This window comes from Cygnus atratus, chromosome 20 (assembly GCF_013377495.2).
Source record: "Cygnus atratus isolate AKBS03 ecotype Queensland, Australia chromosome 20, CAtr_DNAZoo_HiC_assembly, whole genome shotgun sequence".
Classification (NCBI taxonomy): Eukaryota; Metazoa; Chordata; class Aves; order Anseriformes; family Anatidae; genus Cygnus; species Cygnus atratus.
This window is the reverse complement of record NC_066381.1, coordinates 7,250,734-7,533,027: the sequence shown is the minus strand read 5'-3', so window position 1 is coordinate 7,533,027 and position 282,294 is coordinate 7,250,734. Positions and strand designations below refer to the sequence as shown.

Genomic DNA, 282,294 nt, shown 5'->3' with positions numbered 1-282,294 from the left:
ATTTTGTCCAAAACCCAGGAACAGATAAAAGAAAGCAAAAATAATATTCCAGCTATACATGGAAACTCTCAGAGCTCCAATTCCAGATCCAACACATCTTTCTTCCCTTTACACCTCTGGAAAATAGGCTTTGCAGTGTGACTTCAAGATCAGCCCAACTAGGTTAGTTTAGATCAAGGAGAAGATTGAAATCTACAGTTAAGGGCCCCTTAGGGAGATCATCCTGCCAGCAACCTTCTCTTTTATGTAAAGGTAATGTTTTAGTAGACTGTAACAGCATGCTTTTCAACAGCTTCTGACCTTAAAAAGAAAAAAGGGACCAAGATAGTTTAAAAGGAAAAGGATAGAGATGGAGAGAGGGAAGAGCACCGGGCAGGTCTGATGGTCCAGCCAGTAGAGGGCACTGGAATTTAAGAGGAAAAGAGGAAAGTTGTTGCAAATGAACTTCATCACTTCATTTGAAGTGGTAAAACCATCAACTTAAATTGTTATTTGATCCTACATGTCCAGCCCTAAACTGAGGCATAAACAAGATACAGTGAAAAGCATTAAAAAAAAAAAAAAAGAGTAGGTTACTTCAGGATCTCTAACGAGGCACTTTTCAGGGTGTTGCATGCTGTCAGGAAGATTTCATACTTCAATAATTCCTCTTAAACAACGAATTAACCTTTTACATCATTTTCAGTTAACGAAGTGGAGTAATTTGAAGCATCCTATTGAAACGATCACAGCTGTTCCTCACGGGTTAAAAACTTACAGACAACTTTTAAAATTAACACAAAAAAAAATATCGGAGAGAAGTCAACAACGCGTTTTTTTGAAGCGTACCTATCTGCATGTGTGCTCGGCTCTGCGGAACGCTGGCTCTAGTGCAGAAGACACTAAAACTGGCTAAATAAAATGAAACACAAGCAAGGCGGGTAGGAGAATTTTCATCTTGGCGGCCCCTTGTTCGCCAAGGGTAAAAGGCAGAGAGAAATTTCTCACCCCGCTACCAAGCAGATTGAGCACAGCAGAGCTGAGGTTTCTGTGCGACCTGACGTGAGCTCAGTGTGCGTTTTGTGACAGAAAGACCAATTCTGTACCTTCTCCAAGCACTCCTGACAAACGGGTCCTGAAGGAAAACCGCCTCCTTCCACCTGAGGAAGCAAAAGGCGCAGCTGACAGGCGATGCCCGCTCCCCTGAGCTCCCACCTGAGCACCACGGACGATGGAAGCGCTCCGGGATCCCTGCTCAGGGCCCCCCACAGGCCGCCCCCCGGGGCTCCCCCCCCCCCGGGCCCCTCCGGGACCCGCAGCCCCCGGGGGGGGGGCCGGCCCTGCCACCCCCACACGGCGCCGCTGGGGCTCCCCCGGCACCTCGGAGCCTCCCCCCGGGCTCCTCACCCCTTAGGGGGGCCGGAGAGCCCCGGCCCGGCCCCTCACAGCCCCCCCGGTCCCCTCACAGCCCCCCCAGACCCCGCAGCCCCCCCCCCGGCTCCCACCTGCCGCCGGCCCCGCTCCGCTGCCGAGGATGCTCCGGAGCCCTCGCCTCAGCTGCACCGGCCCCAATTGCCGCCAGGGGGCGGCCGCGAGGCACGCTGGGAAACGTAGTCCTTCCCCCTCCCGCTGTCCTTCAGGGAGCCTCACGGAGCATGACGGGAAGTGTAGTTCTCTGTGCCCGCACGGGGCGCGCTGGGATGCGGAGTCGCAGCGCCGCGGAACTACAACTCCCGTCACCCCCTCTGCGTTACGGGAGCGGAGTGGCGGCCGCCTGAGGCGGCTCCGCGGTGATGGCGGCTGCCCCGTCCCCTTCGTCGCCGGGCGGCCCGGAGCCGGAGCCGCCGGCGGTGCGGTACAGCGAGCTGCTGCAGCACCTGGTGGGCGAGCGGCGCCGGCCCCGAACCTGGGACCCCGCCGCCCTGGGAGGCATCCCCAGCCCGGCCAAGAGCGAGGAGCAGAAGATGGTGGAGCGGGCCATGGAGAGCTGCGCCTTCAAGGCGGCGCTGGCCTGCGTGGGGGGTGCGCGGGAGGCTATGAGGGGATGTGGGGGGCCTGTGAGGGGCTGTGAGGGATGGGGGGGATGTGGGGACGGGGGCTGGCATCGGGGAGAGGTGAAGGAGCCGCCAGGGGACGAGCCCCAGGGCACGGGGGGGGGGGTGGGCAGGAGGAGAGGCCGCCGAGCTGTGTCCCCCTGGGTTTTCCTCAGCCCTCAGAGCACCCCCGGCCTGTCACGGGGCCCAGGAAGGGATCTCCGTCCGCTTTCCCTTCTGCACAAGGAAGAGGTGGTCGTGGTGCTACTCTGCACAGCACAGGCCTGCAGCGGGGAAGGTGTCAATGTCAGTGCCCGCAGCATCACGCTACGGGCCCTTCATATCACTCTAACCCAGCAGAGGTTCATTTTATACCTTTCCTCTTCCGCAGGATTTGTTCTTGGAGGAGCGTTTGGTGTCTTCACAGCTGGCATCGACACCAACGTTGGGTTTGATCCCAAGGATCCCTATCGCACGCCAACCGCGAAGGAGGTGCTGAAGGACATGGGGCAGAGAGGCATATCCTATGCGAAGAACTTCGCCATCGTTGGCGCTATGTTCTCCTGCACTGAGTGTGTGGTAGAATCGGTGAGTAAGGACTCCGTAAGCATTATGAAATATTTTTATTATATACTCGATAATCTCCTTTAATGGATTCGGGTAAGTATGCGTATCCCCCTTGTAATGGGGTGAGGGACTAGGCTACTTTATTTTTGCTTCTTAAGTCATTGAAGCTTTTCAGCTTTGAGACCTGCCTTCAGAACTGTAGTTCTCTGATGGAATAAGCAGAACTGCACACAACAGTGAAGTCCTTTCCAGTTCAAGTCCCAACTTTTGGCGAGTATGGGCATTGTTTTTTGAAACCCTAGCTACGAGTAATCTGTTCTTACTTTAAAACATCAAACTGAAAGTTGCAAACTTGCAACGTGGTCATTTGAGCCTGTAAAAATTGCATATGCAGACAGGGATCCTTTGATCAAAGTTCTTAAGCAACAGGCCTATTTCCATCTTGAGCCTACAGGAAGAAATGACCTCGTGCAGCTCAGCGGTAAATCTACCATCCATTTTCTTAAATAGGAAAATGAGCCTGTTAGGAATTTCAGTACTGTCTTTTAATTGAAAGACAATTATTTCTTAAATCACGTAGAAGAAAAGTGTATCTGCTTGCACAATAAAGCAGGACGAACATATCTCTGCACTGGTGAAAAACTGGTGTGCTTTGGCTATGGAAATTGTATATCATTGTCAGCAGGGTGCTGTGGCTCTCCACGTTGCACGGCCAGGCTCAGTGCTGCACTCAGGTGCCTGTAGCACCTTTAAAATCTCTGAGCTGGTGCCAGTGCACAGTGCTGCCTTCTGAGGGCTGTATCGGCTCACCTGAGAGTCTTTGTTGCAGCTCTGCATTGCACCATATGGATTTGTCTTACCTCTCCTGGTGACCTGCACCTTCCCCTCCTCCTGGCCCTGCAAGGCTTATGTTTTAAAGTGCAGAGGGCCATCTACTGAGAACAGAGGGAAAAACATCCTCATCTGAGACAGGGCTGGAAGGTCATTCAATCTGTCTTGGTATTAGTACAGGCACTGAGTTTTTATCTCGTATTTATTTGTTGACTCTGCTTTTTAATTCCTCAGTATCGTGGAAAGTCAGACTGGAAGAACAGCGTTATTAGTGGCTGCATCACAGGAGGAGCGATCGGCTTCAGAGGTTGGTGGTGCCTGCTATGAGCTATTTCTGTGATAAGGCTGTAATTCGGTTAGGTAGCAAGCAGTATTTTTAAGGCAACACACACTACAGATCTCTTTGCATGGGGTTATGGTTATGTCAGCATCAGACTGTACTCCAAACTGACAGAACTGCCATCTCTCTCGCTTTCCTGTCAGCTTGAAAGATATGTGTGGGTAGGAAAGGCTGTTGTACAGGACAGCGAGATTGGAGAAAAATGAACAGAAGTGACTTGAAAGAAAATCAGGAAACGGTGCTTGCTATCCACATGCTTCTGTGGTGTCATCGGGAGGGATCCAAAAATACGTGCAGAACAACTTAGTGAAGTTACAGCTCTTGTGTTAACAGAGCTGTGCTTATATATACTATTTCACTGGCAGGAACTCTGTTAACTTGCACAGCGTGTACAATGCTTCCCTCCTTTCTCCTGTATCAAATCAAACAGGCAATTCTATTTATTGCTCCTGTACAGGAGCAGGAGCACGGGGATTTTAGGCCAGCAGGCACTCGTGGGGACTTTTTGGGGGAAGCCTTGAATGCTAAGAACACCCAAGTAGGAAGAGCTGCGCTGCTTATCAGAAATATCAAACTTCTCTCACCTATCCTTAGGAAAACAAAAGCAAAATAACAAAACCAACAAAAAAGCTAACAGTTCACAGAGCATAAAAGAAGCAAGAGTGTTCTCAAAAGAGCTTCTAATTGAGCCTGTTAAGTTGTGTCTGTCCTGGGCCTAATCCTCTTAGAGCTTTCCAAGTAGCAGCTGCTTTTCCTATCCATCTCTCGTCCAACAGCAAAGCCACCTGCAGTGCTCAGATCAGAGCACACTGAAATCATTAGTGGCCAGTGGTGTTTTCTCTCCTAACCCTTGTAGGGAAACTTAGGACCACAGCACACAGTCACTGTGTCATGCTAGTCCAGATGTGGGATTTTAAGACCAGTGTGTGCCAAGTTCCCCCGTTCCATCACCTCGAGCAGTGTTCCCTGGTAGAGGACCGCCAGGTTCCTGCAGGTGTAAGCTTTCCAAGCACGTACTGCATAGGCTAGTTACTGGGAGGAAAAATTTCTTTCCTATTTTGTCTCATTCTTTCCCATCCTTTTACGTTGCAGCTGGTTTGAAGGCAGGCGTTATCGGCTGTGGAGGATTCGCCGCTTTCTCCGCAGCAATTGATTACTACCTACGGTAACGGTGGGATCCCTTGGGAGCAAGTTTTCCTTGTGTTCCAGTGCTGCTGCTAAGAGTCTGCATCACAGCAGAAGAACCGTCGAGCTTACCTTTCCACTGCTTTGGAGTCCTGATCAGTGCAAGCTGGATGGTGCTGGCTGCTTCTCCTGAATGACTAACAATAATCTGGCGCTGAGCCTTGGCATGCTGCTTCAGGCAGACTTGCAGGAATATGCAAGGATGGAGCCAGGCGCAGTGAGCAGTATCACCAGGACGGATCAGCTGACTGTCAGTTTCCAGGAAACAAGCCTGGACTCTGAGCTTTCTGGATCCTTTGGGTCTGATTTTGATTAAGTCTGTTGCTAGCATCAAAAGAGGCAGGAGGACAATTTCGTAAAGAAATGCAGTGGTTTAGATGACCGTGTATTTGAACGTGCTGCAAGTGTTTAGCAGTTACCAGTTTGCAGCTTGCTGTTCTGTTGGGGAGAGGTAAGATCCTGTGGAGAAATAGTTTGTTCCAGGCTTTTCTTAAAATACCAACTGAAGACAAACCACCATCTGTACAACTTGTCTTATTTCAAGTACAGAATGAGAGCCAGATTTCTTTACCATTTCTTAAAGGGAAAAGCAAAAAGGAATCCTTAGCCTTAGAACCGTGTGGTTACTGGCAGACGAACAAAACAGTTTAAGGGTAAAAAAGAGGTTGTTGCAGATGTATAATTCTCTGTAGCCACTTGGCTAGCCTGATTTAACCTCAGCATGGGAGTACAAATAGTCTTGCTACTGCTTTAACTGCCACAGGCTCACACCATCGGTTCCAGCAGTTTGATGGCTGGACTTCAAAAGCAGAGTTGTGAGTGTGTAACCACCGTTAGACAGCTAACTAGACATTCATTTAGCACACTGTTTCCCCTCATGTTCCTGCACCACCCTCTGAGCACCCCGGTGTTAAACTGGGGGAAAGTGAAACATCACTTCTGCAGAGCATTGGTACTGAAGTCAGGACACCTGCTCACGAACCTGGGGAGCTGCTCCCTTTTGGATTTGCCTTCTTACTAGCTGTCTTGCTTTTCTAGCCACAGGCTGTTCTTGGACCATGGAGGATAACTTTTATACTCAAAATAAAATGTTTAGACTGGGTTTTAACTGTCGTTTGAGCTACTGTGCAAGGGGGAAAAATATATTCATAGTCATAGAATGGTTTGGGTTGGAAGGGACCTTAAAGAGCATAAAATTCAAAGCCCCTGCCCATGGATCATTGACATCTTCTGCTAGACCAGATGCTCAAAGCCCCATCTAGCTTTGCCTTAAACACTTTCCAGGGATGAGGCTAAACACTTCCAGGGACGGGGCATCTGGCACAGCTTCTCTGGGCAGCCTGTTCCAGTGGCCTCACAGCAGTATCTCAAATTCAGCGCAAAAACATCTTCTGGGCGCTTTCTCACCTACTTCCCCTCCTTTGCATTCACGGTTTGGTATCCCAGAACACTGACAGCACTTGCTTACCTGGTGAGAGCAACACCAGCAGGGTAGTTTAGCTGATAAGGTGGTCGGTTTTGGAGATGTTTTGTCTCCCATGACTGCACGGAAAGAAAGCGGGGCGACAGCTCCATGTGATCCATCAGATGAGGTTTCCAGATCGCCTCATCTCCCCTTGCTGTGCCTGTTCAGTGTTCCTCAGGCCAGAAGCTCTGCAAGTCAGCTGAATTTGAAGCTTGAGTAATTCTGGGCTGATTAAAACAAGCTGGCTCCAGACAGTCCAGGTTTTTTTCCTCCAGGAATGTACTGAAATGCAAGGATGTAGCCCAAAACCATAAGATGTCTCTTAAGAGATTGCCTGGCACAACGCCCGTGCTTATACCACTGGCTTGAAACACAAACTAGCAAGATTTCCACGGCTGAAAGAGAAGAAATTGCAAAGCCAAGGTGATCAGTTGGTGCAAACAGCAATACCACAGGGCTCCTTTGTGCAAAACGTTGGGGCTTTGCATTTTTATTAACATTTTTTTTTTTTTTCTTCACATGGTTTACAGCCATTTAAAGTTATTTAATCTACAGAAAATTGAAAAACAGAACACAAACAAAAATATATCCTTAACAACTTCTGAAAGTCAAATATTAATTAACAGTTCTATTCACCCTGTAGCTGCAGAAGTCCACCCCCCGCCTTTCCTTCCTGCAGGAGCAAACAAAAGCCCGTCACGGGGATTTGGCTGCAGCCTGTTGTGCCGGGGCTGCGCGGCGCAGGCCTCCAGCCACCGTCACGCGGGGGGGATTTTGGCTTGTACAGAGTCTCCATCTGGAATGACACTATGGTGGACAGAGACCTTGGACACATGTAACAACTCAGACACACACAGGGATCCCCGTTGTGTGCAGTCAGATCTTAACGCTCGGCCTCCTTACTGGGTCCAGGGCCAAGACAGACGCCTGGTTCTTTTCTGCGCTGCTGTTTCCCTTCTGTTTAGCTGGTAGTTGAGAGGAGCAGGGTCCCCTGGAGTGTGAGCCCTTTAGAGGGGGACTGAAAGGGCTTCCCCTCTGGTTGTTTTTGGCTTTGCTGGTGGGGGGGCTGGCAGGTGCTGCCTTCCCCGAGGATGTGGGCTTAGGACATACCTGGAGCATCGGCCAGGCTTTACCTGGGGACCAGTCTGCTGGCCGGGTGGGTTAAAGGCGACGCCGCCGGCAGCAGGGACACGCTTGGTCACTTCTCATCATCTCCCTTTGGCACAGGAGCGCACAGGGCCAAACGCAATCGAGGAGGGGGCTTTTCCCACGAGAACACAGACTCGGCTCACAGAGCGAAAGGTTTTGTGTCCCAGCAGGTACCAGCAGCTCCCTGTCAGCGTGGGAGGGCAGGGGACGGAGCCAGGCGCTGGGGCAGCCGGGGCACAGCCTCGAGCAACGTGCGGGCACCCTGCCACGGGACATGGCGCGGCCGCCCCCCGGCCGTCAGCCTGGGTCAAGAGCTGGAGCCATTAAACCACTTAGCGAGAGCAACTTCTGCCTCCGGTAGCGAGGGCCAGGCCAAAAACAGAGCCCACCAGGGCTTTCCTCCCCCATCCCTGAGCCAAGGAGGGAAACAAAACCTCCCCGTTCTCGTGCCTGCCAGCAGGAGCGCCGCTGCCCCGGGCAGCTCTGCCCGTGGGCACCGCACGTGGCTGTGCCCAGGAGTCAGCAACTGGGTGGCAGTGCTTGGCTAGAAGGGGCACACGGGGAGCTAAGGCAGGGACACGGATGTACAGACACAGCAGGGCAATACTCCAGTCTCTTGCTTGGCAAGAAACAAGGCCGAGACCCTGTTGGGGAAATGGGAGCTGACCCCCCCAGCCCACGGCTCTGCGGTCAGCCCGCCGTTCCTAGCGCCTCGTCCCAGCCCTGCTCTAGTGGGTTTACCCCATAACACTCTCGGCGATGCCAAACATCCGAGGGAAGCGACCGCCTGCTGCACCCACACAGGCAAAGCGCGGGGTAAGAGCGACCGAGGGAGGGGACTGGCCTGAAAGCGCCCGGCAGCGACGCAGCGAGGAGGCAGCGGGCACCTTGCTCCCGGGCTCTCGCGGGGCAGAGCAGGATCAGGCAGCGAGGCAAAGCAGGGCTGGTCACGGCCATCAGGGAGGGAGGCCCACACGAGCTCCCAGCCTCCCAGCGAGGCTGTTGCCAAGCGTGTAGGCGTGGGGGCAGCGGCCGCGGCACCCGTGGGATGCTGCAGGCTTCGAGCAGGGCGAGGCGAGGGGTGCCGGGTGGGAAGGAGTCCAGGAGAAAACGAGCCGAAGGGGGAAGCCTGTGTCCACAGCCCTTGTCAGTCACTACCTCTTCGGTTGAACAAATATACAGAAAACAATTCTTGAACACGAGAAGGGACATAAGACACGACTACTTACAGAGCGGCACGGCGCCTGGGGCGGGACCGAGCCGTCGGTATGCGATTGTACAGGAGGCTGCAGGCGGCACCGTCCTGGGGCCAGGCCGATCTCCCTGGGGGCCTTGATCCGGTCCATGGCCCCCAGCAGGGAGCTGGAGTGTTTGCAGCTGGTGCCTCCTCCCTGCAGGCTACACGTCCGTGGAGAAATAAAGTGTGTTGCGCTTCAGCTCAGTGAAGGAGATGGGAGGATGCTGCAGGTAGTAGAGGAGGACCTGGACCTGTGGCAGGCAAATTGGGTGTGTTAGGGCCAGACAGGGGGGAGCAGCCAGGTGCCAGCTTGCCCGTGCAGCCACCTCCAGCGAGGAGGGACAAGTCCGCCCGGACAGGCCGGTGAAACCCTCCGGGTGCCGGCATGGGCCGGGTCCCAGCACCACCAGCCTGGCTCTCACCTGGGCCATCACGTCGTGGGACCAGATGTCGGAGGCCAGGGTGAGGTGTCCTTTGCTCTCCCCCTCCGAGGGTCTCAGCAGTGTTTGCCCAAAGACTGTGGCCAGGTTGTGGAGGGACATTTTTGTTTTTGATGGGCTCCTTTTCCGCTTACCCTGGGGGATAAGAGGAAAGCCACGAGCATGAGATCCCAGCGCCTCCACCCAGAGCAGCGCAGCCACCGGGTGCCATGGGAGGGAAAAACCACTGACCTCCCCCTGCCACCCTCCAGCCCTGGCAGGATAGCTCCGGCTGCAGCAGCCCCTTGTGGCCCCGGCAGACCCAGGGGCAGGGCAGGGAGCTCTGCCCCCTTCATGGCCTCTGCAGGAGCCGCCGGGCCTGGCTGGGAGCCCTGGGAGTGATTGTGGCAGCGACCGAGCCCTGGCTTGCTCGAGAGCTGCAGAGCCTCCGCCCTGCCCCAGCCCCTGCAGGGTACGGAGGGCTCTGCACCAGCCCCCTGACCCCATGGGGACCCCAAGCAGCCCCCACCAAGGGAGAAGGGCCACAACATCGCCGGTGTAGCAGGCGGCCGCACTCCCCGGCTAAGCCCCAGCCAGGGGAGCAGATGTGGGAACTGGCTGTGCCCAGTTTCTCAGGGTGGAAATGGATTTTCCCTTCCCCACCCCCGGCAGCAATCACTTTTTTTTTCTGTTTTTTTGCTTGTAGCCAAAGCAGAGAAAAACGCGTCCCACGATGCGAGTAACACAAAGCCGCCAGCCCCGTTCCCCCCCCAACCTCGTGGCACGCTCTGGCTGAGCCCTGCGTGCACCGCACCGCGGTCCTGCCACCAGCCCTGCACCCACTGCGGGTTTTGGAGTCCCTGCGCTGCCCTTCCCCAGGCTCGGCCAGGCTCTCCCAGCTGCAGATGGAGCCAGGAGCAGCTGAAATGGAGCGGGCACAGGAGCTACAGCTGCTGCCATGACGGGGAGCTGCACGGTGCTGCTCTCACTGCAGGAGAAGCTGCACAAGGCGCTGAACGCAGCTTTGGGACATTTCTGCAGAGCCTGAACACCCCCAGGGCTCGGCCGCCTGCCGCAGACAAGTTGCAGGGATCAGAGCAATGTGCTGGGGCACGGGCTGCTCCTGCACAACGGTGGCGGAGGACGCCAGTGCCCTCAGTTTTCCTGCTAAAAAGGGGCACCGCACGGGTCCCAAATTGATTCCCCGCCCCGTGCTGAGGCCAGCTGGTCCCCACAGGGAGCTCATCCAAGCCAGCTGCACACACAGGCTAAGGCAGCCAAGAGTTGCCTCGTGCCAAAGGATGCGTTGCTCCCTGCAGAGCGGAGCTGTGCAAAGGGCCCCGTGCTCTACAGGGTCCCCGCTGCCACCACCACCAGTGACCCCGGGCCTCCAGGGGCTGCTCTCTGTCACAGTACAGCTCCAGGATCCCACAGACCCCCCCGGTGAATGCACCGCAGCCCAGGGACGCGGAGTTGTGCTCACCCCTGGGGCCGGCACCTCCGGAGGGGCCGGGAGAAGGGAAAGGCCACTGCAAGCTGCCCAAATCCCAAATCCTGCCCTGCTCTCCACCAGCACCAGCATCACTGGATAGGGACCAGCCACAGCCATGGGGTGTGAGGGCACCCCCAGCGGCTCCCCCCGTGCTCAAGGCCCACCCCAGGCAAAGCAGCGAGACCAGATTGCCCTGCCCCCCCCCCTGCCCTGCCCTGCCCTGCCCGGCCGTTACCTTTTCAAGTGCTCCAGCAGGAAGAGGAAAGTGATGAGGTTGGGGTTCAGGCAGCGAGCGGAGAAGGTGCATCATGCAGTTCTCCTTGGCAGCAGGATCCGAGAGGGCTGGAGGTGAGGAGAGAAAAGGGGCTCAGGGCAAGGACCAAGCCCTGCCGTGGGAGCGGGGCAGCAAGGAGGAAGGTGCTGGCAGCATGGCCAGACCCCTTACCGGTCCCCGGGCCCTTACCGATGCCCTCCATGAAGGCGGGGTACAGTCTGTCAGTGAGGAGGGGCTCGGGCAGCTCTCGGAAATACAGCTTGAGCGTGCCAGCGATGGCATTGATGTCCATGTCGCTCAGCATCACCAGGATGTCCTTGTTATCTGTCCAGAGAGCAGCCCCGTGTGACACCTCCTGTTCGCAAACACCCCAAACAGCACAGTCCCCAGCCCCATTGCACCACCAAGGGCCCCTCTGGACATGGTAGCCCCAGGAAGGAGATCTGGGGACCCTTGTGAGCATTAATCCAGCTCCTGACCCTCCTGCTGCCATCGGGAGCGGGCAGTTTGGCCATGGCAGTGTTGGGCAGCAGGCCGCGGAACAATTTGCAAATCCATCTGCAACCTTGCCCTGACTCAGCGTCTCCCTGGGAGCCGGCCAGGTGCGGAGGCAGATCAGAGCCATCGGCACACAAACACCACCGAAAATAGGTCAGGGCAAAGCGGGGCTGTGGGGCTCCCTTGCGGGGGCTCAGGGCCGGGGCTGCCCGTGCCCCACGCACGGCAGGGCAGCAATTCCTGCGGCACCAGCTCCGAGCTTTTACCTCCTCGTCCCCAGCCCCTTCAGCACCCACCTGTGCATCTCGCACGTGGCACAGTGCAGTGGGCAGCCCCCGGGCTTGCAGCACCAGGGGGGTGCTCGGTGCCCGCGGAGGGGACAGGCGGCTGTCACTCACTCGCATCAAAGACTGCCTTCAAGGCCTGGATGTCCGTGGCGACGCCGGAGATCCTGTAGATGCCGACCTCCTCAATGCCCCTCTTCTCCACCTCCTCGATGCACTGGCGCACGATGTAAGGCACCTTGGAGCGCTCGCGCCTGGCTCGGAAAGCAGAGGTGTCAGCGGCAATTTTTGGGGCCCCGCCAGCCCCGAGACGGGGCAGGATCCACATGCAGGGTGGGAGGGATGGGGGCAGGTCCCCCGTGTCCCCAAACCCCACGACCCGCAGGGACAGGGAGGGAGCAGCCACCCCCAGCCCCGCACGCACTTGGTGACGACGCTGATTTTGACTCCGAAGACACCGGTCTGCTTTTTGGACGGCGTCCTCTTCAGGCTCATGTCTCTGCTCGTGAACTTCATGGAGAACTCCACCTTGATCTGCGGGGACATCCTGGCTGTCACCTCAGCGTCACACAGAGGTACGGCCCCGCAGCGCACCCGAAGCTCGGGTCTACGGCTTGCCCACCCTGCTGCCACCCGAGGAAGGGGCTTTGGGCCCCGCTTACCCCGTTCATCTCAATCACGTCCATGTGCCAGTTCTTGGTCTGCACGGCCTGCGGGTCCAGCTGCGGGGAGAGACAGCACAGCAGGGTTGGACACCAGTGGGGACAGTCTGGGGTCCCTTGGGTTGGGCGCTGGACCTGGTGGGATCGGTCCCCCGAGCTCCTGGCTGAACACACACCCCAGCAGCAAGAAATTTCCAAGAATCGGGACTATTTCTGGAGGCAGATTGATGGAACAGAACTAGGGCAGTGTTTTCCATGCAGAAAAAAACAACATCTCCCAATAGCCAGGGCTATTTATAACCCCTGGGAATGACAGGCTCTGCTATTTCTGGCTTTCGGGCTAGCAGGGGACTCGGTGATGCTTCCCCAGGGCCACAGCGAGGTTCTGGCGTTCCCAAGGCCCCAACACTCATGGCAGCGAGGTGGCACAGAGCCGTCCCCAGTCCTCAGTGACACAGGACCGGGGCAGAGAGGACAGCAGTGACCCCAGTCCCAAGAGGGGATGGCGGTCGGGGGCCTCAGCCCCAGGGATAGGTCGATGAGGACGCGGCACTGGGACGAGGAAGGCTGGCACCAGCTCACCTTATTGCGGGGCTGCGGGGTCTGCTCCCACCCGAGGGCATGGGGGCTCTGCCACAGCAGCCAGCCCTCGCTCCAGCTGCCTTCTGGGGCTTTTTGGTCCCCAGCTGGTGCCATCGATCCGGCCCCATCGATCTTCGTAATGCACGGGGCAGCGCCTGGCACTAATGTCCCCTCGGGGAAGGGGACGGGATGCGGAGCTGGCGGGGGTCCTGGGGCTGCGAGTGCGCAGATGCCAGGCGAGGCTCGTGCCACGTGCACGGGGTCACTCCTCAAGGACGCGGGGGTTTCCTTTAGCAGCTGCTGGCTTGGGGGATGCTCGGGGTGAGCACAGAGATGTCCAGAGCTGCCGCTCCGGCCATGGAGCTGCCGTTCCCCTGCCCCAGCTTCTGGCCACTCATGAAGCCACCACATATCATGCTGGGGTCCCTCACGTCCCCTCCTGCACACCGAGACCCAAATTGCCCTGGCTCCCAGCACCGCGGCATCGCCTGAGCTCAGCCTCAGGCAGCAGGAAGAGGGGATGTGGAGCTCAGCCAGGGGACGTCTGCTGAGGACAAAACGAGGCCCACGATTGTCCCAAGCACCACCTGGGCTGGCTGAGCCGAGACGGCCGGACCCTGCCCAGCACCCAGCTGCTGTCCCCAGCGCCATTCCCACGAGGCCGGGCAGCTCCTCTGCCCCCCGCTGCCACGTGAGATGCTGCGGTTTCCAGCAATGTCTCCTGATGCCGATCCCCTCCCCGGCGCCCCAGCACGGGAGAGCCCGGGTGAGCGCCGTGACGCCTTCACCCCGCCAGCCCCGCGGCTGCTGGGGACAGAGCAGGGAGGAGGAGGAGGAGGAGGAAGGCTGCAGCTGCCCCAGGCTCCCAAGGGGCCCCATAGCAGGTTTGGACGCAAGGATCACGAGGCTGCAGCTGGACCCTGGCCAACCCCAGCCCTGCCACTGAAGCCCCTTGTGTCCCCCCACCAGCTCCAGTCCCCCCCCTGCAGCACCCACTGCTGGGCACGGGGCGTTGCCACTGCGCACCCACCGCAGCCACAGCCATACCCTGTGCAGCAGCAGTGGGGCTCTGGCCAGGTCCCAAAGGGCTTTCACCCCTTTTCCACACGCAGCCATGTCCCCCTTGTGGCACCGATGCGGAAGCTGCCTTGTCACCGCAGCCCCAGCAGCGAGGAGCAAAGCGTCCAGCCCCAGGCAGCGAAGCCGTTCGTTCCCCAGCCAGGTCGGGAGCCGTGGGCCTCCCCCTCCACGGCGCGAGTTTAATTGGAAACACCACACATCTTCCCCAGCCCCGTCCCATGGGTCCCCCGTCTCCGATGGCCCTGGCAGCGCACATCTGGAAGGGCTTTAGCAGGCTCCGAACAAAGCCCTAATAAAAGCCAGGTTGGCTGCCACGAGCACCGCAAACCTCACCCCGAGCACAGCGCGTTCCCCCAGCCGCCTGCCGCACCGCGGGCCCCCCAACTTCTGTCACTGCCCCCAAATTTGAGCTGGCTCAGCTGGAGTCACCCCAGCTCCCCTGCAGCTGGGGCTGGTCCCCACGGGGCACCGTGCTCTGAGCTGGCCCCGGTGCTCTCCAAGCCCTGCCCGCAGCCCCGGTACAGCCACTGCCACGTCCCCACGGGACACAGCTCCCACGCGTGGGAGGACGGATGGGAGCATCTGCCCACGGCGCCAGAGGCACCTCCTGCCCACATGGCGCTGGCAAACACCCAGGCTCAGCTACTGCCACTGTCACCATCTCCTCCCCCTGCACCACAGGGAGCTGCCACGCTCCAGCATGGCCCAGGGATGGCCCCGAGCCGGTGGGGAGGATGGCATGGCTGGGGAGGATGGCACCCCCAGCTCCGGGACACAGAGACTCACCTTCAGCCTCTTCTCCCACGTTACCTGAAGGTGTTTCCTTGCATGAGGCCCCTTGTCACACAGGGAGAGGCGGCAGTGGGACAGGCAACAAGCAGTCCCGCAGGGCTGTGTGCGTCCCGGGGGCTCTGGTGGCAGAGGAGCCCTCGTGGTGGCCCTGGGGGCCCCAAGCGCCGGGATGCTGCCGGCACATCCCTTCCTCATGCCTCTCACCCATGAGGTCACCCGATGCATCAGCCTGGGTGAAGCCATCCTGAGCAAAGCGGTGACTCAGCCGGCGTGGCTGTCTGCCCCTGTGTCACCCTGGGAGCAGGATCCCAGGGGAGCTGCTACAGTTGGGGTCGCTCCCCACCAGCACGGCCCCCGTGGGCACCCAGCCTGGCCAACAGCAGCAGCCCCAGCAGGCAGGGGATGCTCCGGGTCCCCACGCAGCGACCCCCTGCCCAGGCAGCACACGGTGTCGGGGCCACACTACAGGGACAGAGCAGCACCAGCACCAGCCCAGAGCAAAGCAGAGCCCAAAAAAGCAGCGATTCAGAGCCCCATCCGACAGCGACCCTAAAAGCAGGACGTGCCTGCTGCACGCAGGGACCCAGACGTGGACTTGCTGCAGCCGAGCTCCTGCGCGGGACAGCTCACGGTGACACAGTCCCTGCTCGCCCGTCTGCCCCACGTCCTGGGAAGCAAAAACCTCCTCGGGTTTTGCCCCAGCAACAGCCGCCGGGCAGCTCCCGCCGCAGCCCTGGCGGCCCCTAATCCCCTCTGCGAGAGCGGCGGCTGCACGGAATCGAGGTTAATGCCGCTGCGTCACAGCCAGCCCTGCTGCCACCGAGCCCCCCTCGCTGTTGACAAACTGAACCCGCACGTGTCGGGGCAGCTCCTGCCTTTCATCGCTCCGAGCCAGCACGGGAGGGAAGCCCCCCGGTGCCCCCGAGTCCCCCAGGACAGCCTGCGACGGTGCCGTGTCCTCTGGTCACCCCTTTGAGCACCCCTGCCCCTCATCCTCCCCCCAAAACAGGCAGCACCTACTGCTTGGGGCAGGGGGGGCAGCACCCAAGGGTGCCCTGTCCCCTCCTGCTGCCCCAGCACCCCAGCTGCACTCCGTGCAACACAACCAGCCTGGCACAAAGCAGCTCGGCATCCCCTGGGGAAGAGGGGGAAGAGGAAAACAAGCGCTGAGCAGGCTGCTAAGTATTCATAAAGCTCCCAAAGCACCCAAACGGCACACGCAGAGCCCCCCCCAGCCCTCTCTCCAAAGCAAGGGGGTACCGTGGCACACCCGTACCCGAGCCCCCCCTCCTGAACAAAGCCACCGGGTACGGAGAAGCCAACTGGATGCACCCCACCACCTCCACGTCCCCCCGAGCCCCCCCAGGCACCTTCTGCCTCAGCAGCTTGCTGCGCACCCGGCCCCAGAGGCGGGCGCCCGTGGTGGAGGGCCGCTTGCCCTCGGGCTCCTCCGGGCCAGGCTCCAGGCGCTCGCCCCCAGGACTGGGGCTGCCGTCGGGCTGCACCAGCACGTCCGTCATCATCGCCACCGCTTCGGCTCCCGGGATGCCAGAGGAGAGGCTGGGGGACCCCAGGGTGGCCGGGGGGGGCGGTTGGTTAGCAGAACGCCGGCATCCCCGCTGCTGCTTGGGCACGGAGGTCAGCGGTGGCCGGGGACAGCCCGGCTCGGGCAGCGGGCAGGCGAGCAGGCTGGGCTCATCTTCCAGGGTGTGAGCCAGGCTGGCGAGAGGCAGCTCGGCAGCCCCAAAGCCTCCCTCCCACTGCGAGGAAGTGACTCAAAGCAGCCCCCCCGGCGTCCCCCACGCGTTAACTCCCGCCCTGCCGCCCGCTGCGCCGCTCGGGAGGGCTGCGCAGCCCCGCACACGGGGCCGGGGAGGCACCGCCGGAGCATCCCCATGCCCCCCTCAGCAGCCAGGCTGGGCACAGCAAGGGGCTGGCGCTTTTGGGGTGTCCTGCCACGGTCTGGGGAGCAGGGGCCCCCCTACACCTCACCAGCCTGCCCTGGTCCTCGTCACCTCCACTGGCGGTGGGGTGAGGTGGGGACAGCGTGGGGCAGAGGGAGGTGGGGGTGCCCTGGAGCATCACCACGGCTCCTCCCGACGCACACGGACAGGGCAAGGAGCCAACAGTGGGAATTGCACAGCACCCTGCCTCCGCGGGGCTCAGCACCAGGCAGGATCCATCCCCCAGGCCTGCATAGGGCACCCTGTGGGTCCCTGCAGGTCCAGGACAGCCCCGACACCACAAATCTCCCCCTTTTCGGAGCCTTTGCCAACCCTGTGCAAAGGGGGACTGGCCGGGGAGCGATTCCCTGCGGGGATGGCAGGCACCGTGCCCATGACAACACAGCCTCCGCTTCCACAGCCGCGTCTCCTCCTCCTGCACCAAATCGGGGCTGCACGGCCAGGAGGGGCTGCTCTGCCCTGCCCCATCACCCCTGGCTCCGAGACCCCCTCCCCATACAACCGCTGCCCGTCCCCTTGCCCACCCCAGGGCACCAGGGCCAGATGCAGGCTCTCCACTCTGCAGCAGGGCACGAGCACTCGCAGGCTGCCCTGCACAACCCCTGCCATCACCCACAGCTGCTGGCAGCCCCCGGGACAAGGACGGGCTCGGAGCTGGGCTTCCCACCCACAAAGCCACCAGGACATGGCAGGGCCCCATAGCAAGGGGCTCCCTCCGCCAGCCACGGGGATGGGGTACGAGACGGGGGTCTGATGCTCAGCACGACGCAAGACACCTCGGGGCCTGCTGCCAGGATGCCCGGCCTGCCAGGTTGGAGCTGGGCAGCGGGCACAGCACAGCTGCAGGATTTTGGCCAGCCCGGCAGCTCCCTGCCCATCACAGGCCTTTGCCAAGCTGCAGACCCCAGTGCTCCCAGTGCCTCCCATTCCTCACTGCTAACTGGAACCAGCAGCAGCTCTTGGGGAGCCCAGGGAGCAACAGGGGTAGGGACTATCCAGGGCAGCATCTCTGCCTTAACTCAGGGCACAGCCACAACCCAGTCACCCACGAGTGGCGGTGCCAGTCCTGCCCAAACCTTTGCTGTCCCTTGTCCCTGCCTGCCACCACCCCTGTCCTGCTGGGGCCAGCCCTGCCCCGAGCAACGGCACCAGGTGACAGCAGGACAGCCCCACAGCCCCGCTCCTAATGTCAGGGACACCGCTCCGTCCTCGGGGTAAGCAGCCCCAGGGACCTCCTCTCTCTCCCTTTTTCCTTCCCAGACTTTCGCACGGCAGAGCCAAGCTGTGCTGTCCCTGCCCCGACCCCCGGTCTCCCGGCGTGACTCATGTTTGTTGACACGGGCTATTTCCAAGCACACAGCTGGGCTGAGCCCCCGCGGGGCACTGAGCCCCTTCCCTGGCCCCCTGCGTACTGCGTGGCCTTGTGCCACCCCTGCCCCACGCCAGGGAGGGCAGCAGATGGGCAATTTTGGGTACAACCAAGCCCAGCCAAGCCCCATCTCCCATCCTGCACCCAACATGATGCTGCCCCACATCAGCACCTCCTTCCCATCAGCGTTTCCGTGCTCCTTCCTCCTCCCCGGGGACCTGCCCTCAGCTACTTTCCCATGGAGCAGGCAGCCGGGCGCTTTGAAGTGGCCTCAGGCGGGGGGGGGGACGTGTCCCAGGCATCCCATCACAGCGGGGGGAGGCAGCCAGAGCAGGGGTCCCGCCAGGAAAACGGGTGGGCATCGCCGTCCTGTCCCACCCCCGCTGTCCCCTGGCCAAGGGGGGGGTGCTGCGGTGTGCAGGGTCTGGGGGCTGCCGGCCCCCCTCCCACCGCCCTGCTCACCTGGGAGCATCTCGGGGCAGTCCCGGCCTCCATCCCCCTGCCTGGCAACGGCCAATCAGAGGCAGCCGGGCTGTTGCCCTGGCAACCCCCCGTTGCCATAGCAGCAGCGGATGGAGGCGCCGGGGATGCGGATGGTGGCAGAGGGGACAGCGGCGGCCAGCGGGGAGGGAGCGCTGGGCCGGTGGGGGAGATGTGGGGCTGGATGCTCAGAGCCCTCCAGGAGGCGGACAGCAGGCTCGTGGCCCCCCCTCCTTGGCCAGAGCGAGCCCTCCCCGCAGCCCATGGGGTGAGCTAATCCCAAGGAATGGGGCTGGGTGCATGCCTGGGGGGTGGCCGTCATCTTTGCCACCTCCCTGGGATCCCCTCTCACTTTGTCCCACCTCTGCTGAGGCCATCACACCCCAGGATCGTCGCCCACGTGCCTGATGCTCATCCTCCACGCTGCCTTCAGCCCTGAGCCCAGACCCCTGCGCTCGGCTCCCAGCGTCTCCCAGCGCTGCACCCCAGCAGGCTGGCCCCAGGAGGTACGGGTTGGGCAAGAAGATGCCTGAAAACCCCAGCATGTACCTGGATCTGCCCCTTGCCCATGATCTTGTCCACGATTTCGTTGTTGTCCTTGTTGAGCTTGGTCTTGTCGTAGCATTTCTCGTAGCAGAGGATGCGCAGGGACTGGGAGCCTTCCAGCTCAATCTCGAATTCCTGGGAGCAGACGGAGGGTGGCTCAGCCCCAGCACCCAAAACTGCTCCAAAACCAGGACTGGAGGGTGGGCACAGTCCCTTCCCCGCATCCTCCAGCCTCCTCTCACCTCGTTCCACTGTGGCTCGGTTGTGTCCCGGAAAACCCTGGTCTTGGCTTTGCTGACGAAGTAGCCGAAGGAGTCCACCTCCAGTGTGCAGTAGAGGTCTGGGGGAGGAGACACCGTTGAGCGCCCCCGTAACGCGTCCCTGTTGAGCTGCTGGGACCCCCAGGGGCTCACGGGGCCACGTGCTGGACCCAGCTCTCGCCCCAGCCCCTCCAAGCGAGGGTGGGCGCTGCACTTACTGGCCGACTGCTTGAAGCCCTTGGCGGAGTGGACGATGACGTGCAGGAACCCGTAGAGCCCGGGGGACTCGTCGTCTGCGAGGCAAGCAGCAGAGGGGTCATTAAGGCTCTGGTTTTGACCCCCAACTGCCCCCTTAGGCAGGATCTTCCATAATGAGCCCCAGCACGGCCCCGAGGTGCCTGCAGTGACACCCCCTTGTCCCCAACCCCCTTGGAGGGCTCCTCCTGAAGGTCTGGAGAAGGACAAGCATCCCTTGCTGCCCATCAGTCCCGCCGGACATCCCGAGCTCCCCGATGCTGGGGGTGCTCCCAGTGGGGTTGGCTGGTCGTACTGGGGTCGTACTGCTCTTTCCCAGCCCGTGGGGACATCACTGGGACCCCAAAACCAGCGCCGTGTCACAGCTGGGAACGCTGTGCATGAGAGCCCAGCTCTGCTCCGGTAGTGCCACCTGCTGGGGACACGTCCCCCTGCACAGCCGGGGACCCCGCTCGAGGTGAGGGACCCCGCACACCCTCCCCATGTCACCCCCATGCCAAGAGGGGCCAGCAGCCCAGCAGACACTCACCGTCCTTATTGCTGGTGACCGGGATGTTGTGGACGGTGCGGAGCTTGAAGCAGGATCCCGTCAGCACCTGCAGCTCCACCGAGCTCAGCACGAAGGCCTGGAGGTCTGGGGCAGGAGAGGAGCTTCAGAGGGACACAGCCACCACTCGCCCCGGGGACCAGACAAGCTGGAATCCCATGTGGCCGATCCACGGCAGCACCCTAGGGGGAAGGAGTCTCAGGGGGGCCTCAGCAGCCCGAGACTTACCCTTTTTCTGCAGTTTCTGAATGGCCTCCCTCCACTCAGACCTCTCGTAGTCGGAGGACAGCAGGAATAGGTAGCTCTGGAAGAGAGAGGGCGATGCTGCAGGGCTGAGACTTGTCCCTCCCCAACCAGCACGGCCCCGTCCCCTCCAGCCCCCCTCACCTTCCCGTTGCGGTTGTGGATGCGGAAGGGAATGGCGGGCGAGTTGAGGAGCAGCCAGAACTCGTTCTCAAACATCTTCTTCTTGAGGCGCTCGATGGCACGGCTCTGCCCCTTGTTGGCTTTCTGCAGGCAGGGAGAGGACACGGGGACTGGGTCAAGCAGATGAGATGTCTCCGGCACCCCCAGCACCCCTGGGTGCTATCTGCCCATCCCCAACCCCACCGGGGTGGGGCTGGCAACCCATGGACACCCCACACCCTTCCCAGCCCTTCTCACCTCCTTCTGCACCTCGCTCTTGATGGCAGAGATCTTCATCTTCATGTCCTCCAGCTCGTGGTCGGGGATGACGTGCACCTGCGGGCAGTGCTCCGACTCCTCCGGCGAGGGGAACACCAGGTCGGCCAGGGGCACGTACCACTTGCAGTCGTACTGCTGGTGCTTCCTGCAGCCGAGGCGCAGGTGCTGAGCATCCTCAGCATCCTCCCAGCCCTCCCAGTCCCCCGTCCCCCACCCCGTGCCCCTTCCCGCTGGAGGACAGGGCCCCCAGCGCCCTCCTTACCCCACCGCCGTCTTCTTCAGCTTGGCACAGAGCAGCACGTCGGTGAAGAGGAAGACGTGCCGCAGCTTCCGCGAGCCTTCTGACAGCTCCACCAAAAAGCCGTCCTTGATGAGCTGCCGGGTCTGGGGGGAGCAGGGCTGGCATGAGAGTGGGCAGAGAGCAAGGGCCAGCACCCCGTGGGGTCTGGATGTCCCTGTCCCACTCCACGCACCCAGAACTGTGTTGAGGACCCCCCCCTCCACCTCCTGGCCGAGCACCGTGGAGCTCCTCGGGGTGGAGGCACCACCGGGGGCTTGCAGAGGGCTCTGCCACCACCCCGTGCCACCCTGCCCGCCTCACCTCCCCCTTGGGGGTGGTGACCGCTGTCCTCCGGGGGTCGATGTCCTCATTGATGCTGGAGAGGAAGTTCTGCGAGATGCGGAGGGCGTCCTGCAGCAGCGGGTAGTCGGGGTGGTCGGCTGGAGTGTGCTTGAGGAGGTCCTGGATGGGGTGGGCACGGGTGAGCGACCCGAGGGTGCCACCCACCCCACAGCACCCACCAAATTGGGGTGCCCCCCGCGGCGCTCCCCAGGCTGTGGGTGCCCAGCAGCAGCAGGGCATGGCTGATCTAGCACGAGGGAGGGTCTTCCTGGGGACACAGCCGTCACCAGCCACCTGTCCCTATAGCCCCTCGGTGTCCCCATCCCGCCCCGGGGTCGGCATCACACTCACGTGCAGGACGAGGGTGCTCCGGGTGACGCGGTCAATGGGTTTGTACAGCAGCGCTGCGGGAGACACGAGGGGTCAGCCAGCACCACCCGTGGGGTCTCAGCCCCTCATCCCCACCCCAGAGCCAGCACAGCACCCACAGAGGTGGCAACAGGTCCCTGCTGGCTCCCCCAGTCCCTGCTGGCTCCCGGTGAGAGACCCCCGGTGGCCCCGCACCCCGCCGTGACGTGGTGGTGGGGCGGAAGAGCCGCTTGGCACCACCAGCGGCCTGGAGCTTCTTCAGTTTCCCTTTTTGCTCCACGCTGGGTCCCGTGCAGCTCCCACCGCAGCCCTGCTCTCACTGACCCCATAAGATGTTCTGGGGCTCCCTTCATCCCAACAGCCAGACCTTCCTCCTCCTCCTCCTCCTCCCCACCCCCTCGCATGGGGTGTGCATGCAGTGCCGGGTCCCAGCGCCCCTCGCATGTCTCTCTGGGCTATTTATACCCAGACTGAGGCATCTGGATTTTCCCGACGATTCGGACCACTTCCCCAAACTGCAGGGCCCCGGTGGGGACGGGCTGCAGGCGGGAGGGGAAGAGGGAAACACACCGACCCCAAGCCATGGTATGAGTCATGGAGGGGCTCCGGTCCCATTCCCAAGGAGCTTGAAGGAGGGTGCAGCCTCGTAGCCCCGCGTCACGAGGGCAGGACCCCTGCACTGGGGCAAGACGGGGTCTGGACATGGGGCTGGTCCCCACACCTCGGTGGCAGTACAGAAAGCCGGAGCCCCTGCGGCACCCAGCGAGAGTTCCGTGAGGGAAGGGACGCTCAGGGCATCCTCCCACCCCACACGCAGGGAGGATGCAGCCTCCCGCTGCCATCGCTACAGGTACATGCAAAGCACTTGGGAGCCCGCTGCGTCCCCAGGAGGGGGCCGATCCTCCATCCCCATCCCCATCAGCGTGGTCACCCAGGGGCAGGCAGCACAGGATGACAACAGGCAGGGAGGCAGGAGCTCCTCCATCCCCACGGAGAAGGGCGTTGCAGCCCCGAGCTGCTGGCAGCCTGCGGCGAGCAAGCGGGGACCCCTCCCCATCGCCACCCTGGCGCAGAGCCCCCTCGAGCGGGGCTCCCCCATCGCCGCCACCAGCACGAGCCCCAGCCCCGAGGGCCCGGCGAGCGCGTGGCCACGCGTGCCCGAGCCAAGGCGGCTCGATGGAGCCGGGAACAAAGACGCACCCAACTTCAGGCTGCGGAGCACGATGCCACCTCCACCCAGCAAGGACAGCGGCCGGCACCCCCATGGCAGGTGAAACACCCCCAGCCACATCCCCACCGCACCCCCAGCCCCTCACCGTAGGTGCAGTTACAGCACAGGCGGACGATAACGAGGATTTCCATGGCAGCCCCGTCTCCGCGCAGCCATCCCTGCCTCCCCTCGGCGGCTCAGCCCGGCTGCGCCGCGGCATCGGCCCTCAGCACGGCTCCCAGCGAGGGAGGAGGGGGTGGGCAGGGGGTGGGGGGCTGCTGCACGCCCCCAGCATCCTCACAAGGGGCGTCCCCCCCCCGCCAGCACCAGCACCAGCGCCGCTCACGGGAACACAAAAGGGCTCCGCTCCCGGGAGCCGCTCGGTAATGCACCCGCAGACAAAAGGCTGCAGCCCCCTCCCCACGCCCGCCCCGCGCATGCCGTACCCTCCATGGTGACGGACGTGTGGCTCTCCTTCGAGTCCTTGGGGCCCTTCACCTTCAGCTCCTAGGGAGGAAAAGGCCCGTCAGGGAGGGCCGAGGGGGCTGAGGGCTGGGGCAGGTCATTGCTCAAGGTTGGGGGGCTCCGCACCCGCCATGCACCCAGACATCCCCCCCCCCCCATCCTCAGCCTGGCCATGTGCGGGTGCTGGGGCTGTGGTTGTACCCCACAGAGCAGCCCCCATGGGTCACTCAGGTCTCCCCGGAGCAGCACTGCAGCGCTGGTCCCACTGAGGGACCCCAAGCATGGGCCAAATCCTGAAGGATTCAGCACAACACCGAGGCCACGACCATCCCGGCACAGCTGCAGATGGCTCTGCCCCACGGATGTTCCCCAAAAGTCCCTCGGGCAGGGGAAGCCCCTCTGTGGAGTGCACATGGTTGACTTGGCCATGAGGACGATGTCCCCTGCCCTACCCCATGGCACATGCTCTGACCCCACAGCGCAGACCCGGCCCCGCTCACCTCCGAGATCTTCTGGAACTGGTAATTGCTCTGGCTGCACTTCTCAGCTGTCTCCAGGGCGATTTTGTAGTTATCCACAAAGGCCTTGTACACCCCAAGCTGGCTGGCCTGTGGGCGGGGGGGTGGGGGGTCAGCCAGGTGCCCCTGGGGCCCCCTGCACCCCCAGAGGCCAGGCAGGAGCCACGGGGCCAAAACTTGCCACGGGCTGCCCCTCGAGCCGGAGGGGAGCAGAGCAGAGCCCCGGGGAAGGCGCGTACCAGCTTCTGGAAGAGGTGGCCCATGGTGATGTTGCTGTCCCACTGCTGCACCTTCGGGCACAGGCTGTCGTAGAACTCCTTGTGGATCTCGTAGATATCCTGGATCTTGTAGAAAATGGTCTCAATCTGCTGGAGGGTGAGGACGGGCTGCGACGTGGTGGCCGTAGCCTTCAGTGGCTTCATGGGCTGCCGGGCGAGGAGAAGGGAGAGCGTCTGAGACCGGGGCGCGGAGCGGAAACGGCCCCAGAGGCTCCTGCAGCCCACCAAGGGGGACAGCTCTGGGACGACCCCGGGCCCCCCTGCACGAGGGGCTGTCGCTGCGTGTCGATGCTCCTTCACCCCTGGGACTTCCCCATCTGCATCAGCAGCGACCCTCGCGTTGTGCAACAACGTCCTGACCGCGAGGGCCGGCGTGTCCGCGGGAGGAAGCGGGGCTGGAAATACTTCTGTGCCGGGCAGGCTGGTGGGGGGGGGGCGGGGGGGGGGGCTGCCCCAGCAGAAAGGACCCCATCCACCCGTCCTGGGGGACCCCCCCCCGGCTGTGCTCACCAAGAGGAGTGCCTCCAGCTGGTTGATGTAGATCTCCTCGCTGGCCAGGAAGCCGGAGAGCACCAGCTTCCGCATCTCCAGCCCTTTGCCAGTGTCTCGCTCGCCCTGTGCGACACAGCAAGCAGCCCGGCTCAGTCCCACCGGCGCGAGACGGAGCCCCCACACCCCACCAGCCCCGGTGTCCCTGCGTGGACACATGGCCCTGCCACCACGGGGACACCACGGCGAGGGCCAAGCACGTGCTGGCGGGGCGGCACGGCCAGGCTGGAGCCAGCTGGGGAGCCGGGGCGGCACCGGTGGCGCTGCTCTCCCTGCTCCTTGCTGGCCCGGAGCCCGGCGCCGCGGGCAGCGCTCCAGGGCGGCATGGCACGGCACAGCACAGCTCTCCCCGGGCAGAGTCCAGAGGCACCCCTTGGAATCACGCCCAGCGGCGCCATGCGAGCTGGCACCACCCTTTTCTCCGCCTGGGGCTTCCTCTGGGAAACTGCCACCCCACGCGGTCACCGCCGGCCCCTACGCGGCGGCAGCAGGACAGGTCTGGTGTTGGGAGGGCGGGTGGGGGGTTTGGGAGCTGCACCCACCCAGAAACTGCTCCTTGGCATGCCAGAAGCCTCCGCTCTGCTTGGTGGGACACACGTCCCATCCCTGACACCGGCACGGCCCTGAACACCGCTCCCAGGTCCTGGACTACCTTGAACGCCCGCCGTGCCCAGAGTCCCAGCCCAGTACTAAAAACCACGCTCAGGAGCTGGGCTTTGCCACTGAGAGCAGCACCAGGCAGAGCCACAGCTCTGTAGCACCGAGATCCTCGTCTCCTGCCTTAACCCAGCTGGTACAGCCCCTTTTGGAGAGGATCACAACTCCCACCTCGTTGCTCCAGGCAATTTGGGACGGTTCAGAGACCGCCAGGCCCTGTCTGCCCCCATCCCGCACTGCCTGCGGAGACCCCTGTGCCATCACTCAGCTCTGCTGGCCCCAAATATCGCGCCGGGGGTCCGGCAGCAGCAGCCACGCATGGGTGCAGTGGGCGGCACAAGCACCCCCCCCCGGATGGGAGCGCAGCCAGGAAGTGCACGCTGTCTCTGGGACCAGCATCGCCCGTCCTGCCCCGCTCGGTCCCGATCCTCGGCTGCCACGAGCCCGGTGCCCCCACCCAAAGCTGCAACTTTAAGGCCAGGCTGCGGTGAGCAGCGGGGGGGTGCCCAGGGAGTCCGCTCGGTGCTGGCGGGCTCGCTGCCACCGATTAGTCACAGGCTCTTCCTGCTTCCCCAGAGGCTGGGCCCTGCGTGAGAGCTGGGGAGATAAGGGGCCTGTCCGCACCGGGGACCCGCAACACTCCCGGGGACGGTGCCAGCCTGACCCCATGGCCCCGAGGGGCAAGGAGCCCACCCTCCAGCAGGGTCCAGCCACCCTGTTTCAGAAACTTCGAGGAGAGGAGGGATGGAGACCTCCCCAAGCCCTGTGCCAGTCCCCACAGGGCACCCAAGCAAGGTGGGCGAGAGAAGACACAGGGCTGTGGCCGGCCGGGGGCATGGCCCTGGGGTCCAGCAGGGTTGGGGGCACTTTAGGGGGGTCTGCCTGGGGCTGCGTGGTCAGTCAGCGGCACAGAGTGGTCCAGCTTCTTCCCGGGCATCCCAGCTCTGCCAACACAGCATCCCACCCCAGCAGGCATGCGCAAGCACCGGCTGAGCCCTTGGCACCCTCTCCCCTCCCCACCGCTGCCCCAGGAAACCTCACACCCAAACCCCAAGACCTGGGCCGGCAGCAGCGAGGTGCCCGTCTCCGTCCCCACCCTGTCCGGCGCCAGAGCGGGGTGCCCCACGGGTGCCCACCTTCTCGCTGGCCGAGAACGGAGACCCGGGGCTGGTGGGGGTTCCCGGCTCAGAGTCATCTTCATCCTCCAGGACTTTATCCAGGTACCCTATGGCCTCCTCTTCCTCCTCCATGGCCTGCCGGGCACCGTTGGGGGTGCACGGGGACCCCGCAAGGCTACGGCTGGGAAAGCTTACGCGGCCGAGCCAGCCCGGCCTGACTCAGCCCTGGACGCCGGCCACAGCCTCTGGATGAAAGGAGCCATTATGGGATCCCCGGTGCTCCCGCCTGCCCCGGCTCGGGCCGTCGGCCCCTTTGCGAGGCGCTCGCCGGGCAGCGGCACGGCCACGCGAGCGTGACCGCGGCGTCGGTGAGGACGGTGGGACCGCCGGAGCTGGGGGGCCGAGGGGGTGCCCGGCTCTGCCCACCAGGCCAACGCTTCCCCCGGGGGGGCTGCCGGCGGTGGAGGGCCGCTGCCCGCCGTGCCGCGCTGCTCGCAGCCAGCCCCGCCGCTCCGCCCTGCGCTCTCGCTACAGGAAATGCACGTCGCGGCGCTGGAGGTGGGGCTGCTCCGCGCTCTGGTCAAGGCTGGGGCGCAGCAGCCCGCCGCCCGCTTTTTTGGAGTTACGTGGTGCTGGGCGGCGGGGGAAGGCGTTGAGCTGGGGGCACCCCATGGAGAGGGGTCCCCCACCCGCATCGCTGCCTCCATCCCGACCCCACCATGGCCTCCCAGGGCTCGCCAGGCAGAGCCACGAGCGATGGGAGAGCGCCCATCCTGCCTGGGGTCCCCACGGTCCCCCCATGCAAGGAGAGAGCTGGACCACGGGGTCTTCCATCGCCTCAAAGGGCAGCAGCAAGGATCAGGTCCCATACGGGCACCTGGACCCCCAACCTCAGCCCCCCAAGGAAAAGGGTCCTGAACCCCTCCCTGCTCCAGAGGGAACCTCAGCAGGGAAATGCTGCTGATGCACGGTGCTTCCCGGAGCACCCACACTGCATCCAGCGGGGACCAGCACCCGGCTGCTGCCCCAGCCCCAACGCTCTGCGGGGCCTTGTGGGCGCTGCCAGATGGGGCAAGCAGAGGCTGGAGATGTGGACATCTACACAAGCTAACGCAAGAGCCGTTTCAGCTGTTTTCCCCCTCTCTTCAGCAGCAAAAGGGGAACCAGCGGCTGCTCAGTCCCTACAAGCCGCTCAGGCTCCCCGCTCCTCTCAAAACCAGTAACAAACCCCACGCTGCAGCTCAGGCTTCGCACGTTTTTGGTAGGACACAGACACCGGATGACCAGAGCAGCTACTGTCAGCACGAAACCCAGCAACACCCAAGCCGAGGCTGGGCCACCACCCTGCGCTGTGACCACAGCCCCTGCCAGGATGCTCACGGCTGTGGGTGGGACGGGCTGGTCCCCACGCAGGGCTGGGGGGCTCCAGGTTCAGCCTCAGGAGCACACGAGACGAGACACCCTGCCCCAATCCTGCCAGTCCCCAGGCTGGAGATGCCATCTCTGGCACCAGGAGGACACCAGGGGAGGCAGACACCTCTGCAGATGGGCTGAGCCAGGCGCCCTGTGCCACCCAGGCACCAGCTGACACGCGTGTGCCCACCAGGAGGCTGGGGGTACCCCAAGATTTCAGGTGCCGGCACCCAAAGGGCACTTCCCTGAGCCCCAGCCCAAGCAGCTGCAGATAAAGAGATCAGAGGCAGAGCCGGCGCTGAGCTCTAAAGCTCCCAATCCTGTTAGTGTCGGGCCAGCACTGAGCTAAGACGGCCACTTGAGACGGCGTCACCGCCTGCGTCCCCCAGGGCCACCCACCACCCCACTGCCCCCCCCCCCCCCCCCCCGGGACCACCCTGCCAGGGGACGAGACTCAATTGCAAGCAGGGTGCCGGGGAAGGGGCTGGCTCGATCCCCCGCTGCGGGACCAGGGGACCGTGCCTGGGGTCACGGCAGCTCGGTGCGGGGTGGTGGGACGCACAGGAGGGCCCCGCGGGACCCCCGTAGGGCTGGGCGCCGAGGATGCTGCGCAGCACCCTGGGGGAGGAAGCCACACCTCTGCGCTCCTCCGCCTCAACATCCGGGTTAAGGCCTTAACTCCTTCCACGGCAAAAACCTCCACATTTTCCACGCCACCTCCTCCCGTGCCCCTGCCATGCTGCAGACACCCCCCCCAGCTCAGGCGCTCCCCAGAGCAGCCCCTGTGCTGGGGAGCAGAGGCACCCAGTGGCAGCAGCCCCCAGGTCCCCGGGCCAGCACGGCACCCCCTGGGCTTTTGGGAAACCTTGATTCTGGAAAAAAAAAAAAAAAAAAAATCACATTTTCTGCTTTTAGTGTCCTGTTCCGAAGCTCTCCAAGCTCCCCTCCTTGGGAAGAGGATGGATAAAACCCCGGTCGCTCGGCGAGGATGCTGGGGTAAGAGCCCAAGGAGTTAAATCTAAGTTTCCCTGCAAAGAGGAGGGGACGGACACGGTGTCCCTCTGCAGCTGGCAGGGTGTCCCCAAGTGCCGCTAGATGGAGCCGGCAGCGCGGCTGCGCCTTGTCCCCAGGCTCCCCAGCCCGAGGGGCAGGGGACAGGGTGGGTCCCAGCACCTCCTGGCTGGGCTCCGGCACCCAGAGCCTGCTGTCCAGGTCAGGGACACCAACATGTCCCATCATGGATGGGCGCAGCCCCGTTCCAAACAGCATCCGGACAAGGAACCGGGTTCAGGAAGCAGAGGGGACATCCACCGAGGTCACAGCACCACCAGACCATCGCCAACACTGCAGACCCCTCCCAGCTGGGCACCCCCAGCCCTGAATTTCGCAGCCCCCGGCGCCCAGCCCACCTACCCCAGTGCCGAGGCCATCAGTGGGTGTGGGTGAGACGCCGTCGCCGCTGTCCTGGCCCCGGGCGCTGAGCTGGGGGGACATGGTGGGCGACTCATCGATGTAGGGCATGGTTTCCGAGCCCTCCGGCAGCGCCTTGGGCTCCTCGTTGCCCTCGGCATCGTAGTCGTCTGCACCATAGTTGAAATCTGCCAGAGGAAGAGAAGATGGGGGTGAGCATCCAGGAGATGCTGCCTACCAGTGGGCTGGTGGCCGGGGCAGGAGGGGACAGGGACACAAGGGGAACCCTGCCACCATGCCAGTGGTGGCTGTGCACCAACCTGTAATTACCAGGGGACTAATGAGCCCGTTTCCAACACATGGAGCCATGCGGGGACACACACACACCCACCGGCTTTCCACCTGCCCGCGGGGCAGGCAGGGCACAGAGCGGGCACCCTTCCCTGCCTCTGCATAATTCATGGAGCCGGGAAGCCGCAGGCCTCATCTGCGCGGGGGCAGCTGCTCCTCCAGACACCCCGGCCCCTCGCCAGCAGCTCAATGCCCTCCTCGCCAGCCCCGGGGGGGGCGATGGAGCCAGGCGGGCAGTCGCCATCCTCCCTGTCTCCTGCCCGGAGCAGTGCCAGGCCCATGGGGGCAGCAAGGGGATGGTGGCAGATGTGGTGGCAATGCCAACGTGCCACAAACCATGCTGAGGTGGCACAAGGGGTCTGCTGTGAGGGGACCGCCACCACAGCAGGCCAGAGGAGTCCCCGCACTGCCCCGCAGCCCTGGGTGCAGCCATTTTGGGGGCACGGAGCCCTCGGCATGGCGTGGGGAAGAAAATGGGGAGCCAGGAGCAGCCGAGCGGGGGCTGGGGGGGCGCGGGGCCTGCGGCGGGGCCGGGGGCACAGCGGGGGCCGGGGGGGCCTCCTAACCTGTTCCCATGGAAACGGCGGCAGCTCGGCGGTGGGGAGAGGCGGCTGCAGCAGCCCTGAGATGCTGACAAAGGCGAGGGGGAAGGGAGCCCGGCTGCGGCACAGGCGGCCGCGGGGTGCAGCTGGCACCCCACACACAGCCCCCCAGCCCCAATGGACCCCAACCAGGCCCCAAGATGTCCCCTTGTGTCCTGCCCAGGTGTCCCTGCAGCCAAGACCCCCACACAAACGGGGTGTGTGACCTGCACCCGGCCCAGAGCAAACCCTGTGCCGCTGACGCTTCACCCCGCCGAGGAGTCCCCTGCTCCCAGCGGTGTTGCTCATCCCATTAATATTGCACTCAGCTTAACATTTAAAGTGGATAAATCTGTAAATCAAGGAGTGCTGCGAAGCTGGGAGCCGTGCAGGTGCCAACAGGGTGTACGGAATCTCTCCTGCGCCCCGGGGGCAGGATGGAGGAGAGCCCCAGCACGGCCCAGGTATGTCCGGCTCTGCCAGGACAGCCCAGCTGCTCTCAGACCTCTCCTCATTAGCAGTTAGCACCTAATGAGCATCCCCCTGAGGCCTGTCACCAACACCCTACTGGGGCAGGTGCCCTTGCCATGGTGGGCAAAGCCCCCAAAAAAAGATTCAGAGCATGGATGGGGAAACCCCAAGCTCCTGTTGACCAGGCCCAAGCTCCTCATCTCCAGGCTGATGTGCAGCCCAGCACCCGAGCCCCTGCCATCCACCCCATCCACTCCAGTATCCATCGACAGCGACATGGGGACAACCGAGGCCACGCCAGACCTGCCAAAGCCACCACCTCCACACAGCCCCCATGCCAGGGACAGGGCAGGCAGCCAGCAGCGGCCAGGGAAGCCCACGCTGAGACCAGCACCGGCACTGGAGGGGACCTGGCCACCTCCCCGCCCCATTGCCAAGCTTGGGAGCAGCTCAGGTAATGAGAAACAGTTTTAATGAGGCGGCTGGGGACCTTGCCACCTGCCAGAGGTGACACTGGCAACGGCGCAAGGGGAGGAGGTGGTGTCGATGGCACAGAGGCACAGAAGGGAAGGGACCAGCAGGAACAACCCAGCTCTCAAGCCCCCATCGCTCCTCCCCAGCCTGAGCAGGTTCACACTGTGCAGCCCCGTGCCCACCCAGGGGCACACGTCCCCATGGCCCCAGGTGTGCCCCCAGCTGTGCCACCTCCTGGCACAACCCTGCTGGCTGAGCCACAGCCATGTGTCATTGACCAGGCTCTCATGCAGGGAGGACGGGCAGAGGTCTCCCCCACATCGCAGCTCTAACACGCTGCGGGGAGGGACCAGCGCATCTCCGAGGCCTCCTCGTGCTGTGCCCACATCTTGTCCTGCAAGCAGGGACCACTCTGACCTCCTCAAGGCCTCTGGAGCACAGCCCCCCGTCCCCACGGAGCAGGAGCAGCTCCATCACCGCTCTCCCTCCAAGGGCAGGCAGACACACGCCAGGATGCGCCGCAGGCAGAGACCCGCAGGGAAGTGCCATCGCTTGGCACACAGACCTGTGCCTGATGCCACCAAGGGAGGGAGACCCTGCTCATGCCCAGGGGACACAGAGGGTCCGTCCCCTGCACCTCCCTGCCTGCAGGGCCCAGCAAGCCCAAATCTCGCTGCCTCTCTCCTCCCCCCGCAGCTGCATTGCCCCTGCAGCCTGTTCTTGTGCCCATGCCAAACCCAGAGCTATTTTTGCTCCAGGCACCCGGGTTTTCGCAGCAGTGGAAACCCTCCTGCTCCACCCAAGGCATGGGGACAGAGGATCAGAGGGAGCCTGGCCCAGAGGAGCCACCTTCGGAGCTTCGGAGCCCTGCACCCAAAGCAGCCCCTGGCCCAGGCTCCCCCTGCAGCGCTGCAGACCCCAGCCCCACATGCACCGAGGGATGCCGGCACTGACGGGGCTCCTGTGGGCTGGCTCACAGCCCTAGCGCACAGCAGGACCAGGAACACCTCCCCAAAAAGAAAATCACATTTCAGCTCTGCCACCCAAGCCAATGCCAGCGAGATGATGCTCGAGAGGGAGCACAGCCAAGGGCGGCCACCAGCTCCTCCCCAGCGCGGGCAGGTGACAGCACTGTCACAGCGACACAGGGTGGCATTTTCTTCGCTTTCCCAGCTGGGCACACACTGCTTCCAGGGCTCTGCACACCTCAACGCTCACCCGCCTCATTTCCACAGGAGAAGTTCAGCATCCACACGGGGAGGGGGGAGCAGATTTTGCTATTCCCAGCCTGCGAGCTTTGGGAAAATGCCACGTTTTTACTGGGGCTGGGTGAAAATTCACCATGACAACAGGGATGCGTGAGCTGGCCTCAGACCTGCCTCCACGGGCCTCGACACAAACAGCATCTCCTCCGCACCCCGCGCTGCCTCCTCCCCAACCACCGCAGCATCTCGGGGGGCTCACGAGCCTGGCACGGTGCGGGCACCGCTCCCAAGTGCCCCCGTCCCCCGGGCACAAAGGTCCCCGGAGCTGGGTGCCCAGGAGGGCGGCGTGGCCAGGCACCGTGGGCTCTGCAGGGAGGCAGCTGCTGGGAAAAAGGAGCGTGCGGAGGCTGGGTTTGGATGCAGCCTCCGGGCTCCAGCCTGGCTGTCCCCACAGGCTGGCACAGCACGGTGTGCCCGGCTGCGAGTGTCTGCTTTAGGGGATTTAGGAAGGAAAACTCTGCTGTGCCCACGAACCTGGAGCGGGGGTCGGTCAGGGGTGTGTGTGTGATGCGTGGGGCTGTGCCCCCCAGATTCCAAATTCAGGAAGGGAGCCGTGCCCCCTTCCTGCACATCCCCATCCCCGTTCCCCACGCAAACCTGCCCCACAAGTGCCGGGCTCCAAGCCCAGACGCTTCCCGGCAAACACCCCAATGGGAATTCACACCCCGAAAGCCGCCCACGGGTGCACCCAGGCAGCTCAGTGCTCCCCAAAACAAACAGCAAGGACCCTGTACCGAGCCCCCCACCTCCTACCCATGCCCCAGGCTCCCTCGGATGCTGCCAAGCCAGCCAGCCTGCGCCAGGTGCCCCGGGACTGGCACCATGAGGGGGCTCAATCCTCCTGCACCACATCCCAGCTGCCCATCCACGGGACTAGGAGGGATTCGCACCCCCCAGTGCTGCTGCAGCCCCCCCAGCTGCCAGCCCTCGGGTCCCAGCACCATGGGACCGCTTTTCCACAGCACCCTCAGCACCATGCCTGCTAAAATCACTGCTGGGGGAGAGGAGAAGTCCCGAGGCCACAGAATAACGGGGACAGAGCCAGCACCCCCCTGTCCCCAAGCACTCCGTGGGGTCCCCAAGCACCCCGTGGGCAGAACGAACTGTCACTCTGCTCCGGCACCCATGCACCCCACCACGCCAGTGCCACCGCCACCCAGCCCACCCGTGCAGCCCCTCGCAGCGGGCACAGGTCCCCTGCACCGACCCCGGCGAGCGCCTCCATGGCGTGCGGGATGCTCGGGGAGGGGGGAGCGCGGCCCCCGCCAGCATCACCTGCCCCCTGCCCGCCTCGGGCTCCGCATCGCTGGCGCAGCACCCGTCCCCAGCGCCATGCAGCGTCACCCAACAGGTAGGGGGGGACCCGCCGCCCCGAGCCCTCCCGGCCCCCTGCCCAGGGCACGTACTGCTGTAGAGGGTGTCGATCCAGGAGAGCCGCGGCAGGCCGCGGTGGCTCAGCGGCTCCATGCTCGGCGCTCAGCTCCGCCAGCCGGCTCTCATCGCACAACAAAGGCGGCGAGGGCGGGAGGCGGGGGGCCGCAGGCCCAGGCGGGGGCTGGCTGGGAGAAGGGGGCACACGGCCGCCTGCCCGGCAGCACCGTGGCTCTTCTGCCAGGGGCACCCAAGGAAGGAGGTGCTGGCTGGCAATGGCAGCGCGTCCCGCCTCCCGCCTCTGCCTCGCCGGGGGGAGCCGAGCCCAGCGTCCCCCGCACGCAGCCACGCCAGCTCCCCGCGGTGCCTGGGGACGGGGAGGTGGGGACGGTGGCAGCATGGTCTGGGTGTGTGGTGGTCCCCAGGCTGCGCCGGTGGCACTGGGGGGCAAGGGGGCACCCAGCTGTGCCACTGGCACTGCTACCGCCCCCTCCCTGACCTCATTCTCATCCCCTCCCTATGCCCTAGGGATGCCCAGGCTGTGCCCCTACCCGGTGAAACCTCACCAGCTGCTGCTGCTGGATGCAAAGCACGCAGACCCCTCCCGGTGCCACCCCCCAGGAGGAGCCAGCACCCGGGGAGCCCCCCGTGCCCCCCATAAAGGGCTCGGCTCTGGGGCAAGCAGGGGTTAAACTGCCCTCACCATCTGCTTGTAGCCAAAGGAAATAATAAAAAGTGCCAGAGTCATCAACCCCGATACGTCAGGAGCCAGCCAAGCGTTCAGGCTGCCCCTTCCTGCCCGTGCCCACACCGCTGCCCCCCTGAGCAGGGGGTGCGGGCAGCACCCTGAGCCGCTGCCCTCGGCCGCATCCTGCCCTGCTCGGGGATGGGCTCGGACCTGGCGCCAGGGCCAGATGGGAGCCGTGCGGGAGGGCTGATGTGCAGGAGGGATGATGCTCCACCGGCACGCGGGGAAGGCAGAGCACCGGGGCGTGAAGTGCCAGGACGGGGGGGGCACCGGCAGCCACCATGCCTGGAAAACCCAGGAGGGGTTTGGGGGGGACACTGCCCCCAGGGATGCCGCAGCCCTCAGAGGTGGCCGATGCATTTTGGGGGAACGCAGCTTGGCACTGCCACCAGCACCCGCTGCCGCCTGGGCGCAGCCCTGCTTCCCCAGAGGGCCGTATCCAGCCCAAGGGCCCTATCGAGCCCTGGCACGGCCCCCCCCTGCCTGCAGCCCCCCCGGCCGTGAGTCAGCACACACTGAGTCAGGGCAGGAGGTGCTGCCGTCCCCCACCCCTCGCACCCCGCTCCTGGGCACCTCGGGGATCCCCAGCTCAGGGTGCGACTGGGCTCCAACGCTCCCCTTGTCCCCGAGCCATCAGCACACGCGGTGCCAAGGGGTGGCCACGGGGTGACAGCCCCCAGACAGCACACCCCACGCAGGGCACAGCATGTGCGTTCGCCACTCTCCTGTCTCTGCCAGCCCCCATTTGCACCAGCCCAGGCTCTGGCTCACCCCCAGCCTCCCAGCCCAGCCCCCATGCCCTGGTGGCACCCTCAGAGCCCACGCAGCAAGAGCCAGCGCCAGGGCTGGGGACGGAGGAGGAGGAGGAGGAAGAAGAGGAGGAGGAAGAGGCGGCAGCAGCTGCTTGGGCTGCAGCAGGGAGCACGCATGCAGCCAACTCAGGGCCCGGCTGAACGGAGAGGCCAGGAAGGCGCCGGCGGTGGGGCTGAGCGCATGCATCCACCGCTCGCGGCAGGAAACCGAGCGCAGGAGCAGCAGCGCCGGCCCGGGGCCCTCTGCAGCGGCTGCAGCACCAGCACGGCCCCTGCAGCTGCAGAGCAGAGGGGGGGCAGGCAGCTCTCAGCCCCCCCGGCACGGCGGGATGTCTGCGCTTGGTGAATCACCCTGTCAGCTGGAGGGCAAGGGAAGCCCCTGCCTCCCCGAGCAGCTCTGGGAGGGCCAAGAGAATCTCCCCTGAAGTGGGGACACCCTGGTGTCCCCTGCGGTGTGCCAGCAGTGTCACCAGCAAGCATCGCAGCCCAGAGATGCTCAGGGAGGAAGGCAAGGGCACAGCGCAGCTCTGCTGTCAGGGCAGGAGCTATTTGGAGGCCACATGGAATCATCCCATGGATTTGGGGTGAAGGAAACCCCCTGCATGCACCACACACCCAACCCAGAGCCGTCCCCATGCCGCTGCCGATGGCTGCACACAGCAAACCCAGGTCCTTTGCACAGCCTGGAGCAAAGAGCGGCACCAAAGCCCTCTGCTTTATTCTGGCCACTCTCTTTCCATCCTCTTTTCACCTTTGCAAGCAAACAAACAACAACACAACCCTGCTCAGCAGCTCCAGCCCGCAGGGCACATCATCACGTGGCTCCCAGCAGAGGTGCTGCGTGGACGCTCAGCACCCAGGGCAGGCGGTGGCACAGCCACTGAGCACCACGTACTCCAACACCCCAACTGCCCCTGCCCATGGCTCCAGCCACAATGCATCTCTCGGAACCGGGAGCATCCTCACGGAGAGAGCCGAGGCAAGGGGGCGGCCGGATCCCCACCACCACCCTCCGACCTCGTGCAGCCCGCCGGGTGGCTCGCTGCTCGCCTGGCATCTGCTGCGCCACGGCCGGGCAGCCCACGCGCTGCTATTTCTGGGCTCTTGTGCAAGAGGCTCCTCTGGCTGCAGCTGCACAGCCCGGGGGTGCTGGCTGGGAGACGGGCACCCCGGGCAGCATCGCACCCTGCTCCGAGTGGGGAATCAATGGGGACGTCCCCCAGCCCCTAACCGAGGAGCACGGTGCTGAGGGGAGCGCAGGGCAGCTGCCTGCAGCCTCCAGGAGCCTGTGAGGTGCTCGCCCAGCCCGTGCCGGGACAAGGTTGCCGCAAGGCTGGCAACGCACCACCGAGCCCCGTGGGGAGCAGCGGCTGGGAGGCAGCAAAACCCCACCAGTGAGTCCATGGGGACGGCGCTGGGAAGCTGCTGCTGGTGGAGGATGGCATCTCCTGAGCAAATGGCACTCCCACGGCTCCTGCAGAGCCCGTTCCCTCAGCCTGACATGGGATTTTTCCTGCTCCAGGCAGGCAGGAACAGGCAAACCCCAGGAGTGTCACCGTGGTGGTGCAGAGACCTGCTGGCACCATGCTCCCACAGCCACGTGTCCTCATGCCGCCAGCTCATGCCCTCCTCTGACACAATTTCCTGGCAGGGAGAGGGAAAACAGCACCGGGCACAGGGAACACCCAGCCAAAACCAGGGCGAGCAGGGCTGGAAGAGCCCCAGCACCATTCCTGGGGGCGGCAGGAAGGAGAACGAAGAGGTGGTGGTTAGCAGGATCCAGATTAAAACCGCCCAGGAAGAAATCACCCATCCTGAGCACAAAGGTCTCCCTATGTGCCAGACCTCGCCGCGATCCCTGAACTTTGCAGCTGCGCCTTATCGCCAGGCAGATCTGCAGGCAGCCTCCCTCTCTGCTCAGCCCCGGGGCCAAGCTCGGCTCCTGAACCAAATCCAAGGGAGCCGTCCCTGCTGCTCATCTGCATATGCAAATCACCCTGCTTAGCAAACACTGATAAAGAGAGGAGGGGTGGAGAAGCCAAGTCTATTTTGAGATGCCTCTTGGAGGGGAGGCAGGGAAGTGTGTGCGCTCCCTTACAGCAGCGCCTCGTGCCGCGGCTCCTGGGGATGCTCTCAGCAACCTCTGCGGGAGGAAGCTGGTGGTGCTGTGAAACGGGGGGAAATGCTCCCTTGTGCCTGGACGGACGCACATTTTAGCCCTTGGCTAATCCAGGCTCCCTCTTCCAACCCAAGGAAATATATCCCTGCCACCAGGGGGAAGGGGGGGTTCCTCCATTCCCTTCTCCGGCTGGGCAGGATGGAGGGGAAGCTCACCAACAAAGAGCCCGCCGCACAGAAGTGTCTTTCCAGCCAAAAAAAAAAGAAAAATAACAAAACAAATTTCACGGCTGTGGTAGGACTTACAATGCAAATGTATTCAGGCCCCGCAGGGCACTTCTGGCTGCAGCCAGCACCTAACGAGGGCTTCGTGTGGCAGGAGGACCTGGGGCTGACGGAGCCCGGCACAGGTCGAGCCCTGTAGCGGGCACCTGGGATGCTTCGGGCTGTGGGAGCTCAGCATCGCCGCTGAGCACCAGGGGCAGGCACCCCCTGGAAAGCCCCCTGGGACCCCCAGCTCCAGGGCCATGCCCAGCCCACGGGGCTCTTTTAGCTCCTGTACAAGCCCTCTGCTACGTGGCTGGCACGGGGAAGTCGCTCCCCAAACCAGTGCTCACCATCTGGTTTTTGAACGGGAACTGTTGTGCCCCAAGGCTTTTGGGGCACCGTGTTCACCTCATGAACTTGTGCATGTATTTGTGCTTTTCAGGGAGTGCGGTTCGGCTTCTTGGAGAAACACCACGTCCTGCACCTCCCGAGCATCACGGGGCCCCAGAGCAGATGGGGACAGTTCAAAGGTCCCAGCCAGGGCTCGCACACGCATACACGCGCACACACACACACACGGGTGTTTTGTTCCCTCCTAAGCAGTTAAAATTAAACACTGCAGCTCTGCATGTCCTTCCTGCACCAGAAGAGGAACTTGCAGTACGTTCAGAGCCAAACAAGTGCTTTTCCAGCAGTGGGAAAACACTATAAAGTTAAAAAAAAATAAAAAAAAATAAAAAGCTAAGGACACGGATGTTGCAGCCAGGCTCTCGGGGACAGCAGCTGCCACCCACGCACCTTTGGCTTCAGCACTGGCCCTGAGGTCCCCTCCTTGCTCCAAGGGAGAGGAAACGGGTGCACAGAGAAGGCAGCAGTGTGACAACGAAACATTTCACTTTCCTTCACCTGTTGCATGCCACCAGCTGCCCCAGACAGAAAGAGATGCGCCGAGACAAACCTTGGACTTGGCTCACTATTTCCCGTTCCCCTCCTCATTGAGGCTTTTGGGGTTTTTACAAGAAAGAACGGCCCGAGGGTGATCAGGACAGAACCAAGCCTACCCCTCAGCACCTCGGCGCCACACTCAGTGCCATGGGCACCCTGCAAGCTGTCCCTGCTTCACATTCCCAAGGCACCAGCAGACAACGCCAGCATTTTGGCCCAGACCCACACCTCCACAGGCAGTGCCCAAAGACAGAAGCACCCCCGCCTTGGCAGCCTCCCCATGCACCCAACGCATCCTCGGCTGCGAGGCCGGCTGCGAGGCCAGCTGCGTGCCCAGCCGCAGGGACAGGTGACGGCAGAGACGAAGGGAAGTTCAGCCCTCTCTGTGCTCCGTGCTAGCCATCTGCTCACTGACACTCAGATTTTGTCGGTCCTGAGAGAGCTGGCGAGGTGTTATCTCAGACGCCAGGATCATGTATCTCGCTGTCACAGGCACTCTTCTCACGCAATAGCTGCAAACGGAGGCATCTCGCAGATATCCTCCCCTTAAATCAGATTAATCACAAGCTACTTAAAGGAAACCACTGTGTTTCCCTGGTAATTCCCATAAAGACGGTACCCAGCGCTCCTACCCCTGCTGTCCGGGTAGCGCCGCGTTGTGTTACGGGGAGCTCAGCTGGCAGCATGCCCACCGACCGACAACGCGGAGCTGCACACACCGAAGGAGAGCACCGACAAGCCCAAAACTTCATGAAAACGTTGAGGGAAGGACCCCCAGGCAGACCAGCACTCGCTGAGTTACAAACCACGATCAGGAATTTGTAGCTATAGCTGAAAAATAAACAGAAGTGAGAAAAAAACAGGAGCACTAAATGAGCCACGTGTAACCAGAAAGGGGGATCCAGTCAACGACCGCATGCATTTTATTGCATGCTCAAATTCTGCTTTTAAATGTCAGCGCCAGCAGGACACGCTGGCTCTCCTTTAAGGCACAAGAGACGGATGTGCTGATGCCAAGGAAACACTCAGGACAAGCCCGGGAAGAGCCCGACCCCATCACTGCCACTGTCACTGTCACCGTCACCTGGTGGCCACGCAGCCCCCGGCTTGGGCAGCCCGCTGGTCCTGCACGCTCAGCAAAGCCTCCCATGGGGGCTGGTGGCAATCAGACGAGGGCACACAGTGGGACCGTGGCCCCTTTTGGGGGATGAGGAGGAGAGGAAGCCAAATTTAAACACAGCAGACAGAGCCTTGGGTTTCAAGGTGCTGCCAGAAAGCCCCCCTGGTGGCAGTGAAGGTTTTAACTCAGCGCCCCTGGGGCTGGAAGACCCCTCCGGGTCACGATGCCCTGGAGAGCTGTTTCTTACCCCACGCCCCAGGGAAGCCCCTTTACCAACACACATCTTCCAGCGGCCCAAGAGCAGCATTGCACAACCCTCAGCGTGGGGAACCATTCAGGAGCATGCCCGAGACACAAACACAGCACGGGACGTGAGCGTAAACCCAAAGGCACTGCCGCACGGGCACTTGGCCGCTCCGACTGCTCCTACCCCTTGGCCACCACCAAGAAGAGCTCCAAAAACATCAGAGCATCGCCGCTGGTGGGGCTGGCTGGGAGCTGCATGTAGATGATGTGCCTGGCCCCACTGCAGGGCTAGGACCCGGCTCCCACCACAGCTGTCCCCACGGGTCGCTGACCGGAGCTGGGGAGAGACAGAAACGCAGGCAGGAGCGAGCCCAGCGCAGCACTGAGACACGACGCCGTCCTTTGGACGTGTCAACTACAGACAGCTGGGGAAGGTGAAACGGAAGCTGAACTGCTCTCCAGCCCTGTAGACTAATGTGATAAATATAAATTAAACTAAGTATTAAGCACAGTTTGATGCTGGAGTGTTTGCTTGTGCTTAAACCACCGCTACGCAGCTTTCTTACAAACCAACCCCAAACAATTGAGCAAGAACCAAACAAATTCAAGGCAGCTGCAGAATTAGCTTTGCGAGAAGTGCCATTCCCTAGCTGTCAAGACGGTGTTTGAGCCCGGATTAAAGCACACGGGATGATGCAATAACAACTTCCAGGCCGCTGGAAGTAGGACAGCGTGACAGGCGACAGCGCTGGCTGTGCCGGCAGTGCCACAAAGCAGCCAGCAGCTCGCCAAAGGACATTGTCCTCAGCGTGCCTGGACACCTCGGTGCCCCAGCGTGCTCCTGTTTCAGCAGCTCCAGGACTTCCCGGGGTGATTGCGGGGTGTCACCCAGCAGAGGCGTCCCTGGTGGAACCAGGTCACACCTGAGGAAGTGACTTTTGTGCGGTGTCCCAGCCCCAGAGGCAGCTCCCGAGCCGGTGGCACATCCCCAAGGGCTGGCTGCACCCTCCCTCCTCACGTGCCCACGGACGGGGCCTTGGCACGGGGCACCCCTGGAAGTGGGGACAGGGAGAGGGACAGGGACAGCACGGGGGCTTGAGGTGACATTAACTGATGGAATGAGGGCTTGGGGTGGCCTCGGCTGTGTGACAGCGTGGGATGCCCTTGGGCACGTGATGGGGCTGTTGTAGGGAGACCACCAAACCTTTGGCCGTGCCACCACACAGAGCGTGCCGGCCACACACAGGGGGCTCAGGATGGGGTCTGGGGGCGCGCTCCCTCACGGCACCCCTCGCACACGTCCCCGGGGGCCGAGGACACCGAGCTTGGTGTGGCCGCTCCTACACCACGGGGCACCCCGACGGCACACCGGGCCTCTCCGTCCCCATTCCGCGGCTCGCCCCCAGCCCCCCGGGGAGCTGCCGGTGCCGGTACCCGCAGCCGTGCCACGGCACCCACCTGCCGAGGACGCGTCCTCCGCCCCGGAGCTGCCGTCGCTGCCTCCCTCCGGGTGTGAGCTGCCCTTGCGGGGGGCGGCGGCCTGGGGGGCGGCGCGCGGGGGCGGGGGCGGCGGCGGGCGGCGCCGGGGGGCGCGGGGGGGCCGCGGGCGAGCGCCGCCTCCAGTACAGCCACCTTGAAAGCGCTCCTCGGCCAGCGCCCGCTGCAGGCGGCGCAGGTGCCGGCGGCACCGCTCCAGCTCCCGCTCCGGTATCGCCCGCACCGAGCCCAGCTCCATGCGCGGCGCCGGTTCCCCCGGTAACTCCTCCTGCCAGTGCCGGGCGAAGTCTGCCCGAGCAGCCGGCCCCGCCGCCTCCCCGGTTTGCCCGCCGCCATCCCCGGCCGGCCCCGGGTTTCCCCGCTCCGCCGCCGCCGCCGCCCGTCAGCCTTCTTTCACCTCCTCCTCCTCCTCCTCCTCCTCCCTCCTCCTCCGCCTTCCGCCCCCCGACGCCTCCGCTCGCGGGGCCTGACGTCCCGGCTCCCGGCCCCGGCCCCTCCGGCCCGCCCCCCGGCCTCAGCACGGCCCCGACGGGGCGGGGAGCCAGCGCTGCCACCGGCCCCCCGGCACGGCCCGGTACGGCCCGGTGCGGTTACTGGCAGCCGGAGCGCCGGGCTGCTCCCGGTGCCCCCCCCCGGTGCCCACCGGAGGAAGCCGCTTCCTCCTCCAGGCTGTGGGGGCTGCGGCGGGGGCTCCCCGGAGTGCCGGGAGGATGCTGAGGAGGGCAAGAAGCTCCCGGTGCTGGCAGCGACCCCGAGGTGACGGCACCGACAGCCCCCGCCCGGCTGCACGAGGCCGGTACCGAGCCAGCGAGAAACGAGCCTCGATGATGGGGAGCACCGGTGGCACGGGGCTGTCCTGCCTCAGCCAGCGTGTGCCCGTCTCCTGGCCCTCATCGTCATCGGGACGGTGATGACCGGGACAGTGGCACGTGGCCTGGTGGTGCTCTGACAGTGACACTTGGCCTGGTGATGTTCTGATGGTGACTCTTGGCCTGAAGATGGCTCTGACGGTGACACTTGGCCTGGTGATGGTGACACCTGGCAAGAAAGGCTCCGTGCCACGGTGCACATTCCCTGCTGCATTCAACCCACCATACCCCCGTGCCCCACGGGACAGGTTTTGTTCCCCACACCCCGGGCAGGGCTGGCATTTTCCACTGTGCCCGGTGTGAGGGACGCAGAGGGGTGTGACTCACCGGTGGGTGCCTCATGAGCCCGAGTGTGCCGCCCCTTGTGGCCACCTGTGCCGTGGCGCAGCAGGAACAAAGCACCCTCTATTTACGCACAGGCCCCGACAGTGTCGCAAGAGCCACCACCTCCATCCCTGCTGTGGCTGCTCCCTCGCCACCGGCCAGCCGGCCTCCGTGGGCTCCCTCCAGCACTGCCATCCTTGGAGCCCCCCCAAATCATGCCTCTGGGGCTGTGGGCCACCAGACAGAGAGGTGACACTGGTGCCCAGGTGAGGATGGGAAGGTGCCCGGTGCCAGCAGTGCCCTGTCCCGTGTGTCCCATCCTTGGGAGGTGGCGTGTCCCGGGGGCTGAGCCCCTTTGTGGAGGCTGGTAGGAGGAGGGCGTGCTATGAGCGGCCTGATTTATGCGTGGCAATGGATAATTGCAGCCCTTTCATCAGCTGTCAGACAGACGGGCCGGCAGAGCCTTACAACGGATTGCTGGCTGCCTGTCTCAGCCCATAAATCTCCCCGGAGCAGGGCGATAAATCAGGGGGGGCTGAGGGAGCAGCCCCAGGCGGGCGTCCTCCCCACCTGCCCACCCCAGTAATGGGCACGGTAGGTAGGAAATATGGCCAGGACAAGGTGGGGACGGCCCGGCGGGATGCACTAATTACAGGCAGCAGGTGGCATCCAAAGAGCCCGTGATTTACGGGGCGACCGTGCCTTCTTCCGAGGGCTGGGGCTGGGTCCCCATGGGGCCAGGGCCCAGTGGAGGTCCCCCAGTGGCTCCCAGGGCTGTGGGCAGGACGGGGGCACCATGGGGGCACCACGGGGTCTGCAGGTGGGCACGGCCCCCCCCGTGTCTGCTCCATGTTGCATGGGCCAGCATCCAGCACCAGCAAAATATCCCCCTGGCAGGGAGCCGTCCTGCTCGGCTCTGCACGTTCCCGCTGGCATTTCTCTAAGTGTCCAGCATGAAACCACCCCAGAAAGCCTCTCGCTCTGAGCTGGGCTCGCTGCTGAGCCAGCGGCCGGGGGAGCACCCGCCCGGCACCAGTGCAGAGCACCCACCCCTGAGCTGCCAGAAGGCCACTGGAAAAAGAAAAAGAGGGCCATGGTGAGCACAGGTGGGTGTTCGGAAATATTTGCAAGCTTCACCTCCTTTGAAGTCCCGCTGTGTTGTCCCTCCCCGCTCCCCCAGGCCCCGGCTCCTGATTTATGGGGTTCCTGGAGCAGAGGCACCTAAATTAGCTCCCACTTCAAAGGGCCAAGAGAGGAGAAGGGCAATAGACAAATAGCCCCCACTAATTGTGGCTATTGATCAAACCCAGTCCAGGACCGATCCGGCCCCGGCCCGGCCCGGCCGGCCCGGCCCAGGATAGGAAGGATGGATAAGGGGCCGGACGTTCTCCCACTTTTGCACCAGTAACCCCAGCAATTTGTCACAACAGCTCCGGGGCCATTTTTCAAACCGTTGTTTACCCCGCTCTCATGGGGGGCATTTAGCAACTGCTCTCTCTAATGAAACGGTGGGCGAGGGGCAGGGGGATGTGAAACTGCCTGGAAGGCTCTGGGGGGGGGATGGGGGATAAACCCACCGGGGGCCAGGCAGGAAGCATGCCCACCCCAGGGCCAGTGGTCCCCTGTGTCCCTGCCATGCATGCTCGGAGGACAGGGCTCTGGCCCTCCTGACAGCCAGGCTGGGAGTTGCGGGGAGCAAGGAGATGCTTTTTTTCCTCATCTTCCCACCCCCCCCACCTGTGCATCCCCCCCAGCCCCATTAAACACCGTGCAGACCCAGCAGCATCCGGCCCAGCCAGCTCTGCCCCCAGGCCCCCGCTGCTCCCCGGGACAGGAAGGCCAGGAGGCAGGTAGCACTTTAGCTCTTTTATCACCTGCCCGGTCCCCCCACGACATTCCTGCTTCCTGCTCCGCAGGGCAGAGGCGTTGCCAAGCCCCCGCATTCCTCTGCTCCCCGCCTGCCCGGGCCCCCACCGGTGGGTGGTGGGGGCTGCTGCTTGCTGCCCCGGTCCAGCCGTGCCCCCAGCTCACCAGGACCCCACGGTGTGAGCAGCTCCAACGCACTGGCTCCAAGCTCCTTCCACGCTCCAGCCCCGTCCCTGGGGCTGGTGGGGGCCGGGGGGGGGGACTCAGCTCCTCCTGGGAGGAGGTTTTTTAGGGATGGGAAGAGGGTGGGAGGCAAGGCAGGGAGCTCCCTGAGTACTGCCCGCACCATCCTGCCCAGGAGGTTTTTCGCATGCTCCTGGGCTCAGGCACAAGCCTGGACGCTGTCCTCAGCAGCCTCCTTACTCTGTGCCTCAGTTTTCCCTCCCTGGGAAACAGAGGACAGCGAGAAGCCCCAACAGCAGTGAGCGTGGTTGAGCAGCCCCCAAGCCCCGTGCCAGGGCAGTGATGCCCGCAGGCTCTGCCCTTTCAAAGCACCACGTGAGCTTAGGATTGACCCCAGCCCAGGCCGAGCTGCCCTGCAGAGAGGGCGCAGAGCGATGTGGAGAGCTCCTGCAGGGCCCAAACCCTCTGCAGCAGCTAAAGCAACCCCTGCTAGGTGTGCTTGAGAGCCCTGCTTCCCCTCTAGGTCCTGGGAGAAGCAAAATGCAGCCATTAGCTGGCTGTCCCCTGCTCCCACTGCAAAACCCTGGGGACCCCAGTACTGGTGTCCCCGCTCCGTCCTGGCACTGCCGTGTCCCCGCAGGGCAGGCCGGTGTCCCCAGGGCAGCACACTTGTCCTGGGGGGAAGGTGTGGAGGGGCTTGGGACGGAGCCAACGTGATGAGCTGGGGTTTTTAGGGGAGGCTGCGTGACCCCGGAGGAGTGTCTGCCAGCCTCGCGGGAGGCAGGACCGCAGCAGCACCTCGCCCCGTCCCTGCAAGCCGCAGCCATGTCCCGCGAGCAGCTGTGGGAAGCGGTGCGGCACGATGGGGATCCCCCCCGATGGCTTGGAAGGGGAGCTGGAAAGGGGGGCTGCACCCCAGGTGTGCCACGGGCAGGACCTGTGGGACCCCAAGGGGAGGGAAGCAGCCGCCCACCTGGGGGAGGCTGAAGAGATGAAGGTGAGGAAGAGGAGCAGGGCCGGCGCGCTCCAAGGCCAGGAGGATGGCTGCCAACGTCCGAGAGCGCAAGAGGATCCTGGACTACAACCAAGCCTTCAACGCCCTGCGGCTGGCCCTCAAGCATGACCTCAGTGGCAAGAGGCTCTCCAAAATCGCCACCCTCCGGCGAGCCATCAGCCGGATCACGGCTCTGTCCCTGTCCCTGCACGGTGCCGCGCGCTGCTGGCCCTGCACCCACTCCGAGTGCCGCGGGCAGGGCGCGAGGGACGGCCGCCCCCGGCTCCCTGGTGCTGCAGGCTATGGGGGATATCCCCTCGAGACCCAGCTCCAGCACCATGAGAGTCCGAAGGAGGATCGTCCGGCAGCCAGCCCTGCGTTTTATCCCGTCGGGAGCCACCAGCTTGGTCTCCGGAGCAGCTGCCAGCGCAAACACATGGGCAGCCTGCGAGCCCCCCCGGCAGCACCGCTCCCCTGGCAGCTGGGGGGGTTCCAGAGCTCAGGCTACCAGCGCCTCCCCATCCACTGACCCTTCAGGCTGGGAAGGCGAGACGGTGCCGGGAAGGTAACGCAGCCGAGTGACAAACGGGGCAGCGGGAAGGGACCTGGGCAGGAGAGAGGTGGGACACGGGGCTCGGCGCGGTGCTGTGAGCCCAGCGCACGGCACGGTGCCCGGCTGCGCTCGCTGCTCTGCAGGAGAGCTCAGAGCTGGGGGACGTGGAGAGCTTTGTTTTCTGCTCGAGGAATCTCTGTGTTTCTTTGTTGTGAGGTTTCCCTGCTGCAAGTTGTCACGATTATTTATTCTCTCTTGCTTGCTTTGTGAGAAAACACGAGTTAAAAGCCCAGCGTCGGGGCGCTGCCTGTTAATGTGTGTGAGATGGACAGATGGGCCGTGCGGATTGCAGTAAGGCTGCTGGCTGGGGGACAGCTCTGGCTCTGGCTGATGGATCGGGGGAGCAGGAGCTGGGAAATGTTCACTCGGTTGTACTTTTGATGCTAAGCCCATCAGTGCACATATTGGTGCCTGGGCAGATCTGCAGGAGTGGTTGAGGAGCTCATAAACCCCATGGTGCCTCCTGACGACTGCAAAGTGGCTCCCGTGGGACAGTCTGGGACCGCGCTCCTGGTCAGCCCAGCCAGGAGGAAGGGGGGCTCAGCCCTGTGCTCCCCCAGTGCCAGGCTTCCTCCGCCTCCTCCTCCTCCTCCTCCTCCTCCTCCTCCTCCTCCTCCTCCTCCCTCAGTCCCAGTGTGGGGTGGTGGAGCTGGGAAATGAGCCCGGCGGAGGAAAGCTCCCAGCAGCCAGGAGAGAGAGCTCTCCGCTCAGCGAAGGAGCCTCTCAAAGTGCTGACGGTGTGAGACATCTTGGCTTTCATCTCCAGGAGGTTCCCCTTCCCAGGAGGGGCCTGCAGCGATGGCTGCTGATGGAATCCTGCTTCTCCCACCAGCAGCACCCTGGTGCTGGGCGGCTCCGCGATGGGGGTGAGGTTCCCCCATGGGGTGAGGCTCCCCCTGCACCAGCTCCCCCTGCTCTGCCCCTGTCAGCTCTCATCACACGCCCAGGAACACCATGGGGCAACGGAGCGAAAACCAGGCGTAACCCTACACGAACCCCTCTCCACCAAAATTCGTGTTTCCAGTTTTTCCCCCCCTCACTTTGGTGTTAAAGCAAGACAGGTGGAAATAGATGCCCAAAAAAGCGGGAGCAGGGGAAAAAGGCCTCGAGACCCCCCAAAACAGCATCCCTGCATTGCTCTCGGGTTCTCGGTTAGGACACGCAGGCCCCTCTCCAGGTTGTGGGTGGGAGAGGCACTGGGACCGCCCCCCCCCAGGCCGGGCAGGAGCAGGCGGAGGGCGCTGGGTGCGCCCGCAGATGGCACTCACCGCCTGGGAAATAAATCCCTGGCGAGCCGCAGAGGAAAAACTCAGAACCGAAGAGAGCCGCTGGAGCCCAGCCGGGTGCTTGCGGTTCTCCTCCCGGCCCCCCCCAGCACACTGCCGCCCCCCTGGGGGCTGCGCTCCGCTTTCCAGGATGCACCCCCCTGCGCCGACACCCTGCGGGTCCTGGCTCCTGCGTTTGTCCCTGTCCCGACACCGCTGTCCCCAGCCGCTGGGTCTGCAGGGGGGCACCGCTGGGGACCCCCCCCCCTCCGCCCGTCCCCAGCACCACGTCCCGAAACCCCGGGGCGAGGCCGAGCGGGCTCCGGGGGGGGGGGGGGCTGGAATCACGGCGGAGGGGAGGGAGGACACGGGGGATTCCCCGCTAAATCCCCCCGATCCCACCCCACCCGACCCCATCCCAGAATCCCAAAATCCCAGAATCATCTAGGTTGGAGGAGACCTCCAAGACCATCACCTAGTCCAACCTCTATCCCATCCCATCCCAACCCGTCCGATCCCACCTCTCCCCATCCCATCTCTCCCCCTATCCCACCCCATTCCATCCCACCCCATCCCACCCCATCCCTCCCAGTCCCATCCCACCCCTCCCCGTCCCACCCCATCCCATCCCACCCCTCCCCAACCCCCCCATCCCACCCCACCTCACCCTATCCCCCCCCCCCAACCCCATCCCAACCCCTCAGCCCCCCCCCCCCAGCACCCTCCCCGCGGTCCGACGAGCCCCCCCCCCTCCCCCCCGCCCCGGGGCTTTTTGGGGGCGTTGCGCATCCCCCGCTCCTGCCCCGGGGGCCGAGCCGTGCTGGCCCCACCCCCGGCACGGCCTCCCCGGGGGGGCGGCGAGCCCCGAGCTCAGAGCGGCGGCGGCGGGGAGCGCTCGGAGCCCGCTCCGTCGGGTCGGGTCGGGCCGGGCCGGGCCGGGCCGGGCCATGGCGAGCGGCACCGCCGCGCCCCCGGGCTCGGGCTCGGGCTCGGGTTCGGGCTCGGGCTCGGCGCTGCCCTCCCGGCTCCAGGAGACCGAGAAGCTGCTGGCGGCTACCGAAGGGCTCCGAGGCTCCAAATCCTTCACGGCGGCGCTGGCCGGCGAGGCGGAGCGCAACGGGCACGGGCTCGGCTACAAGTCGGTGTCCGTCGGGCACCTGGACGCGGCCCCGCTGTCGCCGTCGCGGCTCAGCCTGGGCAGAGCCTCCTCCACCGGCACCAGCACGGCGCCGCCCGAGCAGGGCCGCCCGCGGGACTACCTGGTGCTCGCCATCTTCTCCTGCTTCTGCCCCGTCTGGCCCATCAACGTGGTGGCCCTCGTCTTCTCCATCATGGTGAGCCCCGAGCCCCCGGGGGGGGCGGGCATGGGGATGGGGGGGTGCTGGGGGGGCTGGGCAGGGAGGAGGCTGGGGCTGGGGGCTGCTCGGCACCGTGCTCGGGGCTCTCCGGGACAGCAAGCAGCGGGATGGGATGTGGGCAGCCCGGGCTGCGGGTGGGATGCAGGCTACGGGATGATGTGGGATGTAGGGTGAGGTGGGACGTAGGATATGGGATGATGTGGGATGTGGAATGGGGCGGGATGTAGGGTGTAGGATGAGGTGGGCTGTGGGATGAGGTGGGATGCAGAATGAGGTGGGAGGCAGGATATGGGGCGATGTGGGGTGATGTGGGATGCAGGATACAGGATGATGTGGGATACGGGATGCTGCGGGACGCTGCGGGATGCAGGATGATGTGGGATGAGGTAGGATGTAGGATAAGGGATGCCGTGGGATGCAGGATGATGTGGGATGCGGGATATAGGATGCTGTGGGATGAGGTCACAGCCATGGCAGGGCACACCAAGCCCCTGTGTCCCCGCAGAGCACTGCTCCTCTCCCGGTGGTGCCAGGCAGCCCACAGGCTGGTTCCCGGCTGGGACGGAGCAGCGAGGCGAAGCACAGATGAGGGCTCTGCCCCCGCACCTCGCAGCCCAGCCCTGCAGCACTGGGGAGACCCCAGCTGGGGGCTCGCTCCTGCTCCCAGGCACTCCAAAGGGACAGGCTGTGCCTGCAGCTCCTGCACTTGTCCTAAAGAAAAAAAAAAATCCCCATTAAATATCCCCCACAGCTCAGCTCGCACACTGACATCGGAGCTGGGGAGAATGAAAGCAGGCAGCCTCCCACCCACCTCAGCAGAGCCTCGCAGGCACGGCCACCCCCTTACCCACTGCTTTACACCCCCTGGCACCTTTTACACCCTTCATTTGCCACCGAGGCGAAGCTTTCCTTTGAAAATCAGCTCAGGGCGAGCACTTGCCTGCTCACCACACCAAAACACATGTGGGGGGACACACAGTGCTTCCCAAAAACCAGCAACAACTTGAAGAGTCGGTGGCAGGTGCTGCAGAAAGCCCTCCGGAGAGACCAGTTTCCATTTTGAGGCAGAATCACCATTTTTACCAGCTGCCATCTGCACGGTGCAGCTGTGCGGTGGCGGCCGCCCAGGCAGCGCGCGGGGAAGCCGGGCGGCCTCGTCCGGCTGGGCGAGAGGGAGAGCGGCCGGCGGGGGCTCTCACGGGGATTTTCCAGCCCCATTAGCTTTCAGGCAAAATAAATCCTCCTCCCTGCGAGGCTAGAGCCCGCAGCGGGGCGGGGATGTGCCTCGTGGGCTGCATGAGCCCCTGAAGGGGACGAGCAAAGGGGGAGATGAGAGCTGAGGCCCTCGAGCCCCACCGCCCGGTGCTGACGCAGGGCTGGGGGAGGATCGGCTGCTTCCAGCCCCCCTGGGACATCCACCCGCTGCCACCCTGTGCAGCTCGTGGCCCCCCCATTTCCACCAGCTGAGGACCCCCATGGGGTCTCCATCTCCCTGCTGGAAACATCTCCCTGGTGCTCCTGCAGCCACAACAGCTCTCAGCACGTCAGCTGGGGGTCCACCTGCTCACACCAGGGACAAATCCAGTTCCCAGCCACGGTCGAAGCTCCCGCAGGCCCCGGTGCCCCCCTGGGATACAGGACGGGGGTGTCCCATCACCTGCAAATCGGGGCCTGGGTGTACACCATTGTCCCCGTGCCTCACTTGCAGCCCTGCTGGGGGAGACAGGCAGCCTCCCCGCGACGTGCCGACTTTCCTCCAGCTCCACGACTGTGTTTTTCTTTCCTAAGTCAATGCTTTTTGCACAGGAAAGCTTTTCTGGGCACTAAGCAGCAACCGGAGAGGGAAGAAAATGAAGGCTGTTGGATTTGGTGTCTCATAAATCATTTTTCAGGCCCTGCTCTCGGATCCCCCCAGGGCCCATGGCCAGGGGTGGGGAAAAAAATCTGCTCTGGCCCCCAGCCTGTTCCTGCTTACACTGGTGTCACGGAAAAGAGCAACGTGGAGGGTGTTCCACCTCCCCTTTGGGTGCATTTTATTGACAAAGCGAGGGCCTGGCAGCTCCTAGGGGTGTAAGTGCGGTGGGTATGGAGCGACGTGGGAGAAGCCAAGCCCCACGTTCCTCCTTTAAATGGTGCCTCCATAGATCTGCGTCTGATGTTGGCTTGTACCTCGCCCGGAATGGGTTTTCAACACAATTTAAGTGTCGAGGATTAGTGATTTGTTCTGAATAACTGGTGGTGGTCAGCGGAATGCATCCAAAGCCAGTTCCTAAATTGTGAAGGGCTGTGGGAAGAGGCTGTGACAGGTTGGTTGCCTTTGCCCTGGGACTAGGAAAAGTCCCAGAATTTACATAAAAGTAACTGCCTTCATCTGCAACGAGACCACTGGGGCTAGCTATTAGGAGAATGCCCTCTGAGCAGGGGACAGGACGAAGGCAGGGATGATCAGTGGCTCTTCTGAGCCACCTGGACTCATGTCTCCGTGCCCAAAACGTGGAGCTCGGCACCCCCGTGGCATGCTGCCCCAGCCCCCAGGCATTTCGGAGCTCTTCTGCCTCTTCCAGTCTTGATTAATAAACAAAATATTCGTGTTTTCAAGTAGAAAGAAAATGTTAGCATCACTGATACCAGGCAGCTATAATCAAACTGTTCCATGCCGATGAATAATATATGTACAGTAACAAATGCTGGCTAAACACGCCGTGCCAGTGCTGATGTATTTTTCGTAATTGTTCAGGATAAATGATCAGTAAACACTTCCAGAAGCTGCGGTGATAAATATGTTGAATTTGTTAGCCCATATATTTTGCTTGGAAGACAGCTAAAATTGCAAATGTGTTCCACTGCAATCTAACCCACACCCTGCAAAAATATTACACTTGGTTGCAAACATCTGAGCCTATAAAAATCCCAAATGCTAGGAGCTGTCAGAGAGCAGTGCAGGGACCCTGTCAATCCCCGTGCTTCCCTACTCTCCCCCAGCTCAGCACCACCCCTTGGAGCTTCATTTTGTCACCTCCTGTTCTCTAACACAAAAAGGCCCTTGGCTGCGTACCACTGGTTTTTGACATTGCCAAAGGTGCTGTAGAGACCGAAAGAAAGGAGGTCTTGAGCTAAGCCAGTGTCAGTGCTGGGGAAATGGCTCTGCCTGGGGTGCGTTAGCACAGCCGGACATCCGCGGGGCTGCAGCCGCCTGCGTTAACCCTAACCCTAACCCTAACCCTAACCCTAACCCTATCCCTAACCCAGGTCAGGACTTGGCACTGGAGCTGTGCTGAGCCTCCCAGCCCTTCATTTCCTTCTGTTTTAAATGTGAGAGGGCACCTTTTGTGGGGCGCTGCATCTCAGAGATGCGTTTTTAGAAAGGAGAGGGGGATTGTTTAATACCCTTCCACCTTTAACTCTTGAGGTAGCTTTTCCATATGGAGCTTCGCTGATTTTAGCAGCCACATCCCAGAGCCAGGGCTCCTGGCTGCAGGGCTCCTGCTGCTGGGGGGCTCCAGCCTCGCCCCCACACCGACAGCTCATTCCCAAAGCCAGCAGCCGCAGCACTTTGTCCCTTGGGGACCTCCCATCACGGTGCTGGTGCCTGCTGGATGTGCTCCTGCACACAAGCTGCAGCAACGCAGCAGCACCCCTGGGGGACACAGCCCCCGATCAGAGCCCCCTGTAAGTGAATTGCTTTTGGGAATTCCAGAATCTCAGCATTTTTTTCCCCATAAAAGAGCCAGAGAGGGCTGGGGCTGGGCAGTGGGACAGGAGTTCCCATTCTGGGGACACCTCTTAGTCCCTCCGACACCAGGCAGACCCCGTCCCATCCAGCTCCTGCCCACGGAAGCATCCCCGTGGGGCCACCCCAGGGCACCAGACTGTCAGAGACAGGAGCCCAGGCCCCTGCTGACACAGCCGCTTTCATTTTGGGGACTGCAGCCAGAGCATTGCCCCAGCACCGTTCTCAGGAGCCTCTCTCTGTGCTTCCCCCCCAGTCGAGGAACAGCGGGCAGCAGGGGGACATGGACGGAGCGCGGCGCCTCGGCCGCATGGCCCGCCTGCTCAGCATCGTCTCCATCGTCCTGGGGACCATCATCATCGTGCTCTACATTTCACTCAGCATCAGAGGTAACATCTCCTTCCCTTTTTCCCTGTCCAGCTCAAGCAGGGACCCCACATGGTGCCTTGGGTGCTGTCCCCAGCAGCTTATAGGGCAGCCCTGCCTGTAGGACGCCCCGTTCCCACCCCAACCACAGCGTAAGGGCACTGAGGTCTCCCATGGGACCGCCACCCACAGCACCCATGTGTGCAAAATACCTTGGAGAAGGGGTTGCTTGGGGTAGCAATATATGCTGTGCAGGTGACCAGGAGGAGAAGTCCTCCCAGAGCTGCCCCATAACCGGTGTCTGTAGGAGATCTCCCAGGCAAGAGGCATTTAGGCTAAAACCCGAAGCCTTGGCAAGGCTGCGGTGGGTTTGGAAACGTGTAGCGGGGTGAAAGCAAAGGGATCCAGCCTGCCCAGGGGTGCAGTCCCCCAGTGTTTGGGGACCTTCCCCGACACAAAGCCACCTGCCAAGAGCAGCAGGGCTGCTGGCAGCACTGCTTGGGCAAACGGGAACCTCGGCTCTCGGCCGCTCGAACCCAAAGCCCGAGCCAAGAGCATCGGGGACATCTCTGTGACTGCTGGAAGCTGCCCTAAGCCTCTCTTTATTTTACAGTTTCCTAGAAGACATTTTAGCATGCAAATACCTCGAAGAGGAGGAAGACAACTCTCCTTTTGGGGTTTTTACTTTCAGCCTCACAACAAAAACTTGTCACAGCGTAGGGGGGCCGCCCTGGAGGAACGCGTGCTTCTGCTCCGCCGCCCCCTGGGAACAAGCCCGGATGAGGGCTAGGACGAAAACATCACGAGGAGGGATGGGGAAGAGCTTCGGGTGCCGAGTGGAGAGGAGAAGGGGGAAACCCACTACCTCATTCCCCTCCAGCAAAACTGACGGAGCGGGGAGACAACTCCTGGCGAAGGGCAAGGAGGGAGTTTCGGGAACGACGCTTATTTTAAAGAAAACCTAAGGACGGACCAGGACACTTTGAGGAATCCCCTCTAAGAATTTTGGCACAAGCGACTGTGTTGTTGGGGGGTTGTTGGTTTTTAAATCATTACGTTATCTGTCTCTACGACAAAAAAAACAAAAGCTCAAACTGCCATTGGGAGTGGAGAGCTGTTGGGGGCAGGAGGAAAACCGAGCTGCAGAAGGAGCCCAGCTCCGCTCAGGGCAGATCATAGCCGCATGAGCTGGAGGGTGTGGGGGTTGCTTTTGTATTTTTGATGAAAAAAACAACAAAAAAAAAGAGACAATGACCATTTGCATGCCTTTGGGAATGCTCTCCACGTCTGTTCCTACAAGCTCTTTTGTCACTTGCAGCAGATGTCGGAGCCGGCAGAGCAGGACGCTGCCGCAGCAGAACGCCAGGCTCCTCCTCAGCCGGCCCCACAGTGGGGATTTTAATGGAAGGAAACATGCTTTCTCCGTGCAACCACACATTTCTCTCTCTGGGCACCTGAAGCGAGGTTAATGCTCGTGGCGCTGAGGAAAGAGCCTGGTTAATCTGCAGCAGCGGCACCGAGGCACGGAGAGCCCATGCTATCCGCTCGAGCATTTGTCCTGTCCTGTCCATCAGCCAAAAGCTGCAGCCGATCCAGACCCCGTTGTCGTCTGTGCTCATCTCCCCTCACCCTGCTGGGCTTCAGCTGATGACCTACCGGGAGATTTTCAGAGGTGCAGAGGGGTTTAGGATCCCTGCTCCTCTCTTTACCCCTCCCGCGTCTCTGAACATCTCCAGCATCCCTGGAGCTGGCTGGGGCTGGTTCCACAAACCACATATTATTTTTTAACATTTTGTATTTAACGACATGTAAAGAACACTGACTTTTTTTGCTCCTCCTGATCTGCCTGGGCCCCCCCATGCCCTGCCAAGTCTTCCATGTTGCGCGGCCCCCTCTGCCGTCCCCATCCCCACCTCCCACCCGTCCCTGCCGTGGGCTGGCACAGGCTCTGGTACTGTATTTGCCACCCAGACTATGCAAGGTCTCACCGCCTGTCGTTGTACCCAGGCTCTGTAGATGGCTCCTGGCCATATCCACTGGCTCCGTGTTAGCTGAGCCTCTTTTTAGCAAAACTTTGCTGGTACAATTACACAACTGGGAGCTGCATCCCCTGGCCTGTCCTGGGGCATGAAATGTTTTCCCCTGCTCCCTGAGTTAATCTGGAAAAACCTCAGACCAAACCCAGCACGTCCAAGGGCTTTGTCCGCATGGGGAATTGCTGCACAGCACAGCAAGGTGTGCCAGGAGAAACCTCCCAGCATCCTGGCACCCTCGTCCCTTCCAAGCTGGTGAGCACAAGGGGCACGCAGGGAGGCAGCACGGAGAGCTGCAGGCTGTAAATCCTCTGCAGTGCCCCAGGGGCATGGCTGGGAACATTCTCCTGTTTGATTGCTCCTCATTACAGAGTTTTCTCTGGCTAGATGTTCTTTGGACCTAGGGGATAGGGGAGCCAAATCCCCTGGACACACTGCTAATGTTTTCCTCTAAGTTCAAAGGGGTTCCAGGGACTCAGAGCAATAGCATGTTACTACAGCACTTTCTTGGGCTGCCTCCCAATCCGCCCCTTTGCCTGTGCTTTATTAGAAATTACAAGCTTCTAAAAATGGACCAAATTCACTACCTTCCTTTAGCAACTCTGTTTTCTGCCCTTGGTGCTAGGGAAAGCTTTGTGCTCAGCCTGGTGCCGCGTCCATCAGGGTGCTCCATGGTTTCTGCTCTTGTCCCCGCTCTCACCAAAAGCCTTCCCTTTGAGACTAAACCCCTCATCTTATGGGTGAGCTGTGGATGCTGCGTCTGTCCATCAAATCGCCAAAAAGTTTCCTTCTTAAGCCCTGAACCCGAATGCTGCTGGCTGGCTGAGGTGCAGCTTTGTCCTGAGCCACTGACAGCCAGCGTTATGGCAAAGCCAGGAGGGATCCCCTGAGGACAGGACAGGCCGGCATCCAGGGAAAAACTACAGCACTTGAGAGCACCAAATGAAGGATTTAAAAGCTGTTTTTATCATTACATAAAGCCTTTCCTCTAAAGAGCCCGACCTTCTCTCCTACGGCTAACGACGAAGCCCTGCAGCCCCGCACGCGGCGGCTCGGCGTTGTGCTCTGCTAAAGGCACAGATGGCAAAGTTGCTCCGAGTCACGTGCACGAGCAGCTCAGAAAAGACAACGTTTTTTCTTTCTCCTCATCAATATAAATAGGAGTGAATGCATAACTCCTTTGAATCTGATGTTTCCAAAGGGATCTGTACAACCACACGCTGCATTTCAGGCCGGGCTGGGAGTCCTGGCGCAGGCAGGGGACGGGGAGCGGCCGCACGGAGCTGGGCTGGAGAAGTCCCTGGCTGGAAAAGTCCCTGTCCAGAGAAGCCAGGAGCAGCAGAGGCACTAAAATTCAACACCCAAAACACCCACGGTGATAATCTTTTGCACGCACCCACATGGGGTTAGTGCCTTCTGCCCCAGCCTGGAGCACCGGGCTGCTGAGGTGACTGCTTCGCAGCCTGGTATTACAGATAATAAAACCGAAGACACTTAACTCCTTTCCTTTTTTTAAATCTTCTTTCTGGTTAGAGCCAATTGCACTGCTCTGCACTCTTGAATACACCTTTCTGGGCATTGTCCTGCACTGAGATCCAGCTGAAAGCTCTCCAGTCACTCCTGACATAAAGTATTTCCTTTCCTTGCAATCCTGCCCTTGAGTCGCGCCAGAGAAATAAACTCCTCAGGACCAGCCAGACACGGAGGCTCTTCCCCTGCTCTCCAACAACCTCCTGACGCACTTTGCAGCCTGACCCTTTGTGAAGCTTTTGCCAGGAGGCCCTCGGGAAGCTGCTCCCTGTGGCATGCATGGTCTCACCCTCGTGCGCCAAGGAAGAAGCCAATGAGCCCCAGCCCTTGATGGCACCTCACACGGGATTGCGTCACGAGGAGCAAAACCCTGGCAGAATCCACCCTGAGGCCACTGGGACCCAAGCTTCCTCCATTGGACTGAACCAGGAAACAAAAACACCCCTCATGATTTTTTGCCAATTCAGTGCAAGCACCTTGCTTTGCACGTCCAGGCACCACCGCTCCTCTCCCGAAGTTTGTTTTTAGAGTGTGGATGGGCGATCACGAAAAGTTTATCACAGAAAGGCTTCTCCTCATCTCCACTCACAAGACCCATTGCTTATGTCACAGCTCATTGCCACCTGCTGCAGCCTCCCCTAGGCACACACGTCAGCATCAAGCTTCCTGTTTCCAACTAAAACACAAAATCCTCAGCATCTGGCCAGCTTCTCCCCCCAGCAAAGCAGGGAAGAGGCGAGCTCCCCGCGGCATGGTGGCCACCCAGCCTTACCTGACAGCGCAGTGCAGCTGGTAGGAGGACAGCACGCTGAGGAGATGGAGAAGCTGGGAAACGCGGCTATAAGCAAGTCCGAGTAGGAGCTGGGATCAACGAGTGTGAGGTCCTGGTGGGACAGAACCATGTGGATCGGGAAGGAGCCGGCACGCGGAGCTGCGGGACCCCACCGGCACCCAGCCTCTGGGGTGCCTCTCCCCGGGGAAGCCCAGCAGAGCCCCTGTTGGGCTGGGGGATGCTGGAAGGACATGCTAGGCTGAAGGAGTGATTTGCAGACAGGCTTATCGTCCTTCCAGCAGCTGGGAGGATGCAGAGACCGGTATGGGTCAGCTAGGTTACGGCAACGCGGCGTCTGGCTGGGGAACGCCTGCAGAGGAGACCAGAGGGATTTTAGCACAAAGGGAGGAAAGCAGCAAAAGATCTGCTTTTGGTTTGCTGCATCAGCCATGCCCTGAGGGCTGGTCCCATGGCTTTCTCTTCGAATCCCCCAGCCCTGCACCTTGTTACTGACCACGGCCCAGAACCACAGCCCAGGTCCCACACTCAAGTAATCGCAGATTTAAGGTTCATTTTCTTCCGCGCACATCCTTTAATTTTGGCGAAGACAGATTTGGACTGAAAACCCCCATGCTTGGGCACAAGCCAAAGGGTGCGGGGGGGAAGCAGCCTTTTCAAAGTGGGAATATTTGCAAAGCATTTGCTAACGCCAGTAGGTAGCAAAACTCCAACCTATAAATACCCACGTGGGATACGAAGCACCAGGAAGGGAAAGTGTGCAGTACCCCAGGGCAGCCCCGATGCGGGGCCACGCGCTCCCAGACCCTGCACAATGGTGCCAGGGCAGGATCCGTGCATGGCAGCGCCAGGGGCATTCCCCCCGCTGCTGTAACCACTTCCACGCACAGCCTCAGCCCCTCTGAAGTCCAGCTGGAAAAGTCGGATCCACAAACAGCACGAACACAGCAGGAATTTCGGCTGGGCACTTGGGTTTGCTGATAGGTGTTTCTTTCCCTGCAGGACGATGCGGTATACCCGACATACTTCCTTTGTATTTCTTGGCATGAGAAAAAATTAAAATGTAACATGCATGGTCACAGCTGAACTTATTTCTTCTGTCTATACAAGAAAAAAAATTAAATTTGAACTAGCCATTTAATTATTGCTTCTCACTCCAAGAGGAAGGAGATCAGTGGGTATTTGGGTGCAGTGGGTTGCAAATACACACACAAGCAACTGGCAGCAGACAGCAGCACGTCGGAGAACAGAAGGGACAGAGCTCAGCCCGGTGCTGCAGAGAGGAGTGGTGCTGAGCTTCTTGGTGAGCACAGCCACCACGGAGGTGTCTGGCTGGTGTGTCACCATACTGGGCAGCGCCACCAGGTACATCAGTGCCACCAGGAACCCCTCCTGCCTGCAGCACACAGAGGATGGGGAGCAGCAGCCAGGAGCTGCTTCACACTGCTGGCCCTGCCACCGCAGTTCTGTATTCTGGTGCACGACCGGGCGTGACAGAACACAGATGAATACCAAACCTCCTCAAAATCCTGAATTATCGATCAAAACCACAGATTTCATGAATGAACAGCAATATTTGGTCCCTACTAAAAAAAGCCTAAATGCAAGCTGCTCCTCGGAAGCAAGCCCCTTGTCAAAGTCCCTTAAACCAAGGCGTGACGATTCATGCCGTCACCAAAAGCATCGGCTGCAGCTCTTTCCCTTCTCACCCACAGGTGTAACACACCTCGTGCTCCACCAGCGGTGCTTGTGTGTGGGCATGCCGGTCTGCCACAGGATCTGTGCACAACCACCCCGTCCAGCATCCCTCTGGCAGCACGTGGAGTTAGCTTCTAGCTCTCCTCTGCAGCACCGTGCCTGCGATGGGACGGGTTCAGCTCTTCCACTCCCGCAGCCAGGGTTCGGGATTCCTTGTGCCCGTGCTGCAGGGGTGGTTGCGGTCCATACCCAAACCCCTCAGCCTCCAGTGGGGCCCAGGAGAGCTTTGGGCTGCCTGCCACTTTCGTAGGCAGTGTTACGATAAATACCCTTTTCTTTCCTAAGGAACCAAGCTGTAGTTTTGGCTGGGGAGGAGGAACACCCCCCCCTGCTGGTACTCAAAGCAAGAGAAAGGTGCAAACTAAACGTGTGTAAACTGCTGGGAACACAGCTCCGTTACCCTCACGTGCACCTCAGGAAGCAAAGGAACAATAATTAGCCCTGGATCCGCCACAGCCCAGCGCCCTGAGCCCACGCTCGGCTTGGGGTGCCCGGTAAGAGGCCGCACAGCCCCACAGCCAGGCTCAGCCCCGGCTCCATGCCCCATCCCTTCCACAGCACACTCTCTACCTCCTACTGGGCCCTGCAGGTTGCTGATACGTGAACAAATTAACCCTATTTCTTTGGTGTGCCTATTCCTTTGAAAACCGCAAGCCTAGCTACATCTGCTGGTTCTCACTCCTGGCTGCTCCCCTCGCGCTGCACCAGTGCTGATGTTCAGCTTCGCGTAGCAGGGTGAGGATTTCGGCTGCTCGAATTGCTCTCTGTTTTCAGGGATCACCACCCATGAATGCTTACAGCCAAGCAGCTCCAGCCTTCCCCTCTGGTGCGGCTGATCCCATTTGGCACCAAGGTCAGGCCTGGCACGAAGCAGCCTCCCTTCCTGCCTCTGCTTGCCCAGAAGCTCTGCAAGCTTGAGCCTGGTGCCAGGGAGGTCTAAAGAGCCACCTTTGTCTGTTTTGATAGAGAAGCAACTCAGACAGTTAGAAAATTCAGTGTCATTCATTTATTCTTCAGGAAAACCAAGGGCCTCATGCACAGCACAAGACTGGACAGAGCAGCCCCAGTGGGGAGAGCTTTCGAGGAGCAGAAACAGTTTGCATCTCAGCACGCCGATGTCTGAGGTTGCTTTAATCCCATCTTTGGCCTTGTCACTTACTGCTTAAGAATTCCAGCATGCATGAAGGCTGAGCAGCAAAGGAGGATATTTTTGTCCTGGAGGAGGAGAATCTTGCTAGCATAAAAAAAAAACAACACAGAGTGGAGAGATCTCCCTTCGATGGGAGCATTCCCCGAGCATCCTGACCGTGTCACTGAAGCAGCTGGGCAGATGCAAGCTCCAGGCTTCAAAGACTGAGGCTGACAGCCTCTGCTCTGATGTTTCGCTAAAGAGCTGGGAGTGCCAAGTGCTTTAGCCTCCTGTTTTATTAATACACTGCTCTGATGGCTCATGTATAATAGATATGCCAAGGAACATCAAGAGGTTTACATCCCAGTTCCACGTTGCGTATGGTTTCTACTAAACACTATAGGCTCTCCATTCACCTCTAAGTTTGTCTTAGCTAATGAATTTGCATGAGTTTGGGGGTTCCAGCAAGGGACAAAAAGTTGGTCACCAATTCTTCATCTGGTTTCTATGACTTTGCTGTACATGGGAGCAACAAATTAAGCACAGAGAAAACGATTTTGCTCTCTCATTCATAACACTGGATGCTGCTGCAGGAAGTGCAGCGAAGGGCTTGGCACAGTGCTTGTGGGGTGACCAAGCCAGAGCTCGGGGTGCTGCAGCCACCCCAGAACCAGGCGGGAGCAGCGTGCAACTGCGCCGGGCGTCTGAGCAGCACACGAACACGTCTGGCTCTGTTAAATCACCTTCATCTGCACAGACATGAGGGGCTTGGAGCTCAACTCTGGGCCAAACGAGACAGATTGTACCCCAATCTTCTCCCTCACAGAAAGGTAATTAGCTGGAGATGTTAAGACCAAATTAAGACTGCCACCGAGGCAGGCAGAGCCACAAAACATCATCTTGCGCATCTGCGCAGGGCTCTCCAACAGGAGCCTAGCTGACCCCATAGGCACAAGGCAGACATTTCCATCACGTCCCAAGCTCATATTTTTTTTAATCAGACATGACATACTCTACAAACTTCGTAGCAAGAGCAGTGGTTAAAACGCATACGACTGAGAACAGAGAAAGGCAGCTTGCGCAGCTAAGTACGAATTGCCTCAGCAGATCAGGGCACTGCTCTAAATCGGGACCTTCCCCTTCTGGTGGTTACTGCTGGATGCCTCAGAAGATGAAATCTCCCATCCTGCAAGCTCCAGGTTACCAAAAATAGAGTCATGGGGATTTCTCCGTGAGCCAAGCTACCTAGTTTATGTGCTAAAATGTGAAGACTGATGGTCCTCATTGTTTCCAGCTTAGCTGTAAGGTTAGATGCTATTCTTGGTCAAGAGCTGCCGAACGTTGCTGAAGCTTGTTAGGTTGTTTGCTTTAATAGCACACAGCGTGAAACAAAGACGGGAAGTCTTCACAGCAAAATGCCTCCTTCTGCTGAGCTCGCTGCATCTCGCCGTGCCTTGGAGAGGTTTAATTATAGGCTGCTGGTTCTAAAGCCTTTTCTTCCAGTTATTTGGTCTGAGGTCCAATCCCCTAAAACCCGTATGTTATGCTCCTTCCCAGTGAGGATCGATGCAAACAGATCACGTCATCAATTTCATCTGGGCAGCAGAAGGAAAGAGGGCAACTCACCCCCTTCACCCTGACAGGTTTGATGTGGCTGGGCTAGGGCAGCAGCAAACCATTAAAAGGATGTTGGGAAGACATTTAATCTTTAAAGGATGCTCTATTTAGACCTTGATTTTGTTTTCCACATTGCAACATGTACAGAGAGCATAAGCTGGAGCCCCTGGAGCTGAACCAGCAGCAGGGGGACACACGGGATCCCCCCCGTCCCACTCTCAGTGCAGCCATCAGCACCATGCCCACAGAGGGGCCAGGGCTCAGCCTCTGAGCCCAGGAGCATCCTCACCTTGGGCAGGGCAAGGAGCTCACCCCTGGGTACAGCTGAGCCGTGGTGGGAGCTGCACAGTAGCCGAGCACTCAGGGACGTTCATCTAGCAAACAGACAGCTGCCTAGGGGATTTTCAAAGGCCAAACACACAGACCTGAATGAACAGAAAAGACCCAAAAACCAGAATCCCCACAGCAGCAACCCTCACAACGCTCCTTCCCTCTCCCACAGCAGAATAGCTCAAGCTGAATATTCCTGGACGAGAGCAGATGAACTTATTCATCCCCCCAGTTCCATTTATTTAACTTTGAGCCAGAATGGAGATTGAAAATTATTTATGTTTCCTGAAATGCATGGAAACTCAGGGAGAGGTGGCTGCAGACCTCAGCCCTGTTCTCAGGCACAGACCCAACCCGGAGGAGCCATCCCTGCCTGCAGAGCCCCGTTTATTTCGGGAGGGCAGACACACCAGCACCACATGGCCTCCGCGGGAGGCTGGTGGCCCTCCTGCCTCCTCACAAGCTGCATTTCTTTACATAAGCGAGGCGTGCTTTTATAGGCCTGACTCACAAGCCGCCCCATCTCGGTAATATTTTAGAGTAAATTTAGCGCTGGTGAGACATGCCTGACCTAGAGGGAACTCCCCTCGCGGCACAGCGGGGAAATATCCAGGCCTGCCCCGTTCTGTGCCCGACCTACCTGGCGCCATCCGGCCTCGAGGGGAGGCCGGGCCCAGCCCAGGCCTCAGCCCGGCAGCTCCAGGCCTCTGCCACGGCCCAGCTCCATCACTTGGTCATCACCAGCCTCCAGTAGCAAGAAAGCCCTTTCACAGTCCTGTTCCTCACTAACGTAGTGAATGTTTGTATGGCAGCAGCAGTTGGACCCGCCAGCGACACCCCATCACTGTGTTCCTGATGCCTTTTTCCACCTGCAATGTTCCTGAGCACCCTGCAGAGCTCCAAGAAAAGGCTCCCTCAAAAATGTGATGTTTCAGCAGCATTTCGCCCTGAGAGAAGCCAGCTCAGCACAGGTCCACAGCCCGACAGGCCTGTAACAGACTGACCCAGGCACACATACCAGTAACACCATCAGTTTCCACAATACAGCTGGCAGCTAAATGGGATTTGGGTTTGTAGCTGGCAGCAAGGAGCTACCAGGTTTTTCCATGTATTTTTAGAAAGACAAAAGATGAAGAATATTGTCCCCTCTCCCACAAACCTTGCACCAGACAGATGGGTATGGGCAAGGAAGATAAGAAAAGAAACAAAACATCTGAAGGCAATGGTCAACCTGATTGCAGCACTGAGGACAGAGCACACTGTGCTTGTGCACCGAGGTGGGTATCATCCGTGAGGCTTCAGACAGAGCTCCAGGTGTGGTTTTGATTGATAAGCTTCAAATAGCTTTGGGACAGCCTCTCTGGACTTCAAAGTAAGGATACATTTTTAAGAGATGAAAATTATGAGACCAAAAGCAAATTCATGTGTTTGAAATGTCGAGTTGAAGCCAAACACCCAGCAAGCAAGGGAGGAGGATCTGAAGGGCAGCAGAGTGGAAGAAGCATCACAAGATGCAAAGACCTGAAAGGAGTCAATCAGAGAAGACTTCTTAAAATCACACCACTGGCAGAGAATTCACAGGGCGTGAAAGTGGAAAGACAACAGGAAAATAATACACAATGAGGGAACTGCAAATGCTGCTTCAAAGGCAGAGGGACTGATCACAGCCAGAGCTTTCCACCTGCTATACTTGTAGTGCTGCCAGAAGCGGGTTAGCAAAGCCTCAGGGTCCTGTTAGGAACAAAGACCAAGGAGGGAGGCAGTGACAGGAAGACACAAAGGAGGAGATGAGCGCCAGCACACAGGTGTGGAAGTCTCAAACAGCTTGCAGAAGGGCGAGATGAAGGCTTCAGTGTTCAACGAGCACATTCCAGACACTGCAAGCAGTCTCTGTGCCTGAAGCCCCCTGTTCTGGATAAGGGAACATTTGGTAAACGTTGAGTTTTGAAGGTTTCAACAGAAAATCTCCAGTCCACACAGCAGCACATCTCCCACGTTCAGCCACACAGATAAAACAAAGCCACTCCCATCTCTCCTTATGAATTTCTCATGGCGTGCTCAGTTCCCTCTCAGCAGGAAATCTGCTCGGGGAATCGCACCAGGACCAAAGGGGCAGAACAGAGCTGATCCATAATGCACAAAGAGCCCGAGGTTGTCAGGAAGGACAACAGTTTGCAACACAAACAATGGTACTCTGGGAGGTGGATGGTTAAAAATATAAATCTTACGCTTGTGCCACTATGAATTATTGACTGTACGGGGAGTTGGAAAAAAGGATTCAGCTCCATTAATAATTTACTTTCTAATCCAAGCGAAGATGGAATTTTATGCACCACTTATTACCAGCGCCGCTGCTGGAGGAATGAACTGCGCTGCCCGCTGTCGGAAGGCAGAGCTGCCTCTCCGCTTGCAAAGCAGTTTCTGAAGTTAGCTCTCCAGCTTGGAACATCCAGCCTAAACCTTCCCTTGAGAAAGGATATGGTCATTCCTGAATATTTAGTATGCACATTAAGGACACACAAATTTCTCTCTAAAGCAGCATTACAGGCACAGCACAACAGTGCTGAGAGGAAGCTAATGACCAGCTCTTACGCAGATGGACAGGCATCAAACCACTACCCAGACTTTCTCATTTGAGAAAATAAATCTGAGTGACATTGCAAGATGCAGCAACCAGTTACAGAAACTGGAAATACCAACAAGTGGAGGAACCCTTTCCAGTTCTTTGGGCATGCCATGGCCTGGTTTGAACAGCCGGGGACGGAGGCTGTCCAGAGCACAGCCCTGCTGGGTAATTGCACACCGTGACAACTTCGTTGTGAGTTCTTACAACTGCTTGGTCTGTGTTCAAAGTACTGGCTTATTTTGGGGTTTGTGTTGTGATTAGAGAAGGGGGAAAAAAGGTACGAAAGCCCAGAGAAGTGTGTTAAAAACGGGGATGGGGAACACCCCAACAGCTTCACAACATCAGTTTTGGTGTGCATTTAGGAATTTATGTCCCATATTATGGGTATACAGAAACCTTCTTAAAGCTTACCTTTAAAGAAAACCATCCTTGTTTCCATCTGCCAAAGCACTACAAAACAAAGTCGTCTTATTACATTCAAACCCTGCGAACGTGGATGCCTGAAACAGAAGGTGAGAAGGGGGCTCCAAGAACACGCAGGAAGGATGAACAGGTCCCACCAAACTGAGCACCTGGGTCAGGAAATGCTCCTGCACATCTGGTATTTGGTACAAAAAGGAGAATAAACTCGTGTACATTCAGTGACAATCCCAAACTGGAGAGATGAGTTACCAAATCTTCTCTGCATCTTCACGGAAGGTTGAGTAGGCAAAGATCGTCACAGGGAAAGAACCAAGCACCTTGCTTAGAATTCTAATTTATTATTAAATTACATATCAAAGCTTTTTAAATATATACAGAGAATGCACAATAGGTGAAAAAAATAATTACAGATACAATAAAGTAAGTTTCAAGTAGCTATATGAAAAACAGAAAAAAATCAGAAAGTGTGATCAGAAACTAATTTACAAAAGTCTGCATTGGGACGTTTTGTGAGAAAGTTGTGTACGCTTTTTGTTATCTTGAGTGTTGATTTCAACTGCTTTCCTCACTCTGTAGCAGACACACCAACAACCACTTATATATTCAGAGCTGAAAGCATCACACTGGTTTCAAATATCCAATCAGCACATCAGATACGGGCACCATGAAGATTTCACCTGGAATATGGCTCAGTTTTGTCTCAGTATGTCTTTTGTCTTGCATTGTAGACTCCTTTTACATTGCTAAATAGGACCACTGCTCTGAAGGATTGCATAATCTAGTACTGTTATTAGGAGTTTAAGAATTATTTCGTCCTTCAAAAGTGGTATAGCTGTTACTTCTTCCTGTTTCAAATGAAAGTTTTGGGGAAAAAACCTAAGAAAAGATCATGCATTAAGTGATCTTGGGAAACAAGCTGCTAGGTTTAGGGAACTAAAACAATCCTGATTGAGTTTCACAACCAGAAGTGGCAGACCAGCCTCCACTCCCTGCATAGCAGTTTGGGGGGAGCTTCAGGAACACAGTTCCTCTGAGAGTGCAGACCTTGAGGACAAGCAGTTGACAAACTTATCTGAAACTTTCACATCACCTAAAAAAACCTCACACTTTCGCTCATTCATTTTCGATACCCAGTAAGGAACTGCCTCTTTCTTCTCACAGTGATCTTAAGGCCTTCCAAAAGAAATGACTTTAAAAGCTACAAGCAAAAAAGTCTAGTTGATTAGTGTGATGAATCCAGTACGAATTTATAGCACACCTTGATATCCAAAAGCTGACAAACTCAGAACTGATTTATAAAAATGTGCCTCCCCAAGGAAGGGCAAACTCACCCTAGGAGAAGCACCACCTTGCTTGGTCCCAGGTCCCTTCCAGGCTGGTGAAGCCCTGCCTCCACCTCCAGCCTTGCTTGCACACCCTCCAGGGAGGGGCAAGGATAAGCTTCAGCTGTGCTCTTGGTTGTAGCCACACAAAAGCTCACCACTTGAATGTGCAACACCTGGTGCTGCCCCCGTGCCCCCTCTGCTCAAGCAACTGGAGCATGAAGATCAGAGAAACATGATTTTTTTGCAAAAAAAAAAAAAAGCCTAAAAATATTTGTGTCCATTTGGGGGATGAAAAGGATCCCTTGTGTTCCAATGCTTACCCAAGGGGTTGGTGGACAGGTTTAAAGTTGGTGCTTGTGTACTGGCAAGAATAAAGAAGAAATTTAAAAAGGAGAGGGGAAGGAAACTGTGCCCTGCAGAAATGTTTATCCCATTTACTCACTTCATTTCTATGGCTTACTAACAATTTTCTCAGCACAATTCTGCTTGGATGAGTTTCAAAATTGCAACTTTGCCAGGAACTGCAGAAATGAGAATTCTTTAAGGACTTTTTCTTCCTTAGAGCAAGAGGAACTATACTGAAGAAAAAACTTAGAGAACATACCTAGCAACAGGAGACACACAAACCTGTATTTTGGAATTTGAGATTAAATGTACAGCCCTCTGTTTTCCTTTTAACAGTCCATTGTCCCACCTACAGGTTCATGTTATCAGAGACATTCAGGAGAATTATTCAGGAGAATTAGCAAGTCCTTCCCCTTTGGCTATATGCAAGCACATCACTTCAGAGAGCAATGCAAAATGCCCGCTCACATAGCTAGAGGAGAAGATAATGAAAGGGAGATTACAAGATTAATAAAATGTATTTTCCAATGCAAAACCAACATAAATAAAAGTCACAGAGGGGTTGTAAATACTGAAACCACTTCCAGTAAAGCTTTATCAGAGATAATTCAGCATATTTCTATTATTTTGTACTAAAATATATCAGTTCCTCCATAACATCTTCATGACATGAAAAATCAATCATGTTTACATATTTATTATAATCTACACATTTTCCATAGCAGCTTTATCACACGATAAGATTAAATATATGCACCAAATAATCAATTAAGTCCAGTAAAAAAGACTGGTTTTCAGACTAAGTAAATGAATTTATTTACGATACTGCAGATCTTATACTGCCAACTATATAGCGATCAAATCCTACAAATCCTAAACAGAAGGACAACTGCTGATCAGGGTCCTGTGGGGGTGGAATCAAAGAAAAAGCATTGGGGGAAATGAAGTTTGATCTCCCAACACACAGATTCATTAATAAAACTTCCTTTATCCATCAAGGTTTTCCATAAACCCCTTTAATGAACACTTTATTTCAAACCAGGAACATTCCCAGATCATCCAAATAAATCACCCTTTATTTAAAATACGAGCCCCACCGTTTTACATGTATTCATTTCAAATGCTTTTGAATCCCAAATGACAAGATGACTGATTAGAAGTCCTTGCAGACTTTATAGCACAAAGTTACTATTCTGCAAATAAGCCTTCAAATCCATACAAACATTTTAGGCGCAACACTATGGTTTTGCACACTAGACAGGCACAAGTCTCTATTCCCTCCAACAGGTACTTCACAGACACTATAAAAAGCAGTAAAAATACTGCGACTGTCCCGCTAGACTCCGTCCCAGAAGAGAACCCGGAGACTACCTGGCATTTGTGGGTAATGGCATACGTGAAACCAGTTAGAAGCACTGTAAATTCACTGCAAAAAGAGTTGATCAAGTTCTTAGAAAGAGATTTCAGTGCCTCAGTTTCTATTTAGTGGGTTACGATATGACAGATGGAAAAAGAGCCATTGAGAGAGCAGAAAAAATCCATAACTTGTGAATCTGCAATATCAAAGCCATTCCTGACATCGGTTTTGTTTATTGACACAAACGCAACAGGGTTCATGTTCCATGTCTGGACAAGAAAAAAAAAAACTTCCCCCCAGATAATGGTAAATGAAACTTGGTTCACTATTCATACATTCAGCTCTTTACTATGAGGAGGCATGTCCCAAACTTTTGCACTTAGATACATTTGCCTCAGCTATAACCATCATAATTTTAATTTCCAATTGACAGTTTAGATTATACCCTACTTACAGTGTAAAAATATTAATGCTATTAGAATAACTTTATGTAAATTACAATATAGGCTTTTCAATCATGTCTTTATAAAGACCTTTATAATGTCATCCAAAATCCAAGTATTCACACCCAAAAGTCTGCTTTCAGGTGAACTCACGTTTGGTCACGTTTCAGATGACTGAACACTATGGTAAACAGCTGCTAGGACACTGTGCTCCCTTTTTACAAAAGGGGACTTGTTAGTCCCTTTAAAGCCACAAAAAAAAAAAACTATAAATGTTCCTCAGAGGGTGGTTTATTCATATTCTGTGCAAAAAGTGAACTGAACAATCCTTTTTTTTCTTTGAGGAATTTGCGTGAAGCACAGTTTTCACAGCACAAATAATGCAGAAATAACTAGTATCTCAGCCATGAGTTAAAAAGAATTACAGAACATGTATTTAGTAGCAGAGCAACCTGATGGCTTAAAGCTGCAATATTCTTCTCATAGGGCAAAAGTGTTCAGTACTGTGCTTGGCCTAGCGGGGAAGCAGGCTTCCTGCAGCTTCCAGCCCAGGGATGCCTAATACTCTTTTTCCACCTACCAGCCAACAACAGACCTCCCCAGCGCCACTGAGCACAGCAGCTGTTCCACTGTTTTTGTTAAGAGTCCCATGTTTACTTACCTTGCGGTGAAACAGGGAATTAAAGAAAAAAAAAAGAAAAGACCATCTAATTTAACCAAAGGAAGATGTATGGCAGGGAAGGAGAAACACTGCAGCTTCAACCCAAAACCAGTGTCGCAGTCTACCATCCTAAACTTTAGACATCATGCTGATACTCCTAGCCACAAAGAGCAGGCTGTTCCAAGTCTGTCTCTTCCCCCACTCACTTTTCCTTGACTGGAGGGGAGGGATGGTGGTGATGAGTTTAGCAGAGTCCACGGGGGCACATCCATCAATGAAAAGCATAGAGCAGCAGTAGGATGGTACAGATGCCAATGACGCCACCCAAGATGAAAGAATCTCGTCGTTTCCGAAGGTTGATCCTCTGAATCAGGCTGTTCACTGCTGGAAACCGATCTTTAAGGAGGCTGAGTCAAGGTCATATCAAAAGCCAGCATTTTTATTAACAAGCCCCAAATTCTGCATGTGGAAGTGAGCAACACTGCAAGAAATGCAGAACTACTCCCAAGCTGGAGAAAGGAAATGCAATTAAAATCAAAAACTTACAGATAGTTAGCAGGATTTCAACTGTACTTCACTAATCAGACAATCAAAGAGAGGTGACAGAGCAGCTCAGAGTTCACATTTACACAGAGTTTAGTATTTGATCACCTAAATTACCAGTGCTTGATATAACCTCCAATGTGAGGCTGTTACTTTTAATAAGGCTTGAACGAGAATGAAAAAAATGGAGCAACTATATATAACATCTGTGATATTTAATGAAAGTTAAAAAAAATGAAACTTCACAGTTACTAGTGAAGGGAACAACCAAAGGCATTTGACTGAGAAAAGCATGCACGCTGCATGAATATGCACTGTTCCCTGTATAACACAAAAAACTCCTCCTCCTGTAAAATCATAATAATGCAAATCTATCTTTTAATGTACAAAATACAACAGCCAGCAAGATAATCAGTTTCAGAGTTTCATGTCTTTGGAACCAAGAATCCTTTAAGGCCAAAGCTTATTGAATTTTTTTTTTGTTCTTGCCAGTTGCTAAAAACTGTAATGAAATTTATGGCTCACCAAGATACATCTCTTCAGGATGTAATCTGTCTAATCAGATGACACTAATGCCGTTCCTTGGGCCCTTATGACAGAAAGGAAGGAGCAAGGGGGAGAAAGACAAACGTGCATGACTTGACAACCCGGCACATTCTTTTAGCCACAAACATGAAGTATGGAAAGAAACTGAGGAACCAAAATCTTAACATCTGCAAGACTGTCAGGTCATGAGTACTCGCCTGTAAACCATAACAAGCAGCAATCTATGCCAAGTTTTAGCTCTGGACGATCTTGAAAGCAAAAAAAGCAAGATATTACACTTTTAAGAAGATGTATAGCAGGGAAGGCCATTAAATGCTGCTGCAGATCTCTATGTGAAAATTAAAGATACCGATCTATATACAGTGTTCAAAGTTAAGCAAAACCAACTTGTTCACCACATTCATCATTAAGATACTTCACTTAGATTAAGAAAGTGACACTGGGGAAAAAAGCCTATTTGTCACTGGTGACAAGACCACTGTGGGCGATACAGCCATTAGCATTGCAAAGCATTTTGATCCCTAAATGATGTGCTGAAAAAAATGTTACTGTACCTCTTCTTATGCTCCTGCAGTACAGTATTTTTAAGAAAGGATACTAGCCAAGGTATTCATCTTGCTTTGTAATGACTTCAACATCCCTCTCTGCGAAGTCATATTTTCTTTAGTTGCCATGGCGATGCTGGAGAAAGAAAAGAGTGGATCAAGTCACTGGTGCTAAGAATAATCTCCAGCTACAACAGGAAAGCGAGCAGGGAGCACTTCTTTAGCGAACAATGAATGAGGTGAAGCAATATGAATGAAACAACATTTTTTTCCATTAATCTCTATCTTTTACACTTAAATGATTTCTCTTTGTACATAAGCCATTAACAATTGAAAACACCGATTTCTTGAAAGAGGCGGGCTTTTGGGACATCTCCTCCCCAGCCCCCAACAAAAGGGATGTTCCATTACAAGCACACCTAACAGTAGTCTTCCAGCCTAAGGTTTAAAGTTCAGAATTTTGTTTAATCAGAAAAGCACCAGGCTTACTTTCACTCTAGAGGGCATATTAAAATTCTTTTCTGCCATCAAGATAAAATTACTATAGAAGTATTAGGCAAATAAGAGCTGCTTCACTATTAAAAATCAATTTACAAAGGGAATGTGCTGGTCGAGAGGAGATGGAAGGGCAGTTTGAGAACACAGCTCATGGAGCTTTACACAAAAGGCTTCTGAACACAGTCAGCGGGTCTTTGAAGACCTTTAAACACAATGAAGTGTTGGGGTTTACTTTGTTTGACTCAGGATTAATCCTGTCCTCTCTCCAGGTAAGAAGGCAAAGCCTGGATTCTCCTGTATTCATGTCCCAGCAAGCCCAACTTCACTGTTTTCCACAAACTGGAGTTAACAAAGCTGGTATATAATGAAATCATATCAAATGATACTTCTATCATAGCACAGATAAAACACGTTTTTGAACTTTGGTCCTAATTAAGAATGTCATACATGGAAATACCATTTTTCATACTCTGCTTCTTTAATAATACAGGGTCCAGCTGTACGTACTTTATCCAAATATAAGAACACAACACAGGTGAATAAAGTTTCCCATTTCAAACTGTGCTTTATTTTATTTAAATAAGATATTTAAATGAACATTTTAAACAAATAGTCAGCTTTTTTTTTTTTTTTTTTTTTTTAAAGTTTCTCTTCAACCCATAAAACCAACAGCTATGCAATGAAAATCAGAAGGGTATGTTATTACTATATAGCCCCAGGTAGTATTTCATGTAGCTACTCTGAATGCAGTAGCTTTGCCTTGACAAACACCCTCATTCACATATAGAGAAACAATATATAAGAGTTTAGGCTCTGGACACGCAGTGCTTAAGAAGGAACAGCAGGAGAAATACTGCTCTCCTCGGCTGGCAGCATTTCAGAAAGACACAAAGGAGGGCATAAATACAACATTGCTGGACAAAAACTCGGAAAATGACACCTATATTGCTACTGACTATACTTACATGAATAACAATGATTAAAAGAAGTGCTAGGAGAAGTTTCTAAGCCTTAAATATGGAGGGAAAGGGTTCTGGGAGAACAAAAGTTAAGTGGAACAACAACACCACCACAGAGAGAACCATGAGAAAAGGGAACTAAAGCTGTCATCTCCCAGGAAAATGAATCGATAGGAGAACACATCTTTTACCAAATTAGATATCCGAACCTTCAAGAGCATTTTATGCTTGCTCACGCTCGGTGTCTGTACCCAAGCATGGTACAAAAATCACAGCTAGCGATATTAACTGCTGAACTGTCTGAATGCACTTGCTCCACACATCTGACTCCCAATCACCATTTTGTACCAAATTCACGTGGGTTTCAAGGCTTTGGACTTATCTTTTCCTAACAGTTGTAGTGCTGAAACACCATTTGTTTGGATACTAACATACTGTGGCTGACGTGGCATTTCGGTACCAGGAGGTAACAAAGCACCCTTCCACATCTTGGTGCATCTTCCCAGGTACATCTGGTAGAAAGAGGCACGCACACAGACTATTTCTGCACTTATTTAACATAGTATTGGCATTTCTCACATTTTTGTAACAAAGACCACTTGATGTATTTCATTGCAGGTTTCTCTCTGAACATAACATCTGAAACGAGCAGCTCTGGACCACCTGACGTAGCACTGGCTTCTCCACTAGGACGCTACAGCCAACAATGTAAAAATAGCTGGCAAAACCCAGCAGAGCCAAGCTAACAATTGTCCCTTCAAACCTGTAGCAAAAAGTCAGCATCACAATTCACAGACATCTTAAGAAAAGAGCCCAGATCAATGATCCCTAAAGGATTTCTGGAGCTGTAAGTTCGTTTGGGCTCCCTTCCATTCAGTCTGCCTGCTCCATCACAAGTAGCCCCTGACATACTACTGTCAGCCTTCATATCGCGTGCCAGACAAACATAAAAAGACTCTCCCCAAAAGTCTGTATCGTGAGGCCTTGTGAACAGAGTAATGTGCATTGACGAGGCAGATCGATCTATTATTTTAAGGTTACATTAGCATTCAGGTGAACTTGAACCCTCAGGAGGATCTGGGAGTTTATCATTCATAAAGAGAATAAACAGTTTAGAAACATGCAGGCAAAAAATTAACATTTCGAATCAGCAGCTCTATGAGAACAGATTTAACATTTTAAGTGTGAAGTTTTAGATTCATTAAAAACAAACAACACAATGGAAGTTTCTGTGCATAACTGAGAAAAACCCACAGCATTTTGTATTTTTGCATTTTTTTTCCTTTATACTTTCAAAGTACCAATTCAGCAGAAAGCAAAAATGAAACTCGGGGCTAACCGGAAGCAACAGGGCTTGCAGCTGCCTCCTTGGTGTTCAGACAGAGCTTGCCACAATCAGCTAACCAAAACCCTTCATTTTCACAAAAAGAACCAAAGAAAGCCTGCAAAGCTTCTCCTCTTAGACCGCGTAAGTAGTTGCACACAGCAAGTTGTGTGTGCTTGGTGTTGGGGATATACCAACTCACCTGACCCATGAACGCAACTGATTTGATTACACAGGAGACCTTTTTAGGACAAAATTTGTCCTTTTTAGGACAAAATTACAAGAAGAGAAAGTGAAAATTAGGTAACAGGAGGAATAAAAAACAGCATTGCTCACTGCCTCTACCAACAGTGCATGAGAGTACAAAGAACAGCAAGTAAGAGAAGGTGCCAACAGAAATTCTCAACAAAGAATAACAGCTGTAGATCAATACAGAAAAGCAGTCACGATCTAGGGCCGAAAAAAGGGGCTACAAAATTAGAACAGTAAGTATATCAAATTGTATCCTATGTGAGAAGATACAGCATTTGACAGATTACATATTTACAACTCAGCATATGGGTCTTTTAGTTTCCTAAAGTAAAAAACAAACTCACAAAAACCCTGAATTTGCTATTGAGAAAAGCACTCAGTGAATTTGGAATTACTAGGCACTGAACTGGAAAAAAAGACTTCGTAGCTGTACACAGGACAGCTTGCTCAGTAACCTACAGCTTCTTATCTTATGCCTCCACACCGGCTTGATACTTGTCCAAATGAAATTTTAATACATCATCTCTCAATGCACTCCTGAATTAAGCCACGTGTTTTCTTAAGATGCATCCAAAGACTCATTAAGGCATCCATTAATTTACAGAAGTGAAAATACGAGGATATATCTGCCAGGATATAAAGTGTTCCTGAGACACCTCCAGCATGCCTTTGGAAATGGTTCTTACAGATTATGATGGAATACAGGGTTCAAGCTTTAGTATCTGATGAGCAAAACTGTCCATTTCTTATAAAAAGGCACAATATAACTGTTTAAGTTTATGGATGACAAGATTGGAACCTTTTTTTCCACCCCTCAGGATTTTGAAAATGTTAGCACAATGCGGTAGGTCTTATTGATGTGCTTTGAAGAAAAATAAAGGTAATGGTTGCCATTTTAAAGTTTTACTGTCATATGGTCATTGTGATGTCCACAAACAAGAATTTTACTGGATACCAGCTATTCAGAAATCAAAATTCAAGTAGAAAGCACTGTTCTTCATGTATAACTTGGTTACTCAGAACATTAGCTGGTTTACCTACTAAGCCTTTATAATTGTGAACCTGAGGCTATTAAATTTAAGCACAATCAAGAGGAAAACACATGGCTCATTGGAGCTAGTCCCCTGACTGGTCTCGTACAGTCTTGAGTATTGAGGCTTCCTCATATCCTTCATTAAACAGTTTCGCTTCCCTTCCCATCCCTAACACACGCTCATTAACTCACTGTTACCATTTGTTTACTGACAATTTTTTTTTATATAAAAAAATGAATCATCTTCTCTACTCAGTATTGGTCCCTTTTAGTAGCTTGACACAGTAACAAGAGTTACTCCCAGAACAATTTTCTTTTTAAAAAAAAAAACAATTTGAAACTTCTACCTAACATTTACAACAACAGATTATATCCTTCTTACTGGAATCTATTATCTATTTCCTACCTGTGGAAGATCCAACTATGCTAAATTATTCAGCAGTACAACACAAAGAAATAAGGTTTAAAGGCACAGTTTTTTTCAACATAATGATGATCCCTTATCGGGGCATTCCTGGAAAGTGATAATGGATTCTGATCCTCCAGTTTTTCCAAGCTCCTCAGTCCACAGGAAAGGTTTGGTTCCTTATTTCTTCTTAACTGATGATTACCAATCACAATACATTTCTGCTAGTCCATGTTACAAGAATGGAAACGTTGCAGAAAATTAAAAACTCCAATTGTAACCCAACTACTTAAAACATATCCCAGTGCCCTGTACTCACGACAGCACTTCCAACGTTAACCTCCATTTACAAATGCAATATGGAAGATAAAGAAAATCATTTTTTATTGTACATCTCGAGCTTTCTGTTTTAGTTTATCCTGCTGATTTAATTTATATCTAAGTGTGTAAACAAACAACTTTTTTCCACTAGTTCACTGCTGTGAACAGTGTGACGAGGCAGACCTGCAGCTTACCTACATGCTCAAGAGCATTTGTAATGCATAGACAGGTCTCAAACAAGAAAAAAAAAATCCAAATTTCCCTTCTTCACATATTTCGGTTTCTCTCCTGTGATCCAAAACCAGCCTGTGTATAAATTCAGACCATCTGCATCAGCGTCAGGTGATTCCAAGATGACCCCGACTTAACAATTCACTTGGAAATAGCATGAACTATTCTCAGTGCGGCACTGGATTGAACTACCAGAGATGGGCGTAAACCAAGTTCCTAAAACTAGATGGTATTCTGCCCTCTAAATTTAATACTAAAGTGCTGCTCAAATACAGCATTAATGACTGCTGCCATGCTGGAGGAATCTCTTCTGGGTAAGCCTGGGGGTCACAACCACAAAGAGCCATCCATCTCTCCCGTGAAATTGCAAGAGGTATCTCAAATTTCTGCGCTAGTAGCCATCTTTCCCCAAAATTTCACTTACATTTCTAGTTTGTCCTTGAATGTTCAGTAGCGCTGTAGGTATGTAAGCAACCAAATTTGTCTTCAAAAAGAGTCTGCAGTTTTCACTGGCATGAAAAAGTACACAGTAATAAACATTTCCAGCCATTATCGAATTCAAACCAGTCCAACATGCAAGCTACGCTTTTAAAGCTGCTTGACTTGGAAGCCAAATGTTTTTACCTAGACAAATGTTTAAGCTGTTGGGTATTTTTACCCCACACAGCAGCCATATATACACAGCATGTTATCAAGCAAAATGTACCAAAAGTCAACTCCTTGTTTCATCTGTTGAGACAGCTCAGTCAAATATATATTGCTTCAGAACTAAAACAAAACTCTAAAGGAACAAGACGTGTTTTTAAAAATCAAATAATTTATGTATTACGGGAACTTCTGCTTCATTTTGTACTCCATGAATCATACTTGCTCATTTAAATTCATGACAACATCTGTGACTAAGGGAATGGATTCTGTGACTATGCATAGAAATGCAAGCTCTACTTTTAAATTGATAACAATTCTGACTATATCACTTATTCTTTGTGTATACGTCTATATATATAAATATATATCCACACACACACGTAATCTTTCAAATTACTTCAAAGCTTAATGCGTCTTTTGATGAAAGCTAAAATGAAAACTAAAGGAACATTCCTCCAGAAAAGCATGTGATTTTGCCCAGACTCTGGAACGCTCTTCTGAAAAGAGCTAAGACTCAAAAACTAATTCATACCTTCCCATTCTGCAAAGGCAGGATTTAATGCAATTGAATTTTTCCCTTTTATTAGAAACTAATTATTACCCAAAGGAATACCCTAGTATACTTGAAGATTTTTTCTTTATTTAATCTATGGGTTTGGTCCAGCTTGTAAGTGGAAGCGTAGTAGTCCAATCTGTTAATATATAAACCTGACAAATCGGCCTCAATCAGGTTGATTATTATAAAACCAAAAGAACCGACCACACTACACAGGCAAAACTATAACAAATTTTCAAAGCCAACCAACCTAAAAATACAAGTTGTTGGAAAACAAGAAATAAATCATTTGCTATTTTGAGAAAGTGATAATGTTTGAAAATGAAAACCTGAGAACACCAAACAAAATTAAGCAAAATCTATGCTTATATTTAAATATGCCCAAGACAAGTGAACACTGTTCCAAAAGAACTACAGTACAAACTATCACATCCCACTCCTTTCTGGAAAGAAATATGCTGCAGTAAGAACCCGTGTCACATAATTCATTTAAAAATTGATTTTAATTTTAGCACTAACAAAACATCTGAATGACAGCTCTACTCATCACTTAATAATTTCAGCTGAGGTACCCCGAAGTTCTCTTGCAAGTATGTTTGGTCCCATGGAGGAGCCGTACACAGGAAAGTCAGGCTCTGCACTTCTTCAGTTCTGTTCTGTGCAGAAAGGCAGAGCAGGAGTTTCACGGGTAGGGTTCTCTGTGGAGTCACTGCCAACGGGGTCACCAGCATGCAGCTTACCAGCAAAAGCCACTGCACTCACTGAAAAATGCTTTCCAGTGTTTAGAGTGCTGCTTAACAACAACAACTAAAAAAATGCAAAGTGATCTCATAACTTCCTGAATTACACCCAAATAATATGAGTAATGAACTATAGCAGATGCAGCTCTTGAAGACAAGACAGCATTAGTCGCCAGAACAAGCTAATGATGTCTCACTTTACTCAAGAAATTCAAACAGCTTCCCCTCCACAATCTCATCGTTTCGCTGGTTTACAATAGATAAAGCAATTGATAATCAGACATTGAATAAATTTCTATCCAGTGAACTCACTTAAAATGCAGCAGGGTTTGCCATCAATTAACATCACAGCTGAGTACTTGCAATTATTGAGGATGGAAAGGAAAATTTAAAAAAAATCACCCTGGCTTCAACAGAGACGGAATTTAATTAAGATGATATAAAATGAAATTACATCTCCTGTGCGACATAGTTACCAAACAAACTCTTCTTCTATAAAAATAAGCGTAGAACATTTTGGGCAATTGCCACAAGAAGTTCACTTACTACAGATAACACACGGGGCAAGGAGTGCTGAAATCCAGCCTCCTAAAACCAAAGTTCATCTACTAGCAGGAGGAACGCTTTCTGCAAATGGCAGCAAGGAGCTCCCAGCTGAGCTTCTCAGGGGACAGGTCATCAGGAGGCTAGGCAAAGAGCTCAAATGATACACGTACAAGTCATTTTGCAGGACAGTAAGCTCAGAAAGTCATCACAGGCCTTTTAATGCCTTTGTTACTGGAGTGGCAGCAAGCAAGAGATTCAATAAATAGTGAGTGTTTTTACAAGATGGAAAAGTAGGGCTACAAGCACGGCAGTAAAGGAGAGGATCTTTAATCAGGAAAAGACTGGAACCCAAAGTAAAACAGACTCACAGTAACTGGGCTAAGTTTGGCAAATATGAGGCTGTGGAGACATCACATCCACATTTTCAGACATTATTGCGCTGACCACTTCTGGTTCATCATAGCACATTAATGTAGTGGTTTAACACATTCTTCCACCATGTTAATTATACTGAGCCCACTGGATGTACTTAAGCTAGCCAGACCTTAATGGACACAGAGCCTTGCTGCACCTCTAATTACTCATCTTCATCACTTATGCCAGTACATGCATTATCTGAAACCATATCTTGCTTTCTTTCTTCCTTTTTTTTTTTAAAGCAATAATCTAAAACTTAAAACCATTAAGTCGGCACTCTGAATTATTGGTTTTCAAAATCCCAGAGTTCAATGGAAGACCAGGAAGGGCACAGATGATAAAAGTAATTTATAATGCTATGGTTCTAAAATTTCTAAATCAGTTAGAGAAGGCAGCACTCAAGCATTCAAACAATGCAAAAAAAAAAAACAAAAGATAAGTAACTATACAACAGTAATAATCATTCAAGTCCATAAGGTAAAAGCTCTTACCAATATCAGCTGCATATTAGGAAGCTGAACATGTCAAAGGATTACAGAAAATCATGCTGCAGAAGAGTGTCACTATGAGAAGAAACAGCTCCACTACTGGAATAGACCTTGATATTGATAGCTCAACCTGAGATTCCCTTTGCTCAGTCACTCGCATTGTTTTTAAAGAAGCTATTCACTTTCGAACATGAACCTAAATTTTCTAAATTAGGATGAATAAAATATTTAGGCAACATGGTTATGTCAATACTGAATAGCAGAAATAAAAACCCATTTCATTGTAATACTGTGTATCAGTTATAAACAATACGGTTATTGTATAAATAAAATGACTGATATCTTTGGACACGGTTCAGTGTAAACACTGATTGTATAGAAAATAATGAAAATTAGTGAATTCATTCCTACCTTATTGTTTCTTCTATCAGCCGATCTGAGCTGAAAGCCAAAAATAAAAAAACAAAAGTTAAAAAAAGGAACGAGCACAAAAGTATTTTTGATCATTACATCAATGATCTCCATGATACAATCCTTAACAAATTTGCCCTTGGAGTATTTCAGGACTCTGTCACTTTTCCCTACAACATAGATGTGGTGGATATATGCAATGAGAGTCTCTGGAGAAGATGCACAGTGTCCCCTACCGCAGCACCAACTGTATGCAAGAGCAGATGCTCAGGAGAACACAAACTACCCTGCAGACAGAAAGGTGGAATGAGCTCCTTAATTCGTGGCTGAATAATGTTAACTGAGCCCAACATGTTCAAGATGCCCAGGACAGTTTGGAAAGGAGTATTAGAGAAGGAAGCACCTCCTATTTTTGGTCTCTAATCCCAGTCGTTCCTTCCCACCCCCTCAAAAGTAGTAGTTACAAATAAAAGCTGAAGCTTGGTTCCAGGTAATACCATCTCAAAACACCGCCTCAGAGCTAGTTTACCAAGTATCATTTCAGGGTGGTTAGCAAGACAAGCTTTTTCTATAGTAATACCAGCTGGATGAGAACTAAGTGATGCTTATGGGAAACAGAATCCACGTCATGTGTCAGAGAAAGACCTCGCTAACACGTGCCCCTTCCCACTGCTGCCACACACCGATGGTCTGTGCAGCACCGCTGGGAAAAAGAGCTGAAAATACAGCACTGCAGAGACCCCTTCATTAGAAAAAGGCGTGCAAGATTAAGATGATGAACAGGATCCCCAGAAGACGAGCGATTTTTCTGTACTCACTACTCTTTGCAGTTTAAGGAGGAAATCAACCTGAGGGAAGCAAGTTTTATATAGTACTGCATATTGCTTCCAGCATTAAACTGGGAATTATTGCTGCCCAACTAAAAGGGTTAAAGGGGCACGACAAAGGGCATGACCATCCTCATCCTCTATCCTCTGCATCCCAAGAGCTTTGCCAACTCACGAAGGGGAGGTCTCAGGAGCAGCAGCCTGACCTGCAAGATTTCGTCACGCTCAGCAGCCTGGAGACCCCCTGGCAGATCAGCAAGCTGCACAGTGTGTGCGTGGAACCTGCTCGGGGGGGGGGAGATGCTGATGGAACATCCCTGTTTGTCTGCGGGAGGAGCGACAGCTCCCAAGTTGCTATTTCTGACTAGTCCATGGCTTGAAGTTTGGAGACAGCACAGAGCACTAAAAATATTTTGCCCAGGTTTGAGTTGAGAGGGACTCAACTGGGGCAGCAAACACTGAAAACACAAACTGGAGCATTTCGTTCTGCTCCCCAAACGAAGCCAGGCTCCAAAGAGTCAAATCAGCTGCAAGTTAATCGGTTTAATGAAATAAAACTGTTTTCACTCACTGTGTGGTACGTATTGCTGCAAGTACAGAGAACTGAAACACCAGAGGTACGCGCACAGAACGAACACAACCAGCCACAAGTCTCACAGGATCTGATGCTGTCCCCAGGTCAGCAGAACAGAAAAGCAATGCCTTAAAGGTTTCTGTAATTGCTCAATCTCAGATGCACAATTAAACTGAGAATGCGATTTCTGTACACACATACCATCTCTAACATACTAGTGTATTGCGTGGTCAGTGCACAATAAGCCACAAAGCCACCCAAACACAGACTGATGAGCAAAAATGTTCCACAAGAATGCACTAATTTTAAAAAGTTTTTTTTTAAAAAGTATTAGTAACAAGAAGAGTTATCAGATGTGTAGCCAAAAATAAAGTGCACATTCAAATTCTGTGGAACAAAACATTGACATAACAGTCCTGTTGTTTTTTTTTTTAAAAAAAAAAAATCCTTCCCTAGAAAAATCAGCAGCAGTGATTTGTCCATTTAACTGATGAAATTACCATACTTTCATGTTGGTGAACTGAAGACGACAGGGAAGTTGAACACAATCAGAGACCTTAAGTGAACCAGGATGTTCTCCAAGATTTCCAGAGCACAAAAACTAGGCCGGTCACTTTTCAGCAGAGACACTGCTATTTATCTTATATATAGCAGTAGTTAGGCAGTCTTATTACTTAATCAAAGAAGTAAATCCAAAAAGTATTTAAAGCTTCAGCTTCAATCATACTGCATTATTTTGTTTATATGTGCGATACACATGTATAAAAATAAAGACTTAAATGTGGCTATCTGTAAGATGCTGACAAGTAGAAGTTAGTAATATGTACAAATATCTCATGCCAACAAACATCTCAATACCAACAAACAAATTAGATGTGAATGCCATCACGAGACATTTAACTGGTACTTGTAGTCACAAGATTGATGACTCTCCACCTATGTGGCAGTCACACCAACCATTTAAAAGGATGAGCTGCATGTGAATTTTCTTCAGAACGACTGCTACACAGGTAAGGGCAGATTGAACTCACTGACATATTCCACTTAAATAAATAGCTGCAAAGGACAGAGATTTACCAAGCACATCTTTCATTATGTTCTTCCTATATCATCTTTTGAAGGCCCTAAGAGTACGCCCCAAAAAAGGCTCCGCTTGCGAGCCTCCAGCAGGTGTACAAACTCCTGCAAAAAGTGACAATGCCACCATCTATGCATTTTCCTGCTCCTCAGCTGCCGAGAGATTAAGAGGCATTTTGTTCACTGAAATTTTGGTAAAGACAGCGTGAGCAGGAGCGACGTTTTTCAGTAAAAATCCATGCATCACAATCCTTTACACTTTTGTTGAACTTAGCGCTTCCTGAAAAAGCTGAGTTTAAGCTTCTTCTTAGGCAATAACGTTCTTCTAAGGGCAATAACGTGCACTCACACAGCATCTGAGTCTTTCAAAGCTCTTGGCAAGTGCTCACTTACAGCGATATCCAGAGAGAAGCAGGCACTTGTTTCATCATCTTACAGCTCCCAGTTACTGAAAACAACAGCAGGTTTCAGGAAGACCGGGAGCCCTGGAGACTGAGGGGCCCAGAGACCCAAAGCAGCACCAAGGTGAGATGAGTACAGAAGAAGTTTGTGAATCTCTACGTATTAATATCCCGTTTCACATAAATAGTTGTTATAAACAACATTCCTGTGGACATTACCTTACGAACCTCCAAGCCAGCAAACGGTTGTTCTGGGCAATATTAACGTGAGCTGCCATATGTTTCAATAAGCTATGCGTTTTCACCTGTCGAGGCATATGGCACTTGGACAAAGTCGTTTAAAAATACTATACGAAGGGAATGCTCAAGGATGCTGAGGTAATCACCTGCTATAATAAAGGGCACAAATCCAACAGCAGCCATCACACATATGGAATAGCCAGGCCTCGGTGCAACTGTTATCTTCAGGAAAGATTGTGCAGTTCATCATTTAAGTATGCAGACAGCTACGTTAATCCAGAGGAAAAATTAAGTAAAATACGCTTCTAGGATAGACAAATATGTCCACTACATCGAGCTTTTGAAAATAAAGAAAGCATTTCATTTCCTTTTTTATTTTCTTTAAACAAACCTCCATGGCAGTAGTTACAATCGAGTAATTCAGATGATTACTTAGGTGAGGACTGGGCTTCTCCCACACCCACAGATCTTACAGCTGACTTACTAGTAGATACCTAGTACCCGAACTTGTCAGAGAAATAAGATACAGCTCTACGGCTCCTCGCACACCACTCATTGCACAATGCACTTTAATCCCTTCAGATAAAATTAAGGGCAATGAATTTCAGGACCAACATTATAGCAAAGAATAACTCACTGCAAGATTAATCAATAGCCTTAGCTCTCTCAAGCTGCTTGCACTAAATCTTTTTTATTTTCACGGTCCTGGATCAGCAGGCAACGTGGAGCTTTAAGGAATGCAAATATCACAGAACATACCTGATACTCTAACACAAATACACAGGCTATGATGAAGCAAATCAGACTTGTACAGTCCGTTATTTCCGCCATAACCATTCCTATCTCACAAGTGAAACACTGGGCATATACACACAAAAAAAAAACGCTCCAACTCACGTTTTTGCTTGCTATCAAGATTCCGTATAACTGAACGCATTCAAAAGATCATTAAGCTCTTTACATTTTTAGAATACATTTTCTTCCTGTGACAATGAACAAGATATTCCAGATTTGATAAGGTTCATATCAAGCTTGCTTCTCTTTAGTGTCCAAGAGAGCAAATTTCGCTGGAGCTGCTTAGCTCGTTCGGACAGCCTCCCACAGCTGCTAATGAAGACAAAAATTGTGGCAGAAGCCTACTCATTGTCTGGCATCCAACACAAGAGAATGATGAGAGAAAAAAACTGAAGATATACAACACCCAAAGAGAGAACAATTTATAGTAGAGGACCATGTAAACAACACAAAATTCACTGCCATGTTTTTAGTAAAGAGCAGAGGGAGCACCTGCCAGGAGTGCACGGCATACAGCAGCAGAGGAAGAAGAACACGTCTGCCTACAAAGTAGGCATCTTAAATTTCTAGAACGAGAAGAGCAGATTGGCCAAAAAATGAAGACTTGATGTAAAATGGGTACTGTTTGGGATGAACAGCTTGTGTACAAAAACCCTTCTGAAAGCAGAGATAGAAAAGTTTGAGTACCTACACAAACTGCCATCTCCTGCGGGTTCCCTTTGTACGTTAATTAGGGCACAAATCTGGATGCTACAGAGATGCGATGTTTTCACACTATCTGTTGCAGGAGCCAAATGAGAGAGTCTACAACAATCAAACAAAATCCAGCACAAGCCTGAGCATTAAGTCAATGTATAGATTTGCCCCAAAAGAACAAATTGCTAACAGCATCACACTTGCAAGCTCTAAGCATATAAGCAAGCTTATTTCTGCAGATCATTGTACTGGGCAGTGTGACGCTCAGCAATCACTTTCAAGAAGAAACAGGAGTAGCTGCAACATTGGAAAAGAAAAAAAAAAACACAATAGCACATCACCACGTTGCTTTTAATCAATACAAGCAATTTGTTAGATCTACAACGAATGGCACTGGAACATAATCCATCGCTCTAGGCAGAAGTTAACCAACATAATTTGGTGTTGAATTTCCTTCCAGATGCCCCATATATACCTTGTACACGAGCAAACAACGTGCAAGAGGTTAGAGACAGGCTTTTCACAGCAGGCAAGAAGCTGACAAAGGATTTCCAGGAAAATAAACTAGGGGCTGATAAAAAAAAAAATCATTAAAGCTGGACTCCTAGCTACACCACTGAGTAAATACCTCACCAGCTGAACAATTACAGCAAGAAGAGCCTTTTGAATTGGAACTTAAGCTAACACACACCTTCTCTGCAGCTAACATCTGCAATCATGTCTACGCATGGACTGCAACTAATAAAAAGATTATTTTTTCTAACTCTGTTTAAAGAACGATTTAAGGGATGCAAACGAAAATTAGGGTAAGCCCTCCCCTTAGGGTGGAGTTGTGAGTTGCTTGAACCCAGGGATCCACCTTCACACACAGGTTGTTTCTCCTGGATATCCAAATGGTCTGCGTCTCCACTGAGCTCCGTGGACTTGTCTGCGAACTATCAACAGAGCAAATAAATGTTTCTGCAAAAAGAGGAGTTAGCCAAGAAAGCTCTTTGGCACACAGAGAGACTCCTGGGGAGAGTGCCTGATGTTTGAGCTTCCCAGGAGGGCGAGTAACAGCAATACTTCTTCCTTTAAAGCAGATCTGTAAGGAAGTAAGAGGCTTCTCGATAATCTGCAGTATACAGTTCACCCAAAGTTAAAAACCTAAAATGACAACAGCTCCCACCAGCTCAATGAGGCGCAGCAGCTGGCTGCCTACTAGTAAGCTTAAAACCAATGCCAGGATGGCACCAACGGCCACGTAACGAAGTTTCTAGAGGCTGTCTGTTCACGGTTGTGAAAGTTCCTGGACAGACTGACCCTCCCGTGTAATTGCTCCATATTACCCATAGGAACAAAGTTAAATGAACGGAGAGGGGCAGGCCTTACTGTAAGTCATTATCAGTAACCACAACTGTCAGAACGGTTCCAGTAACTTACTAATGGACTATATCGGCATTTCCTCACATTTTACTTGCTGCATGCAGAACTAGCATCCAGCAGCAGTGCTGCGTCCATTATTTCCTCTGGTTTAAAAGATATAATTTAGATTATGCCTTTAAGCAAGGGGAAAAAGCTCAAAACCCAGCAACACCTGTGAGCGCACACAAGAACAGTTTTCCATGCACAACACTGATCTGACAGAAGAAAAGATGATCTCTACCAAGATAACCTGTCAGTACTGGTTTGTTGTGCACACAGAGAAGAGGTAGATAACATGAATTACAAGAAACACAAGCTGCTTATAATCCGTAATATAACAAAAAAAGTTGCGCCACTTTCCTAGCTCTGTCTTTTTTGTCTCAAGCTAGACAAAGCTAGAAAAATACTCACACGTTCTTAAGTAAAGGGGGAGAAGACAACACAAAGGAGAACATCTTCCAGAAGAGCCCCACCCATGTAAACCTTTGCATTTAGTATCTTAATGTCTTTCTAATTTCCAGTGAAGGCAGCACAGAAACGAAGAGAGTTATCCATGAGATGACAACCCAGTTTTATTTTAGTACAAAGCCCTAAAATACACATTGGTTTTCTGCTTCCTAACTTTGCATTCCACCTGCTGTGGCTTTGATGTTTTTTTGGTAGGTGTAGAAAGCTGTAAGGCTTTCATCTAGGGCTCGGCCAAAGTACCTACCGCTAGAAGTACCTACCTGTTCGTTATGCTTCAGAATATGATTCTTAGAATTGTATAGTTAACAACATACTGAACTTCTGTGGTTTAAAATTTAAAGCGCATGCTACACTTAACCCATCTGAGGTCTAAATTTAAGATGCAATTCATTAATCTATCAACGGTTTTCTTCCGACCCAATTTCACTGCTTGCCTTTTTAAGACTGAACAGGATGCATTCTTCCAGGAGTGAGTGTACTCAGTACAAACAAGTCTCTCAAGCGACAGCAAAGCACTCTGCATCCTTCACTTGACAGCAAAACAAGGACCTTGAAAGGTTCTACGCAATATTGTCTTATCGGGGTAAGACAGGCATACTTGGATGGGTTTGTATCTAGTTCTGCCCATCAGTATGGATTTAAGAGAAAGAATCCTCAGAAGGTGGGAGCTGATGCTTCGTATCAAGCCGCTAGTAAAGCAACACGCTGGGACATCTGCATAGCCTGCCAAACAGCAGCTGAGAATGAGGAGAACTTCATTCTGAGGCATTACTACAGAGGTTCAAATTCAATAAAATCAAGAGTGACATTAATACAGTCATATGATAACTTCCAGGTTCCACTTCAAGAATCCTAATGACCAAAGCACAACCAGCTCTGTTAAGTATCTACCTCTAATAACTCACACAAGAGGTGTACGCCTCAGGAATATTTCCAAATATCCAAACCAACATTTCTTCTGGCCTAATATAAGCATTCCTAAGGAGGAGAGAAGACCGTAATCACAACGGCAGAAAAAGATGTCCATCTGGAAGCCACCAGATTTTCCTGAAGACGCTTGTTTCATAAATCATTTCTGCAGGGAATTTCTGCATTATGAATGCTTTCTCTAACAATAGAAGTATCTGGCATATACTTGTCTTCATTTTAAAGTGTTTTTCAACCCATAACCGGGGATTTTAACATGTTCTTTAGCTAGAAAATTATTTATACTATACGCATTACTGTTGTGACTATATGTGAAAAAACATACAGCACTTACTGAGAATAACTAGAGCACTGTAATCATTGGTGGCAGCTCCTCTGAAATATGAACTGATTTAATCATTTTAAATAAACTATACAAAAGACATTCTCTCCAACTCCACAACTGTTGATTCTGTTCAAACAAGGCACCTACTTTTCAGAATCAACCCATGCAAGATGCATTTCAGTACTTGTCAAAGTCCTAATTTCAATACCGACCTTGGGGGGGAAAGCTGCCCTAGTTAAGAAATGGTGTTTAAAGGAAAGCTAAAAGCAAATAAAACATGCATCACTGCCTTGTTTATTTCTGAAACAAGCAACTAGCTTCAGAAGCGCACACAGGGCTCTGAAGTTTGAAGTGTGGTTTTATATCCCTCCCTCTCCCCAAATCGAGGGCACAATGTTGTTTCTAAAGTGAAGCCCAGAACCAAGAACATGAGCAGAGCTTTAGTCTCCCACTACCCTTTGTTCGTGATGTATGCAGGTAATATTTCATAACTGTGTTGCGAGGGTTTGTCCTTAGTTTCTGCAGACATCTGTGAAGACCTAGGATACTTTTCAGGCTCTTTCCTGGGGTACATGGAAATTCATGCATAAGCTTTCACATTTTATACAGGTGAAAAACAAAAAATGGGTTTTGAGGCTCTCAGTGCTAACGTCTGTTTGCATCCTTTGTCACCTGCATAATTCAATTTAACAGCTCATTTAACTCGGTACTGGAATCCATAAAGGAAGTCCCCAAATTGGGTTTTGTGCATGTGGTGTTTTCTCCTTATAATAGTATCACAACAGCCACAAGTGTCAGGGAATTTATTGATGACAGAATTTATAAAGCAATCTAACTATAAGGAAAGCTTGCAAATAAACCTCATGAGACTAATATAATCTTTGTTTTAGTGTTTCTTGTTTGTTTGTTTGTTTTCTGAAGTCCTAAATATAGCAAGAGAAGATGAAAAACACTACAAGCTTTTAGTCTAATGAAGCTCAAACTATCTTTTAAAGGGAAAACCTCTTTTAAATCCCGATGTGCTAGGCTGGTTTTCATATTCTTTTATAAAATTATTTATAAATAGTAATGACACCCAGGAGAGCATCTTCCTTCATTGCCTGCAGCCTTTGAGCCTCCCCAAATTCTCATTAAACCACTTCAATGACTTGCTCATGCAGTCATATTACGCTCACACAATAAGCAATAAAGTGTCTTTGTTGCAGGAGACTTGAACTGCCTCCCTCATTGAGAAATATTTACTATTAAAATGAGAAAACAGATAATTTGTGCTCAGTTTGGCTTTGTGGATAAGCATCATGTGAGATGCACGAGTCCTGTATTCAGTCTGGGGCTGTTACCCAGGAAGGCGATCCAGCTGCTCATGAAGTGGCCCTGTGTCATCCTGCCATAAATTACCAAGAGACAGAGGTTCTGCCAGCAGGCTGGGAAATAAAACCCATTCAGCCCCATGCAGAAACCAGGCTAAGGGAAGGAATCACTGGTGCGTAACTGCAATTGAGAAAACTGCAGCACTAGGAGACAGCAGAAAGGGAAAACAGAATGGGATTTTGAAAGAGAAACACAATAGCAGTTGTTGCGCATCTTTAAGTAAGCTCTTGTGATACCACAGAAGGTCCTTTGCTCAAATCCCTTCCTTGAAGACCATTTTATTTGTGCTGCCTCTCAGATAGCACGTACACCCCTACCCAACAAGTCAGCGTGGCAGGGATCCACAGCTCCATTTCAGTGAGTCTGGTGGCAGCAGGGTGATTGCCGCAGTCGCCCCGACTGCCTTGCAGAGGCACTAGCACGTACTTTTACAGCGATTGCTTCCCAACTTTCCTTATTCCAGAAACAAAGAAAAGGCGGCAGCGCTACTTAATTGCATTCGGGAAAACGGTGACACAGCTCTGCTAGAGCTCTGGCAGTTAATCACCAGCAGAGAAACATTTTAACCTAGATTCCTCCCTCTCCTCTCCCCTTGCACCTTCCAGTTGGCCGGACAGAGCACTGCAGCCTTCTGTAACTATCACACAGCAAGCATGCAGCCAAATCGCACCTTTCTCAGGGCTTCCTGGCAACCAGTCCAAGCCGAGCTCATAGTATGGATTGTCCTCTCGTAGCAGATCTATTTTGTTTCTTTCGTAGCTGCTATAAAGCGGGGAGAGTTATTAATTATAAAGCGCTGCTTCAGGTAAAATCTGTATTAAGAGGACGGAGCAACGAGAACACCACATTCTGCTTTGACATGAAGAAAAAATAAGTTTTTCCCGAAGATGCAAGTTGAGCAATTAAGAAAACCCTTACTGGGCCTGAGCAAAGCGGAGCTCAGCAGTTCTGGGGCTGCAGAGCCGGCAGGCAGCAGGCACCCAGCACAGAGGTTCATCGCGCTCCTCCCTCCCCGCTGCTTCCCCAACCACCTTGGGAAGGCAAAAGGAATTGGCAAAATAGGTGTTTTACCCCACAGTCTCTCTCTCCAGGAGAAGACGAAGGAGATGCAGTGGAGAACTGCGCCAGCTGGAGCAGCAGCTGCCCAGGCACCTGCGTGCCCCCCCGCCACCGGAGGCGAGGCTCCAATGTCGCAGAAGGGGTGACAACAGCAGCTTTTAACCCAGCTCTGAAGGGCCCCTGAAGCAACCTGAGCAGCAGAAGTACAGTGAATGGGAATCGTGTGCTGGCGTGAGGAGCAGAGCGGAGTAAAAAAAATAAAAGGAAATTAAGTCAAGGTAGAAAACTGGCAGTTTTCTCCACGGTGTGCTTATAACCGAAACCTTTTTAAGGTGCCTCAGCATCTCAGTAAGCTGGCTTCTTTGTGCCAATCAGTACTGAAGTGACCATTTGTGAGCAACATGGATATTAAGAGAGAAAAAAGGTCACAAAGTCACTCCCGCTATTAAGATCTGGGCTGTATTAGGAATAAAGTTTGAAAGCGGTTTCCCGGTGATTATTCTCTACTGAATGCGGCCATCTCTGTGCAAACAACAACAGGAAATTTGATATAGTTCTGTGGAAAAATGAAATGCAATGGTAGTAACAGTAATATTCAGTACTTCAGAGTGCTTCACACACATGAAGTGATGCACAAACATTAATTTACCCTAAACATCTCCCTGAGCCAGGTATGTATTATTTATAGCACCATTACACAACTGCTGCACATTCCCCTATTTCTTCTGCTCACTTCTCTCCTTCCTCTTTTCCCTTTCCCATGCAGAACACCTCCCTCTTCGATCTGTTTGCTCTCCTCCCACTCTGCCTCAAAGCTTCGCACCCACCTACGCGGGCACCCCTGCCCTTTGTGCTCGCAGTGCTGCAGGTTACAGGACTCACACGGCTGCTTTATGTCCTCGGCTGGTCTGAAGGCTGTGCAGGTGCCCCTCGTCTCACCACACCACTTACAGGCTCCACACTAAGCTGAAAAAATCCTTACTGGATAGACCGATGGTCTGCAGAGCAGCGCACACCAGGAAGACAGAGTCACCTGGCAACTAAAATCAGCTCACGGCATCTGCACCAGCACAGGCACCACCAGCACTTCTCTCGGGAAAGGACAAACTCCTGGTTTTTGAGAACTGGAGCTGAGCGGCAAAGCTACAATGACAGAACAAATCCTGCGATGACAGAACAAATCCACTACAGCAAAAGCTGATGACCACTAAGTGCTTCGTCCAGTTGTACACAGAATTCATCATGGACAATAAGATCTGCAATTTCTACCGAAATCTTGGAAACCTCCAGCACTTTTTACACCAATTCACCGGTGCCATCACCTGAAATGACACCAATCACAAACAACACAAGTACCGACGTGGGGGAAGACATTTCGCTCACACACACACACTATATTGCAAATTTAATCAAAAGCATTAGTTCTTTATTTGCTGACTTAGGCTATAGCTCATCAATTTCTGCAGAACTTCTCAGGGCAAACACTGAGCTGACAGGACTCCTTCCTCTGAGGCAGCACTTTTCAGAGCAGTTCACAAACTGCAAAGCCAGATCTATTAATCAAAATTCCTGATTCCTTTAGATGGAAAAGGGTATTACAAGAAAAAGAATTACTTGTTTACTTCCCCAGCTAAAAGCACACAAAGACATTCACTGAACTGCGCAGTGCTGAGGGAACAAATATTCAGAAATCAACTGCAGCCATTGCTCTGCTAGATTTGGTATTTCTTTAAACATCTGACATGCCAAAAGACCTGAGGTATTAGGCAAAAATATTAACAGGGCATCGATATGCAACAAGAACTGTCTTCTTGCCTCTTTTTAATTAACAGGTATTACACTTATTATTAAAAAAAAGTAGGCATTCGTGGTTCTCTCTCCAGAGGTAGCAGAACTACCCCTGAACTGCCTGCACAGAAATAAAAGCTGCAAAGTGAGAGACTCGGAGACTTCACATCTCTCACCCACAGACAATAAAATTCCCAACAAATCTGCCTTCCTAACGAAGCTCAGAATCATAAAACAAGCTGAGCCAGCAGTGAAGCCCTCGGCTGAAGAGAAGCACAGGGACGCAGCGTGCTTCCTGCCAGCCTCCCAGGAGGGGGGGGAGCAGAGCAGAGCCCCCAGGCTCGCCCCAGTCCAGGAGCTGCCCGGCAGTGCCATGCTCCTGCTGCCCTCGAGCACAGCCCGCTCGTGCCAGCGGCGCTGACGCAGCAGCCGGCCTCACCCAGGGGATGCGAATCCAGATGGATGCTCGAACCCGCTTGTGGGTGGCAGAGCCATACCAAGGGCTTGCACAGCGCTGCAGCAATTCCCTGGGTGCTTGATATGTGCCTGATCCCTTTACTCACCGAATTTTGGTACTCAAATTTTATTTATTAAACACAATTATCTACGTACGTAAAAATAAGGCAGCTTCTCCTTCATTCTTGCTATTTCCAGAAGAGAGGATGTTCAAAATGGGGCGGAAATATAAAAAGGCAGATGTAGGTAAAAGCAGAGACCCAGCTTCTCCCCCAAGACCCTCCCAGAGAAAAGCTTTCTGGCTCCCCTCCCTTCACTCCCGGGTAAGACACCACCACAGACAGCACCGCCACGACTGCCAGCATGCTTTTTAAAGAGCACCCACAGAAAATGACGCCAAGAAAAACTCAAGTTTACGCTCGTCCTGTCTCATGTGGTGGCGCACAAGGAAAAAGGCTGACAGACGAGGCTGGTACTCCACGCTGGGCTAACAGCTCCTCCACTCCCCATTAGCAGATCACGGAATAAATATGTAACAGGCCATAGCACTTCATATCATCAATTAAGCAGGGTCACAACCAGTGAACACTCCAGTGCTCAGTATGAATCCATCGCTCCCGCGGCATTATTTCATTACTTTGCAGCACATAATGACACACTCGCACAGGGCGTGTTCCCACCTCCAAGCTCTTTTCAGAGGTTTCACAACTTCACTAAAAATACGTATTAATTCTTACCGTTGTGCCTTTGTGACCATTTATATACATTGCCTAGCTCTGTCAATTAGTCCAGCACCATGATTTACTGCACTGCAAATGCCTGACGTTTCAAAACTCATACAAGGCTTGTCAGCTTACCCTAGGAGCACGTCTGGTATAATTTGCCAGCTCCTGGTTATTTCTTGGGACCTTTTGCTAGCTTTTACAGTTTTTTGGCATTCATAGCTCACTAACTCTTTCTCTGAAAAAAAATATGTTGAATCCCTTTAATAATTTCCTCTGTCAGCATCTGTTTCTGAACTTACACAGATTCTCAATTGTACAGTTTTAAACACCTTGTAGGCTTTGATTTCTCACCCTGGTTGTCTTCTACCCCAGATTTCTTCATGCCCCTTAGTTATCTCCAAAATGCAGTGCTGTTCCATGATTAGTTTTGTGCCTGTTTCCTAAAGATCCTCAGCTTGCATTCATTTCTTGTTTCCTTTTTCTCAATGTTGTGTGTTTTTTTGAAGTCTTGACATTTTCAAATTGTCACCTAGAATATGTTTTAACTGTTTCTAAAACAGCCTATTTTTCATGCATTTTTATCCTAAAAACATACTGGAGACTGTTTAAAGAGATCAAAGTGACCAATGCTTCAAAGAGTGCTATTCTCAATTTCTAAAAACATCTGCCAGATAATGTTTACAAAATGTTTTAAACTTTCCTCTTTTTAAAACAGTGCACTCAGAGGAACATGGGCTTTTATGTAACTCCAGAAATATTTAATTTGTAGCTTTACAAAAAATACCAAATGTAAAAAAAAGTATTTACTACCCTTCAAAAAGAAAAAAAAAATCACAACATCTAGAAAGAATCCAGTTTACTTTGAACAATCTATGTCAGTTAATCTAAGTACAACGTTTCAGATAACAATCATCTCCAAAATACTAAGCCTGTTTGTTTGTTTTCCTGATCATCCATGTCTAATAACAAATTCAACCTAACCAAAGTCGTAATTCAAGCTTTAAATTAATTTATCTCAAAGTTCTACAGATATTTAAGAAAACTGAGGATGGTAGTGGTAAGCCATAATCTTAAGTTTTGGGTTTTAATTTCCTGTAAAAGCTCTTTGTGCAGTTCCAACTGGAAAATAAAGTTCTTAAAGCACATTTGAAAAAGCCACAGGTAATTCTTGTTTATAATGAAAGCCTGCCCTCTTGTGTAAGGTTGGAGTTTAGCATGACTAGAGTCAAGAACAGAGACACGAAGATCGGTGCTACTCCTCGAGTATACATCCTGACGGTACAGAAAACAAACCTTCCAGCACTCTCTGTGTGCTGCTTTTGCTGTGTGGGGAATGTACAAACAAGCTACTCATAATCTAATGCTATCTGCAGCAAGAATAAAAAGAAAGCACTTTCTGCTTTGCTTTTTATCTTGGCCAATAAGATAGAGTCAATTTCTAAATATTTAAATGTGACTGATTTTGGAATTAGTCCCTTCCATAACCTTTGGTACACATTCAGTACAAACAAACAAACAAAAAAAGTTCTTTGCTACCTAACACTGACAAATAAAGCGGAAGAAACAGGACAACAGCTAACTCACCGTGACTTTCACTTTTGTTTAACCCTTATCCCAGTTAGTATACTGTAAAGGCATCTACCTTCTAATGAAGAGAGGAGGCCAAGTGACTTGGGAAAGCCCACAGAAGACAACAAAAGTCAGAGTGCTGACAAGATCCTAAAGCTGAAGTCACTGAAAACTACCATGACTACTACCAACTATACACATCTTACGGTGAGCATGAGCAACAAACGTTTATCCAGCTGTGTAAGTAGCAGCACTGTTGCAGAATACACAGTGCAAGGCATTCATCAGGGGCATTTTCTAGAAAAGGACGAAGTTGTCATCCACGCTTTGGATTAAGTAGGTTTTATCCCCCAGAAAAGTTAGGCACCTCCAATGTAAGTAAATGTGCAAGTTAAACAAGTAACACCTACTTTCGAAGGTGCTCGTGTTCTTTCAGGAATAGTTCTGTTCTTCTGTTATTCACACCAGAGCCACTTTTATATGATCTACATGAAAAAAATAAAAATAAAAATTGGAAGACTTTTTCTCCAGAGGCTTTTCAGTAGATATTATTAACCAACTCGCATGCATATCATGCTTTGTTACTCTGAAATGACCAAACAGGAAAGCTCCAGTCATGCTAAGACATTTTTGAAGTGATTCAGCATAGCTTAATAGTTTTACTTTAAAAAAATGAATTCCTTTTCAAAGTTAAAACACACAAACAAAAAAAACATATTGGAATCTCATCACAAACTTAATAAGAGTTGTGAATTCAAATACTTTTTTTTTTTTTTTTGCTTTGTTCAGAGCACAGATGATTAACCCAAGCCAAGTAATCTCCTCCTACAGGAAAGTACCGCCTTCTCCCTCCCAGTGCAGGCCCATGCCATTGCTGGAACACACGCTACAACTTACTCAATATCTTTTCGTACTGATCCCAACAGATTTTCCCTTTCTCGTATCGCCAAAAAGTTCGCTTTGGTTTTGTGGAATTCATGAGTGTAATCCTGTAATAAAACAATTAGTCCAAAATTAGGGTCGTGGGATCATGTTAACAAAACAAGATTCTCAAGTAAGATCCAACCATCTTTTAAAATGTTAGCTATTCTCTAACAAGAAGTGTAAGAGAACTTTATTAAATTAACATCAAAACTGCTTGGAAATTAATACAGAGTACTTTTAAAACTCACTTCTAGCTGCTGTATTTTGGTAGCTACAGCTAAGGTCACAGTGGAAGATCCACTGTTAAGTTCTTCTCCCAATTTCACACATCTTCAGCTTTCTGCTGAATTATCAATTTGTGCTGGAATTTCCCATTACTGGTTGAATCCAAAACAACAGTAAAACCTACTGATTTGGTGTGGTGAGGATGCCCCTGGGTTTATGTAGTTAAGTTCCACTGAATGAGAAAAAAATTTCCTGAACAGCAAAAACAAAGATCTTCAAGTTGCAATTGTACAATTCAAAACATTTCAGGCAGCTTGAAAACCAATCCAATTGGTAACCGGCGTCCAGTACAACACCAAAATCATTGTAAACATTCAGCACTATTTTTCATATAAATACTCTAGCTTTTACAAAACACTGTTTTTTTTTAGTATTTTGTATTGTACTGATACCAAAGAGAAATTAAACTGTATACGGCTGCAGAGAACATACAAAGAACAGGCATTTTTAATATTACTATGCCACGAAAACATCACCAGTTTGAAACATGGCTCATTTAAACAGATTAGTAGCCTTAGCCATCACGTTTCCTTCAACTCCCTTTATCAGTTTGGATGGTTTTACAATCATATTTTCCTATCCTAAAAGTTGGAAGAAGCCACAGCCCAGTTTACATAGAACATCCACGTGATGTGTTGCAAAAACAAGTTGTATTCATTAACAGACTGCAAAACATCCCAAATACTCTTCACCATGACCAGACAGCAGCTAAAAGAGAGACCTGCACAGACTCAGTTCTACAATCAGTAGAAGCTTCCAAATGAGATCAACTTCCATATTCAAGATTTTCAACTGCCCTTTTTTTTTTTTTTTTCTTTTCCTCCCACCAAGCAGCCTCCTTGGGGCGGCTTTTCCTTTATCAGAGATTGCTGTTTGCAGTTAATTTTAGGTAACTAAACGCTAAAAAAACCCTGCATCTCAAAGCAACACAGCTTCATTATAATATTTTTATTTTATAAAGAAATCCAGCAGGAAGTAATGCTATGAATGCACAGATAACTGGATAAACAATCATACTCACAGTGCACTTATTGTTGAAATAAATATTTACACTCACTTGGAGAAGTTTGTTTCTACAAACATTTTCAGATCCTGTGCTTGCAACACATGTGAAGAAACTTTTATGTCAATAAATCAGACTTTTCGCTTGTTGCAGGTTAGGCACAATAAATACAGTATTCACAGAGACTCCTCCCAGCCAGTTGGCATCTGGAATGTGTTTGAGCATATGTACACAGTACATCCAAACTGAGATAAAACAAACAAGCACGCTGTGATACCAGCATTGCTAATAACTATTTCAACAAAGCAACAGAATAGAAGCAAGAAGGACAGGTGTTTGTTACCTGTAATATGTCTCTGTGACGCTGTAACGTATGCATTAGTGCAGCATTCAGGGATGGGACTCCTGCGCTGTTTGTGTATTCTGCCATTTTGTCATTTATTCCAGTAAGCTAGAAGGGAAAAAAAAAAAAAAAAGGCTTATTCTTGCAAGAAAGTTACAATGCATCAGATGAAGGAACTCCCCCTAACAACAGACGCACACTTTCAGAAACATTTCTCTATCACCCACTCTAGTACTTCATAAACATGCATCACAGAAAGCTGTACTGTAATACTTCCGAGGTGCCAAAGTAAAAATACAATAACCTGAGTTACCTTTCCCAGAAGCTGTTCAATCTCCACAGCCATGGTCTCAAACATTCTGTCCTGGCTTGACCCATTTAAGAGAGGAGTGGTGTCAGAGCTAAGGGGGAAAAAAAAAGAGCAGTTACTGAAATGTCCATCTTGCATCACCTGGGGAAAATGTAACCTCCCCTTGAAAGATACTCCTGACGCCAAACACTCGTCTACTACCAACCAGCACGTGCTTAGTACCAACACCCTTCCATCCCCAACTTTTAAGCTCAAGTTACTTTCTTATATTTTGGCACTAAGGAGCACTGTACTGTGGGTACGTTACACCAGCTACAGAAATACACTTTAGTTACAGTGCTAGGACAACCCACTGACCTGTTATGCAGACAAACGTTCTACACAGCAATGCACACCACCCGAATTATCACCATTTGTTTCATACAGCTCACCTTCCCTAGATTTTTTTCAGATAAACTAAAAACACAATGCAAAATCACACTGAAGCAAGAGAACAGCAGTACACCCCTTAGCATGCCAACCTGCAGACATACGACAGCTAACGCCTTTCAGAAACCGCTCTTTGTTTTGATTATCTATGGTAACTAGAGTAAGAGAGTAAAGTTTTGCAGAGGATGGCAAAATAAGTACAACAAGTAGATTACACAGCAAGTAATGTATGAGTTTTTTTTTTTTTTAAAAAAAAAAAAGACTAGGACTCTTGACTCAAGAGTAATGTGATCATTCTTGCGTTGCTCTCAGGCTTCCAGAACCAGAAATTCAGGGGAAGATTAAAAAAATTATTCAACCCTCCAGAAGCTTTATACCCAACCCACCAAGGTATCTGAGCTCTGAGAGCAAGAAATGTTCTCACACTTCAAACAAATGGGACCAGATTTGCTAAAGAAAGTAATGTTTACTCGAAAAGACAAAGAGCACATAAGGCTGCAGGTTTGTACCTATCAAGATATAACCTACAGCACTGAGAAGGATAAATGTGGAGTTAAGAAGAAAAAAAACCACACATACAGGCAGCAGTCACTCATAACTGATACATGATGTCGAGATCCACAATTAATAAGCAAAGAATAGCATTTTTAAAGACTGTGCACAGGGACAGAGAAGCTGATAATTACTGCTGTGGGACTGCAAAAAGGCCTCAAGGCTGCTGTTAAGCTGGAAAGAGTCGAAAAGTTTTATTATGCTAATTCTCCAGTGAAACATAAATCTACATAACGCAAGCAGAAATTATTCTGTTGTATGCACACATACGCACGTACCTAGTTTATTCATATGTTAATCTATACGTAGCTTTCACTAAGGCTACTTACCTTAGGAGAAAATCAGAAAGTAACAGCCACCCCTCCAGAGGGGAAGGCAACAAACTGCCCGCTTCCATTCCCTATTCTCCATCCTCCCTGCGGCAGTGACAGCAGCTCAGTGCACGGTTCCTTCACCTCTGAAGCAGGGATTAGGAGCACCACAGCAGCCCACCGGGGCCGTGTAAGGCTAAACTGCCAGAGCCCAAAGCACCTACTGAAGCCTCAGAACCTCTGCTAACTCCATACGAGTAAAACTGGAAAGTGAGCTGGCGCAGCCAGCTGGGCCGTGCGTTAAGGAAGCCGAACAACCCCTCACACGCCTTCCCCACAGTTACAAACCGAAGTTTGAACGCAGCTGCCTCTGGGGACACCGCGCTCTGCTGCAGAGCACGCACCTTTGTGACCTAAGTGCCAACATCACCTGGTAGCGCATGGAGACGAGAATCACAGAATTATTAGGGTTGGGAAAGAGCTCCAGGATCACCTGGTCCACCCAGCCCCCTACCACCAATATCACCCACTAACCCACATCCCCAAGCACCACATCCAACCTCTCCCTGAACCCCCAGGGCCGGTGACTCCCCCACCTCAAGCGCTGCAACGAGCTTAAGAAACCGAGCGTAAAACCTGAGGTGGCGGCGGGGACCGGAACCAAGCGAAAAATTAAATCGTAAAGAAACGTGTTAGTACCTATACCTGTCGCGCCGCCCCTCCCGGCCGCCGCTGTAGCTGGTGCAGAGCTTGCTGAAGGAGACCAGCTTCAGGTCCAGCTCGTTCTCCAGCTGCCTCGCCTGCTTCCGCAGATCTGCGGGGGGAGAGGTCACAGCCCCGCACGGCGCCCCACAGGGAGCCCCGGAGCCCCGCGGGACGTGAGGGGAAAGAACCGGGGACCGCGGCCGAGTCCCCCCCCCCCCCCGGCCCCAACCCCCTCCCTCCGGCCCCGCCGCCCGCGGCCCCCACTCGCCTTCCCAGTAGTTGCTGCTCCCCGCCGCCATCTTTGTTGTCCGACGTCAGCCGCGGCCCGCCGAGACGGCCGGCACAGAGCGGCGGAGCGCGGCGGGGCGAGGCGGGAGGGCCGCCCGCTGCAGCGCCCCCCCGAGGCCGCCAGCCTCCGCCCGGGCCTCGCAGCCTCCGACCGGCCTCAGCGCCCGACCCCCGGCCCCGTCAGGCCCCAGCCTCTCCCCCTGCCCTGTCCCCCAAGCCCCAGCCTTTGACCCCCAAGCCCCAGCTTCTTCTCCCCCCCACCCCCCCCCGGTCGTGTGGAGGCAAAGGAAGAACGAGAGGACGCTGCTGGGCGTCAAAATAGGTTTTATACAGATTATTGGAGCTCAGTATACAGGTTTAAAAAAAAACACACACACAAAAAAAAAACAAAATAAACGAGGAAGAGGCCCTGCTCTAGGCAGCTGTGCGGCCTCACCTCACAGGGCGGCTTCTGCTCCAGGGAATGGCCGCGCTGAGGCCCTCGTGCAAACAAATGAACACCGAAGGCACAGGTGACACGCGTGGGGAAGCAGCTCCTCGCCCTCGGACGGACAGACAGACGGACAGAGGGCAATGGGGAGGCTGCAGGGGCTCCTCCTGCCCCGCCACCAACAAGAGCTACGCACCCCAGCGGGGCCCACGGCCTAGGAAAAGCTCCCCTTTACAAAACGACCCAACCCCACTCAGCTTTAAAAGAGGCACCAACCACACTCCCCAGGGAGCTCACGCACACCCAGTCCTGACGAGACTTATTGCTAGGGGGACGATGTAAGGCCAGCTCCGTCCATCGCCTGCTGCCGGAGAAAACGCTGCCCCAAACAGAGCTCTCAGAGCCATTTGAAAAATCAACTTTAATATAAAACCCAACTGCGGCTCTTGTTAGAGCCCTCAGAAGCAGGAAAAGGGTGGAGATTTGGCAGCATTACTGCTGGTGTGCCACAGCCCAGTACCTGGGGAGAAGTCACAGCCCAGGACCAGACCGATGGGAGATGGGACCAAGCAGAACACAGACAGCGAGGGGCTCCTTCACAGCACCATGATGTGGGACAGGAGCATGGGGAACGCTCAGCCTCATCCCACCCCACCTCCCCAGACAGATCTCAGAACATGCTTCTTGCCCCATAACACCCCCTGAAAGAGGGAAGAAGGTATGCTGCTGTCCAAGCGTTATCCTCATCCTTCCAGGTAGCTGCACAAAACCAGCAGCCAGCTGCTGAGACGATCAGCGAGGCCACAGACACGGTTCTGGAGGGGAACTGACCACGCCCAGGGGTCCTCGCGAGATAAGGCCCAGCAGCCTCTGATAGGGAAGCTGCTGCTCTGCTCCTCCAGAGGAGACCCCGTCATACGTTTGGGTGCAAACACATTCTGGAGACAGCCCGTGTAGGTTCACGAACCTCCCTGGGCTGCTGGAGAAGAGAATCAAATCAGGGCAAAGCATATGTCCAAGGTGGTGCTGCAGTGCTTGGCTCCTGCACCCCAGAGGGAAAAAAAAAAAAAAAAAATAAAAGAACCAGCAGCAAGAAAATAAGTGCCTATATTCTAACCCCAGACTTCTGCCCAGAAAGCACAAGAACTTCAGAAACTTATAGATAAAGGCTTTGGAAATCATGTTTCAGGCATCCTGCCCTTCTGGGCATCCCTTCTATTCCCCACAAATCCAGCACATCTTGAGGATGCACAGTGCAGCTCCTCTTCCCGCCTTCTTGCCAAGTGCTACGGAACAGAATTTGGCTGCTTTTCCCTTCTTCAGCACTGCTCTTCAGCCCTTCCTCATGCCTTGCACCAGGCCCCCGCAGCAGCAGACACTGCAGACACACAAGCAGGTGGAGCTCTTGCTACACGCTTCAAGGACACTGGAGCAGCAGAACAGAGCCAGGCCAGCAGGCTAATTTGATGCCTGCCACTGCCAGAGCTTGACGAGAGGTGTTCAAAGCACTCTGATCACTAAACGGTATTAGCTGGACAATGACAAGTTGGGCCACAGGCTCCCCTATGGCCACTCTCTGCTGTTCCAATAAGGCTCAAAGCAGTGGCCAGGTTTCACTGTTTCCACCTGAATAGAGGTGGACTTGAGCAAAAGTGGAGTCAATTACTAGTTATTTTCTACAGCATCCACCACAATCAGTTTTATCCATTTGCTTAGAATAATCTCCAGTTGCGCTTTCAGACACTGTGCTGCTGTAACACTAAGATGAGACTCCAAAAGCCAAGTCCACACAAATAAGAAGCAACCAGGGGTGATGGGGACAGAATTTCTTCCCCAGAAGTCAGGAACAGCAATTCTTCAGAGCTGGCAAGCTGTTGAACTTGGTCAGAGTTCACTGAAGCTCTGACATGTGCTCCTTTCTCCAGTTCACATCAAGAATGGATGTCATCTCCCCCAGATTTCAGCATGCCAAGACCCTGCTTGGAACTAGCAATGCATTAGAGAAGCTCCACAACCACTGCAGAGAAGAGCAGGCCACAGCATCTCAAGGTGGGGAAAAGCTCCAAGGGAGCAGCTGAGAACCAGGTGCAGTCTATTTCCAAGGGCTGCTCTGCAGAACATGGAGTCAGTGATGGATCTGGCTTCCACCACATACAGAGTAAGAAAAATGAAATCAAAACAGGTAGAGAAACCACTTTGGAGTGTTGCAACTATGACCCCATGCAGGTCTTGGGGCACTTCCCCACCATCTGCTCACTGTGTTGAGATGCTGGGGAAGTGCTGGGAACTCTGCTGGTCACCCTGTTAAGTTACCTTTCGAACAATGTGATGTGAAAACATCCAAACCTTGACCTAAAATCATAAGCCTTGTCCTTAACCCAAACACAGCCCCTAACACCCACTGATTTGCACGTACGTAGAAACAGAGCAAACAGCAGAGGGAAGTCAGGAGCTGCCACCCACGTTTCTGAAGGACACAATCCTGCAAGTTAATGTTTCAAAACTGAACCACAGGGATCATCGCCCCCCTCCCACCGGGGCTGGTCCATGGGAACCTCCTTTCCTGTCTGGGAGGTGTCAGTGTTTGCTGGAGTATAATGTTTCTTCTTCAGTGTCTGTTTCATCCTGGAATTCGTGGCTCAAAAGGGATTTCTTTGAGCCAGTGGACATCATGCGGATCTCGTCCTCATAATCGTCGTGGTGCTGCCGGAGGCGGTGGAAGCCGTCTTTGTGTCTGTTGGACTTGATTGAGCAGACGCACCAGATGATACAGGCAGTGAGGACCAGAGCAGACATACTTGCACCTGCCAGAGAGAGGGCACTGAAGTTAATTCCACATTCCCCACCCAAGTAGATTCCAGGTTTCTCAGATTCTCTCTTCCCTCCTACAAAATACAGCCATTTTCCTCACTTCTGTGGCCCAGGAGCAAGGAGCATGGACACAGTAAAGACAAAGCATGCAAGAGAGGTGCTTTCCGAGCACTAAAAATCCCTTAGTGCTTACCAAGTATCACACCACCCAAAAAAAACTTGGGGAAGATCCAAGATCTGCTAGGTCCCAGCTATATGCACAAACAGGCTCTCCCCATTCCAGTCATCTCAAGCCCCTTTCATGCCCCTGCAATACTCTCCCCTCCCTCCCTATCTGCTAGCCCAGCACCACCAGATCCAAGGGATGTTGGACCAGTCTGCAAGGACAAGCTTATGTTCAGAAGGGAAAGCAGGAGGTGACTTTCCAGTTCAGTGCAAAGAGAAGGGTGATCATCAGGATGAACCAGCCCAGAAAGCACGGCTCGAGGCTGTGACTGGAACTTTACCTGCAACAGTTACGACCAGCTCCCGAGGCAGACCAAATACCCTGTTTTCCATGTCAAATACAATGAACACAGAGCTGGGTGCATCGTGGCGTACCAAGACCTGCAGAGAGAGAGATGTGAGAATTCAGACCATCTCAGAGCTTACGTCCCTGTTAGATGTCCAGAGAAAAGAGGTATTTGCCAATCAGGGCAGAACCAGGCAGATGTCAAAGACAAGTGTGATGTAAGGAAAGGCTACTGCCCGAAACAATTCTGCCATGCTGGGAAATTCTTCTCCATCCGTTTTAACAAGGTAGAAGACAGCTAACGTGGGCACACAACCAGCAGCTAAACACAGCCAACGAGGCAGAGCCCAAGTATGAGCAGTGTCCTCACAGGACAGGGAGGGGAGAGAAGATCTCTGATCAAGGCACATACCTTCATATGCTTCTGTTGGTACCCGTCAGCTATCGCATTGATGTTATGCAAACCAGGAGCCAAGAGCACATGGAAATAGCCACCTTCTTTAGTATAGACCCTCAAGCCTTCATTAAGGACAATGGTAGCTTTAGAAATTGCCTTGCCACTCTTGTCCTGGACAAATCCGTGGACTCCCTTGTGAACCTGAAATAAAGCATTTCAAACACTTCACGTTCAGATCCAAGAGTATGGCCTATTTGTTACCTAAAACAGGACCTTATTCTTCCCCTCAAAATATAGCACTTTCCTAACGCCCTCCCCCTTAAGAAATAAGACTGCACAATATTGTAAGCACTGCTCAGCCCACTAGAAGGCAAAACAACACAGCAATTTAACTTCCATGTCAACACGTTTCCTGGTCACTTGATGCCTCTTTTCAAGCCATTCCTCATTCAGTCTACATTAGTCTCTAATTAACAAGGCTCCAATAAAAACACAAGCAATCTCCACACTGCTCTCTTCCTCTCCCCTTCCTCACCCATCCCACTGCCTTCAATCCTTGCCAGAATTTCTTCCCCCAGACTGTGGCTCACCTCCACAAGCATGCTAAGCAGGGACTTCCTGTGGTCTGCCCACAAGCCAGGGAGCTGCCCTGTGCTGGGGAAGTAGCAGCAGCTGGTATAAACTGTGATCTCAGGACAATGACCAAACGTAACACTGAAATCCTGGAGAGTAAAAAAAAAATAAAGAAAAATCCCACACAATTAATAAAGGTGGTACTTAAGTTTTCCAAAGTGCAGTTAGAGGTGGCTAAGCTTTGCCCAGACAGAACAAATACGCTTTTTAACGCTCATTTAAAGCTGTATCTGCAAAGATGGCAAGCGGTGTACTGTAACAAATTACCTTCATACTTCCCAGGTGACTGTGCCATTCAGAGCCACGGATCACACCCCCAGGAATATTCTCATCTGTGAGAGCAAGAATACAGCTATCAGACATATCTGCTCCTATAAGAGTACTGCACAAGCTGGCAGGGGGTTAAAGGATTGAACCAAACATACCTGACTTATTTGGACAGCCTGGCTGGCCCAAATGCATCAATGGATGGTTGTTTGCATACACAGATGCCAAATGCTTCAGTGTTTCTTTGTTCTCCACTACAAACAGAAAGGTGAGACATTGGGAGTGCAACTCCTATTCACTGGGAGAACAGACTCTTACTCTAACCCCACGATCCTGTATTAAACAGTCACACACATTGTTTCTGGGGGATTCCAGATATCCTCCGACATTGAGTGGCGGTAACATAAGCAGGCCTTATATTGGTTTTGGCAAAGGAAAAGCTGATATACTGTTGTAAAAACGGAAATAATAATACATCTTTCAATCCCTAGCTGAATCCTGTGAGGATTTTCAGCTTTGTTTTACAGACTTTCAGTTATTCTCTAGAAATAAAGGGCTGAACACAAAGGGAGGCTACGGGATACCACCAGTGGGAGAACACCAAGAGGACAAGCTCTTACACTGTGCAGTCACGTGGCTAGCCAGAGGCTAGCTGTGCATGCGAGACCCTGGAGGAGTCAGTCATACCTGTCTGCGTGGGATTATCAAATGGGTAAGTAACAAGCAGAGATCCACCATCCAGTGCAACAGAGAGGCTGAAATCCTGCTTCAGTATCAAGTTCTCTATGATGGCTTTGGTCTCAGGCTCTCGTGTCCCTGAGTACCAGGAGTAATTGCCTGTGAATGAAAACAACAAATAGAAAAGGGAATTGACAACAGTTTCCTCTGCTATTTCAGAGGCCAGAAGTATGTACTTTGTTTATGGCTGAAATTGTCTGCTGCTTATTTTAAATATATTTGTTAGATTTCAGCAGATTGCACCTGAAACATTAAGTAAAACACCTAGTCCATACTACCCATGGGTGGCATTTATCTGCAAAGCTAAACAAATAATACATCACTATTTCCCCAAGCTATTTACTTTTGTGATACAGAGGGTGGTTCACGGGTGTTTACTTTCTTTTACTGTCACTGAACTGCCACTATTGGAAGAAAGTACTTGGGGATGATCCCAGCCAAACCTGGCCAGAGAGAAAACTTCCTTTCCAGGAAGGGTGGGGATAGCATCAATACAGAGCTCTGCAGATAACACCATGCAGTTAAAAAGAAACCATAAGAGCATGAAAAAAGGAGACTGTTCCCAGGGAGCATGAGTAGAGAACATTTTCAGGAACTTAGGGTTGAAAGAAATCAACTAACAGGAAAAAATATTAAGTATTGTCTAATCTCTGGACTATTCCTAAACAACTCTGCTTCACCTTCTCCTTTTCAAATAAAGGACTGACAATTATCATCTGTAAGGAGTATTCAAGCTTTGGAAGCTTCCCAGCAGCCGTGCTGCTTCAGCTCTGAGGCGGGAATGCTGCTCTTTTTACAGGTAGACCCTGTAACCAAATGACTACACCCAACCCTACAGAGGCTAGCAGATATCTACTACAGCCTGCATCTGTACAGGGACACCACACATCAGCTTGCATTAGTTTGCTTTACTTGTGAAGTCTGTGTCCAGATCTCTGCCATGAGCATTCGTGTGGCCTATCTTCGAGGTGCAGCCTCTCTCCTGCGCTATCTCACGTCCATCTGGATTCAGGGAAGGCACAATCACAATCCGCGTTCGGTCAATCAGCTGAAAAAAGCAGGGGGAAACGGCACATAAAGTACAATTAGTGGGCCTCGTTTTCTCTACACCTCATTTACCTTGCTCTTATCCTAGGAACAGCTGCTTATATTGATTTCAGTGGTTCCCACTGGCCCCATGGATCTCACAAGGCCTCCCCTTTGTGCATGGGACCACCGCAACCTGCAAGCCAGTATTAATGAGACAGGTCTCTCTCGATGAGCACTGTCTTCTCAGGATATAATTGGAGGGTGCCAAGACCATCATGCCCTCATATCAGCTCCTCACCTTTGTAACAGCAGTGTTCTTCTTGTAGTTCATGCAAAGAAATTCTGCCAGTGCCAGGAGCAGCTCCGTACCGACAGGGGCGTTTCCATGAATACCAGCAATGAAGCGGATCTTGGGCTCCTCAGGCTCGGACTGGTTGGGCTTGTTGGAGATCTCAAGGGACCAGATCTGACGGAACTCAACACTCTGACCCAGACTGCCAAGAGATGAGAAACCAGAGCGTCAGCTCAGGAACAGAGCCGCTCCCCTGGCCTGGCCTTACGAGAAGTGCCGGTGCGGAAAGGAACTGCTGCCTAGACCACAAGTGACACACAAAACTCAGCCACATCACAAAAAGAAGATTTGCAGCAGCACCGAACCACATCCACTGTGAACATCAGTCTGAACACAAACATCTGTGTGAAAAAGCACCCAGGTAGAGGTGAACAGGACACCCAATGCTCCATATTTCTCTATATAGCCTACAACACCACTCCAGATGTAGAACGGCTAAATGCCTCTGTGCTTCCTGTGTGTTTGTTTTTTTCCTTCTGTTTTGTTTTTCCTCCCCTCTCCCCAGTCAGTGCAGGATACATCTGGACATCAAACTAATTTAGAAAGCGCCCAGTTTCAAGGACAAAAGCAGGCCTATTTCCAGTAGAAGTTGTTGCTACAGTCGTGCCTTTAAGTTAGCAAACTGAATGCAGGCAAAGCAGGGAACACAATCGGGGCTGATGCAACTGGAAGGACAATAGAGGCTACAGATCAGAAAGGCAGCCTTGGCACCAGCAGGGACAGCACATGAGCACATTGTGCCTGGTGACAACAAGCAATCAGGGTCCCGGGGACAAAGAGACCGGATTTATGCCTTTTAACATTGACAGAGGGTAAGTGCTACAGGTCACAAAGGTGAGCAGAGGACAACAGACAGCTGGTCACCTGCAGGGGGGCAGAGACCTTGGCTCAGAGCACATTAACTCAAACATCTCATGCTATTAGTTAAAATCTGAAGGCAGATAGTTTAAAAAGCCATTGGATTTGATGATCCTCATGGGCCCCTTCCAACTCAAGATATTCTAATTCTAAGGCTTGTAAGCCAAATTTGAACACTTTTGCTGGGAACTCTTTAGCAGGGTAGACGTCATAAAGGATTTGGAAAAGGGAGGAAATAGAAAACACGAAACAAATATTTGCAGATACCTGGGGTATCATTGCTGGGAATATCACTAGTCCCAGGCAGCTGGGTAGCTGACAGCACCCTGGGTTCGTCAGTAAAATGAGGTCTCAGGAAAAAACACAGGGATGTGGTCTGCAGGTCCCTGCAGCCCATGATCTGCCACCATGCCCTTACACACGGGGCTCCTCTGAACTCAGGCACCACAGGGACAGGCAGAAACAAGCTCCCCACCTCTGCACTGCGCTCACAGCTCATTATTTCACTACTTCCCTGCCACAGACTGCTGCTGCTCAGGGAGGAGCTGAGCATTGCTGCTTTGAGTTTTCACCTGGTGAGATTTGTGATGTGCGGGTAGTTCAGATAGAGGCCTCGGAGGAACTCAGAGAGGTCCTTGTAGGGGCGGTATCGGTAAGGAGAGACTTTCCCCGACGAGGCAAGCAGGAGGCGCTCCAGGCCGTTTTCAGCAGACAGATCTTTGATCAGAGTCTCAAACTCCTTCTCGTTGGGGTCGCTGGTGTCTGGGGTGTTCAGGACCGGCACCTTCCCCTCTTCCGCTTTGGCATCTGTCCGTGAAAGAGTGAAGTTGACCTGCACCCCACCTTTGCTGTCGACTTCCACGGTCTTAGTGACTGGATCGTACCTGCCCAGGAAGAGAAGGCACAAGGAGATGTCAGGGGCCGAAGCTTCACACACCAAGCCATCCCCCTTGCTGACTAGGCACTCAACGTGGGACTGCTCTCTAGCCAAAAGAAGCAAGCAGCATAAAAGCAAGCAGCAAGAACACTTCAAAAGGGACAGAGAAATGGCAGGAGGACAGGGAGCAGCTCAGAGCCCTGCATGGCACTGAGCTGCTTTTGGCTCAGGTGTTGCAGGGTTACGTGGCAGACTGGCAGGACAAGAAGTCAGGCAGCTTTAACCCAAAGAGCAACAAGCTTTTGGCAGCTGTTGAAGTAATTTCTGCGGGCAGCTGCCTGCATGAGCATTTCCCTTCAAGACATCAGGTTATCAACTACTTCACCGCACCACCTCCAAACAAGGGAAGATTTGTACTCTGCACTGTCACCAGATTAACAGTCCCTGACACCAGGGTAGCACGATTTTGTTAACTCTTGACTGGGAAAATCAGGAGTGCGCTGTGGCAATCGTGCAGCTGTTTGTTCCCTGTGCAGTGACGTGCTCACCCTCGGGCAGATGCTGTGACTTTGTACGTCCCCTGGACCAAGAGGCGCCAGTAGTCTCCGTCCTTGTAGGTGGTCACGGGGTGGTTGATGTCGGCAACGCTGATGGTGGCGTTGAGAATGCCCCTTCCGTCCGTGGCATCCAGCACAAATCCCCAGATGCCGCGGTGAACCTGAGCACAGACCCGGAGCCCTGCTCAGAGCCAGCCCTCGCTCTGCCCCCACCCCACACACCATGGTGGGAGCGCTGACACCCAGACCCCACCAGCTCCCCGGGAGGCTCCGCGTTTCCAGAGGAGCGGCATGTCCCAAGAGGGCTCAGGTTAAGCCCGCCAGCAGCTGGCATGGACAAAGATCACCTGAGTACAATGGGCAATTGTTTGGCTCATGATGCCACCACAGTACGCTCTGCTCCACACCTTTGTTTGCATGCCCCAGGTGCACCGCACTACCACCAGCCGTGACCCAGCTGGAAATGGCACATAAGGGCCACCAGCCTAGGGAGAAGGGAGGTATTGGTAAACAAAGTGCTCACACCTGCATCACCTGGCTGCTGTTTCCATACAGACTTTTTGGTATGTTGAGGAGGGGAGAGGGGGAATCGAGGCATGTTTGGATGGGAAGGATTTCTGTGGAGCAGGGACCTAGTCTGGCCAGGAAGCAGCACTTGCCTCAGTGTGCAGACCAACCTGTTTACTCTGGCACGTCTAATCCAGACCCCAAGAGGCAGCTCACGCATGTGCTTGGGCATCAAATTGGCTCACCTGTTTAATGAACTGGAGGAGAGATCTACGGTTCTGCTCCCAGTACTTCGGCAGCTCCTCTGCTTTTGGGTATTTCACACAGCCCAGCTCAATGGTCACTTCAAAGCAGTTTGTATTTAAGTAATTCCAGTCCTGCATCCCACCTACAACAGGAACGCAAGAAAAGTTTTGACAAGGTCTCCTGAAGGCAGAGTTGTACCACAGCTCAAAAAAAGATTAAAAATCAGTATTTCATCTTTCTCTAGTATCTAACAGCATGCATTTTATACTGAAGTGAAAAGGCTTTTACACAGGGCAAGATTCATGCTTCAGGGGGATGTCAGAATAGCAGACTGATAACCAACCTTCTTGTAAATGCCTTTCATACTGCTGGCTAGCCAGAAATACTACACTATAAATTCCTTCCCTCCGCAATGATTTAATCTGGGTACATTATTTAAGAAGTTACAAAAGAAACCCAAATTCCCACAATCTGGACTGACCAACGCAGAGTTTGTGACTGATGAAACCGAATTCTTTAAGCTGCACATGCATTAACTTGGAGATAAACGAGAGATTTAAGGTTGACTTTACCTGGAACGTTGTACCACTGGGCCCCATTTGTGATGCCATGTGGAAAGTACTCTGTGGGGTACATATCCTTACAGGGACTTCCCTGATACATCTTTTTGTTTTCCTGAAACAAAAGACGTGACACGTGGAGCTCAGCCTGTACTCTACAGCCACTGGCACTTCTGTCCCAACATTAGTCACACGCTCAGTGTTACCAAACAGACCTTTCAAGCAGGTGTGCATTTGTACAGCTGCAGCACCAGCAGACTGTCCCACACCCAAACACAACTCGGACATCCTCACTCTCCTCCTAGTGTACATACAGCATTTTCTAGCACCCTTCAGCACACGTGTGTGTGTAAACCACTGCTATGGGCCCCGTGTCTGCACAGAGCTCTCCTACAGTGCCTGCAGGCAGAGCACACTGGCCATCCAAGCATGGAAAGAGAGCGTCCCACAGGACCCTTCTGCTGTGACCCGAGGAGTCTGCACATGTGGGTGCCTGCTCAAAGGGCTCATGACAGCATCAGGAATTACCCTAGCAGGATGAGCTGTTTTCCCATTAGAGCTTTACCTTGGAGTAGGAAAGTGCCAGCTGCTGAAACACAGCATCGTCTGGAGATTTACTGTATATGGCTATTCCTTGTTCATCGTCATCAAAGGGGTAATTAACCACCAGAGAACCTGCAGGGAAGACAAGATTTGACTTGAACTTGCATGCTTTTCAACTGATCCCTCAGCCTAAGAGGATAAGTTTTTCTTTTCCTCTGAAGAGTGCCAGGGACCAAGTCTCGTGATTCTCAAGACTTGGCATTAAACACGTAGCATTAACACCAGTGGACAGAAGAGACAACAAAAGCACAGGAAAAGATAAGGCCACACCCAACAAGGAAGGTGAGCCACGACACATCAAAGCTTTGGCTCTTACATGCAGGAGGGATGAGCACAACCTCCTAATAATCCCTTTCACAGAGGAGAGAAAGCAAAGGAATACATTTCTTAAAACACACACAGCGCCCTTGGCCCAACTGCTGTAGCTTTTCAGCCTTCTGGAATTTATGGCAAGCAGCTTATAACATCTCTGGCTTTTCCTAGGCAAGCTGTACTAACGGTACTGTGGGAACCCAGACACCACCGCTGCTGGAGAACTGCCAGCTCTTACCCACGCAGGGTACCTCTGCACGACAAAATGAAACGTGCTAGCACAAAGCAACCACCTGCAAGTTACCACAGCTACAACAATCCGTCTGGGGAATTAGGGAATAAGCTGTAAGACAGACACTTAGTTTAGATCACTCTAAAAAGATAATTAAGTTACAGCAAATTTCATAGTTCCGCCATGCAATTCAAGACAGGGAACCCTCAGGATTACATCTCCTTCCCTTCAATTTGTAAGTACTACAAAGCCTCTAGCAGCCACAGCATTACCACATTCACAGAACCAGCTGCTGACAGGAAAGCCCATCCCACCTGCCCCATCCCTTAGCGGGCAGTGTGCTACCTACTGCCCAGGGCACGTGCTCCCTTCAGAGAAGCAGGGGCGATCCTCCCAGCAGCCTCTTCAGCTCCCTACAAACATGCTCGGGGACATGCCTTTCAACCTGTTCCCAGCTTCTGATCCAGCTTCCAGCAGTGTGAACTCCAACCTACTAACAGTAGGTTTGGTTTACTCTTTTTTTCTATAGGTCCTTTGGAAATGGCCTCATCCCTGGTGCAGAAACCTGACTGCCTTTGCTCCTGCCACTTCAAGTACACTTAGGACTGCGAGCTCTCTGCCCGATCTCCTCTGTTCATGCCTTGATTGCAGTGGGGATCTCTCTGCAAACCCCATCCCTCAAACCTCAGTGCTGAGGAAGCAGCCTGGCTGGCTGACGTACCTCCATGCAGGTTTGCTGAAAGCACGAACGGGTAAGTCTTCAACCAGCTCATGACAGCAAGCGTTTCTGGCTGCGGAGGGTCTGTCACCTGGAAGAACTGATCCGGGAAGTTCCGGTTCAGGTCGTAGTTGTTGCTGTTATTTCTGCCAACGGTGCCTCCTCTGTCTCCTGAAAATGAAACACACGTTCAGCCTTGTGCCCCATACAAGTTCCCCCTTCACTGTGGAGGCTGTGTCCTACTGCTGAAGATCTTCACACTATCAATTAGCAAAAACCAGCAGAGAGCACAACAGCGCTGGCTTCCTGCAGCCCACAGTGACAGGACACCCACACTTTCCTCCAGTGAGAGTGCCCAAAGGTGTCCAGGCCACAGCTAGCAGGAAGGCAGTGAACCACGAACAATCCCAGCAGCTGGGTGTCACGACCACAGAAACCTCAGAGCTCACCTTCTCAAACCAGCTGGACAAGTTCTTTGTTAAACCCACGTAGAGCTCTAATTCCAGAAAACCGTTCTGGACAGCCTTTGTTCTATCAGTCTGCAAAAGCCATGCAGTTTTAAGGACTTCCCTGAATGTTTTTGCCAATTTCAACATCACGATCAAAGTCTGTATTATCCTTGGACAAGTGCTCTGCAGACTGCCTGGCTCCCACATCACAGGTTACTAAGAGCATGGACCAAAGCACAGCAAGTATGAGCTGTGTCAAAGGAATGTCTTTATTTTTAATAACCCTTGGGATAGCCACAAACCGTAAGGGGACCTAAACAGGGGTAGCATATAGCATTGCTGAAGCGGAAGAGCTCTTTCCGACCACTTCAAGAAGCAGCCAGCCACCCACTTCCTGCGGCGCGGGGTCTGCCCACTCACTCCACAGCACACCCCAAGTCCCTTCCCATCCTCCCTGGGCAGAAAGCACTGGTGCTCCAGCAAGGTTTCTCAGAAGTACCACGAGCCCCAACTCTTGTTCTCAGAGCTAAAACCCCCCAGGTGTTTCAGCGCAGGCAGCACTACCTTCCTGGGACTTCTCGTAGCCATCTGGGTTCATGGACGGCATGACGTGGATCCGCGTGCTCCGGACCAAGTCAGTCACTTCAGGATCCGTGCCGAAGTTCTTGCAGAGGTACTCGATGAGGTTCAGGAGCAGCTCTCGCCCCACAACTTCATTCCCATGCATGTTACCAATATACTTGAACTCTGGCTCACCTGCAGACAAACAGCCACGCCAAAGAGACAATTATAACCACTACAGTAACGCTTGGAGACGTTTCATCACCCTGAGCACTGCACTCTCAGGCCCTTCTGCAGGCTAGGGGGCATTTACTTTAAACATACCCTTCTGCAATCACACCACCAAAAAGGACAAACACCGCTGCAGGGAGAACCCTTGGTCCTTCTGTTCCCAGAGCCCCACCACCAATGCAGCTGTCCCCAGGAATGCTCCTTAACTCACAGCAGTGCCACCCGCTGCGCCTGGTCTTCTGAAAAAGCATGCTGTGAGGAGGAACTCAGTTTCTCTTCAGACAGATGCCAGCTCTACATCCCTTCCTGCCCTTCCCACACCCCAAAGCAAAGGGTCTGTCGCTTGCATTTGTGCCTTGCTAGAGAGAATTTGCAGCGTTACCTGCTTCATGGATGCCGGGGTTGTCTGAGATCTCCATGACGTAGAGCTCCCGCAGCTCCACCGACTTGCCCACAGAGTAGAGGCGGGTGATGCTGGGGTACTCGTTGGCGTACCGCCGCAGGAAGATCTCCATGTCCGAGAAGTGATGGTGCCGAAAGTCCACGGGTTGGACTGCTTGGTGGTGAGAGGTTGTGCCCGGGGGCTCTGCCTGCGCAACAGAGGGCGTGCTGGTGGAGAGAGGAGCAGGCGTTGCGGTGAACTGCGTGAGGTTAGGGTCTGGTGCCACCACGGTTGGCTGCAAGGAGAAATCCACTACTGTTGCATCTCCCTCCTTCACCTCAACGTTCTCTTTGGTCACTGGTGCGTAACTGTGGGGGGGAAAAAAAAAAGAGCTGGCTTCAGCAAAGAGGCTCTGCAGCCTCTTAACCTCCACTGGACGCTCTCCAGCTTCTTCCTCCCAGCCTGAACACACTGGGATGTTGGACTAGGGGAGAGATTCACCAGCAAACAAGCCGATGGGGCTCATCCCACTGCCACCGGACCCAACTGTGCTGCTGCCCTTGCTGTGTCAGAGGCACAAGTTCCTGTTTATGGGGAAGAAGCCACGGGTGCATCACAGGGGTAGCTAGCTGCAAGTGACACGTTTACACCCAGGCTTGAGACAACGCAGGCTCTTACTGGGGTGACCCTACTCCTTTCTCTCCTTTTGCCCAGAAGCAAGACGAGGTCGATATAAGCAATCAAACAAAGGTGACAGAAGTGCTGTGCACCCAGCAGCTCCCCACTGCAGCAGGGCACGGGGTGAATAAACACAGCTGCAGCTCTAACCCATCACAGAGTCCTTTACTGCTGCAGCTTCCAACCAAGCCCCCTAAACACACACAAGATGCTCCTGGGGAAGAAATCACGTAAAGTAAGACGAGCAGTCAGCAGTGCAGACACTGGCTGCCACAGAGACGTTACCCCATCACAACTGCGGTCACGTTGTAGGTCCCAGGCACGAGCAGTCGGTGATAGTCACCAAATTTGCCCGCCGTGATGTTATGAGCGATGCCGGCAACAACAATGGTCGCGTTCTCCAAGCCAGCCCCAGTGATGGCATCCCTGACAAAGCCTTTCACACCGATGTGGACCTGAGGAAAACAATACAAGGGCCTGGCTGAAGACACGAAACATCAGTGCAACTGCATCCTCACCCTGTAATCCCTTTCCCTCCCATCCCCAAAAGAGCAGAGCAGGACAGCTGCCAAGCAGAGACAAGCCCAAAGTTCAGACAGTGCTTGGCCAGGCAGCAAGGACAGGAATTTCAGCATGCACTGGGAAGGCAGCAGCTTTTCAGAACTGATCCTCCCTAGCAAATCCTCTCATTCATTGACATGGGCACAGAATAGTGTGAACACAGCAGGGTTGCAGGCCATACTGAGGGACGAAGTGCAGCTGCCTCCCTTCCCAGCCTAAACTGTCCCCTACCCAACCCACACGTGGGCATGTGGAAAAAGCCTGGAAGATGGATCAGTGAGCCAGGGTCTCAGCTGCGTGGCTTGGTGCTTTTGAAGACCTGAGATTGAAGGCACTGAGGCCATACAGGTACTCTGCATTACGTAGCAACACCTGCATTTCTCAGCCTCTCTGCATCCCACTGCGCCCCACGAGGCCCCTCTCAGAGGAACTCTGCTATCGCTGAGGATGTGGGAACTGTGGCAGAACCACAGAGATAAACAGCAGCTTTGTAGCCTCTGACCTCCACACAGCAACTGCAGCAGCTGTGTTACCGCATGCAGCGAGCTAAGCTACCAGAGCATCTGAACGCAGTGCTCTCAGCCCGCCGGGGACGCAGGGCTTTCACAGATGTAGCCCCCACACCCCGTCTCAGCCCCCACTACCTTCTCAATGAAAGTAAGGAGAGACTCCCGGTTGTTTTCCCACTCCTGCTGAAGCTCGGAGGTCGGCGGATATTTGCAGCAGGACAGCTCCAAGGTGATCTCGAAGCAGTTGGCCCACACGTAGTTGTAGTCCTGCATCCCACCTGAGGAAGTTAGGCAGAGACACGTCACGAGAGCAATGCGCAGACATCCATCCCCCCGCAGGACCCACATTCTGTCTGTTGTTCGGCTCTCTAGGGCATCTCACCGAGCTGCTGCCGGAGCCCCAGAGCGAACAACCTAAGCAGAAAAGTCAGATCAGATCCTGGTGAAAGCCTGGGCTGGGGCAGACAGAGCCCTCTTTCTCCCAGTAACCACCGCACCGGGCCATTCAGATCAGCTGCAGACCGTCCCTTTGTCTTACTGCTGCCAGCTGCACTCACCAGCACAGCACCTTGTGGGTTCATTCCACGGCAAAGACATCTGCCAGACACTACCTTCGTATTATCTGGATTTCCCAGAAATCACGTTCAAGGACCACACAACTGTTCTCCCAAAAACTCTTAGAAAAACTAGAGGCGAGATGAAAGAAATACTTCCCTTTCTCTGCTTCCTCAGCCTGGTCTTTTCCTCCAGCTCTGTCTCTGAGGATCTCCGTTTGTTTGCTGTTTAGAGCAGCCCTAGCAGAGTCTGACAGAGGCCCTGGGTGACAGCACGCAGCGAACAGCTGCAAGTCCCCTTCAGCAAACCGTCCTGTGGATCTGGGAGGGCAGCGACACCTTCCCTCACCTCTGAGGACTGCCGTAGCTCTGCAACAGCCAGGTCCTGCATGAGCAGACCAGGACACAGATTTGTCCACCTGTTCCCCGAGCTCTGGAGCCATGTCACCAACCTCCTGCCCCATTTCCTCTTGAAGGCAGCCGTCTCCAGTAATTTAAGCAACGTTGCAGCACCTGGGGGCAGCTTGATAGCTTGCTGCTAAGAGTACCAGAAAACAGGAGCGCACAGAGCTGTTTCACAGTATTAACCTTACCTGCTTATTCTTGCCTTTCAGGGAAACCACAGGTACTGCTGCAAATAAAAAATGTCACCTTGTCCTAGCAAGTGCCATGCCCTCATTTACTGAAGGTTACGTTCAGCCCTCAGCAAACGAATCTGTTTTGTGAGCAGGGATGAATCACGTACCAGCAGGACTCCAGGTCCCTGGGTATCAGCACCCACGATCTGGAGCTCGGACTCCAGCGCGCTGCTGAAGACTGCAAATATTCAACCCTCTAAACATTCCTGGGAGCTTTCGATAGTAAAAACCACCGCAAGCCTGTGGAACAGGTTCCAGAGTCACCCCGACAAACCCCGGCATGTGACTGCAGCCACACAAGAGGACCATTCCCACAGCAAATCGGGCGGCTGTGCCCACGTGGAAAAGGCACACCGCTTCAAGTTTACACATACCGATTACATCCTCTGGGTCACACAACCTTGCACGGCCACACTCCGGGCAGGCTGGCATGCCACAGCCTTGGCCACCGCTGCCCAGCTGGCTCCATCCCAAGCGCCCAGCAGCCCCAGGACCACGCAGCCCAGAGCCCTCCCCACCGCAGCCCACGGCACCCACCATGGCCAAGGGGCAGCCCAGAGGGGCCCAGCTCTCTTCCGGATCAGCTGAGGAAGCCAAACCGGCGCTCCCAAGGCCACCTGCCACAGAACAGCTACGTGCTTGCCCTGCAGAAGCCTGCTGCCAGCTAGGAACTTCAGAAGGAAGGAAACCAGAAAGCAGCCTGGGTCGTGCCACCAGCCTGCGGGATCCCAGCAGGCAAGTCTGTAAAAAATGCACACCTAGTACTCCCAGGCTTTGTTTTGCCCAAAGGACTACACGGGTGCTATGCTAAATAACCCCACCGCTTTGTCTGAACAGCTTCCTAATCATTCACAAGCTCCATGGCAAAGGAGGGACCCTCCAGGGTGCCGGCCGGTTAACCGGATCGATGCGGCAACGCAAACACACTCCCTGGCATTCGCAGGGGCTGGGATAACGCACGGCCAGGAAAAGCTCTCAGCAGCACTTCCCAAGCACAGCAGCCTTCCAGTAAGCGCGGCGGCCGGGAGCACTCACTACGCAAAAGGGCAGGGACGGCTGTTCTGAGTTAAACAGCCCCACGGCAGCCCGGTGACACAGAGTCGAGCAGCGCAGAGCAGGGTACCGGAGAGCAGACCCCCGGGGGTCTCCGAGGGACGGAGCCGGACCAAAGATGCCCCAGCTCCTCTCGGTTCTCCTGCGAGCCTGCTGGTAAGGGAACAGGAGGATTTATCATAGCAAATCAAATGTCCAGCGCAAAGAGAGCACTGCACCTTGTGCACAGGCTGAGATTCAGTCGGGAAAGGGACTTCTCTATCCTGCACGAGGGGCCAGAGAGCGTCTGAGGACTTCACAATTCTGGAGCTCAGTCCAAGAGGTTAGAGAAACAAGGGCTGTGAATCTGATATGTACTCAGTTTTACTCGGCTCCTATTACCAGGCTCAGAAAAGTAGTCCACAGCAGGCTGCTCTCTCGCCAGTAAACGCCACGCAGAGTGAAACAATTTGCCAGCCTGCAACCATCTGCTCCTAGCAGGACGCTAATGCATTTGAAAACATCCATACATAAACCAGAGCCATTAAGCAGCATATTTAGTGCTTCGACTGCCATTCAAGTAAATTTAGGACAGATGCTCACCCATAATAGAGCAGCAACGGACTAAATTAGAGCTTGGTACATCAATTTTGGTAAAACTGTCTCTTGGAGAAAGTAGTCCAATACATGCTCGAAAATTTGGACTGCATCCACTGCACATATTTGGCCTTCACACGGCCCCATTGCGGAGCAGGACGGTTATTTTTACAGCATATGGAATTACGTATTTTTCCAAATCCCAGCTGCACAGCCTCTCCGGGCTAGGCAGGAGATCTGGAGGCGTACAGAGACCTGTATAGGGCCCAGCAGGAGCAGAGCTCTAGGCTCAAGGAACTGAGCAGGAAAGGCACACCCAGGGTAGAGGCTGTCAGACCGAAGTGTTTACATTCTACCTGTTTGGGTGTTACCTTGGATAATTCCTTATATTTATTCCACTTTTTTTTTTTTTTTTTTTAATCACAGGGTGTCTTTTAGCCCTTGTAAAGCTTCAGCTCCCAGACCGGAGCTGACCCCTCGCTCCCAGTGCAGGATGGGTCCTGCCCAGAACAAACCTCTCCCCTGCTCTGTCCCACACCTCAAGCAACAGGACTGCACTTCAGCAAGGATCCCAGATCTGCACAGTTCACGCTGCCAAGCATGCCTCTGCTCCCTGCCAAGCCCCACAGCAGGCAGACAGGCGGGAGAATGCTGCTCTCGAGTCAATCCCGGAGCTCCAGATACCATAAATACACCAGATGCCAGGAGAAGCCTTTCGGGCCAGCCTGCAAGGCCTCCATTTTCAAAGTGCGCTGTGCAAAACCTCTCTAATTCCAGCTGCCGCTGGAGCAGACATGAGCAGATAAGAGACCTGGAGCTAAGTCACAGCAGAGAAAGGCTCCTGTCGGCTCTGCAGAGAGAGCAGATGGCACAAAGCAAGCTAGAAACATGATTGAAAACACAGCACAAGTTGCTTACCCTAGCACAGAACCGATTGTCTCAAAGCACGGGAGCAGTGTAAGCAATCAGCAGCAGCCCCAAGAAGGCGGAAGGTTTTGGTCCAGTAGTCTGCAGTCATTAAAACTCAGAGGAGGTGAGGTCCCAGCCTCCAGCTCCAGCAGCTGCACGACACAGCCCAGCACAGCCCCGCAGCCTCCCGGGGCTCTCAGGAAGGAGGGCAGCGTCTTCCCAGGTCAGCCCTGGAGCTGCAGCACAGCAGCACCCGCAGCACTGCCCGGCGGCTCGTGGGGGATGTGAGAAGAGGCATCAGGCCCTCGAATCATCAAGCCAATACTCGTCTCAAGAAAAGAAAAGTTAACAGGAGGAATTTCATGAAGACACAAGAGCAGCTTGCTGTGCACATCCCAGAAAACCACGGCTGATACCTACCACAGCTCACACTGCGCAGTTGCCTTCTGCCATGCCCAGGAACCAGAGCCCACAGCAGGGCTGCCACAAGCACCCCCCATTCCCATTTTAACCGCTCTGACCGATGCCACTAAAAGCTGCTGGGAAGCCGAAGCGGGGCTAGAAACCACGGCAGAAACACAAGGTAGGGGATGCACACGGATCCTGCACTCCCACGTCCAGAAATTCCTTCTGGGAGACACCAGGAACACCGCAAACACCTGGGCACAGACATTCAAGCCAGCAAGGGAAATATGTTTTAGGAAGGGACTGCAAGTAAAGGAAAGGCCTCCCAAGGCTGCCCACAAAATGCCCCTTTCAATGTTACGCTGACTTCGCCCTCTGAATTGGGCTCTTTAGGAAATAAAGGCAAACGTGTCCATCCCACAGGTGGTTTTTCTTTAAATTCATGGCCTCTTCCGTACAGCTGGCCTTTCTTCTTGCACTAAGCACGACCTGGATCATAAACCAGCCCAAATTCCCGATTATTTTCTTGATCTGAACCGGCCACTCAGTGGTTAAACACGCTGGAGGTTAAAAGGAAGGAAGAGCGAGAGCGTGCACCACCGAGATAGCCTCCGAGCAGCGTCCCCGGCACGGGCGTGCTTATCGGCAGCAGCTGGAACGCAGGAGCCAAACTCGGCCGTGTGGCAGGGAGCCACACTTCCCTGTGAACACTTGACCTTAAGAATGACTCCGATGGTTTCGCATCGCCACCTCAGCCTGATACACACAAGAGGTTGCTTGCAAACCCAAATGGAAGTTAATGGGGTCTGGCAGCGGCGTCGGCCCGAACCGGTGGCTCCAGGACAACGAAGCCCGCGGCAGTTGGCTTTCCGGCACGTTTGACTTCACACGATAAAACGTGGCAGGAAAATTTCCACCTGTTTGAAACATTTTGTTCTCGTTTCTTCGTTTTTGCTGGCTGTCGTTCACGTGGAGCCTGCAGTCTTTCCTGGCACGACCTGATCTGCGAGCCACAGGCGCTTGCCCTGCACCTCTCCCCACGGGCTCTGGTTGTCACTCAGAGCTCAGCCCGGCCCCGAAAGCTCCCGCAAGGGCACCGGGACTTCCCCACCCTCATTTCACTGCAGATTGAAATTCTGCGGTCACCAGGGAAGGCCTCTCGGTCTGCGTACAACTGACTGTCTATCCACTGCCCAAAATAACCGTTGATGCCTAAAACCCCGAAGTGACCCAGGAATTTCACACAGCACCCAAACACACGCCCTGGCCTCTGTGCTGTTAGTTCACCTGTGCTCTTTCCCTGGATCTCAGCTCCTGCGGGTCACGCTTCATCCTGGGACATGCTCCGAGGGCTGCCAGCACCCTCCTAACAGCAGCTAGATGTAAATTATGGCCTGGGGGAGAGACAGCACGGGTGCCAACCTCAGCAATACTCCGTTCCGGATTAGTGGCAGCACACTTTCTCTATAATCTCTGCCTGTGAACCCCCCGTACCAACAGGACCGAGACCGAGGTTGCGGTTTGTCACAGCCCCAGGGTTTGTTTCCGCGGAGGCTGAAAGCTGGAGGCTACCACACAGGGTGCAAACCGCAGCGCCGGCAGCACAGAGCGAAGCGGTCTCCGGCTCACACCTTGCCGCTTCCTGCGGGAGGAAGGCAGCAAAGCTCAGCTCCCACCAGCTGACGATGCAAAAGCAGCCTGAGAGGCTCGCAGCAGCCACCAGCAGACCTCCCGAGGGCAGGCTGGCACCAGCGGGCGTTTCACGTTCGAGCAGGAGGACGAACAAGCGAACATTGCGGTGAGATGTGCTACTCGCTCTGCGGGCAGGGGAGCAGAGGCCGAAAGCTCTTGAACAAGCTCCCAGTACACCACACTTGTCCCAGTTTGGTGAAGAGGCGAAATCCCCTCGAGCTGCAGCTGAAAACCCCATCGACTGAGACGTTCTGGTGGCTGTTGTTATCGGCAAACAAGGCGGCACAGATCATCCAGGATATCCTGTTCCGTCGTAAGCAGATGCACGAGATTGCACAAACCTTCCTCGCGCCGGACTTTCCACAGAAGCAAAGTGAACCTTGAGCCAGTAAAACACCAGCAACGGTGTGCCCGGCAGGGCGGAGGGAAGGAGACAAGCTTTTTCCTTTCTCGCCAATAGCTATCTTGTTTGAACACTGCGTCTTGTTTGAACAGTGAAATCTTCAGGAGTGATTCAGCCGCTGCTGAAGTAAGGACTTCCTCTTCCAGCTCGGCTGCCACGTGCTCAGGCCCAGTAACGGGGCGCCCTCCTCGCTTCCCAAGGAACACGGAGTCAGGGCTGACAGATGACTCAGCTCTGAAACCCATGTCTTGGAAAGACACCATCCTTCCACAATTCGTTAGGCGGTAAGCTGTTAGGGATAAACCACGCTTGATTTCTCTGCTTGCCCAGCGCTCCTGCCATTATCCCTCGGCCCTAGCAGGAGGGAAAGCAGAGCAGCCCAGACACAGCAAAGCAATGCAACTTCTCCATATCAATTATGCAAGATTTTTGTTTTGTCCTCACCACAGAGGTTGCCTTGCTGGCTGGTGAGTCCGCGATTGTACAACTTCCACTGATGGGGCATGGAAATGGTGAAACTTCTTCTACTGACCCAGCCAAGATTTCTCTTCCCGCTAGCTCACGGAGTCTTTTCCACGAGAGCACCTCACTACAAACCGGCCTTTAAATCTCAGCAGCAGCAAAACCAACACACACAGAGCAGCCCAGCCACTTCCACGCAGAAGCGGCCTGCTGGTACTGGAGGTAATTTGCTCTCCTCACATCATCTCCCAGCGCCGCTGCCCAGTGGAGAGAGCAGGAGCTCTGCTGGGAGCCTCAGCAGACTGGATTTGGGATCCCTTCTAGGTCCTGCTGCAAGGAGGGGCAAACACCAGCCGTGCTGCTTGTCTCCCTCCGCAGCACAGCTCTGACAGCGGAGCATTTCACAGAGAAGGTCCTCGCCCCACTTCCAGGCAGAGAAGCTAGGTTAGCACACGCATTTACATCATTCTACGGGTTTACAGCAGGCTATTTTATAAATCATTTACAAAATAGCTAGTTTAAAGGTTAAAAAAACCTCGCAGAAGACTGACATTGGTTTCAGTTTAATGCTGTTTGGATTTGCAGTGTGTTGGCAACAGTTTCCCCTTTCCTGTATCATCATGAAAATTTATTGACTGTCTTGAGATCTTATGACAGCTCATTCGTTAAATGAAGCCTCCTCCGTGCAGGGTAACTCCAGCACCGAGCGGGGTCAGGAAGAGCCCTCCAGTTCGCTGGGATCTATTTCCTACAAACGTCTCCCAAACTGTGATTCACCAAACACTCGCTGGTGCGCCTGCGATGCCACTTCACGTCGTTTCAAGCTGCTAGAACACATTCCAAGCTAAAAATACCCCCTCACCTACCCTCCTTGCCTCGGTGACAATCAGCACGGTTTTGGATATCACTTCTCAGTGGAAGCACGAAGCTATTTCTAAGGCTCTGTTGCGTGACCCAAGCCGACAGCGAGAGCGATTCAGCAGCACAGCTTACCTTCCACGTCGTACCACTGGGCGCCGTTCGTGATGCCGTCTTGGAAGGTCTCTCCCTCCTCGCCGGGGCAGTTTGGTTTGCCAGTCCTCATGATGGGGTGATGTGAGGCGTAAGCTTTTGCCAAATATTTGAACACTTCGTCATCAGCTGATTTACTGTAGACTCCTGTGGGCCTGTGCGTGGGGGAGTCGTCGTAGGGATAGCTCGCAACCACCGAGCCGCCGTGAAGATTGCCAGAGAGCAGAAACCTGTGGTTGGGAAGGAGAAGGAATGGAGTTGTCACTGGAACACCGAGCGAGAAGCCAGCTACAGCCCTCCAAGCAGACGTCCTGCTGCCTTCCCACCCAAACCGAGCTCCCCGCAGCCTCCAAACCCCCTTTGGGATCAAGCAGATGAAAAGGACCCACGGGAAGAGCTGCCCAGCAGCAAGTTTTGGAAGAGGAACCACTCAGACCTTTCTGTGCGGGGAGAACTCCCGCTGAGCTGCAGCTACACCAAGGTTACGTTACAGATATGCGCTCCTCCAGCCCCGAGGCCGCTGTTTGACAAAAAGATAAACTGTTCCGGGAGACAGAGCCCCTCGCTTCAACGCCAGCCTCCAGCTCAGCACGCAGGATTGTTGGAGCATCTGAACAATGTCCAAGTGGGAGCACGTCGGGGACGTCAGCAGATTTTTGCAATAAACCAACTGTCAGGACTGGTTTATTCGCTCCCCAAACCGACATCTGGCATTACTGGAGATGAAGCAAGTTTCTTCCTCCAGCCTAAGACAAAGTCCTCAAACTCCGTGACAGACACAATGCGATGTGCACAGCGCCTCGCCGAGCTCTGAGCAGTGCTTGATACGCACACCAGAACTGACTTGCATAAATAAAATCTGGACGAGTGACAGAGCTGTTAAAATCTTGACTCAGAAAGTACAACAGCATGGCATGCCCTACATCGCGCCTTAATTCGATCACTCAAAATTAAAGGAGTAATTGTCTCTATTCTCCCTCTTTTCACCAAATACAGCATCAAGGCAAAAAGAGCTTTACTTCTCTTTCAGCCAAACATGATTCAGTTTCTGAGCAGAGCCAACATGACCGATACCTTTGCCTTGCTTAAAAAGGACACGTGAATTGCAACACTATCTCTTTTTTTTTTAAATCAAACAGTTCTGTTTACCCATTCCCTTCAGTATCAGTGGCTACCTTAGCGTGACAAGTGGAACAGCAATACCTGGTGCTGCCAGGCCGGGGGACGCACAAAGCGCGGCTTTCTTCATGTTTTGGCCTGGCTTACATGAAAATCTCACCTCAAGCACTTGCAAAATCATTGAATAGAGACAGCACAAGGTATTTTCAAAGTGACAATAACAACGTGGAAGGTTTCTCTTGTAACTAATTCTGAACTGAACCAAATCTGGAGGGCTCCTAGCGCACACTGGTGCCCGAGAGCTGTCCTAACAGATCCTTAGGACAGGCAAGTTACTGGTGCAGTCCACAAGTTCTTCTAAAGCAACAATTCCAATGGGTGCTGCCACCTGCTAAGTTTCAATCAAGATAATTCTTCAGACAAACCTTTGCTCCCCACAATCGAACACATGCTGTACAATGCCGAACATTGCACATCTCCTTTAGACCCGGCCAACAGCCCCCAGCACACCATGCTCAGTTTTTCTCTGTCCCGTTTTCGGCGCGGGTGCAGAGCCCGTTGCGGCGCACCGCTCCCAGCTGACCAGACTCCCACTCTGGCTTTCTCTGCACAACCGTGCACGCTGCGCTTTGTGGTTCGGACACGGCACCCAACAAAGCCTGCTGAGCGAGCGCAGTGCCAGCACCCAGCCCTGCGGGGCTGCCCAGGCCTGAAGCCTGCCGGGCCAGCCTCCACAGTTCTGCCTCCCCAGCTCAGCAGCCTCCCCGCCCTCACCCCCTTCCTCCAGGCAGGAAGGGAAGCACCAAGGGAGCAGCGGGGGCACCCGCAGCTCAGCCGGGCTGGAGAGGAGCGGGCGAGCAGCAGCCCCCGGCCGAGGCTGGCGACGCAGGGGGCCGCAGAGGCTGCGCCCAGGCAGGCGGGCACAGGGCAGGGGCAGCACCCTGCGGGCCAGGCAGCCGGAGGGCTCTGCCCTTCCTGGAGGTCCGGAGGCCGCCCGAGGAGGCCGAGGGGAGGCCGGGGGGTTCCCCTCCGGAGGAGGCCGGGCCGCACTCACTTGTTGCGCCGCATCCAGGCGATGAGGGCGCGCACCTCGGGCACGGGCTCCAGGTCGGGCTGGGCGGTCCCGAACTGATCGGGGAAGCTGCGGTTGAGGTCCCGGCCGCGGCTGTTCTCCCGGGCCCCCGCCGCCCCTTCGCCGCCTCCTTCTCCGCCGCAGTCGCCCTCGCGGGCGCGCTCGAAGCCGTCGGGGTTGAGGCTGGGCAGCAGGTACACGTCGGTGGTGTTGAGCAGGCGGCCGAGCCGCTCGTCCCCGCCGGCCCAGCCCCGCACCAGCTCCCGGGCCAGGCGCAGCAGCAGCGGCCGGGCCAGGGGCTCGTCCCCGTGCATGTTCCCCACCAGCTTCACCTGCGGCCGGCCGGGCAGGGCCTCCCCGCCGGCTTCACCCTCCTCCTCCTCCTCCTCCTCCTCGTCCTGCCGGGCCTCGGGCAGCCCGGCCGTCAGGCGCAGCACCCACAGCGGCCTCCCTTCCACCGAGCGGCCGATGCTGAAGAGCCGGGCCAGCCCCGGGGGGGCCTCGGCCGCCAGCTCCCGCAGCGCCTGGCCCAGCTCGGCCGCGTGCAGGTAGCGCAGCTCCCCGCCGGCCGCCGCCGCCGCCGCCGCCTCCGCCTTCTTGATGTGAGCGGCGCCGGCAGGGTCCGGCAGCAGGCACACGGAGAAGGACGCCCACAGCAGCGCCCGGCCGAGCCCCCGCGCCGCGCCCGCCATGGCCCCGCCGCCGCCGCCCGGCCCCGACCCCAGCCCCGGCTCCGGAGCCGGGAGGAGGAGGAGGAGGAGGAGGAGGAGGAGGGGGGGGCGGGGCCGCGGTGCTGTCGCTCCGCCCCCCCGCGGCCAATGAGCGGCCGCCGCTGGGGCCGGAGGGGTGGGGGAGGGGGGAGGTTGGCCAATGAGGGGTGGAGGGGAGAGGAGCGTCAGCGCGAGGGGGCGGGGCGCCCGGCAGCTCAGCGGCGCCCCCTTGCGGGAGGAGCCGGGGGGGGGGAGTGGGGAGGGCTTGGGGAGGGGGGGCTGAGGGGGTTTGGGGGGGTCTGGGGAGGGTTAGGGGGGTCTGGGGGGGCCCTGCGGCCTTCGGGCCGCCCAAAAGGCCCCGCATGTGGCCGGCCAGCCCTGCCCCAGCGCCCAGCGGTGCCCCCCGCGCCGTGTGCTGCTGGAGCAGAACCCCCTTGGAAATACACAAGCGAGCCAGGGAGCTGCAAACGGAGCCGAGGCTGGAGGAGGAGGAAGGCGCGGGGTGGTCTCCTGCCTTGGCACGCCAATGAGGGGTTCAAGTGTGGCTCCGCTGCGTGGCTGCCCGGAGGGAAGCGCAGCTGGGGCCTGTCCTGGCCGCCCCCAGCACCCAGCCCCAACCCCAGGGGGGTTACGGGCACCCCAGCGTGGTTAGGTGTTCTTATGGTCAACCCCGCACCCTTAGGTGTCATTACAGGTACCCCAGCACCCTTAGGTGTCATTACGGGCATCCCAGCACCGTTCGGTGTCATTACGGGCATTCCAGCATGGTTACGTGTTGTTACGGGCACCCCAGCACCCTTAGGTGTTGTTACAGGCATCCCAGCATCGTTAGGTGGCATTACGGGCACCCCAGCACCCTTAGGTGTCATTACAGGCACCCCAGCACCCACAGGTGTCGTGTACGGCGCTGCTGTGCTGCGGGCTATGGCAGAACAGGGCACCCAACAGGATACGTATCCGAGAGGCTTGATATAAATAACACTTTGGGGGTTCCGCCATTCAGATCTTCGCTCCTTCCTTTTTCCAGGCAGGCGAAATGACAAGGAATAACGAGCAGAATAACTTACTCTGCAAAAAGTGTGTGGCAGCCCACAAAGCGCTGAGAGCGGCCATGTCCGGCAGCGGGTCTCATCAATTCCTGTTTAACTTTTCGGCAGTATCTTGTACACACATCTGCTTCCCAGCTCCGGCATTTCCTGTCGGGGGTACAAGCTCTGAGCCTAGCACATCAGGCTGCGGTCTTCAGGGCAACCGTCAGCTGTTGAACCTTTGATCTCACTGCATCCAGGGATCCCCTGCGCGACAGATCAGATGATGCGAACTTTTGTGTAAGCCAAGCGTGGTACGGCAGCGGAAGGGCCCCGAGGAAAAGGAGAGCAAATTGGCTTCTCTTCCTCGGGGCTCATCTGCACTGCACAGTCATTACGAAGGAGACGAGCAGGGAACAGGGATTATCCATCAGAGAGATGTCCCTGATCTAATTAAACTGGGAAAGCTGAAAGACCTGGGTCACCAGGGTGTTTTTAAACCAAAAGGGAGAAGGAACATCAACAGGGAATTTGGCAGTCTCACAAGTGGTCACAGTTACGTAGGTTTAAGTCGTTAGTCTACAAATAAATTGCTCTGGATTTACACGGAGTAACTGAGCTCGCTTCCCTTTTTAGCTGACAAAAGCCCGGTTGTCCGGAATTTCAACAAACCAATTGTAAAAGCAGCACGTGGCAGAGGACTGACTCACCCCGTCATTTTCTCAGCAGCCCCTAAAAACAAAACCTCCGCGCTTCCTTGGGCCAGCCTAGGAGCTCTGCCTGCCGGGCCCCTGGGCGAGCACGACCGTAGGTGAGGGACTGAGCTGCGGGACTCCTCCTGCTCCTCCTCAGCTCCTCTCCGTGCTCCCGCGTGCAGAGAGCTGCAGCCCTGGCGCACCGCACGGCTGGTTACGTGGGGGCTGTGGCTTTTGCCTTACAACACCCTCTGTGGTGGTTTCAGCCCCCGAGGAGTGCGGTTTCCTCCTGAAGATTGGCAGTGAGTGGCTCCCCGTGAACCAGAAAGATGGAGCAGCTGGGGCTTTGCGGATTCCTCGCCGAGGGAACGAGGGATGACTCCACAGCAGGGAAGTCCAAACTGCTCGTGTTGTTTGGCAGGTCTTCACACGATCAAATCAGCACTCGGATTTCCAGCAGAGCACTTCCGAGAAATCCCACCGGTGATGATGGTTCCTAGGTAGACAAAAATATCTTGGGTCTAGGCTGTAGAGTAGCCACAGAAGAACAGTGATGAAAGAGAAGCAGATCTGGGAATAATACTAGGGAATTTCCTGTACTGGCCGTCAGAGAGCATCTAAATCAGGCAAGAAACAAGCACCCAACTTAGCAGCATCCCCAGTCATTTTATTTTCCCAGAGGAGGAAAAAACCCTTGAAGTCCTGCCCAGCGGCGGCAGAGGCATGTTTTCTGTCCGGAAAACCAACAAAGTCACGGGGACCTAGCAGATAATCTCTGCTACAGGCCTGCTGAGGCAGGAGACTGCCTTGCAAATCGCTTTAATCAGGTTGAAAATGGAGCTTCATGATGCAAATTAAGGATCGATATTATTAATTTGCCTGAGCGCTACTAGGTGTGAACGCTGAAGGCTGTTAAGCAGGACTCCCTAGATGGGAAGCTACGAGGACCAACATCGAAGTGGAATTTAGCTCAGAAAACTCACCTTTGTCTCCTGCAGGGACCTACATTGCTAATGTCATGCCAAGTTCTTTTCACATTTGCTTTTATTTGGGACTGTATTTCTCAGGTTAGGATAGCAACGGCCACACTCGGGTGCTATCTTTAGTTTTCTAAATCAAGCCCGGCGACGAGGCGTGCCAGCAGCGCCGAATGTGACCCAGAGCAGTTTGGGAAGAGGCAGACCCGTGCTGAGGGCTGGGAACAGCAGCGGGCACTGCGCTGCAGCAGCGTGCCACGACGTCCCTGCGCACTCCTCAGAGTTCCCGCAGTCTCCGGACGTTTTCGTCACAGCGCAGGAAATGCTGGCGAGTGCCTCGATGCTCTTCCCTAAAGGTTAGGCTTGCCCCCCTGGACACAGTTCCGCTCCTTGCGCTCACGTCAAGGAGGGAGAGCTCAGCAGATCCTGAAACAACAGCTTAAAGGAACTGTTTAAACAATTTAAACCTCGATGCCTGAGGTTCCGTAAGCGTACCCAAACTTCTGAAAGATGAGCACAGAGAGGCCAGGATACGGCTCCGTGCTGCACCGCTGCCGGTTCAGGCTCAGCAGGGGGCTTCCCACGGCAGGATGAAACCCAAACCCACCCAGGAGGTCCCGCAGCCCTGCTCCGAGCTGCTCCCTGCGGCTTGGGCCGGTGCCACGGGCTCCCAGAGGCACCCGGTGTCCCGCAGGGGGCACCCGCACCCCGTGCCTCTGCACCCACACCCGCACCCATTCCGCTCCAGCCCCAGCACCGCCCCGCAGCCCAGATGCTGCCCGCCCGCTGAGCGACTTCTTTCACATCATTTTTTAAAATGTGCACTGGTCCAGTGCTCCTTTCACCATTCTTTTTCCTTCCTATGGCTATTCAGTGCCAGAGCGTGCGACCTTTTATTTCAGGGCAATCAGGAAATAGAATTATTAATGAACTCAGGAAAAAGTTCTGTCCCAACAGTGGACGGTATCTGGGGCACGGGCTGCGAGCCTGCAAAACCAGGGCACGTCCCATCTTCCTAGTCTTTACACTTGGGAAAATCGGTTTTGTGGGAGGGCCCAGGGGCGCTGAGGATGCTCGGCGGCATCCCCTGGCAGCCCGGCCCCGACAGCTGGCAAGCAGAGGCCGTGTTAGAGTCATGCCCGAACAGTGGGGTTGCAAAATATGTAGCACCCCATATCAAAAAGGGATTAGGAGAGGAGAACCACCACGAGTAGGAAGATGGGAGCGGGCTTGGAGCAGAGCCTCAGGCTCTGTTGCAAACGTGTTTTCTGGAGCAGGATTACAGCGCTTGCCTCACAACACGACCCAGCCTGTGGATTCGCTCCTCAGCTCCCACACGTCGGTGCAGATCCTGCTATGCCCCAGACTCCAGGAGTGATCTTCCACCCTCACGACACCACTGAATATAAATTGTGCTGCCTGCCAGCCAATGTTCAGGGGATTACTCGTTGTGCTCTCTGTCCCTGGAGGCGCTGAGGATAATCAAGTGGAAACCAAACCAAGGAGGAGGTTGGAGCTGGAAGTTAAGACAGCCAGTGGAAAATGAACTTTGGCCCAATCTCTATCATGTTCTAAATCTTTTCTTCTCAGGTTTCCAAGGCTTGGATTACACCCAGAAATAGACTGCTGTGTGTTAATTTACTCCCTTTGGGGCTGCTCAGCCATATTTAACAACAGTCTTAATTGGGGTTTATTATTGTCAGCCCACTGTTGCCATAAGGACGGCGAGGAGGAGCGGATGGGTGGATGATTCTGGCTCAAGCCCGTGCTCTGTCTAACCCAGCCTTGACACTGCCCAATCCAAACACCTCAGAGGAGGGCGCTGGATCTGCTGCTGCAGAGACTCACCGAGGTTCTGCCTGTCTGAAGGGTTCCTCCTGGGCTGAGTCACCAGGGGCTGCTTTACGTCCCGGAACATGACATTTCTGTCTCTCCTAGGCGTCCCGGGAAGGTGGATAACGCAACCCGCACAGCTCTAGACCTCGGCGGTAATCAGACACCCACAGGATGATTATGCCCTTTATAAAAAGGAATATGCAAAAAGTCATTGCGGAAGTAATTCTTATCAGTTTTAGAACATTCCCTTTCGGTGCCTCTGGCCAAGTTAACACCTTGCTTTTCTAGTCTCCCTTCCTTCGGCAGTTCCCAAATCCCATTGCAAAACAGGGCACTGCCATTGCTCTCATTTAGAAACTGTAAACCCAAGGAACCCCAGTTCACCTTGCTGCCTGTCACACAGACTTGGGGCAAATCCAGGACAGAATTTTCCCCGGGTGCCATTTGATGCTGTGCCCTGCATCATGACAGACCCACCACAGAACCTCTAATTCCTTTACTCTTCTTTCTAGACTAAAAACACAACCCCAAACTCCATGCTTTCATCCTTTACATCCGCATTTACTCTAAACACTTCCCTCTTATCATGCAGTATCTCTGCAGCGCAGCGACCCTCGCTCTTCCCGGGGCCTGAGCTAGCCGAGGGTACTCACCTTTTAGCAGGGCAATGGCTCTGCTCCCTCTTCTGCCAACACGCAGTTCAAAGTCTGAATCGGTGCATTTTCTCCTTTTCCCGTCAAAAAAGGACACAGCAACGGACCTTCAGGCATGAAGGGGGGTATTGGAGTCTCATCCTGTTCAAGGATAATCTAGGATAAACTTCCTACGGCTTGAAACGGTGTCACAAACAGCCAGAAAGCTGAAAGTGAAAAGGTGCTATTTTTGGCAGAAGGTCTTTATAGCTGATGCAGGAACTTTCTCATTAGTTACTCATTGCCTCGGCAAGTCTCATAAAACAGACAGCAGAGCCCAGCAAATACTTTTCTTCAGTGTTCTGGGAGCTCAGAAATCCAGGAATTAAATGAGGCCTTGAACCCATTTTATGGACTCACTTCTTACTGAACTACCATAAAATATTAAAATCCAGACCTTATAAATACGGAGAGGAGAGCGCTGCACATTTCTTTTCAGAAGCAGCCTCTCCAGGGACACCTCCCAAGGTAAGTCCGCTGCCACGTCCCAGAGACAGCCGCCCCTGGCAGACAGGTAGTGAGAGACAACGGATTCATGCAACAGAGATAAAAGACAGAAAATCTCCTTGATTCTGCTTGGACTTGGAAAAAGTTGTGCAATAAATTGGCCTAGTTTATCCCCGGTGACCCTGGCCCGGCGTCGGTGAGGGCTCTCCCCAGGGTGCCTGATGGCAGCAGGGAGCCCCTCTGCGAGCCCCAGCAGCGGCAGCAGCGCTGTGGCCCTCCCTCTCTTCAACAGGCACCGGCCGGGCTCCTCCGAGATGGCACAGAAAAGCAGCCTTGCAGTCCCCTATGCAGTGCCTGTCCTCGTGGTTTGCTTTTTGGCATGCGTAGCCACAGGTAAGCAATGGAAAAAAATCCGTCATCGCTTTGTCCGAGCTGCCTCGTGCTGACAGGGGAAACTGTCCGGGGCTGGGCACCGCCTGGGGTGATGTGCCACAGCAGCATCCCACGTTTTCCTGTGCTCTGGAGCTCATTCCCTGAGGATTGCCTAAAAACTGGCCTCTGATTTTAGAGTAGCTGAGCAGGGAATGGGGAAGCATCAGCATTTTCAAATGTTAGTGCAGCAGCTGCACAGGAATGACGAGGCCGCTGTGCCTTTATATTCTGCGATGTACTTTTTGCTCATTAATCCATGACTCTGGTTAGACTAGTGAGTTTTAGCTTGATAGAAAAAATTATTTCCCATATTGTTTTCCCATTTAATGCATCCTGAGGTTTGTACGTTAGATTAACTGCAACTCACAAACTGCCTGGGCATGGCAGAGCAGCTGATTAACTACTTTATACGCTCACATTCAGCTCGAGCCAAAAAGCAGAATACCAAACTGTGTCACGAAAACTGAGGGCACAGGTATGCTGCATCAGTGATTTGTAGCAGGAGGTTGGGCAATACTGGCAGGATGTTCTTTTGCTGTGTGTTACATCGTCGCTGACATAATGTGGTTTTCAGACATTTTCTTATTATAGGTCAGGCTTTGGCATTCATGCAGTCAGTTGCAAACGCCTCACTTTGATTTTAAGTAACCATGAAGTGAGCTTTGTGATGAAGATGCTTCCTGCCTCAGAAACTAGAGTCACACTTGAAAGATAAGTGTTATGTTGAAGCCTGAAGCTCTTCTGTCAGTGTCCTCCAAGGTGAAGGCCTGGAGAAACCGCAGGGTTTCTGTGGGAAGGGTACAGCTTAGGACACCCAAATGCCCTCATTCTCCTTCTGCAGGCGTGGAACTCTCTGTAAACAACCATGCTGCTGACTTCACCCTGTCCACATCATCTGGGACTCCCATCTCCCTCTCCTGCCTGGTACAGAACAGCAGCCAGGCCGAGGAGCTGCTCTGGTACCGAGGAGACGGCAAAGTGGATCTGAAAGATGGGAATAAAGTGAACATCAGCAACATCTGCATCTCCCCGGCCACTGCGACCGACAATGGTGTCACCTTCACGTGCAAGCTGATGCGGGACCAGTCCGTCAAGGTCTCGGTGATCCTGGATGTCCAATGTGAGTCGCTGTTGTGGATATCTGTGTGGAGTGGCTTGGTGAGACAAAATCATGGGCTGAGCACCTCGGGGTCTGGGTGTGAGTTGAAGGCGGGGTGTTTTGTACCCTTGTACGCTGTGTTCACCCGGAAAAAATGCGTTTAGGAGGAGACAGCTCACGTGGTAAGACACTCCCTTTCCACAGTGGTGCTTATGGCCTGATCTGATGCCTCTTTTACAGGGAGTGGGTGGGCCCTTAAGAAGATTTTCTGGCTATGTCCCTGCCTCCACCTAGATTCTTTCTCAAGGATACAAGTCAGGGCAGGGGAGTCACGGGAGTGACTGTCATGCCTGCCCTGCTGCTCCCTGGGGATCATGAAGGGCTGCAGGGCAGCATGCCACCCCATTTAAACAAGGCGCACAACTGATGTGAAAAGCAAAGTTATTTCCTGTTTAATGGCGAGCAGTGTTATTAAGGACCTATTTATCTGCACTTACTGTGAACAGTTCCTCCCAACGTGACTGAAGACGAGACCGTCAAAGCCGAAGAAGAGAAAGATGTCACTCTGACCTGCAATGCCAAATCCAACCCGCAAGGCCAAGCAGCCTGGTACAAGAACAACACCATCCTGACCCTACAGCAAGATCGCTACCAGGTGTACCAGACTAGCGAGGTCTTCCAGCTCTCTATCACGAAAGTACAGAAATCTGACAACGGGACCTACACCTGTGAGGTGAAATCTTCTTTGGGAAGCGGGAGAAAGGATTTCCACCTGATAGTTGAAGGTAACAAGGCCGCTGCTAAACAATAAGGTTTACACCTAACTCTCCATTCTCTTTTACAACTATAGCAATCCACTTACACTATTACGGTGGAGAAGTGTAAAGAAGTGTAAGTGGAAAGTGGTAAACTCCCCATGTTAACTGAGAGCACGGCAACAATGAGGATCTCACCTGTGCCCGGGGTGCACAGCACCAGAAAAGGCCTTTCCTGCTTTACTTGTTATTCAAAGGCACTTGGCAAGCATGACCTGAAGCAGGCTCGTCCCACTTTCTCACTTCCCATGATGACAGGGCACATCCAAGTGTGTTTTAAAGCACCTTAGGTCTCACTTGAAGCTTTGTATTCCAACCACAGTATTCTGTCATGCTAAAAAAGCTGCTTAAGGCAAGAGAGATTAGCTGTCCTCCAGAAATGACTGTACCTCTGCGGACTACAGGCAGGTGGAGGCCGAGCTGTGCTGGATGCCCATGTCTCCGAGAGGTGATGCTTGGTGAGGTGGCTCACCGGATTTGGGGCATCCACTGCCCACCCCACGGGCCGGGGTGTCCTGAAAAAGAGAAAAAAGCAACATTAGTGTCAGAACACCCCGGGGATCGTCTTCAGGGACCTACATTTTAATTCCTCCTTCGGTTCGCCAAAATAGAAATGTGCCTTTTGTGGTTCTGTGAAACGACTTGTTTTATGTAATTGCACCAATCTAACAGATACACAACCTCCTCTCCCTCTTTACAGATAAAAAACCTGTTTTCCCCATGGAGGCTGTTATCGCTGCTGTGGTGGTGGTTACACTCACTGTGCTTTTTGGAATTGTGGCTCGAAGAGATGAAATTTGTAAGGTACGGATAGATCCAGTTTCCGAGGGAAAAAAATGGTTTGTTTTGCTGCAATGCCCTTTTGTTTTCTGCCTTTTCTATACTGCTTTGTTGTGTTGCTTTCAGTGTTAGAGAACCATTACGTACTACCTCCTGCGTTAGATTTACCAGTAGATAAATCAAATATTAGGTATTTTAGGGGGAACGAATTACACACATGCGAGACATTAGTAAAAATACCCCTTGGCCAGGAGATATGAAAGATAACAGGACTCTGTCTTTATTTTCAGTGCTTCAAAAGATCAAGTGAAACAGCTCTGTAAGTATTTGACTGCTTATTCATGCAACTTCCCAGAACAAGCTTCTGAATGAAATCCCGTCTTTAAGCCTTGGCAGAAGCTGGGGAACAAAAGACGCTAACAACACGCTAACGCCAGCCAGGCTGAGCTCCCCTGCTTCTGCTCCGGCTGGCCACCGTTGGCCTGCACCTCCTCTCCCAGTGGAGAGGCCCTGCTGGGCAGGAGCACGGGGACATGAGCATGGGAGGCATGGCCCTGCGTGGCTCCTGCCCTGGCCAGCCCAGCACCCCGCAATGCCTGTGGGGAGGCAGTGGGGGGAAAACGTAATGGCCCAATGCAGCCCAAGTGAATTTGACTCAGCTGTTTTTTTTTTGTTGTTTTGTTTTTTTGTTTTTCCATAGTAGGTGATTTTTCATTTCTTTTTTTCATTTCGCTGCAGGTAAGGATCACCAAGTTCCTGTGCACACCCACAATTACTAGTGGTGGAACACAAACCCCTGCAAGAGATGATTAAACACTGCAATAAGACTCGGGCCTCAAGTTCCTGTGGTCTTTTTGAAATACAAATACTTCTTCACGGCTCCCGATTCTAGGTTATTGTTTAAAGCACAGCCCGGGGGGGCAGGCTGCCTGGGCAGCTGCCAGACCTTCCCCGTGTGCTTCGTGCTGCACGGTTTGTGCACACACCCAGGCACGGGGCTCGTTGGCTGCTCCCTGAGGGACCCACACGGACGGATCGGGGCTCTGATGGGGGATTGAGGGGGGATGCCCGGCTGGCAGCCACCTTCTTGGCTCCATCCTAAAGTGCAGCTCCTCGTGGCCACCCAGGCCACCTCGCCGCCCTGTCCCGTCAGCCCTGCCGACACCTGACTGCCCTGCGGTGTTTTGTAAGGGCCCATTGCCGCCAGTGACCACCATGCCGTATGGCGAGGCTGTGGCACCCCAACTCCCCCCTGGGGCCATTATGGGGCAGGAAGGCGCCACGGGGACCCTCAGTGGGCCTCGCTGGGTGCTCAGGGAATAAAGGAGGGGTCTGTGTGGGGGTCCTCGCCCCCCCCCCCCCCCCAGAACCTTCTGGAAGGCGGCTGGGAGGGGGGAGGTTGGGGAGGGAGGGGCTGGACGGGGGGGGGGGAGGCACCCCCGCGCGGTCCCCTCAGGGACGGCGCGCGCGGCCCGGCACAAGTTTGTCCCTCGCCGCCCGCCGTCCTCACCGCCCCCCCCTCCCCTCAAGGCCGCGGCGTGGGCCCCGCTTCCTGCTTCCGGTGCCGGGGCTATAAGAGCCGCTTCCGCCCGGCCGCGCGACCCGCCGCGGGCCCCGGCCGTGTGTGCGGCGCCCCGCGTCCCGCGCCATGAACGCCCGCGGTGAGGGGCGGGGGGAGCCGTTACCGGGGCAACGGGGCTGGGGGGGGGGGAGGAGGGCGGGGGGCTGGTTACCAGGGCAACGGGGTTGGGGGGGCGCGGGAGGGGTTCTGGGAGGGAGGGGGGAGTGGTTGCCATGGTAACGGGCCTGTGGGGTGAGGGGGGCGTCCTGAGAGGGGGGGCCTAAGGGGGGGGTGTCCAGGGTAACGGGCCCTGAAGGGGGTCTCGGTGAGGGGACGGACCCGGGGGGGTCCCTGAAGGGGGTCTTGGCATGGTGGGGGTCCGGGGGGGGCCCTGAAGGGGGTCCCGGGGAGGGGAGGGGGGGGAGGGGGATGCCCTGAAGGGGGTCCCGGGGAGGGGAGGGGGGGGAGGGGGATGCCCTGAAGGGGGTCCCGGGGAGGGGAGGGGGGGGGGAGGGGGATGCCCTGAAGGGGGTCCTGGGGAGGGGAGGGGAGCGGGGGGGAGGGGGATGCCCTGAAGGGGGTCCCGGGGAGGGGAGGGGGGGGCCCTGAAGGGGGTCCCGGGGAGGGCGGGGGGGGGGCCCTGAAGGGGGTCCCGGGGAGGGCGGGGGGGGGCCCTGAAGGGGGTCCCGGGGAGGGCGGGGGGGGGGCCCTGAAGGGGGTCCCGGGGAGGGGAGGGGGGGGGCCCTGAAGGGGGTCCCGGGGAGTGGAGGGGGGGGGCCCTGAAGGGGGTCCCGGGCAGGGGGGGACCTGGGGGAGGTCCCGAGGGTCCCGGCCCCCCGCTGACGGCCGCCCCCCGTCCCTCAGGGTTGAGCCCGGAGAAGGCCGCGGCCTTCAGCCGCCGGCTGCGGGCCGAGCCCCGCTTCCTGCTGGCCCAGAACGTGGCGACGTGCAGCGACCCGCTGGAGGTGTGCCTGCAGCGCCAGGTGGTGCAGGACACCGTGCAGGTCTTCCAGCACGCCCTGCCCGCCGAGGGCAAGCCCGTCACCAACCAGAAGAACTCCGGTAAGCGTTTGTGGGGGGGTTCGTGGGGGGAACGGGGCTTGGGGTGGGAGGTGGAAGGTGTTCCCGGGGGTGTGGAGCAAGGGGGGGCCCTTCAGGGGTTGTTCCTGGTGTGCCCTGCTCTGAGGGACTTGGGGTGTCGGCGTGGGATCCCGAACAAAAAGCTGAGCGAGTGCTGCAGCCAGGCTTGTGCCTGCTGGGGATCAGTGGTGGCTTGTAATGGTTCAAGGCAGGGCAGTTCACTTGTAGCGGTATGCCAGAAGGGTTTTCAGCCTTACCTGGCTTTTGTTGCCACCAAATTATTCTAACATCTGCTGAAAATGCTTCTGAGAGCTGAAACTGAATCCCCACAGCATCCTTCTGAGTCAATTACTGTCTTCACACCTCCGATATTTGCCTTCTGTAAAGAAGAAGAATGAAGCAGTTGAGACCTGTGTGCTTCAAGATTTCTCAGCTTTAGTTATTCAGTATTTTACAGTGCCAGCCAGGACAGCGGGCCGAAGGTTTCAGAAAGGATGGTATCCTGAATCTGCTGTTTGAAGACCTTGTGCGGATTTGAGTACAAGCATTTTGGTTTAATTCTTCTTCCTTTGATCTCAGGGAGATGTTGGATCTTCTCCTGTCTCAATGCAATGCGTCTTCCTTTCATGAAGAAGTACAACATTGAAGAGTTTGAATTCAGCCAGTCGTACCTCTTTTTCTGGGATAAGGTACGGTAGTACGGGTCACAGCCTGCTAGCCATGCATGTGCAATTGGTCTTAGTATTGGGACGGAATTTCTTCTAGGTTGGACTGTCTTAATTCAAATGGAAAACACGCGTGATAAGAAACACCAGAAGTTCCTTAAATATATATATTTTAAATTAGGGTAGCACACAGTGGGACTTCCAGCTTGCAAAGGAAGTTGTAAAGATCTTGATGTTCTGGAAAAGTAAAAAACACTTGAAAGAGACTGAGTATTTCCAAAGTTATTTGCAGGAGGCCCAGCAGGAAGTGTAACCGTAATTTTCTGTTGAGCGGTCTTTCAGTAGTGCTTGTGACCTGCTGATCTGGGAGCTGTGTCTTTGCTTTCTTCCCTAAGGGAAATTGAGAAAATCTAGTGCTAGTTTGGGCCAGGCTTCGTTACATAACTTCTGTTTCACGTTTCCTGTTTCCCCCACCCTCAAGCTCTGTACTCGCTCACTTGTAAATACTTGGTCTGTAACAAGAAGAAGCTTATAGGAATACTGCGGGGAAAATGAGTGTCAGTGGATGTGCAGGCTTCCAAAGAACGGAATATGTGGGAATGCATTCATGCGTACATCACGCTTAGACATTTATCCTGTCTGTTCTTTCCAGGTCGAACGCTGTTACTACTATTTAAATGCCTTTGTGGAAACAGCTCAGAAAAAGGAGCCTGTAGAAGGAAGACTGGTACAATTCCTGCTCTCTAACCCCACAAATGATGGTGGACAATGGGATATGTTGGTTAACATTATAGGTAAGGGAATTGGTTGCTGGGAGCACTTCCTAAATTGTTTGGGAGATAAGGAGTGAAAACACAATTTTGGATTGGTTCTGCAGTGCTTAAAACTAGGATCACGTAGGTCAAATAGTGGCTGGCACCACAGAAAACCTCAAACAGAGGCTTGTGTTTACTTTTCACTGTTACCTTTCAAAAACGAGCTTGAAATGTCTGTGATATAACTAAATCTGCAATGAAGTGGTTGTCTGTGTAGTTACCTTAAAGCCTGTGTGTTGCGATTCGTAGTTACCTAGCTGTGTTTTTTGTTCTTTCAAAACACATTCTTTTTAGCATCAGCAGTCTGCATGCAGGCAGCTGTCAGTTTGCACTCAGTAAAAAACAGAATTGATGATCTGAACAAATGATAAAGCTGAAATGATGATAATCTTGCTTAGGGCCAATAGTTAACTGCCTTATGCTTTCCTTGCTTTTACCATCATTAAAGCAACACTCTGCTAAATATTCAACAAAGAAAAACTTCAGATTCCTGCTTTAGGTACACGTACTCGCTTTGGATTGCTTTGCCTAAACTGCCCTGTAACCACTGTTTGAGCTGAGCTGTGGTAATGTTGGCCATGCAGAAACTACGAGGCTTTCCACATAGACTGAAAGCAGGTTCATGCATCGTGAGGAGTAATAGCATAGCTCCAAATGTAGAGCTTACTGGGTCTGTTACTTTTCTATGCCTGAAAGTTTAGTACTGTAGTCTCTCGGAGCATTCTGCTAATGTTTAATGGAAAACATGGCAAGTTAGAAGGAGGTCTGGAGAATTGTGTAAGCTCTTCTGGACTTTGTTATTGATTTCCAGCTTTGCTTTCTTTAAGTTTCTAATGTACCACATCAAAAAGCAGCTAACCTGTTTCCTAATAACACTTCCTTTCAAGTAATAATCACCTTCATGTTACTAGTGCAGGAAAAAAGGATATGAACTTTCATAAACATGGATTTTCTTGTCCCATCTCCTTAATACCCAGATAGGAAAAGGAAAAACCAGCAGTGAACCTTGGTGATTGATCTTTAAGTTTACTGTAAGCTGTCAGAGTAAGAAGAATCAGAGCGAGACCTGGAAGCTTGCTAAAAAGCACAACGTTGTTAGCCATTGCCTTTTTAATCAATGATCTTTTTCATGTTATCTTTGAAATATTATGCTTAAATCTTTTCTGGGATCTTCATTTTTGCATATTGCTGCTGATAGAAGCTCAGAAAAGCAGCAGAAGTAATTAGATATCCCAGATTGTTTACTAAACGTGTTTCAGTCCCCTGTTATTTCAGTTATAATTTGACGTGCTGCCTTTGTTTACATCCATATTTACAATTCAGTGTACCTGGTAAAGAAGAAACTTTGTTAGACCAGGGTGTGTCTACAAGGCAGAAGTAGAACGGCTTTCAGAGTTGCAGCCTGAAGAAAGGTGATACAAAGATCAGTCAGAGGGAAATTATGTGGAATGTGGCAGTGCTGGTCTTACAAAGATCCAGTTTAGGTAGGATCATCCTTAGCAATAATTAAGGAGATGTTTAGTGTCTGAATTAGACTAGCATTTGCTTTCATTTGTATGGTGAAACATTGTGACACCTTGTAAAGCCACAAGCTCATAATGTAAGTTTAGAATCACAAAAGGAACTTGTGTATTCGAAGCCTGGAGGTTACTTTTTTCCTTACTCAGTCATTACAGGTACTCACAAATGTTTAAACAAAGCAGAGAAAACTTTTGGATGCTGCTGTTACATCCAGAGCTTGCATGGTGTGATCTTTAGTACCATGATGTTGGAAATAATTGAGCTGTTGCTGATGTTTTATAAATATTCAGGAGGAAAGGAAACTGGGAAGTTAGTCACTTAACCTTAGATCAAATACATGGAATAATTCATAAGAGGCCCAATTTTCCTGGAAGATATTTCTGGAAGCTAATTTTCAAGTAAGCTTTCTTCCTGTTGAAAAAGATCTTAAAAAAAAAAAAAAAAATGCACACTAGTTTAGAGCTTTTTAAAGTGTCAGATGAAATGATATGGGGCCACTCAGGGATTCCACCTCTTGGGACCTGCATGGAATGCAGATCAGAGGTCAGGATTCTGTCAAAGGAAGATGTAAACTTTGAGTACTCGTAACCTTTAAATGAGACTTTTCTCGTATAAAGTCTCTGCACAGAAAACAACCATGTAGTTTTTGTGTGTGCATGAGCAGAAACACTAGCATCTGTTGTGGCGAGAAGACAATTGTTAACACATACCCTTATTACTTTCTTTTAGAAAAGTATGGTGTGGTTCCCAAGAAGTACTTCCCGGAGTCTCATACTACAGAGGCTACTAGAAGGATGAATGAAATCTTGAATCATAAGGTAAAATTGGTTCAGATCTTACAATTAAAGAAGGAGAGGGGGTGGGAATGACCCTGCTCCAGGTATTCCATCATTTTTTTTGAGTGAAGTATCAAGTGCATCTCAGCAATTTTTTTTGTTCAAAAGACAGCTTAAAATCATAGCAAGGGAATGAGATTAATCTTGAAATATGGAGCAGGAAACTGCATTTATGGAAGATTGCCATTGGCAGGCTTCAGTAGCTTGAAAATGCACCATAGTTTTAGTAGCAATTGCTCCTAATCCTCAAACCTTTGAGAAGTTGATTCTTGATTTGCAGCTGATTAAGTATATTTCTGGAAAACTAGCACTTGGCATGTAGGTGATTCTTCTTCTGCCCCCTCAGTGTTCACCTACCAGTATGCCTATATTTCTTAAGATTGCTGCCAAATCTGGTGTTAAAGATCAAAAATACATATTTTAGAAACACTAAATCTTAAAAGTGAGCTTGCAGTATGAAAGTGTGCAGCTTTCTCTGAAGGAAGGTGTAAACTTGTGCTCTGAACTACAAAAGTGAATTTATCTGGGAAGATGCTAGTGTAGGCTGTTAGATTAAAAAGGCAATTTAAGCTTTTTTACAGCAGGCTTTGATTTTTCCAGTTCATGTGGTCCGTGCTCTGAGAAAATTGCCCTTTGAAATACATATAAAAAATGTAAAATGTGTTGAAATGAGCTTAGACATAACAGTGGTGTTAGTTATTCTTGTCTTGAACATTGGAAACCAGCTGGTCTTGAGGGAGCCCCACTCACTGCTTCTCGGCCTTATGGATGGTGACAGTAATGGGAGGCATGTGCTCTTCCTACTGCAATTCTGCATGCAGTGGGGAAATGCTCCATTATTTTTATCAACCAAGAGATCAATTATGCATTAGAATTGCAAAATAAATTTTATAGTATGGAGATGGTCTGTGTGTGAGTCACAGAGGTGGTAATGTGTATGGATGTTGCAGCATCAGTTATGTTAGGGAACAGAGAAACCAAGCCTTAAGAAAAGCTAATGGCTGTAAGCTGCAAATCAGTAGTTGGAAAATAGCAACTGGATTGCAAGTATGTTTTTTTTTTTTGCTGATCTTTTAAACAATTATCTTGATTTTAAAGAATTCTCACAAGGCTTTCTGAAATGGATTTTCTCTTCATTTTGAAAACATGTTAGAGTAAAATGGGTGCCTGTAACAACCAGATAAGTCCTGAAGACTGATGAGGCAGCACCTTTCATAATCTTAAAATGGCTTTCTCCTTAAACAGATGAGAGAGTACTGTTTGCGGCTGAGAAACATGGTGGCGAGTGGAACAATTAAGGAAGAACTTTGTGCTGCAATGGACACTATGATAGAAGAGGTAAATGTGGTACTAGTCTTCTTGGAACAGGACACTAGAATGGAAGAGGGGTTTTTTGCTCACTCTTGTTCTATAGCTATCAGGATCAAGCAAAACAAGTGCCTTTTATTTGCCTAGCGAGGGATGTTCTGTATGGCAGCACAGTTAGAGGTATTTAAATGTTTTTTTAAATGTTTAAATGTTTTTTAGTGGCTTGTTACTTACATCATTCTGATTTTTCATACTTCCAGACAAATATCCTGAATTTAGATTCCAGAACTTAGTTGAGATTGATGCATTTCTGTAGAAAAAAAAAGGCAGCATTTTGTATCTTAACGGAGATCAAAATAGCAACCTATCAAGCTTTTTTCAACTTGCCTCTTTCTTAGCGTTTAAAACTGCATTCTGATGGTTTTGAGTGTAGATTCCTATAGCACAAGTGTTGTTGCAGAAATTCCCCACAAGAGAGCAGAAAAGAACAACAAAAGTCAGTGCTCTGCATTGTGGGAAAGATGTAAGCTAAAGGCCAGGCTGAATCCAGCTGTGATCTGGTACTGGGGAGCAGCAGAGGAAGGAACCACAGTATCTGGTTTTGGCTGTGTGAATTAACTCAAAATCAAATCAGTAAGTCTGTGGAAATGGTGCTTGTGTAGTGGCTGGCCTTCCATCTGTTCACTGAACGTGGCAGTGGGACTTGTTCTTATTCTGTAATTCTTGTAATTGAGGTTTAAATAGCAGAAGTTGGTTTTTAAAGCTCAGGAGGGTGTCCTAGTTTGAATTTTTTAGCCAGGTGCATAGATGTAAAATTTTTTCATTTGTTTCTCAAGCATAATGCAAAGTGACCCAGTGGTTTTAATGTCTGTCCTTAGATGTCTCAAGAAATCAAGTATTTTCATTTTTTTTTTGCTTTTTTTTTTTTGCAACCAAATAAACATTGAGATTAGGCAGAACCTACTTGGGACGTTTCTGCAAAGATCTAAGCAGTTTCATTAACATACAAGTATTGATTAATGTCTTCACTTAAAGACCTGTAGCTTTTATCTAATCTTAAGGTTAAATTAAAAAGGCAACTAGTAGATGTTCCTTGGGTTACGTTATTGAAACTAAAATATATTATGAAATGCATACCTTAAGATCAATAATAGTTTTGATTTTTGAGCCAGCCCTGCCCTTGTGTATGTTGCAAATCAGCAGCTAGTCCAAAAGTGAATAATGTAACTTCTGTCCAAAGTGTGTGTTCAAAAGCCCTTGGAGAATTTTACAGCAAGCTATCAAGCTTCCCAGGGTTGGCAATGTTCTTTTTTGAGGGCGATGACATACAGTTCACTGTAGAATGTCACTTTATTTGTTTAGAGTCTCTTGCCCTTTGATAAAGGATCCTGGAACTATCATTAGAGGCTCATTAAACTAGTTGTAACTTTTTTCTGAAAAAGGTTATACTTAGTTCTCTGTGGTTAACACAGCGCTTCCTCTTGCAGTAGTAAGAGTGTTTTGCAAGTTAAGTGGTTTCACTTAAAATAAATGCTGTAGCTGGAATGTGCAACTGCACCTGTGTATTTTAAGAACACTTAGCTTGATAATTATGAGACAACTTTTATTTCATGCTTTTATATGCAAGTGGCTGTTCATCTATTTTCATAAGTGGCAAAACAACTTGCCTTTGTTCTGTGAAGTTTTATTTGCATATCAAGTCTTAGCTCACTTATGCTGGGAGGTGATGCTCTAGCTAAAACAGGGCAGCTGCACTGGAACGTGGGATTAAATATTCACTCCAGAAGTGTTTAAACATTCTCCTTATCAAACTAGAGCACAACAGGTCAGAAGCTGAAATCAGTGCAGTGCATGTGATTGACTTTCTTCCTTCACCGTTTTCCTTTGTAGACTCTTCCTTATCAGGAGCCTCCTTTTCCTCTCCTTGCTTGTTTTGTTTTTTAGCACAATCCACTACATCTTTGCCTTATCTTGGTTCCAGTTGTTGCCAGGGTGATACTAGTCACCTTTTAGTTTAAATGCCTCTCCTATGGGCATTGATGGAGGAAGCTTTTTTGATAATAAGGGTTGGCCTATGAAGGGTGTGGTGGAAAAAACAATCGAGGGAGGTCATTCGCACTTAACTGCCTCTGTTAACTTGAGACTTTCGTCTCCGTCACTTTCCTTCCTCTGGCTGGAGCTTGCTTGCTTGTTTCTTTCCTTTTAGGCATTTTTCTTGTTTGGCTTTCATAACCACAAGTGGTGAGAGCTGAGGTTATCTGAGGTAATGTGGGTGTATCCACAGCAAATGCTACCTTTTGTGCAGTGTGCAACATTAAATATTTAGAGTAGTTTACGGATTTAAATTTGCTCCTTAACATATTTATTGATAAATAAAGGTGAGTTCCTCCAGTAAAAACATAAGCTCACACTTTTCAACCCATAATTAACCTATTCATTTGTCTTCATTAAGCTGCTTGGAGCAGCAACACCTTTATTTGCATCTTGTACACAGCCAAATAGCAAATTTTACTTAGCATGAGCAGTGCACACATTTGCCATCAGCACAAACTGCTTAAAACACAGAAACCCCATGGATCTCTCCAAACATTTTTCTCTACTCATCTTCAGAACACAATGAAAAAGGGCAGAAAACCTATTAAGAATTGGGGTTGTTCTTAGTGTGTGAAACTGCATACAACTCCTAATTTACAAGCACTTAATGAGCCCTCCCATAAGTGCTGTTAAAGCCTGAGTTTTTGTTTGAGTTTAAAAAAAAGGTAGTAAATCCCAGTTCTGTTTTTTTTAAAAAAGTGTGTGGTTATGGAGGCTGTCTAGCTTTGTTAATTAACTATTTCCTATGGTACCTTGGGATCATATAAATCAGCTCAGCTGGCTCCAGAAAGAGTAAATCAGCTCTGGGTGGGAAAATATTGTCTCCACTCCTGTGAAAGCTGGTGAGAGTGACATGAAGGCTTACAGCCTAGGAGAGCTGGCACAAACCATAGGAGTTGAATCCTAGTGCAGAAGGTGCAGTTTAGATTTGACTCCCCCTTCTCTTACTTTGAAACTGTTGGTTCTTTGCAAGGAAAAGTCTTGCACTGAAGATATGGATGGGCAGAGCTGAAGTAAAGTAGTTTCAGCTGGAGTAAAACAGTTTAAAACTTGTTTAAATGACTGAATTCTTTCTGTCCCCATATGAGCTGTGACAGATCCTGCTAAAATATCCCTAAAGACAGTCATCTGATTACTGCCTACAAGATAGCACATTTTATAAGCCCTGTGAGAAAATACAGTACAGATTAAGTATTCTTTTATAGTCTGGTTTATAGGGAGGCTGACTTAATCTCCAACTTCTTGTGGTAAAAACAGTTAATAGAAAGCTGTCATCTGCAAAGGATGTCAGTCAGGGGATGGGGATCTTCAGTTAAATTACATAATCTGCCAGCTTAACCCTAAATGGAGGCATTGTTAAATGTATTAAAGCAGATGAGAAGATTATTCTAGGATTTTGGAAAGAGGCAAAGGCCCATCGCTGAAATCCAAATCAACGTTACAGGGAAAAAGGGATTAGTATGGGAAACACTGGGATAAAATGTGTTTCACATAAAATGTATGCGTGTTGGAAGATCTGGTGTCTCTCTGTGTGGGGCAAATCACCTGCTAGAACAGGTAATGCTGACTGTTAAAGCTTTTTTAGAATCGGTTTGGCAATATTCCTCCTGCACTGGAAAATTTTCTTGATAGAGAAGCTTCAGAATTACTTAACAAAATATTGGAACAAGACTGGGAGTGTATTGGCTTTTCCTTTTTGGCTGCTGCATTCCTAGAATAGCCTGGGATTCAGATGGTCAAGCTTCTGCTGGTTTCCTGTGGTGTTTCAGATATTCTTGAATTGTTGCAACATCTACAATACAAAACTGCAAATGTGTGTATGTTTATTCACGTGCTTCCAAGATGAACGTTGAGATTGCATTTCTCCTGTTGATTTTCATGTGGAGAAATCCATCAATGGCATTTTTGTGGTAGGAGGGGCAGACCCGCATGTTTTGGCAAGTTCACAGCTGTTTGCTTCTCTGCCCAGGTGTTCAGAATAGTGAGTACTTGCCTGGGCAACCCTCCGGAGACCTTCTGCTGGGAGTTCCGGGATAAGGAGAAGAACTACCACAAGTACGGTCCTGTGACACCAGTGGAATTCTACAACGAGCACGTGAAGCCGTACTTCAACATGGAGGACAAGGTTGGGGATGCAGAAAGGCAGTGGCTTCCAAAGACCTTTTTGCTTCTAAGCACACACCCCAGCTTATTTTCCTCTGTTGCAAGTGTCCTGTCCACGCTTGTAACTGTGCCGTGTGGGATGGGTACAGCTCCCACAAGTCAGGTGGCCCTGTGTTTATTTCCCAATTTCCTGTTTGTGCTGTGCTTTTCAATTAGCTGTGACCTTGCATTGCACTTCAGTGATTTTTAATAATATGCAATGATCAAATCAGTCATAAAAGCTGTAAGACAGCCATTAGAGGAAAGGAATAACATGTGAAACTCCTATGCTACAATTGGAAGTGTACTGGTAAAACTAAAATAAAAAGTGAAACCAGTACTTCAGCCAAGCTGCTTTTCTGCTATGGGACAGACAGCTAGCCTGGAGAAGAGTAATTGTCTGAAATCCACCCAGATTCTCTTCTCAAAGATTTCAGTTAACTTTCACCTTAATTTATAATGTTTTGTTTGTTGGCAGATTTGTCTAGTAAATGATCCTCGACCTCAGAACCCATACAACAAACTGTACACAGTGGAGTACCTGGGCAACATGGTAGGAGGGAGGAAAACGCTCTATAACAACCAGCCTGTTGATGTCTTGAAAAAATTGGCTGCTGCGTCTATTAAGGATGGCGAGGTTTGTTTGGCTTCTTTTCGTGGATGACATGGTGCAACTCTTGTAACATAAAACTCATTGGGATATGGCCTAGACATGACTTTCTTCTATTTGTAGGCTGTGTGGTTTGGCTGTGATGTTGCAAAGCACTTCTATGGCAAGCTGGGAATCAATGACATGAATATGTAAGTAGAAAATCAAAACAGAATACCACTTCGGATACTTAGCTAGGACACAAAGCAAGCTTTGGCTGCTTAAACTGATTTGTACATACACTTTTTATGTAAACAAAAGTATTTGAGCAACAGAAATGTTTTTCCACTTAGCTAAAATCTCAATCGCTTGTAGCACATCTTTAAAAGACCGTTACATATTGTACCCATTTGAATTGTCTAATATCTGGTGAGAGAAACCCCTAAAGCGATGGGTCTTTTGCTTTTATTCTGACACTATAATTGCAGAACTTGCAGGCCCGTGCCCTGGTTCCCAGTACAGGGAAGTCTACTGATTCTCTGGTTTGTTAGTGAGAATTCCCTGCATCCTTTTTTGATACAGTGTATGTGGCTTTTTAACAGATTCAATCATGAGCTGGTGTTCGGTGTCTCTGTCAAGAACATGAACAAGGCAGAACGACTGATCTTTGGAGAATCAATGATGACCCACGCCATGGTCCTGACAGCTGTCTCAGAGAAGGTAGGGTCTCTATCCTGAAACTGTGATGTTTGCACAGATGTATTTGAATATTCTGGCAGCTTGTTTATATGTTCTGGGCTCATTCACAGTGTATAAGCTGTTCTGCTAGAGCTCAGCATGTGTGCGACAACGCCTAGGTTGTCTGTCCTTACTGTTATTTGCCTTGTGTTCAGAATTATAAATATTTAACCAGTATGAAAATTTTAGACGAGCAAAGGCTTTCTTTCCTTCTGTCCACAAACTTAATGGAGGTGGGGAAAGGAAGTTAGATTCCTGGTGTCTCAGAAATAGAAGCTATCGTAACTGGTTTTAAATGCAGATTCTGATGCACCTTGCTAAGCAAGGAATGCAGTACAACAGCAAGCATTTACCACCCAATCCCACTGCATGAGTTACTCTGATTTACATTTTACAGCATGATGCTTATGTTAAAATAGCTAGTAGGAGGCACTTGGCACCGATTTTAACCTTTGGCAACCTTGTGCAATTGGGGAAAATGGTGTCCCAAGCAGCTTTATGGCAGACAGTGGGCTGAGGTGAATTCACAGCTGAACCTGCTCCTGGCAGTATAACAAAGCACAGATGAAGTAAAAAGAACCACGCGAATATTTACACTGTAGGGTTATTTGCAGTTTTGATCTTTCCCGTTATTTCCAGAAGTTGTCATTATTGAAGTTTCTCTGAAGTGGTCTCTTCCTGTCCAACATGACCTTGGCTTGAGAAATAACAGCTTGCATGTAACTTAAGTTTGCTTCAGCTCCAGAGTTTGAAGACTTCAGAGACTGCTGACTCATAGGAATTTGAGTTGCTTTTTACTATTCACTATAACTTTTTTCTACTGTGTTCTGCATTCTGAGCTCTTAACGCTTGTATTTTATGTACTAGATTGTATGAATACATCTTTAAGAGTTTTCATTGCTTTTCAGTTATGATATATTTCTAGTGTTCAAAACCTATTTATCTACTTGTGGCTGAAGGATGTGTTTGTACATCCCCAGTTATGGGAAGCACTTCATTGGAGGCTATAGTTTATGGTCTACATTTCAAACTTTGTACTTTTGCATGCCTAAAAGTATAGTTGCATAAAATCTCAGATATGACCTGATTTTCTTAGATATGTATATAGAATGAAAAGATCTTTTAAGAAATTACTGTTCTTTGTTTGAAGGATAGTAATCTACTTTTATTGTTTCTACCTTGTGTGAACATGTTGTCTAATATTAAACCTGAGCTTAATCTAAAGGAGCTTTGATAAATGGTTGTAAAAATGCAATACCTTGGATTTACTACTTTATAAAAAGGCTTTGAAGATTTAAAAAAAGTATTAAATTTTACAAGGTAAAAAAATTGCAGATTAAATGCACTTTTTGGCTAAATGTAATATATGTAAACAAGTTTATACCAGTTTCCATCCAATAGCATCAAGAATTGATCTGTGCTTTGTCTAGTAGCTCTTGAGCATCTAGTTTTAAGGACTTTCTTATATTTTAAAGTGAGAATAGAAGTGATACAATAGCATTCACTTAAATATTAAGAGTGGATTTGTAGGATGTTTTCCAGGCTGTTTTTCCCTTGGTTCCTCAAGGGACACAGGTTTTTTGAGAGAATTTTTTTAAGGTACCAATGGCTTGCTTTGTGGCATAGCAAGCCTATGAATGTGCTTCCAGTACTTTTATGTACTTAATAGACTTGAACTTGTTCTTAATAACTGTTCTAAAGCAGGCTACAGTTGCTTTATTGCCTGTGTGCCTTTTCTGATTCCTAGCTCAAGCAAGTGATGCATTGATTTCAGAAGGCTCGCAGTGCACTGACAGGTGATAGGGAAGGCTCCTTAAATTCTTTCAGCTAAGTCCAAACTTGAATTTAGGTCAGTTTGTTCTCTTTAAATATTTATTGCAGGTTGTCATCTTGATCACATTTACTCATACTTCATGTAAGCAGATAGACAAGTAGTTAAGAAAACGATTTTCCCAACCATTAGCAATAAACCATTGTCTGAAACTCGGTGTCTGTAGACTTTGGAGTAGAGCTCTTGTTTGCTGGTGCTGGATTTAGATTTGAAAGGGTTGGCTGCTATGAATTCTCAGTCCTTCACTACTAATAGTCATCTTCTTGCTTTGTCACAGGATGGGCAAGAAGACTGCTTTGAAAAATGGCGAGTGGAAAACTCCTGGGGCGAAGATCGTGGGAATAAAGGTAAAGTAATTTATAATCACAGGTTATCAAAGGTCGACCAGCTTATTAGTATAAAGCTGCTCGTTTGTCTAAGCAGTGTATGCCAGTTTGCTCTTAATCATAAGACAATTGCCAGGTATTATCGCTGAAAAAAGAAAAGCAGCTTGTAGCAGTTTGCCAACTGTAGTAGGGAGAGAGCAGAACCTTTTTGTTCCTCATAATCCTTTGCTACAGAACACACATCTGAGATGTCTGGTAGCGTTACTTTGAAAGCATGGTGGTTCTTCTGTTCTGAAATACCAAGAATTCTGGCAGGCACGTAAAACAATCTTTTAAAAAGGGGACAGTAAATAAGAAATGATTTGCAGTACCAAATAAGATGGGATCACTTTAAAGAAATGCCTCAGTGTGTGCTATAGAAATGATTTTCCCCTTCTAGTATGAAAGGGAAAATAAAGACTTCACTGCAGTACTTGTAAATGCACTAAAGTTTTTGGATAATCTTCCAAAGTCATATGTGAAACACAAGTGTTTTAGATTTTAAAGCACTGCTTATCAATCACTGCAAGCTTTTACTTACTTTTAATTTCCTTTTACCAAATCAATCTGGCTCGTTCCAGATGGTGATGTGAACAGTTGCAATGTTCTAGCTCTAACATCTGTCTACAAAAAAAGTACTTGTGGTTGCCTTTCTAAAGCCATGCTAAAAACATGACCTGTGGCGTCCTTGCGGTGTTCCTCCCTGGCATGACAAGCACTAGCAACCAAAAAATCCACAGTTAACGTGCAGTTCAGCTCGTGGCAGGTTTCTGCATGAACTTGCTTTCCTGTTGATGATTGTCTTGGCCTGCCCTACTGTACCTTTAGAAAGGATTTCTAAGCTCTGCAGGGCTGTAGCGGGGGAGATGAGCCAGCCTGGCATGGCATGTGGACAGCCATTGTGGGCGGAACAGTGAGTTACAGCGAGCAGTGGTTTAGGAGATAGCTTCTACTTGCTTCACTGCTCAGCAGCGGCACGGCTGGAGCGATGCTCCTCTGCCTGGTCAAGTTGGGCAGCTCTGATCCTGCCTGGCCCTAGGTGAGTGGGGCTGGCAGCATTGAGAGTCTGTCTGCTTTGTTCTGCTGAGGTCTGCAGTCAGTCAGCTCATCCTAAACAACTGGAGCGCCGCAGGACCTGTGACTTTTTTCTCATCTGAGCCAGGCTGGGTGTGCACATAGTTGTGGCATGGTGACCTCTCTGATGAGCATGCCAAGCCAGGCTTTGGTTTGTCCAAGGACATAATACAACAGTCACTGCTGACCGCATCTTTCTCTTGCAGATGAATCCCAAATGTTGTGGATTTTCTTTTGGGAATAGACTATTTTGGGAAAACTTTGTTTTAGGATGTGGTCTACTTATACACTTCTCATATCTTATACATGAGTAGCAAACTAAAACAGTATTCTTGGAATAGTGTCTTAATTTGTTCAGGCCCCTTGGTCTGATGCAGTCTGTTCTGAGTTAACTGTATAAGTTCAGAGCAGAGTATTCCATTTAAAAAATCCTTATTCTTGACAAAACCAAGCAACGTTGATGTTAAGCCTTCAAGGCTTATCAATCTGGCAGTAGTAAAATGTACTTTGGAACACGGCATTAAGTAAAGACAAATCAATACTGAAGTATCAAAACTTTTCTTCTCTCCAAATAAGAACTAATAAAAATCTTGCAATGTTAAACACCTTTACATATAGAGAATAAAATATAGAAATGCATGATTAGTTGTGCTTTTATTGTCGAACGCTTCATTTTGAGATGCTCCAGATACTTGGCTTGCAGTGGTAGACTGCTACTGGTAGTGTTAGAAGAACGCTTCCAGGGAGGAAGTGTTGTACTCAGCTTGCTTTACGACTGCTCAGCATGGATTTCTAGTACTCAAAACTTTCTGAAATGAATAGGTGTCTGTCAACATCTCTGGTTTTGTTTGTCATATATGTTCCTTAGTCAAGGTTCAGAGCTGTTTTTTTATTAGTTGGATAAAAACTGGGCTTAATTTCAGGATATTGGCTATTGCTCCCAAACTTCAATGTAGTATCATAGAAACATTCAGGTTGGAAATGGCCTCTAAGATCATCTGGTCCAACCGTTAACCCAGTACTGACAAGTCCACCACTAAACCATGCTACTAGGTTCTACATCTACACGCTTCTTGAAGACCTCCAGGGATGGTGGCTCAACTGCTCCCTGGGCAGCCTGTTCCAATGCCACACAACCCTTTCAGTAAAGAAATTTCTAACACCCGACCCAAATGTCCCTCTCTTCTAGTAGATAGATCAGAGTAGAAGCTGTACCTGATGAGCTGTGATTGAGCAGTGGCAGTTCTGTGCCAGTATTGCTGGGCTCTAGGAGCATCAGTGAACGTTCTGGCAGAGCTGCAGAGGCTGTGATCTACTGCACCTACAAATGAAACAAGTGCAGTGTCTCAGACTTTGAGTTGGGAATAACACTAATCCAGATACCTGGTTGTCCTTGAGCTTTACTTTGAATTTGTTTGCCAGCCTTGTAAACCTGAGCTGCTACTTGGTTTGCAGCAACAATTCATCCTCATTAGACACTGTCTTTTTCCCAATACGGATTTACTTTTCAAGAATGAGTTCTTGTAGAACTCCTTAAGAAAAGCTAGTTGCTCCTTCCAAACATAACTGGACTCCAGAGTGACCTGAATATACCCTGTCCAAACCTTCTATGCATGTGTTGTGTGCACACCAGCTGCGTGAACTTCCTGGGTGTGTCACTGTCACTTATCTGTTTTGGTTGTCCCCCTCACTGGTAGAGACCACTGTCTCTGGAGAGTCTTGCTCACTGTCTGTATTTTGCTTTGGTTAGGGAGTTGTCTTGAAAAGTGCCTTGGCAGAAACCCTTATCAGAACTAGGATGCTTGACTTCTAGTTCAGACTGCTTTTTTTCAGGGAAGTGAATCCCTTAATAACTTTGAGTATGGCTCAACAACTTACTGTTTAGCTAAAAGTAATTGGACATATCCTTGGGAGCTCATTCTGAAACACCAGAAGAGGTGACAGGGTTTTTTCCCCTCCAACTCCTGCCCTGCTTTGTCCCCTCCTCAATGTCCAGTGCTAGCTGGTGTGGGAGGATGAGCATTTGTACTCTGTCCTGACTCTCTTGCTATACCACTGAGTCAATCTGGCAGTGAATTTTCTTATCTGCTTTAAGAAGTTGGGAAGCTGTGTTGGGATAAGTCCAGTGCAGAGAACGAGTGTCCACATTAGTAAAGAAAAGGCCAAGAATGATGTTAAACTTGGCACATCCCAGTTGAGGCCCAGTTGGGTGTGGGGGATACGAGCAAGCCCCAACTCTGTTATTGGATTATTGGACAGGGTGATCGAGTACAGCCCGCAGCAAAACACCAGAGTGACTTTGTCATTAAAAACATAGCACGAAACAAAAACACTTGGTAGGAAATGAGTGTTTCATATGGAGTCCCTTGTGTTTTGCTGTGAGCACAGTCTGAGGTGCCAGAGGATCCCTGCTTCCCCGGCCTTGCATGGCACAGGACTGGAATGAGTGACTCTTGGTTTGGGTATTTGGGAGGAAATTACTTATGCTGAGACTCAGCAGTGTGGGCAGAGCTGAATTCTTGTGGTAGTGCTTGTCCCAGAGAAAGGGAAGCCCTGGGAACAGCCTAGCATTGCCTTCTGCTAAATACTTCATAATTACATGCATCTCTGCTGTAAAAGTTTCTTGGAATCCAATCTGGTTTTCCTTAAGGAATGAACACAGCTGCTGACAAACACTGCTTGTTTTTTTTTTTTGAGGTAAAAAAGTCACTTCCCAGTAAAATATTTCCTTTCTGTGTTTTACTGGCACTTTGTCAGCTATACAGGCAAGTTTAATTATACTGCTTACTCTTTTGTTTGGAAGACACAGTATGGTATTCCTGAAGTTTGAACCCAGCTTGTCCCATCAGATATCTATACTAAAAGCAAGCAGGAGGTCTTCAAAGAGGAACACTAAATCACGTTATCACAGCCACTTGATAGGGGTCCATTTGTTTGTTTTGGCATGGAAAGTGCTAGCTGGAGATGTACCACAAGAAAAGTCACCTTTTGACTTCATCTTCTGACTTTGTCTCTTTGACTGTTGCATACTTCTGCATGAAGACGTTTTAAGGATTTAACTGTACACACAGTGTCGTATTCATATACGTATATAATCCCATGAGTGCATTATGACGGGCTCTAACTTGTGCTCCCCGTGGTGGAGTTAAGGTACAAGCACAAAGTGGCTTGTATGAGGTCCTTGCGGAACTTTGCAAGGGCTTTATTTTCAGGTGCCCAAATGCTAGGTTAGGTAAGAATTCTCAGACCATACATCCTCAGCTGACCTCTCCCTATCCAGCAGCTTGTTACTTTCAGAGTGCTGCATTTTAAGTTTTCCTTTTGGGTAAGTTAGAAATGTGGACCAGCTTCATGCGAAGAGGAGCATACTCGCAGGTGTTCTGTTCTGTTAGAGCAAGGTGCTGCTGCCTATGAAGTCTGTCTCCTTGTAATGAAGAAATTGATAATGGCTTTCATTGTGACACCGAGCGCAGGCCTTCTCAAAGAGCGACCTTACTTATTTGCATGTTCTGAAGTTCTGCTCGGCGTTTTCTTCTTGTTCAGACACTGCGATACTAATCAGCACTGTCAAGCTTTGAGATACAGGATGTCAGAAGCAGAGTTCATTATCCTCTCAGGGTGCAATTACTTGTTGGCTCTTGGGAGTGAGAGGTTTTTGTGTGTCCCAAGAACTCATATCCTGAAGAGAGAATAATCAAGGCAGCTCCGTTTTGGCAATGTTTCCAAAATGGCTTCTAGCTCGGATTACAATTGATAGGGTTTTTAATTTATGGGAATTATCTGATCTCTTGCTTTAGAAACAAGATGGTGTAGATAGATGCATTTATTGTCCATATTGGACATTTTCTTGTTTCATTTGATTGTGATGATACTGTATAAGGACACGAGGAACTTTATATAATAAAGCCTTCTCATCTGTCTTCTAAATGCTTTCTTTCTCCCTGCTGCTGTGTTTTCAGCTCTTTGAATAGTTTGTTTCTAGTGGTAGCTTTCTGTTAAAACCTGTGATACTCAAAACATGGCTTTTTCCCCAGTTCAAATGCTGTTCACTGAAATTCTTGATAAGAATTACATTAAGGAAGATAACTGAGATTTAGTTCAGCCAAACTGATTTAGAGGCCTTTGCAATTGAGGAGAGCAGATAGCTGCCTTCTGTTACCGCAGGAATTGAAGCAGCAAAGTTTGGTTTAAGCAAGAAATGGCTTGGATATTCATCTGGACAATTTCCCTTTTCTTACCAAAATCCTGAAAACTTTTAAAGCCAGAGAACCAGGTAGTTTTGCATTCTGACTAAGTTTTCAAGGCATTCTAATTAATATTATTAAAGTATTCCCAATGCTTATTCTAACAGGTAAGTCAAACTGACAGTTATTCTTGATCTTGTTTTTCCTAGTAATTTTCCTAGTAAGTTTCTTGGTTTTTCAGTGCACATGAAGTGCATCTACTTAGCCTACATGCTAATTTATTTGATTTTCTATATAAGTCCTGAGAGATACAGAAGTATGACTAGGTCCTGTTTGTAATGGATTATTAATGTGTGAAACTTGTGACTGCATCACTGTCTCAGTAATGGTTCTCTGTTGTAACAAATGCTTTCATCTCCAGGTTATCTGATCATGATGGATGACTGGTTTTCTGAGTATGTGTACGAAGTTGTGGTGGATAAGAAGCATGTACCAGAAGACATCTTGGCAGTGATGGAGCAGGAACCGATTGTTTTGCCAGCCTGGGACCCTATGGGGGCTTTAGCCAAGTGAACTACAGAATATTTGCCTCCTAATGGTCAACCAGAAGTAGATGCAATAGAGAATCCGAGTGGTTGGAAGCCATAGCCAAATGATAATGTGACCAAGCACTCAGCATGGTCCATGTTCTTGAAATGTAAGTTAAGGATCTTTGGGAAATAGCGCTTTACTGATATGTCTGAATTAAAGCTCTCAGGCTACTCTGCAAAACTAAAAAGGGAAAAGGAAAAAAAACTCACTATGAAATATATTACAAGTGCTGTCAATGGCAGTTTGATTTTATCTTAAATTTTAAATAAAAAAATCAGAATAGTAACTCAGTAGAATTGTTTTGATCAGTGTTTTCCCTAGACAAGATGGCCACAAAAGGCTATTCTTTAGAGTTAACAGCTAGGTGTTAGAACAAATACATCAAGATACTTATAAATTAACCATTTGTGGTCTGTCTTATACCATAAGAATGCCCAAAATATTTTATACATTCACATTTTTAATTTTTCTGCCAAGGGAAGAAGTTTTGAAGGGTACATACAATTGACACTGCTGAACCTTAGGAACGGTTTACCTAATTTACCCTTAGGATGCTTTCTCTTTCAGCAGCATTGGAGGAAAAATAACTTGGTTTCCAATTTCACTTGTTTTTATTCTTCCATTACTGAGATGGGACTGCATAACCTCTTATCAAGGCCCAGTGATATGTCTGTGTGTACAGGAGCGCTATTTTTCAGTTATATTAGCAAGAACAACCATAAATGTTCACAGGTGGAGTTAGTGTCATGCTCAACAGAAAAAAAATTGCTGCATTTTATTTGGATGTTTTCAAAAACAAGATGGTGCTATGAAGCTTTTGAATAAACACTTTCTTAAGTGACTGGTACAGCTCTGGTTTCTTTTTTGAGTCTCATGGAACTATTCAATGTGAAAGATCAGTGACCTACAAACAGACCTAAGCAAGTCAGAATGTGAACAGGAAAACATGTTGCTTTATATTCTTAGTAGTCACAGATGCTTATCTCACTGAACAAATGAAAAAATAAACACCATCTCACATGCTACAGACACTTGAATGGTTTGGTGATGAGCACAGTGCTAATACTTCAATTTAAACTGTGACAAAATGGTGGGTTGTCTTTATGTACCCTGACAATTGTCCTGTTCTGTCTTGAGTTTAGTCATAAGCAACTAAGAGGGTAAGTGAGGATATAGAACCACACTGCCAGCTACCATGGGTAGTAGATAAATATTGCTTAAGTCAAATGCAAGCAAACGTGTTTGTTATGGCTGTGGTACTCTACAACTTGGTTTGACTCCTTCCATTTGGACTACAGAGGTAGACAGTTACATGATTATGGAAGCAAATTATACATTTGTATATCTAGTGTAAGATACATATGTATGTACATGTATATACGTATATTAAATGCCAAGCTAAGGCATGCCTGCATGTTGCTTGCTAAACTAAATCCAGATGAGGGTTTAGCTAGGAGTCACTCAAGCTGATTAAACTTGCTGCAGTTAACACTTCTCAAATTGGGTGGGAGTGCTGGCTAGATGGAAAACAATTTGGTGTGGAACAGCAGCAGGGCTGTTTGTTATTCCACTTAAGTGATGCTGTTTAAGAATCTGTCCTCCGCAGTATTTCCAGCAAAGGTAACAAAGCTGTTCTGGAGATGAAGACTCAGAATGTATCTTGGGATCAGTGATGCTATAATTTGGTTTCCCTTCTAGAGTGGGAAGAGTGGAGGTTGTGGAAATGTGAGTGGTGAAAGGCTGGAAGAACCATGGTGTTGAGTCAGAAAAGGGGAGATGTCACATTCTTTGAATTCATACATAGATAGGGAATTGTTTGTTACCACTGCTCATGATAAATGGATCAAAAAGTCATGGGTTTCAACTACAAGGGTCAGTGAAATTAGGAGAAGCTTTCTAGTGATAAGAAATAGAAAGAAAAAAATGGATTGCCTGAGGATGTGATGCCTCCCTCCATTGTTAAAGATCTTCAGTGGAGGGTTACAGAAAAACTTTTCAGAAATGACATTGACAGAGCTGATCCTTCCTTTTGGCAAAGGGATGGGCCGGATGACCTTTGAGGTCCCTTCTGCCCTTGTGGGTATGCGATGCACAATTTCTGCCTCGTGCTGTTACTTGCACCAAGGCGAGTAAACAGCCCTGTACTTGATACAGAACCCTGGTGGCTCTGAAACAAAGCCAAATCTCTGGGGAAGCTGTGTTATGCACAATATTTTCATTATGACTAATGCATGTGTTTTTTGGTGCTTTTTTCAGCCAAAAGGTCAGTATTTTAGTTTTTCAAAATCTTTTTACTTGTGACATTACACTAGTTCTATTCCCTCTACACTTTCTACCAGAGGACTATAGCAGCCAAGGACAATTAAATTTTTCTGTGGAGTTTAACTGGCTAACATTTTTGTTGCCTGTGGCAGCTCTAATGATTAAGTTTGATAAATCAAGAACTGTTTCCAAGCCAGTTTTTGTTAATTTGAGTGTTTAAAAATATTGTCTGGTGTTGTGCTTATCTCTGGAGTACTTGCCCAGATATTTCCCAGTACAGCTTTAACAACAGTGTTTTTTTTTTTTTTCCTTTCCTTTAAATAAGCACAGAAAATCCACATGGCTAAAACACAGAATAGGAAACGAAGCCAATCTGGCAGAAGCAGTTTTGCATTTATGCCCAGCAATTTTATACATTCTTTAGGAGTGGGGAAAAGGAGGGGAAATACGTTTGTCAAAGTGAAAGCTGTGTTTCTGCTGCGAGAACTCCAAGGGCAGTTGAACAAACAGTTCCAAGGTTCATGATAATGACTATCTGTAATTTAAGGCTGGTGCAATAATTAGGTAGGATACTCTCTGTTTTGCTGCCTAGGTGATGATAATCCACAAAAAACAGTCCTGTGATTTTTGAAGGAATCTAGCTGCAGGCTCTTGCTACGTAGCTATCCTTGTTATCCATAAGGCACACTCATATCTTACTAGCAAGTGAGCTTGTTTGTAAATTGTAGTTTGAAACACAAAATCAGTATGTATAAACTGATGTTCCATTAACAGCTCCTGTTGATATCGTATCTAGTTTAAGGCAGAAAAGTTTCTGAAAACGCCCTGGGTTTCACCTAGATTTGTAGTATTCTTGTGGGTATGGCTGCAAAGAATTAAAAATAAAAATATCCACAGTCTTCTGAGAGATGTTCTAAAGCAGAAGAAATTCTTTTTGCACAATAAAAGAAAACCAAAATGATAAAGTAATTAGCTATAACTGCCTCCTTTACTATTTAGTTTTCGCTTTTTTTTTTGTGTTAGTATCCAGGTCTAATGAACTTTGGGTACTGCTAGCTAGTACAACATCTTATTTATATTAAGCGTTAAAAAATCCGTAATCAAAATTCCTTGCAGTGTATTTTCATGTCCTTAATTTTTCTGGTGAAAAGATGATGGGAAACTGCCCTTCAGTTGCTGCCTCAGAGAAGGCACAATGGTTTGCCGGATCACACCGCCCTTTTGTGCTGGCAGGGCGAAGGGGCTGTGATCAGCACCCCTCAGCTGGGGGATCAAGAATCAGGACAGCTGAGTAGGTGATGGAGAGGCTGCGTGCTCCGTACGGAGGCAGAGAAAGGCGTCTGCGTGCTGTGCAGCACGAGGCACCGTGGGATGCAGGGAACCTCGGCCTCCTCGTGTTGGTGGAAGTTCACAGCCTGGAGATGATGGAAGGAGCTGACTCGGCCCAGCACCCCTCCGGCACAGAGCAGTGGGGGAGTGTGTAAATGAGAAGCAGACTGCTCAGCTCCGGTCCTCAGGAAATGCTCCAGAAAAGATCAAAAATTAAACTCTCTTCAACAGCTGGAATGGAAATCATTTGGGAATAAGCCCAGCTTGCTACAGGTGTAGTCTCTTGGCAAAGACAGCTCTATGTCTTATGAGCTGTAAACTCAGGTCACAAAAGTAAATAAATAAATAAAACTGATAAAAAGGTTATTAGGTTAGAATAAAAAATGAAAAACAATTATTCATGTCTGTGTTTGTGCTGTTTGTTTAGTTTGAATCTTTTGCATGCTCTTAAGACCTTTGGATTTTTGAGGAACCAGCCAACTAACATTTTCCTAGTTTCCTTTTCCAGTTTCTGTCAATAAAGCCATGTAGTTTTCATGTGACAACTCAAAGTTACTCAGACAGTTGGAAAATATTGACAGATAATGTTATACAAGTCCTCTTCCTCAGTTTCAGTCAGAAGTCAGAAAATAATGAGTACTGCTAACTAAGGAAAGGAAGAGGCAGGAGGTGAGGTTACATCCAGGGGCACTTTGTAGGTTCTCAGAATCGCATTCTTCCATCGATGCTCTGGTGGAAACAACAAAACATCTCCAAATCCATCTACCTGCCAGCTGTATATCCCAGCATGGTCAGCTTAGAGAACAGCAGGGAAGGACAATCAGGATTTCTTCTTTTATCCCAAAGCCAATCTTAATAGCTTCTACATGTAATCTGATTCCTAATTAAGCAAAAGAGAGCAACAAACAAATATTTTAGGATTTGTTTATGTTATTCTCAAGATTGCTCCTATCCTCTTATTGGCAGTGAATCAGAAACATGCTTGCAGAATTACTATTAATCCCTCGGTACAGCTGGTACTACTGTTAGTTGGTAATTTTGCTGGTGCTTCCCATTCCTGTGCTGGCATTGGTGGCTGGAATCTACGGCTGCTTTCTCTGTGGAGAACTGTGGAAGCGTCTGAACGTATGTCTCGTGGGAGGTCTGGTTCATTTTCTCTTGTTTTTCTGTACTTTTCCTAAATCATTAGGATTTTGCCCAGTGATGTACGGAAGATTCACTGGAATTCTGGAACTGACTCAGTACAGCACCCAAAAGTTTTTACATATGGGTTAAATGAGTGTCCTAATGCTGAGGGGTCAGCCTGAAATCTTATGTCTGTTATTGACATTACGCCTCAAAGGCTCCAGACTGTTTGGCAAGAAATTAAAACAACAACAAAAACCATGCTGCTGCAGAAGACATTAATGGAAGGAAAAAAAAAAAAAGGGAACATGAAGGCCAGGATAAGTCATGAAAGGTGGTTTTGTGTTCTTCATATGCTGTTTTTCACATTGCAGCTTTGTTTACCCTACAAAAATAATCAAATACTGATATTGGGGGCCACTAATAAGCCCAGATGAAAGCAATTTAGCTGATGAATGGTGTGCCATAGTGTTGCAGAACTTGGTCAAAGAACCTACTCTAAGCAGAGCCCGAGATAGAGAATAACCTCAGACAAAGGTCATGATGCTAAGACTTTAAAAAAGGTATAATTTTGCAGAGAGCAGAGAGAAACAAAGCAGACACAGAGCTTTTATTTCACGTAAGAGGGTAGGACAAGTGATCCATTCCAGTTTCCCAGCAGCGGTGAACTGGAAATCACCCCTGTATGCAAAGGAAGGCGCAGATTCCTCCTGCCGTCTGTCCTCCCACCTTCCAAAGCCTCCTGTCCAAACCACAGGGACTCATCCCCAGATGGAGGCTCATGCATTAAAATACTGTGCTCTGATTTCAAGAAAGGTTTAGGGGGTGAGGCACGGTGGTGTTTGTCTTCTTCAGACCGTGAACGATTACAATATGCCAGAACACTAACCTGCTGGGCTTTTTTTCCTGTCTGCAGCTAAGCAGAGATTAACACGACCAAAGCTGTTTATTTTGGAAAGGGGGAGTGCAAGAGGGGAGTACAGCGAGAAGACAAATTAGATGTTGCTATTTTCACCAAAAAAGAATACATCTCTACTACTATTTAAGGGAAGAAACTTAATTGACAAAACATTTTTAAGGTACTGCCACAAGAATTAATGGGAAAGTAAAAGTCGATTTTGATACGTATCTGTTTGGAATTGCAATACCTGAGCTATCCTTGAGATGGTGCAAATGGCACGCTGCTGGCTGATTGCTGCTATCATTAAGGAACCAGAAGGAAAAAAAAAAAAAAGGAATACGCTAATTATAACCCTCTGATTTTCATTTTTAATGGTTCTTTTTTAATTTTTTTTCCACTTAATTGTCTGGAACAAGTCCCTGAAAACCCACAACCACTTGTAGCAAAGCTGCCGTTGCTCTAACAATCAGCTACTCTTACTTGCCCCCATTCTGTTTTTCTACTTTCTTTTTCAAATCTGCCACCTAAAGTACGGCAGTATTTCATTGACCTGCTATTTGTGGCTTTTTGTAAACAAATTGTGAAGTTTCGGAATGAAGAAATCCTGGGTGAAAGAAGCAGGTGAAAAAGCATGTGTCAGAGGTGAGGTATTCCAAGGAGCAGTAGGAAGAAAGGATATTACTTGTTGATTTTACTGAAGTAGCTAAATGCTTTTTAAAGAATTTGTGCTTAACATTTTACAACAAAACTAAACATATTTCTTCCTTAAAAAAATGTAAATGCTCAGAAATAACATTACTCTTTCCAAACCCCTTTGCTGTGCTAATATCCCTATCGATATACAATCTGCAGAGCCACCTGCAAACTTGTAATTTACTGACTCCCTCAAAACTTCAGTCCCATTTGTCAGCCCCTTCATCATCACCGTCCTGTTATTTATAGCTGTAATAACAGGCAGCAAAGCTGGCCCTTACCAGAAAAGCCTCCCTCACTCTCCCTCTGCCTTCATTGGATCCTGTTCTTTTGAAGCGATCGGAACACACAAATGTAGCCACCCACCTCTAGGAGAAAAACTGAGCTGCAGCCCTGGTGAAACATAAAGTTTATTTGACTAAAGTGACGCAAAAATTCTTAAAGAGCTCTTTGGCAGCAGATTATCTGGAAATCAGACCATGTGAGGGGGACTGGTGTACAAAAACCTCCCCAAGATGCTGAGTTGCCCACAGGCTGCGTTCCCGAGCCGCTGCAGTAAATGTGGGTGAAGGTTCCTCCAGCTTGGATAACTCCGGGGAAAGCACTTCAAACCCGGCCGAAAGACAGGTAATAAAAGACTTTATGATTTTGTTTTTTCACACGCAGCTACCTAAAGTACTTTGTGAAATTCAGACGGACTCCTGGAAGGCTGTCAGCAGAGCCTACCTTCCGAAGCAAGCAGACACCAGAGGTTCCTTAACTTCTCCTTGCCTCTTTCAACTTTGGCTGTAAAGCCTGAAATGCTGATGACACTTTCAGTCCTATGAATGTATTAATTGCTTCATTTTAAAGTTAACTTTTAAGGTCTTAGAGTGATTTCTAAAACACTGGGGAAAAAGTACATCTAGCAAAGCTTTGGAAAAACAAAAACAAAAACAAAAACACAATGATGTATTAATTTTTGGTGAAAGTTTACTTTGTCTTTTATTTATTTATTTATTTTTATGCTTTTGTTTGCTTTCCTGCTGTTATATGCCTTTCTCTGTCTCGTTCAGGCACTTGTCCAGCAATTACGAATGTTGGGAGTCAAATGCCTGTAGCTGAACATGTTGTGACAGTCTGAAATCTTAGAGTCTTGGCAGTCCGCATAATTGCATTATTAAAGCAGGGTTTATATAAAGCTTACCAAAATTAAAATGAACTATAATGAAAAATGGAGAAAAGCAGAATCTGAAGCAAAAAATCATTGCAAATCATTTACTTTAAAATGGTAAACTTTATTAACCAAATTAAATTGTATTTTAAAAGGCAAACTGTGCCAGCACAGTAAATTATCTAGTTCAATGGGACAGGTTTATTATAAGTAATAAATCTGTACATAAATATATGTACAGTCAATCATGTTTACTGCTGAAACTGGCTTGCTGGGTCAGTCCAAGTAAGACAGAAGTTGAAGTGAGGAATGCAGTGTAACTGACCATATAAATAGTCACTTTTGTTGTGTCAAGAGAGCCTGGGAAGGAAAGGACAGTGCATTTAATGCCTCTGGATGCTCTGGAGGTTTGTGACATTTTTTAAATGTGGGCTGTTGGCTGTCAGGCATTTTAACAGGAAGGCTCTCACGCAGCTAGGCGTCATCTTCTGTGCTTTTGATGAGTGAATTGATCATAATTGTCCTGGAGAGTACTTCGGGAACTTGGCAAGTGACCGCTGTGGGACTGTTTGGTAACCGAACAGGGTGGTGAATTTCAAATGGTTCTACAAATTAACAAAAACTGACTCCAAACTGGAAATTTAATAAAAACCCTAAGCTATTCCCACACATGGAAATGTGCAGTGTATTTAAGCTCTTTCCTGTTTCCGTCCAAGGAACTATAAACTGCTGACTTTTCATTAGAAACAGCATTAGAAGCTGAAAGAAACGTTCACTCTGAATCCCGGGGTCCCATCTCATGCTAACATTTTAGCTATTTTCCAAAACTGAATTCCTGCAGCTCTGTTGAGCTGGCAGTTCGTGGCTTTTAGAAGTGACACGACATAAGGGAGCCGTCCATGGGATAAGTGTTTCACAAAGTACTTAGGTAGAGCTGGGAGCCTGAATAAAGGGGCTGTGTCTTGGAGACAGCCATTAGCAAGTGTCCTTCAGTGAAGCATCATCTGGTGACTGTTTCTTTGCTTTCTTCAGACAAAACCATTCCAACGCTAAGTGTGTGTATGCTGGCATATATGTGCAGCCAGTCTGTGGCTTCTGAGTGTGCAAACGGGTCTTTTACTTGAAGCACTGTGCAGATTAACGTGCCTATGCAGTTATATCACGGAGCAGTGCCCTGTTCCTTTGGTGACATTTGCTGTTTTACAGCCCTTCCTCCAAGCTGATATAAATAATTCGAGGAAGACTGCAAAAGGAATATCATTCCCTCCAAGCTTATCTGTTTCCTTGCACTCCATGTGGACACTCTCAAGCCAATAAAAATGCATTTTCCTCCCCTCTCTCTGCTCTTTAAATAACTGTCCTCAGCTTGGCAGCATTCCCACTCCTATACCGCACCTCTCTTCTCCACACATTTCTCCAGGTAAAATCTCTCTTTTCTGCTGACTCTTGAATTTCAGACCAAAACATAGGCAAGGGGATGCCGTAAGCCTCACAGTACAAGTTGATACTCCCCCAGAACTATTGTTTCCAGAACTATTTCCACATCTTACCCATACTAAGCCTTATCTGGGCACACACGAGTTAACTGGAGAGCTCACTCCTTGGGCTGCTCCTGCCTAAGCAGCCTTTTATTCCCCCAGAAGGGACATTGTCTCAGGGGGCTGCTGGTCGAGTACAGTTCTACTCTCCTTTAATGAGAATGGGAGCCAGCCCTTGGAGGAGTGCAAGTATTCATATACAGGCCCAGTTTGCTACCTACATACTGTAAATTTCTTCTAAAATACACATCACAGTGATGTGCAGAAGTGCAAGACCTGCAATGTATGGAAAAAATTCATTGGACCCATTAATCTCAGCATGTTTTGATCACTCCTTATCCCAAATCAGTTTTGATTCTTTTAAAACAGACTAGAGAAGCAAACCAAAAAAAAAAAAAAAAAAAAGCACCTGAAGAGATCATTTCTCAGTTGTTGTGCTTTACATGTGGGCTTAGATCTGCTTTGCACATAACACCAATGTATCATCTTGTTATGTACTAATGAATATCAGTTTTTGAAACCTGAAATACAATCTGTCACACTTCCTACCAGCTCACCTCATGGAAACAAGTTAATAGAAAAGGATGTTCTTGGTACTCCTTTATTTTTGATGAAATAAGTACATGTGAACGTATTCAAAAGCATAAGTCATTATTTTTTTGAGTTATGAACCCTAAATGTGACTCATCAATGACAAACCTGGTAAAATTCATTGCAATGTAGTGCAGTCTAGTTTCAACATTTAAATGGCCGATATTTTCTTTTTTTTTCTTACTTTTTTATTTTCTAACAGCTCCCTGCAGTACAGGAGCATCTAGGCTAGCCCGTAATAATTTGATTAAAGGGTTACTCCCGGCCTGTGCAAAATCAGGATAAATATGAAGCCTCTATACTCTTCCACACCACACGGCAGCAAACCAGGCACTCACTGACTCCCTGACCCCCAAGAGCACAGGAAAAGGATCAATTTTTACAAGGTTCCCCCTGCCATCCCAGACACAAACCTCCCCCATGTGAAAAGGCAGAGTAGGCCCAGCGGCAAACAAGACAGCCTTTTTCTGGGGGGGATACCTGACTTCTCGCGTCACACAAACCTCTTGTGTCATCTTCTAGACAAAAGGGTTTCCTTGGGCTCTTTCCATCTATATGCCTGTGTAACCTGCGACTTCGTTGCAGGGTGTAACGTGCACTGCAGCAGCTACACGATCACAACGCTTGTCAGTACTGGGTGATGGCAGTGAGATGTAGGTCAAGTTAGCAGAAATCATCTCAACGTTCAATGCTGTTTGCCAACAGCACAGATTAACTTTTTGTCATAGAGTTCCAAGCCGTTTAATTTTTTGCAGGTGCTAGCATGAAACTGGCCAGAAACAGTGCAGCTGGAGCGCTGGCACTGGTGGCAAGAGGGGGAGCTTCACCACGGGAGCGCAGCTGCAACCCAGGCGGTGGCTGGTACTCAGCAAGCGCTGCTTTAAAAAAATTAGCACATCAAAAAGGAAAATAATTTGTTCAAAGCGAAATGTATGCAAATATACATTTGCAACTGTGCGAATCACAATGTATTTGATCACTGGGAGACCAGTAACGATTTCTGCAGTGGTGCACAGTCAGCCTGAAGAAGCCTGGTGCTGCCACCACCAAAGTGTTCACCAGGCGACATCAAGTTTTGCCTCCCTTGGAGCAGCCGGTATTTGCTGCACCTCAGCCTGATTGTTTTAGTCCCCTAGGCACATGAAAATCAAGTTTGTCCTTTAAATATACAGAGGATGGGAAAATCATTTTGTATTGAAGTGCTGGGAAGATTTATTCTATTGCATGACAGCGCATTAAAGGAAAGGGATTCCCACATTGCCACGAGAGGTCACTGCATGCCTCCAGAAATAAAACAAGGCAATGAGACAGCTCCGAGGCTCCCTGCTCGGAAAGGAACTGGACCCCAGGCCAGGGATGCTCCTTTAGGACTGCTCTGGTAGAGGCAAAGGAGCTGAGTTTGTGCAGCTACAGGGCTGGCTGAAATTCAGCTCTGTGTAGGAGTAACCAAAAATTATCGTTTATTTAATATTTGCCCTATGTGAAGTGCGTTGGTGGCTGCAGCCAAGCCCCAAGAAGCACACGGCTTGGGTTCTCCATCCTAGTGCTCCCATCGGGCGAGGCAGAGCTGGGAGCCCAGGGCGGAGCTGTGGCTCTCTCCCTGGATCTCCTGGCACAAGGAGGGGACAGGACGGCTGGCAGCACAGGGGGCAGCTGCCCACAGGACAGCAGGGGCACCAGAGGGAGAAAAGGCTCAGGCACGAAGGTTCTCCAAAAGAGCAAGGTCACACTTGCAAAACAAAAAAGGCACAGCTTTCTTTTTTTTTTTTTTTTTTTGACTTTTTTCTTTTTATCTTCAGCTAACTAGGTTGGTGATAAGAAGCCAAGATGAATTTATGTAAGAGCAACCTTTGCAACAGCTCAGATCAAAAATCCGTACTAAATTGCCATTCCTTACATCATTCACTCTAAAGGCATGTAACACTAGGTCCTGCAGGGAGATGGGCACGTGTAATTAAATGGAGGCTGGGCTGGGCAAAATCCTTCACTAATAGCGTAATTTTCTCCTGGCAATTGTCCCTAATAATCCTAGAGTACTTCTCAACTCCAAGGGCTCTACTTCTGCCACTGTCGCCACCGTTTGTAGCAGTTGCAAGGAAAAAAAAAAAAGTACATTCTCCTGCTTTTTTTTTTTTAACTGCTTAATGAAACCTTATGGGTCTGTTTTCATGTGCCAACTCTGCTTCTGTGAACACTACTGCATAGCTCTGGAATCTCACTGCAGAGATTTCCCATGGTAGCTGACGAGCTGTAATTCACTTTCAGAAAGAAATAGTTCAAATTCCAGCTAAAGCCCCTCAAAGCGCACAAGTCGTTTTGCAAACTTGAGGCTCAAACTACTGAAAATTCTACCTAGCTATGTAAAGTGATGTGATATTCCTCTCCTGTGGTCTGCAAAAGGAGCTTAGATTTGGGTAAGACAACGACCTTGTCACAGATCCAGGAAACCAACAATATCTTCAACAATCTTTCCTCGGCAGGAATGTGCCAAGAAGTGTCTATGTGCGGAAGCAAAATGTTTTATAAATACAGTAAATGCTTAATTCTCAGGTGTGGAAAATTCAGTCTCACAAGATAATGAAGTTAAATCAACATCCTTTACTGCTTTCCCACTTATGAGTAAGAGGTATAAAGTCCAGAAGGGCTCAGGTTACTTTTCCATATCCCTATCTTACACTTAACATGCTCTGTCCACGATGGAGAGAAGGGTTGGCTGTGGCTTTTCCTAGGATTTTCATGTTGCTACCAGTGGCAGTAGAGCTGTTTTCATCTGCACAAGCTCTTTCAGGACATGTGGAAAGTTTCGGACTCCGAAGACACTCAGGTTTTATAGTCTTGCAGGTAAAACAGAAATTACTCTTCTTTGCCATAGTATTTTCCTCTGGAATCCTGAAGATGTTTCGGTCTTTGTGGATGATTAACTAATAGTAGCAAAGTGCTGCAATTGTAGGAATTATGCATTGATATACACTGCTCGCTGTGTGATGAAAAGAACATTATCATGGTGAGCACAGAAAGTAAGCGGGAACAAACGAGAGGTCTCTGGCAGTTACAAAAATACCTTCAAGGGACTTCTCTCTGGAGAACATCCCCTGCAACTGGGTAACTTTCCTTCTGCTTGCTTGTTTAGGAAGAGGCTTAGCAAACTGTCTTTTTACAAAACTGAACGCTGGCAAAAGACGTGAGTTTTAATAGCTCTGGCAGTGAGCAACCTCTAGCGATGAGCAAATATTATACCCTCACTGCTCTAGTTTTTTCCAGCAGTTGAAAGTGAAATAATGCTTATCCTTGTGCTCAGGATGTTGCACTGATATTTACTGCGGTACAAAATGCTTTGAAAAGGGAAAATGAGTTGTAATTATCATCATTTAGTATGTGGGGGTATCACGGCTTGTTTGACACTTTCCTAGCCATAGAGCAAGGTTAGTGCATGTGCAGCACCAAGGCTCAGCTCCTATTCCGACATTTCACTAAGGGCAGCTGGGCATTCACGCTACCTAACAAACGAGCAGAAAACAGAACATGACCAGAGGAATCACAGTCCTTTTTATATTCTCAAAGAAAAGTTAATTGATTTCTTTTTTTATTTCTGAATGACTGGTTTCCCCCGCATTCCTCAGGTAAAGCCAGGGATTTGCTCAGTGCCTGGGTTTTTGCTGGCAGCAGGCAGTCCCTCAGGAGCAGCACCCGGTGCCCTTTCCAGGGCTGGAACCACGGCGTGAGCAGACCCAAAGAGAGTGAGAGATGCCTTTATTTCTGCGAGGAGTTAAATAAAATGGGAGACAAATTTTGTCCTATGTAGACCCCAATGCTAGTTCTTACTGACTCAAAACAATCAAACTGAAGAATCCCGATCTTTTTTTTCCCTTGTTATTAGAACTGACTGAACGTTAAAAGTTAGCTGATGCAAAAGCACTGGCGTTTAAATACTTTTCTAAACTTTCATTTAAGCCTTCCAGATCTGCTTCTAAACGTGACAGGCACAATGGGATTTCTAAAGAAATACGGTCATAAAATGTAACTTGTATATCCATTGTTATCTAAGTATTTGTTTAATTAATTCTGCTCTCTTAATACTGGATGAATCTAGAAATTTATGGTAGAAATCACAGTATGAACTTATGAAAAAGCAAACACAAGCCAAACAGTACACTCCGCCCTGATGTGTGCAAAATGGGAGTCCCACAACCTCCCGGGGTGCGAAACCAGTGCTCGGAGGGACAACGCGGTACCAGAAGACAGCAGGACTCTGACTGCCTGCGAGTTGCCCCACAATGCATAAAATCCAGCAAATCTGCTGGATATAACAGATCTGCTAGATCTGTTATAAGCCAGGTACACCACCTGCAGCTGTAGGAGAGGATGATTGCTTCTTTCCTTTCTCCGTACACAGCTGAGAGTTCTGCCGGTACATCCCGAATGGATTATCTGCTAAATATCACATTGCGTGCTGTGGTGGTTAATTATTTCCAAAAGTAATTTAATCTCAGAACCTGTTACAAGTGCTGGTAACATGAAATTACCAGCATCAGTAAGCCCAGTAACAGATTTTTTAAAACTATTTTTCTTTTCTTAGATGGTGTTCGTGCCTTCAGTCTGATGGATTTAAAAATGGAGGGGGAATTCTAAGAGCGTTGGGAATACAGTGGAAACAAAAGCGTGGGAAAAGAAGCCCCGCGGCTGTGCTGCTGTCCCTCTGCAACTGAGCAGGACAAAGCTTGGGAAAATGGAAAAAAAGGCAACGAGCAATGAGACTCAGCTGCTGACTTCCAAGAAAGATGTCTCAGGCTGCAATGAAGAAGACGACTGCAGAGAGAACGAACTTCTGATCAGGAACCCTAAATCTGCCCTGCGGCTAGTGGAGGATGGGAACAAAGTCCATCCCAGCCAGGGAGATAAGGAGGAGGCAGCTCCGATCTCAAATGGCTATTCAGGGGTTCAGAGCTCTGGTCCTTGCAATGGGATGGGAGAGGTGGAAGATGCCCAGTGCACTGCTCCCGCAGCCACGACCACCACCACAACCACCACCTCCACCACCTGCAGAGCTGAGGGCCAGCAGCAGCTGATGGAGCTGGAAGACAGAGAGACCTGGAGCAAAAAAATTGACTTTCTACTCTCTGTCATCGGGTATGCAGTGGATCTGGGAAACGTGTGGAGATTTCCTTACATATGCTATCAAAACGGAGGAGGTCAGTGACCGGTTCTATATGTTGTTTTTAACATCCTTGCTTAGAAATGAATGAGTTTAGTGGCTCATTTTAATACCATACACGACAAATGAGTAAGGGGAAAATACTTTTCAAGCAGACCGAAAAACCTAAGCAACGGGATAGGGTAGGATATAAAAAATCAGTACAACTAGAAACTGAAAGCTGGTTAGGTGCAGAACAACCTTGCAGGAGAAGACACTCAAGCCCTGCCCAAGGGCTATCTACAACCACATAAACAAAAGTGTCAAAACACTCACCAGGAACACTAGGACAGACTCGCTGACATTTCAGCCAAAACACAAATCTAATCAAGGAGAGCTAGGACAGGAAAGACTTTTGCCTCCCTGATGTACACAGGCATTCTACTGAAGTTAATTGTTTTTGTCTATATCTCACAATTGTATCCATCGCAGAAGCAGTAAGGTCTTTGTGAACCCCACCTATACTCGCTACAGAAATGTGAGAAGCCTGGCCTGAGTGCTGCTTCTCATTCACACTGCTGCGCAGTTACCCTGCTGGGAAATCCCAGGATAATTCAGCACGGCACACTGGCTAGGGAGGGGATATGCATTGTTCCTGGGGGACAGAAAGAACTCTGTTTATGGAGTGTTGGTACTGGTGGACGAGAAGTCCTATGAAGAACTGTAACCATCTGCTTGCTTTCTTGCAGGAGCATTCCTCATTCCGTACACAATCATGGCCATCTTTGGAGGTATTCCTCTCTTCTATATGGAACTAGCGTTAGGACAGTACCACAGGAATGGGTGCATCTCAATCTGGAGAAAAATATGTCCCATTTTCAAAGGTAATGAAGGGAAATGGAAAATTACTAGGAACTTTCTGAATAACTGAAAGATTTTTCTATAAAGATGACGTTTCTGAGAAAAAAATCTGAAAATCACATAAAGCAAAGTAAGGCTAGTTCGACACAAGATTTTGGCTTTACAAAGAAAGCTTTCATAAGACTTTATGTACATATCTGTAGGTGTGTGCCTGTGCTCTCATATACACGTGACGTGCAACTCTCCAATTGACTACAGAGAGGCCAGTCCATTTTGTCTGACCCAAGCTTGAAAAAAACAAAACAAACAAACAAGCAAAAAATTAGTCACTAAAATAATTATAATATTACTGAACCCAAAATTAAAAACAAGAAAGAAGAAAGATCCACTACTTCTATTTCAAAGATACAGGGAAATGAGTCCCTGTTTGCAGTCTTTTAGAACAGAAAGACCTATTCTACATGCTTGTTACTCTTGCTAGAGCTCTGGTCTTTTTTTTTTTTTCCCACTGGGAGTACAAGATGGCAGTTTCTAAATTCCACATTTTAAGAGCAGATGAAACAAACTATTTAAGCATATTTTGTCTTGACTAAGAATGCTTTTTTGGAATCAGAGCCTGAGTGTTTCCGAAGCCACAAGAAATTTCAGTGTGGTAGACACAGGACAGGGTACGTGTGCCTCCTGCAGAACTGCCTTAGACAATTACTAACTGTAGTTGATGTGAATAAACAATTCTTTCTTTTCTGTGGCCCAAAACTCACTCACTTCCTGGAATTATTTCCTACCTTACTAGGAATTGGCTTTGCCATCTGTATAATTGATCTTTACGTGGCCTCCTACTACAACACCATTATGGCGTGGGCCTTTTACTACCTCGTGTCCTCCTTCACGACGGAGCTGCCGTGGACCAGCTGCACAAACGCCTGGAACACAGGCAACTGCACGAACTACTTCAGCAAGGACAATGTCAGCTGGACCCTGTACTCCATCTCTCCTGCAGAAGAATTTTATACGTAAGTGCATGTAAGTGAGGACAGTAATATCAGACAGAACGGTGGAACACGAAGCAAGGTTTTCTTTGGAGGGGGAGCAGGGGTGTTTAGCAAGAGTATTCTTTTCTAAAGTATTCAGATAATCAAATACTTGTATGTATGCTTAGGGTGTGTGGGAGGGTGCTCTGTATTTTAGATCAGAGGTTCGCAATTTTCTGGCCTTTATCAGCTGTCAACACTTATCATTTATCATCAGTGGTTTACAACAAATGTCAAGCTTGTAATTAAAAAAATCCCAAATGATATGACTCTGAAGGCTACTTATCAAGGCCTCAGGACTACTTGTAATGCTCAGACCACAGTATGGGACTGCTCAAAGCATACTGAACATAAGTATTTGTTACAAAAATATCTACACTGTGTTTTTCTTTCCTCTTTCAGCCGCCAAGTTCTACAGGTGCATAGGTCCAATGGGCTGGATGACCTGGGGGGCATTAGCTGGCAATTGACCCTCTGTTTATTGTTAATCTTCACCATTGTATACTTCAGCATCTGGAAAGGGGTCAAAACATCTGGCAAGGTGAATGCAAAAGCAAGACAAATCACTTGGTACAGTATAGCCTAGCAGCAGTTCTAAAGGAGCCAATTAACACGACAGAATTATCCCAGACTGCCTTCACGGCAGGGGTTATGGCCTCGTGTATTCGGGAAGCTCTTACCGCAGTGACTCTGACTGTTACCCAAGTAATACACCACGACAATAACTTATGCCACCATTCTGTGGACAAGAGCAACCCTGCCCAGAGAAAGCATGGGTATTTATGTGCCAACTGCCCATTCACAGAACTTTTGAGAAGTTCATATGAAGATGCTATAAATGCTAAGAGTTATCAATTGTTTAACTTCTTACCATCTGTTAATTTTCTACCCATGGCAAACGCTACCTTCACGTTCCCCTCGCAGGTGGTGTGGGTGACTGCCACATTCCCATACATCATCCTCTTTATCCTGCTAGTGAGAGGTGCAACTCTGCCTGGAGCCTGGAGAGGTGTCCTCTACTACCTGAAACCTGACTGGCAGAAACTCCTGGCCACTGAGGTAAAAGCATTATAAAAGGGCAGGGATTCACTTTTAGCCACTCAGCATGGATATCAGCATGTATAAACTTTAGTGCCTACTCCCAGCATTGAGCATGATTACACACACGTCTTAGTTTGGACTCAAAAGCCTGACTTCATGCTTTTGTTTAAACAGTCATGCTACTCTTTCCATAATTATATAGTGGCTTTTTGTTTTTGTTTTTAAGATTAGACAGGTTTCCTGGTTCTATTCTGCTACTTAAGCCCACCATCAGATTAGCTCGAGCTATTAGGGAATGGTGAGCAGCCTGGCATCGAACACGAAGCTGTTATGATCCCTGCTACACTGCAACACAGTCCTTTACCTACAGCAGTCACACTGAGCAAACTAATTTTACTAAACCCTGACATCTGGATTAGCCACAGGTTTTCTGCCCGGGAGGGGAGAAACTGGCAGACTTCCCCCGCCCAGCAGTGGCTCCAATTACCCGTATTTAAAGTGCAGTTACCAGAGCTGAAACTTAAGATCTCCAACCGGTGACAGCCTCTGGCAGAAAAGCCCAAGGAGTCTCCAGCTGCCAGCTAACACACGACTCAGTGATCAGTGGATATGTGCGAGTGCTCTGGAGAAGGAAGAGGTCAGTTAGGCCTGCATACACACCCAAAGTTCTAAAAGAAAGGAGGGATGAGGACAATACTGAGCTAACCACAAAAACCCCTTCCAGTATCTGATTTAGCTTTGAGCTCAGGGGATGACAAGCAGTCCATCAGGCTCAAGGCTGCGCTCACTTCGCTGCTTATGAAAGTCTCTGGTGGGGAGGGTGAGGGAAAACCCCCAAAGCAATAAATACTACAAATACAAAGATAAAAAATTCCAATGTTTGCAAGTCTGCCACTGCCCAGCTGATATGGAGAGTTCTGAATGAAAAGGAAATGAAAAGACACCAGTCTCTGATAAAGCAGCATCTCCAATAAGGGACCACATCTTCTGAAAAAGCAATAAAGGGCATTGATATTGTATTGGATGTATCTGAAGTGAGGACAGCAGATCGCAATCTGTGTGTGCTGGACGATGACAGAGTTCTGTCTGTGGCTGATACGGGATGGCCTCACGCGATGGAAGAGAGTATTAGAAATGAGTTGTAATGAACTCCAGGCTTCAATCAAAAGAGGAGAGACAAATGTGGGCTTTCACCTTCAGAAAGAGAGCTGATATTAGTACTTTAGGAACACTACTCGCTAATGCTGTGGCCACTTTTCAAGTACAACAGGCTTTTCATAACAAGATCATCACACTTGCATCTGTCATGGCTACAACAAAGCTGTATTGAGTCCTTCGAACTAGAACTGCACCCACACTGTCACATGTATTTTAATGTGTCGAGGAAAGATATAGGCAGTGATCATCTACTGCTTGTCCCAGAGGACTCACAGCCAAACCCCAGACTGCTCCACAGCACACGAGATTTGGAGGATGAAAGGTGGCCAAGCCCACCATGAAATCATGGACAGAGAGTTTTTTATACATTCCAAAAGCTACGTTAATCTGATTACAGGCACATCACTGTGAATTAATCTAAGATACTGTCAGAAATGAGTACTTAAAACAGCGTATAAAGAAATACAGTAACATTTTATCCATGGTAAATTCCTTGAAATAAATCCTAATTACATCACCAATGAACACAAGCATAGCAAAGGCATGAAAACTATAGTGGATGTTAGTACCTGTCTCAAATCGAAAAAACAATTTATATTCCAACATACTCTTTTAACAAAATGCTTGTTGAATCAGGACTAGAATACAGTCAGAGTAGTGAAACACAATCTTGTATGGCTAAGTGATATTGTGAATCTGCCAAACTCATTCAGTCTGTTTCACGTCATTTTTTCTTGACTTTACTATTTTTCAGGTTTGGGTAGATGCAGCAGCTCAGATTTTTTTCTCCCTTGGTCCAGGTTTTGGGGTCTTATTGGCTTATGCCAGCTACAACAAGTTCCATAACAACTGCTACCAGTGAGTTCTAACTTATTCTGTATGTAAAATTAAAAATATATATAAAAGTGCTTGTATTAATGAAAAAGAAACACGGTGCTGGTGAAAGACACTGAATTGCCAAACCTGTATACACATAAATCAGACAGTGCTGTAACAGAACAAAAGTCCTTATTCAAAGATTCTGTAATCTAAAACAGTTTTCTCTCTGTTTGCCTACCCCAAAAGAGAGAATCTCTATCAATTAGAGCAAGGAAGCTTAGATGTAGAAATGTGCCAAAAGAAAATGGCACAGTCCTCTGACAAACAATCAGATTACAATTACTTATTCTCAGCAGTCGGTATGGATATGACTTTAAAGTCTTGAGCTGAAAGGCGATTTGTAGTTGTTTCCTTGTTTTCTTAAAAACTGCTATTTATACAATTAAATACATAACTCCTCCATTCTTTAATATTCCTATAGTAATTCCAATCCTTTTAGAAGTCCGGTATTTCTGTAAGCATAAATCCAGCATTCAATCCTGTGCCAGACTAATGTTATAACAGCTTTGTTGCTGTTTGTTTGCTTGTTTTCCAAAATGCACTCATAGTTCTTTTCACCGCATTCCCCTAGTTTCTGTAGGACTCTGTTCAGATGAGTAACTCACCCCATCTGGTAGTAAATTACCCTTCCCATCAGACGCTGATTCCCTGATATGAGTTAGGTCTTCTGTTGCAGAGACGCTCTGGTTACCAGTACCGTGAACTGCATGACTAGTTTTGTGTCTGGATTTGTCATTTTCACTGTGCTGGGATACATGGCTGAGATGAGGAATGAAGATGTATCAGAAGTTGCCAAAGACACTGGTAGGCTTTTTGTACAGATCTCTCCAACTTCTTCTAAGAGAATATATTTGCACCGTGCTAACAGTTACCTCTAATTCCTATACCAGGACCCAGTCTGCTCTTCATTACCTACGCCGAGGCCATTGCAAACATGCCTGCTTCAACTTTCTTTGCCATCATATTTTTCCTGATGTTACTCACGCTGGGATTAGACAGCACGGTGAGTAGACAAGATCTAAGAGAGCAAATTTGAAGAGGTGGATAAATGGCATTGGGTGTATGATGGCCTTACCCCAGCAAACACCAGAAGAAGCAGAATTGCAACCATGGTGCTGTCACCAAAGGGCTCTAAAGCAAGACCGGCATCTCCACGCACTTTCTGTGAGACAGCAGCTCTTCCTCCAATTTCGATGTTGGACAAACTGAGGCCAAAATAAAATTAAATGATTTGTCAAAGTCACTGTGATAAATAGTGAGAGACCTGGGAACACGGCTGAAGCACTTGATTCACAAGCTCCTGGTTGAATGCAGCCTTACAGGTTCCTTCTCTTCTGTACTTGTAAATTTATAAGTCAATTAGTAAATTCTGGATTTTTTTTTCCATGCTAACTGGATTTAAAAGGTGGGAACTAATGAAGGCCTTCTCAACAGCACTACAAAAAGGATGTTCTAAAAATTTGCTATGTAAGCCTGTTTTTACAGATTGTGAATCAGCACCTTCCAGGAAGGCTGAACTTGGTTGGCTGCACTGTCTTGGTTGCAGTCTTATCAGTAGCTTACTCCTTGTAGTGCTTCCTCTGGGTGGCAGGCACTTCTTACTGATGAGGGAAGACTAAATCCCTGCCCTAAAGAGTTAAAAAATTCTGAAGAAAGTCTGTCTGAACAGCAGTTGTACCAACTCTACAGGCAGGATAAAGCACCAGTGTTTCAATCATCTAAAACTCCTCTTCCTGGTAAAACTGTCCTCTATTTTCCATTGATTTTTCAGTTTGCAGGACTAGAAGGAGTGATTACTGGAGTACTGGATGAATTCCCTCATGTCTGGAGCAAACGCAGGGAATTGTTTGTCCTTGGTCTGATCATCATTTGCTTTTTGGGCTCATTAGCAACCCTGACATTTGTAAGTATTTTACCTGCTCCTCAGCTTTCCTTACTGGCAGTTTTCTGCAAATGACGACTTGGAGAGAGAGTATTTTTTTTAAAACAGATTCAGGAAGTCAGATTAAATCTCTCGCCTATTTTCTTTACACGTTAGAAACCTGTATTTGTAATGAATGTGAACAGTATCTCTCACTAGGAAATGTGTTGTGAAACAATTGTATTGCAATTCAGCAAAACCCTAACATGCCACAAGTCACAAATGATGCAGCTGCTGCCCCAACTACTAAATCAGCAAGCAGAGATGCATCCACATTGCATACGTGGTCTACTTCTCACTCTCCAAACCTCCACGTTTAAAAATACTGTGATTTGTTACTTTCATTTATCCGTTTGAAAAATATTTTTAAAAGAACGATTAAAAAAATATGTTAGAGATTGCTGTAACTATTGCTGGACCGCTCTCCAGAAATTTCTGCCAATGAATGTCCCAGATCTTCCTCATCAAATCAAGCTGGAAAGCATCATCAGTCACACCTTAATTACCCCTTCATCGCTTGTGGGATTTTGTTTTCACAACAAGCTAAATTTTGAATTGCAAATGCAATGATCATAAGGGACAAGGAAAAAATACTTGGCTTTCCTGTCGCACTTCACTCCCCTTGCTCATTAACAACTCTCTTCTAATTTAAAGCATTTTACAGTAAAGGCAGACGTAGTTCCTCTCTGGGACGCAATGTCCTCCTCCTTCATCTGATTCTAGGCATCCCAAATGGAAGGAAAGCAAAGCAACACCCTAGTTGTTTCCTGTTCTGTAACTATGACTCAGGTTGGAGAAAGAAGACACAGAGGGCATGCAAAAAAACACTCCATCACACCCCAATAAACCTCATTTGTGCATTAAAATCCAACTAGAACAGCCAGCAGATTTTTAGCGTTCTAGCTCTTCTGCATGGCACTGGTGGAGTATGTTCACACAGAGCCAGAACAGACCAGCAGCACAGCCAGCGATTTCACAGGTCACACCGCAGCAGAACTTACACATCTGTGAATATTTTGGTCCAGATGAAGACAATAATAAAAAATAGTGTTCCAGGATTCCCGTCACTGGATCTCTGGTTCACTGCTAATACGATCTCCTTCGCAGGGAGGCGCATATGTGGTGAAGCTGTTTGAAGAGTACGCCACCGGCCCAGCTGTCCTGACAGTGGTGTTCCTGGAAGCAGTTGCTGTGGCTTGGTTCTACGGTACGTCCGCTGCCACGGGGCAAAACAATGCTAACGAGCACTCCTGAGCTCCTGCGGAGCGGCGTTTCCTGTGTCTGCAGGCAAGATCGCTGTCATCTCAGGGAAAAGTTTGCCTTTTTACCTCCCACAAACCCTCTAGTTACCAAATCTGTGAGAATTGTTACTGATTGGTCTCTGACAGATGTATACTGACATCTAAAACCAGTAAGAGATACCATTCAGACTAATTAAGGATTTAATGTAGTTAAGACTTACAGGAACAAAACAGTATTTCAAGATGGGTTCTGAATTGATTTGCTGTGCATGCATCTACTTGGAAAAACATGTTTCTGCTGTCATGACTCCTGCTGCTTGTGTCCACAGGCATCACCCAGTTTTGCAACGATGTGAAGGAAATGCTCGGCTTTGCCCCAGGCTGGTACTGGCGAGTTTGCTGGGTAGCAATTAGCCCCATCTTCCTTTTGGTGAGTTTTCTTTATAGCTTTTCTTTTTGGATCCAGCACAAGAAAATTATCATTGAACAATGCAGTTCCTTAGACTTCTAAAAGTTTACACAATTTGCCTGTGAAGTTCTTTATTAACAATTTTTGTTAAGCCCAAAATGCCCAATTAGTGAAGAACCTAATACAATGCTGCAAGGTCTTGCTGTTAAACCACAATTTTAAGGATTTTTGTAGATGAGCTGGGTAAACAAGACTAGGTTATAAATAATTCTTCTTTCCCCCTCATGAACAAACATTACTTTGTTTTGTTGCTTTATATTTGCCTCAGCAAATAAAAATGATGAGGAAACATACTGTCTGGGGAGCAAAACCAAGGTAGGTAAATACACTGTCCCAGTAACTGCTGACTGACACTTAGAGTACTCCACATAACATTTACAGCAGTTAATTGCAGCCTTTCTAAATCTACATTTCAGAATTGGAAATACTGTCCCTATGTTTGACCTGGCAGGATTATTGATAACATTTTAACATCAAGTGTTCATTTCCTGATCCAAAATTAGTTCGTGCTATCTTTTATTGTCACTAGCCTTAGTGGGAGCAGAGCGGGTCAAGATGGAGTTTATGAGCACCGAACGTAGACTTAAGACCTACAGAACAAATTCAAAACACTGTTGTAATGATCAATGCATGTTTAACAGATTTTCATTTTATTACCCATAGAAAAAGAAGGGAAAAAAAGACTATAAATAAAAGCGTTACACCACGAATAATTTTTATACTACTGTCCTCTTTGTGATCCTAAAACAGTAAAATAAACAGAAGCAAGCAGCTTTGGTGATGTGGTAACTAGGCAGAGCTATTTGTCCTCGCTGCGGAAACTAAACCAAACTAAGGAAAGCCCAGAAGGCAGCATGTTATTTCTCTATGGAAATTTTAATGGAAATTTTAAGGACAGAATCCTTATCTTCTAATAATAATCTGGAAAAACCGAGTCAGAGATCCTTCCAAGGGCAGTCCCAAATATTATTCACGTAGTGTTCAGCTACAAAGTATTTGTTGTTTCACAAGAACATTCTCTGTCATGAAGGATGTGCAGAGTGAAGATGACGAATCAAATTCTGAGTAAGACTTAGCTACCTATTTTTTTCCGCCTGGGAACACACGGGATGAGGAAGACCTATGTGCAGCACCAAAAAACAGGCACGTTTTGTAGGAAGCCTGAAGCAGTACAACCTCGCTCAAGACAGGCAATCCCAGAATCACACAACAGTGATTTACTCCCTAAATTCCTCCTTAGGGACCTAAACCCATAAGAAAGTTGCTTGCTGATGAAAATGACAAAAATAAAATGGGTGTAGGCACACCACTATCTGCGGAAGTTGTAGTGTTTGTTTAACTTTAAAAATCCACTCATTTATTTTGATTATACATAAAAATAAAAAGCACACTCAGATTATAGAATAAGGAAATGACCACAGAGGATATGAAAGAGTTATGAACTGTTGGGAAGCATATCTTAATGCATCATTCTTAAACTGTCTTAAGCAGGGAAGAGGGCAGAGCGACAGGAACAACAAAGTTGGAATAATTAAAATGAGTCCTAACTTTTTTTTTCCTGTTCCCACGTAGTTGTTGAATTGCTACAGTAGGGATTACTTCTCATGCCACTTGTTTCAGAGTAGACACTTGCAATAATTGTAGAATTCAACTGAATGAGCAAATAAAAACCATGTTCAGAGCTGAAACTTCAGACCTCAGTTCCAGGCTATCTGTACATGTCAGGGCTGCTGTGATCTTTGGATTCATAAACTACACACAGGAAAGCCATCTAACAGCATTTGTACAGGTGACAGCAGAATACCGTATCCAAACCAGTATTAGCATTTGCAAAAGCTACTGAAGAACAAAAATTGTACGGATGAATATCACAAAAAATATGCTAAGTTTGTAGAAAGTAAGTAACAGAAAAAAATGGGAAAAAAAATAGCCTATCACAGAGGAAATGGGAGGCTGCTGTGATTACCATATATAAGTACTTTAATGGTATTTGAGAGAGCATGAGCAGGGTCTCAAACCCAGCAAAGAACGGCATAAGGAAAACAATACAGGGGCTGCAGGTTAAATTCAGGCAAACCAGAACTGACACTGATAATGGTTAAATACGAGGCAAGTAGCTAAAGGAAACAGCACAATTTTCATTTCTGGTGCCTTAACATCCAGGTGATGCCTTTCTGGAAGGGATCTTTTAGCAGGAACCAAGCTGTAGGGCTCAATACAAGGATAACTGGATGAAATTCTACAAACTGGTATCAATCTCTCTCTTTTTTTTCCCTTTAAGTATACAAGCGTGGTTTCTTTTGTGGTTTCCTGTTTCTTTTTCAGTTTGTCACTTGCAGCTTTCTGTCCAACCCTCCTGAGCTACGACTTTTTGATTATAATTACCCCTACTGGACCACAGTGGTGGGTTATTGCATAGGAACCTCTTCTATCATCTGCATTCCGATCTACATGGTTTATCGGCTGATCGTCACTCCAGGAACACTGAAGGAGGTATCCAGTAGGCTCTGTTGTTTCTATTTGACTGTTAGGAAGGAGGTGATGTCTATAAGTATTATATGTTAATTTTTCTAGGATTTGATGCCCTGGGCTGTTTTGTTCCTAGGCTGCTGACAGCTAATTGTCTTTTGCCCATTCTGAGTGATTTACAAGTCTCCCCAGTCTCACTGAGGGGGTTAAGATACGTATTCATATCAATTTATTAAATTAAATTTTTTTAAGCTCTGGTGAACTGGAGGCTTTCCCTAGAAATCACACATGACACAGCATCGTATGTGTGCATGAGCCAGTGGAAGACCAGTTCCCCTGGGTGTGCTTACAAGAACAAGTTTCTTTTTCTCTCCCACACTTAGTAAGATTTCTTTGCCATAAATCCATGACAGTCTGTGATGACATTTTGGGGATTTCTCATAAGTTCATGTAAATACCAGTTCAGAGAGAGTATGTTCAACTAGCTCACGGTACCCACGTAAACATCGAAGTCCTAAAGCATTAACATGACAGCTATCAAACTGATTTAATTGTATCTGTTACAAATAATTAATAAATAATACTGTGCATTTCTATAGCCCCTTATGGTTTTATAGTGCTAGGATAACATAACCCTGAAACATCCTTTTCTTGCAACTGATGAGGCATAACTCAAACCAGAGTCAAATTTTTATTACAAATCCCTTTTCAAATGGTGCTAGTGTTATTTATTACCTATAAAATGAAAAAAACTTCTAATACTGATTTCTTTGCAACAGCGTATTCTGAAAAGCATCACTCCAGAAACAGCTACAGAAATTCCTATTGGAGACATCCGCATGAATGCAGTTTAAGCTAACCTGTGTTCTGGGGGAGAGGTGGAGCAGAAAACCTAACTTTCCCCATACTCTTCCCCACCCAAAGAATTATGTTTCCAGCTGAGATAACAACTGGAGGAGCTTTCAGTGGAGGCTCTGTCACTGACAATGGGCATTTGGAAACGTGATGCCCCCAGCACATTTATCCAAGCAATCCGATGAAATCTGCCGAGCACTTCTAACCAGACTGAACCGACTGGGACCAATTCATTCTGGAAACGCAAGGACGCCTGTGTGCATGAGAATACCACTGCTCCACGCGTGGGCACTGGGGCTGGTTGAAAGCCTGGGTGATTGCCAAAGCCTCTGTGGGACGAGTGTCAGCGGGTGGGATTAGGCTTAGAATCGCAAGTGTGTGGCAGTACCCCTGTATTTTCCTCAATGTGATCGTTCGTACTGGGCAATGTTGTATTCGCTTCTAAGGTTCTAATTGCTTAAACTACAGTGAAAAATACAAAAGTATTTCCGATAGCCATATATTACTCAAGTAACACAGGGTTTTATAAACTAAAATATATTAGTAAATTCTGCAAACCCTAGGTTTGTAGGGGAGTCGTGAGATGAAGAGGAAACAATCCCGAGCAGCACTATATAGCACTCCGCACGAGTTAGCACACACATTTGGTAACGTCGTCCTCCTTTTCATTTCCCACATTTCGTAGATTTTAACAGTTTCTATTAATTGTTTCTTGCTTAATACATTCTACAAAATCCATTTTTGCAATGTAGGCTTCACTTTCCTTGAGACACAATCAAGCAAAATATATCACGGGTTACCTCGCCAGTATTTAAGGTGCCAGCACTTACTCTAATGTTTTCATAAATAAGCTAGATATTCGCAAAAATCATTGCACTGACAGACCTAATGTTTATTCCCAAGGAAACTACATACCAACAGTGAATTATTTGGGGTTCAGATGCCAAAAAGTGGGCTCTCAAAGATCTGCTTTTCTTTACTTTTTTTAAGTCAACTCCACAGCTAAAATTGGCTGGAGCCTGCAGCTTTTTCTATTGTTTCCTAGTAAAGAACTAAAGTTTAGAACAACCCTTTTGGTTGGCTGACAAAAGCACATTTAACAAACTACACAAGCCTACTCTGAGGATTTACTAGCTCCTGTTCTTATGTGAATTACATTTAGCTTTCACCCCGAAGAAGAAGAGGAGATCATTTTTTAGCAAGACGTTCAGCAGGATAGGTTCTGATCAGAACTATTTGTATTAAATTTTGAGGCACTGATACACAAATTAACTTCCATGCACATACCAATCTCTTCCTATTAGATATGTGCCTTCCAACAGGAACTGCCCTTTAGACTGACTGCAGTCAGCTGGAGGACAACGGTTTTGCTGCAGTTATGTGGAAATTTAGATAAACCTAAGTAGTTATCATTTATGTAAAGACATTGTATTTTTACTCTACCGCATAGATTATAACAATCTATGAAAAGTAAAATAAAATAGAGCGTAAAAGTCTCTTTTGTAATTCATGGTCTACTTAGGCAACATACTGCTATAAGGAACAATGTTATGTACACATTCAGAGCAGCAGGCATTAAGAAACCCACTGGAGAGTTCACATCAGTACAAAGAACTTACCTGGTCAGAGGAATGCAGCAAGGGTGCAATTGCCTTTTGAAACCATTTTTCTTGCTTCTGTTGTGTTTTTCTGCTTAGGTGCGCAGACACCTCGTGGAGGAATGCCTCCTACACCTCAGCTACTAGCTTCACTTACCTTTAGGTCTCGAGCCCAACTTCCAATAAGGAAATAAAGTGACAATGACGGTTCTTTCCAAACTACAAACATAAGTCTCCTGCACTATTTTAAAAAAGGGAGTAGGTTCTTGCATTGCCACCAGAAAAAAACATAATAAATCTGTCTTACTGGATGGTTACTCACACAGGCTAGTTCTGAAGCACACTCCTCAAGAATATTTGAAAACTACTTCCAAAGCCGACTTCATTGTGAGGAAAAGACAAACAGTTGAGAATCTGTTTAATAATAAAAATGCATTTGGATTTCAAGTTGCCAATCAGAAAATTACTGTTTTTTTAATAAACATTTCTGTTTTGAGTTCATTCATTGAAAAAATACATATGAAATGTCAACGTAAAATGAACGATGTACTCATATGTATCAAGTGTGGGAAATAAAGGAGAAAACCCCACCCAGCTTCTCCATTCTTTAGACTGGTGTTCAACTAATGCTAGGTATCTTACCTCCTAAATGGGAATTTTCAATAGATATATCTTACAGATGTATTTCTTGCCAGAACTGATACTCTGTTCCATGCTAGGCTCATAAATAAATACATATTTTAAACTCTTACAGTTCCAATTTTTAGTCATTTTTGTATGCCCACTTGCAAAAGTCTCTTTTAACAGGCATTCTGCTACCTTTTATTAAGAAAGGTGATGGTATAGCAGAAATGGTTGAGTTAAATACAAGCATTATTTGCATGAAAGACAAAGTTTCTCTTTCAGCCCTTGCAAACGAAATGAAATTGGGAACATTATGGAGTAATTTGCAGGATAGTAACTTCAGAAATCACTGCTATTTAATGTCCAATACTACTGACGTTATTCCTTTGTAACAGCATTTGAAATGGCAAAAGATGTATCTTTAGTTCATATTAAGACACTAACATACAACAGCCATTGAATTTCTGGCTGGATTTAGCACAGAATGCTGAGCAACATCCCAAGAAATGCCAGTTTTTTCTAGTGGATTAGAACTCAGCCAAAAAGCCCCGATCTTAATATAGATTCCTGTTACAGTCACAGTGTAAAACTGGGCGAGTTCTCTCAGCTTGAATTTCTCAGTTGAAAAAATCAGAATAATGCACTGTGACTACAGCTGTACCGTGAGAGATGAAAGCTTTTAAAAATATTTGAAGAGAGATACAAAAAGCAAAGCAGACGTGTAAAGTCACAGGAAAAAATATTTTCAGAAGTAGGCAGTCCAGAAGATCACTAGTGATGTTACATTTTTATTCTCTTTTCACCTGGATAAACCAACGGGGGGTAAGGAAACCCTCAAGAAGTAGATTTAAAAGGCCTTTCTTTTCCTGAATAATACAAAGATAAAAAACATGTATGTTTCCATTCTAAAAAAAAATGATTTTGCAAGGTACTTCAGTTTCCCTCAATTTTGATTTCATTTATATTTATCATTGATTTTTCTTCCTTTTACATATCCACCTGAAACCATTTGCAGTAACCAATATTTATCAGGTAGCCCAACAAGTAGCCATACATAAAACATTCTTTTTGTCCAAAACATAGTTATTTTGATACTAAATGGGCTGCACTGCAATTCAGATTGTTTGAGGCAAACAAATTCTTCAACTCACCTTCTGCTTATCAACCACACCAGTATATCCCACCCTCTATACTGAACAGTGAAAAAGGAGTTACTGAAACTGGTAAATTAGGAACGCGTTTGCCTTTCAAGCAGAGAATTAGGCTGGAGTTTTAGCTGCACAGAACTAGGCATTCCCTCCGCCTTGTACATGGATGCATCTGTATTAATTCATGCGGCTGTTTAGTTACAAGTGTTGCAAGCTGACTGTAAGTCATCAGTATGTGCCTTGTACTGTAAACTGTTATTGTAATAAATTTAACATTCATAATCCAACTGTAGATATCTCTTGTGCCTCTCTCTTATGGGGAGTTTCAAGCTGGCCTACAACAGATCCCAGTTTTTTAAAGCAAAGATAAAACAATTCCAAGAAAAAGCAGTCCAGCTTACTACACCAATAAGGCCTCTTTGACAAAAAGCAGGAGTATTTTGTTTGCTGTCTGAACCTTTTCCACTGCTAAATACTCCACTTTCATTCTATTCCAACAGAAAAAAACAATGTGCATGACATTTGTTTAGACAGAACATCAAAACCAAACTGATCCACACTTGGAATAAATGCTTAGCTACTCAATTGATTTAAGTAAGAAGACAAGGTAAAAACAAAAAAAATTTTTTTTGAGCTTCATCTGGGAAAAGTTAAATAAAAAATTGTAAAGAGGATTAGTCAAACACAAATATTTCTGTGTTTCCTATTTATAAGCCTAACATATTTCCCCACCAAAGAAAACATAAGCATATCATAAGGAAAAGGGAAAATACAGATCAAACAAAACTCCAATTGGTTCTACTCTGAGATACGTTATTTTATAACATGTCAAAAAGGAGCCCAAAGGTTTTGGCAGCATTTACTAAAACTGGGACACAAAAACACAAATGACTCAGCTGTTCTTCCTACTACAAACTACTGCAGTTAAGTGAATCATATAGTGTGCCCTTCCTGATGAGTTTCTTAAAATGACACATTTCAGTTTCCCCAGTCTTAGCAGCAAATGATCAGCTCACAAGACCTGGGCTATGAAAGTCATATTTGAGAAAGCACCACAGAAGTTTTTAGAAGTAAAAGAATTAGAAAATCAAAAGTTGTTTTTTTTGAAAATAAGTAATTTAAAGAATCTGGAAAGAAAAAGATATCAGTCCAACATTTTAAAATCTTGGCCAGGAACAAGGGTTATTATTTCCCATACAAACATTTGATTGTCATAGGTTTTGTTCTGAAACTAGGACTACTTTAAAATGACTTTGATTATCTAAGTGTTCAAAATCATCTTTGTGGCACTTATAAAAACTTATTTTTAGTTCATGTTATTATGAGACAAAAGTGATAGATTTACTGGAAAAATAAGTGAAAGAAACCACTGTGAAAACTGTTGAAAACGTATTCTAAAATCTATGACCATTGCCAGATACCCTACTTACCAAGTTATAGTTTGGAGAGAACTTTATTTCTTGCTTATGAACCCCTGAACAGACAGACTGACAAATCTAAAGTAGTACCTCCAACAGAACAAGCAAATATGACTGCAATACATGAAAAAGGATGCATTTATCTTATTTCACATACAAAAAAAGATGAAGCTATTTCCAGTAAAATAACTCAAGCATTCAAAAAGACCCACACATTACATGTAGTACTTATCTTACACTTTATTTAAGTATTTCTGTACATCAGGTCCCTAAAACCAAAGCCCACACATATATACAAAATCCATATGTCAATATGCATTTAACTTCCCGAACATCATACTACATACAGACATCTCCTGGATTGTTGTTCGGGCTGTTTTGCTGGCATTTCTTCCTCTTTTACACGTATGTTTCTTATTTTTGGGAGCATCTCTGGGGACTGATAACTCTTGGTAAGGCCTGAGAGCCTTAAAGCATTATGAGTTTAAAGAGCTCATTCTGCTTCAGCTGGTGAGAGGAGTAGGGGCTGCCTGGGGCAGGAATTTTCACTTTAGGCTGTTTAACATTCCTAGAACTTCCCAGAATCTTCAGATGAAAAATAAAACACAACAGGGATAGGATACTGCAGGCAAGGGTGGATTGATTCCGACAAATTTAATACTTTGACTGTATCAACTGACTAAGGGTGTGTATCAACTGATCCATTAATCCATTTCAAAAGATGTTCTTCTGTTATAGAGCACAGATTTTTTTTAAATGAAAGCCAAGAATAAATAGCTAAGGTACACTTTTACTTCTGTACAAGAGTCCATGCAGCACTGGATTTTCCTCTTGGCTGAGAGACCAAGTGTTTTTGTCCACCACAGCGGCGTTAATCTTCTTCTTTCTCAATGTAAGGTTTGGCACTGACACGTGCCATTTGCCTTGCCAAATAGCGGTCCCTTGCTGACATGACTGTCTCTTCATTGCTCCGTTTGGCAAATTTGCTCATGCTCTCAGACGCTTTGTGTGTTTGTTCTTTCTCCTCTTTCTCTCCTTCTTCTCCAGCTTTACGTTTCTGCTCAGACAAATTTCTAGAGCTGGAGCTTCTCTTCTCATCCACCTCTCTCTCTTTTCCCTTCCTCTCCATTTCCAAATCAGTCTCTCCATCTTTTTCTAAAGATGCGGGACTGTTTTCCCTCCCGTCTCTGTGTTTTTCATCACTACCATATTTTTCTCTCCTATCCTTTACACGATCTTCCTTTTCTCTGCATTTCTCTCCTCTCTCCTTCTCTCTATCACTGGACCTATCTTTACCACTTCTTATTCTTTCTTTTTCTCGTTCCTTTTCTGAACACTTCTCCTCTCTCTCTTTTGCCTTCCTCCATTCTCTTCCATGTCCCTCCCTCTCTTTTCTTTCCTTCCCCCTTTGTTTATCATCTTGTTCTTCTCTCCTTCTGTAATTATCTTTAGTAGCATGATCCCCATGTCTATGTCGCTCTTCCTTTTCCCTGTGGTGATCCTTGTCATGGGTCCTACTTCTCTCGTAATCTTTTTCCCTGTATTGTTCATCATTTCCCCTTCTGTCTGATCTGCTCTCTCCCCTCTTTGTCTGATGATTTGTCTGGGCTTTTGTGCGCAGCTCTTCCTCCACACTGGATGAACTTGGTGACCTGGAAAGTCTCTGGTGCTTGTGATGTTTAGCCTCCTCTTCACTGCTCACAAAGCTGTCTCTCCTTTTCTTCTTTTTCAAATTTACTTTACTATTCTTGTTTCTCTTATCATCATCGTTACTATCACTTCCTATGTCGGTATCGGCATCTGGATTATCCTCTTCCTTAGCAGGGGGCTTGAGTCTTTGCCTTTCGTGTGGGCCTTTGTTCCTTTGGTCGGATTCATCATAACTAGTGTTAGGTTTTTCTTCCTTTATCCTACATTTTTATGTTAAAAAAGAAAAAAAACATTACACGGCCTGAAATCTCAGACTTTTCTACACACTGACTTCTGGTCAGGTCTTAAGCAAGACTGTAAACAAAAGATGCTGCTGAGAAGTCTAAGAAAGCAAATCTATCTGTAGCTCAGGTTCCAGGAATCCAGCATAAATGATTTCTATTAAAAATCTGCATATGGTTCACTGGTGAATGAAAGCTGATGAATTTATCTAAAAGAATGAGTATGGTTAAGTATCTGCAGTCTCCTTCTAAAGAACAGAACAGAGATTTGTGTTCTTGTGTAAGCTTTCTGGCAAGCTACATGTTTTTTCCTATGTGTTCATTCTTCTATTCATATCCAGTAATTGTCCAAAGAAGAAGCACGTTGTATGTTTTTGTTCATAGAAGTAGGAGCATAGCTTCCATTAGAAGTAGTAGATTTTTACTCCAGTATTTCTGAAGTTCTCATTCTTGTGACTAAATAAAACTTTTTAACAGCTCATAGATTCTTAAACAAAAAAGACGATCCATGAAGGACAAATTTGGGAACTGGGCAGAAGAAGTTATGCTTCGTCATTCTTTTCTGACTGATGGAAATGCATGTTTAATCACACACAAGCCATATGTCTCCTCTTCCTAATCATACAGCTGCAGTTACAGGCTGCGGTAAATTCTTATGAATCAGCACACCATCCAGTTAGATTGAGTGTTTGATGCATGCTTTAAAGTCTTTCAACAATGACTAAAAAAATAAGTTGGAAAATCCAATAATCTACTTTATTAACCCAATTAACTAAAATGAATGTAATGCAAATTCTGAGATCTGAAAGTCAAGTTGTGTTCTCTCTATATTCTACAGTACCACCCTAAGAAATATTAAAATATAAGCTGGAGCTCACTTGAAAGGTTTTCTGGGAGCACCATCTAAAGTACTATTTGCCTTCCCACAAATTAACTTTATATACAACTCGCAAAAGAAACACTTCCTTAATATGCAAGATTAAGAAACCACCATTTCAGATGATCTCTACACAGTAGAAAACCACATTTTACTGAGGAGGCTTTGAAAGACCTATTAAAGCAAATAGAAAACTATGTGGGCTGCTTACTTACACTACAAACACTATTGCTACTGTTTTACACAGATTCAAGAGAATAACAAAGATTTCATCAATAAAAAAGAAACCATAAAAAGCAAAATTCATTTAAACACCTCAGTAGCAATCTTTGTAAGCCACTGAAATCATGCAGGTCTTTCTCTCTGGTGGAAGCCAGGGACAGGATGTTTTTCCAAACATGTAGGTATACTAATACTTTAAGTCTCAAATGATGAAACTGTGGCCGCAAATTTCACATTTTTTGCTTAAATTCAGGAAGCTGTTCTGCTTTTCTTCCAGTTGTATTCCTTACTTCCTATTTCTTTTACACTACCTTTTCCTATTAATTCCAATAGGTGGCATATCTTTATACCAAACACATACTCTAGTACAATAAGTACGATGTTAGAGTTCGACATTTTTTTTCAAGAAATTGGTATCAACATTTCCTGTGACTTACCTCTATATGCCCATTATTTTATTTTACTTTTTGCCTCCTTCGTGGTTCAAAATATTTAACTTAATGCAGATTGCAAAATACTATGCAAACCAAAGTAAATAGAGGTAGAATAATATAAAGTACTGTTACAAGTATGACTGTTCTCTGACACTTTTTAACCATATCCCTGTCCTCCTTGTTGCCGTCTTATAGTCTATACCATTGATGATAACTGGACATTTTCCAAATAATTTTGTTAACTAGAGGTATGTATAAAGTATTCTGTGATTCTGAAGTAATCCGGTTACCCCTACCTGTGTGATATACTATTCCCTATTTCTTGTGGCATTCCATTAAATCTGGAACCACAATCAACCAGCAGCTGTTTTATATGTGAAAGCTTTCTGGAATTGCATCGTACCTGGCTTCACGGAAGCTGCATTTCGGCATCTCTTCTTCCCCTACCCTCTGGTTTAAAAGATGTCTGTAAAATCCACTGAGATCCTTCTGTTTGGTCACATCCAAGTATGCTAAGGAAACAAAAGCAAGGTTGGATTTAGTGTGTCATAAATACTCATCAGACACAATTCACAATTGGTAAAGACACCAAGAGTCCAATCTCCACCCTGGAGGTTTTCAAGCCTGGAGTGCAAAAACCTCTGAGCAAGCCAATCCAACCTCATAGCAGGCCATGCTTTAAGAAGAAGGCTGAAACAGACAGAGGTCCACTAGACCAGAACTACCTTATTCAAGATGCTAAAAATGCAGGAGATTACATGTCTGTCCAATATACCTTGTTTGTAATTCTAACATCTATTTATAGTTCCAATTTTTATGCCTATTTCTGTGACACTACAGAATATCTGGTTAGGGAGCCCAAGCATAATTGTACTCCAGGCTTAGAAGTCTTCCTTCAGTAACTGACACTTCCTCAAAAATTAAAGCCCAAAATAGTACTGACACACAAATGGAGGAGCTTCCTCTGTTCCTTCAGTAACCTGTACAAGGGAAAATAACAGATGGAAAGCGGGATCTGATTCAGTGTCTGTTATCTGCTCCTTTTTGATATTTAAACTATATCAAGCCTTACAGAAAGCCCAGATGACACAATGCTGTACATCATGTACAAGGCCGTACTTCTTTTTAAGAGGTATTATGCTGGTTCAGTGTTAATCTCACCCTCCAGAGCTGCCTGTCTTCTTTCTCTTTCCTCCTCCTCAGCCCTCTCTTGCAGCTTCTTCTTATAGGCCGAAGTCACAAAAGCCTCTTTGTGATCAAACTCTCCTCCTTCCATTTCACGCTCTTTCTGAATTTTTCTTTCCATTCTTTTTTCTTGTTCCTTCTTTCTAATCTCAGCTGCTTTGAGGATATTGTGGATGTATCTAGGCTAAAATAGGAGGGAAAAAAAAGTTTAATGATGAGAGATAATTAAGGTGGCTAAGAAAACACAAATTGGGACTGCTAGAAATGTTGACAGAATAGAAATAATAGAAAAATAGAATACAAGTAATAGAAAAAAAAATGACAAGCTAATTTAACACATTCTCACACCAACAGCAATTTTAAACTATCATCCCCTTTTAGGTCACTATTGTGGCATGCTTCCCAATAACAACACAGGTTGCTGTATTCAATGAAAACATTCAGGCCAAGTTTGACTAGGATGACTTTTTCTCTGAGTGAAACTAAATCTTTTTTTTTTTTTTTTTACTTCTCAACCCTGTCTTCTGTCTTGTAAAGTCTTGCCTTTCTATTGATGTAAGGGAGAAGAAAGCTTTCTTTTATATCCACATAACCTGACAAGCGCGTTCAAATGAAATGGAATAAGTAAAAACAAAAATATCACTTGTCAGGATAATCCTGCAATGTTTTGAAATCAGGCATTGGGCTGTGAAAACTGGCTCACATTTCACCAACGAAAGGTAATTACTTTACTCTTCTGACAGGTTTCCTGTGAGCACACCAGTGAGTGAGAAGGGACAATTTATGTTCATTGTCCTTTATTATCAGAACTCATATTGCTGCAGGGCCCATTGCCTCTAACCCCATTATCCCACTATAAAAGTCTCTTAACAAATAGAGAAAGATATGCTAGACATCCTAAGTTGGGTGGGAAACTTGCAGTCTGCTGCACTCCTGAGTACCACTGGATCAGGACTCTGAAGTATCTGATGAACCTGTAGTTCTACCAAAATTTTTGCAAATTACTACCTTAGGTAACAGAATTTGAGCACAAACTTGCATGCCCCATTAGAGAACACATTTGGCAAAGCTTAGAAGTTAAGCGATTGCAGTTATTCCAAGCATACAGAGAGAAGACAGACAGCATACATTTTCAAGTATCGACCTTTTTCTCATCGTTTCCTGATAAAATTCTGGCATTATTTTCTTTCTTCTTCTGCTGCATTTCATCATAAATACTGTCATACTCATACACTGTAGCATCTTCCGACAAAGCCTTCTGAATTTCCAATTTAGTCTAAACCAAAACAAAACAGAAGTGTGGGGAAGAAAAGATAAAGGAATGAAGCACAAATATGTTAAATGAATGGCGCATAAATATCTTTTTCCTTCTTACTATGTCTTCAATAGGTCTGGAGCTTTTTTTAAAAGTAAAACTCATGTTTTTTCTGTATAACTTACTCTTCAATAACAGTCACAGGCCCACTGTTGGCATATGTTTAAATATTTAAAAAAAAAACACAACAACAATACTTTGTAACATTACATTCTACAAACAAAAACAGTTTGAGAAACTAAAAACATCAATGCATTTTATGCCACAATACAAGCTTCGATTTGTATTGATTGAACTTAAATTTTTACTGTGTTAAGTTATGACCAGTTTTGTGTTAAACCTCAGTCATAGACCTTTCATTAGGCAGTTCTACAGCTACTCTGGTTATAGCAAGAAGAACCCCAAAAAAAACCAATTGTGCCCACAAAAGTGAAAGAAAATCTTTGCTAGAGGAAATGCTTTGAGAATTTCATGTTTAAAGAAATTTTATGCTGCGAAGAGAAATGTACAAAATTATAGAACCATGAGGAATTTTTAAAAGGGTAACTCTAACTCTGAAAATACACAATTATGTTTCTGCAATTATTTAATAAAATGGGAAATGTAATTGGTTACAATTTTATCTTTCCATATTTAGAATACTTTAGAATCCAATTATAATGCTTCTGGAAAATAATCATGAGCATTTGCCTACTGGTAAAGTTTAAAAAAACCCACGCATTTTATAACATCCTTAATCTGTTGACCAGAGTAACAAAAAGACCATCTTGATTACAACAAGTCTTATCTTTGAAAGACATCTGTGTGGAAGCCTAGAATTAGGAATAGTAAATTTCATTCTGTAACTGCAGTAAAAAATAGAATCACATTCTATTTGATTCCATGATTTTGATCACACTTAAATACAAACCATATAATTTGAGTTATATTTTCATTCAGTCAAGACAGGAGGCCAAAAGCTAGTAAAGGACTTTCTCACTTCCTTTGTCTTTTCAAGTATACTTCAGAAAAATTGGGAAGCACACTGCCTGCAGGATGTGCAGAATCAGCAGGACACACGGCAATGCATTTTGGGATACATTATCACATAAAGAACTGAAAAAAAACGAACACACTGGCAAACAGTTTATGGAGGAAGTTTATGAAGGGAATACATTTTATCAATACAGCAGAAACCAGATAAAAATGCACATCCATATACACTGATGTCACTGGCAAAGCCAGATTAGAAAGCTCCTCAGCTTCACTCACTCCATCGAGGTTTTTTTGTCTTCCCTGTGTCCCATTTACTCCTCTGTCCACAGCCCTGCTTTTAGGTCTGCACTGTCAGGCTGCTTATTTCACAGGTCTCAGTAGCAGCACAGGTTCATTAGCCACTATTCCAACACAAAGGTGCAAGAGTAAAAGGACAGGAGCAAGAATTTCTTATTCTTATCTGGAATTTCTGGCACCTTTGCCAGCAAATAAAACGTGTGTAACTGCAGCTGTGCTGAACTGGCTGCTTGCCTGAAGACAAACAACCAAATACACATTAAAACTCCCATATCCCTGTGGATAGTAAATGCAGTCATTTCCAAATATGGAGTCTCCACTGCACCTTACCTGTTTCATCACTTGTTTTTTCAACGCTTCTTTCTGAAGACTTTCACCAACAGATGGCTGTAAGAAAAAAACATTGCAGAAATGAAATTAATTACATTGACACAGCTCATATTATTTTTCTGCCATTCTAATGAACAGTTACCTAAACAGCCTCCTTGCATTAGGCAGTCTCTCATTTCAACAGCATTTTTCCATAAGCAAGAAAAACCAAAAGTTCATTCATAAGCATACAACGAATCAGCCTTTTCTGTGAGCAGAATACTGCCCTACCTCAACATATGTATGTCTTTTATAAAAACGGCGATGAGTTTAAGAACACAATTTTACAGACAGTGTACCTCAAAAGCTACAATTTCCTGCTATTTCACAAACCAAGCAGTCTCTGCTCAAGAAACGCTCAGAGACATGAGGAGGTCTGTGGAAATTGTTTTGTCCCAATGCCTTTTTCCAACTGCTGCCAAAAAACTCGTAGAAAAGCCATATCCCTCCACTGCAGCAAGAGTCAGTCTGTTGGTACACGAAGCTAGCACATCAGCAGTCAAAACACCTAGCAAAGGGTATCTAAGGTGAAAACCGAAACCTATTTCTAAGAGATAATGCCTGTGATACACCTGTGCACTCTTACAACCACTAAACTTCTTTCAGTTGTTGCTAGGAAAAGAAAAAATAAATAAAAGGAAAACACAGACCACCCCAAATCATCAGAAATTGGAATGATATCCTCCTATCAATTTATGTATCAAAACCATCTGAATGTTCTTGCAAACTGTGTACTTAAGAATACAGAAGGATAAACATTCTCAATGATTTTTGAATTATATTTCTAATACTCTGTGAAATAGGTGCTGTTCAGAATATACGTATTGCTTCCCATGTGTAAATTTCAACAGAGAAGTGACATGGCCGAGCAGCCATTCTTACTGACAACCCCATGGGAGAACTGCATTCATAGAAATATCCAAAAAGATTTGGCAATATTTCAGGTTTGATCGGTATCGTTCGTTCTGTATTTTTAAAAACAAGAATGTTGCTGATTTGCACAGCATGTACTTCAGGCATTAATGGTTAATATTCCAAGATAAGTAAGCTAGAAAGCAGCAATACTAATCTTCCCCAAGAAAAAAGCGTATCCACTACTGAAAACATTTCCTAATCTTCATACTTTCTAAAAACAAGTAACACAAACGAACAAACAAAAAACACGACTGAGTTTTATTTAGTTTTGTCTTTTAATTAGTGTTGAACTAGACTGCATTTCTATCTTTTCTGAACCAAGAGATAATACTGTTTATTAAACAGACGCACTATAAATGTCAGGACTCCTATCCTTGTTTATGTAATTAGATATCGCTTCATCTTAAAAAGCAGAAATAGGAAGGAAAAAATCCTCTTGCGTTTTGGCAGCTTCCCAAGCTTTGCGGCTTTGACTAGTACATAGATTCACGGAAACACGGAACAGTTTGGGGCGAAAGAGACCTTAAAGCCCACCCAGTCCCAAGCCCCTGCCACCTCCCACTACACCAGGTTGCCCAAAGCCCCATCCAACCTGCCCCAGGGCTGGGGCATCCACAGCTTCTCCGGGCAGCCTGTTCCAGTGCCCCACCACCTCGGAGTACACGCTCTCTCTTTCTAAAAAGAGAAGAGATTGTGTAATCAGCTCTAATAAAATTAAGCAGAAAACCAACTAGCAGGGAGCCTGAAACAGCAACTAGGATCTTCTGAAATCAAACAAAACTAGCACAACGCAAAATCAAACAGATTCCCTGAACAAGAGGGCTCTGAATTTCACCTGATGCTTACAAGTACCAATGTGTCATGACCTCCTTTTCTTATGCTATTGAAGTTTCAACAGATGGGTCAACAAGGAAAGACACCTAAGTGCTTTTCCACAATTTTCTACATGACAGACTGTAAACAGTTGAAATCTTTGTCACTGGTTAATTTCAGAAACAGAACAAGTTGTGCCATAAGCAGCAGAATTAATGGACTTTCATTTTATGTGACTTGGTGCCCTCTGTCTCTTTATTCCCATTATCATCCCCTCAAACACCCTACCTGCCTGATTTGTCAAGGGGGCAACACTCTGTGATCCACAGCTACCCCTGTGCTGAGCAGTCCCTCAACTATTCTTTCTTCAGGCAGAGAAAAATTAGAATCACAAATTCTCAGCTGTCTGTCCTTTACTCAGATGCCAAATTTCACAAAAAACCCAGGAAGAGAGTGTTTTTGGACCTCTGCCACCTACGTAGCATAGTTAGCATTGTTAGCGGGGGGACTAACTAACGGGTACACAGAGGGATCACCTCTACACGGCTTTTTTCTGCTAGGCAAACCACAAATAATTGCAAGACTTGCAAGCTTCTGTGTAGCCACGTCTAACAAACTATCCAGAAAGGTGCTTTGTCAGAGCAGTACCAAGCAATTCCAAGCTCAGCAAGAGGAAAAAAGGGTGCTAAGGCAACGCTGTCAGTACTGGGAGATGTACGTACGGTACCACCTGACAGCATCCGCTGAATTCTGGATAGTGGATTATTAGGTTGTAACACCCTACGAGAATCCTGTCTTCAGCCATCAGTATTTCCCTCTAGCTTTCAGGACTGCAGAACTTGTTGAGAAATATTTACAGTATTGTACATAATTTTTATGTCGTGCTTTCTTCTAAAAATGCTATATACGAACAGTGTGATCTTCTTCACATAGATGACTATTTTAACTCGGCAGTGGAACACATACAAACATTTAATGTAAGACCTGGATTTCCAGATTTCCTCCTGGCTCTCGGGGAAGATGATGTCCCTCTGCTTGACATATTAAGAGTCACCACTGAAGGATTCCTCCGTCAGACACACTTACACTGGCTTTCCTGAAAGGTGCCTGAACACCGAGGAGTCTCCTCCGCATTATGGCAGAAAGCAAAGGCTCACTAACAGACAGAACAGACCCTGCGGCCCTATTTACAGAGTGAGCTTTATTCCACTGGAATATTTCAGACGCTGCTCAGAATGTTTTCCTTGTCTGCCTACATGAAATGAATGTGTTGATCTACAAAGATTACACAAACACAAAAGTAATATATAATCCTCATTATTGTACATGTAATTGTAAAGAAGTCCACCTGTGATATGTTTGCCTAGAACGGCGGCAAGTTTATAGAAAACAAACACCTTCCCTAATGGTTTATGGTTGACAATTTCCTGTTGTGCTATGAGCTCTGATAGATGAGAACTTCCTGTTCTTTTGTATTGTTTTTACTTATCAACTGCCCATTTATTAAAGGCCCCAGAAGCTCAGCAATCTGTCTCATACTTTCTCTTTCCCTGAAGTCAAGCTATTCTTCAGAAGCACAAAGCTTGTAGTTTAATATTTTCTAGAAGGAAAAGATGGTTTAACCCTATCCTTTGAAGTCACATAGAACCCGTGCAAATTAAGAATTTTTACTGTTAGACATTGAAACTACTGACCAATGTTTTTAGCTCATCTCAGGCGCGTTCCAATTCTAACAGAGCACTGCAAACTATTTACAGCTTTATACAAAAAGCACAATTCAAACTTCAGAAACCCAACACCTATAAAGTGGGATTCCACATGTTTTCTCTACCTTCCTGCCACAACATCCCCGTCTTCCCACATCTCGGGTCTCATCTGCAGCTCTTCGCTTCCTCCCCTCTCACCTTGGCGAGGCAGCCCTCAGGCCCCAGGCCAACCAAAGGGAATGGAGGAGGGTTGGGACCTTCTTGTCTTTCCCCGCATCAGGGCATTAATGGGGTCTTGGTCCTGCAGTTAGAGAGCTCCGGTCTCACCAGAGAGGCCATCATTAGGTCTTGCTCTCATAGAGACCTATATGACCTAACTAGATCCTGCACAGGGACACAATCACTACGTGTACAAGAGACTCAGGCCTCTATGAAAAAAAAAAGAACTCACAACAGATTCACCTCAGCTCACACACTGTACAAGCCGTGGTGACTGGTACAAGGAGAAGAGAAAGAACGCGTAAAACAACTCCCGTACAGAATTAGCTTTCCTTGACATACCCTCCCAGCTTCCAGCAACTAGAAGTCTGGGGACTTCCTGAAGTGGAGGATGCACCTGGACCATTGTTTGACACCAGCAGCATCCCCTGATTTGACGAATCCATTCCTGAACCCATTTATAGCTTTGGCCATGCCACAATATCCTGTGGCAGTGAGTTCCATGACTTAATTAGACATTGTGTGGAGAAAAACAACTTCCTCGTGTTTAGATGAAACCAGCTACTTGGTCATTCCTTAAGATCCCCTACTGCTCATGTTATGAGAAACAGCAAAATCACTTTACTTTCTCTGAATCATATTTGATTTTACATGTTTCCTGGGGAGTTATTCCTCTCCCCTTCCTTTCTGTCAGTGATCTAAGAGCCCCTCAGTCTATTTAGTCTTATTCTGCGTGCAAACTGTTGCATAAACTCCAGTCGTTATCATTACTTCTCCGCTCTTTTTATCAGTCACGGTGTCCTTTTTGAAAGGAACTTAAAGCAAAAATAAAAATTTGAGTCTACATGTGACACAGTTTTCTGCTCATTTTCAAGCAAAAAAAAACCACTTTCTTTGTGCTTGCTTAAAATACTCCTTTTACTTTTCTTTTGGATGGTCACTTAAAAAAACAAAAACAAACAAAAAAAGACCTTACCGGGCTGATACACTGGCAGAACTATCCACACTGACTCCATGATCTCCCTCGTGAATTTAGCACCTATTGTGGTCTACGCACAGGTTATATTTTACCTACACTTGACATCCCGAAGAAAAAAATCAGCTTTGAAAAGTTGCTTGGTAAGACATGAAAATGTATGCTGGATAATTCTGATACACTAACACAGAAATTTTACATGCTGCAAAATGAGTCTCAATTTACAGAGAGATACTTGCAACTAAATTCCAAATACAAAACAGAACAGTCCACTAGGAATACTGACAAGCCACCTCTGAAATCACAATGCATGAATAAAGGGATAATATTTTGGGAGAAAATGGATATACAACAAGTAACAGTACGCCAGAATGGAAGTTTATTTCTGACGTCCCATAGTTTGCTGATGTAACATCTGTTTTCTACAACAGGCTTTCCTAGGGATAACAACCTTCCCCCCAGTTTTTAAAAACAGTAACAATTCCTCATTTTGAAGGCAAGTAATTCAAGACTATGTTGACTAGAAATAACTGTAACCACCTGATTTACTTTATGCCACTCAACACTGGGAAAATTTATTCTAAGAAAATTTCTATCCAAGATGTTCTGCTTGTTGTGAACTAACCTAAAGAACATCTTCATCAGCGACTAACATCCATTAATGTACTTAGTCACAGTAAAAATGATCACATTTTGAATTCCTTCAGCAAGGGTACAGACAAAATCTTAATGAAATATGCATAGTAGCATTTAAAAAAAAAAAAAAAAAGGACCAAAAGTTTGGTATCTAATATATAATCACAGACCAAGTCAGGGGTGCAGATTTCCCAGCACAAACTTTATTAGAGTTCAGTTAAAAATACATAATCTCCAGACATTTGAGATGTAGTTCTGACTGATAAGGCAGCAGACAGGAAATGAAACCCCTCCCAAATGCTGCTCCTTATCTTGAAAAGCTCTGGAATTATTATTGAACTAATAAAGTAATTTTGCTTTTTAAAAAATGATCCTTTTTGATAAAGGCAGTTATGAGATTATTACTTTTTGCTAGGTATGTACCATACCGATGTGCATGACAACTTTAAATAGTCTTAGAGCAGCCTGGTAGTGAATGTCAGCTCTTCCGAAAGGAATGATACTTGATCTGTTAAGCTACAAGTTAGTTGACATCAACACACGTTGTTATTGTTATTAGTATTATTATTAGCATTATTTTACTTTCATGTTGAGATATTAAAAAGAGAAAATGCAGAAATAGAAAAAAATGCAAGTCACCCCTCACCCACTGAGGGTTCCCAGTCCCACCATTTAATGTTTAATGACAACAGATTAATTCAATTCTTGGGATCTGGAAAATGTGGGGTCAGTCCCTTGGTGCAGAGAAGGATACCAAATCCCATACTGCCACAGAAAGGGAAAGGGCTCCTGCCACTGAGGACAGTGGATCCCCGTCACGTCCATCAGCTGTGTTTGAAGGAAAGCCTCTCTTTAGAGCCCTGGTGCCAGCTGTGAGCTCAGTCGGAGGGACACACCTCCCCATAGTGCTGAGGAAAGCAGTCAAGTGAGGAAAGGGATGGGATTTCAGACATGTTCCTGTCCTCTGTGCTTCCTGTAAGCTGCAGTTTCATGTTTGGGGTTGAGTGGTATTACTAAGAATCTCCTCAGTCCTCTCATGCACTGTGTAGAGGGAATTCAGACATCTTCAGCAGCGGTGCTCTGGATTTGACCTCTCACATTGGATGGGAATTGCTCAACTTGTCATAGAAACATGACAAAAAAAATCAACTGCTAGTTTATTAAAAAGTGTTTTGATACTAGGAGTCAGAGACCAACAAAGGTTACTTGATGCTTTATTAGCATTGTTTTTTCAACTACACAATAGAAAGAGCATTTTCTGGGTTTTGGGGAAAAAAAGATTAATATTCATGTATTATGATTACACAATACCTTATGATTAAATCATCACAGGTAATTGCTGCTTGATAATACCCAGCAAATTGTAACTTTATCTCCAGAAACAGAGAAAGAAATGTTAACCTTATCTCTCATCTATGTAGGGAGTTCATCTCCACAATTCTATCCTTTTCCTGTAAGCTATGAAACTACTGGCTCTAAAGTCTTCAAAAATTCTGTTTAAGAAGCTGAGTATCTGTAAGTGTTCAAACCAGCGTACACACCGAGCCAGTTCTGGGATGTGCCCCATGTGTAGAGCAGTACATCCAGAAGTGTAATTTTTATAGTGGGCAGCACCATCTACTGGATCACGTAGAAAGCTAATATTCTTAAGGTAATACTTAAAAAAATTAAGACAACTATATAAAAGAATACTATCAACATCCTGCAATATAGCCATACATCACAGATTATCAATAAACTCTGCGGTCACTGAAAAGCTGTATATTTTTTGATATATTATTGCAGGGATTGTGTGTACTTTGATAATTACAATTCCTATTACTTGCCTTTTTTTTTCTTTAAAACTTTTAGTTTGTACAGCTCTGCTTTTGCTTAAAGTGAGTACCAACAATAAACCAGTTATATTGAAACTGCGTGGAATAATCTAAAGGATACAATACACTTAACAACTATACAGTTAATATTTGAGAAACAACCGTTGATTACTACTGGCTGTTCTGTTTGTAGACATAGTCACCTTGGTAACCAACAAATCTATGAGCTAGATGCTGTTAACTCTTGGAAACATAAACTTGATGAGCTTTTGGAAGAAATGACAGAAATTAATGATTACTTCCACTGAAATTGAACTAAAGAAAACACAGATCATATTTCACACCCAAATTCAAAGCGATAATAAACATCTTAACAATGCTGCTATAAGCTGATGCAGGCATTATGGTTGTAAACAAATTGTTTGCAGAAAATGGGGCATATTTCAAAAGAAAACTGTTGAACTGACCTCTTCATCAGAGTCATCTGCGAACACCGAGAGTTTGCTGGAAACGAGATTCTTCTGCTGCATTTTCTTGGGCATAATAAGCCCATATCTAGGGAAAAATATAAAAAGTTACCTTTAACATTATTTGCAGCACAACACGTAGGTTCCAAATCAGAAACCTACTCCTTACAACTTTACAAACAAAGATCAGCATCAGTGTAATGTTTTGAGTACAGATCTGAGCAGCATTTCCAGCAGCGCACTCAGCATCGCCACAACTTGCCAGCTTCTCCTATGGCTATTGATGTCTTTTCCCATATTCCTGACTAAAATTACCTGCCTAAATCAGGCCACAAACCCCTCTTGCCCTGAGTTCTCCATGTGATGTTCTGTTTTTCCCCTCCGCAGAGCAGTAAGGAATTCCAGTTGCCCAACCTGCAGCTTTAACCCCTCACGCACCAGGAGGGGCCCTGGTGCGGACACGGCCCGTTTCTGCGCTCAGAAACACTCCCTGCAGTCGTGTCAAAGGCGTGCGCCCGCTAACCCAGGCCTGCCTCTCCCCTCAGCCTTCCCCTGGGCCCCCCCACAGAGCAAAGGGCTCTCCACAGAGCGCGGCGCCACAAACATCGCCTCACGGAGCGCCCCGCCGCCCGTGCTTCGGCTCATGCCAGCACAGCAGGGCTGCGGGAGCTGCCCCGCGGCCGGGACGAGGGAGCCCCCCCGGGGCCTGTGCGGGGCTCGCCCCGGCCCGAGGCAGGGCCCCGAGGCAGGGCCCCGCGGCCCCCCGCAGCCCGCCCACACTCACTGCCTGCCGGCCGCCGCCATCTTGGGCCGCGCTCCGTCACAGTCGCCGCCGCCGTTCGGCGGCCGCAGATTCCTCGCGGCTCAGAGCCCCCGACCCACACCCCGGCGCCTCACCGCCCTGCCGCCACCCGGCCCCGCTCCTGTGGAGAAGCGGGGAGCGGGCCGGGAGGGGACGGAGGCGGCTGGAGAGGTTTTTTTAAGGCCTTTTTGGCGAGTGGCGAAAGTGCCGAGCAGGGGAGGCGGCCGGCCCGCGCCGCCCTGAGGCGCCCTCACCGGCGGGCTGAGGGGGGGGGCAGCGGGCCTGTCCTCGCCGGTCCCCTGGTGGCGTCGCCTGTGGCCGAGTAAAGAGGAGTTTAATTTCCCCAAATTTTATCAAATTTTATTAAAGAAGCAGTTCTGCCGTAAGAAACGTTACTGCAAAGATGAAATCTTGCTGCAGACAGTCAAGTTTGCTGTAATCTCAGGCTTTGTCCCAATAAGAGAGCTTTTTCTCTTTCTATATTAAAATTGTTGTGCTTTTCCGTAACATTTAGAAGAACTTTAAAAAAATGCTGATTAACAACCTTTAGTTAAAATTATTTCTTAAAATTACTTTAAGGACAGTGAGTCTTGAAAATTTTTTCTGTATCATCTATGAATGCTGTAGCTTGGTAGACATAAACTCTTCCCGGCTTCTTTCTTTCTCATTGGAATTAATTTTTTAAAAAAAAAAGGTTAAATAAGCTTTTAAATTTACTAGATATAACAACAAAATTGTCTCCTTTAATGTTTTTATTTTTCTTAATAACACACAACAGACCATTATAACAGACCAAAATATAAAGCACCAGTTTATTAAATAAAAGATGTCAAATACCAGAACCTCTAGGGTTAGATAAGGAATTAGTGCTTCAGTTGAAGGTACACTAGACTTTGCTGGTGAAAGCTGGAGCTTTTTTATTCTGTAGGCTCTTCGTCATCTCCATCAGTGACAAGCAGGTGTGCACCCAGTTGTACAGGTACTCGGCTGGAACTGAGCCCTGCTTCCACACCTCTGCTCTAGGTACACCTGAAACAAAGAAGAGCTGTAACTGCAACAGGCCAAGTCAAAACTGTGGCCAGTGTTGTATAGGACTGCATAGAGAAGGTCATCCCATCAGCACAGTTTTCCCCAAGTCCAATAATTCCACCCTGGAAAACTGTGATGCTTTGAAATGGTGTATTATGATAGTGAATGGTCAAGCACATGAATGCTTCACTTTTATTATAATTTATTTTGCATTGTGGTAGGTCCCCTGTTGTATAAAGTGCTCTATTTAATGCTAAACATTTGATAATTAAAAATGTAGTGAGAAAAGTGCTTTTTTTCCAAGCTCAGATTTGATTTAAGAGTAATTATCCACTGAAACGCTTTTATTATATGCTGTTAGAGGTCACCATACAGTCACCTCCAAAGGTTGCTCTGTGAGTAGAGCACAGGTTATTAGTGCTTTATTACATATTACAGGGCACGTATATAGAACATATGGGTATTGTCCAACATACACCATGTGTGAACACTGATATTCATTTAAAAGGAATTCCTGTAATTGTGAATCATACTGGTATTCACACCGCTAATCTCACACCACTGTCTCACAGTAAGTTCCATCCTGGGAAACAAGCCTTTTGTAGCACACAACAGTAGTTTGTCAAAGCTGTGCCCTTTCTAGTTAAATCTAGGTTCTTAGTGAAGGAGGACTGGATGCTCTAGGCCTGTTTCATTCTCCCTGGTATTAGTTTAATATATATGAGGAAAACAAACAAAAAAAAAACCACAAACTCAGACTGCATTAGGTGTTCACTGTTCATCAATAGGCTGGACACTGTCGATAAGTATCCCCAGCTAAATTAGTAAGTCTCCTCCATACTTGATTTTAACAGGCCTCAGTCTGGCATTAAATCAAGTGAAAGACATCAACAAGAACAGCAGTCATTTCTTGTGCAGAGATATTACAAATAGTAACATCCTCTTGACTGCTCTGGTACACAGAACAGGTTACTTGCCAAAAAAGTCATCATTCTTAGCATGTTACCTGCAGGTTCACAATGAGATCACCTGTTCTGGTAGATTTCAAAGCTGATTTGCTCCCCTTTCCTTAAGGCGGTGAATTCTGATAATAAATTGAACAGGTTGACTTTTATTGACCAAAAAAGACTGCAGATATTTAGGACCCCTTATCTGCTGTTTAATACACCGGGAAATAGAAGTTAGTTTCAGAAATAAAGACTTTAAAAGCATGCAGCTGAATGTCGCAACTGACAGAGTTTCATTACTGAGCTGTGTCTGGTAATCTCACAATTACTTTATGGTATTTACCACCAATACAGTCCAGCAGCAGCTCTCCTTGAACTTGCACAGATGAAGCAGTTGGATCAAAGCAATAAATCTCCTGAATCAAATTGTCATCAAGATTCTGCAATGCAGAGAACAGAGTCAGATGGCAGTGAAAAACGTAAGAGAGGGTTACAGAACTAAAGAAGGGTAACTCAAGTATATAGGAAATCTAGAAATGGTATGTAAAAAAGTGGAGATTGAAAGGAAGATGTCTGCAAAGATGGAGAAACTGAAAAGTAAAAATACAGGAAGGTGAGTGAGTACCTGAGAAACAAAGGAGCACGCAGTCTTTCAGATATTCTTAATTTGGAGGATATCCTTCCAATGTTTTAAAAATAATTACAAGTCATACTCTTCATTTTGCATTTAGTCAGTATGTAGACATTTACTGCATGTAACATCTCCCTGTCACTGTCTTAATGACTGTAATCACTCCAAATTCAACCATCCAATTCTGTTACATTTCCACATCTGCAACTGTGTTTACAAAGCGATTTTTAAATAGTTCTGTCTGGTCATTGCTTTTATATGAACATATCTCCAGTGCCCACTTATCCGTTTCCTGTTCTCTTAAAAACAAATCTGGTTTATTAAACTGGGCAGCCCCTTTCATGTAATGCGCATGGAATTATTTCACTACCAATTCACCCTTGGTAAATTCCACTGTATCTTCTTCGTGGAAGAATAACGGAAAAAAATGGCTCACCAGTACACACTGACTCCAGCTCTCAATCTTCTCTGAGCCCTTCCACTTTGGATTGAAAAGCAACAGCACAGCCTTAACTATGTTATGTACTAGAGCTGGTGGTTCTTCATAGCTCTTTATTTCAGCAAAGCTCTCAGCATTGAGTTTCTGGACACACTCACGTAGGTCCTGCAGCATGAACTGGTGGAAAAGAATTCCTGCATGCCTCAAATTCATGTGTTCTGCCTCTGGAATCAAAAACCAACCTTTCAAGAAGTTATCAGAAACATAATGCTACTCAAGACTTATTTTATTGACTGAAAGGCTCTGCACTCTATATGATTAGCTTTTTTTTCTCCTTGACTAAGTGATTAATTTGTATACAGCCCAAGTATCCTATGAAACATTTTAAAATGGATATCTGCTTGAGAAGGAGACAAAACTCGCTGTAATGTAAGTGTGGTATGTTGAGACTGCTGAACATCCTAAGGGGATTAGATAGATGCCATAAATGTTACTATGCTCCTGGGGGAACAGGAGCCACTGAGGGAGTAATTAACACAACCTCCTCTGGGAGAGATAGTGGCTCATTCTGGTTCCAGAGTCCAGACAAACAGAAAACACAAATGGTATCAAGATCGCACCCTGGCCTGGAGACCTGACATGGGCACCCTGACTTACAAGCAGGTTTGGCACTGTGCTTGCCTTGGTTAGGGTCCAGGTGAAGGGTCTGGGCACGCACTTAATTCTGGAACTTTGACACTAAAACTCTCTTAATCTTAGCTGGGGCAGTTCTGAGTAGAACATGATAGATCCCTGAAGGCAACAAAGCACCTTGGATTTTAGTGGGACTTGGGCACAAAAGTATCCTGTGAACCAGAGCCAAAATCGGAACATTCTGTTTAATTGTACTCTGCTCAGCACGTAGACTTGCTCATGAGTAGTTCATGTGTACCAAAGTTTTGTATTTGTCTTTCTATACTTGTATGAATGATACTTCAGATGTGGTTTCACTGACATTCCTATTTCTACTCCTAAAAATGTATCCTGGTGTGCACAATACCTAGTACATAGGTTGGTTTTGTTTCCTCTGAAGGTATCTTCAGTATCTCACAGCAGGCAGCTTGGGCCATCTTCAACATTTTCTGCAGGTCTTTACGTTCATGAGGAGGTAATTTCTGGTGGTGTCCGATGCTGATATCAAATAACCCAAGAGCTTGTCTCGATAGGTCACGGAGAGGTACTGCAATGTGGTATTCTCCACAGACAGAAGTGCGAACGACTTCTGAAGTGTCTATGCACTTAAACAGGTAATCTCTGAAATGAGAGTAAAGAGAGGAAAATGTCCTAAGCTTTATCATTCCAGTCTCTTTTGGTACTTTATTTAGCATATTTTAGTTAAAGACCATTCATCCCGTGTTGTTAAAACAAAGGTATTATATTACAATCATCGTTTATTCCTTGAACTGAAATATGAACGTATTTCAGTATCATTCAAATCACATACAGAAAGGAGAAAATAGTGTTTTGGAACACAATATTGCTTACCCAAGGCAACTGCTGAAAATCAGAAGAATTTAACAGATCCACACTAGTTTGTATTCTTGCTTTAAAAACAGATTCCCATTATAACCATGTTGACATTTGTTCTATAGAGTTTTATAAAAAGAAAAAAAATGTGCTGGAACAGCAAATTACTGTTCAACCAACTTTGACGACAAGGATGATATACTTAAAAGACAAGTCTGTGAGGATCTTGGCAGTTGAAGGAAACAGATAGTTGAAGGAAATGAGACACGTAGCCAGGAAAAAAAAGAAAAAAAAAAGATTACTGTAAAGAGCGAAATGCATCACTACAGGCTCTGATCCTGCAAACCCTTCACAACAGATGCAGAGCTTGCTTGGCAGCTCATCTGGTAGGCATTAAGTTGGAAGTTAAGTTTTCGCAGGCCTAAAAAAAGAGAAAATTCACCTTACCCCTTCATAATTCAGTATCACATGCATCTACAACAGAAGCCTCAACAGTGAGACAACTACAGACAGTGTTGTAGGGCTGCATTACAATGGGCTTTACACAATGTATATCATGCAGACTAGAATCTAGGACCAGAGGTAACTGGCTAGGTTGCAGGTTCCAGAGCCTACCTTAAAAGGTTTTCTTTTCTGAGTAAAAGAACAGCAGAAGTATGAATTTCTTTTTGTCCTGTATTATCTGTAGTAATCATTTTACGTAGAGCATAGTCACATGTCTGTTAGAGAGAAAAGGGACATTTAGCTGCATCCAGGAAAAGAACAGCCATTTTGAAGCTTGGAGAGGGAGAAAAGTGTTTATTTCTCAAATAAAAACTCCCATGTACATTCAAGTGAAACGGGATGGTTTAAAGACATCTCCCAACAATGTCTGGTTTTATTCCCAAAGTGTGTTGCTCAAGATGGATGAAGAATGTGCCCTGGACCTCCCTCAGACTGACTGTTTAATCCATCCCGAGGCTCTACACTGAGGAACACCCAGAGGCCAATGAAGAGGTTTCCCTTCTTTTTCCTGTCCTATTACAGCCCCCCTTCTTATGCCATGTTTGTGTCAGCATGCCCTGAAACATGAAAAGCACAGAGGGGAGCAAATGACCTGGCTATCAGGCAGTTAACAAGGGGACAGTGCAGAGCCTGGAATGACAACAGAAGGCTGCCAGCATAAACTATACTTATCAGAGGAAACAGAAGAATTATGGCTTCAGCTGATGTCATACAGACTTTGTGGTGGCATGGGATCAGTTCTTAATATTGCATACACTTTCCTTCTCCTTAACTCACGTGTAGGCCTGTGGACTGACAAGGTTCCCAGGGTTCGAGTGCCTGCTGAACAACTGGACTATGATCTGCAGGGACGTGGGCTGCCTTTGCAGACTAGTTAACTGGGAGCAGCCATTTCATGAGTCAAATGTAAGTCTTGGCTCCTGACTTTAGTTCAGAATGAAGAGCTAATACATGAGCTAGGGCGTTCTTTTTTTCCACACCACAATTTTAACATGCATGGTATCACCACATAAGAGCAGCTCCCTTTGTGGAGGTTTCAAATAGCTGAGCTTTAGCAGGGGTTGCAGGCTAATCTACACCTGGATGGATGGATGGATGGATGGATGGTTGGATGGGTGTGGGGGTTTGCTCTATTGGTTGCTATGCACCTGTGAGCACTGAAGTAGGAGAATATTTCCTTGTCTGGTGGAGAAGGGAGATATGCTAGCAGTGCTGTTGAATTGTTTTACATGAAAGGCTGAAAAGAACAAAGAGTGGCCTTCTTTACAGAGGGAACCTTTTGATGCACAGGCAGGCACAAGAATCTCAGGCAGCCTTCAGTTTTGACAATACAAGCACTGGGAAATCATACACAGCTAGAAATAGCATGTCCTCCCACTAAAGCAGTCCTGTCAGCCCTGCATACCTGCAATTAGCATAAGCTGCATAATCAGTAAGCTACGTACCTGATCTTTGCCAGGCTCCACCAGGTATGTAATAACAGTGTGGATGCTGGGCACTCTGGGATACAGCCAGTCCAGCGCAGTGCGGGTCATTTGCAGAACGTTTTCTAGTGTGCACACATGATGGTAGGCTTTGCTGAATGCAAGGGAAACTCCCTGTGAAAACAGAACGCTCCAAATGAGCCAGACCATTGTATATGATTTGGGGAAAAAGCTGGGGAAACATTCATGTGGCAAAATGAAGCAAAATGGTTGTAGTAAGTTACTTTAATTGCAACTTGTAAAGGTGAAAAGTGACCGTGATATCTCCCTTATCAAATAAGGCCTTAAGACTCCAGAGCACCCAAGTCACAGCTGAGTACTACACGTCAAAATTGGTTTTAGTGGTGATTGATAGTCAAATACACTGATAATGTTGGCTTGCTGCGCTCCCTGCTGCCCAGCTGATGCATACACAATGAAGCTGATTCTAAAGAGCACTGCATACCAGCATCTCAAAGAAATATGTACTGCTGTTGCTTACAATTAACCCACCATGTACAAAGTGAGGTTTCACACCACTTTATAGAAACAAAAACAAATATGAGGTTTAGAGCTTCAGTAACTAAAAGCTACTATCTTTGGGCTTTGCACGAATCTGCAAATGATTTACTAGTCAGGTCTGCAGGAGGAGTTTAAATAAAATACTGATGAGGTGATACCTGATAATCAATTACAAATAAGATGCTAATCAGTAAGATACTGACAAGCTGCTCTGCTCACACCAGTTTTACCATATACAGTAAAATCACATCAGTTCTTTTCTGGGTTGTACATCTTACATCTATGCAGAGCAAACCTAAAAAATTCAAATGGTCCCTACCCAGTTTTTTGAAGTGCAGGCTAACACACTGCTTTCTGGTAGTGCCCACCTGGCAGAAACTGATCTCATGGGTCAGAAAGATGGTTTTCTCACTCTGGTCCCGAAGAGTATCAAGTCCTAGAATGCCAAAGACTCTCCAGTGAGCATCTTGTAATGGCAGTACCAGGAGTGAACCTCTTCTCTCCTCAACTGGACGGTCATAGTTCCAGAAGTGGATATTTCCGTGGAGCTGAACTCTTGGAACATGGATTGGTTTTCCCTCTTCAACAGCTGCAAAGCTGAAAAATAAACGTATGAGCAGGTTTGTTATGAGTAGCAGAAAACCATTAGCAAAACAATAAATATTGCAGCTTTGTATTCTCCCTGCTTTTAGGCATCAGAGAAGGAAGGTTTTAGCTCCTTATTCCAACCACACCTAGAAATACCACATTCACCACTTGCATCCCAAAGACAGTGGCAATAAATAAGGCACTTTTTATCCTTAAGACATTGTAAAAACACCAACTAATGAATGTAATGAAAAGGAATTCAGAAGGGAGCAGCTGTTACATTTTATAGGTCAGAAGAAGCAATATTTAAAGAAATATGTTTATCTTACGGAAATAAGAAGTAAAGAGGCATGAAGGCTGTTTTTACTGTAAACATTAAGGAAGGGAAGGCATTGTTCTCAAAAAATATCCAGTGGATGTAACTGCTGTAAGGACATTAATTTTAAAAGAAGAAAATGTAGGCCCAATACAAGACATTTGCTAAGGGATGAGATTTATTAGACTGTGAGCTAATCTCCCCAAGGAAAGGAGCAAAATCCCAAACAGAGCAGTTCTAAGTAGAGCATGCAAAGTATAAGGATATCTGTATGATAACGCAACATCCACAATGGTCCCTGAGGGAAGTTCCTCTCTGGTGTACTACCAACCTCTGTTTTCAGTGCACCCCAAAGCACTTCCAGGTACCCCTGCATTCCAGATACTTCTGAGAAGAAGGAACAGTTATTTGTAGCTTTTCTTACCTTACTCCTTTCATGTCTTTGTACAGCATCTGGTTGAGAACATATGGAGCATCATCTGCGGTACACGCCACATAGTGTAAGAGAATCTGTCCCCGCTCTGGTGAGAGCTGGTTCTCTTCCAAAAGGGCAATATATGCACTGATCTGCTTGTTATCCCCGTGGGCTTCTGCATCCTAGCAACCAAATGGTTCCCATTACATTATGTATCACTGGCCATTACGCTTATTTCATGTACTTATCACTCGTCTCGCTTATGCTGACGTGCTCTTCTGGGTCACTGATTTTGTATGTCAGGCACCAACTGTGTGACTTATACATGTGCATGCTGTGATTGTGTCTGACTGGTATGCTCTGTTACAAGCAAAACCACTTCGTATTTGGATTGTTAGAGAGAATGGATTTCTTTTTTTCCTGCTGCTAACAGGAAGCAGTTTATCTTAAACTAAAAGCTAATTATAAGCTGGGCCTAAGCAGAACTGCTGTGAATTTCATCTCCAACATGAGATTCCTTTGGAACAATCAAACAAGTGCCAGAGTTACTACATTTACAAATCTAGACAACTTTGTTAGAACATTTGAGCCACTATGAAGGAAGTGTTTCTGTGGGGAAGACTTTAATGTTCAGGACAAACATCCAAACTTGCATCTGCAAGTTAAAAACGAAACCATTTCCACTACAAATTAACTATCTGCATCCCAAACTGAGTCTGGTGTGTTTAATTCCAGAAACTCCAGAACTGTGGATGGATTTCCAAATTTGATCCTAGTCAGCTCTTCAAAATTTGAGATGTAATTATCCATGAAAGGCATTCTGTGTTGGCAGAGCATGAACAAGAATTCTTGTATCACAGATCTACCTGCGACTCTTTCTGTGCATAACCATTGGCTCTCCTGAACATCAGATAAGAGCAGAAAGCACAAGGAAGAGAGCCGTAGGCCAGCTTCTCATGCTACCTGTGAGTTCCACTCGAAGCACCAGGGTTTGAAGTCAGTGGCACAATCCTTACACAAAAGACTCTCACACTCCCTGGGATGCACACCTGGGAGAGGGCCTTAAACACCGCTTCGTAAACTGGTTCCATGCTTGCTCCGCTTGTCTCAGCTGCTTGCTGGATGTTGTGCAGCCATTTCCTCCTGGTCAAGCTTTGAAGGCACTCCATCCAGCTTCGTTCCACGCTTGTAGTCAAAAATTCCACAATGTTATCAATAACTTCATCTTCATCCCCAGTGAACTCAGAAGCCACTAGCTCAAGGAAAGTCTGGAATGCCTTTGGGGATAGCTTCTCCACTCTGCTAGACTGTGGGTAACGTGAGCTGAAGTGGCTTTTTGCTAATAGAAGAAACAGAAAATAAGACAGGGACAATCTGTGTGAATGATATGTTTTGCATTTCCTGTGCAAACTATGAATCAAGCCTTAAACTGGTTTTGGGTGAAGTGCTTCTGCCTAGCCCATCATTCTGGGTTTCTTCCAGTTATCGCCTACAAGTAGGTTGTCATCATGAGAGGTAATCTCCAGCTTCAGGACTGGCTGTACCTTTTCTTTTAGATGCCTGCAGTCTCACCTACTAAGAAACCCACACAACATTGCACCTTTGCTCCTTTTGCACCTCTACAAGATACCTAAGCAATGAAGGTCAATGAAAAATAGGAACAATCAGAGGTATCTGCGCATCAGAACCAAATTTCATGGACACGTGGGGTTCTGGTGGGACTGGGGTGCAGGTAGGCTTGCTGCAAACAGTAATAGGAGTTGAGACCTTACAGGAAAATTACTCACCTCTCCCATTAAAAATGTGAAGGGCAGGTTTTTCAGATGATTTCACAGATCACTCATATACCCGGATTTTCTATTACATACCATGCTTTCAGTCATTATATTTTTCTTTCGAGGCCTTCCAAAGTAACTATCAGTCATTCTTAATTACCCTTCTTTAGGTGCCTTTGATGAATTATTGAAATAACATTTGTATTGTGCTAAAACTTATAAATGAAGATCAAAGAAAATTAAAACCTCATTGAAGTCATGCAGAGGATGGGACAACAGTGCTCTGGAATCACCTGCACTGCACCAGCAGATATAGGTGTAGTGCAAAAGAACAAGAGCAATCTTCCTGGGTTTGGAAGACTAAATTAGCATGAAAAACGCCTGACCAGAGAAGAGCTGCTGCCTATTAGCTGCCAGGGACTGAAGGAATAAAGATCACCGTGTGGAGGCTGCTTTTTCCTATCTTGTTCAAGGCTGAGGAGTGTAGCCTTGCCCTGTCCCCTTTCTCATGTCCCAGAGATTGCAGCTGAGCTGGCCCAAATACAGGCCGACAATCTGCAGTAGACGTCTGGCAGAGTTTTTGCTTGGAGGAGGAGGACTGCAATAAGGGTGAAATTCTAAAGAATCGCTTTCCTCTACCAACTTACTCCAGTTCACAAATTTCCAGTTTGCTCAGAGGTCCTAAGACAAATGGGTCTCCCCCAATCCTAACAGACTGAGCACGAAAGTGTAAATTCACCACATCAGTTTCTATTTAAGTGTTCGTTAAATCGGCAGCCAGTCTAAAATGAGATTTTCTGAAGCGTTCAACCCCTGTCCCAACTGTTCCAAAACCCAGTGCTGCTCCTCCCCGTGCTACAGCTCCAGACTCACGGGGGTGCTCTTGCACAACCTTTCCGAGCTGCAGGGTGGTTCCTTGCCTCGGAAACCTGGGGTTCACCGGGTGATCTGCCCAGAGCCGTGCTTGTCTGCTCACGCTCCGGGCAGTGCCTCTCCTCAGCACTGCAGTGACTAACGCTTTCATCATTTGTTCTGCATCCTGATTTCAAATCCTGTTGGACCCGAAGAAGTAAAGAAAACGACAGATAGCTATTCATCACGCCACACCCTATTAGCAAACTAACCAAGCGAAGGTACACAGGTAGAAGAAGCATGAACTGTGCTGTTAGGCAGGGAGTATTTTGCGATCAGTACATACAATGGTCTATAAAGACCAGAGCAGCAGAAAATGCTTTGATTAACGATGCACAAGAACAGGCAGGAAGCTACCCTGGCTGCCTCTCAGCGCACTGACCACACTGATGTTTATGGGGGCTGAGAGCCTCCTCCTTCCCCTGCAGAAGCCAGTGGGCATTTTATCACTAGTTTTACCTATAGCAGTAGCAAATACTAACAGGCCTCAATCATGGTGGAGCTGAATGTTAATGCTGTCATATCCTGCCCATCATCTAAAGAGTATTCAGTATTTTTTCATGTAATTTTTGCTTTCTGACAAAACTAGGATGAAGAATTTTTTGATGGTACAAAAATGTTTGGATTTTGACCTGCTCTCTTTGAAGAAAGAGATGAAGAAAGACACATGAAGCTGAGCATGACATGATCAGTTTTTTCTTTAGTGAGCCACGGCATAATGGATTATTTTTCCCATTATATCTATAACATTAAACTTTCCACTTACAAGGAAAATCAAATAATTCTACCCACTTTTCAGTCTGTGCTTTCATCCGGGAAAGTGCAATGTCTGTGAGCCTCTCCTCCAATCTGGCTTGTTCCATGATGTTGAGATTTTGTTGAAGCTGTTAGAAATAGTTTTATGTTGCTTGTAGGTGGTATTGATTTTGCTGTACTATCTTTCTATTTATTTGTCCTTTAGTTTATAAGCCTTTCAAAGAAGAGACTATGTCCTTCCATATTTCTGTAGTATGTTCTGGCACACTTTGAATACAGCAGAGCTATAAACTGACAGTTTCTTCTGTGGCTGTGCAGCCTGGGGACAGCTAACTGCAGCATGCTGGTGCACTCCCCATCCCACCAGCTCCCTCAAATGAGCTAAAGAATAGAATTTGTTGGTTGCCAAAATGAGCCATTTTCGGTAATGCCTGGCAGAGCGAGCCACATGCAGATGTTCATGCAGATGAATAAACCTGTCCTCTCCACCCAAGCACACATACAGACATGTTCTTAATTGCTAATACAGTATTTCAGAGCACCTGATGCCCACGTGTTAGTATGTATGAGGCTGCCAGACAGGTCCAGGTGAACCTGCTGCACTTCTGTCTGACCCAAGCCTATTCTGTCAAGGACCAAAATTGCTAAGTTTATTCAGAGAAATGAACCAATAGTGAAGAGAGACTCAAAGCTGCTATCTAATTCATGAGAGCTGTGCAACAGTGTGGGATTACTAAAGGTCATCTGAGCCCAATAAAGAAAGCTGGTGTTCTTTGCTCTGAGATACTCTGTAGTAAAATGTAGCTGGATAACACAGGCTAGATTAAAAGTGTGAAACCTGTCCTCAGGCTTTAGTTTTTTTTTTTCTCTGCCATATCACAAGTAGATATTGCATGTTACAGTTGAAACAATTTTTCAACACATCACTATGTCATGAAAGCACTGGGCTTCTCTCTGCCTAGGAATTGCTCTCTCTGGAGCGTCTTGCAGTGGAGGAGGGGGTGGAGCTCTGTATTAACAAGTAGGTCAGGATAACTGTTCCTTTTCATTTTGTACATCATGCCTTGTATGCTTATGACTGGTTGCAAAAACAAAAAAATACTGGTGCTCGCCAACAACTTCATTAGCACTGTCCTCGAATGGTTTAAGGCCTACTGTGTTAACATTGTACTTCTCTCAGAGCAGAGCTGTTTCCTTACCCTTCCTCAAGGCCTCTTTTTCCATTCCTTCCTTGAACGTGCTTAGAACAGCATCCACCTCTTTCAGGTCCAGAAACCCAGATGCGTTCTTGTCCCACTTTTCAAAAAGTGCTTCCAAAAGCAGTTTTCGCTGGGCCAAGCGAGAGGTGCGGCGAACCTACAACAGAGAAAGAGCTGGTCTTTGAGAACTCCGGGACATTGAGGCTCAATGTGTACACAAATATGGAGACTGCGGTAGCAGGCTGATTACAGCCCCTGTGGGCCAGGCCAAGTCAATGTAAAAACATAGCTCAGACCTGGAGATGAATCAGTAAACCTGGGAGATATTTAAAAACACTAAACACCGCTGACAATTTTATCAGGCAGAATCAGCGCTGCAGAGGGCATTTCCCAGTAAATGAATGAAACCCGTGATGGATCTGAGGCGAGATCAACTCAGGTAAGCGGAAGTTTCCCAGAATACAAATGTCTTCACAGCAAGAACTAACCAGAGGCTTGTTAGTAATACCCAAAGATTTCACAGTTTTTATTTCCATACATCACTTTCGCTGGCGCTGCCCTGAAGTGTGTGGGCTCCGAGGAAACACATGTGCAAGTTGTCCTTTAAAACCAGTCCCTGCACAGCATACAGTGATAAATGGCTAGGAGTGGAATTGTCTCAAAGGCCAAAATACCGGCAGTGTGCTGTGTTGAGCATGAGGACAGTAGAGCCGTCAGATCCAATATCTCATCCAAATTAGGTCAGCAGCGCAGAGGGAAACTAGAAAGAGGTCTGAGGAAAATGCAGCTAGAGAGGCTACTATGGACAGACCCCCCATGAAACACATATATATACACATATATTCTGAAGTGATACGGGGCAGCCTGATGCTGTGCATGAGACTGTTGCTGAACGGGAATATATTTTTTCCAAACACATAGCAAGAACACCTTGTTCCTTAAACTCAAAGAAATGTGCACATTCGCATATACCCGTGCACATATGCAAAAGCAGCACGTTGAAGGGTTGTTTTAAAGCCCTCCCCCAAAACATCCACAACCTCATATGTACATGCCAGCATAGTAGGTCAGACATCAGGTTCTTGGCTATTATACAGGTGAATAAGCAGAACAGAATGTTTTGAGTTCTTTCACGGCTAACTATCAACCTGCTGTCTCACTGGATCCAGACATAGAACAGACAGACAACCTCCTACAGGATGAGTCTGTCATCACTGCTAGAGCTAAGGGCTAAGGATGGTGAATCCATATGAAAACAAAGGGGCAGAACATCTCTGGAAGAAATACAGAATGCAAGGCTGCAAGTAAAAAGCTCTGCCAGCATCAGATTAAAAGCTGAGTTTGTAATTGTTCCTAGTTGTTTGCTTGTTTGGTTTTTTATTTAGTTTGGACTTGGGATCAGCAAATCAATATTTACTTTTTCTAGTTGTTCGATTTTTGATTCTTCTGTCTGTTTGTATTCTTCTTTGATAAATTCAATAAGATTCTTCACAGTAGGCAGAGAAATGTCTTGACCAACAAATGTCTCCATTAGTTGAACAAATTGTGGCAGGTTGAGGCAGTTTTCATCAAAGGCACTCCTAACACGAGAAGTACAACGGTTCTGAATGTCTGCCATGATGGGATGTAAGTCTGAAAGGCAGAAAGCACAGTGTGTCGCAGGAAGCCAAATGCTGCCCTCAAGCCAGCCACATGACAGTGGCAGTCCTGAATCCTGTGCTTCCTAGCCAGCAAATGTATGGCTGAATACAGACTGATTCCATGCTGACTAAAGGCCTTAATCTGTCTGTACTTTTTAATGTGCTCTCTTCAGATTTTTGTTCCAGTCTAGCATGGATACAATCATGCTGTGAGGTCAAATCACTGAATACAGGTGAGCCGAAATTATTGTTATGGAGAAAGTAGGCTGTTGAGACTATGACTACACTGCTCTCTTATCTAGAAGTCAGCCTCAGGAATCAGTGTTTGTATTCTGGACAAAACTCAGCTCACAGCATGTCTACAGACCCTGCCAATCTCTATGTGCCAAGTGAAAATACAATTTTGTAACCAAATACCTGCAAATCTGATGTTCTCACAGATCCACTCCTTTGGAATTCTCTCTCCATAGCTGCTATACTTGAAGCTTAGGTCAAAGGTGAGAAGGTCACCTGATGAGACAAAATAGAGCATGTAATGACATAAGCTTTTTTTAAAAAAGCATAAGATACAGATTTTCTAAAAGCTGTTAAATACATACACACAAACTATAGTTTCTAAAGCAGGTGAAAAGATCTGACATGAGTACTCACCTGACCATGGCAGTTCAAACTCCTGGCCAGCTTCAGCCTGAGAATCCTGTCTGTCTGAATAAGCTGGACCTGCAGTTTTAAAGAGGAATCTTCTGTGAACCAGAGCTTAATAATCTGACCAGCCTCCTGACTAATATGTAAAATATACCACTGTGTCTCTGGAGCTACCCTTGTTATCAGTAGCTATTTACTGCCTGGAAACACTGTGTTCTGAAATTCACCTGGTGACTATTACACTTCTTAAGCCCAGCTACAAATATCTATCTTAACAAGAGCAATTAGATAGCTTCTTTTCCAATGCAGATGCAAAATGATATTCAGACTTCTTATTTCTATCTTTCCCTCAAAGAGCATCCTACCATCACCCCATCATTTCTGTGAGAACAGAGTGGGTATCTGCTCTTAAGACGGAAGTACTGCCTGCCCCAAACAGTGCAGGATGTGTGCATCCAGGGACTGGCTGAATGACAGGCCAGTGCTGTGCACTGGAAGTTAACCACGGAAAGCTGTAGGTTCTAGTGGGCTGTGCTATCAGCTTGACAGTCCCTTATGTAAGAAGTCTGTAATTAGGCTGCTCTGGCAACGTAGACTCAGTTCTTGCAGTTTTGAACTGTGAGATGCAAGAGCGTATTAACACAGCACTAGCAAGGAAGTTGGTCCTTGAAGTATGTTTAAGAAAGCACCTATTATGAAATCCACAGTTGCCCAACAACAGCCTTCCTAGAACAGGCCTTTGTATACACTTGAGAAGTATGGTATTCCTTTGGAGACACAGTGAGAGATTAAAATAAAAGGTTCCTGCTGCATGATCCGATAATGTATCTCCCTATGGGCAATCACATTCTAAAGATTATTAAAATCATTTCATATTTAATATTCTTAGGCTCTTGTCTTGTTATGGTAGTATTACAGAGTGAAAGAGAATGTAATTTCTCCTTATTACAAAAATGCTGATGCTTCAGAAAGTCCCTACTTGAATTAAAGTGTCTGCTCAGTGCCTTGAATACAGATCACCAGCACAGTACCTCACCTGCTGTCCTGTGGGAGGAACACTGAAACCCCGACAGAAAACACCATACTGAAAAGATACCAAAGCTTTTAGTCTTGAAAGTACCAAAGCTTTTAGTCTTGTCTATTCAGAAATCACTCACATGATTGCACTGGTTTTGAGATGGATTAAAAACACACCTACAGTTAAACCAATCAAAAGGCGTATGTTTAAAAAGACTAAGGTCTGCCACAATAAAGGAGAACTCTTTACCTTTACTCTGGTCTTGCAGGTCCTTGTCTTGCAGTCTTGTCTCTGAGCTTGTCTGCTGCCCAAATTGGCCGCTGTGCTCACTAAGAAAACTCTCTTTCCTTGCAGCAGTTTCTTTCACAGCCTCTGCAACTGGAGCATCCTGTTTTGAAGCAATGACATCCATGTCTGCCACAACTCTGTCTGACGTCACATTCATAGCTTCAGGTGTTGGTCCTGAAAGCATGTTGGTTGCCTCTGCAATCCATTTGTCCCCCTCCCCACTAACTTCCCTTCTAAGACAGGTTCTCTGCTCGATAGATGATATTTTTTTCCCTATTTATTTCTGTAGCAGGCTCGCTACCCAGGCTAAATTCTTCCTCTGTCTGTTTTTCAGATCCAGGTTCATCTCTACTGAGATTATAATCAGCAGAGGCTGATCGTAGCAAGGGTTCCTCCTGTCTGCACTTGCAGACTCAGTTTGCCTCTCAGTTTTGGTGTCTTCATGGAAACTGGTGTTCTCACTATGTATTATATCTCCATTCAAATCACTACATTCAAAATCAGTGCTTTTCACCACTGATACAGTTTCTTCACCTTCCTTTCTCACCTCAGCATCATTTGATTCTGCTGCTTGTTTTTCTTCCTTAGAAGTTCCTCCAGTCTCAGCTTCACTCATGTCCATTTGCTCAAGAAGACCTTCACTGACACTAGTGCTCATTTCGTAACTGCCTTGGCTATTATCACCTACAGGTTCACATGGTAAAATCTCTCTCTCGGAAATCTCTGCTTGAGACAAGACTAAATTTTCATTGAGTTCCTCACAAACTTCCTCGTCATGAAAGTCTCCCCATAAATCTGCAAGCTCAATCTCTTGCAGCTCAATTATTGGCCCTAATGTAGAAAAAAACAGGTAAGTTCATAGTTCGCTTGTGTTTTGTCCTCTATTATTGCAAAAGAAATTAAAAAAATAAATAGAAAAGGTATTCCCCAGCAAACAGAAATTACAAGAAAGTACCTGCTGCAAACATGCATCCCAGAAAAACAAAACTTCAGAATAGTATCTTTGCCTGCAGAGAAATGCTCTTTATTGTCTATCACACCGTGTTTCTTTTGAAATAGTTTTCATAATTCTCCATACTAAAACGGAAAGCTGTAATTTGCTTTACATTTGATCCCAGCAATTAATTAATAACCGATATCTTAAAAATACTTCACTTTCATGTAGATGATTCTCTGTGCTTTTTCTTTATTATTCCAAGTTCCAGAGAAATTTTAGTGTAAACAGGAAATTAACTTCTAATAATGCACAGTAAGAAAGAATTCTTTCAGGAAAGTATGACAGAATCTCGTAGGAAGGAAAGGTTCGGGATGCTGAAGTATTTCTGATCGTTGCATCACAGTTTGCAAAGCATTCGCAAATTATGGTGCATAAGTCACAGCATCCATTTAGGTCCATTTTGTCCATAAAACGTATCTTAGCTAGACAAATTCATGTGACCTAATGTTTCAACTACAACTGAACCATCCCATATACTTACACTGTCTCGGGTTACAAAATCTCTTCTTAGCACTCACGGGGCTTCTGTCATAGAATTCTTCCAGCAGGGCAAGTATTTTTCGTCTGTCTAAGAGACCAACCTAGACAAAAAGATTACAATTACTGGTTCTGGACATTTTTCTCTAGTTCTTGGGACTTGAATCAACCTTTGTAGCACTACAAAGGCACCACATATTAGCTAAGAATTACATGGGACTAAAAATTATCCATTAGCAGAACATCAGAACAAATTTCAAAGAAGTCCATTTATTTTATAAGGACAAAATTTTCTTCTCTGGGCTTAGCTAGGACTCCTCACACATATTAATTTGCGAGCACATTCTCTTGCATATTCTAGAGAAATTGCAGTTAGATGGTTGTGACTACTTCTGCCAAATGAGTTCTGCATATAAAGATCAAAGAACCAACATTTCATACTTTCAAAATAAGCATTGATTGCCCGACAGTACTATGGAAGATTTTCATTTATTGTGGGCTGTGCTGTATTATGATAGTAGCTGCACATCGTGGTTTGGTTTTGTGCCCCATCATTTTCGTTGAAGCATTATGTATGGGAAAATAATTGGTCCAAAAATCTAAGCTATTATTACAACTTCCCTGATTTCCTTTAAAAATTCATACACAGATGACCACAGAGGTGAGAGAGGCATCAGCAGTTCCAGTGCAGAGGCAAGCAGAGAGTTTATTAAATTCTTGTTGCTCAGTGTGAGTGTGTACAGACAATAAAACCAGGAAAAGACAATGAAATGGGTCATTTCCAATCAGGAAATTGTGAGCTTAAAAAGTAAAGCAAATCTAAAGGATTGCAAGTTTTCCATTTTACAATGAATTCTTGTTGTCATTATTTCAGTCCCATTTTCTTTGTAATCTCCCTCCCATTAATGGAATAAGGTAGTTAATTAGAGAACAGATTTACTTAAGTTTATTTGTGGCAAGTAGCTTTTCTTTTGTATTATTGATTTCCTTTTTTCTTTTTCTCTTAGAGTAAAAACTGTAAAATGTAAAATTCACCACTCTTTTAATGATGTGGAAACTTTTTCTGTCCTCAACTTGAAGAAATAAAAGAAGAAGTTTGCTGCTCTTTTCTGGAAATGAGGTCAAGATGACTGCGATGTTTATAATCCAAAACTATAAGTAGTGGCATCAATATAAGGATCAGAGCATTTGAAAACAATGGAGATACCCAGAATATACTGGTGAAGTGCCTCCCAAGTAGGCTGATTCTGAAAAGTAAGTAAATACATCACATTTTCTATTACCGTGACACCTTTCCTCCAAAGCGAATTGAAAGATTTTTGCACATTCTGAGGAAAGGAACAAACCAGAAATGTAATCAGCCATTCAGTCTAGTTTTAGTCTTTCATACTTCATACTTTCATCTCCCTGGTTTCCTAAATTTATTAGAAAAAGGTCACATTTCTTTGCACTTCATGTATGACTGGGGAAGCTGATTAAAGATTCCTGCGTATCAGCCCTTTGTACTAACTCTTGTTTATCAGTAGGATAGGTACAGCATCCACTATAAATAACAGTAGGCCATCTGTGTTTGTACAACTGCCCAAAATTTGCCTCCACTTTTAACTAGTGCCAACTGCAGAGGCTAGAGAGTTGAAACATGTTGACCTAATTTCCTTGTCACCTAAATGTTGGCAGGTGATGATCCACAGTTGTTTTCAGCAATGCTCTGTGATCTATGAGCAATTCCTTTATCAACACAGACTAAACCAGACTTGCCATTTAATCAATCATAGGTCAGTATTTAACTGCTTGATTGTTCTTCTGGAAACATAATATGCGTATCTTCACCACCACAATATGCTTGTTAGTGAGTAAGATGGGAATAGACACTCATGAAAGGTCATGAGAAAGCAGACTTTGTTGTTGTACTGCGAGGAAGGTAATCAGAAGTGTCTCAAACTGCATTAGTTTGAAAACTAATCTCTGATTAGAATCAGTTACATTTAAAGGTCTTGGGCTTAAAATGTCCCTGAAAATTAATACAGATTCTGTTATAACGTCGAGAGAAATTATACTTGACACATGTGAGCACAGAAACACCATAAGCTTAAAATTCAAAGAGCCATTTCCTTTTTGGGCATTGGAGCAGTGATTCAACTGCCTTGGAAAGTTACTGCTTCACTACACAGTCCAAGCTGTTCTGGCTGAGCTGCCATCCTTCTGGATGCATGCATTTGAAATCATAATAATGATCATGTGGATACCTTCTAATTTGACTGTAATTTAAACACTGCTTTCTCAGCTCCCTGGCCCTAATTGCAACTCACTGAGACAGCCAGCCACACTCACCATGCAGACTGGAATAACTGCCTGCTGCCAAACAAATGTAAATTAGGAACTGAAACAACTGCTCTGCTGTGCTTTGCAGAATGAGTACTACAGGTAATGGATCACATTCAAAATGGTAGAAGTCCTTGGGTTAGTTTGCATTTTTTATCTCGCCTGTGGGTACAGTACAGCAGGACTTATTAGCGCTATACAAAAGAAACCAGGTCAGGTTTAAAAGAACTGCATGGCCCACGCTACAGTTTAGCACACTCAATTTGGAGAGCAAGTCTACCTCAGAGGCTAGAAAGAGCAACCGTTTGTGCTGTGATCAATTTTTTCTGGGCAGCAATGGAGTCTGTGCTGAGAGCTGCTCAGTCTTGTACTAGCATTTCTGGTTCTTTGCACTTGAGATTCCACTGGGACTAGTTGCATGGAGATAGTGATTACTGCCACCAAAATAGTAGGAAGAAAGTCACATTAAAACATGAAAGGGAAAGAAGGGAACCTTTCAAAATGCATAGCAAAAATAGGATGCAGCTTTATATACTACTCTGCCCGGGAGAATCCACCATAGCTCTTCTTGCTTGACAGAGCAATAGGAAAATGAAATGTCTTCTGACTGAGAAGTAGACACATTTCTTTCCTCATCCCTGAAATAGCAGCTCGCCACCATCCTCTAAAACATGTCATTGGTGTTGAAATGTGCTCTGTAATTCCATTCTCTTAGAGCTAATGACATTATTAGCATGACATTGTAGAGCACAGTTCATTCATTCTGAGTAGGCATGATGTAAAGACCACTGGAGGAGTGCTGAATGGAATATATAATATATGTAGAGGAGAAACCTGCAAGATCATGGCAACTGTTTACTGTGTAGTAGCCAGCAGCTGGCTAACTGAGGCTACTCAAATTAAGTACCATACTTTTTGCACGAAGCCCAAGTTTTTAGCAATAGCTTATGCCATTGATTCTTCAGCTTCTACTATTTGCTAGTTTTCTAGTAAGTCTAGCTTTATAAAAATGGGGGTGCAGGTGTATTCAGGGGATGACAGATAGAGATAAGAGCTGCTGAAAACCAAATTATGGCTTTTGAATTCCATTTCCAGTTCTGTAACTGACTTATTGTATTTTAATTTCCTGTCTATAAACTGCAGCTGAAGTTCGTACTACTTACCTCAGAAAGGCGGTATGGATAGATTATTTTGCATTTTAACTTTATACTTTCACGAGATTTTTTTGATAGAAGATGTATAAATTAATGCACCACAATTAATGCAATACAATATATGCAACTACTGTAGTAATGTACACATTTGTTAAGGTCAATCTATATCGGGTTATCTTTGCTGAAATATAGCTGAATAGACAAATTAGCACCAAAACATTCTAAAAGTGCTATAGGAACAGGTAACGACCAGTACTAAAGTCTGCGGTTAATTTCTTCTCTGGAATCATCAAACACCAGGTAGTTATCATGTAAGGTCATTTAGTCTCTAGTTGGCCAGCAGCTTATAGGCTATCGGTATTTCTGTGTCTAACAACTATGAATTTGAAGACAACACAACAGCTATTGCCCTCTGAAATAATGCTAAGTAAGTGCAAAGAGTATCTGGAGTCATAAAGAATAAAAGAAGGCAGTGACCCTGAGAAATACCAAAGTAGAAGTATCATCATATTGAAATTAGGCTGAGAACTGCTTTGCTTACCTTTCCATAATCACAATCTAGGAAGAGATCAGTAAACATTTGCCTCCACGTATCACACCTTATGGCTTTTTGGAAGTCAAGAGCACACTGACGGAGATGCTTCAGGATTTCTTGGAACATGTCATTTGAAAAATTTTCAGTGTAGGAAAGGACATACTATGGAGAGAAAGCAGTAGTGTAAATCATTAGCTTTCTTTGAGTATTTTCACTGCGATTTGAACTCTTAAAAATCTATCACGTAATGAAATATAAAGGAAATTGTTTTGTGGATCAAATCTACCATGTAATGAAATATAAAGGAGATTGTTTTGTGGATCAGTCTGCTAATGTGATACAAACTTGGTGCATGGGTGCGACACTGCTTACTTCGTTATTTCCTTCAGAAGCAGCAATATTCCCCAGACAAGCCTGGGATGCTGCTGCTGCACTAGGCACTGCACAAATGCATATTAAACAGTTCCCTTCCTGGCCTAGAGACCACTTCCCACTTTCAGTGGATCAGAGATGCTGGATCAGAATCTCTCCAACAATGCCTAAGGCAGGTTATCTCAGGCAGGATACAAGTTCTCCATGGTTTTCTGCAACATTTAGTATTCCTGACTTTATTCCCAAGGAGGCCTTTTGAGACATTAGTTTTTGCAGAACTGACACTCAACTCTCTAATGCCACAAAATGACCACTGCCCACAATTTCAGTGTTTAGAGAACCACTCTGGATACAATAAAAAAAGGAAAGAACTTTTCAAATGTGAGCCTGCTGTCACCTAAGGCCTCTGACACTGGGAATACTACTGACTTGAGATTTATTTTAAGTTCTAGCCTTGGAGACACTTTTAACACTTTGGATTTATAGCCATGTGGTTTTTATGAGCACAAGCAATATGGTTCTAAAAATGTGGTGTGCATGACATAAATAATAATGGCCATCAGAACAAACCACAATCCCAAAGCCTGTGCTGAATTATTATAGCAGGTTTCTGGAGCCAGCCACAGTAATAGGGAGCCTATACAGTTAAAAGGAAGAATTTGCAAAACAGAGAATGTTCCCCATTATCCCATTTTTAGCGTATGGATACCTGACTTAAGTGCTAGAGCATCTTGAACTTGTTGAAATGCCACACAGGCATTAACAAACTGAAATATTAATATACTTGTTATTATTCAAGTCTGTACTGCATAATTTCCAAATATACGGGACAAGTGGAGATGAGAGGAAGAGCAGAAAAGCAGCAGCCAATGGCCTGAAGAGTGGCTGGTGGGAAAGAACAACTCCTAATGCAAAGTGTGTTTTTTCTGCATTTCAGCATAAAAAGAAAGGATGTAGGTGGGTTGGAGAGAAGGTGGCAGATCTGGGGCTACATGAATCTACTAGCTTTTCAGAGCTATTGCAGCCTGGAGCCCTGTGACAGATGAACCTCGAAGATGACAGCAGCTGGGAGGAGGCAGGTTGGACAAGCAGCTTGCTACTTTCTATGTCATCTTGATGACACATATAAAGGCTTGTATATTAATACTGCTGTCTAACAGCTCCACGGAACATTTTTTAGAAGCGTATGTTCAGCTATGTGGGCAGGAGGAACTATCGTAGAGTTATAAGCTTTTCTTAGCTGATGTGTGTAAAGCACTCTAGAGTGTAAAGTGCTGTACACACAATAAACATACATTTATTTATCTTAACCAAGAGATTTTGACACCTATCAGAAGAAAGCTGGGACACCTCCTTAATGCTATCCAGTGTGAGACCTCAAGGTAGCTTGGAAACACATAATCAGCAATAACAAAGGATCAGCTAGTCTTTGCTTTTTGTTCCTACTGATCTCACTAGAAATTGAGTAAGCCACATGCACTCATGGAAAACCACCTCACCTGTAAAGCCTGATTTGGACCCTACAAATGTAAGTATTTCCCTTGGTATCAAAAGCTTTGTGTCAGACTGCTGGAAGTTCCACGTTATAGTACAAAACCTGTGAAATAAACCATTAAGGACTGGTCTCTGGGATCTAAATGTTTTTTAATATAAAAGACCTCAGCAAGGAGGCAAAAATACAAGGAGCAGCCACTGAGCATGTCCAGAAAAACAAAACAAAACAAAACAAAACAAAAAAGCCACAGGTGTGCACCAGTGTGAGGTCTCTCTACTGAGATTCTAACAGCCTTTAAGTAACCAAAAGCTGCATTGAATTCAAGGAAGGAAAAAAAAAAAAGCCATTTAATTTTAAGGTACATTAAAAAACAATGCTTTCTACATGTGAAAAGGCCTAGACCAGTATGGAGAAAGATCATCTCTTTTTCTGGTTTTGGTGGATGATGCAAACTGATGACCAAAGGTAAATTACAGCTGAGGATTAGAAACAACACTGTCCTCAGAATGAGGTCTGTGATTATGGAAGCGTTTCCCAAGGGAAGTGATGAAAGCCTCATCATTCGATTCAATTAAAACCAGGCTGGAAAAAGCATCAGAGAATATATTCTGAGAACAATGTTGCACTGGCTGGTAAATCAGACAGCATGACAGTCCATGTCTTTCATATTTCTGATCTCTGTTCTCACATTTTTTTTTGAGTTAAAATAAAGAGTGCACAAAATATATTTCAAAACATTTTTTCTAATGTTAATGTATTATGAATTCATTCCGTGCTTATACACGTACCATAGAGTTATGGATTGATGCTTCATTTCAGTGACTACAGCAATTCTCTGGGCTCCCATTATCCACAACAATTTCCTTAATTAAATGCCGTTATTCTGAGGTTAAAATTAAAAAAAAAACTCATTTCATGCTTAAAAAAGCCTTCAACAAGTTATTATAAAAATGCATCTTTGTGCAAAATACTGAACGTGTGAGTCTCCTGAGAGTGAAGAAGGCACAAAAATCACACACGGCTGCTTGAAATTAAGTCTCCGCACGGCTGCTTTATTCTCTGTTTTTAATTATTGTAACTGCACCCACTATATCGCTGCAGTTGAGGGTCTGTCATTACTTCTATTCCAAACATCCCTTTTCACAGGTTTAATAACCTAGCCATAAAATTTAGCTCTGTCATAGGTAGAAATGGATGGCAAAGTCCTGGCCTGGAGAGCTTTCCAGTAATTTAGTTTGAACTGATATGGTTGTTTTCAAATTGATGAAGAGTAATGAGGCGAAACTTCCAATTGCTTTTCTTGATTTTGGTGAGTTAGAAACACACTTCTGATGTTTCTCATTGACAGCTTTTGATTTTAAAACTGCGTATTTTTCATCCTGGTTGCTCTTTACATACATTTTTGACATTTCTTACTGTCTGGTTATGGTTCATGCCAGTAACAGTTCAGGGCAAAAATGAAAGCATTGTGACAGTGGAGAATGGATACGGAATATGAAATGTCCTAATACGACCAGTTACCTGGGGTGCTGGAGAAAACAGAAGCCCTTCACTTACTCGTCTTGGCTGTCCACAGGGAGATGTGATACTTTGTGATAAGTATCACCTTCTGAATCAGATACTCTTATTTCATTTCTCACCTCTGTGAATTCATCAATGTTTACTTTTTTTTCCAATGTGTCTACGATTTCCAGCTTCCTGTCATAGATGGCTAGTAAAAAATGGATATTGGTTTAGAAGGCAAGCAGCCATGGTTTAGCATATTGCATACATTTTTTTGCATGTTTTATGTTACATTTACTTTCTTTTCATGTTGGATTACGTTTATTTGAGGCTATCCTACACAATAGCTGAAAATTACAAGGATCTCAAGCACCTGGCTGTATAAAGGCTATCTAAATCTGATTCTTACTGAGAATATTCCTCTTGTTGAGAATCTGCACTTACCTATTCAGAACTGTATGGTCATATTTATTCTTGATATATACTGGTGAAAATAGCAATGATTTTAACAGCAGTTACCACTAATTATGTGAGGGAAGAAATTATTTTTGATTTAACAGATAAAACTGCCTGAAAATTCTGGGGACATCAATTCTGCCTTGCAAGAGTGGAATCTGAAAATCACAGTAATTTTTCCAAGAAACTCTGTAGGAAACATTTTACTCATTATGCTATTCAAAGCTACCTGTTGGTCAGCTTCTTGACCACTGTAAAGATACACCAAATGTCTGCACAGATTTCTTAATGAGGTCTTTGAGCACAAACATGCTATTTCTGTTGGGATCATTTTTCTGTTCTTTATTCTGCAATACCTCAGGAATAATGAGAACATTCCCCATAGAATGCACTTATCTCGTTGCTTAAGACATTCCTAAACTGTACAATATCTCTACTAAACTATAAAACAAAGCTTAATGTTCCATTAATATACATTGAATGCTACTAAATTAAATTCACTGAGAAATGGAGCAGCATATTAGTGAAATCTGACATGAAGCATGTCCAGAATCTGTGGAGCAAGCACTCAGACAGAAACTTCCATACGAGTTTCACATCCCAGGAACTGTTCATACTCAAGAACTCCAGAACCACAGCCACCACACCAGGAGTGTAGAGGCTGTGTTTGGCATTCACACGATGTGCTACCAACACAGGATGATTACTCGGAGGGACAAATCTGTAATACAGAGAGGTCTGAGCAAGGGCAAGCTCTACACAGAGGTTACTTCAGCAGCAAGCAGAAATACCCTCTGGAGGTGCCCTGATTATTATCCCATCTCCCAGCAAAGGCAGATTTGTTATTATTGATGATCATTACATGCTATCTATGTAAAGGGCTGGCAGCAGGTTGAATGTTGCCACTTCACTGTTCCTGGCTCTATCCATCCCATTATCATTATTCAGAGAGGTCAAGTGTGAGCTATAAAGTGGACAGGAATTATGGAAATCCCTTCTGTGCTGAGTGCTTTGATATAGAGGCCCTTGTGTTGTAACTGGCATGCCTGGGACTGGCAAAGGGAATGGCGAGACAAGCTGTGCTGTTTAGTGGAATGCTAGGCAAATTTCATCTGTTTCCTTTTAACCATACAAGGTAACAACTCTGTCAGACTGATTTTTTTGATCTTACCTTTCCTCCTGACCTCCCGGTATGCCAAGCTGTCCATCGGATTTCCAAGACCTCCCATGAGTCAGGGTACACCATGGGATAGGGCAGCTGAAGGAGGTTGTTACACTGATTCTCAAGAATAGTGATAAGCACATGGCAATGTCTGGCTAATGCAGGATGTAAGTGGAAAGGGCCTATAGGTGATCTTTCTATCTCTTTCGAATTTTTTTAACTTCTCTTGTACTTTTCAAGATCACATTAATGAACCACATGGTGGGTCAGTCTCTTTCCAATCTGTCTCAAGATTTTTGATTAATATACTACCTGGTGTAACTACCCTTACACACTCTTTGTCAATTATCAAATTCATTCATTGTTTGCTCAGTTTGCATTAGAATTCAGGCCACAGAAATAAAACTAAAGAAAGACACATCAAAAATTTACCTTCTCTCACATCCATGGGAGCAGAAGCAACGACATCCAGGAAAGACCTCAGTGCACTCTGAATCTACAAATCAAGGTAATAGTCAAAGGCCTGTTTCATGCAGACAAATACTAAAGTAAATCGTGCTGAATAACCAGTCATGTGGGACAATCACACTTCTTACCACAAACAATAGGTCCTGTTAAATGTAGACTTTGTCTATGTCATGCTCTATGTAACCATAAGACAATTTCCTAGGGGACTTGTGTGACTTTTAAGAAAGATGCACTGTCAATTTCTGTGAGTCTTGGGGCTAGAAAGAAGATTTAATTGGGGCCACAGGCAAGCAAAACTGGCTGCACCAGATCTTTTAAGGGGATTCTGAAGGATAACCAGCTGCACAGAGGGACATCCAGAGATAAAGTATGTATCCAGCAACCTCAGGAGTGTCCAAGTACCTCACCATCCATTTAGCTTCCCAGGACCTCTGTGGAGAACACATTGCAAGCCTTCCACATGCTCAGGAGGAATCAGCTTGGTGAAGCTGTGGTAGACACTGACCTACACCCTGATCTTAGGGGATGTCAGAGCCGTTACCCACCCTTCTGCTCCACTGCTGCCATTCCAGGGCAGACTGCCCAGATTTCCTTTTCCTCCTGTCTGGAACAACCACAGCAGTGTTAACAAGGATCAACCCTAGTTACCAGTGCAACTGGTATTCTGCCACTGATATCCACTGTCCACTCTTTGAACTGAATCGCCAGCGCCTCCTTCCTCATCTCTTTCTGCTCAGACTTCATATTTTCCACCTGTTCCCTTTCCTTACGTTTGGTCTTTGCCTCAGCCTTCATCCTGGCCAGCCTGTAGGACATAGGCATATGACTTAGAACAATACCGACATAAACCAGCTTTAGTAAGCTAGATCAAGCCTCTCCTGAAGAACAAAAAGAAAGGAAATAACTTACTGAAACTCTTATCCTTCTAGCAAAAGCAGACTTTTCTCCAAAGCTGTACTTGATATTTGGGGCACAAAATTACTAGTGTTGTTATTGAACTAGAGGCTAGTGATCTGTGTTTTCAGAGGGCAGCTCTGAGATGAAAATATTTATATCCCGACATGTATAATCTCCTGAAATCTAGTGTAACTATGAATCTGAAGAAATAACTTCTGAGCATCAGATACATGCTTGTAGAAAAAGCCCCTCGTAGAGTACACAGTTGACATTTAGGGGAAAATGATCTGTACAGCTCTTCTAGTTTATGTAGTTTCAACAGTGATAAATTTTACCATCAGTGCTTGCAGACATTTATAACGGCATTAATCATATATTGTATAGATGTCTTTCAATTTTCTTTCAATTTTAGCAGGAACAGAGGTGCCTAATTTTGCCTCACTTCATTTACCAACAAAATTGCATCAGCATGCGTTTGTCTCAGTGCCTAAGTGCTGTTTCACACAAGCACTTCACTGGCAGAGAACAATGTTCAATGAAATTTCTGCAGCGAGGGTAACTTCTCACCGCAGAACAAAACATGTTCCTTCAGGAAGACAGCCGCCTAACTCCCACACAAGGACGGGTGACTCAGACTGAAGGACTACCAGCCCTGGACAAAATAAAGTCTCTGCTTCAGGTATCAATCTATTTAGATCAGGAGTTTCTCCCATCTGTTCTCCCTCATTCCTTGTCTCCCACTCAGGTTGTAGTTAAGGAGAGGCTGGAGGAAGCCTGAGAAAGGATTGGTAAGCTTTAAATACGAATCTGTGGCGAAATCCTGCCTTTGCTGAAGGTAATGCCAAGGCTTCCAGGAGTTTCACTGGGGACAGAATTTCCCTCTTCATTTTTCTGGTGCTTATGTGAGAGATTTTGAGCCCAGACTGGCATTTCTCTTTTAACGTTTTCCTTCTGCTTGGAAAGCCAGTGACTCTCGTTAGGAGTCTCAGTGCTACATGGAGTCAGTAAAATCCTCTGTGCTGCTGTCGTTTGAAAATCCCATGCAAATTCCACAACACAGCCATCACAAACATGTAAATCCTGAGCTACTGAGAATGCAAATCCCACGATGCTACTACCAGCCGATACGCCAACCCTGCTACAGCTACGGCTACATAAACCCCCTTGGCAGCACTGCCTGCGAAGAGACTGATTTCTACAACCCTTGAAAGACACTTCCTGTGCAGCAGTTCTGGAGCTTCCATAGCTACAGAGAACCTGTCTCCAAATGCCAACACGGACCTAACGAGATAAGCCAAGACATGTCATGGGTAGCCAACACTTTTTATTCTACAGGAAAATCTAACCTCTCCAGAAATAAGCTCTGATTCACAATGAAAAACAAACAAACAAACCAAAAAAACTTTTGAAAATCTTTTACCAGCTCTGGTTATGCTGTTGTATGTCTGTTTATGAAGAAAAGACAAAAAGCTGGGCTATCTCACACTGACCATGATCAGTCAGTTATATTTATTTCTATCTGTGGGAAGAAAGGGGGTAAGTGACTGCACAAAATTCACTTACTATACTGCTTTAGTTGAATTCATACAGGGCATATTCCTAAGAGCTATAATTGATGTGGACTAGAAACGTAGAGAGACAAACTCAGAGGTAGAGAGAGATATTTAACATATTCTTTTATAACCTATGGGATAAGATGAGGGGAAATGGCCTCAGGTTGCTCCAGGGGAGGTTTAGGTTGGATATTAGGAGAAATTTCTTTACTGAAAGGGTTGTGAGGCATTGGAATAGGCTGCCTAGGAAAGTGGTTGAGTCACCATCCCTGGAGAAGCATGCAGATCCCTCAAGAAACGTGCAGATGTAGAACTTAGTAGCATGGCTTAGTGGTGGACTTGTCAGTACTAGGTTAAAGGTTGGACCAGATGATCTCGGAGGCCTTTTCCAACCTGAACGATTCTGTGATTCATTATAATACTGGGAACATCAATTATCTTCATTTAGAGTCTATGAATAAGTCACGTCAACATTTTACTTCCCTAATTCCTCACACTGAAACCCTGAAACCAACTTTCAAGCTGTATGTAGCATTCATGCAAATAGATGAGACAGCCATTTGTATAGGAGTCATTACAGTCATTACAGTACAGACACAGCTAGAGAGTGCTGTAGTAGTAATGAGTGACTTTGATATCATTTGCAATCATCTCTGGGTCATCTACAAATACAAATGTTCACTTCTATATTTTTCTGAATAAAGCAATTAAAATGACAGCATTATTGTTCACCTGATGCACTCACATTTTGACGTGAGCATATTGTAAGATGCCATACAACCCTCTTTCAATATCCATTAATATTGTACTAAACCAAGCAGCCTAGACTACACCCCACAAGTAAGCAACGTAATAAAATACAAAACACTTTCTACTTTAAAGGGAAAAAAGGATCTGAAATGAAAACCTAAACTAAAAACCTTATGAGAAAAGAGTTTCTATCATGTGCCAGCTCCCATGCCATGTGACAATATTGCTCTTGGTTTGGCTGAGTAAAATCATCTTGAAGCAGAAAAAGAGGTCACCTTTTTTAAGTTTGGAAGAACATGGAGGAAACAGTGTGAAGAGTCCTTAGACCTTTGATACCAACACCACACCTAAAGAGCTCCTGTTGCTAACCCAGACTGGTTTGCAAGTAGTTTGCATTTCACATATGTCATTAAGATAGGGTCTGAATTGGAATTACACGCTCATGAAGGGCAGAATATAGCCTTAAACAAGAATGACTACTGCTTCATTGTGTGTGGCATTCTGGTGATTGCCCTGCTTCTCAAGCTTTAAGAAGGAGGCAATTACCATCTCTGGCACTGTACTGCACAAAGTTCATTTCGTTTGACACTTTGCCAACCAGACTGCAGCCATGCCATGCCTTTTGTAAAACAGAGACCAGGACCCAGCTCTAATCTTGTGACCAGCCACACTTTCAACTCTCTCACCTCTCTGGTGCTGTGTCTGCCACTTCAATTTTCAGCTCCTCTGTGACCATCTTCATTCCTCTTAGGTAGGGGCCTGGCTTTGTAGAAATATCATACTGAGGGTTATGTCTCATCAGATATTCTCCAAGAAAAGTAATGGGGTCAAATTTGGTCGGTTCTTTGTCTGGTACAAGCACATTCTTTCTTTCCACTTGCATTAACAGCTTTTCCACTCCTGGGATTAATGTAGGTAGGAGTTTGTCAAGCAAATAGGTGCGAGTATCCAGTGACTCCTTCTCATCACTGAACCACTCTTTGCACAGCCAGTCACAGGGTTCTCTCCTTTTTACCTTTTCTTCTTTTGCCTTTTGTGCCTGAATCATCTTCACCTTTTTCTCCTGCAGATTCAGAGACCTCTGCTGTACCTTTTCATAAAAGCACTCTTTCCACAGAGCACAATTACTAAGAGATGGCAGCTCATCACTCCCTTGATTTCTCTTCATTTCTGTGGCAGTCATATTCTTACTTACAAGTCTGGGATGTTTTAGACCTGCAGTTTGGGCTGCTTCTTCCGGCTGAGCAGCCATTTGTCAATGACTGTGACAAAGAACAACAGAAGTACGTTATATAATGCCAAAAGATGCAGCGGTGGCCTAGCAGATGACACAGGAAGAAAGTTTATAGCTAGGAATTAACCAATATTCTTTTTCTATGTGCCTATTTTATTCTCTTACTGCTGCTTTGTACTCTTAAACAAGTACAGCCCCTTTACTTCAAAGATTAGTAAATGATTTATAAAGATTAATTATGTATCACAACACTCCTTGGAGACAGAGCAACTACATAACTGTGATCCTCTTTTATGGGAGAAAAAAAAAAACAAACAGAGACACGGTAGAGAAGTGATTAATTCCAGGTCACTTAGAGAGTCAGAAACCAAGTGGTGAACAGCGCTCAGACGTCTTGTCCCCCAGTTCACACCAGCAGATTCCTCTTACCCCTAATGTCATTATTTCTGTCTAGGGCCCTTTACATGCTGCGAGGAGATCCAGTGGATATGAGACAGAGGAAGCAAGCCATGGAAAACAGATACCTAGGAGCAAGATTTCTCTATCTCCACACCACCTTCTGTTCTCCTCAGTTACCACTTACTCTTCATGGTTTCTGCAGCTGTGAAAAATCCTGAGGAAGCCTGTACCATAGGCTACTCAGTTTCAACTTTTGCAACTGCTTTTCTTCTGGACATTTTGTTAATGTACCAGGACACAAATATATGGGTCAGCAGAGTTTCTACAGAAAGGGAAACTACACTACGAACTCTGAAACTAAACTGTTCACAAACACATAATTTGTAGATCATTCTTTGAAAGACCTACTGAGAGTTGCTGAGATCTCCCTTTAGTTTCCCAGACTACACTGTCTTCTTCTCAAAATGTTAATACTCTGAAATACCAGGCAGAAATGGAATTGCTCACAAGGCACAATTTAAAAACTCTTGCTATACGTCTCCATACATGACTGTCTGCATCTACAATGGAACTTACACAGATGTAATGGAGCAGAATGTGAGCAGAACCCGCTTGATTTACTGCATGAAAAATCACCAGCATGCCGTGAAAAAAAAACAGCTCAGTGCTAAACAACAGCAAGGGAACGGTGACATTAATAGAGAGCCTGACTAAGGCCCTTCCAAATCAAAGATGAAACTCTGCTCTGAACTTGCTGCCACACTATTCTTTTCCAGCTCTTATTTAAAAGTGCTTTTCACTAAGGCCTCCCAGTATCCATAGAAATAACATTGCTTTCGCTATGTTCTGCTATTCATATTTAAGCATTTGTAGCTGTTCTGAAGAGAGCTTAGCCTTCTAGAGACTGCGTAAATGTGAACTAAAGCCCTCCAGGAACACAAATGTAATTGCTAATACGATGACCTTCTGGTTCATAACCATTGTTTGAATCCAAATGTTGCTCGGATATGTAGGGTGCTTTACCGCACTAAATTTCTCTGTCTGTTTTCTAGATGGGATTGTTGGCATCTTCTGGTAATTTGTTTGTAATAAGCATTACCTGTTGGGAAGTGAGATAGATTTATGGATCAAGCTGCCTGCGTGACTCAAACAGTGTTGGAAGAATGGTGGCTGGTTTTGCCACTGAAGGACATGAACTGTACAGTTTAGATTTATAATGGTAGAAAAGGAAACCTGTCAACCCTGTCAAATTGTTCCTTGCTTAGGTGACTTTCTTTCAATAAGCTTTAAAACCAGACTCTTTCTGGTTCAAAGCAGGCTGTTAAACAAACGTTCTGGTCACATTCCAAAGCAACCTTTTTTTTTTTTTTTTGTGCCAAAATAAACTATTCTTGCAGATTCAAATACTCATGTTATTTTTGAACATCCTTTATGAAACCTTTCTGCAGTTTCTGTGCAATGTTAAAGTGACAATTGCACTCTGCTTTAGGAGGTGGCTTATTCTGAACGATGATGAACATATTTTCTACACTGCTCTGAACTATTTGTTAGGAAGATTTTGAGGATTAGCATATGCTTATGAAGAGCCTCTGTCTCTGAACAACAACAGAAAAACCTAAATGCTACTGCTCTATCTTAATTCCACAGGATTGGCATATCTCCAAGAGTGGAAGCAGGGCACACAGAACTATGACGACTACTTTCATGTAGAGCAGATAAATCAGGCTACGAGGGTGTGGAAGAGCATACACACAGCACGTAACTGTTAAAATAAACAACAAAGGGGTGCTAGAATCAGGCCCTAAAACTTGGAATTTATCAATGATAGCAGGGACAAACCTCCAGTTTGTGTAAGACAACTTCGGCTCATAAATTTCAATGCTGATTTACATCTGTTGAGAATTTGGCCCATAATATATAGAGCTCTCAAGTTCTGTGACGTTCCCAAGTGGAGGCTCGAGCGTCCAAATAAAAGTAAGCACAGTGCAGAGACGCAAGCTTTAGGAACACCCAGGAAATTTGAAATGTGATATTAAGTTTCCTGTAAGTCTTTGTTCAAGCTGAAGGCAAGATGAGCTTTTCATTATTTAGTAGGATGCCACTTTCCTGGCTCCTTTTCTATGAGAGAAATATTCTTGCTGTAAACCCTGCAGGTACAAAACGATTATCTCTCCGTCTTCTGTAAAAAAAAACAAATCTGCTCATAAATAAGGTTTTTATGGTTTCATTGTTATTCTGTTAGAGCATTTTGATGGGTGGGATAGGGCCAGGTAAGACCAAAATTTGTCTAGGAAAATATTTTGGAGATGTTGGAGTTCCAAAGTCCTTTCAAAAACAGACTCCAATCTCTTTGACCCTCTATTGCTCAGGAATAGTCTTGCCTTTCCCTAAAGTTCTTCGTAGAGCATGTTTATCTCACCAATTACAAGGAGCCTGATACCCTTTCCACATCTGATTTTCTTTTCAATTAAAATTAAAATTAAACAAAGACTTTCTCTTTTGCTTTCTGACGCTCTAAAGAACTGGTTTTCTTACCTTTGGAGCAGGTATCAAAATAGATCTTATTCCTCCTCCTTTCAGAGTGGCTTTGCAAATGAATAGGAATTTAATATATGCCCATCTGTTCTCAGGCATTAAAAATCTTAAAGTGAATTAGGGATTTCTCAGACCTGCTGCGGAGCCGGGCTGTGAGTTTTACTCCTCTCTGTGTTTGCAGTTGCTAAGCAATAATCCCAAAGGTTGCTATGTCTCATCCACGACTTGGAATTGCCGTAGGTTGTCTTTTGGCTTTGGCAGGCCAACACACTCTTCTGTACTGCACTTAGCTCATTGTGTCACATGACTGAAAATAAAATAAAATAAAGACTAAGAATAGCAACAGGCAATATTAAGGGCACCAATAGTCAGAGGGAATCCACAGGTGCCCAGTGATAGAAGGTTTACCTCCAGGTTCAAGTCCAAAACTGTTGAAAGTCCCTTAAGAGCTAAACTGAGGACGGTATTAACCAGACGGGAGAATCTAAGAGAAAAAAAAAAAGACACACATGAATTACAAACTCAATTTAAACAGACAATTTCAGGTTCTCCTTTTGTAAAGAACTGTACCACTTTGAAGCAGCCTAGTGGGAAAGTCATGTACAGCACTAAAAAGGGGGAAGTTTATAATGCCATTTTGTTAGACCGCCTTTAAACCAGAATCTAAAGGGATTTAATGAATCACCTTTAATAATTTCTTTTATATTCATGAAGAATATGCAACACAGGGGAAGGAGAAAGGAAGAGAAAATAACATCTAGGAACAGCCATTCTGCACTCGTTTGTATATACCCACGTAATCAGGTGTCTGTTCAGTGATTTCATTGGTGTTACACAGGATTTCTAACAGAGAAATTTATGGCAATTTCTGCCAGGAAATGAGGTTTATCTGATGCTATTTCTTTTGCTGTATTTTACATTGGAAGAAGCTTGATCTTTGGATTATCTACCAGCATGAAAACTCTGAACTGTGACTTCATGGTATCGTCATTGGAACAGCTGCACTGGCCCCTACCCTCTAGTAAGAGTATTAGTCTCCATTTTATGGGGCAGCTGAACATGTTACAAAACATAACGAGGAGCTTTAATATAAATAACAGATTTTTTTTTCTCACAATCTGATGCAGTTACTGTCAGAGTCACATTTCTTCTCCAGTTTGGGAACTAGAGTTTTAATTTCAGAATCCAAAATGTCATTCTCTCTTTTATTTTCATCAAGTCACTCGTTACTTGATACAGAACCCACAATACTAAAGTAAATATTATTTAATTTGTAAAACCCTCTGGAATTGGAAATAGCTGTAAGTGACATGCACCCAGCGTCCCAACATGAACTTAGTAAAATATCTAAGCTGCACTTAAAAAGAAATATACTTAGTTTTGTTCCTAAAACCTGCCATGGAAGTTAGAAAGTACACATGCTGTGTACAGACTCTTTACACAGGAGGGAATTTGCTCAGAAATGACAATAACAATTGTACTTTAGAGAACAGTCAAAAGCCTCAATTTTTATTTTTTTTATACTTTCTTTTCCATTATAGAAATTCCTGGTGTTTGTACTCAGCAACATTTATTTTCCTTTATCCACCTGTGCGTATTTCAGAAACATTTGTACGGCTGTAACTTCTATGGACACCTTTGGCCATCTGTGCTAAGCGTCTCACTGAAAAAATGTTTCTTCTGGACACTCTCAAATATCACTGGACTGCCAAGCCTGCAACTGCGGACACTACAACACTGACTTGATTTCTGAATTCAGTATTTGCTTGCAGAGAGGAAACAAAGCACAAAAAAAAATCAAATTTAGTGTGGAAAATACTGTAATATAATTCTTTTGCTATTAAGATTTGAACAAAAGAAGAAAATATGCTTATTGCAGTGTATTTCCAAGGTGCATTCAAATATAGCATCGATTATGTCAATAAAATGAAGCAGAAAATTGATGCACAGGAATAATTTAAAATGAAGCTTTAAATTGAACTGTGCACTTTTTTTTTTCTAAAAAAACTGTGCATTTTTTTTCTATTTTTTTTTCAGGTTGCATGTGATTAAGTCCTGTTATCTCTTCTCTTAGGTGGGCTTGACTTTCCCCCTTTGCAGTTCAGAATTTTGTTGCTATTATGATCAACTTACACGTCTCTCTTTTTCTGGGGGGGCAGGTATGGAACATCTATTAAAAAATACTCTCCCTTTTCTACAGTGACTTTTTCTAACCTCCAGACAAGAGAATGCAAATAGAATTTGCAAAGAGGGATCTGAGTGGTTCTGTTTTTATTTTTCTGGAAATGGAATCCTGTGGGTTAAGCAAACCTTTAATCGCACCCTATTTAACTTGGCTGCTATCTCTTAATGTTTTTGCTAAGCAAAGTGTATCCTTTTATTATGCCATCAAATACTTGCACTGTTGACAAAATAATGGACTGAATATGTCATCACAGATGTTTTGCTGGAATTGCCTCTTCTATCTTTTTTTTTGTTTTTCTGTTTAAGATACATTTTGGAAGCATTCTGTTGCCTGTTGCAGCTGATGCCAAGATTATGCAATAAAAGCCCTGACACGTAGTAATAATAAGTTGCGTTAGCCAGAGAAATGTTTGCAGTACATTAAAGAAAGAAAACAGACAGTTCCAGAAATGCATACAAAAACAGACAGTGTGTAGCTTCACATCCTTCAGATGATACACTGGGCTAGAGGTCCAGGTGCTGACCACAGTGCTTTCAGCACAGGGGAGAATTTGGCCACAGGCTTCCAGTTTCCTTTATGTACCAGTCATGATGCTGTGACCACAGGCTGCCCTCTAATCGCTCTTGTCAATCAGAATGCATCTGCTTGTAGCCAGCCGCCTCCTTCACATTTAAATTCTGCTGCTACAAAACATTGCACATACAAATTATACCTTTCTAATAGCTCAAAGAACCATTGCGATCTGTGATTATTGTAGTTACTAACTGATATGTTCGACCTTTAGCTAACTGTAGATAGTAACTCCATTATTTACTTGTGGTAAATATATTTTAGAAGTGTTCACTGTTCAAATACCTGGAAAAGCTACAGGATATCTGAATATTACACTAGAGTCTCTTTTGGAAGCTGGTTTAAATAATCATTTCTTGATAGTAATCCCTACATTACTATTCCTCAAAATCCAGAATGAAATGCCAGTCCCGGGTGAGGGATTTGCATGAATACTCTGGCAACTTGTAGTCCTCCGCCTATACTGTGTACCAACGCAGACATATCCGAACAGAACACGAGCTACGTGCCTTGAAGCAGCCCTGTATTTGCAGGAATCCATTTGCTGGGAACAAAGCAATAAAGTAGATCTCATCCTTTAGAGAAAGGTGAATAGCATTAAGATTCTTGTCATATGATTGAGAAGAAAAATCTTGTCCCTCGTATGTTCCCCAAACCTTCTGCAAAGGGCCTACAAAGTGATGCAGGATCTTTTTTAACTGAAAGGAAGAAGTGCTGTGCCAGGGGACAAAGCACTTTTTCAGTTTCAGAGAAAATAAATCAGACAGAAGAACATAACTAGGAGAACCATGATTGTATGTGAGTGTATGTCTTACTGGTCTAGCTATATTATTTGAAAATGTGAAAAAAATCATACACACTTTCATCATGTATGTGCAACTCTCAGAGCGGTCCTTTTGCTCCCAAAACATACAGAGATCCTTTATCTACAAACACAAAAGGATGTCCGTCTTTGGAATAGCCTTTGCCAATCCATTTCTGCTGTATAGACACACCAAAGACACATCTGCCTGGCACATTTCCCCACAGAAAAGATAAGGTGTTTAATAAATAAATGGGAGGGAGGGACCAAACAAGGCTGCTTAGAAAAAGATCTTGCTTTATTGGGAGGTTGTGGAATATTTAGAACATGGGGGATATTAACTTAAAAGGGATCCGGAAGGCATTTTCTTGACCTTTGTGCCATAAATCAGAGTTCACTGCTAGCACACTTTCCATAAATATTGTGTTTCAAAATAAAAACATGATGGTTGTACGATGCAGGACAATGACTCTTTGTTTACCTATGCTTTTTGCTTATTCTCCCCATGTGCTGGAATCCTACTGGGGGTCCTTTTAGACTCTTTCACATCCAGGATTCTGGCTTGCTGTGCAATTCACTCTCTATGCTCACTTTTAGTCCCGCTTACTGAGCCTGCCCTCCATCCTCTCTTGTCCACTAGGAGGCAAAATGCCTCATTAGCCAGCCTGACTTTTTCATTGTGGCAAAAGCCCAGCTTCCAGGGTGCACAGAGCCTCCCAGCTAATTATTCTGACTGCAGGGCACTGGGGGAAGAGCCTAAAGAGCTACTTACGTGGGTCTTGTGGTGTGTAGATATACTGGGGTAATGAGTCTGAGTCCCCTACAGTCCTGTCAACCTGAGGAGCAAATGAGAATAATATGAACCGAGTGCTTCAAATGGGCTAATAATGAGGTAATACACATTTCTGACAAAGAATTTGTGCTGTTTTATATTCAGAATGGCTTCTGTTTGTCGTAGGTAGTGTTTCTGTCAGATGCCCATGGAAATTCTTGATCGCAATCGCGATCCTCCGTGCCAAGCTCCCCACAAATTTGGTAGCACCAGACCGAAACTAAATCGATGACATTGATAGCATTCGGCCCTTTGTCTCAGGGCCCAAACCGCCAGGCACCGCCTCATTCTGGGGACATTTTCACGCTTAAAACCTCACGTACGCTTATCGGACTAGCTTTGCGGTACTTGCGGTTGTCCACTGACGTACAAAAAAGAACTCTAGGCTCCTTCCGTCCCTGACAGAGCTCCCACGGCTCCCCCAACCCAGCCGAGGCAGCCGCCAGGCGGAGCTGCGGCTCCCCTCAGCTGCCCGGGGCCGTGACAGGCCGCCCTCACGCGCCGGCACGGCACGGGTTAAACCTCCGCCGCGGCCCGGGGGCGGCGCCGCGCTGACAGGTGGCGCATGCGCCGTGCCGCCGCATTGTGCCCGGCCGGCCCAGCCCCGGAGCGCCTCAGTCGGCCGCGGGCCGTCGGCGGGTGCGGAGCTGCTGCCCCCTGCGGCCACCTCCGCTCCTTTCCCTTCCCCTCCCCGCCCTCCCTCCCTCCCTCCCTCCGCCTCGGCATGGAGTAAGGCCCCCGCCGGCCGGACGGGGAGCCCCGCCGCGCCTCGATGGCTCTGGTCACGGTGCAGCGCTCGCCAACCCCCAGCGCCACCTCCAGCCCCTGCGCCTCGGTGAGTCCGACCGCCCGCCGGGCGCTGAGGGCGGCGCGGCCGTTGGTGGCCGTTAGGGGCCGGCGGCGGTGCGCATGCGCACGGACCGATCGCGCTCCCCCCCCTCCCCTCACCTCAGCGCTCCCCCCCCTCCGCCTCCCCCGGCCCTGACAGCTCCGCGGGGGCAGCTCCCCCGGACCCCCTCAGCCCCCCGTCACCCTCCTCAGTCGCCCCCCCTCAGCGCCCCGTCGTCTCCATCAGCCCTCTCTCACCCTCCTCAGCCCCCTGTCACCCTTCTCAGGCCCTCGTCGCCCCCCTCAGGCCCCCTTTACCCTCCTCAGTCGCCCCCTCAAGCCCCCTGTCACTCCCCTCACGGTCCCTCATCATCCCCCTCAGCTCCCTGTCAACCTCCTCAGTCGCCCTCCTCAGTCACCCTCCTCAGTCGCCCCCCTCAAGCCCCCTGTCACTCCCCTCAGGGTCCCTCATCGTCCCCCTCAAGCCCCCTGTCACTCCCCTCAGGCTCCCTCATCATCCCCCTCAGCCCCCTGTCACCCTCCTCAGGCCTCCTGTCACCCCCTCAAGCCCCCCGTCAGCCCCCTCTGGCCCCTGTCATCCTCCTCAGATCCCCCCTCCTTTGGTTCGCTGCGGCCTGGTGACAAGCAAGGGGAGAGGCCTGGGTCACCCCTGTCCCCCCCCCTCAGTCTGGACAAGTTGTCCCCAGGGAGGGTGGGTGCTGTCCCCCTGAGTGGTGGGACCCTGGGTTGGTGCTGTCCCCCCTTCTGCCTGGTTGAATAAAGCAGCCTGGCTGAATTCTGATTTTGTGTGTATATGTGAGGGGCAGCGAGCTGGCACCATCGGGCACGGGTGCTGTGAGGTGATTCAATCTGACAGCACCCTCTGGGTATCTCCAGTATGCGGCCCTTCCCTTGGCGACTTCTATATCTCTTTTTTTTCCTTTCTTTCTATTTTTTTTTTCATCTTGCATATAATTTTCAAGAGGCTGGGTGAAGCCCGAGGCTGGCACAGAACACTGGATTTTACATCTCTGGGCGAAACACGCAGGAGATGTTCCCAGCAGTGCCCTCAGTCAGGAAGCGAGGCAGGCGACTCCGAGGGCTCCTTGCTTTACATGCTCTTTGAATTTGGGACAGGCTGTTGTTTTAGTGCCTGTGTGTTGTACAGTCCGGCATGTTAACCCCTTGGGCTGCTGCCTACTGACTGCACAGCTTGTTTCTGATATTATAACTGAGGATGGGAATGAAAATAGTAAGCTCGCTTTCACTTTCTGTATGCTTAATTCTCTGTTGCCTTTTCTCCTTAAAAAACCTCATACATTATCCCACTGATGTTATGTCAGGTTTGGAAGTGCTGGGGGGGACACAGGGTGTGAAATCCCAGTTGCTTCCATCATGTGGGGATGAAAAAAAGCCAACTACTCTGAAAATATTTCTTGTTGTGTTAGGTAATCTCTGCTGAAACTAGATCAACTACTTGACAGGTCCTGCCTGCCCCAACAGCATTTTAGCTGTCAGAACACTTTCTTTTTTTTTTTCTATTTCACTCCCATGTCTCTCCTTAGATATGTTTATTTAGCAACACATTAATTTCCACTTGCATTTCTCTGCTGTAGACTAATGTGCTACATTACTTCAGAAGTTGCTTCCTCCTTTTGACTTCTTTACCTTCTCTGCTCTTCCTTTTCGATGAACTTCTTGCATTTAAGACATCTTGTTGTGAGAATAGGTCTCTCTTGGTGTCCTTCATTCTTCCACTTGGATGCATAACCCTTTTCTGTGTTAGATATTTGATATACGGGAGCAATTAGCAGCATTCTGTAAGGATTTCCCATCTGGAACTGCCAATCTATTTCCTGACCAGGATACCACGCATGCTTCTTTTGATTACAATCACTCAGTATAATAGGAAAACATTTTTTCTTCCTTTTTAATAATCTGTCCCAGTTTTTGAGTTCTACGTAGTTCTTAAACATCCAAACAACTCCCTCCTGACAACTCCAGCGAATGCAGGTTTCAGTGCATTTATCTATATTCTCTCCCTCAGTCTCAGAGTGCTAAGATATAATCTCTGCCACTGGTCTTCCCAAGTCCTTAGTGCCCAATGCAAAAGTGTGTGTGACTGTTTCCATGGCCTGGTTTTGCTTCTCAAAATTACTTCTTCTTTCTCAGACTCTTTTTTTGCAGTCTAAGGTGGAAATGCAATTCATCATATTCTGCCCCCAACAGCTATTGAGCATACTTCTCAGCTTCTGCATTTCCTGTCACAACTTCCTAACCACACGTTAGGGGTTTGACTGCCCTTTTAGCCTCTTGTTAGATAGCTGGGGCTGGCTGTTTCTCCATCCTTCTGTTCCGTGTAATCTTCCTCTCACTGAGTTGTTTCTTAATGGCAGTAACATTTCAGACGATGATCCTTCCTAGACAGTGAAGGGCTTGTGAACAGGGCAGTTGCCTTTTTAATCCTTGTGAAGGCTTTGGTCCTGCAAGCTTGCCATGCTTGTCGTTCTTATGGATCACTGTTGACGAGCGCGTTGATGGGAGCTGGATTCTTTCAATATTAAATTATTTCAACCAGTTTCTTGTAAGCCGTTGATGATGGCTTCCTTCTATACGGGCTGATAACTCTTATCTCCAAGTTATCTCTTTGAAAGGAAGTTCATCTTGCTAAATAATTTCGATGAGCAGTATGAGGCTGTAGCTTGCTGCCTGAAACCTTGTGGAGAAAGATTGTCTAGTGGCTGCGGGAAGCTTGCTGTTCTGGCTTGTGGGCAAGCAAGACGTATGTAAGTGTGCAAGCATATGGCTCTAAGTCAGTTTCCAGGTTGCTAAGAATTTTGAAGACAGAAATGGATTCTCGTTTAAATTGCTTGGATTTTATTTTTTGTTCTTTAGAGATGAACTTCTCAGACAAGGAGAAGGATGAAATTGATGTCCTCAAACTGAATTTTTGCATTAAGCGTGCCCTATAAACAGTCATAATTGGCTTTTATGGATTCAGGGGAATAGCTGATCTCAATCGCTCTGAAATTGGATGGCTTTTATTTATAGGTCTTTATCCTGTTCTCATTGCCATAGAGCATCTCGTGGGCATTCATTTCAGGGCAGATACAGTTCATGCGGTGCTGTCTGTAGATTTACAGCTCTCTGGTCACTTGATGACTTATGAAATTCCCTTAATTGTCAGTCCGGCTGTCTGTTAGCTGTTTGTTTTGGCCGTTGGTTATGCAGCCACTTTGGAGACACAAGACAGCAGCCTTCACCTTCCTCTCTAGAGCAGAGCAGTTGTCCTTCAAAGCACCGTGGGGGCAGAAGGGGGTGGAAGGCAGGGCTGCTGCGCTCCAGAAAGTGCAGGTACCAGGGGCCAGAGAGAGGCCACTTGGTGCAGGTCAGCACCCTTTGTTTATCCTGTACTGCAAAAAAAGATTTCTTCTTTTTTTTTCCTCCTCTGTGTGTAGTGTGTTTTTTGTTTGCCTGGTTTTGGTTTTAGGTGGGGGGGGAGATCTCCCGTCTGTCTGCGAGAAGGAGGACTTGTGTCCGAGAGAAGAAGGGCCCTGGGAGCACGCAGCTGGGTTACAGCAGATGGGCACGGCGGTCTCCTTATCAACAAAAGCAGGGGAATAAAAAACCACCTCGTTCACAAGTGCCCCTCAGGCTTGCAGTCAGAGCTCTGCTAGGGTGATCTGAAGAAACTGGCCTCTTTGTGTCCTCCCCACGCCTGAGATTCTCTGACTCTGCTCCCAGTGTCTGTGCCGTATTTCCTGCCGTGCAAGTGGTGGGGTTTTCCCGTTCGTCCCTTCTAGCATTCTCATTTCAGTGGCAACGTATGGAAACGTATTTTGTCTGGGTGCTCTCTTGGCAACTCGTACGATAGTGGACAAAAAGAAGTCAAGTCGCAATGGGTCTAACTTGATATAACCTTTGCTTGGAAACTTAAACCAGAAAAAAATTGCTCACCATTGTTAAACAAAATGTAACCTTTTAAAAGGGAATAGTCTGTTTTGCTGGGGCTGGTGGTGTGCGTGCGTTGTTGTGCAAGGCAGCTGTTGATACTTGTTTACGTGTCAGTTTTAAGTTAATTTGGCTGTTTGTATCTCTAAGCAATGAACCGTCTCTGAACAAACCTTGCTGTTAAACTGCAGGAGTCTCACCCTGACCAACCCGGGGTGTCTCTATTGCTCACTGCGTAGCTGAGGGTGGGCACAGCAGTCACGTCGTCAGCTCTAAGGACGAGCAGCATGAAAGCAGCCTGGCTAAAGCAGAGAATTACTGGTAAAAGATGCCTGCCTCAAAATCCTTTGTGAGCCGTGTTATCTAAGGCCCTGGATGTTGTTGGGTAACGTCAGTCACCAGGCTAGCAGCAAATCTGCGTCATCGTGGTGATGCAAGCAGTGAAAAGCGGCTCTTGAGCTCTTTGTAGCTTTCCAAAAGACCTCTGATAATTATGTGGAATGGGAAATAATAGGTTGAAACTTGCCTTTATAAATTAATTTTATGCACAGAACAAAAGCTGTAATTCCTTTTAAGTGCTGTCTTTCCTCTGCCTAATACTTATCTTTCTGGAAGTGAAGAAGCTGGGCAGGCAGCCTGCCTCTCGCAGTTCACTTGTCTTCCCTACCCTGAGGGACACAATATGCTTTTATGGAAGGGAGCGACTGACCCAGAAAGAGAGGCTACGCTGCATATGTTGTTCTAAAATGCACGGTTTAAAAAAAAAGTTTTTAAAGCAGATGAAAATATAAACCGTTCGGCTTCCCCTCCTTAATCCCAGGGGAACAGCTTGAGCAGGAAGCAGAGTCCTGCAAATGTGGTTGGGAGTCTCTGTCTTGTTTTGCCTGAGAGCTCCGTGCTGGAGGAACACGCAGGAAATATTTTCCCACTTATTTATGGGGAAGCTAAATATAACGCTTCTTTACCTCTGGTCCTGCGGTTACTGTTAAGCAACGTGATAATTGTGAGCTCACTTGATCATTGACAGGTCGAGTCTCTATCTTGGAGAAGTTTTTTTTTCAGTTAAGATCTTGATAGCTTCTGCCTGTATAAGGTTGTGGAGAGCTGCGTTTTGGAGGGGACTCCCGTGTAGCTAGGAGAACAGTAGTTTCTTATGAGCCATTTAATAGACCTAGAAATGCCTTGTATATAAAGCTGCTGTCATCTCTTATTTGCTGTTTTTCATCAGCTGATGTTTTTCAGTCTTTGCAACGAGCTATGCCAGTACCTGAAGTTCTCAAAGGCAGCAGCTGTGGAGGATGTGCTGCTGCCTGCTTTAGACAAACTTCTGCTTTAGACAAACTTACGGTGTCAACAGGCCCGTCCTTCTCCTGAAGGTTCGTTGCCTCGCGCGTACACACACAGCAGGCTCTCCTGGAGGTCTGCATGAAATGCAAGGTCCTCTTTTAGCTTGAGAACAGTATTTGGAGTTGAGGAGGATGAGGAAAGCTGAACCGGAATCTCAGTGAGGATCATAGGACCATTTTTGCAAAGTTGGCAGCCCCTTCTCCTCTATTCTCCATGTTTTTATTTACTGGAACATCGCTTTACAAGTTGTCAGCTTTGGAGTATTTTTGGCATGACCGGTGAAGTCCAGCCAGAAGCTATGGTAGCTTGCCTAGAAGCTGAACCTGCTTTTCACAGAAAAGTCAGGCTTCTTGTAGCACTTTGTCAATGTTCTTCAGTGTTGACCCCAAATGACCATTTTTTAGGTTGAGGGAAGTTTTGTCCTTGCACCCCTTTTGCCTTTCCTTAATGTACTGAACGTGGTGCCGTTTGTGGCACTTTGTATAAAACTGCTACACAGCTCAGTTGCATCTTCCAAAATATGAAGTTACGTGGAAACAGAGGGAGTGGAAGTACGCTGAAGTCGTTGCCTCCTGAGTTGCAGCTGTACTTAAATTCTTGTTTGACAAGGAATTTGTCACTTGAAAATGCAGACGGGCTGCAATGCTGAGTCCTCGTCTGACCGCTATTGATCCTTGCTGCTAAAGCAGTGAAAGAAGGGTGAAAGGGTCGGGGTGCTGCGTGCTATCTCCAGTTATTCCGAGTCAATGAAACGTTTACTTAAGAGAAGAGTGCTTTCTGAATGAAGGCTGCCATTCAAAAACCAGTCTGCTGGAAGAAGTTTAACCTGAGAGGACTGCCTTCACGCAGGGGCGATGCTGGAGGATTTCAACTCACTTGGAATAAAATCCTGAAAGATCCATAGCTGCAACTCTTCTGTCTTGGGAAATTTAAAAAAAAAAAAAAAAAAAGAGACTAGCCTTTGGGCAGCTTAGCTCTGGGTAGCTGCTCCTGCTCACAGCCTGCAGCTCAAGGTTTCGTTCTGCAGCCACAACAAACCACATCCTCCTGGTATGGCAGCGCAGCTCCCCTCTGCTGATGTGGGAGGGCAGTTTTTGCAGCCCAATTCTCAGGACCCGTGTGCTGGAAGCTCCTGCTGTCCTTGCAAGGACGCCCTGGACAGCAGACTTCAGAAATGCTCTTGTATTCCTGGAGTTCAACTGACTCGAAGCTTTTACTGTCTTCACATCAGAGTCTTGTAGATGCCGTTAGCAGGAAGTACGTGCTAAAGCTTGAGGCTTCTGTGACTGCTGCTTGCTCTGCGTGCACTGGCCTGGCACCGTGAAAGCAGCATGCTCGTCAGGTGCCTGCTCTGAACTGTTGGGTTCAGCCTGTGGATTAAGAAGAGTCTCCTCTCCGTTTCATTGATTCGTTAGAGCATGCTTTGAATTGGTTTATTGGACAGCAGCAGAGAAGCTCATGTCTTGTATGAAGGTATTTTGGAAGCAAAGGAAGAAATGGGTGATACCTGCTGGAGGTTGTGAGTGATTTAGACAAGGGAGACACAATTTCTCGTATTCTGGCTGGACGCTGGTCCTCTGGAGGGCTCTGTTTAAAGGGATAAAAGAGGTACGAAGGGTCAAACCACCTCTGCATTTCTGAATTGGGCCGTATGGGTTGACCGGGTCACTGGGAACCCCCTGCAAAATGCCTTAGTGCAGTAGTGTGATGCTGCGGTGTCCGTGCGTGTTTCGGTTAGCATTTGGGCAGGCTCCTCTGCCTGCAGCTTCGGATGTGTCAGTAGCTTTTTGCCCAAATAGAATCGCTCTGAGTATGCGTCTTATCAGCGTTGCTCACTGCAGGCTGCTCTCCTGTCGGAAGGCAGAAAGCGTTGCCGTCGGATGAGTCACCCGGCTCAGCAGCTCGCTGCTTCCACGGTGAGACGCGCCCTTCGTGTGTATGCCAGCAAGCACGAAACTCCTGGCAAATGCCCTGTGACGTGAACTTCTTATGGCCTTGGTAAATGAAGTGCCCGTGGCACTTGCTGAAATGCATTTTGCTTGCGGCTGCTCCCTGCGTTTGGCTGGGCCAGCCCTCCTCCTCCCAAGGGGCCCCTCAGCTCGGGCTTCAATGAAACAGCGACGGTACAGCATCGGCGTGGGCTGCTTCAGGGTGAAGTTAGCGGGGCGCTCAAGGCCACGACTTAATTATTCTGTGATTACTCCAACACGGGACGTTTCTTCTGGCCTATTTCAAACTTACTGATCCCAGATCACCCTGTCCCTGCGCTGCGCTCATACCAGAGCTCAGGGGACACCTTGGTGCCCGCGCTTCCCTCTGCTCAGCAGTGGCACAGGGAGTAGGTTCCAAGGCGTCGTCTCAGCATTGTGATGCCAGCTGCTTGCTGTAGGACCCACGCCCTGGCGAGGTGAGCCAGAAACCAGTCTGAGGTGAGATAAAGCAGGATCCGAAAGGCAGAAGACCCTGACCTGGCTCCTCTGTCCCATCGAGTCGCGTTTTCTCTCCCCAGTCGGCTTGGGCCAGCCTGCAGCATCAGCCGGTACGTGATGTTTTCTGCTCGTTGGCCTGCATCTAGCTCGTACGAGTAGGGATACCCCGAAGGCAGGTCAGGTTCCAGACACAAGAGTTTACCTTTTTTTCCTCTCTCAGTAAGAAACAAAAGAAATAGGGAAGAATGGCACCGGAAGGCTCTTGCTGAGGGACGCTGCTTTTACTTCTTAGATTTCAAGGCCTCCGTAGCAAAAATGCAGAAGCTGCTGAGCTGAGCCCCTTCGTCTTCTGCCTGTAACTGGATTAAATATCTGAAAGGTGGATCCTTAGTGTGGAAAGCTGGCCCTGTCACAAGGAATGCAGTTGTCCAGTTACTCCAGCTGGCTGCTACCACGTCCCTTCTGTTTTGATGTACAGAATTATCACGTTTACCATTAATGTGAAAACTTTTAAGACTTGTTCAGCTGGCTTGGTTTAGCTTCAGTAGCCAACATCTGAGAAACGCGTATATTAGGATCCTTAAGGAAAAAAAAAAACACTTTAGGCTTTTCATCTCTGTACCTTTTGGTGTGATGATGAGAGGGAGGGATAAGGCATATGCCATGCATGTGTAAAACGCTTTGCTTTCCAAAGGAGGGCTTTGGTACTCAGAGGTAGTCTGAATCTCTGCGCGAGGCAGGACCAGCCCTTTGTGTTAACCCATCTGCAGCTGGAGTTTGCTGCAAATTTCTGAAGCTGCTGAATACTACTAGGAGCTGAGTGCCATCGTCCAGGCATCCAAATCCAAAAGCCCCGGACCTTTACTTGGAGTAAATGTTGCTCGGCCAGGAATTAAAAACCAGGGCTCCTTCTGGATGTGGCTGTTGATGCTTAGGAGCAGAGGGTGAGCAGCTCTCTGGGAGGTGGCTCACGACTTGTTCAGCAGCGGGCGTCCTTTTGAGTCTGCTTTTTGTCTGCAACAGTGCTGAGTTGGGGAGCACCCTGGTAGGGACCAGGGGCCACGCTGGGAGCTCGGCGCAGGGCAGCACGGGGCAGGGAAGCGGCTCGGCTCTCTGACCCGCAGGCAGGAGCTAAACCTCATTGCAGGAGGAAATGCTAGGGGACAAGGTAACGGCGTTTCTGGAATACAGATTGATTCTTTTTGCTGTTGTGTTCATTTCCGTTCTTTTTTGTTTGTTTTCCTCTCTACAGTCCTCCTGCGTGGTGTAAAATAGCCAAAGGAGGCAGATCTGAGCATGTTCTTCAGCTGATGCTTCACACTTAAACATAGCGCTTCAAAAGGTGGCGTTAAGCAGTTACCTAGCTGCCATATTCTTGTCTTCCCGGGTGCAGCGTAACCCTTGAAATGGCAGAGTTCTCCTTTACCTTTTTAAATTGCAGCACGGTTAACAAAGACTTAATTCGTGTATTGAACAAGTGTTTTTCTTATGTAACATCTCGTGAGCTTTGTTAGTGGGAGTTGCCTCTGTTTTTGGTTTCAGCTGAGTTGTGCTTAGGTGGGGTAGCGAGCTTGTGACTTCAAAAAGTGAAGTGAAACAGGACAACCTGCTTTTTGTTGTTGTTTTTTTGACATTTCTCGGTGATATTCTGATCTCACAGCAGTTATTAGAACATGGAAGCCCAAACTTCAGCTCTGCAGCGGATCTCCGGACGGCTGCTTCCCCCGTAGCGAGGGTCAGGTCTGATATTGCAGAACCTTCTCAGCACAATCACACGTGGAAAGGAAACGTTCAGGCTGTCTCGCAGCTCCTGTCCGCCTGCTGCTGCTGCCTCGGCACGTGCTGCGGGTGCCTGCTCTGCGCTGGAAATCCTTTACCCTCATCTGGGCGCCTTCTGCTCCGCTCCCAAGGCTTGAGTAAGCAGCTGTCGGGGCAAAGCAACACGAACATAGCGTATTTTCAGACGCCTTCCCCAAAGTTGGGCACAGTTATATAAACTGGCAGGCAAGGGAGACGTTATCAGTTAACGCTTATAGTACGGCTGGAGTCGAATTTGCACAGTCTCAGTGGGTGAAAGGAGTGTTTGTCGCATGCTCTGCAGATCCCTGATCTCAACTTGTGCTTGCAAAGACATCAACTGTGCCACAGCCTTCTGCAGCCCACACTTCGGGGCTTTGAAGTGGAATTCTGCTCTTACCCGTACACCAGAAACTGCTGTAGTCTGGAGGAAGCTCTGTTTAACTGAGAGCTGTTAATGTGAGCGTGGATGGCTGGGACGGTTATTTTGGGGCGGTTTCTGCCTCGTTTTCTTATGCCGGGAGGAAGTCCAACTTGATTTTCTCTAGAGAAGGAGGGAAGCCTGATGTCTGTTGGAATTTGGGCTGAAGGTGGCTTGACGCAAAATAAATTAAGCTTGAGTAAGTGCTCGTGTCTTGAATCTAAACTTGAGATGCACCTCATCTAAAAAATAGTAAAACAAGCGAAGATTTTATTGTTAAGTTTAAGGTTACAGGTTTGGTTTTAGGACAGCTGGGCACAGATCCTCTTGAGCTGAGGGGAGTTAGTGTGAAGGCAGCGTGGGGGGAGAAGCAGCCTGCTCTTGTCAGGATATCACTTGGTCACTGTCAAATAGGACATCCTGGACACGTTTGACTCTTCTTCAACCTTGCTTTGATGCCAAGGCAGGTTTGCATGTGCTGTGGGAAACACTGAGAAACCCCAAAGCAGTCGAGCTGTATCAACAGGCTGTGAGCGGAGAGGAGGGGAAGCCACTCGCCAGCTGCCTCCTGCTTGCAGGCAGCCTTGCCGAGGCGCAGCCTCACCGATCCCGGTTGGGTTTGCTCTCAGCAAGCACCCAGGCTCCCTGCTGAGGTCCCAAACCTGCAGGCAGCCCCTCTAGCAGCCGCAGCCCCAAAGCTGTGGCAGTGTCGTGGGCTTCCAGAGGTGCCTGGTGCACTGGGAGCAGCCAGGCCATGAAGGAGCAGGGAGCTGAGCCTCGTCCCCTGCCCGGCACAGCACCAGCGGGGTGTTGGGAGGGGAAGCCACAGTCGAGGATCTCCGGTCCGCAATGGTGGCTCCGACTGAAATGGAATAATCTTGTTTTAAAGAGTGCTCTTAACCACTGAAGCTTTATAAATATTAATTTTGTTCTTTTGTTTCCTAATAAAGGGCTTTTATTCCTGAAATCACTATTTATTTATTAACCTGACAAACTAATAGCAAGCTCTCTTCTTTCAGGGTATGCATGTGCCATATCACAATTCTGCTTGTCACTGTACATAAGAACTTCATTCATCTGCTTTAAAATGTCATTGATAACAACCTGGCAGCGGCCCAGCTTGGAGCAAGTTAACTACAAAAGGCTGCATTGTAAACCTTTCTGAGAGTACATGCTACATTAAGTCTAAAATTAAAAAAAAAAAAAAAAAAGTACAGGCTGGTCTGGGCTGCATACAACTGCCAAATAGCTTCAAACCTTTGAAAAAATGGAACTCTGTATGGAGGAATTGGGCTGAAAATGGGATAGTTTGGAGTTAAGGCTGCGTTCTGCTCACTTTAATAAAACCTTGGAGGTACATTGAACTTACAAACCTCATCTTGAAATGAGGGGCATGTCTTACTGAACCGCAAGCAGCAAAATAGGAATTTGTACATGTAAGGATCTCGTTGTTTCCTTTAGTCTCTTCTTTCTTTGACTGAATACCCAGGATGAAAAGTGCAGGCTGAAAATGAGTGGTAAGCCTCAGGGAGTTACTAGTGGTGCTACTGGAGAGGTAGCTGTGCAGTAACCCTCCCTGACCCCAGCTGCGGTCTGCACACGCATTTATTCACCCGTAGGTTCACACGGGGTGAGCAGAGTGCCTGTCACACACCCCAACATCCGAGTGCCCGGTCTTTCCGCCAGCTCCTCCGGCGGCACCGAGCTCCTGGCTGCTCCGGTAGCCCCGTGCGTGGGGCTTCGCGCTCGTGGCAGCGCGGTGCTCCTTGCCTCTGGCTCTCCTCCTAAAGCTATTACAAGTGAAACTTGTAACAGGGATGAGGGCGAACAGAATCGCCCTTGAAACAGATTCAGGGCTTGTGAGCTTCTTTGAGAGAAGCTCCCGGGAAGCTTTTCAAATGGTCCCTGCGCTGTACTCCGCGAGGGCAGGGTGTTTTCGTGCAGCCCCTGACTGAGCTAGATAGTCTCGCTGAACAATTGAGTAGTTGAAGCAGAATATGAAGCTTTAAGGCATCTTCATCTAAGGTCTTCGGGGAGCGATGTGAGCATGCAGTAAATGATTAGCGTAGTTCTCCTCATCCTACGCTCTGGAGATGTAAAAGGCTCGGGGAGCGCGGCGAAGGGCTTGCTCGGAGCTGATGGGTGTGCAGCCTGGTTTCTGAGCTGGAATGGGGACTGCAAGAGCCTTCGAGGAAAGAAGAGATGGGGGCCCTGCGATTTCATGCTTCTTCACCTCTGTGGTTTTCTTTTTTTTTTTTTTTGTCTCTTTCTTGAGTATAGCATATGGACAGCACCATGGGTTAGGGAACGCTTCAGCTTCAGAGACTTTTCCTAAATAGCCTTCTTCCACTGAAGTCAATGGGCGTGGAGGTAAGCAGCGCTGAGTGCTTTCTGACAACACCACTACCACCCACTCTGCAGCCTGATGCACACAACACTCCTTGTATTCGAGCATTGTTTTTCCCCAAAAAAGTCGCATGCAGTTGCACAATGAAGACACTGCTTATTTGTGTAATGCAGATCTATTCCTAGCCGCTGGGGGAGTGCAAGCAGCGAGTGTCAGGGTGCGGGAGACTTCACAGATACTGCATGAACACTTGCCACTGAACTTCAGGCATCCCTCTATTATGTCACAATGAAATACGGCTTCACGGTTGATCTGTGAGTTGAACGGGGTTTGAATGCAGGGTTGAATGTTGCAGTGTGAAGCGTTTGTGCTCCCCATGCTCAGCACCTTTGGCTCTGCTGTGATTTATTTACAAGTACTGAGCGTAGTTTCTCAGCGGTTAATCATTCAGAATCAGCAAGAGTTTCCTGTTCCCTTGTCTTTCTGTTGATTTCCTTTTCTGTTGAAATACAACTTTCTCTGCTGAAACAAGTGTGTTGCCCCACTCCTCAGTTTCTGTCTAGTGGCTTAACGGGGAGGCCAGGGGAACCTCTGCAATGGCCTGACACTCTCTCAGCTATTGCCAGCTGGGTCTGGTGACTAAACTGTTATGATAAAACACAAATTCATTAGTTGATGCTGTTGAAATCCGCTGACTTTTCTGTGCTCCTAATAGAAGGCTTTAAAACATCCAGCTGCAGACTGATCCTCTCCAGGCATGTGACACTGACATCAGTCCTAGAAGTGAGGCGTTGAACTGCCTCCAGAAGTGAGCTCACTGGGTGATATTCAATGCACTGATTTAGCATAATGTTAGCTAATTTGATTACATGATCACCTGCACTTACTGTTTGAGGGATGGGACTTCATTCCGTCTAGTTGCTGCTGTTGGAGTACTAGTGTCGTAACCCTCAGGCGCTGGGGACAGGATGCCCTGCTCCTGCTGTGTTGGGGGCTGGGCTTGGCGGAGCCCATCCCTGATAGCCACGGACGTGCTGCAGGACTTGCCACGTTCCTTTACTTTTCTTCTCCCCGCACCCCTCCCAATAAGTTGCATGGAAATAAGAGTTTGTGACTCTGTTATTAGGCAGGCCTTCGGAAGGCAGTCATAAAACTTGCTTACTTTTCTTTTGGCTCTCTTGTTTAACTGGCTGAATAAAAACACAGGAATGTCCCTTCCCGGGAGCCTGGGTCGTGGTTCCAACCTGCCATCCAAACTGCAGGGACTAGTCTTGGCCGAAACGAAATTAAACCCTGGCAAGACCATCCTGGAGGCTAGCTGCTGTGTGCTTCCAGCTTCCTCATCTCCTCTAGCTTGAGGTCACCAGTAATTGCACACTTCCTCTTACAACCTGCACAGAGCGTGAGCTCAGGCAGCACGGTGTAATGATGGTGACCCCGGATAAACATACTTCTCCATTATTTTGGACACTTGAACAAATTAAGTGCTCACCTGTAGTCATAGCACGAGTATGCTTCAGTCGCTAGTGCCTGAGCAGCTCAATGCACACCCGGTTTCATTTTTATTTATTTTATAAGGATGGGAATCGGAGAGCCAGTGTGTCAGCAGAAGGGTTCTCGTGAATTTGTCCCAAAACACTGTCGTCTTTTCTCCCCCCACCCAGTGTTTTCTGCCTGTTATTGCATGTTACAGGACTGCTTGTTCTGGATGCTGTTCCCTGCTGAATGGAAGTCTTTATTGAGCTGCCCATAACGTTGCTGGGCTCTTGCAAGAAATACTGCTGTGAAGTTGAGACAGAGGAAGATACTGTATCTCACAGGGCTCTAACAAGGCTGCCTGCGCTGTGATCTGTAACGCAAGTGAAGAATTATACCAGGAGGAAGGGCTGGAAAAGCTGCTGGTGTTGTATATAGAAAGTTGAGGTGAAGCTCTTAAAAACCTTAGGTACAGAGCAGGAAAAGAAGCTAGGTTTGAAGAGTAAGCAGTGGCAAACGGGGTGGGAAGACCCCTGGTCCTGTGAGGGTAAGTGGTGCTGCCGAGGAGCCAAGGATGCTGGCGATGGGACGGGGACTCTGCAAAGCTCCGCAGAGAGCGCGCCCCAGTGCCCTGGGCAGTACGGTCTCTTCCTCCCTTGTTTACGAGAAGCTGCCGTGTTTTCAGAACCAGCTTCTGAAACATCCTTGGTGGGGCAGAGGTTTGGGATGACAACACGCTTATTCACATCTCGCAAGTTACCTCCAGCAGTGGCCGTTCAGGGTGGCGTGCTGGCTGCTGCCAGTTGCTGATAGCGCCCCGAGCCGCGGGGCTGCCTTCTGCAGCGGCCAGGATCGCCCTTAGGACTCTGCGAAATGACGAAATAAACCCGGGCATTGCCCAATCAAGTGCCTGTGGCATGCGTGTCTGGGTTGTTTTAGTTTCTCTTTAACTTAACAACAGCAGGAGTCGTTCGGAGTACGCGGAGGGCGTGGGAGCGGGAAGCTGAGCCCCGTCCTCCCTCCGTGATCGGAGCCTGAGCCTGTTTGGATGCTGAAGGGCAATTTTCCAGCGGTTTGGGGGGGGGGTGGGGACAGAACCAGATGCTCTTAGGAAGTCCGTGCCATTGTTAATAATGTAATTCACAGATGGCGAAGGCCTTGAAGAGGCTTTCATGCAGCACTTAGGCTCTGTAATAGACAGATCATCGCATCAGGGCTCATAAATAGAGATGACTTAATCCCAAGGATGAGTCTGGAGTGATCTGTTTGATAGTGGCCCTGTGGATCATCGGAACCTTTCATACAGTCAGGAGCCTTTGGGATCCCTGAATGTGGAGCGCTGCTCTGGGATTGGGCCAATCCTTAATAAAAACGGCAAGATAAAATGTTAACACAGCTGTAAGTTTTCATAGGGAGGTGGCTCTTACGAAATAAAAAGCAGGTTCCTTTGTCCTGGTACAGAAATCAATACAAATAGTGCAAGTGTGAAAATCGATTTGTATAGTGTCTTCTTGAGACGCAGTTCTGCTTTTATTTTCATTTATGTGGTTGGAGTTAGAAGCAGTGAGTATATTTTCTTCTGAATAGTTGTCAGCGCGTCTTGGCAGTTGAAGGACTGTGCGTTGCACGTCCTCTTGGTTTTCGTTATTAAAAAAGTCACTCACCTTTATAGCAAACGAACAGTCTGCTGGCTTTCAGACACACACAGTCACAAACGTTCGGGCTCAGGACTCTACAACTTAACACAAATGTTTGTACGTGCTTGGGAGGCTCATTGCTAAGGTCTTCAGTGACGGCTGGTAGGCTTTTTACTGGCTGTAAGTTGTGTAACTAGAAGTATGTATTAGGGTCTTTTAACCAATATTAGCTTACGTGTTTAGCATTATAAACCAAAAGTTTCTGATAGCATGAGAACCGACTGTGATTTTGCTGTTTGCTGCTTTCTTTTCAAGTGCAGCTCCCCCCTTCCCAAGGGAATTCCATAATGGCTTTTATTATTATTTGTAACTTCCACAAGTTTAAATTGTATTTAGTAAATTGGCTTCTTGTGATACCCGTCATGTGATGGTTCATGAGCCCCAAAGAATGTGCTCCTGTGACTCCAGCCATGTATTTGCCCGTACCAGCGCAGGCTGCATCATGTGTTCTTGTTGCTCCTGCATTTCGAGCTAAGTAGTGAAGGAGGGGATGGCTGTGTCATGGCCAAGCTACTAGAAATTCTCAGACTGCTTCATTTGTGACTTTGTTCACTAGAGAATCCTGGATTACATTAACCTAACTCTTCTGTATTTTCACAGAAATTTTTTGTGCGTTGGAAGTTGTGTTGCTTCCCTCCCCCCATCCTCTTTATTTAAAAAAAAAAAAAAAGAAAAGCATGCTTTGGTAAAAAGAAGTGTCTTGCCATCTCGCTCAGAGAGCTCCTAAATTTTGGGGAGCATGCTTTAAGTGAGAAAGCTGCGAATGGTCTACTTTGTTCTGTGATGCTGTGATTCTGTATGTGCTGCGGCTGCTGTCGGGTTCGGCGTGTTGCCCCCACCCTTGGTGGTGCAGCTGCTGCTGGATGCAGATGGCTGCCCCTAACTCCTGGAGTCGAGGCTTTACAGAGGAGATGAATGTCTCCTCAAGTCTTCGGTGTCCCAGATCTCGGCAGTAAGGCTGACCGTCTTTACGGGGTGCATTTTTCAGCAGACAGTCTGTGCTCTGAGTTCCCGGACTATTTGCCTTTTATGTATTTTCATGTCTGCGTGGGCTAATGCGCTTCTTTAGATCTGAATTCAGCACCAGAGTGACATTGGATTTAATGCAGTGGGTTCTGTGTCACCTTTTTTCCTCTGGGTTGGATCTTATTTTCAGCTCTGCCTCTGGTACCTGTTGCATCACACTTCAGGATTTTTGTTTGTTCTTCACGCTTACATTTAAAAAAAAAAAGCCACCAGAACTCCGTTCGTTCTGCACAGCTCACGGTATTTCCACTTGGCTCAGAGGACGTGGATGTGTGAGCTGAGGGAATCCTCCTCATTTGGCCGGTCAGCCAAGCTTTCTTCAAGCGCATTAGAAGGATCTACAGCTTAAGTTCATCAGAGGGCTAACCTGTTCTGGCTTTAATGAGATTTATTATACGTGTACCTTTTGGATTCTACTGCCTTTGGTCTTCAAACCCCTCCGTATAAATCTGCCAGCAGAAGCAAGACTAGCAGAAAGCTGATCTTCATCCTGAACCTGCCCCGTGTTGAGATTATTGATTTTTTTTATTTTTTTTAATTAGAATAACATCATTTGTGCCATTGGCATGCAACTCGTCTGTGGTTTGCCAAGTGCTTGCATTTGTGCTTCCTTCCTTAGCTCCTCCCCACTTCCCACCTGGATCTAACCCTGATATTGCAGCTCACGTGTGAGAGGGTGGAAGAAATCCGGGCGTCACAGCTGACAGGTCATTGCGTGCGAGTTTATAGTTACGGCTGCAATCCCAATACATGTAGGAGAGAATACTGGGGGGTTTGAAGGGCTGTTAGCATATATGCGTATGGGTAGAGTGTGTTAGCAGCAGGTTGCTGAATCTTTTTGCCTTAGATCCAAACTCGCACGTGTGGTACAGATGTGGCTGTGAGCACTGGAAGAGAAGTTGCAGCTCTGTTGGTCTCTACGTCTGTTGACCAACACCATATATACACCTACACGTTTTTAAGCTTTTTTAAGAAACAAAGGGTGTGGTTGTTTGGGGGGTTGGGTTTGTTTTGTTGTTGTGGTTGGTTGGTTGGTTTTTGACCGAACTGTTTCGATCTGATCGTTCTGCATCGCACAGCTCTTCTTGGCCAAACACAAGTGTGTATTTTCCTGAAAATCGCCAGGCTTTGGCTTTCATAAACCCTTGGCAGCAATCAATAATTTGAGCTTTGCTAGCTGAAGAAACCTGAGAGTTCTTGACTCGCTCCAAAACAACTTGCAGTGAGTTTCAGCTTGACAAATAACCATGGGACTCGAGGAAGGGGGCCCGGCGGGGTACAGGTGAGCCCCAGCAGTGCTGGCGAGCGTGGGTTACACTGGCAGGGCAACTGGAGCCTGGAACAAGGGCGTTTGGATCAGCCACCAGCAGAGCCCCGGGACATGTGAGATGCTGCCCTGGTCTGGTTAACTTCCTTCAGCTGGAGGCGCTACGGCGGCGTGACATCTCTGCAAGATGCAGGCTGACAGGTCTGTAAAGGGGGAGGCTGGCGAACACTGCGATTTGGCTTGTTCCACGAGGATTTGGCACGCCTAATGAGCAGGTGATCTGTGGAAGCGTGAAGAAAAATGTGGTCTGTCAGTAGCAGGACCCGGCTCTCCTCTGCTTGCTCTGGGTGTTTGTGCTTGCAGCACTCGAGGCTGCTGAGGCGAGCGCATTGCTGGGTGTAGCGCCTCGGATTTTTTTTTCTAAGTGTACCTATTAATGGAAGCAGAGCGCATAATGTAATCCTAAAATAGCTCTTCCATGAATGCAGAAACATTCCACTTCTGACTAATCGGCCATTCAGAAGGAGCGTTTAAATATGCACCAGAGACCGAGCAGCGGCTCTCCGTATCTGGGTGAGTGGAGCTGGCAATGTGCTACGGATCTGAGCCGCACGGGAGGCTTGCCCCTCGCTTCGTCCCCTTTCCCTGCACCTGCCTGTCTCCGGGTAGCTGCTTCCCCTCCGGGGAGCAGAACACGGCTCCTGCTGGCTCCCCGGCAGGCAGCTGCGCTGCAGGGCTTGCTCATCCCCACCGCCCCGAGACCGAGGATCTGGGAAGGACGAGGCTGATAAACAGTCCTCGAAACCAGGCTTGTGTTTCTCTGGGTTGTGAATGACCAGGGACACAAAGAGCTTATGGTCCCAGTCCTGGCTCTAGTGCATAGCCTGAAGAGCTTGGCAAGCACCGGGGAGCCCATGTGCAGTGGTTTTCTCCGACAGCTCCTCAGCTACACACACTGCTCCACGGCCTCTGGGCCAGCTTCACAAAGAGAAGAAGATGCACAGCGTGGGCACTGGGGCAGGATCCGCGTGGCCTGCCTGAAGAAATGATTTGCTATTGCTGATTGTGGTTGCTTTTCCAGATACAGCAATGCCATGTAACCATCTTATTTAGAGATGACCTCAAAGGCAAGTTCTACTCCCCAAACCAGGGATTTTCACAGGGGCTTACGCTGGTTTAAGGCTACGTTATCCTAGTACAGCATAAACCTGCTTCTAGTTATCTTAAGGCACAAAGCGGCTGGGGGATTAGGGTCGGGCTGGATGATTGACTCCTGCTGACTTAACCGATCCCTGAGGAGTTCCTTTTGCCCTCACCTACCTGATCTTCGTTTCTTTGTCTGGCACCAGCAATAAGCACTTATCCTGCGCTGTCTCCTGCGGCTGAACCAAGTTCTGGGAGGTGCCGTACCCTGAGCGTTGGCTTCGGCAGCTCTGCCCTTCAGGTGGTCATTTCTGCAGAGCCCCGGCCAAAGGGAGGGGACAGCTTTAACTGGATTAACCTCAAGAAGAGAGTGTGGGGATTTAAGGATTAAGGAACCAAAGGCAGCCAGCAGTCACCGACCGAAAACCTGCAGTGAGAGAGCCAGTCCCTAGACTGGAGATACAGCCCTTCCTCACCTGCATGGTGTGCGTGGTGGTGTTTTTAGCCTTGGAGGTGTTAGAGAAGGTGGTCTTAGGGATGCAGGGGATGTGTAGGGTGTTTTCCTTAAGACTCGTGTATCGATTCAAGGCTATTCACAGTTGGCACCTTTGTAAGAGGAACCGTGGAAGCACTGAGTGCTCAGGTGGGGTCCCGGACCTGGCTCACAGAAGATGTGTTGGTGGCTTACTCTAATATAACAAGAGCATCTGGTTTCAGGAGGCGTTTAGCCCTCCGAACCCCATGCACTGCTCTTACACCCTCTATGCCTGTCCTGAAGTGTTTGTCGTCCCCTGTATTTTTTCCACCAGTGCTGTTCTGCATCCCCTGCAGGGAAAATCGTGGTAGATGGCAGGATTGGTAGGAAGACGGGGAAGGAGCGACAAAACCCTGTTACTAGGGAGACACGAGCTGTAGCATCGTCTCTGGTGGCCGGGCTGCCGAGGGGGGAACAGATGGTACGAAGGAGCTGGGATTACGCAGACGGGCACCGCAGGGCAACACGGCTGATAGGGCTGTGAACTTCAGGGGTCGGGCAAAGCCGGGCGTGTGCCAAGGCTAACGGGCTTCTTTGCCTTTGGCACAGTCTTCTGGCCTCTTGCTGAGCCCTTCGTGCTCCGGGGACAGGGAGGTATGACCGTGTGAAAGCAAGAACCTGGCAGAAAGGTCGGACTGTACCCACAAAGGCCAGACTGTACCCGCTGGCAGTGACATTTACGGCCCGGGAGGGGAAAATAACCGAACAGAGCGCTGCTTTCCGGGTCAGAAAGGGCTTTCTCCTGTTACCGGTGTGCACACGGAGGAACGTGACTTCTTTTCCATCCTGGGAGGCTGGGAGGACGGATGGCTGCTCCCAGCTTTTGACACAGCCCGGCCTTTATGGCAATGTAACGTTTCGCAGAGGCTTACGTTTCAGGAGCGCTGCTGCCGGCTGCGTGCTGCCGCCTGCTCCCTCGGGGGAGATGTGGGGCAAAACTGCGGGTCTGGACTGAGCCGTGGGTAAATCAGCAGAGGCACATTCATCCTGCCCGAGGAGAAACACAGCCAGAGCTGCTCTGCTAGAGTCTCATTACGATCTGTTTTGCTCGTGTTTAACTTCCAGGCTCTGCGGACGAGTGTTGCAACAAACAGGGCACTGATTCGTTAACAGACGAAGAGTACTAGATGGCTGCAGTGCTAGAATTAATGGCTGGACAGCATTTCCTTTTTTTAAAAAATCTCTTTCCTCCCACAGCAATTTGGACTGGTACCCAAATAAACAATAACAAATAGATTTTCGGAGGAGCTGGCTGGGAGAAATAACAAAAGTCAAGGGGCCGTCGTTATGCAACTCAGCTCTGCTCGTATCTGACTACTCCAGAAAACCTTCCCTCACTCCTCAGCTTCATTTTCCATTCTCTTTTTCCTTCCACCCCTGCTGGAGGAGGTGCTGTTGTATTTGCTGCCTTGGTTTTGGTCCCCCCACTAGTCGGGAAGGCACATGGGGCTGGCCGAGCGTAGGCAGAGCCGTGCTGTGGGGAAATGCCCCGCGAGAGTGCACAAACCAGCTTCTGCCAGGCAATAAAATGGCTCGGCATGTTGGCTCGGGTTCCAGCAGCATGACACTAATACCTGGGCGTGTGGTTTTTTTTTTCTTTTTTCTTTTTAAATAACCGATTCTGGGTATTTTGTAACTGCTGTGTGCCGCTTTTAGCAGCGGTGGTCTCGTAGCAGTGGGCAGCTGGGGGCTGTTCTGCTCCCGGGGGCTCAAGGATGTGAGCGAGGGGTGTGCTTTGTCCCCCGTGCCTCCGCAGCGTTGTGCCAGGGGGGATCTGCAGCCCTTGCCTGCCCTCCAAAGGCTCTGCTTTGAGTCCTACACATACAGAAAGCCGTCCCTGCGATTCCTTTTAAAGTTTTGCCTGAAAGACCTGCTTTTTTTCCTTACCCAAGCCGAGTCTAGGGGTGAAGAGACTTTCCTGCCGATTCCTCCTCTGGTACGGAGCCTAACCTCCTGCTGGGAAACCGCTGCCAGCCTCCTGCTCCCGCTCCATCGCTGCAGCAGAGCAGAGCCCCCGCTGTGCTCTGCTCGAATCCCACGGTACGCCGCGGCCGTCTGCGAGAGGCAGCACAGATGCTGCTGCATCCAGGCACGCCGTGCGATGTTCTTGCTTGGATACCCCCTTTTTTGCTTTGTTTTTTTTGCTTCTCACGAATGCTAGGTAACAATCTACAGCTTGTAATCGCACCGCTGAGCGCAGTTTCAGATCAAGCACTGCTAAGAGCTGACAGTTTCAAACAGTGATGACCTCCTGACCCCCCCCGTCCGTATTGCTTTTTAGAGGTCGAGCATCATAGAATTAAAAAGATTGGGTGTTGCTCTGCTTCCTTTTCTGAGCCTTTATTTCACCTTCTTACGTCTTAAATAACCTCCCACTTGGAGATTTTTTTTCATCCAGAAAATCATCTTCTAATGCTTGATGCAGTAGGCCCAGGGCCTCGTAGTTCGGGTAGGTCATGAAGATATCTGCGCTGCTCCCAATTCATCCCGTGCGTCGTATGTTCCTTACGTCAAGGGGGGATTTGGCCGCTGCTGGGAGGGGTTGGATCTCGCAGGAGCCGAGTGGGTGAGAGGCTCTCTGCCTGCTGGCAGGGGGAGAGGTGTGCACGTGTTACAGCCACCGCTCGGGTTTAGGACTGTACTCCTGAGATTTTATGGGGTGAAGATTCAACTTAAACCTGTTTCAGAGATGGCCGCGTGTGCTTCTGTCCGTGTGGCAAGCAGTGGAAATGAAAAGCCTCTACCTGATTATGCTGCTGCCCAGGAGTCGGAGCTGTGCTGGCGCAGCTGCACAGGGTGGGCACAGGGCACAAACGGGAGCGGTATCCAGAGAGCTCCCCTCCTGTCCCGGTACGGGAATAACGCAGTATTTCGTATGATGCAGGTGGATCAGCAGTGCTTTGGTGACCCTATGACTATGGGAAGAGTTAAAGCTCTGGAGCTGAACTGTGCCTGCCCAGAGCCCTGGAATAGCTCCCTGGTTTTTAGTGTAGGTAACTGCAGTGGGGATACAGATGAGGCTGTCGTGAGCGTGCACCTGTGTGCAAAAAGAGGAAAAAAAAAAAAGAAAACAACCCAAACTTATTTTTATTCGTAAACTTGATGCTAACAGGAAGATGGCTGATTGCAAGACAAAGACCCTTCCCTTTGCAGTGTACCTCCCTTCCTTCCACCCTCCTCCTCCTCTTAAAATAGCCCTTCGGATTTAGGAGCAAAACCCAAATATTTCCCTTTTTATGAAAGCACATTTCGTGTTTGTCCCTTTCAATGGGAAACTTAACTTTGGTGACTTAAACCAGAAGCTGGTGGTGTGCATCAGCTACGTCTGCTCCACATCCTTATCCCTTGTAACACGTGAGAGTATTGCTTATGAATTATAAAAGATTTTCAGCTGCAGTCCCAGGTCTCCAGCTTCTCCTCGTACGGCTCTTTACTGGCGGGTTTGCTTCCCCGGCTTCCTCAGCCCTGTTGAGTTCTCGCTGTCTTTGCCTCTCCCAGCAGGAAAGGGGCCCTGAGGCCAAGACCTCGGAGATGTCGGGGATGTCTAGAAGTCCCGCCTGGGATCCACCAGTGTATGTGTGCATATTTTTGGCTTGGTCTTAACCAAACTACACCTCTGACATCAGCAACAATTCCTGGTATGAAAACTGCAGTTATAGTGCCCGTGTTTATACAGCAAAAGAGTTTTCTCACGCTCGTCCCATCACCGTAAGCAGTCGTTACTGCTGTGGGGAAATGAATGCCTGAAGATTTAAAGATTTCCAATGGACGATTTCATTATCTTTGCCTAAAAGGAGAGTAAGCAGATACCTTCCAGGTTCTGGGAAGCATTGCATTTAGCAGAGAATCATAATTGTGTTAAATATCAGTCTGTACTGTCATACTTGCACTGTGTTGAAAGGCCACCTAAAGTTAGAGGAAAGGTCTGTTCGGGGAGACGACAGATTTTGTTTCTTAGTGTCTGTAACTCTCTAGATGGTGCCGACTGATACGCCACTGCAGTTTTTAGAGAGAAGTCGTGTAACGTTGCTTCTGTGTAGGGGTTTTTAATGTGGATATATAGCGTTTGGGTTGTTTTTTTCCCTTGGGTGCGCCTCTCTGATTAAAGCAGAAGCTGTTGTACTCCCCATCGGGCGAGCTTATTTCGCTGCAGAAATTGACCGTAATCTCCTTTTTAATCTGCTCTTGTAGGGCAGCGTAGCGGGCTGCGTCACAGTGGATTTCTCATCCTGCCTCTTGTTGTTCCAGTTGGAGGCTTCTAATTCTTGTGCTCAAATGTTTTGAGTTTTATTTCTGCAGTTTTCAGTGAGGTCCAATCTAAACAAAGTTTGCATAAATCCCTTAGCTGCAGCGGAAAGATGAAAGCTTTGATAAGGAACTTTTTATTTTTCTTCTAGAGCAAGAGCACAATGTCTTTGACCTAAATATACTGGTTAGTGACACAGCAAAGTGATGCAGAAAACAGTCTGGAAGGAATGTCAACCTCTGAATGAAAGCTTGGCTGCAGAAAGGTGCTGCTTACGTAGAACCTAATGCACAGAAGAAATGGGAGGAGGAAAAGGTGTTCATTCAAACTATTTCATGCAAATAGTGATGGGTGAGGGAGAAACTGCTGGGGAAAGCTGCTTGGTTACCCCTGGCGCTGCGGCTTTGGAGAGGTAAAAACACTATGCAAAGCACCGCGTAGTTCTCCCCTTCCCGTCTGGGGCCTCGTTTGCTCCGCTTAGCTTTCTGAAGAACTTTTACGTCAAACTTGAAGGCTTCCTGGTAGCAGCTTCTATTTTTGAGAAGTGTTTGATGGCAAATGTAAGTATGTCCAAAGGTGGCCATGAGCTAGTTCTGTAGAGCATACTCAGGGACTTTATTAATTAGCTTCATAATTTTTAATAATGGCTGAGGTTAACCTTCTCCAGAGGCTGAGGGATTCTGAAGTGAACTGGTTTTAAATCCAGCCTTGAGACCTGTCCCGTGCCCGTGAGTGCTCGCATGCTGCTGCCGGGGCGATGCTCTCCGTGATCTGCTCTCTTTGAGTCACTTCGCACAGACCGCTGCGGGTTCTGCTTGTCTTTGTTCTTGCTGCGCAGCTGGGGAACTTGTGAACTCTGTCCATTTATTTTTTGTGGTCAAATCTCCCTGTTTAGCACCAAATGACTGCTCCTAGATGAAGTCAGGCTGGAAACAGAAACCGTTGTAGTTCAGCTGGCTTCCCGCTCCTGCCCCGGAAGCTCTCGCTGGTGAATTTGGGGGCATTCTTCAGCTTTTTAGAGAAAAAGGGAACCTCTCCTCGACCCAGCGTTTCAAGTCAGCCCTTGTTTCTTTTTTACCAGCCAGAGTGTTGTTGCTGGCACTTCAGCCTTGCTGCAAATGCAGCATGTGTGGGCTTTATGCTAACACAGTTTATTTAAGAGGTTGATACAACTCTGTGGAAGTCTCTGCTACAGAAATATGTAATAGATATTTGGCAGTCTGACTCAACCATTTGTCCTGTTTTCTTCCAGCAGATGATTTGAGATTATTGATAGGACCAGCCTTACGCAGGGCACGCTGCTAAATAGACATCTTTATTTCATCTCGGAAGGTGTTGAGCTTTGTTTCTGCGTGATGTCCATGGATCGTGGTCCCCTTGTTCAGCCTCTGTTCAGTCGCTTCTTTGGGCATCTCATGCCAGAACTGTGCACACCTCAGGTACCCCAGGGTAGCTGTAATGTTACTGTGTCTGTGTCAGCAGCTGAATTGAGCCCTAAGGAATCCAAACGTGCAGTGGATGCTCACATCTCTGGTGACTTGTATTGCATTAGGAGGAAGGCTGTGGCTGCAGTAATGGCACGCTCTCTGCAATACTCAACCAGACTGGGTAATTTAGCCGTGCGTTGGGTAATACTTGAGGACAGAGGATGATTATTTTTTTTTTTTTGGACTGGCTTGCTTAATACTTGCGGACACCCAAGAAGAGCTCCTGTATGGAGGAGTTTCCAAGGCCCGGTGCAGCGTAGCACAGAGATGCCCGGGGAGGTCGGTGGGTGCTGTGCAGAGGCGTATTTGCATGGTTTAACGACTGGATTGGTGCCCGCCTGGCAACCTCCGATTTGACTCAAGCAGCTGCCTTCTTCCCAGCAAAGGTCACGTTCAGCTCAGAGGCAGTTCGTGTGTGTTTGAACAACTGGATGGGACCTAGCCAAGGGAAGGGTAGGCAGGGAACTAGGAGGTTGCTTTTTAATTATAAATCTTTTCTACCTCCTTTGAGACTGAGTCCAGAGCTGTTCACATGACGGTGGCCTGACAGTGATCAGTGAAAAGCCTCTCTGATGACATGGCTACATCTTGCTGCGGGTTTGGGGGATCCATGTTAACTCAGTTTCTGTTCTATAAATAAGAAACTGCCAGTTGCCCTTCGCTAAGAGAGGTGAAAAAGCTTCAAATTGGCTGTCTCACAGCATTTTAAATTAGCTTCTGTACTCTTACTCTTGCACAAGACCTCAGCTGATTTAGTAAGGATCATTTTTAAAAAGAATACTATTGACTTTGAAATTCAGCAGCTTCAAGAAATGAGAATAGCTTGACATCCAGTTCTTGGTCTGCCTTCCTGTAGGGAATTTGGGATCACTCACTGCTGGTGTTTGTTGCTGTGCAGAGGTTTTCTATAAAAGCATACCAAACAATGGAAAATAATGAAGTTGCTCACGCAAAAAGCAACACCTAGCCAAGATTTAGAAAATGGAGATGGGGAGAGAAGTTCTGGAATGTCTAAAGTGTGCACTTTACAACTATTAGCAAAATGTTGAGGCTTGTGGGGTGACAGAAACTGTAATCCTTGTCCAGCCTGGGGTGTCAGTGCTTTCATGATATGGATGGCTGTGGCGTGCTCATGCTCCTGATAAAAACACTTCCCAGGCATTGTCTATGCAGTCAGGTATGTTGGCATAAAAGCATGTGCAGCAAGCAGTTATTACATTGGAATCACTTTCAAGGTTTGCAAGATGTGTTTTCAGGGTGTAGTCTGTGTGAAGAGTAGTCTGTGTGAAATGTTCCCCGGTTACTAAAAGTGTTGTGAATGTTAGAGGCATGCCTTATGCTAATAATCCTATCTCTTACAACAAAAGAAGCTGCTCTGATGTTCCCAGTGTTAAATACAGGCAGACAGCTCCAGTCCCGGTCCATAACACAGACTGAATCTTGTTTATCGTTGCATCAGTCTGCAGAAAGGAGATTTCTAAGAGCAGAACTGTTTGCGTGACATGGAGTGACTCCCATTGTATAGAATAGAATAATGCTCAAAAATTTCTCTCTTCTCCCTTACCCTTTTGATGACAGATAGTTGGCAGCAGATCAAAGCACAAACAGGATTAATGTTTTGCATATTCTGTCCTACATGGCCTGAAAGGAGCAGAGATGGATTTTTTTCATCTTCCACTTTAAAGTGCATTTAATATGTGGCCTAGTTTAGAGCTATGCGACTCATTCCTTCCGTTTCCCCCGAGGCCTGTGTTTCTGGTCAAGGAAAGCAGGGCACGACTCCCTCTGGAGCCCTTCAGTGCTGCTCAGCTTCCTCCTCCGTGCAGGCCGGGGCTGGAGGCTGCTGCGGGGCTGGAGCTGTCCCATATCGGGGAGCTCCACATTGCCTGTGTGGATGCCACAATCTCCTGCACCCTTCGCTCTGGTTACGACGTGGGTGCCGCAGGGTGTGGGCAGCCCAGGTTGGGAGAGGAGCTGAGGCTCTCGCCGCCACCACCACGTGTGGGATGGTGGCTACAGAAGTGAAGCGGGGCGCTGCCACAGGTCACACCTCCAGCTGGCTCACTGCAGGGTCTGAGGTTGCTGCCCAAGCATGGGATCATAATGATTCTCTAATCAATAAGGTTGGAAAAGAGCTCCAAGATCATCTGGTCCAACCATCCCCAGTATCACCCACTGAACCATGTCCCTGGGCACCACGTCCAACCTCTCCTTGAACACCCCCAGGGACAGTGACGCCACCACCTCCCCGGGCAACCCGTCCCAACGCCTGACTGCTCTTTCTGAGAAGAAATGCCTCCTCATTTCCAACCTGAACCTCCCCTGGCACAACTTGAGGCCGTTCCCTCTAGTCCTATCACTAGTTCTGTGTGAGAAGAGGCCGACCCCAGCTCCCCACAACGAGCAAGCTGCTCCTCAGAGCCGTCCCCAGAAAGGGGCGCCCGCAGGCCGTGATCCACCGCAGGCCGTGATCCACCCCAGGCCACGATCCATGCCCTGCTGCAGCAGGGCACTGGCAGCAACGTGGCCTTCTGACACGGGCAAGTGACTGTGAGCGTGCTTGTTTTAGCAGACATGTCAGTCGGAGTCGCTTCCTCCAGTAAAGGCTGCGCCCGGCCACGGGTTGGCATCGCCTGCTCTGTCCTGCCTCCCCCTCTAGTGGGGCGGCTCGTCGCTGCAGCTCCTCCTCGCCGGACAGTTTGGGCTTTGTGTCTCTTGCAGAACTGCAGGGTGAGCAGGGCCCAGCTGCGGCATAATGGGGTGCTGGTGTGGGAGGGGAGAAATAGCAGCAGTTAGGTATGTGCGGTACGGGAGCACTGGAGGTATCTTCTTGCATCCCCAAAGCCTTCTGGCCATGAGGTGTTACGAGTACATTTGCAAAGGAGGCGGTCAGTGGGGTGAGGTGGTTACAGGGATCTGTTAGCATTCAGCTACCCAAATCTCAGCACCCTGTAAATATCGGGACACAAGGGGGATGCAGGGAAGGAGCGTTTTGCAGACCGGGATGGCTGTTGTTGCTGAGGAGGAGGGCAGGAGCGCCTCGTGACATCCTCAAAGTGAAGGTTAGTTCTGCTCCAGATAGCATCCCAGGCGATGGATCCCTTGCTCAAATCACACTTGTCTACAGTTCTTTTTTCCATAGACAGTCATCTGTATTCTGTATAGATGTGCTTCTGACACAAATCTGCTACATTTATGTCTAATATTAAAGAGATCTTGTAAGAGCTTTGGCAGAGACAGATGGTGGTTGACTGGGCTGTGTCTAGCCTCCTCCACATCGAGCTCTTGAGGGCTGAATTTTGAGTGGAGCCATGTTAACGATCTGCATATTTCAGGATCTTCTCCTGTCATTTGTGGGACTTCTGGTTATGGCATACCAGGCTTGCCAGTTGCTGTGACCTGATTATTTTTTTTTGGCATGTGGAAATGGCCATTCGTTATCATTATCATACTGAAAATGTTTGCATAGCTGGGGTTCCTGAACAGCACAGTAGAGATTGCAAGTGCTCTTTCAATTGTTTTTGTTCTCTAGACAAATACATGTTCTTGAGCTGTTTTGGCTTACTCAAAAAATAAAAAATAAAAAAAAGTCTTCAGCTATCCTGCATGTATGAAACCTCTTCCCCTCCCTCTGACCTCTTCCCCTTGTCTGTCTCTCCATGTCCCCTCCGTACCCCTCATCAACTTTTTCACCAGCCCACGGGGAATTCATCAGTCTATGCTCTGGCAGGATCTGAGAAGTTCCAGCAGTAACACACACCCACAACAGCTACTGGTGCTTTCGGAAGGATGTGAGATAGATAATAGATTTGTTCAAAGGAATTTAACTGTACAGCTGGCACCGGCTCCCAGTTTCTTGTCTTGCTGATCTTGTCTGGGACACTTGGCACGCCAAGGCCCCAAGGTGATGCGGCCTCCTGGATGCAAGGCGTGTGGTTCCAGTGTCTTCCTTACGCTCGAGTTTGTCATCCACATCTGATATCGCCATCCTAGTGCTGTGAGGTCGTTGCATCAAGTCATGCCTCCCAAATAACGGCGTGGGGCTGGGGTTTGGTGAATAGAACCATAGAATATCACAAGTTGAAAGGGACCCACGAGGATCATTGAGTCCAACTCCTGGAGCTGGTAAAAGCCTGTGAAGACAACTGTGGTGCTGCTGTCTTTGTCAGCTCATGGGGCTCTGCTGCTGCTGGTACTTGGGTGACTGGTCCTCTGAAAATGCGAATCCTTATCCTGCAAATCTTGTGTGCATCTTTTGGTTTTGTTTTGTTTTTTAAACTTCTGCAAGAACTTCTAATAAGTGGCCTTCTCAACAGAGCCTCACAAGCTGCGTAAGTTCTTGCAAGACTCAGCAACGAGGAGTGTAGAGGACACTCCACATCCCTGTTTCTGCAGGCAGGTCTCCAGAAGCTAGTGCAGAGTCTGCTCAAGGTAATCTGGAGGGACCTTTGTTTTCAAACCCGGATATCAGCATACAGATAGTTGTCTGCTCCGGCACAGCCCGAGGTGAGTTTAGCTCTGCATATCGTTCCAGTTTGCCATAACTGGTGTGTGGCACCGAGGAGGTGGCCTCTGTGGCTTCTGTGACAATGCTGGCTGCCTGACCGAGCATGCGGTCTCAGCCATCAGAGCTGCCCTTTTCACCATCGGATTTTCCGCTCCAAACCACTGGGAAGCGCCTGCACTTTCCGGTGCTGGGGTGAGAAATAAATTATGCACTCTCCTGGGAAGTGCTGGTGGTTAGGATAACAAATTTAGGGGAAGAGGGCAAGGAAAGGAGGTATGTGAAGTATTTAGGACTGGGACTTTCTTTGCTTGCTCTAGAAATGCAAATACTTGCTGCTTTCCTGCTAGTTACGCACTAGCCAACTTCTTAGAAGTACTCAATACCTTGCTTCTGCAAACTTAACATGCTGCTGTTACCACCTGTCAAGACAAAATACACCAAAGCGCAGAGTGAGTAGCATGGTCCATGGGATAACCACTGCCTCTAAGGCGTTAAGCAACGCAGCTGAAGTGCACAGAGGCTTTGGCCGCCCTGGGAGCGCGGATTGCCAGGACAGCTGTCCGGTGTCTGGAGCCGTGGACAACAGTCAGGCAGATAGGTCCTGAGCCAGTGTGGTTATTGCAAAAGCTTGAATAATGGAAAGTGACTTTATGCCGTTGGATTTCTTCTTTTGCAAGGCCAGCCTCGGGTCTGTAGCCCAGAGAGCATCCAGGAGTGTCCTGCCAGCCCCTGAATGCAGCTGGATGGATGCTGACACCCCATCGCAGAAAGGAGGGCTTGGCTCCCCGCAGTGCAACTCTGCTGCTGCTCCCTGGGTGGCTGCTCTTTCACCCGTGCTTTTGCACCTTTCTGAATGATGCTATGGCTTGTTTTGTGTTGACTGTGGAATGCATTTGGGTTCTCATTTTTAAAGGAGATGGGCATGCCAGCTTCCTTATCAAGTTGCTGAAATGCTGAGCTAATTCTAAGGTATGATGAGTAAAAGGTATTTGTGCCAGCTCCTGCTTGTTGTAGATGGTCTGCGGGTTTTAGCTTGAGTTTGTGGTTGCAGGTGGTTCCCAGTGAACTCCTTCATGGTCTTGTTCTAGTTCTGTTCTTCGAAATAGAAGAATAGGACTCAACACAAGCTTTGCAAACAATAGAAGAACAGAGGAACTCAATTCAAGCTTTGCATGCAGTAAGCACAAGAACGTAGCTGAAAAGATTTTCGGGAAAAAGCATCTGTTCGTACAGTTCTCTTACAGAAACTTTACTTAGTCCACTCCCCCCCTTTTCTGAGCCTGATGCTTAAACCTGTTAGTTCCTGTGTGTTTTGGTAAGGTGTGTTCTGGAGTCGCTCCCTCTCCTGTTGTTTCACCGGCTCTCCTGCCCCGGCAGCAGGCAGCTGCATGCCCACGCTGGTGGGGCTGAGCGAGAGGCCTGGGATGTGCAGCTTCTCGTCCTCTTCTCCACTGACTCCGTGGAAAGCGGACGTTTCCCCTAGCCCAGATCCCTTACGTGCCTTCTCTCTGTCTCCATCCGCGTGCTGTGGTCTGTAAAACAGAAAGCAGGATGCGCATCTTCAGCATTGCTGTCCCAAAGAAAGCTGAAGGGGAAGAAAATGCTGCTTCCCCTTGGAGGGGACCGTGCGGTCCCTCCTGGCTTGTCGATGGGAGAGCAGGGCTGGCCTGGTTAGCACCCCTGTTGTCAGAATGGCTGAGGGCTCTTGCACCCATCTGCTTGTGTCTAGCCGGACACAAAATCATCATTTTGCTTCCTTTGGCACCCTGTGCCGAGCTCTGGTTTTCTTGGGATGCCCCTGCACGACCGAATGCTTGGAATGCTTTAAAATATGTTCCTTTCCGCAGGCCCACATAAACACAGTAAGTTTTCACTGATTTAAAGCAGATCCTGTACTGCATCTTTAGCCGGTGCCTGGCAATAGATACTTCAATGTCCTGTGACGAGGAATTAATTGCTGAGATCTCTCTACTGGGGTATTGCTTTGGGCTTTAGTAGGTATGCCTAGTAAAATTCCCCAGTGCGCTGGAGATTGTGTGTATTAATTTTGCATCTAAAGCAGCGTCGTATTTCATATTGCCACTTCCTAGCCTATCTGTGCTCCCCAGCTCCTAGTTGGCAGGTTTATTACTTTCTGGTTTTGTGGGCTCTTAAACTTGATTGCTGACACTGGAATACGAATTAATACGATATATGTAAAGATAATTAAAAAACATAATGTTTTTGTCCAGAATTAAGCCATGTGTTTGGCCCTTGGCCTGCCATGTTTGGCAGGGGTCATTGGAAGGAAATGTGAAAGCCTGCTAAATCCTTCAGTTGCAAAAATTCTTGTAGGTTGACTTTTAAAAGGGTTGTGAGTGAACATCAAGTGACAACCGAGCGGAAAATGAGTTCCTGGGTAGTGACAGCTACATGCAGATGCAGTGTGGATTTCCTTTGCCTTCTACAGTCAAACCAGCGAAATGCAAGTCTTTGGATTCTGCATACGTTAAAGCATATTAACCTTTTTTTTTTTTTCTTTCCTCTCCTATGTATGCAGGAGGCAGACAGTGGGGAAGAAGAATGCCGGTCCCAGCCCAGAAGGTAAGATTCTCACTTGGGGCTTGTGGGAGTCTTCGAGGATGCTGTTCTTCGTGAAGTGTTCCCCAGTGTTTTAGTTTAATTTTGTTTTGTTCTTCTTGTTTTATTCCGGAATTTTTGTTTTTTACCCACCTAAACATCCATAACTTTCTGTCTATTGCTAATCTTGTGTAACTGTCTCATGGGTACCTTACTACCTTACTACAAAATATATATATATATATATTTACATTTAACTATGACCTAAATGATGCCCTCAGTAAAGGGGTTATTGCAGCAGGAAATGGGGAAAAAAATCTGGTTATATACTAAAAAATATACACTGGGAACAGTTCACAAAGATACCAGCGAGTATATTCTCCAAATGGCTGTTTGCATCCAAGGGATGATGTGTTGCCTATAGCCAAGTTCTGAATAAGACGGTGATGCTGCACTTGGTGTATGTGGAGACCTTACTCGTCTTTTGGGACCAAATCCTGGTTGTGTTCTCCTTATCTCCCGCTGACATTGTGTGTTGTATCTTAGGGGTTGGCCCATCATCAGAATGTTCTGAGAGGGATGACCGCATTCATAAACACTATGTTCTCTGGTTTTAAAAAGTCCCTGTAGCCCTCAAGAGCTGAGCTGGGTTCCGTGAGTTAGCAGGAGTATCGCGGGAGGCACTGCAGCAACGAGGCATCCCCAGCTGTGTTTCTTCACCTCCTGGTTATGCCCCTGCTTATGTCTTTGGGATCTGTGAAAAGCTGCATTTCTGAAAGTTAAAGTACGGGGTGACTCCGTGTCATAAGGGCTCCTGCTGCCTAAAATAGCATATTCAGTAGGTGTGTAGGTATTTGCTGCAGATGGAGGCGGTCAAGCATCAGATACTTGTGTTCTGCACAGATAGGAGAGCACTGCAATTGACAGAAATTGCTACTGTTTTCATTTTAATTGGGATTGTTTTGTATGGAGATGTTCATTCTTGGATGTGCCAGTTTCAGTTGCTTCAGGAAGAACTTGGTTTGATTTAATGCTTATATCTGAAACCCAAACAAATACTGGAAGTCATCTGATTGCATGGTGACAAGTATTAATGGTGACAGGTATCAGTGGTGTTTTTCTAATGTAGTCGTAGTCTCAACGGTAGACCTCGTGAAAACTTAAAAGCATTTTCTCCTACCCTCTAAGCCATCAAAAGAATTATTTCATCTAAACTTAAAATAAGCAAACTCAGTATATAACTAGGTAACTTGTCCAGCAGCGGGAGCACTTTCGTAGCTTAAAATGTTGCAGCCAAATTTTGTGAAAGGAGTGAGATTCCCTCCAGGGGGAGTAAAGGAGAAGTGAAGGTGAAGTAGTTCTCCCTTCATGAGCTCTTTGGATGTTACAGTTCTTTGTTTAATGCCGTTTTTGGGTAGGTAACTACAGAAGCTGTCATTTTTAGTATTTAAAAGGCTTCAACAAGATGTGGGCTTTGGTTTTGGGACCAACTTGGATGAATCTGCAAAAGAAAAAGCAGTCGTGGTTGCACATTCCCATGACTTCACCGTAGTCCTGCAATTGCTTGGCTCGGGGAAGGTGACTGTTCTGTTCCCTCCAGGCTTCTACCCTTAAATGATGATTTAAGAATCGCTGTTTCTTCATTTTACAGCTTTCATGACTGTTAGGAAAGCTGGAGAACACAATTCCCAAAGGCTCAAGCTGAACTCAGCTAATCTCTTAATTTTAATTTCTCTCTTAGCCTTCCAGCAGTCACAAGATCAACTCATGACCTGATCTCAGTATACAAAATGTATTGGAGGGGATGGGAGGTGTTTCATTGTTGTGGGCACTTAGCAACAATGGTAGGTTAGGTTTGAAACAAACGTTTCTTTTTGTAATATACTTGAAGTGACTTCCTAGGGTAGGAAATGAGAACCTGCTGTTATGGGATGATCTGAACCCTGTGACTCCGTGGCTGGGGTCAGAAAGCTAACCAAAGCCAAGATCCTTCACAAGGAAAACATGTGGATGGGGGTGAAATATGTTTGATTGCAGTGGGATAAAAATAGGGGTCAAACATGGTAAGTCATCAACCTGAAGTCCTGCTGTGGAGGAGCAACAGAAGTCTGTAAACAGCTCTTGAGTCGATTTATCGAATCCCCACTTTTCAAGGGAAGGTAGCAAGTAGTAGCTGTTAAAAATCCAGCAACCGATCTAAAATATCCTCCAAGGCAGCAGAGAAGTGTGTTTCAAACATGAGCTTAAACTTGCAGGTAGGTCCATCAAGAAAACCTGCAGCAATTAATTTATCCAGGTGCCGACCCGTTTGTGCTCTTTGAGGTCTCACACCACAGAGGCTGTGATCGCGCGGACTCGAGCCTGACAGAAGGGAAAGGAAGTGTGTGAAAACGTTGTTTGAGCTTAAACCTGCTCCAGGGAGCAGTCAGATGACGTGTCAAGTCTGCACTTGCCTCTTCGTTGGGGTTTGCCGGCACGAAGGGAGCATCAGCACACAGCTCAGCCCGTCCTCTTCCCTAGCGGCGCCTGCCCTCGACGTCTGCTCGCCTGGGAGCTCTGCTCCTTCCTTTAGGATGCTCTTAAAAGCACCATCACAGACAGGGTGAGGAGTTTTCTGCTCTGAGTTAGAATCTGCTTAAAGCTTGTCCCTGAGAGACGTTAAATATTAGAAAGAGTTTGTGTGTGCTCTGCCACTGGCAAACTTCTGTACTCTCTGGCAAACTATTTTGTACTGATGCAAAAAGAAGTGGTTTCTTTTCGTACTTGAGGGAAATGCTAGGGGATAGTTTTTATTTCACCTAATTTTTACAGAGGTTTCACTCTGTTACTGAAAATTGCAGCAAAGTATTACTGCAAATACCTGACACTAGGACAGTAGGTGAAAACCAGTTTGGCTTCCCTGCTCTTCAAAAATTTCAGGATTTTTCCAGAACCCCTTAGCCCTGCTCCAAGGGAAGCCCAGGAGGGTCACTGCACCCTGCCGTGGCTGACATCACTCTTGTCATTTATGGGTGAAACCCCCAAATCCTTAGCAGGAGTCCATGTTCTTGCTCTGGAGCCCCTGACTGAGCCAGTCCTCGTCACCTAATTCTTGGCTAATGAGACTAAGACAGAGCTACTGCACAAGCAGGTGTACCGAACGACCTATTTATTACGTTTATTGCCCTCATAACTACCTCCTAGATGTTTTTATTAGCTATCTGGAAGCTGTACAGTGAGCTGCCCTGCTCCTCTCTCCTGCCCCGCTCTTGTTGCTGCCACACGGAACTGACTTAACGAAGCCCCCGCGTTAACAAGCTCTGCGTCATCCCAGCGTCGTTAAACCTAACCTAAAACGCAAGAGCGTGGAGCTTTGAGTTGTGCTTACCCCAACCGGCTTACTAACGTCCACTTTTTGTGTGCCCCGTGCCAGGGTTGCAGGGATTCAGCATCTTTGTTTTGCTGACAAACGACATCCCCGGGGCCCGGGGCAGCAGCGGGCTGCAGTCTGTGCTGGCTTCGCTGCCAGAACCGCTCGGTTGCAGTTTGTTTGAAGCGGTGCCTCCGCTTCCCCGCGAGCTGTGCGCTCACCTCTTGGCACGCCTTGGAGCAGGACTCGCTGCCGAAATGCAGCCTTTGAGGCCGCACAGTAGCTGCTGCGAATAAAACTGAGCGTGCAGTGCTCCCCGGCCAGGCTGCCGGGACTTCCGAGGAAATCTTTGAACTTTTACGGCCTGCTGCTGGGTCAGGCTAAAGTCCGTTTGCATGGGTAAAGCCACGGAGCCTGATGTTCCCTGGGAGTGCCACAGAAAGTGATCGGGTCCTGCTCTGAATTTGGGGCTTGCTACCCAAAAATGTTCCCCAAAAGTGCTTGCCTGCCCCACCTCAGGGGGGAGGCGCGCTGCGTTACTTTTGCAGCCCACGTGTGCTTACCTTCTGCTTTGTTTTTTTTTCTTTAGTCAAAATAGTTCCTTCCAGGAGTGAACTGGGAAGGAAAACAAATCAGATCATTGCTATGATAACAGTTGGATGTGCCAAGGTGCCTCAAGGTTTCAAGCTGTGAGTAAACACCTTTTGTTTTAGGAGTGGAAGACGACAATTTAATGCAGAAGCTTACGGTTAATTACCGCACAAAAGTTGTTTTCAACTGCCTTGATACTAAGTGGAACTGGTGCATGGGTTTCCTTGTGCGAGGTGACAGCTCGCTGGATTGTAAGCCAGCTTCTTTCATTTTTGAGCTGGGACTCCCTGCGGGCTCCTCACTACCCGAGGGTCACAGCAGATGTGTGCTGGTCCCTGGGAGGAGAGGAGGGGCGGGGTGATTCCACACTGACTGCACTTCAAAGGGCTCTCACCATCCACCTCGAGATGCGTGACTCTTCGCCATCCTGTGTCTGTTGTGACTTCGGGAGATGGGTATCACTGCCATTTGGTGCTCCTGTGGCAGGCTCCTGACACCTCTGGTTATCCTTAGAGCACATCTCTCACGTTACAAGCGACTTCGAAAACCATGCGCTGCCCGTTCTGGCAACTCAGCCTTCCTTGTGCTTCTTTGCTTGCTGCTGCAGCTGCCAAACTACCATTCTGTCAGTACTTGAGCTGTAGCTGGATCTTCTGGTGGGTCTGCAAGGCACTTTGTTAACTCCACATCTTGAGTAAGAGGGAATTGCGTGTGTGGTGTGCAGAAGAGCTTGTGTTTATCCATGCCGGAGATTACTAAGCTCCTGTAGCACAAACCTTATCTTTAGAATGCATTTCCTGAATCCATCTTTCTGTCCTTCCTTTCGGTGACAGCTTAGTCTCTCCGTAGCTTAGTCTCTCCGTAGCACTTACTACAGCTGCTTGTGGAGAATTTAATACCAAGATAAAGAACTGCTCTGTTAATCTGCCAGCTCTGCTGACCACTGGGAAAAGTTCTGCGGGCCACGCAGCACGATTCCTGAGAGCCTTCGTTTTGAGTGCCAGGTGTTTCATCACCAAACTGTGAGCAAAGGTATAGCAATTGTAGTAAAATCAGGTTTATTAGATTGGTAACAGATACCTGCAGGGCTAGTTTACCGCAGGTTTTCTGTGGTTGCAGTGTGTTCAGTCCAGTCCGATTACATACCCGTGGTTCACAATAAGCAAGAAGAAGGCTTGAGACTCGATCCTCGTAGCTGACGGATCAAGCAAGTCCCTGTGAGTTGTTGCATTACCAAATTACTAGGTAAACAGGTGATGATATGGCAGGGAGCTTGCTCAGAAAATGAAGGCTTACGAACAGGCTGTTAATTTGTTGTTCTAAGTGTGTGAACAGAAGAGAATGAGGAACAAGGCAAGGACAAACTTGGAAGTCAGAGGAATGAAGGTGGGTCAGATCCTTCAGCTACCACGAGGGTCTGCTCAGCGCTCAGCAAGCCCGGAGCAGCTGCCCCCATGCACTTGTGCTCCTCCTTCAGAGGTTAGCAAAGGAGGGGCTGACGGGGATTCCAGACGTTCTTGTGTCTCCTGCTGAGCATGAACCAGGTTCTCGGGGCCAGAGGAGTCTAAGCTGATGAAAGATTCCAGTTGTAAATAGAAAGGGAGACTCCAAAATAGCAGCTCTGGTCCCTTTCCTGGTTGGGTACCTTGGCAAGGCTTGAAAGTTACACAGCAATCCTTTGTTTTCAGCTCTGCGTGGATTTC

The 282,294-nt window shown here is 48.2% G+C and overlaps 12 protein-coding genes across 23 annotated transcripts in view; 7 read left to right on the top strand and 5 right to left on the bottom strand.

Moving 5' to 3' along the window:
- Positions 1-1,720: 1,720 nt before the first annotated feature.
- TIMM22 (translocase of inner mitochondrial membrane 22) lies at positions 1,721-5,452 on the top strand. Its single transcript, XM_035561007.2, has 4 exons — positions 1,721-2,001; positions 2,404-2,600; positions 3,645-3,717; positions 4,843-5,452. Exons 1-4 carry the CDS (start codon positions 1,773-1,775, stop codon positions 4,917-4,919), a joined length of 576 nt encoding a protein of 191 aa, XP_035416900.1. The 5' UTR covers positions 1,721-1,772; the 3' UTR covers positions 4,920-5,452.
- Positions 5,453-8,837: 3,385 nt separating this feature from the next.
- On the bottom strand, positions 8,838-16,612 carry LOC126913112 (active breakpoint cluster region-related protein-like). Its single transcript, XM_050714704.1, is given in 9 exon segments — positions 8,838-9,037; positions 9,209-9,347; positions 10,933-10,976; positions 10,978-11,039; positions 11,161-11,295; positions 11,868-12,007; positions 12,178-12,287; positions 12,416-12,475; positions 16,240-16,612. Coding segments are annotated over 9 exon segments (933 nt in total). The 5' UTR covers positions 16,393-16,612; the 3' UTR covers positions 8,838-8,947.
- A 29,341-nt stretch (positions 16,613-45,953) lies between these two features.
- Positions 45,954-46,614, top strand: LOC118255075 (class A basic helix-loop-helix protein 9). Its single transcript, XM_035561006.2, is given in 2 exon segments — positions 45,954-46,106; positions 46,108-46,614. Coding segments are annotated over 2 exon segments (660 nt in total).
- Positions 46,615-48,910: 2,296 nt separating this feature from the next.
- On the top strand, positions 48,911-54,517 carry TRARG1 (trafficking regulator of GLUT4 (SLC2A4) 1). Of its 2 annotated transcripts, none has more exons than XM_035561009.2 (3): positions 48,911-49,297; positions 53,308-53,440; positions 54,133-54,517. In XM_035561009.2, exons 1-3 carry the CDS (start codon positions 48,911-48,913, stop codon positions 54,135-54,137), a joined length of 525 nt encoding a protein of 174 aa, XP_035416902.1. In that variant the 3' UTR covers positions 54,138-54,517. The 2 variants fall into 2 exon arrangements, with proteins under 2 accessions (XP_035416902.1, XP_035416901.1); XM_035561008.2 differs by having other exon boundaries at positions 54,031-54,517.
- A 13,377-nt stretch (positions 54,518-67,894) lies between these two features.
- GOSR1 (golgi SNAP receptor complex member 1) lies at positions 67,895-100,205 on the bottom strand. 2 transcript variants are annotated; one of them, XM_035561010.2, is made up of 9 exons: positions 100,081-100,205; positions 99,807-99,921; positions 97,819-97,906; positions 97,506-97,613; positions 95,848-95,939; positions 95,361-95,435; positions 80,249-80,278; positions 71,472-71,554; positions 67,895-70,180 (listed from the first exon to the last, which is right to left on the bottom strand). In XM_035561010.2, exons 1-9 carry the CDS (start codon positions 100,109-100,111, stop codon positions 70,056-70,058), a joined length of 747 nt encoding a protein of 248 aa, XP_035416903.1. In that variant the 5' UTR covers positions 100,112-100,205; the 3' UTR covers positions 67,895-70,055. The 2 variants fall into 2 exon arrangements, with proteins under 2 accessions (XP_035416903.1, XP_035416904.1); XM_035561011.2 differs by having other exon boundaries at positions 99,813-99,921; positions 100,081-100,187.
- A 202-nt stretch (positions 100,206-100,407) lies between these two features.
- Positions 100,408-131,918, bottom strand: CPD (carboxypeptidase D). 3 transcript variants are annotated; one of them, XM_035561015.2, is made up of 24 exons: positions 131,903-131,918; positions 131,262-131,431; positions 128,452-128,932; positions 127,781-128,008; positions 123,795-124,042; positions 116,245-116,387; positions 115,325-115,494; positions 114,362-114,729; positions 113,752-113,943; positions 112,742-112,909; positions 111,439-111,548; positions 110,886-110,988; positions 110,313-110,455; positions 109,552-109,721; positions 108,699-109,010; positions 107,215-107,410; positions 106,800-106,935; positions 105,837-105,986; positions 105,308-105,403; positions 105,150-105,214; positions 104,840-104,971; positions 104,265-104,450; positions 103,848-103,947; positions 100,408-103,334 (listed from the first exon to the last, which is right to left on the bottom strand). In XM_035561015.2, the coding sequence occupies exons 4-24, from the start codon at positions 127,843-127,845 to the stop codon at positions 103,108-103,110; spliced, it is 3,480 nt and encodes a 1,159-aa protein (XP_035416908.1). In that variant the 5' UTR covers positions 127,846-128,008; positions 128,452-128,932; positions 131,262-131,431; positions 131,903-131,918; the 3' UTR covers positions 100,408-103,107. The 3 variants fall into 3 exon arrangements, with proteins under 3 accessions (XP_035416908.1, XP_035416907.1, XP_035416906.1); XM_035561014.2 differs by lacking the exons at positions 131,262-131,431; positions 131,903-131,918 and having other exon boundaries at positions 127,781-127,909; positions 128,452-128,468; XM_035561013.1 differs by lacking the exons at positions 127,781-128,008; positions 128,452-128,932; positions 131,262-131,431; positions 131,903-131,918 and adding an exon at positions 125,986-126,695.
- Positions 131,919-132,217: 299 nt separating this feature from the next.
- On the top strand, positions 132,218-136,394 carry TMIGD1 (transmembrane and immunoglobulin domain containing 1). Of its 4 annotated transcripts, XM_035561019.2 has the most exons (7): positions 132,222-132,409; positions 132,681-132,781; positions 133,662-133,940; positions 134,426-134,704; positions 135,435-135,538; positions 135,805-135,833; positions 136,253-136,394. In XM_035561019.2, exons 2-7 carry the CDS (start codon positions 132,703-132,705, stop codon positions 136,254-136,256), a joined length of 774 nt encoding a protein of 257 aa, XP_035416912.1. In that variant the 5' UTR covers positions 132,222-132,409; positions 132,681-132,702; the 3' UTR covers positions 136,257-136,394. The 4 variants fall into 4 exon arrangements, with proteins under 4 accessions (XP_035416910.1, XP_035416909.1, XP_035416912.1 ...); XM_035561016.2 differs by having other exon boundaries at positions 132,219-132,781; XM_035561017.2 differs by lacking the exon at positions 136,253-136,394 and having other exon boundaries at positions 132,218-132,781; positions 135,805-135,837.
- Positions 136,395-136,971: 577 nt separating this feature from the next.
- On the top strand, positions 136,972-157,755 carry BLMH (bleomycin hydrolase). Its single transcript, XM_035561020.2, has 12 exons — positions 136,972-137,175; positions 137,940-138,137; positions 138,735-138,844; positions 139,473-139,614; positions 141,886-141,974; positions 143,238-143,330; positions 147,364-147,519; positions 148,015-148,173; positions 148,270-148,337; positions 148,728-148,845; positions 150,972-151,041; positions 156,739-157,755. Exons 1-12 carry the CDS (start codon positions 137,163-137,165, stop codon positions 156,888-156,890), a joined length of 1,368 nt encoding a protein of 455 aa, XP_035416913.1. The 5' UTR covers positions 136,972-137,162; the 3' UTR covers positions 156,891-157,755.
- A 5,199-nt stretch (positions 157,756-162,954) lies between these two features.
- Positions 162,955-185,907, top strand: SLC6A4 (solute carrier family 6 member 4). Of its 3 annotated transcripts, XM_050714783.1 has the most exons (15): positions 162,955-163,167; positions 163,679-163,845; positions 171,077-171,689; positions 172,381-172,515; positions 173,286-173,505; positions 173,926-174,064; positions 174,448-174,582; positions 176,477-176,580; positions 177,278-177,405; positions 177,492-177,604; positions 178,373-178,504; positions 179,630-179,729; positions 180,093-180,193; positions 182,558-182,725; positions 183,481-185,907. In XM_050714783.1, the coding sequence occupies exons 3-15, from the start codon at positions 171,227-171,229 to the stop codon at positions 183,553-183,555; spliced, it is 2,013 nt and encodes a 670-aa protein (XP_050570740.1). In that variant the 5' UTR covers positions 162,955-163,167; positions 163,679-163,845; positions 171,077-171,226; the 3' UTR covers positions 183,556-185,907. The 3 variants fall into 3 exon arrangements, with proteins under 3 accessions (XP_050570740.1, XP_050570741.1, XP_050570742.1); XM_050714784.1 differs by lacking the exons at positions 162,955-163,167; positions 182,558-182,725; positions 183,481-185,907 and adding an exon at positions 181,263-181,328 and having other exon boundaries at positions 163,501-163,845; XM_050714785.1 differs by lacking the exons at positions 162,955-163,167; positions 182,558-182,725; positions 183,481-185,907 and adding an exon at positions 180,762-180,895 and having other exon boundaries at positions 163,502-163,845.
- Positions 185,908-188,564: 2,657 nt separating this feature from the next.
- On the bottom strand, positions 188,565-204,560 carry NSRP1 (nuclear speckle splicing regulatory protein 1). 3 transcript variants are annotated; one of them, XM_035561024.1, is made up of 7 exons: positions 204,280-204,560; positions 203,496-203,583; positions 195,911-195,967; positions 194,138-194,269; positions 192,970-193,177; positions 192,212-192,320; positions 188,565-190,254 (listed from the first exon to the last, which is right to left on the bottom strand). In XM_035561024.1, the coding sequence occupies exons 1-7, from the start codon at positions 204,297-204,299 to the stop codon at positions 189,216-189,218; spliced, it is 1,653 nt and encodes a 550-aa protein (XP_035416917.1). In that variant the 5' UTR covers positions 204,300-204,560; the 3' UTR covers positions 188,565-189,215. The 3 variants fall into 3 exon arrangements, with proteins under 3 accessions (XP_035416917.1, XP_035416918.1, XP_035416919.1); XM_035561025.2 differs by lacking the exon at positions 204,280-204,560 and adding an exon at positions 203,811-204,223; XM_035561026.2 differs by lacking the exon at positions 204,280-204,560 and adding an exon at positions 203,934-204,223.
- A 623-nt stretch (positions 204,561-205,183) lies between these two features.
- EFCAB5 (EF-hand calcium binding domain 5) lies at positions 205,184-236,283 on the bottom strand. The gene is made up of 19 exons (XM_035561196.1): positions 235,718-236,283; positions 232,480-232,636; positions 231,796-231,859; positions 229,883-229,953; positions 226,382-226,537; positions 222,369-222,468; positions 221,438-221,721; positions 220,852-220,990; positions 218,717-218,931; positions 217,300-217,456; positions 213,707-213,996; positions 212,667-212,839; positions 211,707-211,935; positions 210,799-210,951; positions 209,465-209,568; positions 208,383-208,636; positions 207,341-207,567; positions 206,617-206,713; positions 205,184-205,326 (listed from the first exon to the last, which is right to left on the bottom strand). The coding sequence occupies exons 1-19, from the start codon at positions 236,281-236,283 to the stop codon at positions 205,184-205,186; spliced, it is 3,579 nt and encodes a 1,192-aa protein (XP_035417089.1).
- Positions 236,284-244,345: 8,062 nt separating this feature from the next.
- SSH2 (slingshot protein phosphatase 2) overlaps positions 244,346-282,294 on the top strand; it is a gene marked incomplete at its 3' end in the record, with an annotated part of 86,923 nt that continues 48,974 nt past the window's right edge. Inside the window, exons 1-2 of the mRNA XM_035561197.2 lie at positions 244,346-244,423; positions 276,632-276,675. Of these exons, the coding sequence (XP_035417090.2) occupies positions 244,361-244,423; positions 276,632-276,675 (107 nt within the window). The remainder of the gene's footprint in view (positions 244,424-276,631; positions 276,676-282,294) is intronic.

Bases quoted from the DNA above. Each gene is read 5' to 3' on its own strand.
- GOSR1 (XM_035561010.2), bottom strand. From the start codon at position 100,111: ATGGCGGCGGGGAGCAGCAACTACTGGGAAG. The intron at 99,922-100,080 runs GCGAGTGGGGGC...CTCCCCCCGCAG, and splicing joins GAGCAGCAACTACTGGGAAG to ATCTGCGGAAGCAGGCGAGG. The intron at 97,907-99,806 runs GTACTAACACGT...TTTCCCCCTTAG, and splicing joins GGGCGGCGCGACAGGTATAG to CTCTGACACCACTCCTCTCT.
- SLC6A4 (XM_050714783.1), top strand. From the start codon at position 171,227: ATGGAAAAAAAGGCAACGAGCAATGAGACTCAGCTGCTGACTTCCAAG. The intron at 176,581-177,277 runs GTGAGTTCTAAC...CTTCTGTTGCAG, and splicing joins TTCCATAACAACTGCTACCA to AGACGCTCTGGTTACCAGTA. The intron at 182,726-183,480 runs GTATCCAGTAGG...TCTTTGCAACAG, and splicing joins CTCCAGGAACACTGAAGGAG to CGTATTCTGAAAAGCATCAC.
- NSRP1 (XM_035561024.1), bottom strand. From the start codon at position 204,299: ATGGCGGCGGCCGGCAGGCA. The intron at 203,584-204,279 runs GTGAGTGTGGGC...ATTTTTCCCTAG, and splicing joins ATGGCGGCGGCCGGCAGGCA to ATATGGGCTTATTATGCCCA. The intron at 190,255-192,211 runs GTACGATGCAAT...ATAAAAATGTAG, and splicing joins TGCAGCTTCCGTGAAGCCAG to GATAAAGGAAGAAAAACCTA.
- TIMM22 (XM_035561007.2), top strand. From the start codon at position 1,773: ATGGCGGCTGCCCCGTCCCCTTCGTCGCCGGGCGGCCCGGAGCCGGAG. The intron at 2,002-2,403 runs GTGCGCGGGAGG...CCTCTTCCGCAG, and splicing joins GGCGCTGGCCTGCGTGGGGG to GATTTGTTCTTGGAGGAGCG. The intron at 2,601-3,644 runs GTGAGTAAGGAC...TTAATTCCTCAG, and splicing joins CTGAGTGTGTGGTAGAATCG to TATCGTGGAAAGTCAGACTG.
- TRARG1 (XM_035561008.2), top strand. From the start codon at position 48,911: ATGGCGAGCGGCACCGCCGCGCCCCCGGGCTCGGGCTCGGGCTCGGGT. The intron at 49,298-53,307 runs GTGAGCCCCGAG...CTTCCCCCCCAG, and splicing joins CCCTCGTCTTCTCCATCATG to TCGAGGAACAGCGGGCAGCA.
- EFCAB5 (XM_035561196.1), bottom strand. From the start codon at position 236,283: ATGGCTGCTCAGCCGGAAGAAGCAGCCCAAACTGCAGGTCTAAAACAT. The intron at 231,860-232,479 runs GTAACTAGGGTT...CTTGATTTGTAG, and splicing joins GCAGAATACCAGTTGCACTG to ATTCAGAGTGCACTGAGGTC. The intron at 212,840-213,706 runs GTGTGCATCCCA...TTTGGTTGCTAG, and splicing joins TGTTTAAGGCCCTCTCCCAG to GATGCAGAAGCCCACGGGGA.
- CPD (XM_035561013.1), bottom strand. From the start codon at position 126,695: ATGGCGGGCGCGGCGCGGGGGCTCGGCCGGGCGCTGCTGTGGGCGTCC. The intron at 111,549-112,741 runs GTACGTCAGCCA...TCTTCCCTGCAG, and splicing joins TTCAGCAAACCTGCATGGAG to GTTCTCTGGTGGTTAATTAC. The intron at 104,972-105,149 runs GTAATTTGTTAC...TTTACTCTCCAG, and splicing joins GTCACCTGGGAAGTATGAAG to GATTTCAGTGTTACGTTTGG.
- BLMH (XM_035561020.2), top strand. The intron at 148,338-148,727 runs GTAAGTAGAAAA...GCTTTTTAACAG, and splicing joins GGAATCAATGACATGAATAT to ATTCAATCATGAGCTGGTGT. The intron at 151,042-156,738 runs GTAAAGTAATTT...TTTCATCTCCAG, and splicing joins CGAAGATCGTGGGAATAAAG to GTTATCTGATCATGATGGAT.
- TMIGD1 (XM_035561016.2), top strand. From the start codon at position 132,610: ATGGCAGCAGGGAGCCCCTCTGCGAGCCCCAGCAGCGGCAGCAGCGCT. The intron at 133,941-134,425 runs GTGAGTCGCTGT...TACTGTGAACAG, and splicing joins GGTGATCCTGGATGTCCAAT to TTCCTCCCAACGTGACTGAA. The intron at 135,539-135,804 runs GTACGGATAGAT...CTTTATTTTCAG, and splicing joins GAAGAGATGAAATTTGTAAG to TGCTTCAAAAGATCAAGTGA.